The sequence below is a fragment of the Eumetopias jubatus genome, unplaced genomic scaffold (assembly GCF_037043125.1).
Source record: "Eumetopias jubatus isolate StellerSeaLion01/CBP00866 unplaced genomic scaffold, mEumJub1_p1.0 scaffold_5, whole genome shotgun sequence".
Classification (NCBI taxonomy): Eukaryota; Metazoa; Chordata; class Mammalia; order Carnivora; family Otariidae; genus Eumetopias; species Eumetopias jubatus.
The window spans coordinates 21,298,265-21,586,622 of NW_028274811.1; the positions used below are offsets into that span (position 1 = coordinate 21,298,265).

General features: G+C 43.4%; 3 protein-coding genes and 1 pseudogene across 5 annotated transcripts; 1 reads left to right on the forward strand and 3 right to left on the reverse strand.

The window, feature by feature from the left end:
- Nucleotides 1-14,950: 14,950 nt before the first annotated feature.
- MARCHF3 (membrane associated ring-CH-type finger 3) lies at nt 14,951-146,473 on the reverse strand. Of its 2 annotated transcripts, none has more exons than XM_028103426.2 (5): nt 146,284-146,473; nt 50,049-50,292; nt 47,008-47,212; nt 22,452-22,661; nt 14,951-15,899 (listed from the first exon to the last, which is right to left on the reverse strand). In XM_028103426.2, the coding sequence occupies exons 2-5, from the start codon at nt 50,234-50,236 to the stop codon at nt 15,741-15,743; spliced, it is 762 nt and encodes a 253-aa protein (XP_027959227.1). In that variant the 5' UTR covers nt 50,237-50,292; nt 146,284-146,473; the 3' UTR covers nt 14,951-15,740. The 2 variants fall into 2 exon arrangements, with proteins under 2 accessions (XP_027959227.1, XP_027959228.1); XM_028103427.1 differs by lacking the exon at nt 146,284-146,473 and adding an exon at nt 53,576-53,663.
- A 21,875-nt stretch (nt 146,474-168,348) lies between these two features.
- On the reverse strand, nt 168,349-187,681 carry CUNH5orf63 (chromosome unknown C5orf63 homolog). 2 transcript variants are annotated; one of them, XM_028103624.2, is made up of 4 exons: nt 187,651-187,681; nt 173,571-173,691; nt 170,130-170,186; nt 168,349-168,982 (listed from the first exon to the last, which is right to left on the reverse strand). In XM_028103624.2, exons 2-4 carry the CDS (start codon nt 173,682-173,684, stop codon nt 168,791-168,793), a joined length of 363 nt encoding a protein of 120 aa, XP_027959425.1. In that variant the 5' UTR covers nt 173,685-173,691; nt 187,651-187,681; the 3' UTR covers nt 168,349-168,790. The 2 variants fall into 2 exon arrangements, with proteins under 2 accessions (XP_027959425.1, XP_087879726.1); XM_088023600.1 differs by lacking the exon at nt 187,651-187,681 and adding an exon at nt 178,437-178,495.
- A 30,939-nt stretch (nt 187,682-218,620) lies between these two features.
- On the forward strand, nt 218,621-219,220 carry LOC114209579 (DNA replication complex GINS protein PSF2). Its single transcript, XM_028103675.2, has one exon. The coding sequence runs from the start codon at nt 218,655-218,657 to the stop codon at nt 219,210-219,212; it is 558 nt and encodes a 185-aa protein (XP_027959476.1). The 5' UTR covers nt 218,621-218,654; the 3' UTR covers nt 219,213-219,220.
- Nucleotides 219,221-286,243: 67,023 nt separating this feature from the next.
- On the reverse strand, nt 286,244-286,628 carry LOC114209549 (large ribosomal subunit protein eL33 pseudogene; annotated as a pseudogene).
- Between the last annotated feature and the right edge of the window lie 1,730 nt (nt 286,629-288,358).

Here is a 288,358-nt window from a genome sequence, read left to right on the forward strand (position 1 = left end):
GACTAATGCGGCGTGTGACCCCCCCCTCCCCCGCCCCCGCCTAGCCTCCCCTCCCCTCCGCACTCAGGGGGCCAGAAGTAACTGTGCATCTTTGGCCTCTCTTCGCCAAAATGCCGGCGCGGGGGGGGGGCAGTGGGGGTGGGAAGCACTGAATTATGAAATAAAGCGAGGCAGTTGGGGCGCTGTTGTCGTCCTTGGCACGCGCATTCTAAGTTACAGTAATGCGAGCAGACCTCATGTACGGGGGTGGGGGTGGGGTGTGCGGCTGCAGGGCGCTCTGTTCTTGAGCACTTTGTTGTCCCGGGCTCGGCAGGCGACAGCTGACTGCATGCGAACGGCTTTGGGTGCTCTCGGCCGAAAGACAAGTGAATAATGTTCCCTGATGCTGTTTCTGTCGGGGAAGCGAGGAGCCTGACGGGATTCCAGAAGGCTCTGTGTGAAGGGGCCGGCTGGGTTCCAAGAAGCACCGGGCGGAGCAGGAAATGTGCACATGCGTGCACCGCATTCATTGACTTGTTCCCACGGCAGATTGTCCCCCGTCTGGGGGCGCATGAGCCCTCTTGTGTTCAGAATAGCCACCAGGAGGTTGTGGAGACAGATGTATCCTCTCATCTCTGGTCCCCTGACCCCGGTGGGGCACACGGCCCCTTCTCCCCTGAATCCTCCCTGGGTCCACTGTTGATTCTCATACCTGCTGCCTCATTCTTTTAACTCCGCAAGCAACCTTGTTCCAGGCACCTCTTCCTTGAGTGATGCTGACCCTAGCCATGGGGAGCTGCCTTTGGGAGTGTGGGAGAGGAGAGGGGACGACGGGGTTTCACAGGACTTCACCTTTATTTTGACCTTCACCTTTATTTTGGAGCTGCTTTGTCCCACATTCTTGAAATGCCGTGTGTGTGACAGAAATTTTTTAATGTGCTTGCGTGCACACGTGTGTGTATGTGGGAGTGTATTTTCTGGTTCAGAATAACTTCTTAAAGTGGTGAGTTGTCTGCTAAGAGAACTCCAGTTTTGGTCCTCTGTCTAGGTGTTCTTTTTTTTTCTTTTTAAAAAGATTTCATTTATTTTAGAGAGAGTGAGAAAGAGAGCATGAGTGGGGGGAGGGGCAGAGGGAGAGAGATCCTCAAGCCGACTCCATGGCGAGGGTGGAGCCCCACTTGGGGGCTCAATCTCTTGACCCTGAGATCGTGACCCGAGCCAGGATCAAGAGCTGGATGCTTCACCGACTGGCCACCCAGCCGCCCCTGTCTAGGTGTCCTGAATTCATTTTGGACCTTCGAGAGGTTTGATGCACAAACTTTCTCATTTTGGCCTTTGGGTGGCAAGTCTCTGTCGTGCCCTGGGGCTCAAGGCCCACCCTCTTTGTCCTCTGTTGGGATGGACCACGGAGGATGTGCTCCCAGGGTGGCCCCTCTGCTGGCCAGCCAGGGGCTTTCGGCCGCGCCCGAACCATCGGGAGGACAGTTGCTGGCCCGAGGCTGGGGAAGCCTGGCTCCGGGCGGACGCGGCTGCCCGCAGGCAGCTGCCCCTGGCCGTCGGCGCATCTCCCGGGTTTCCGGCCCCGACCTTGTGCCGGGCCCAGAGAACACAGGAGCAAGCTAACGGAAACCATCCCTCTCACCCTCAGGCCAAAGCAAGCCAGGTGTGTGCAGGCGCACCGCGGCCTGGCGCTTTAGTAAAGCAGAATCCGGGCTTCGGGGGACTTGTGGCCGTGTCTGTGTTTGCAGAGTGCGGTGGGCTGGCTCGGTGCCGCAGCACTCGGTGCTTCGGGGCAGCCTCACTGCACCCTCCTCGCTCGGCGGGCCGCGCGGTTTTTAAATCAGATGCGTCCGCGACGGGAAGGAAAGCATCCATCCGGTCCAGAAGCGGAGGCGTCCTTCTCTGACCTTCTCCTGCCCGTCCGTGCAGTCTGCCCACGGCCCGCACTGGACCACCTGCCTCTGCTGTGGCGTGGCAGACACCAGCACAGTCGGCCGTGGCCACATACGGCGACCTCTGGTTCACACGCGTCCCTGGTGTACCGTGGGCAGGGGAGCCTCTGACGCCCGCTGGGCTAGCTGCAGCCGCCCCCTCCCTGATCCCTGGTCTCAGCTTTCACACAGCGCTTGTGTCGGGCAGCTGGGCCCAGCTTCTACTTTTTTTTTTTTTTTAGATTTTATTTATTTATTTGAGAGAGAGTGAATGAGAAAGCACGAGCAGGGGGCAGCGGCAGGCAGAGGGAAAAGCAGACTCTCGGCAGAGCCTGACGCGGGCTCCACCCCAGGACGCTGAGATCATGACCTGAGCCGAAGGCAGAGGCTTAACCAACTGAGCCACCCAGGCGCTCCCCAACTTCTACTTTTTGTTTATTTTATTTTTAAAGATTTTATTTATTTATTTGACAGAGAGAGACACAGCGAGAGAGGGAACACAAGCAGGGGGAGGGGGAGAGGGAGAAGCAAGCTTCCCGCCGAGCAGGGAGCCCGATGCGGGGCTCGATCCCAGGACCCTGGGAACACGACCTGAGCCGAAGGCAGGTGCTTAACGACTGAGCCACCCAGGCACCGCCCCCCCAACTTCTACTTTTTAAATTTCTTTTTACAATGGAAAGATTTAAGCATCTGTAAAAGCGGAGAGAATAGGATAGTCAACCCCATGTGCCTGTCACCCAGCTTGTCAACAGTTACCCCTGTGTGGCCAATCTGGTTTCTTCCATACTCCCTGCCTCTGCTCTGCCATCCATCTGCTGGATTATTTTAAAGCAAAACCCAGATACTGCATAACTTCATAATTCCTTCAACATGTATCTCCAAGAGACAGGGACTTTTTTATTGTTATGTTAATCACCATACATTACATCATTAGTTTTGGATGTAGTGTTCCATGATTCATTGTTTGCGTATAACACCCAGTGCTCCACGCAGAACGTGCCCTCCTTAATACCCATCACCAGGCTAACCCATCCCCCCACCCCCCTCCCCTCTAGAACCCTCAGTTTGTTTTTCAGAGTCCATCGTCTCTCATGGTTCGTCTCCCCCTCTGATTTCCGCCCCCTTCAAATTCTTCCCCTCCTGCTATCTTTTTTTTTCTTAACATATATTGCATTATTTGTTTCAGAAGTACAGATCTGTGATTCATCAGTCTTATACAATTCACAGCGCTCACCATAGCACATACCCTCCCCAATGTCTATCACCCAGCCACCCCGTCCCTCCCACCCCCCACCACTCCAGCAACCCTCAGTTTGTTTCCTGAGATTAAGAATTCCTCTTATCAGTGAGGTCATATGATACATGTCTTTCTCTGATTGACTTATTTCAGAGACAGGGACTTTTTATAAACATAATCATAATCCAATTATCATACCCAAAACAATTTTTTTTAAAGACTTACTTATTTATTTACTTGAGGGAGAGAGAATGTGAGCCAGTGGTGGCGGAGGAACAGAGGGAGAGAGAGAGACTCTCAAGCAGACTCTGTGCTGAGCACGGAGCCCGACCTGGGGCTCGATCCCAGGACCCTGAGATCATGGCCTGAGCCGAAGGCAGATGCTTAACCAACTGAGCCACCCAGGTGCCCCTAAGACAATTTCTTAATAAGATCAAATATCCAGGGTTCACACTTCCGTGTCTCGTGACATTTCTCCCCTTACCTTTGGTTTTCTGAATCAGGATCCAAACCCAGTGCACATGTTACATGTTTTGATAGATGTTGTAAGCCTTCTAGAGGAATTATCTGGCTCCCAGTGTCAGTAGAGCTGCTGTTGAGAACCCCTGCTATTGGTGGAATTAACCGTTTCTCGTTCCTGTAAAGCCGTGGCTAGATAGCAGGGCTTGATCAGATTCCGGTTCGGTGATTTCACAAGAACCTCTTGTGGGTGTTTCTGGAATTCCTGTTGCATCCCGTCAGGGGGGTGTGTGAGGTCTGCTTTTCTCTTCTGTGCGATGTGAAGGTTGATCTGTGGGTTTTGTTGATGGTCTGATACTTTCATTCTCAAGTTCCCCATCAGCCAGTGGTTTTAGCGTCTCTTAATGATCGTTAGGCAGATTGATTATTTCGTTTAGATTTTGTCATCATTTTTACATTTGTTCGGTGGAAGTTTTCTCTAAAGAACTTTGCTTCATTTATACCCCAAGGTACAGCACACACAAGATACTTTTTAAAAAAGCACTTACGAGTACAATGATTCGGTTCTTTAGTATGCTCCAGAGGTGACTCGTGTATAAGTATCATTATAAACTTGGGATTTTACTGTAGATGATGTGTAACAATTCCTGAGTCGTTCTTCCTTTTTGATGCCTGGACGGTTCATCTGAGGCTGGTGGGAGCCTGCTGACATTGTATCCTGGGCCTCCTCGGAGATCCGCTTCCTTTTAGTAGGAGAATGGTATTCCAGAGACCATAAGCAGGTATGCCCAGTTTTTGAAGACCTCACAGGAATAGTGATGAACCTAGAAGAGACGCAGGTGCACGCAGAGGGACCCACGTCTTCCCCGTGGGGGTGATCACCTGCCCCTGCATTTTTACTAGGTGCATGAAACAAATTAAATCCCAGCTCCTCTCTCTCCCACGGTGCGTGCTTGTGGGTCCCGTCCCCCTCACAGACCTCACCCGAGTCCCATTCCTCATCCTTCTCATCTGGGATGGAGACTTCCCACCCCTGTTGAATTCTTCCCTCTGCCCCTGCAGCTGACCCAGCCTTCTGAAGGAGGAGTCTCAGGCCGAGGACTTGGCGGCAGAGGGTTCTGCAGGGCTCCCGAGGTTGCTCTGGCCAGAGCTGCCCCTGAGTGTTTGTCCTGTGAGCCCGGCCAGGTCGCACCACCCCTTCTAGAAGGATGCGTGCCTCTGAGGAATGTTTGCTCACGCACAGACCCCGAACTCAGGGTTGCTAATTTTGTGGTAAGATGTTGCCCACAAAGACAGAGTCCTGTGCTCTCACCCAGATAGCAGGATAGATGGAGAACAAAGCGCTCCATATGACAGAATCTTAGACCCCTTATCATAAACCCCTCTCCTCCTAATCTATCTCCATGGTCTGGGGCCAGGCTTACCAGTAGCCCCTAGCAGCTGAGAGGCCCTGCAGAGGGTGGGGGGGCTCTGAGTGGTGTCTGTGGACGTCACTGAGCCGCCTTGCACCACTCAGCTGCTGAACTCAAGGCCTCAAATATAGCCGGCCCTGCATTTACTAGGCAGGGGAGGGGAAAGGAAAGTAAGTGGTGGGAAAAGCCCAGTGACATTTCTGAGCTCAAAATGGATGTTTATGTGATAGCAAAGTTAATTGCAAATTGCTCAAAAGCCAGTCTGAGCTTCTAGACTGTTCCAGTCTTTTTAAAGGGCAGGAAAACATAGCTCGGGTTGTGACACTGTACAAGTACTACCCCTTGCCCATCACTGGGGGTGTCCTGGTGCCTCGACGGATGGCACTCCCTGGGCGGTGATGGGTGCTCCGCGGAGGCCCCCTCACAGCAGCGCCCACGCATTTTCTCACCCAAATCTCAAGACTGACTTCGAAAAAATCCTAACGTCAGCAACCGTTAAGCCCTGTCTGAGAATAAACTGCACTTCTTATGTCTACTCAGTGTTTCTTATTTGCAGCTGGGTTGAAAGTCACAGTTGCCTCCTTTCTGTGAATGGAGAGGGGGAGCAGGGAGCCTGTGGGTAGCCCGCGGGGCCCCATCCTGCCCTGCCGAGCCCATCCCTGCTGGGGCAAACGTGGGGTCCCTAGGAGTCAGGGAGCCAGACGGGGTGACCCTGGATGTTGGAACAAGAAAAGACCTAACTTCAACATCATTGTTTTCCTTTCCAGTGACATCTGGCCCAGCTTCCTGCTCTACAGAGCAGAGGTAAAGTAGCTGAATGGAGCTGGGGCACCAGAGCCAAGGGTGGGGGGGGGGGGCTCCTTCCATGCCCTGTGCCCACAGCAATAGCAGGGCTCCAAGAAGGACTTTTCGAGAGGCGCTGGTGGCAGCCAGTATGGCGGACTTGCCCTGACTCTTGGCCCCCCTTGCCGCCTTCCCCGCTCCACCCCAGAAGTGCTGAAGAAGTGGGAGGGTGGGTGGCGAATCTCAGGAAAGAGAAGGCACAGACCAAGGAACACTCAGGCTACAGAGCTGTGGGGGCAAGGAGCCCATCGCCACAGCTGGGGGACAGCTGGGGGTGTCGTGTCCTCTCCTCTCTCACGTATGGTACTTCTAGATGGATCACGGCCTGCTTCGTCACCTCCCAGAAGACAGTGCCAGCCCTGTGCCACCAGCTCGGTGGAGTGACGTCAGGGCGGCCGTGCGTCCGTGCTGGGCCTGTAGCTGCGTGTGACTTTCCGTGCAGGCCGCTCTGCCAGCCACACGGAGATTCCCCCGCTCTGTGCTCAGAAGGCATGCGGCTTGCAATCCAGGCAGCTCCACACGGTCAAAATGCAGGCATGAGAACACGGTGGTCGGGACGGGGGTGTGGGGATGCTCCCCGAGGGGCACGGTCACTTGCTGAGGTGGGGCAGGGGGAGAGTTGAGAGTCCAGTGGCGGCGCAGAGCATCTCCCACCCTCTCCGCTCCCCTCGCTGTGGGTGCACACCTGTAGCCAAGAGTGAAGACGCCCAGGGGAACGTGGGATTGCAGGAGAAAATAATGAGCGGTGAAATAAGGTGGTAGAATTCTGACCCAAGATTACCGTAAAATAAGTATAAATGGAGACGGGCGCCTGGGTGGCTCCGTCATTAAGTGTCTGCCTTCGGCTCAGGGCATGGTCCCAGGGTCCTGGGATCGAGCCCCACATCGGGCTCCCCGCTCAGCCAGTAGCCTGCTTCTCCCTCTCCCTCTGCTCCTTCCTCCTCTTGTGCTCTCTCTCTCTCTAATAAATAAATAAAATGTTTAAAAAAATGCAAATGGAGAAACCCACCAATTCAAAGATAAGAGATTTTCAGATTAAAAAAATATTTAGCGGTATGTTATCTACAGGAGACATAAAGGAATACAGAAATGTTTAATATTAATTCAGACAAAAGAATTTTAAAATGTCAAGATGGACAAACACAATATTAGAATATTATACTTTGGTAAGAGGAACAATCTATTTAAGAAGAGATAATGATAAAGATAAATCTGTAAATATTGCCGCAGGTACCTAACGCAGCTATCAACAGGATTAAGAGGAGAAATAAATAAATCAGCAATTGTAATCAGAAAGGTTCTGTGCCCTTCTCAGAAACTGACAGACCAAGCATGAAAAAAAGAAACGTTAAGAAGACAGATGTAAACAATTATTACACTGTAGATTATTTATTTATATATAGGTACATGTATACACATTTACAAAAATCAACCATGTACTAAGCCACAAAAAATGCCACAATTTCAAAGAATCCACATCATTGAAGCCATAATGTAATAGTAACTGAAATACAAAAACAAAAGAAGAACACTCCTCACCCCGTGCTTGTTTGCTGAGAACTCATTTAGTAGTGACTGTTACATCATTTAGTAGTGACTGGGGATAAAGAAAGGAACATAAGAGAAAAAATACTTATAACTGGGGGCACCTGGGCGGTGCAGTCGGTTAAGCATCTGCCTTTGGCTCAGGTCATGATCCTGGGGTCCTGGGATCGAGCCCCTCATCGGCTCCCTGCTCAGCGGGGAGTCTGCTTCTCCTTCTCCCTCTGCCCCTGCTTGTGCTCTCTCTCTCCCTCTCTCTTGCTCACTCTCTCAAATAAATAAATAAACTCTTTTAAAAAAGACAAATTTATCTTCTAAAAAAATACTTAGAACTGACATTTAAACATTAAAAATGTCCAAAAATTGTGGGAGAGGAAGTAGTACCTCCAGGAGAATTTATAGCTTTAAATCATTTATCCAAAAACAAAGACAGAAAAAGACTGAAGCAAGAAGGAATTAAAACACAAAAACACAAATACACAAAATCTTAAGTAAGGATCCAGGATTGAAAGTACAGTTTAACAGTAGCATCTCTTACTGCACGGATGAAAGTAGAAATTCACACAAATTTCTCAATTTCGTTACTGGTAATTATATTTATTTATTATTACTAATTCAATTTGGTGTATTTTTAAAAAGATTTATTTATTTTAGAGAGAGGAAGAGAACGAGAGAGCACACACACACATTAGGGGGAGGGTCAGAGGGGGAGAATCTCAAGCAGACTCTGTGCTGAGCGTGGAGCCTGACATGGGGCTCGATCTTACGACCCTGAGATCGTGACTTGAGCCGAAATCAAGAGTCAGACACTTAACGGGTTGAGCCACCTAGGCATCCTCTCAATTTGATGTTTAAAATAATGATGTAAAAACTCACAAAGTACTAGAAATAGAAAGGAAACAGAATAACTCAATAAAATTATATAAGAAAAACATATAGCGAATATCCGTGGTGGAGAAACTCTGACCCCTTTTTAAGATGAACCCAGCAAGTGCGCCTACTGTCGTCGCTGCTGTGGGGGAGTCAAAAAGGCCTGGCATTGCACCTGGCCAGGAAAGAGCAGGCTTAGAAAGGAATCAGCAACCTTTAAGAACTAACACAGGGTTCAGCAAAGGTGTTAGTGCAGGATAACAAGTGTTCTTATACCAGCGCTAGCCAACGAGAAAACAGAATAGAAAATAAGATACCATTTACAATAGCAACACAACTATTAGGTATTTAGGAATTAAACTAGCAAGGGACACAAGAATTTTATTGACAATGACTCAAACTCTATTTCAGGACACTGAGAACCCTTAAATAAATGGTGTTATGCTATTTTCATCATATGAGATGGCTAAAAATTGTAAAGAGGGCAATTTTCGTGAAATTAATGTATAAGTTCACTACGGTTCCAATCAAAATTCCATCAGGACCTTTTAAACAAGTTAACAAAAACTGTTCTAAAATTTATGCACAAGAATTAAAAGCTTGTCTATAAATAACTGAGTCAGTTTTGAAAAAAAAAAAAAAGAGTGAAATTGGCAGGGGATAGGGTTGCTCATTCCACTACATCCCGAGCGTTGGGATGAAGCCTCAGTGAGAAAAACAGTGAGGTGATGCAGGGATACAGATGGGGGCTGCAGAAACAGACCCGTGTCTACAGGGAGCTGGGTGTAGGATACAGGTGACGGCACGGGCGAATGACGGAAGGGGAGATTGTTTCCTAGATGGTGATGGAAAATTTAGGGAGATGAGGTTGGATCCCTGTCTTATGTCAGGGGCACAGGTGAACTCCAGAGAGATCAAAAACCTAAGGGGGGTACATGAAACTATAGAGGCAGAAATTCTGAGAGACTGTCTTTGTGGTTTGGGAATGAAAAAGGACTTCTTATATTTCAATAAGATCCCCCATCAGAGCACCTGACAGCAACCAGATTTGGTGAAGTCCAGCTGAAGGATTTCTGTTCAACGAAGGACACCAGGGACACAGTTAGGAGGGTGTTGACCCAGTGACAAAGGGCAGCTCATCAAGCTGAGTGAGAGACTAAGGAGGGGAAGCTGGCCGACCCAGGAAGAAAAATGAGAAGTGTACAAGTGATGTCAGATTGGCCAAAAATGAGCAAATAAAGAAGAGCTAGCTAATGGAGAAAGGGCAAAACTCAGCCAAGGGGAGTGTCTAGCGTGCTGTAGTCCTTCTGGAGAACCACGCAAACTTAGTGAAGTTCACTATATCACCGTCCTATAGCCCAGCGTCCTTTCCCACTCATGGATACTACTAGTCCAGATGATCTCTCCAGCGGGAGGGTGCCCGCCAGGGTCCTGTTGGCTGCGTCAGAGAGTTGGAGGTAACATGAAGGGAACAGAGAAGTGAAACGGAATCCCAAGCACCGTTAGGAGCACGGACCCAGACACAGGCAGCAACATAGATCTTAAAAATGTAGTGTTATGTGGGCTGTGGGGTGGGGAAAGAATGAGATTTACGGCACAATCACTTTAAAAAACGATTTATTTATTTTTTATTTATTTGAGAAAGAGAGCGAGCGAGCGAGCACGTGCATGCACAGGGGGGAGGGGCAGAGGGAGGGGAAGAGAGAAACTCAAGCCCACTCTGCCCTGAGCCAGGAGCCTGAGGAGGGGCTGGATCCCATGACCCTAAGACCACGAACCGAGCCAAAACCAAGAGTCCCACGTGCTTCACCGACTGCGCCACCCAGGGGCCCCTAGCATAATCACTTTTATGTAAATTAAGACATCTGCTCACAAAACAGTATGTTTCGCAAATATATATATATTTGTAAATACAAATATTATATTATATATATATATTCAGTTTATGTATCAAGCCTGGTAGAGTGGGTGCCTCAGGAAGGGCCACGATGAGAGTGGAAAGCAGGGATGAAGGGGGGACTACTCAAACTAGAAGCTGAGAGGCATCATAGCGTAGTGGTCGAGGGCATGGACTCCAGAGCCTGGGTCCGAATCCCAGGTCTGCCCCTTACCAGCTCTGTCGCTTTGGGCAAGTCTCTTAACCTCTCAGGTTAAGCTTCCCCGTCTATTAAAAGAGTTTTGGTAGCTAATCTGCAAAGACGGCCCCATACAATTCTGCCCCTCCCATCAGGGGGCGGGGACGTGTCACTGCTTTGGCCAATAGGATGCGAGGAAGGCCCAACCGGCCCTTCCAAGCCCAAGCGTGACTCAGGACAGAAGCTTCTTCCCTCTTGGAGTCCTGAGCTGCCACAGGAGAGAGGGGCCCTCGAAGCCGAGATGCCAGGTGGAGACACAAGGCCACGGGAGGAGCACTCGACCCATCTGAGTGTCTGAGACGGCCAAGTGCGCCCAGAAGACGCACTGCCCACGGACTGCCCAGCTGAGCCCTAGCCAACCCAGGGAACAGCGAAATGCAATGAAATGGTTGCTTTTGGGGTGGTTTGTTAGGCAGCAATAGATGAGGTCGTTTTCAAAGTGCTGCCTAGCGCATGACTCACGGGAAGTGTCTGGCTCTATGTATGTACTGGTGGAATAAAGCAGAAGGACCCATAGAGGCTGACGATGATAGAAGTTGTCAGGGATCAGATGCAGGATTAACTCAGTTCTTTGCATATGATAAAATAAAACCTCTGATGGGGTCCATATATTCCTTTCCTAAACAGGGTGGCTTTGGACCCGGTAGGTGAAAAGTATGTCCGAAAAGGAGAGTTTCTCAAAAGCAGCAGGGCTCCGTGGCTGGTCTCCTTGTATTGTCTTTGTGCACAGACTTCAGAGCCTCTGAGAAGGCACTAGATGTATGAGCTCCGTGACTCATGAGTCCCTCATTTCTGGGAATACAGACAACTGATAGACTATATTTGTTTTCCTCTGTAGCACTAGATCCAGAACGGGCAAAAAAAAAAAAAAAATTTTTTTTTTTTTAAATCTGGGATGAATTCTCAATTAGCCATAGCTCCAGTGTCAGGAAATGCAAGGGTAACTGAAATCTATGCATGATTCAAAGATCTCAATCAAGTCAGTAATTTCAACCTCCAGAAGGATCTCTTGCTGTTCTTTTTATTCCAAGCACAGTGTGCTCAATAAATATCTGTTGATTATTTAAAATCAGTCCCTCTTCTTTCTGAAAAGGATTTTAAACTATCTGTGTATGGTCCTTCAGATCATTTATGAAAGTCCTTTGTCAGGCCCCAAGCTGGGGCAGAATAATGCAGACATCAGCCACGGTGAGTGGAAGGAAGGGGAGGGAGGGTCCCTGTCATTCGCGCATCCACTCCTGGGAGCTAAACCTTACAAATCTTACAGGGATTGTCCGAGGGAGGCACTGCCCCCATTTTACAGAGGCAAAAAACTGAGGCTTGGATAGGTGAGCTCCCTTGTCCAGGGCAGAACCGGGCTGGTTCTCTCCCACGCTAGTGCACTGGGAAGCAGAGAGATGGAATCACCGCACAACAGCTGAACAACAAGGGGAAGGTGGTAAACTCCTGGGTGCTGAGAGCTTTGTAAAGCCAAAGAAAGGGGGACTGTAGGACATACTGGCCCGTGCATTTCTGCCCGTGCATTCCGACCCATTTTGGCAAGGGCGCGCAACTGCCCAGCCATTGCTTTGGAGTGCCCATTTCTCCTCACTCCAAACCTCTGCGGCCCCAGGCCTCTTGTGGCAGCCTGCCGGTCCGTAGACCCTCCCCGGGCCTGGCCAAGGCCGGGTGATGTCCAGCCAGGTGCATCCAGTCCCCACCTCTGGTCCTAAAATTATCCTGAGCCCCGTCCCTACCCACAGGCCCACCTGCTCTCCCACGAATGGCTCCAGAATCACAACCTACACATCTCCTCCAGCCCGAGGGCTTAGAGCTGCGTGGCTCATCTTCCGGTAGCTTCTGGGAACATTCTGGATCAGAGAGGAAAGGAAGCATGTGCTGATTTCCTTTCCCAGGTCTCTCCTCCCTGGTGAGAGCAGACTGAGGGTGAAGTTTCTGTGCAGGTCACGCCGCTCCGTCAGCTGGGCAGCGTGCCAGGGAAGGGGGAGACAGCCCCGGGCGGCCGAGCCGGGGCCAGGAGGGGAACAAAGAGGCCCGGGGAGGACGTGGAACCTCCAGGTGGCCACTGGCCAAAGTGCAGGGAGGCAGGCTGCCGTTTTACTCCCATTTCCTCCTTCGGGTCCTCCGTGCCCGCAGATGAGCTACTTCCGCTAAAGATGACATAACTGTGAGGACAGCCCAGCTGAGAGGGACAGACCACGGATGGCGCTCAGGCACGGGGAAGGGGGGCCAGGCCACGAAAGACAAATACAAGTCACTTCCAAGTTGCGCCATTCATTTCTCCTTTATTGGATTTTCCAGCTCATCTGAGCTTCTGCTCAGTCCTCTGAGCTGTAGAATTTGTGCAAACGTTCCGGGTTCTCTGGAGCCCCCAGATGAGAACACAGAGGCACGTGGGGGCACACACGCGCGCGCACACACACACACACACACACACACACACACACACACACGGCAGGCAAGAGCTTGCTGGGCTTGTTCGGTTGTCCCTCTCCCCCTCTGGCTTCACTGTGACACGTGTTTGTCTCTGCCGAATATCCGCAAGGGAAATGGTTCGGTTAGGATACAGCCTGGAGCGGGGGAGAGCTGGCCGTGGGAGTTGATGGAAGGGAAATGGTGAACCCCCCTGCGTCCTTCACCCGCCCCTCCTCCTTCCTTTCCCTGCTTCATTCTCGAGTTTGAAGCAGAGGTTCAAGCCTGGCCGAGCCGCTGGGTGAGGGTTTGGCGCCTCTGCACGGGTTAGCAAGAGGCACCCTTCTTCTTGGGCGAGTGCAGCCTGGCTTGGCGACAGACACAGGGCCTGGACTGTGGCCCCCACCTGGCCCCTGCCTCTTGGCTGGTGCCTCATGGTGCACGTACTGTCGTTCCTTGCACTCCCTAGCCTTGAACGACGTCAGGGTTCAAGAGCCAAGAAGGGATGAAGAACTTCATCAGCATCTCAGATGTGTCCTGGTGCTGATGGAGCTCAGAGTCTCGCATGAGGAGGACCAGAGCTGGTGGCCTGAGACAGGTGGCACCGAGGCTACTCTTAGCTGCCTGGAGCGTCCTGCCCCCCCCCCCCCCCCGCCGGCCCCACCTTGCAACTGACTCCTCGCGTGTGGACTCTGCTTTATTTCCCAGGGTGGGGATGCAAATATGGGGAAAGAGGTGTGGCACAGACCCAGTACCCACGTGCCGACCTTCCCAGCACAGGGGCCCCAGAGAGCTGCCGAGAGCTGCCGGGCACCTGTCTGCCTTCGTTATTTTGAGTCCCTACGTCTCGTCTCATGAACCAAGACAGCAGGCATTCCCTTGCAGCCGACTCAACAGGAAATGATCCCGGGGGGGATCTCCCACTTCCCTCATTCATGGAAGAAGCCGAGAGGATAAAGGCTACGGTCCTCCCACGAATGCTTGTGCCCTTCCACGGAGAGGTGTCACCGGTTAACCTGACAGCTCGGGGACCCAGCCTGGGGGGATGTTATTTCTCCACTCGTGAATGTCATTCACAAGCCGCCAAGTGGACGCCCCCCGCCCCTGGCTTTGGAAATTTAATGTGTGAGAGCTGCATGCAGCCAGTGGTGTCCACATTTTAAAAAGGTCGATTGAGAAACGGTGGATGGTGGTACAGCTAAGGGCAGCCTAGAGGGTGAAGGGGGCGGAGGAAACAGTGGGGCTGAGGTGTCTATTAGGGGAATGGCGCACCGAAGGGAAGCGTGGTGGGGAGGGCATCTATTGTCATCAGCCAGAAAGCACATCTGAGTTTCATCTGTTTCCCTCCACCTGCCGCATGGGGAGCAGTCTGTGAATCGGGGGCTCGGCAGGCAGAGCTGATACCTGCATTGGCTTGATCAACCTGCAGCCGAGAATCCTTACCCTCCTTGCTGCCTGGTCCTTTGCATTTTCTGCTCTCCCACTTGGGGAGCATAAGGCAGACGCTGGAGTGATATTCAGAATGTGGGTCATGTTCTAGAAATCCATATTTGAAGCATTCCCCAATGCTGGGCTCCGCCTTCTCCTCCCGGGGCGTGTGGGTGGGTGGCAGGCGGGCAGACAAGGGAGCCAGCAAGTCGTTTCCTCGGGTGACCCATGTGCCCCCTGGTTTCAGCGGGACGCAAATGCGGGGTGCAGGCTAGACCCTTTCCACTGTGATGGATAAAAGAGGGACATGAAGCCCTTAGGAAAGGTCTCGTTCAGCCTGTGAAAGAATATTCTCGTGGTTCTGGGAAGGCACTGTGTGGGACTCATTTTTTTCTTTTTTAAACCAGACAAAGGGGCTGTAGTCTGCTAGGACATGCTTCTTGCCACATCTACCTGTCAAGCTAGAAATCCAATAGAGCAATGGGACTGCTAATTGATATGCAAAACAGGTCCAGGGTTCCTAGAAATGTCTAATGATCCTCTGAGGTTCCTTGCGAATGCAGAATTAAGACATGAACTACATGGGATGGGAATAAGAACACCAACCTTTTTACTTGCTCTTTTTTATTTCTTTTAAAAATCTACTTTGGGGAAACTTCACCGGTTTTATAATTTCAAAAAAAAATATTGCAATCAATGGGGTTTGTCTTTCACACACTGGATATTTATTATTAGAAAATAGTTTTTATCAGCCGGCAGTACCAAACAAGTTGAAAGGAGCGTGCTTCTCACCATAATTTTTTTTTTCCTCCTTAATGAAATTTAAATAAACAGCTCACTGTCGGGAGAGTCGCCACGCCTTTTTTTTTTTTCCCCTTTAAAAACGGAATAAATGAAGTTTAGTACAAAACGTCCTTCAGATATGCCTTGTTCTGCAGTTGTTATGCTGTCCCCTTAGTAAGAGAGAAGGAGATGGAAAAAGACCACTCAGGTTATCAAATTACCCCAAAGAATCTACAGTAGAAACCAGGAAACAAATACACTCACCCAAAACCAAACCCGTCCAAACCAAGAAACCAGTTTTAACATTGGCTTTTCCATGGTGATTATCATCTGACTTTAATATATATCTATATCTATATATATATATTTGAAATAGTAATAAAAAAGGAAGCATTGAATTGCATCTTTAGCAGGACAACCTTCCTCATCTGTCAAAGAGGTGTTGGGGAAACTCCGTATAGTATCTGCTCAATAAGCACGTTTGGCAACCCAGCAAGGATCACGTGATCGCAGCATCCATGATTCCAAGTGAAACCGCGTTTGCTTTCTTTGGGGTGGAGTCCGTTGCTCGGGGCGCGGTGCTGCCACAGCTCTGGATGTCCCGAGACCCACGGCTTCAGGAAGGGTTTGGGGGTGGCTCAGTGCATGGCCCCAGGGCAGAAACGTCCGGAACCCCAAACGACGAGTCAACCAACCAGCCACACGGACGTCAGACAATGGTCTCCTTTGAGTTCCTCTTGACAGAGTGGAGGCCCAGCAGGGACTGCTGGTTAGAAGGGACGCTGACAGACTTTGGGACGAGGAGAATCACTCTCTGATTGGTCCGACGCCATTCGTTGTACAATCGACAGTGGTACCTAAACGACACCTGGGGTCAGGAGAGGAAACAGAAGGGAGGGTTTCAGGTCAGCGGAAGCCAATAATCAACCCAAGAAACAAACAGGTCATTGAAAACAGCTCCGAATAGCTGGCGGCAGGAAAGCGAGGCAAGTCCCCCCACCGCCCCGGGCCACACCTCGCCGGCTGGCCGCTGAGTGTTGGGAGATAGGCACCGACCAGAGAACACCCCTGTCTGAACAGGGGCAGGGCTCCCGGGGTGGCTTCCTTTCTTCCCCCTCAGAGTGGAAACAATTAGGATATGACTAGGAAATGAGGTTCCTTCAGAGGCTGGATTTAGTTTGGGGATAGTAGCGTTTGGGCCCCAAAGCATCAGTTGTGAAGCAGGTTGGCTACAGACAGCCAGGCAGAGTAGGTACGGCGCTAACCTGGGCCATGTGTCTTTCTGGTCCTCAGCTTCCTCTCTGTTAAATGAGAAGGATGCTTGGGTGTCATGTCCCTTCCTGCAGGTTGGACACTGCACAATTCAACATTCAGACTGCCTATGACAGGAAGGGTACCCTTCAAATTGTGCCATGCACAACTCCTACAACTGTACCAGCGGGGCCCCGATAGGTGAGCCCCGACTGCCTGCAGCTCCAGCGTTCTATGGCTTCCGGTGGGATAAGCTTCGGCATGGGCACCAAGTCCCTGGATAAATTCTTCCTGGGCCTCAGCGTGGGGTAGGATCCACTTCCCTGGGCACCTGCAGTGCCTCGTGCCTACCTCAGCATGGCATCAAGTGCTCCGTATGTCAGTGTATTTGTGTCTCTCTCTCCCTGCTCCAGAAGCATCTCGACAGCAGGGCTTGGGTTGTATTCATCACTGCATGCCCAGCGCCCATCATGTGCCTGGCACTTAGGAAGTTGCTCGGTAGAGTTTGCTGAGTGAATAAATATCCTCCACTTTCTGATTGCAACCCTGTTTCAGATTTAAGCCTCTCTTATATAACCTACAACATTATGAGCAGTAAACTGATGGCCAATGGTGGCTTAACTGTGCCGACAAGGACTTGCTTCTCCTGTAAATATGCTGGAATGAGATACATCTGTCGTTCGTTTTCGAGAAGGCTGGCCTGGATGGACTGCCCGGGAAATTCAGAGTCTGTACTTCTGAAGATGCACGGACTGTCTTGAAAAATGGGGAAAGGTTCCAGTTTGAGAGCATGCAGATAACTAGGTAGGTGCTGGCAAGGAAGGTGCCTGTGAGCTTAGGCTGACAGATGACCCGGCATGGGCTGTTTAATCACCTGGGGTGGGTGTTACTGGGCTGACCCCAGGACAGGGTCCCTGGTGGTCACAGAGAGAGGGCTGACCCCATGGTTGGAACTCAGCATTTCTGGAAGCAGAGGAGAGCACAGGCCCTGGATCAGAAAGGGCTTATTGGTCCTCTGGCAGGATCATGCAATTCAAGGCCGCTAGCTTAAATTTCCGAGGCTAGAGAGCAGATGCCACAGGCCGAGTGCCAGAGATTTGGGTATGAAAATATAAGCTTTTAAACTCACACAGATGTGCTTTTCTCCACAAGGCCCTGAACATTGCCAAAATGGATCAGGTTTGGGTTGTATTTTTTTCCCCCAAGCTTGATTCCCGTGTGTCGATTCTGTCCCGCTACTGCTTGGTGCTCCTCACCGAATGGGGGCGAGGCAGCAGGGAAAGCCTGCCGCCCGGGGCCAAGAGCGGGGAAAAGAGTGGAAGGCAGACTCGTGCTGATGAGGAGCTTTGGCAGTCCAAGAAGACGGGAATCTGGAGATCTTCTGGGAAGGCTGGGTTTCAAATCAAGAGACGCTTCGTCTGTGTGTTAAGGAGCTGTGTGCGCTGGACCTCCGGGTAGGCCTAGAAGTGGCCGCGGGTGCATGCAGGGGGCGCCTTCTCCAGTGCTCTCAGGCCCGGACCCCAGGCCTGTGTCCCCATCCTCTGGCTAGTGGCTCCGTGACGCTGGGAGGGTTGCTTGCCACCCCCAAGCGTCTGTTTCCTTGTCAGCAAAACCTGAAGAGTGGTGTCTGAGAGCACACAGAAAGCACTCAGCACCGTGCCTCACACACGGTAGTGTTCTAGGCCTGTTATTATTTTTTTTTTTATTTTTTAAGATTTTATTTATTTGAGAGAGAGAGAGAATGACAGATAGAAAGCACGAGAGGGAAGAGGGTCAGAGGGAGAAGCAGACTCCCCGCCGAGCAGGGAGCCCGATGCGGGACTCGATTCCGGGACTCCAGGATCATGACCTGAGCCGAAGGCAGTCGCTTAACCAACTGAGCCACCCAGGCGCCCTAGGCCTGTTATTTTTGATGCGTTAAATACAGAAAAGAAGACAGGTTTGTGGATGCTCCTTCTTAGACACAGAGGAAGTGGGAGGACAAGGAAAAAAAAGCGCTGTTTCGCTTGCTCTCGGAGTGGCTGTGGGTCAGCCGCAGGCTGTTATCACCCGGGAGCTTGTTAGAACATCAGCATTCTGGGCTCCGCCCAGACCTAAGGAATCAGAGCGTGCATTTTAACGAGATCCCCAGGTGATTCGCAGATCCCTGCAAGCCTGAGAAGGCTGCTGCTGACAACCCCGGGAGTCAACGACTTAGCTGGTCTCTTGGTTCCTTGGCCAGGAGGCTCGAAAATCAGCCCGCTTGTTCAGACAAACAAACGAGGTCTTATTATGCATTCATCTGTCTTAATTGCCGTTAACCATCACAGTCTGCAGGCAAATTCAATCAATGAAAAGAAAGCATCAGAAGAAGATGACTCCTTATTGGGGAAAATCAAGGAACTTGGGCCTAATGCAGACGGGACCTCAGGTTTGCAAATGCCCCGGGCTAATGCTGAGCCTGGGCCAGGAGCTCCAAGACCACTCCCTTCCCGCAGTGGAACAGAATAGGAAAAAAGGAGGGTTGACTTAGAGGACTAAAGAGGCAGCGAGGGAAGAATAAACAACAAACCAAAAAGAAGCTAGGACAATTGTAACGTTAGGAACTTGGTTTAGATATTTCTTAGATGTCCCCAGGGGGAGAGGCAGAGGGAGGGAGAGGGAGAATCTGAAGCAGACTCCACGCCTAGCACGGAGCCCGACACGGGGCTCGATCTCATGACTCTTGAGATCAAGACCCGAGCCGAAATCAGGACTTGGATGCCTAACAGACTGAGCCACCCAGGCGCTCCTTAAATGTCTGTGTTATGGAGAGAAGAGGAAGAAAGAACACAGGGCCACTATTCTAAAAATGTTTCTTTTGGGATGGTTTTCTTGAGGTGTATTCATTTCTTCATTCAAAGGATATTAACGTGGGCAAGATCCACAAAGAGCTGTAGCCACGTGGATGGGGCAAGGAAGGATTACATTAGCATCCACCTGTCCCTGGCAGGGAGGTGACGGGCTGTGGCCTAAGGTCTGCTGTAAAGTCATAGCAGGGGGTGGGAAATCGCATTACCTATTTTTTATTCTGCCCTTTCTCTCTGGAGGTTATGGTGTGATCGAGGCCTACTGATGGGGCCAGGGCCTCGTCTTCCCAGAAACTGGGCCCAGTTCCCCAATCTCTGGCTACACCGAGCAGGTGGGCTGTGTGTGAGCAAATGGGCCTCAGAGAAGGACCGGACACGGGGTCACCCTCAACACCCTCAGGCCACCGCGGGCCGTGTGGGCTGTGGCTCAGCCAGCGTGCACACGGTGACCCTCGTTGGGCAGCGTCCTCCCAGAGGTCTCCCGACTTTATAAGGAGACTTCAGACAACTACCCCATGGGGCTGGGAGTCAGCCAGAGGAAACAGGTTGCTCCTTCATTCCATTCCGGGCCTTAACCAGTTTCCATGCTGGGTGCTGGTTGTTGCCTCGGTGATGTAGTGAACGCAGGGTCTCCCTGCAGCACGGCACCCCGGTCCCCTCACCTGTCAGCATGAGGCTAATTATAAGTGCCACCCTAGGTGACTTCTTAGTGCCGATGATGTCTGTCCCTGGACCTCAAATGGTTTGTGATGTGGGCAGGGATGTTTCCAGGGCACCCCTCCCTGGACTCGCGGGTCCCAGATGCAGGCTTCCACAAGGCAGGTTCCAGAAGGCCCAGTTCCCCGGAGGGCAGCAGGGCTGGGTGTAGACTGCAGAGGTGCGATGAGGTGGGGCTGTGTGTCCCCCTTCCCTGCGCCCGCGGCGGGGCCCCGCCAGGAAGGCTGGGACTGACACAGTGTTTGTTTATCTAAGACATTTTCACAGCATATTCTCCCGGAGCCTGACAGCTTGTTTACAATGGGTTTCTGCCGGAGGGCACTTTCCAAGTGCTGTCAGCTTCTGAGTTACGGCTCCTGCCAGGGCGGCTCAATACAGCATTTATCTGGGAGGGACTTAGCCCGGATTCAGGAACCTCTGGCTCAGGGGCTCCGCAGCGCAGTGTCCACACCCGGCAGAGGGGAGAATGCCTTCCCTCCCCTCCAGCAGCTTTGCCTCTTGTAGCTGGCTGGGCGTCCAGAGGAAGAAAGCCCCATGCCTATATTGGGTGCTCTAATAAACGTTCCTGAAGGTACCCCACCTAGTCCTTACGGGTAGCCCAGTGACCCAAGGGCTGTCACCGTTCCTTCACTTTCTGCATAAGGGTAAGGCTGATCAGAGAGGTGAAGTTCAGAGTGACACAGCTCTTAGGATGCTAAATCTTGGGTCCGACCGCAAGGCCTTTGGATTCTAATGCATGCGCTTTCCACTACACGGCCCTGCCTCTTGGAAACGTTTCTGGAATGAAGTATGTTCTCAGTCTCCTGAAAGAGCCCACTCCAGGCACCCTTCCCGCCCAAGCCCCCTTTCATCTGAGATGGGAGATGAAACAGGATCACATCCGCTTTCCCCGACGAAATCTTTCCCTTTCTTCCTCCCCCGGCCACCTTTTCCTCTTTCCTAATAGGTGAACGTACGCTTTACAAAGCAGGTTTTCCTTTTAAAAGGCCTTGAATTGGTTTGAAAGCCCAACACTTAGGTTTACATCTTCAACCATCCTTCATCCTCCACACACGTCTAAGAAAAATCGTAGACTAGCAAATCTGTAAACATGGTAAGAACTGACAGTTATTTTCCAGAGAACTTTCCTCGGGTGCTCTCTCCTTTCTGTCCCTAAGCAGCAGGGAGGCTGGCGGGATGGGCACTGCTGTCGTCCACACTTTACGGACACAGATGCTGAGGCTCAGAGCTGTGGACTGACTTTTCCAAGCTGGTGCAGTTGACTGGGAGTTAGTGCTAAAGGTGATTTGATTTCTTATTCTAACCCTCTTCCCATTCCCACTGCCTTGTGACGTGTGAGTCCGCTTCATTGCTTGATTCACAGTGAATCGGGACCCACTTGGGCAGCAGACTTTTAAAGGAGGCAGTCATACTTCTGCTGGTGGTGGGGCGTCATGAGGCTGGGAGCAGAATGCCTAAATCCACCAGGGGACTCGGAGAGAGTTCGAAGCATCAGAACGCCCCATCTTTACCAAGGCTGGAGCCACGTCCCTCTTACTGAGACTGACGTGTGTCTCTACTTACCCCCTGAGCCTCCCCCCACCCCCAGAGGAGGTACAGAGCTGAAGAGTCACAGGACGAACAAGAGGGAAATGAGCTGGGCAGGGGAGGGTTATGGTCGGCCGGGGAGGAAAGGGCACGTGTGAGTGAGCGCTAGAAGCTTCCACATGCTGACACTGTGCCACGGGGTAAGAGAATGGTACCTCTGGACAGGAAACACATATTAAGTAACCATGGCACGTGCTCAGATTAGAAATGAGCAGGCACAGCAGAGTCATGCCAGGAAGCAGGGCGTCCGGTTTCTGAAATGAGTCTAGAGGGGGGTGACCGTCTTCCCCGCAGCTCCCAGAGGGAAACAGAAAGTGAGATCAATGCTGTGCCAACCGCTGCCCAAGCACTCAACTCTCTTCAGGAGTTAAGTGAATGAAAACAACAACAACAACAACAACAACAAACCCAGACGGGTTTAAGAATCCTGCCTCGTATACAGCAGGAACGCTTATTGGGAAATGGGTTTCTTTGGTGGCGGCTTCTCAGCTAGATAAATTGGCCTTTTTATGGGCAGCGGAGTCAATATCCCAACACACAGAATAATCATGCGGCAAAACACAGCCCCACGTCCAGCCAAGACTTTAGGCTGTGTCCGGGAGTAAGAAGAAAAGAACCAGCAGCAGGACAGTGGCAGCCACAGTGGCCAAGTGCATCATTCCTAATCCGCTACCATCCCAGCGAAAGTGGGGAACATAAACCAGAGAAAGAAAACGCCGTGCCTCGTCGCGGATGGCATCCCAGAACCCTGGAGGAGGGAAATGGCTCTGACTGATGGGCTCTCAGGAGCGGGGGCTTTTTCTTTCCTTCACCTGCTCTTCCCAGCAGCACACCCGCGCGGACACGCGCCCGCGCCCGCGCCCGCACATCCACGCGCATGCACGCGCGGTCACCACCCCCGTCCCGCGCCCCGGCCAGCACCTGCAGATCTGCCTTCCGCCGGGCAAGCGGGCCTGTGGGGGAAGGGGAAGGCTGCACCAGCTGGGGGGCTGCCGGCTCCAGTTACCCCGAGCCCCCGGCCCGGGGGCCATACTTACTAGTGTCCAAAAGAGGTAAATAGTGAAGAGTGCCACAGTGAGTGCAATCAGTCCGACGGCCTCCAGCCGACTACTAAAGTGCAGGTGGTCCACGGCGCCCCGCAGGCAGAGCCAGCCCGAGATGGTGGCCAGCGGCGTAATGAACAAGAAGCACACCATGTCTCCAAACAGGGTCCGCTTCTCATGCTGGGGGCCCGGGTTTCGGAGCCACTGGCGGGGGGAGAGGGGGAGACGGAGAAAAGCAAGGTCAAGATTAGAGGCCGGCGTGGAGCGGAGACACAGCCCTCTCGAGGCTGCCTCTGTCTTCCGAAACGGGACACGGGCGCTTCGGACCTGTTCTGAGATCACAGGGAAGCATTAAGGGCTCATTTCCATATCCCGCCCCACTGGATAACAGTGATTATTGATAATACTTTAACATGACGACAGTGACGATGATGATAAAAATCGTGATTTTAAAAAGTGTCTTTGCTGTTTTTGAAAACAGTTCAGAGGTTATTATTTTGAACACTGACCCTACGGGAAGATAGGATATTATTTCCAGAAGGTAAGAGTTGAGATTCGAGAAGTGCTGGCCAAAGGCTTCCAGTGTCTTGACCCGGGGAATGTCTGCAGGAAGGGGTTAACTCAGCAGGCCTGGGTTGCTCAAACCGTGCATGTTCCCCAGAAAGACCCGTTTTCAAGATTGGCTCTTTGGAGGTGAGCTCCAAGTCCTTGCAATATTTTGCCTTCTATGAGTGTCTCTGTATGCCTGAGGCCCTGGGCCGTATGGTAAGAGTATAAGGAAATCATTTATGTCAACAATGTGATTTATGCTGAACACCTATGTTCACTGTGGGGGGCTGGTGTCTGAGGAGCCCGGGGCAGACAGGCAGGCGCTGTATGCCTATGTGACTGACCCCAATAAACACCCTGGACACCAAGGCTTGGGGTGATAATACTTGGTATGTGTTGTCACAAATTGTTGCTGGAAAAATTAAGCAGATTTGTGTGACATTACTTGGAGGGGACACCTGGGAGCTTGTGCCTGGTTTCTCCTGAACTTTACCCCCTGGACCCTTTCCCTCTGCTGATTTCACCTGGTATCCTTTTGCTGTTATAAACTGTAACCATGAGGAAAAGAACTTTTCTGATTCCTGTGAGGCCTTCTAGTCAATCATAGGAGCCCAAGGGTGGCTTTGGGGATCCCCCACAGACTGAGACTCATGTGACTCCATGGACTCAGTAATGCCCCTCCTTGTGTTAGGTCCCTGACATCCTAACTGTATTGCCCAATTTTCGGGGCTGAACTAGCCCCAAAAAGGGTAGTGAAAACTTTGTGCTTGTTGAAAGACCAGTCATGAGAATTCCTACAGGATGGGAAACAGAGTTGCTGTGCTCCCACTTAGGGAATTGCTGAAAGCTGCTGAAATGTTTTCCATAATCCATTCTGGGGAAAGTCGTGCTTACATATTGGTGTTGGTGCATAACGGTAATGAGGCCTGGGGGCTTTTCTTCAGATTAGCACTGCAACTTGTCTCCCAACACTCCCATCCCACTACCCCATGTAGTACTAGCGGAGGCCAAAGGGTTCGGAGGAGAGGCTCAAGCACAGCTGATGGGGTGGGAAGAGACGCGGGCTAAGTGTCTTCCATCTTGTCCCATAAGCAAATGGGGGCTTCGCGGTGCCGTGGCTGGCCCCTGAATGGGAGAATTACGGGCCGCTGAGCAGACACTCCCGGTGGCCAGGGCTGAGTTTCCCGCACAAGCATTGGTGGGAGGGAAAGGAGCGTGACAGGGGACACAGGACGGGGTGGTGCACAGTGGAGGGTGAAGGGGAGACCATGTTCCAGGGCAGGAAGAAGAGGCAGAAAGAAGAGCTGAGGAAAGGGCAAGCGAGGTGAGGACAAAGCAGCAGAAGGGCCAGCAGAAGCCTCGGGGAGTGAGCAGAAGAGACAGGAGGTAAAAGGCAGGGAGGAGGTTTTCCGGGAGGTGCCCGGCCTTGAGTGTCTGACTGAGGCAAACGTTAAGTGACCCGCAGTGCCTAGCACACCACTTTCCAGGGACCACCCACCTTACAAGTGTGCGGTGAGGCTGGAGGACGTCAACCTCAGCTCAAAAATGGGCCCGAGTAAATAGATCATGGGGAGATGACTTGTCTCTGAATAGAAATAAAGCAATAGAAAAATTTCACAGAAATACCTAAGTGATCAAGTGCAAAGGACAGTGACCCTGCCACACGTTGTCATGTTACCCCACACATCTCAGCAGCTTCAAAGAAATTCAACAAGCTCTTATTAATTAACATTTTCTTGCCTAAATACTGGGACTATCACTATGACGGGGAGAGTAGAAATCGGGCGTGATTCTCCTAACTTTATGGAGGCTCAGCAAGGTTAAATGATTGCTTCATGTGATTTAGGGGTCAAAGTGAGGAGAAGACTCAGATTTCTCTACTTTTGCTCAGATGTCCTATCTGTAAAATATTAGAAAAATATTAAAATTACAAGATGTTCAGAAATCCAGATCCTTAAACAATGTTACCCAAATTGCAGCAACCTGATTGCTCTTGCAGACGTGCCCTGGAAAGAGATCTGGAACCCTGGCCTGCCTTTCTCTGTGTCCTCGCTTGCCGGAACAGAGTAGATTCTCAATAAATATGCTACAGATGTAAGCAGACAAGCTGAACCTCCTGGCAAAGACTTTTCCCAATTCCTTCTGCTGGAGAATTCTGAATACATTTTATGAAAATTAATTTAGTATTTTATTTATCTATGTGGCCCTCGAAATGACTCAGGTGTGGAAGGAAGTAATTACAAATCATTGGTTATCTCGGTCTGGTGTAAGATAAATCACAAAGGCGAGATTAGCATTACTACTGGTTCCCAGTTTCTCATTTTCTAATTGTTCGTTGATTTTCTGTATTCCTGAAAAATTTCCAGGCCTTTTTATATGTACATGATCATCTAATATCTGGATTCTGCACATTATTAACTATATATATATATATGTATTTTTTTGGCTTAGCTTACTCTTTATGTTATTTACTCCTGGGTCATATTTGCAAATGAAATCATTTGTGTTTTTTGTTTGTTTGTTTTTCAAGTAAGCTCTAAGCCCAGTGTGGGGCTTGAACTCACAACTCTGAGATCACTAGTTGCATTCTCTACTGACTGAGCCAGCCAGGTGTCCCAGGTGTGAATAGGTAGTATTATGTTAAATAGGTAGTATTATGTTAAAATCTGTGACTTCTTCAGAACCCCAAGTGTTATTTTTCTCTTACACAAATGCAGGTCCCACAAACAAGACCACTGGCAGTATCTGTTGATGAATAAAAAAAATTGCTCTTTGCCAAAGTATCCAAATAAGTTGATATGTATCAGGGATATTTACACAAGCAGAGTTTATAACTAAGAAAGTCTGATTACACCTCAAATTTCTAGTGAAAGGGGACTGTCTAAATATATTACAGAATTTATTTAGAATACCATAGAGTAATTTCAAATGATAATGTACCTATTATATTTACTGCCATGATATATTGCTGAGCAGGAGGAGAGTTCTACTGGACAGAATGTATAGTACGATCCTGTATAGGTAATGATGTATTTACAAGCACATAGACATTTACACCTACATAGATGGAGTGGATTTACATAGACAAAGACCAGAAGGATTCCTAGCAAAATAGCGGCTACTCTTGGTGGTGGAATCATGAGTGGTCTTTAATTTTTTTTGCTTTGTATGTATTTTCTTGATTTTCTCAAATGAACATGGATTACCCATGTAAATAAATATATATTTATTAGTTGTGTACAAAACATCGGGAGAGAGAGCAAGGGACGCTGAGAGATAAGGAGAGAAGAGGGAACTGGGGAGGGAGGTGTCCAGCTAGTGCTTTGTGAACTACAGCAGGAAAAAAAAAAAAACAAAAAACAGTACTGAGCTATGGGACAAACTCAGGGCTAGAAAGTTGAGTTTATTATGCACCATCTCATTGAGGCCTTGCAATAACGCTGTGAAGCACGTGCTCACATTATCCCCATTTTACAGATGCGGACACAGGGGAGAAGAGAGTTTACTAATTCACCTAAGGATAGACGGCAAGTGGGTGGTAGAGCTGGGATTCAAGCCAGCCTCACTTTGCTGTTTCTTGCTTTCCATATTTACATTTTATTTCTGCACCAAATGACACGTGTGTGTGTGTGTGTGTGTGTGTGTGTGTGTGCGCGCACACACACACACTAGATTTCTGGCAAATTTTCAGCTAGGTGGGATATAGTAAGTCCTGCTGTTTTGCTGCTTCAGCAAATAGCTGAAGGATTGGCTGGCCAGGATGTTATGGTAATTTTAAAAAATATTCTTAGGCTACTAGTCTGTTGTATGTTAATTCTTTTACCACATCACAATGAGGTCTAATGTCTGGGCTTTAATCTCAGAGACATTTTGGCCTAATTCATAATAGACAAAAGGTTGATCTCAATTATTGTTCAATTTGATTTTTTGCTCTTATGCCTTGTGCCTCTCTAATCAGTTATACTTACTATACATAGAATTTTAGACCTATTCTTTAGTAGCATCTTCATTTCTCATATTTGTAATACAGAGGAGGCTGCGGCAGAATGGCAGGTTGGTTTGTGTGTCCATCTTCCCACCTGACCTGAGGTGGACGCTTTATATCACTCGAATCTCACACATCCGGCATTTACAATGTTCAGTAATGACAGTAGCTTATGTTTACTCAGATGTTATGATATGCAAAGCACTATCTTTATGCCACGTGAAGTAACTGATTTACTCTGAAAGAGTAACCTTTGAAAGAGTTTCAATAACCTTTGAAAGAGGTACCACTATTATCACCAGCATTTTATAGTTAGGGAAACTGAGGCACAGAGCAGTGAAACGACTTATAAAAGATTGGCCTTGGCTTTGATCCATGTTGTCTAGCTCCAAAGACAGTGCTCCAAAATAATCTATTCTATCATCATTCTTAGTTAAAAAAAAAAAAAAGGCAGTGGGTGGTGAGGCCATGAAGTGGGTAGAAGGAGGCGCATACCTTCAATGTGTTTATTGGTGTAAGAAGGTCCCCTGGGTGCCTGATACTAATTTATCCTGCCACACTTGTGGACAGCTTTTGCAGCTAGAATATCGTTCTTGAAGGGGCTTTAGTTTAACATTAGTCTTCTGCTTAGACTTGGTGGTTAGCTGTGCTTTAAAAGCCGAGGTTGATGCTTGAGAATACTAATTTGTGTGGCATCTCTCACCTGGCCAGCTCACCCACGCGGCGGCCAGGGGATCTGTCGGCAAGCCGGGCACCCTTCCTGCCTTCTGTTCTCTGGTTCCATCAGAAACATAAAGCACAGAGACTGTGCTATTGAGAGCCCTGGCAGTGAGCTGCCTATTTCTCTGTGGTGATCTCATTCCAATCACTAACCCGCTCCCAAACCAGGAGACTGATCTGATGTTGGAAATCGGTACAAAAACCAACCCAACAGTCTAAACAAAACAGACCCCCCCGCCCATGGCAATCAGCACCATAGGGCCAGAAGACAGCAGAGGAAATGTAAGCAGCATTCCTCCAGCGACACAGAGTCATTCACCGGCCCTAAGTGTAACATCCAAGGTGTGCTGGGCACCAGTGATGCCTTCCAAGGTGGGCTAACTGTGGGTTCAGATCTAATTAGAGTGTCAATTTGTTAAGTCCCTTACTCAGGGGGTAGGGGTGAAGGGGGTGCAGAGTTCTAGGACATTAGATTCTGTCTCCCAGGCTCCGAGCTAATCGGCTTAAATGCTCAAGGTAGACAGGACCGCGTGCAGGTCAGTTTGTACTGGAGCCAGATTAGACTCTGGTGGCTAATCATTCCCCATGAATCTCCTTAATGAGAAACCATCATGAGAATGGAAGAAACTGACAGAAGGGGTGACAACTGATAGAACCGTCACAAATTTATGGAGAGGAAAAGGAAAAAGAAGGCAAGGTCGCACCATGGTTTCTCAATGGCTTTATCTGCTTGAGTGTCTCCTGTTAATCTGGCACTTGGCAGAGTTATTAACCAAGGGCTTACCTTCCTTGGCATGGGTCTTATTTTCGAAGCCCAACTCATTTCACACTAAGCTGTCCGCTTGCCCAGGGAACTGAAAGGTCAAAGGGGCAGTGTGGTGATCAGACAGATATGTGACAGATCAGACGGGTATGTGACAGGTCCTTTGCATGATCGAGAGATTATGATGAAACATGAAAATCATGCATTTCCATTCACTTGAGACACAACAGAGAACAAAACCAAACTCCTACTGATGTTTTAAATCCCTGAACTCCAGTCTGTTGGTGAATTTTCAGGACAGCTGAAGTTGCCCAGAAAGAAATTCTGACTCTGGGGGAGCTGAAGGAGATGCTTGCTCTGGATATCCATTTAACCAGGATTGCAGAAACACATCTCAAATGAAAACTTCACAGAGGATTTGCTCGTGATCCTAAAATGTCCTTTTCTCCAGCCTTGGCCTCCCTCCAAAGCTCCAGATGTGCGTATTCAACAGCCCACTCAACATCTCCACTTAGATGACTAACAGACGACTTAAACTCAATCTGTCCGAAACAGAACTCTTGATTTAGCACATACTTTTTTCCACGTCTCCTCCATCTCAGTGAATGACATCACCACCGACCCAGTTGCTCAGCCGGCCCTTTCTTTTCTGTCTTACACGCCATACCTCGCCTATCGGCACCACCTTCAATTGGTATCTGGAATCTCTGTGCTTCCTTCCACATCCATGGCTGCCATCCCTGGGCCATGATCATCTCGTCCGTGGGAGGCAATAGCCTCCCTGCTTCCACTCTGGTTTCCCAACGGTCTGGCTCCAAAATCAGTTGGGTTAATTTGAACATCCATCCATCAGAGCATGTTGCTCCTTTGCTTAAGGCTCTCTAATGGTCAGAATCAAGTCCGTACTCTTCACCTAGGACTACAAGACCGATCTCACACCTGCCTACCTCTCTGACCATGTCTTCTACTCTCTCTCCCACTTCATGTCCAACCTTCACCTGTACCTGTTCCCATACGGGGCGGGGGGGGGGGGCAGGCTTTACCCAGATTCTTGCACGGTTGGCTCCTTCTGATCATTTAGGTCTCAGCTCAAGTGGTACCTTCGCATTGCAAACACTCCTTGTGCCTACAAACAGTGCTTGGCTACATTTTCTACAGAGCGCAAGACACTCTCTGAAAAGATGCTCTTTGTCTCTTCACTTGCTTATATCTTGCTCCCTACTTCATTGAGAGCTCTGTGATGACAGGGACTTCATTTCCCGTTCGTCTTTGTATGCTTCCATCTAAGAGCAGGGCTGGAGCACAGTCGATGCGTTTAATGAAAATGAATGAATAAACATCTGGATGCCACTAGCCCTGACCGGAAAATTGATTGGTGAGGAGACACTTTTGTTGGTGGGTAGACATCAGGTCCTGAAGTTCACTGCATTTAGCCTTGTGGAGTAGATATCCTTATGTATCCCTCTTTTTAGGTTTCCAAGAGAAATATCTACACGTTATTTTGTTACTACAAGGTGAAAAACCTGTAGTTTCTGTTCAAGTGTTGTTTTTTTTTTTAAGAGGTAAATAATTGTGGAATGCCATCTGTTTTTCCACAGGTCATGAAACAGCATGAGAAATCCAGTAAATCATTCAAGGTCCTTTGTACTGTTTTTGTCACAGTTACCATTTCTTTTTTTTCTACCTGAAAACTACGTTGAACTATACGAGAAAGGGACAATGTCACATGTCCATTTAAAAATTATACAACTCAGGTTCAACCAAAAATATGCACTGAGTGCCTGTTATATGCCAGATATTTTCACAGAATTTCATAACAGCAGGTGGTGTTATTATTCCCACTTTGAATTCCCTCTTAAGCCCCAGTGAGGTTAAGGTACTTGTTCAAGGTTACATGGTAAAGGAGCCAGGGTTTGAGATCTCCAGCCTACTGTTCTTTCAACTCTTTCCCTCAGCTTGCTTTTGCACTACATTGAATCCTACAAAATTTTTTTTTCTTAAAAAATTTTTTTTTGATTGAAGTGTAATGGACATAGAGTGTTCTACTGTATTATATTAGTTTCACGTATAACTCCACAAAATCCTGATCCTAATTTCTGTTTGCTCCCACAGTGGGTAAGGTTGGAGAAGTAGCACCATGCAGGGGATAAAACGAGAGCAGAGATGCTTCTTCCGGTGGCCCCCCGTTAGCTCCCCCAAATGCTCATCAAGTTTTTTCACCTCTTTGGGGGAGTAAAAAAAAAAACAGGAGTCTCCCTCACAGGAGTGAGGATGGTGCAGCCTTGAGGGGAGTGGTGAAGGACCCTCTCTCTCTGCCTCAAGTTCCCACTTTTGTTCAAGACATCAGGTTCAACTAGAGAGCGTGTGCCTCGTCTTTCAGCCCAGAGCTCTTCTGAGCCCAGGCTCGGCATTCGCTGCTTCCTAGACATCTCTCCATCTGTGCAAGCAATGTGTCAAACCCGACGTGTCCACCACGGGGCCCTGGGTTCACCGGCATCACCCAGCTCCCAGCCGTGTTGTCCCACAGCACCTGCTGGCTCCTGTCAATACCCTCCACCCCATTCTGATTGTGCCTCTCCTCATCCCCGTGCCCCCCAGGCAAGCGAGCCATGCGTCCTGTTGGTTCTTCTGGAATACATCTTGAACACGTTCACGTCTCTCCTCTCTCCAGCGCCACTACGCTTCCAAGCCAGCCTCGCCTCTCACCTGCAATTGCCTCCTCACCCTCCTGTTCCTGGTATTCTCGAATCCAGTTTCTCTAAAGCAGCAAGACTACCCTACTTCTCTCACTTCAAATTCCCCGGTGTCTCCCCACGGCACAGAGTGTAACACCTCACCGTGGCCCACGTGGCCCACGAGCCCTGCGTGATGTGGCCCAGGTTGTTTGGGGTCCAGGGGTAGGATTCGTGGGATCTGTGATTTGGAGATGGGGATTTTCACAACCTCTAATTGATACCTAGCATCTCATTGAGTTACGGCGAAAATCTTACTGGTACAAGCAGTACCTGTGGCTTTGTGATCAATGAAAATCACAGATATTTCACATCCCGTTACATTGTGGCAGACATCGTGACATATTGCTACTTCGGAGTTGGTTATCAGATCTGCCACAAAATGTGTTAAAGAAGCACTTAGATTTTACATCACAGTTTTTGTGTTTTCAATACTTTGATAGCTGTATTAGAGTGTAATGGGTTATCGTTGCATTCCACATGGGCCATCCATGCATTCCATGATTCCGAAGGGATCCACAGGCTTCAACAGAGCACCAGTAGGTCTGTGAGGCAAAAGTTTAGGCACCTAGAATCTGGCTCCTTTGGCCTCTCAAGCCATGCGCCTTCTTGGTGTTTCTTCCTGATTTGGGAAATGTTGAGCTGGTTCCTGCCTGAGGGCCTCTGTGGGGGTTGGTCCTTCTGCCTGGTACACTTTTTCCCATGTCTGGCTCCTTTTTGGGTCACTTCTCTGCTCCAAGGTCACCTCTTCAGAGAAGCCTTCACAAACCACCACACCCTCTCTCACCAAGTTATTCTTTACAACAACTTGGTTCTTCCTTTATAACTTTTATCACTATCAGAAATAACCTTTTCATTTATTGATTTGTTTATCCCACGTCTGTCTCCCTAGCAGGTAAGCTCTATTAAGATACAACATTAAGAACATTAAGAACATTCTGGCCTGTTCCCAGTTATATTTCCATTTCCTAAAATACTTTATCTGTGCTTGATAAATATGAGCCAAAGAAGAATATAAATCCTTCTGACCAGAGGATCACTTCAAGCAGAAACAAGATGAGTTTAACTGAGATACATACATACATACATACGTACATACACACGTACACACGTACATACGTACATACATACATGCATACATACGTACATACATACATACGTACGTACATACATACGTACATACATACATACATAAGACCACTCGCCCTGACTCTGCTGGTCAAATACAGTACAGCAATTTGTGCCACAGACACATGCTTACCAGTGGTGCTGGCATTCGCAGCTGTGATTTGGCTGAAGCATAAGTCATGTTCAAGGGCACCCTGGAGATTTGTGATGGTCCCTGGAGGATTTAGGCCAGCAAGCCAATTAATGGGCTATAATGCTCCATAAATACCATATTTGTGTCGGAGACATTATAATTTGGTGGTGGCATCATTTAAACAAATGCAACGCACACCCACATCAACGGTTTGAAATTTTCCAAAGATAAGATTAGCGGCACAGCAGGACTAGATGGCAAAATAATTTTATACATTATCACAACTTCAGATATAAGCAAAACGGGAATCATTTAGCTCTAATTATTTTAGATCATCACCGTGCAGACGTGATCATAGCCAAATGGAGATTGCTTATCCAAAATATGGAAGGATGCTGCAGAATTATGTGGCATATGTGATCAGTGGAAAGCCAGAGACATAAGAAGAGATGAAGAAGGGAGGCTAGAGGGCAAGGAAACAGAAATTTCCCGAAGAAATTGATAATTGGCACGCATTGTGCCAAAAATAGAAATGATTTACTCTGGGAGGTAATGGCGTCATACTGTGTAGTCTGTTATCAACAGGATGCCACCAGCAGCCCCAGGTCCCTGAGCCCTGCTTCATTTGGCTCTTATGGGGCCCCCAGCTGGCACCCGACACACCCTCTGCTGGCCTGCTGTTGGACCCCAGGTTTCTGAAGTTTTGAATAATTACTTCCAGCAGAAGGCCAGGATCATGGGGCAAAAGGTGCCAGGACAGTGTACCAAGTAAAAGCCCCAGGTGGAACCCTGGACCAAAGAGGAGATTCTGATGAATAATAGGAATAAGGCTAACAAATCTCTGTTTCGATCATTGGGGGTGTTTAAAGGAATAGAGAGAGAGAGAAATCAAATTCACAGCCAGGTCCTCAAAATGAGATATTTAAAAATCGGTGTCTCTCAGAGGCAGAGTAACAATATGAGTGTGAGCACCCCCCTCCCCACCCCTCCCCCTCCTGGAGCAGAGTGTGGGGGAAGGGTTGCAATGAAACATGGAGCACGTGCAGGATGGAGGAGACATGAGATAGTCTCACCAGGGCCACCTACTGCCAAAAAGGATCCCAAATAGACAGGATGGCCCAGCTGACCTTGCTGACATGAGGTACCACCTAGCAATGACTGGATCTGGAATCTCTCAAGGCTCCACTTCAGGCAGTGGCCTAAGTCCCTGTGCTGCAGTATTTGCTGATACCTTTTTATTTTTAAATCTCCCTGTCCTCAAATTTCAATGGTAGCCCCCTAGCCTGCAAGTCATTTGGATGGTGCTACCCACTCCATGGGCTCACTGTTGCAGCCGTTCATGATTTTCAAGATTTCAGAAGTGTCCTTCCCAAGCCTCCTCACATCTAGATTAGAGAGTCTCTGTCTTTCTGTCCAGGCCGACCCAACCACCTGTCTTTATTGCTCCCCTGGACTTTTGGGACACCCTTCACTGGGTACAGGGCCCTGAGTATCAGAATGCCAGGCAGAACTATGCTGTGGTGGTATTTGATGGCATTGCTTCTCTTGATTAGGGTCACTGTTTAGGGACCATTTTGCTACAAGGCTCACAGAGCTGTCTTCAGGGAAGACATTCTTAAGGGGCAGTTCAAATGACATGGGTCACGACATCAAGGACTGGCATTTATAGCAGGGCAAGCAGGAATCCGGCTGGATGAACACAGGTGCTGTCTGTGGGAAAGCTCCAGTCCAGCTGGGAGACACAGGGACATTTTTAGCTTGAGTGATCCGGAGACATGTGCCCCCTGTAGGTCCCCATGCAGAACCAAGCCAAGCATGGAAGAAGCTGAGTTAATAACTAGCCCAGTCCCGTATACGTGCATAACTAAATCACTAGCTCTCCCTTCAAGACTAGCAAACCATATGCATGACTGTGGCACCTGCAGAATTATAATGTGGCCTCCTCAGGGAAGAGGGAATTTGCCGCGAAGCGTTGAGAAATTTCCCTTACTTCTCATGTGCAAAACATTGTAAGGGGGCAGGAGACACTTTTGGAAAACTTACATGTTCCCTCGCCGTTTACATAACTGTCTTTCCAGATCAGGGGTCCCTGACTAAGGTGCAGAGCTTTGGAAAACCTGAGAGCCCTTGGAGACTGTATTTGAACAACAGATGTCTGCGCCTTTCAGGGGAGACAGTTCAAGCTTTTATCAGCTTCTCAAACAACTCTGAGGGGGAATAAACACTGTTCTAGAGTATTTCCTTAAATTGTCTTGAGACACTGCTTGGTCCAGGTCACGTTTCTGAGCTTTGAAAAATTTAAGAATGGGGGCGGTAGTAGGATTTGACTGTGTCCAAGAATCCTTAATTTCTCCTTAGATGCTGGTTTAAAAAAAAAATTCACCTAGGACACAAAATGTGATATTTAAAAAATTAATTGTATGGCTGCAGGACAGCAGAGCCATGAAAGCAACCAAATTAAATTAATGGGCTTAAAGGAAGAAAAGGACTCACACTGAGCAAAGATGGAAAGCATTCAGACAATATAAAAAAAAATCAATGTGCATATGATTTCCATACAATAAAAGAGAAAAAAACGAACAGGGTTCCAGCTCATAAACTGTGATAGGGAAGGGGCAACACTTGAAGAGGACAAAGAGCCATTGACATCTCTGTACCAGTGTGCTCCTTTCTAAAATGGAGACACAAATAGCATGTCGAGTGTCCAGAACAGGGGCGCAGGGCAAGCATTCAGTCTATGATAGCTAGTAGGAGTTGTATATTAAGGAGCGTATTGGGAAGGGATCAAGAATACATAAAATAATAGCTAGGAAGATTAAGATACCTTTTCTGCAAAATCTGAGACTAGACCTTGCAAACGTTATGCTAACTGAAGCAAGCTGATCACAAAGGACCACGTATTGTATGGTTCCATTTATAGGCAAATCCATAGAGATATAAAACAGATTAGTGTTTGCCCGGGGCTGGAGGTAGCAGCAGGAGGAGCACCAGGGAGTGAAGGCTGAAATAGGAGGTTTCTTTTTTCAGTGATGAAAATGTCCTACAGGAGATGGTGGTGATGGTCACATACCTCTGTGAATATGCTAGGTGTCACCAAACTGTACACTTTAAGTGGGGGAACCGTATGGTACATGAATTAAATCTCAATAAAGCCGCTTAACAAATCTGAGACTGGAAAAGCCCGTTGGTAAAAATACCTCGAAGTGTCTTGTAGATTCCGCTAAAGAATCCTTCCAACCAGCGTGAATTTTGGATTGGTGTTCCTTTTGCCTTGCCACATCTTCATCTAATTGGGTTATTTTTCAGGTATGTATCTGTCAGGTATGTCTCCCAAAGAGCTGAAAATGTGTATATTTTGGTGTATGGATGACTTCTGGGTTTCAACATTACAGTCGGACATTTTAAGCAGATAGGTCGGTGTTCAGAAAAACATTAGAGCGATTTTATTCCTCCCATCTCTCATGCCTTTTCTCCCAGAATCTCCCACTTTTCATGCAAAGATCGAGCCTTTGGATGTAGGAAAATAGGAGTGGAGGCATTGTTTTCTAGGACGGTGGATATTTTCCCTTCATCTCCCAATTTCTGCTTTTATGAATTCTTCCCAGATAAAAGTCCTTAAATGCCTATAAATCCTATTTTACAATGTTCCTGCTGCAACCACTTGCCAGCATTTCATATATGCTGTATTAGCCATTTTCCCTCCACGCCCCAGAAGATTTTGAACCTCACTGTCTAGTCCAACCTCCTGTTTCTAATCGCATTGCTGGAGGCGAAGTAATGGTCAAGTAATGAGTAGGAAATATTTCCTTTTCTTCTTTTAATCTGAACTCAGTCTTCACAAGCAGATTTTTATACATTTTCCTAAGTGGTGTACCTAAGAATTAAACCCATTTTTCAGTGAACTAGCAGCTTCAGATGAGTTTTCTCTCTCCCTCACATTATACACATACAATCCTAACTTCCCTCTCACATGTCCGTTGCGGTGTAAATCTATCCCTCTAACTCTGTAATAATGGATTGCAAAGAAATTTTATCAGACCATATCACAGGGTCCTATCTGAAAGGACGCAGGCAGGCAGTTGATGAGGGACAGAATTACACAGTTAGTGAAAAATGAAGGAGGGAGAAGCCAAGGCACCAGAACCGACAGGGTCTTTCTTATCTTTCCCCAAATCTGCACCTGTCACCAAAGGGAAGCAAGGGAAGCAAAGAAATGAGGCAATTATGCCAATTCCAGAGAAAAGCCAGTGTTTTCCTTCCTGCGTTGCAAAACCGGTTTTACCAACCTGAAAGATCTAGAGGACAGTCCTTAAAGAAGTTTACATCACTAATGCGGACAGCCACATTATGAGTGATTAGGCTTCACAGCTGTTCACGAAAGGAGGGAAAAGGCTCTTAACACTATTGCATTCACGGGTTGCTTTCTAATGACATCTCTCCCTGAGGGGAAATCTCGGACGAAACTGGGGACCAAATGACTCAGTAAAATGAAGACTCAAATGTGGAGAAGGAGTAACTAGATGAGAAGAAACAAAGAAAGGGTGTGTAATGTCCTTGGAAATGAAGAACGACCTCTTCAGCTCCTACCGGGCTGCCGGGCTGCCGTAACTAAGAGCTTGGGCTACCTCGGACTTGGGGCGGGGGAGGGGGGCGCAGGGCGGGAAGGGGCACAGAGAAGCAATGCCAGTCCACTATCCCACTCTCAATCCGACCCAGCTCAAGTCTGTGTGGTTTCTTTTAATACTTTATTTTTAATTTTTTAGACTATTTTTTTGAGAGAGAGAGTGCATGCAAGAGAGAGCATGAGAGAGAGAGAGTGAACATGAGCTGGGGGAGGAGGGGCAGAAGAAGAGGGAGAGGGAGAAGCAGACTCCTCACTGAGCAGGGAGCCCGACACAGGGCTCGATCCCAGGACCCTGGGATCAAGACCGGAGCTGAAGGCAGATGCTTAACAGATGGAGCCACCCAGGTGCCCCAGACAGACTTTATTTTTAAAAGCAATTTTAGGTTCATAGTAAAATTGAGTTCCCATATGCCCCCTACCCGCACACCCGCAGAGGCTCCCCCATTCTCAACATCCCCACCAGCGTGGTGCATTTGTTACAGCCCATGCACCTACACTGACACGTCCTTAGTGGCCAGGTCCAGAGTTTATGTTAGGGTTCGCTCTTAGTATTGTACATTTTATGGGCTTGCACAAACGCAAAATGACATGTATCCACCATTGTTCAGAGTAGGTTCACTGCCTTAAAAACCCTGTGCACTGCCCATTCATTCTCCCACCCCCTCACTAGCAGCTTTAGGTTTAACAGGAGAATTCAGTGTGAAGAGGAGATCAGGGCTTTAATCATCCGTACATCTAGTCTCTTAGGAAGGCTGGCTATCGGTGGAGAAGCCCTTGGCTCAGTGAGTGCTTGTGTGCGTCCATGTCAACGAACAAGTGAAAAGAAGTACTTCTGGGGCGCGTGGGTGGCTCAGTCGGTTAAGCGTCTGCCTTCGGCTCAGGTCATGATCTCAGGGTCCTGGGATCGAGTCCCACATCGGGCTCCCTGATCAGTGGGTAGGCTGCTTCTCCCTCTCCCTCTGCCTGCTGCTCCCCCTGCTTGTGCGTTGTTCTCTCTTCCTCCCTCCCTCTCTGTCAAATCAATCAATAAATAAAATCTTAAAAAAAGAAAAGAAGTATTTTCGAGTCAGGATGGAAGAAGCCAGGTATGGTTGGGAACATCAAGGACTAAGGGGGTCATGGAGACCTGGGTTCTTCTGCCTTCTCCACCTCCTAGCCCTGCGGCTGAAAGTACTTGAGATCTCTGAAGAGTGACTTACCATCCCAAAGTCTCAGCTTCTTTACCTACAAAATGGGATAGTATCCATATGAGGATAGAGACATGGGAATCAGATGATTATATGAGCACTACAGCATGCCAGAGTTCTCTCTTGCCTAGGAAATGGGTAAACAAGAAGAAAAACACTTTGGGATGTGAAATCTTGAGGCTACAAATAGGTGGACGCAAAGTGAAATTAAGCATTTGCCCCTGATTTGGGTGTCACGTCAAGATCCGTGCCTCTTCTGGAAAACGGAGTTTCTCCTGTAAACAGGCATTTAGCGAATCACTCTGTGACTGAACAGCCACTGATTTCCCACTGCCTATATGAAGACACTTCTCGGCTTTGCTCGTTCGAATACAACTGTTCATTAGGCAGCGTTTAATTATAATCATGTACTGCTCGCAATATTTCACACCATTATTTGTTTAATAAGGTGTATTCTTTCTCTGGAGTTAAAAGTGCCAGCTATTGACACAAAACTGAGGAGGCAAGGGGAAGGGTGGTGGACGCCCCCAGCGGGGGGCTGTATGCAGTCTGTAACGCTGCATCTGAAATCTGCAATGGATGTCTCCCTTCTTTTCAACCTGACTCATTGTACCTGCACAGGGCAGTTCCCGTGAGCTAACTGCGCCGCGTTGTGTTGGCACGACTTAGGGGAAGATGATTTCCAGCTTTAGTCATTCGGTGACACAGCAACGCTCCTCTCTCAGACTCCGCTCTACAAAGCTCTCCTGCCAGTTGCCCAGGGACAGTTTCACCTCCACTATCGCCACCCCGAACTCCCACGTACTGGCTTCTAATTGCCTGCCTTTCAAAGAAGTGGACGTCTCGGTGGCCACGCTCGCTGTCCTATTTGTTCTTACCCTGGGAGTTAGCTAAAAGGGTCCGGAATCTTGCAAGGATTATTGGTCTCATTTTGTTTACTGCCTCCTATTCTTGGCCCAGATGGGCTTAAGGAAAACCTGATTCAGTTTTCTCCTGTATTAGAGAACATCTGTGGGTGAATTAGTGAAGACTACAGCCGTTTTCTGTCTGTCTCCACAAAGACGTTGCTCCTTGGAAAGGTCTGTCGCTCACAAGATGCTAAGGTCTGTTAATTCTGGGTGGTGGCGATGCACCTGTTTGAGACATTATTCTTCATCCTCCTTTGTATTTTTAATCTATTTTATTGTTTTTGAGAGAGAGCAAGCGCGGGGGGAGGGGAGGAGCTGAGGGACAGTGGACAAGCAGACTCCACGTTGAGCGCAGAGCCCGATGCGGGGCTCGATCCCACAACCCTGAGATCATGACCTGAGCTGAAATCAAGTCAGACACTTAACTGGCTGAGCCACCCAGGTGCCCCCTCCTTTGTACTTTTTAAAATACAGAATGAAATTTAAAAAGTTGGGTGAAGCAACTCTTGGCGTTTTGCGTTTTTGCATCCTCAGCGAGCCAGTGGAAGGGAGCCCTGCCGGACTGCCAAAGGTCCTCTTCCGAACATGGATTCTAATTTGTATTTCAACCCAAGTTCACTGCAAGGATCAGTACAATTTAAAATAATAGAATCTGGTCATGTAATTCTTTTTATGCACGGAACTGGATTTTCCCTCCAAATTAATCCTGTACCAGCAGCGGATGGGCTGAAAGCACACGCAACAAGGAGTGAGCTCCCTTCCATCTGGCACGGCCATGGGAACACTTCGGTTGGCTTGCTTTTTTAATGAAGTGATTTTTAATGAAGCAAGCTGTGAATTTAATAGACACCTTAAAACAGCTTCTTTGTAACTAAGCTTTAAGTAACGAAGCAACTGCCAAATTAGCCACCAGAACCAAGACGAAAATTCAAGACAGAACAACTACGGGGTGGAGGATCTCAGGACTTAGGGCAGCAGGGATGTCATCTCGCCGGCTGGCTGCAAAGATGGTGTGGCTAGCCCAGGTGCAGGCTGGCGGCCTGTCCAGAGACCTTACCAGAGGTTAAGGAAGTGTCTGGGCAACACTAAAGGGGGGATGGAAGTGCAAGGTACCGGAACTGCTGTTGTTCTGACCCCGTCCATGCTGATGCACCGTCTCTTTGTGTTTCATCTGCCTTGTGATTCTGAACCAGGCATCTCAGTTCACTTACCATGTGGGAACAATAGGAGGGAGATGCATAGGTCCAGGCTATACTACCCTGAAAGAAAGATGCTGGTAGGAAAAAAAAAAATGCTTGTAGTATCAGAAAATTCTGACAGGTGGGAGAAATCACCCAATTTTGCAATCTCAAATGTAAATGGCAGGCAGATAATGCAAGAGGGTGAAGAGCGCTGGGTGGATGGAAGCAAGAGGCCAGGTCTGGATGAACTGGGAGTGCTTAGCCTACCTACAGGCATTCAAATTCCTTTGGAGAAAAAAAAGTGTGGGGGCGCCTGGGTGGCTCAGTCGGTTAAGCGTCTGCCTTCAGCTCAGGTCATGATCCCAGGGTCCTGGGATCGAGTCCTGCATTGGGCTCCCTGCTCAGCGAGGAGTCTGCTTCTCCCTCTGCCCCTGCCCCCCGCTCATGCTCTCTCTTTCTCTCTCTCTAATAAAAATGGATAAAATCTTTTTTTTTTTTTTTAGGATTTTATTAGGTCCAGAAGGGTGAGCGATTTCCCAAGAAATCGGGGGTTCAGTCACGGATGGCCTTGGCAAAGATTTGACAGAGAGAGACACAGCGAGAGAGGGAACACAAGCAGGGGGAGTGGGAGAGGGAGAAGCAGGCTTCCCACCGAGCAGGGAGCCCGACGTGGGGCTCCACCCCAGGACCCTGGGACCATGACCTGAGCCGAAGGCAGACGCTTAACGCCTGAGCCACCCAGGCGCCCCAAATGGATAAAATCTTTAAAAAAATTTAAAAAATTTTAAAAAGTGTTGAAGCAAAAAGCACACCTGTGTGCATGAGTGAGCAAGCCAGTTTGTGAGCTCTGCTTTACTTGGCTGGTGAGGAGCTAACGCATAAGGAGAAGTGACTCGTCCAAGCTCTCACTGCAGGCCATGGGTGGCCAGCCCAGTGTGGGATATACTACAGTTACAAGCCAGTGGCCAGAGTTGGCATGTTAAGCCCCGCTTGGCAAAGTCACCGGCACGGATTTCACTCAGCCAGAGGCTGTGCTATCCACAACTTAGACATGCAAGCTTCCTCAACACACTCCCCTCTCTGTCTTTCACGCTGCAAGTCCTTCCTCCGCTTTGTGAGGCTGTAGCCTCGCGTGGAGCGGGTCAGAGGGCTGCCTCCAGTTAGGAGGGACCAGGGAGCCTGGGGCCAGAGCGGGAGGAACCTGTGCTCACTGGTCCTGAGCTCAGGTGGTAGCAGTCAGCCCGGGTGTGAGAGGAAGAAGTGGGAGCTCCTGGTGGTTTCAGTGAAAGCCCTCCCACCCTGCTCCACAGACGCCAGGGGGTGACCTTTTCCATTTCGTCCCTCCGGAACAGGACCCAGAATAGGAGGGAGAAGCTGAGAGCAGCGCGTCAGACCTTCTTACTTCTTTCTCGCCTAGGGAGTCTGGCCTCACGGAACCACGGTAAACCTGTGTCTTCATCTACCAAATGTTCAATATGAGCTTTTCTACCCAGAACTACGGTGCCCTGTTTGTATAGTGCCTGGATTCCTCCTAAAAGCTTGGCAGAGGCTAGCTGGGCCCGAATCTTTCCGATTTGGCCCCATCTGCGCTACTCCCAACCACACTTTTCTAACTTGGGCCAGAGGTTTCCTGCGGGGTCCTGGAGTGTGTGTTTTCTCCTCACTGCTCGGTGTGCCCACAGGGCTGCAGTCCCCTGCCCTTCTGCCAAACCTGACGGAGGGCCGGCGAGTGAGTGGGGGCCGGGCTTGGTCAGAATCTCCTTGTGTGCTGTGTGGCTCAAAGCTGGGTTGCTGGTGTGTTTCCTGGAAGACCTCGTCTAGCTGTGTCTGGCTTGAACCGTAAGGCCACGGTGTCGGTTTCTTAGATTTAAAGCCACAGGCCCAAAGTATGATATACAGTTTGCAACTGGGGGAAGGGACGTTGTCCATTCATGCACTGACTTAATGAGCAGGTGCTTCTGGATTGCCTATCCCATGCTGTGATCATGGTCCCGCTCTCTTCCTTACTAGGCTGCGCTCGTGAGTTGGCGTGAAGGGGGGAGCTTGCCTGCCTGCCTTGGAGGAAGAATGGAATAGGTGGTACGCATGCCTGGGAAGCTCCTTGAATCCCTTTATGTCAATACCCTGATGCTACAAGGGTTTGCTGAGAGGAATTTGCCTGCTCCGAAACTAAAAAACCATGTTTTTACTTAAATGGATATATTAAAAATCAAAACCAAACCAAACCCACTATAATAAGAGCCAAGCAATGTCGCCTAAGCCTGATACATACTTATTAAGAGGGTTTGAGGAAAGTCTTAAATCTATTAAATAGCAGATGCCAAGGTACAAAGTGGTTTCCCCACAGCAGTTCAGCTCGGCTTCCTGCTGTGTAGCTGGAGATTACACTGAATCCAGGGCACACTTTAGAAACATTTTCCTCTAGTGACTTAAAAAAATATATATATATATATATCATAAATAAAAAGTTTAGGGGAAAAAAAACCTTAATCCTCCTCTCTCTTGCTTTACATCCCATTATTCTGAGTAACAGATATGTGTGAAACATTCTTAGTTTCAGTTTAGCTAAACCTCTGAGTCACAGGGAACAGCTTTTAAATTGTTCCTACCATTCTTATCAATCAGCTGGGTCTGTGTAAAGGAAGTAGGAATGTGGAAACCTAATCACTCCTTCTGTGAAAAATCACCATGTCTCCCAAATCAGAGGAACAGCAGATCTTAGGAAGACCTCCCCGCCCCCTCCCCCCTGCCTCCCCCACCCCCCCCCCCCCCCGGTTTTTGCACCATTTCCTAGCTATTTCATTTTAATCAGGACAGTGCTGAGCTGATCTATTACTTCATAAGTCTCCCGGGCCAGGGTGGGTGTTACTGATACATATCTTAGGAAAGCCCAGTGCCAGATACTCCCATCAGTGGAAACTCATGTTGCAAGCATGCTGTTTGCACATAATAAGATGCGTTTCCTTGGCAAACTGCTCCATCAGATAAGCAATCACCGCGGTAGGCGAGAGTCAAGGCACACATTTTGGGGAACGCATCATGCTACTTTTATTGGTTTTCTGTATTTTTCCCTTTGTTGTAAAAGAATGGTATCAGAGTTCAATTTACAGAGAGAGATGAGGAAAACTGAAAATGAGCAGGAAGGAACCCATAAAACCACCCAGGCTGGTCATTCAGCGAATCCTTTTATGGTTAGTGGATGTCTATTTACTGCGTTCTACCAGGTCATTATTCTTGGGGATAATTTATCTGACAAATTGCTCCTGGGTAAATTTTCCATCATCAATGAAAAAGACATTGTCTTGGGAGGAGAGAAGTGCTGTCCGTGGAGGTGTGAGATGTATGTGTGTTGTATCCGCTCTTCCTTTTTGCTACATACGGTGTGAATACTTCCCTGTCAAGCTTTGCCTGACTGACACAGACCTTACGAGATTTACATAAGCTGGACTAGAGGAAATTCACCCGCATCTGAATAAACCGATGATCACAAAGTAGCTCTCTTGGGTTGAAACTAGCCCTTGTTACACTGGCTTACTTAGCAGCAAAAAATAAAATTAAAATAAAATTTAGGATATAAAATTGCCAATTAATTTACCAGAGGGCACTAAATGATTTAGTCTGCCCATGGAGGCAGGTAGGTTTGTAGATAGGCACACACAAAATCATATTATCGAGGTATAAATCACATATCGAGTATGTCCTCATTTTAAGTGTGGAACGTATTTTTTGCAAGTATTTATAGAGACTAAGGATATCATGGAGAGCCCCTAGCTCACTCTCCGCAGCTCTGAGAAACTGAGCTATGTCTCACAAATGGGCACTGGTTAAGTGAGGACGTGGTGCCCATGTTGGAGGTACTAATACAAACCGGTCCACTGATTGGGCCATTATGAGTAGAAACCTGTAGACAGAAACTTTGGGTTTCTGATCTATGAAAAATGAACATCCAGCTGCTGGCCGCAGAGAGTGCAGGAAAGGAAGGAATGGGGCGGTGTCTTCGCAATGTTGGTGATCAGGAGGGTTAAGACTATGTTGGATGAAGGACTGGGGGAGTTTCCTGAACAGAGGGAATTTGAGGTGTGACAGTGATTCTGACCAACGTTAACACTTGGGTGCTGACAAATAACATTTATAAATGACTTTTTCAACCACTTCCTCTGGCAAACAAGAAGCTGTTATTATCACATTGATTTTGAAATTCAAAGATACAGAATTTTCTTGCTTTAATGAGAAGGCAGATCCAACTGGTAGATACAGTAATGATTAAAGCAACTGAAAGAGTACAAATGAGAAATAAAGTAACAATACTCCCAATGCTTAACCCAAATAGGTGGGTTTTGCTGATTTTCCAAAAAAGATGCTTGGTATCTTGAGATAAAAATATGAAGCAAAGCTCAGTGTGAATAAACCAGCCTTTTGGTAAGAATAGAAAAGTCAATTAGTAATGTCATTTGTTGAAAAATCTGCCTGCACCTGGTTCTCATTTGTCCTCCAGCTGAGAAACCAAAGACAACTTCTTTTTATTGCTTGTGGTCAAACAGCAAGTTCATTTCGCCATGGGATGATCAAACGGCCAGCCTCCCCTGGCTTGAGGTTTGCCTTTCACTTTCAACTTGTTCAATCATCATTAACTCTGAAAAATGTCACATTCCATCTGTGCAATGAAAATTTCACCACCGGTGACCGTTTGGGTGAAGTTTTTGTAGGCGAGGCCCTAAATCTTACAGAGCACCTCACACATTCTCAAGGTCATTTGCCTCGATTCCTTGTGTAATGTTGGCTGCCTAAGATCCCACAGTCTGTGGCCAAGCATAGGCAACTTTGAAGAACCTCTGTGTGTGGGTGCATGTTTTCCTCTCCGAGATGGAAGGGGTTCACTGGGTGATTCGACACAGGCGAGTTAGTTGGGCAAAACCGACATGTGCATGTGAGCACACACATGTGCGCGCGCGCGCACACACGCGCACACACACACACACACACACACACACACACTGGGATTTTTTACCAAGCAAAAATAAGAGTTTTCTTTACTGGGGAGATACCAGTAAAGACCACTGGATTGTACCCCTTTTAAAGCAGAGTTGTGTTTTTGTTTTGTTTTTACTCTGGGAAGCTAGCTTCCCTGGAGAAGGTGCAATATCAACTTGGGGAGGTTCCAGAAATTTCTGGAGAGGAGAAATAGGCTTCTTTTTCACTTTTGCCTTTGGGCTTGAGAAATCTTCACCCCCCTTGTTTATTGTTTAATTATATTCAGCCCGCCCCCGGCCCCCACCTCTGCAGAGAAGTTCTGAAATGTAAATCCCAGGGAATGTGGCGTGGGGCCAGATTAAAATAGGAATTTCTGATAGTGGCTGTCAAGCAGCAAGACCACTAAATTAAGAGGTCATTCGATCCAGAGTCTTAAAGCAGAGGGTGTACTGAGGCAAGTCAAATAAATCTTGTGCCATTTGGTAAGCATGTCATAGCTAAAACAGGCCCCAGTTTCCAGGTCCTGATTACATTTTCAAGGTCAAACGGGAGAGCAGGTATATGCAGAGCTCTCCAGAGCCGTAAGTGCCGTAAGCGGCAAGGTGCTAACGTCCTGTTTTAAATAGTCTCCAAGAAGGGCGTCTTGATTTCTAGCTTTAGTTTAATGCTAAAGTTCTGCTGGGTCAGCTGCTGAAAGAAGGGGGAGGTTATCAGTGGGTCTGGATTAGAGGCCCATAATCTTGGTCTCGGTCTCTTTCAAAGGTTAGCTCTGGCTCATAGTATATTAGAATGTTTATTGTAATATACTATTTTTAATTGTATATATTTAGTTGTATATATGCTAACATCCAATTTTTAATTGACCAGTAGAAATTGAGGGTAGGACAGAAGGCAAAATAGTCTAATGATACTTTCCGCTGCTTCTAGCTAATATAGGACTAGACCGTTGGTCTAAAGGAGAAATGTGCGGCTCCTAAAATATGAAAGAGTGTCCTGCCATTTTAATGGTTGGGTTGAAATGCCTGCCTTTTAAAGAAAAGAGATTCCAATGCTAGGTTATTAGCTGAAAAAAGCTTGTGTATAATTTCCTAAGAGAGTTTTTTTTTTTTTAATTCAAACACTTGGATATGTACTTGTTATTCTAAGTGCTTTAGAACTCTTACCTCATTTAAACTTCATAGTAATTTCAAGAGGTAAAATTACTTACCTAAGGTCATGGAACTTACTCAAACCCCAGAAGAGTGAGTCGGCATCCATTATCCTTGCACCTCTATTTTTTCACAGAGACCTCTCAGGCTATGCAACCCAAATGCCCACTTACCTGGTGCTTCAAATTGGGCAGATGGTGTGCAAAGAGAGAGTGTTGGATCTCTTTGTTCCATTTCGTAGGGATGGACAAAGGGGGAGCAGCTCTGCCAACTTCCCCGCTCTCCTGTCTCCTCATGGAGATCACCTTTCTACTGCTGGCTTCGAAGCGAGCGTGTGAACTGTTTCTGTGTCTCTCACACACACCCACGCACACTCATGCACCCACGCACACTCACGCACACTCATGCACACTGCTACTGCTGTGCTTCACTGAGCTGCACCAGGTTTGTGATCTGGGCATAAAAGCAGACATCATTTGCTCATTAGAGCTAAGTTTTCAGGACGTGCCCCAGTGACTGACCTCCACTAACGGCCTGGGTTTGCGCTCGACTGCAAACCTGAAGTGGCAGAGTTCACAGTAGCTGGTGTTTGAGGACGACAGCCAGTGCTCCAGGCAGCTCCGATGAATTGTCCCCAAAGTCCCCGTGCATTCGCAGGGGGAGAGCAAGTCCTCTTGGCTGCTGCCCTCATGGCAGATCCTGCACATCGGCCGGTCATTGAAGGGGCTGCAACAGAAGGAGGGGTATCTGCTGGTCACCAGGCCCAAAACCATCGCCACAAGGATGGTCCTCTGGCTCTGTGTCCTTCAGACCTTCCTCAGGCAGACACCTGCTTTAACGCCCTGGATGGACACTCCGTTTACATGGTAGCGGAGGCCAGGGCTGGGGTCCTTGGGCACCTCCTTTTGACAATATAAAGAAGGAGGGGGGTGGCCCAGGGCCGAAAGCGGGTGAAAGTGAGCAGCATGTTATTGTTGTCTTGGACGTGGATGTTGTTCAGGCAAACTACCAATCAAGAAATAAGAACGATTCCTCACCATTAAAAACAGAAATTGTTTTGAAATGACATCAACCGCAGTTTCTAGGCAAATTGCGCCTTTTGAACCAAACCAGGACACGTTCAAATACTCAGAGGTTCTTTTCATTTCTCTTTTCATTAGGGTGGGAGAGTGAGGGGAGGCAAGTTAACTGGCAGCCAATTCTCGAGTCATAACACAGAAGTGTTGTCTGAGCCAGAGCACCGAGCTGAGGGGCAGGTGATCCTTTGAGCTTCCTGGGGATGTTAAGGATACTATGCCAAATATAAGGAATGAGTATGTCCTAGAGAGGCGGCCTCAGTCCAGAGCTCTGCCATTAATCTGGAGAGAGAAAAAGCCAGGCCTACACATTCTGTGAGGCACACAGTGTAGTGGTTCATGAGTCAGGCTCTGAACCCCAGGTCTGCTGCCTCCCAGTTGGCTAACTTGGTGCAAGTAACATCATACTGCCAAGTACTTTAGTTTTGTCCTCTCTAAAACAGGTGCAAAGAATGGTGCCTTCCTCAAAGGTGACATAAGGATGAGAGACGATGGTCCAAATCCGAAGCTTAGAATAAGGACCAGCATGTAGTAAATGTGTCGTTAATGGTGACTATTTTCACTTACAGGAAACCTCAGGTCAGGGAAAATCAAATGACGTAGCGCTCATCAGGGAAGTTAGAGGACAATGAAGGCCTCAAACTGAGATGGCCTCAGCTCCCCGTGCATACTGTGTCTCAGGAAAGGACCACTCCTTTCTGATTGACATTATTGTGTATCGCTTCTCATATTGTCCTTTATTGGGCATTCGGTTTTAAACTATGTTATCACTACATATGCCCAACTAGGGACAGCCCCTCTACTTGCCATGGAAGCACTGCTCTTTCCCAAGGGCCTTTCTGGGATGATCCTGGGAATGAGTGAAGGCTAAAGGGGGATTAAAAGAGGAAAAGACGTCCTTCCTCCTTGCCCGGAAGGGGGGCCCACTCAGGGGTGGGAGAAGAAAGTTGAAGGAGTTGACTTTTTTTCTCTGACTATTCCTGGCTCCTTCATTCCCACTGAGCCAAATGCATGTGAAAGTCGAAAATCATCTGGTTTACATGACCACGTAAACATGTGAAAACCCCTCATGCGCGTGCATGTGAGCACGTGCACATGCACACACACACACACACACACACACACACACACACGCCCTGGCTCACAAGTCTAAGTCATCTTAGCTCTGTAGCCTGTTCTTCCTGATTAAACAAGGTGTGTGAAGGCTGCCAGGGTGACGGTGCACACACAGTGACCTGTCTCAGTTCACAAATGAGCAATGACGCTCATCGCCTTGTCATATTCTGAGTCCTAACCAATTGTTAGAAGCTTTTCAAGAGGTGGGAAAATACATATTGACTTTTTTCTACTCGACCCCTTAGCGAGAGCTGCACTGATCGGCAACAGCAGATGCGTGGGCAGCGCTTGCAAGATGCACGAGGGTGTGAGTCCATGTCTGGTGGCCACCATGTCCAGGCTGGGGCGACAGAAAATTTTGTGGTGCTGCCAACAGTCCTGCCGCAGGTGTGTGTGCGCCTGGATCTCTCCCGTAGGGTTTGGTTGAGTTGCTCAGACCAAGGTAAGCAGTCAGTGTGCGAGTGACTGGTCTAAAGCTTCTGGGTCAGAAGTGGTGCTGGTATCAGAGGAGAGGTCCAGTGCTGATAGGCACTGTACATTAATTGATCAGAGTTGTCCCTACCTATCCTGACAGAAAGCTGGAGAAGCCAAAGAGCATGTATTGGCCGGGCAGCCTGTGGCTCTCAATCTGCCATTGGACAGCAACAGCACAAGAGAGACCTCCAGGGACAAAGAGCTAGCCGGGACGAGCCATCTCTGGGCTGGTCGGAGCCTTTGGCCTTGCTTTGGTTCCTCATTCTGGGGAGACAAACTGTCACAGTTTGAACAATCGTAGGGCAGGGTGTGTTGGGAAGGACCAGGAGTTGGGGGGCTTATGGAGCACAAAGGAGGGGGCCACAAAAGAGGCCCCCAAGTGGGGACGTGCCAGAGAGGAGACTCACCCGGGATGAAGCCCCGGACGGTCTCCCATCAGGCAGTGCTGATTGGCACAAGCACCAGGAATGTCCCTTCAGAAGTCGTGCCCACAAGTCCAATCACTTCAGGTGACAGAGCTCTGTCACCTGAAATCAGGTGCCTCCTTCCTCCCATCCTCACAAAGGACTGCCTTTGTTAGTGCCTGGCAACAAGAGCGTAATTATCATAGCAACGTCCACATAACAAATGCGGGGAAAGTGGCCCTGTGTCTTGGGGGATCTTTCCCTGCCTGGCTCTCTCTACACGTGTGACCTGAAGTAGAAAATTCAACAATGGGAATTTTAGCTTTATGCCCCATCGCTATAGAAACGGTGAGGATGAGAGAACTCGGGTAGCACCTCGGCTCACCTGACACAAAAGACCTGAGTGCTAATTACGCTCCCTCTGGCAGTTTCCATCTGACCGAGAGTCTTCCGGATCAATTACAGATTCAATTATTTTAATAGCGGTACTACCTCTGGGTGGCAAGAGTCCGCACCACCGTTGACAGCAGCTGCCCGTCCTTGGCCGACACTTGCATGACATACTGCGGCTGCCCAGTCACCAGGCTGCCACAGTCCTCCACGGTCTTCACCACGGGCGCGGCCGAGCTGGTGCAGTCTGGCAACACTTCGGGCAGGTGACTGCAGCGGCTGGTTGTCATGGTAACAGACAGCAATTACTTGGCTAATGGCTTCCACATTCATACAGGATTTCCATCTAGGAGAGATCAGAAAACAGTTTACTTGGGCAGGGTGGTTAACAGAAAATGGGGGAATTACAGGCCACCCACCTCATCATGTCATTATTTAATATAACAGGGGGAGCCTAGACGTGGCACACTATCTGGTTACCATGTCATGCACGCACGCGCGTGTGCAGAGCCCGCGGGAAACAGCGGATGTGCTTATGAGCCAGATAGCGAGCGTGTCGGTGTACATAAACATTTCGGAGCCCTGCTCTTGGAGAGGGGAGGGCGCGATGGCTCTGGAGCCCCATATGACGAGGAGATAAGCAGTTCTGCTCCGTTGCCAGAGAAGCAATAAGTCTTTGTTGACACCCAAAGTTACTAGAATCGTTATTAAAACTGTTCGTAACTCTTTTTTCTTGTAAGCAATTTATTCTCCATTCAGCTTCATTCTGAGATGCTAAGATTAAAAACAGAGAGAAAGAGGGGGAAAAAAAGACTCTGGCCAAGTAGCAGCTTCTAGGACAATACTGGCCAGAATGAATCAATTAATGTCCACCTTTCTGACTGCTGCCATATCTGCGTCCCATAATACAATTATCTACTTAATATATCTTGACAATTAACTTCCTTTAAAAACTTAACCCATTTTGGCCTTGTCTTAAATAGTTATTCATGGGAAGTGATTAGTTGGATGAGCTTGTTACATTTTTTTCTTAATGGACATCACAATCAAAACATTAGAACTGAGTGTTTGGTAGTGGAATACTGCATCATCATAGAGGATGAGAATGCAAGAAATGAGGATGGATGAGACCTCCACTGCCTGTTAAAAATAATCCGTTCCCTGACACATAGCCTGTCACATAGCCTGCAAGGAATTCTGTCCCCGATCAGGGTGGTGTGGGCTTGAACTGGACCTCAGATTCAAAGCATTCAGACCCACTGGTGTGTGGACCCACTGCATCCAGTAGTAAGTCTGTTGGTGATGCATGAAAAATAGAGGTCTTTATAGAAACTCATAGGAGCTGCATCTCACTTTTAGCAATACAGCTGTTTCTGCCCAGCCTGCTCACTTCAAGCTCCGCGGAGCCCAAGACGGCCTGGACTCTGTAGGGAGACACAGGACTGGTTGATGGGCTGAAGTCACATCAATAAGCAGACTGGATGCCAAAGGCCCCAAATTAAAGTAAATCCATCCCACAACCCCAGGTGGAATTTTGGAATTCCTCAAAGGATTGTTTCCTCCTAGCTCTTTTTCCCAGTTATTATACAGTACTTGACTCCTCCAGGTCTGGCAAACAGGATCTCCCCGACTTCCAGAACAATGTACATCAACTGGATGTTCTTAAGATGAGAACACAGTGTTTGCAGATGAACTTGAACTGACGCCCTCCCTCCCAACGTGCGCATATCAGGGAGGCCTGACCATTGGAGACAGTTGGACGGGAAGGGAATCCCCTCCTTGCTGCTGCGGTGTCTGGCTGGCCTCGCTCTAGCATGTTCCCATTCCTGTCCTTGGCTGCCACCAATCTTCTCCGCGTTTGTGGTCTGCTCTCTGCCGGCATACCTTTGGAGCCTGGCCATGGGGAGGTGGTTATGGACACCAGCCCTGGTCTGAGGCCTGATGTGAGGACACAGGCTAGAGCCGCCTCTGCTATGTCATTGGCACCACTCTGGTGGGCTTCTCAACCACCAGGCAGTAAGCATACAAAAGTACAACTGCATAATTAGCTAGTTTAGTTTTGCTTTTTAAATAGGATTTGTTGCCTTTCTTTCTTTCTTTTTACATTGCCAAAGCCAGAAATGTATGTTAGAGAAAGTACAGAAAAGTACAAGGAAAACAACACAATTCAGTCATGATCCCACCACTCAGATAACCACAGTAAACTTTTGGGGTGGATGTCTTTCTAATTTTTGGCAGGGTTGACAGGGTGGAGTTGATTTGTAGTAGAGGCCAGATTTTTTTTTTTTTTTTTTAATAACTGAGTTATGGTAGCTCTCAGGCCATAGAACAAAAGGATGTTCAAGGTCCGACTTCTAAAACTGTCTAATCCCCCTCCCCTGGCCTGCTCTTATAAAACCCCATTGACATGATTTTAAATTCTCATAATGCCTCCCAGTCACCAAGTGTAACTTCCTGGCATAGCTCTCTTGCTTCACAAGGCAGCCATAGATTAAGAGCCAGGGGTGTGTTGGCAGGAAAAGCAGACACAGTGACCTTCTTGCCGCATGGAATCATTATGTCTGGATGTACTCTGAGAGTCTATTTTCGGGTTTTGCATAACTTCAACTCACAGGACCAAACGCTCCCTCCCTGTGCTCGATGGAACGGGAAGGAAGCAGAGGAGGGATGCTCAGAGGGAGAAGAGGAGACCAGGGCTGTCAGGAGTAAGGCTACCCTTGAAGGGACATCACGCAGGCACACGATGTCCCCAGGTTCATTCACTTATAACCCAGATTAAGTTCTCATCAAGGGAAGCAGTTCTAAATATATGACCTAAATCAGCAAAATGCCCTTAAAATAATTCTAGAAGTAGAGTCCCCTTTAAACTTATTTTATATCTGTAATTTACTTCATTTCATTTCTCTTCTCAAAGGCAAAAGGGATATCACAGGTCTTCTGATCAGTTTATTCCCTTCACAGTGGGTGCCAGGCACAGAGTTGAGCATAAAGGGACAGAGGGCTCCTCTACCTTGCCTCTTCCTCTTGGGCCATCTCTTCAGAGCCCTGAACCCCACTTGGGACCTGCCTGACGGGTCACTCTGGTCTGGCGCTCACTGAAGAACATACCCGTGTATTCACTAACTACCATGCATCTTGAGATACCAAGCCTGGCATGCCCATGATGAGTTCCCATGCTTTTGAAAGACCACGTCTTGAATTGCAAATGGGGTGGAAAGGATAATGCAGAGCATAGGCACCTGAGGACGTGGTGGGAAGGGCTGAGTTGGATTGGTTCCGCCGCCCCCCCCCCCCCACAAGGGTGGATCTCTTCATGTCCTCAGGTGGAGGAGGAGAGATGGGAGCACCGTTCTCCCCAGTCTCGGTCAAAAGGAAGCCTGGAGGCCTGCACCAGGCCTGGGGCTGGAGTGGGCCTCTGCAGGCCGCATGCGCCAATTGGCATGCATATGTTGCACCTGGGGCAGTGACAAATGGCCCGCTGCATTTCCCTGTCTCCTTCAGAGCCACCTGGGAAAACAGCAGGCTGTTGCTGTGGATGCCAGAAAGAGCTGAGCTGTCGCTTTGCAGCCTAACTGGGCTTCCACGGATCTTCCTGCAAAATTTCAAGCACCATCCGACCGCTTTCTTACCGACACTGCTGCTCTTGTGGGCGAGTATCTTCCAGTTCACCCAAGAATTCGGATCTCGGGGATTTCTCGGGACAAAAACACAGTGCCGGTGGGGAGGGGGGCGTGTCTCTGTAAACTCAAACATCAGACTGCACTGGTAGGACAGGTCCTTTGTTGGCCAGGCTTGACTCCTTGTCTAATTGCTTTCTGAGGCTGCGAATCAAACATGATTTGGCACTGGCCAAGTCCAGCTGCGCATAGCGCAAGGCGTTGGTGCTAGGTGGACGAGAGGGAGACAGCAAAAGAGAAGGGAGAGGCTCGATGAAAGAAAGCCTGATGAGACCATTGTTAAGATACAAAAGGCCTGTCTGTTAAGCTGTGACCCCTTTAAAGGACAGAGTATAGGTTTTACCAAAGCAAAGACTCAACCAGGCTGCAGCTAATCGTTGCTGTGTTTCGGCACTGTCTGCCTTTGGTAAGTGATTTCCATGGGAACATGGCTGGCACCATGAGGACATGTCTGGAGGATGTGGGGGAGGTGATGTGGGGGGGGGCTCTGTTCACCTCTGCTGCCCCCTGGCCCCAGCAGCCCCTGGAACCTCCCTGAGGATCGCAGAGTTAGGGGAGAAAGCTCTGTTCTCAGAGGCAGGCCCCCCAAGCCTGCACCTTGGCTCAGCACTCCCCACGGTCACTCAGCTTCTCAGCCATGGTTGAGATTTCTTGCGTATTTGGAATGAAGGTACTAATACTTCCTGAGCCACTTGGTCAGGGTGTTGATGAGGCCTCAAATAATACATGTGAACATGCTTTGTGAACTGGACTGAGCCACGTGCAGAGAATGACTGCCACATTTACCTTCATTCCTGCTCTTTTTGTAAGCTGAGCTGCATCTCGTTTCTGTCTTTGAAAACCATCTTCCCCCATGGCTGGTGAGCTTCCGCCAGGCTGTACTTCCGGATCACGCTTTAGCTCTGACCTTGTGCCACTCCATCCCATTGGCAGGTAGCATGGAGGCACCTTCTTCCCTGTTCATCCACTTCTCCTCGTTCTCATCAGCCCTGTCTGTTCAGATCCCTGAACACAGGTTTTCACTTGTCCATGAAAACGTTTAGTGAAGGCACGTGGTGAGAACCTGCTATTTTGTTGGAGATCTTTGGGTCTATATGTTACAGCAGCCACCGTGATCTTAGCTTATCTAGCACATGATAAATATACTAGAAAATAAAGTGCAAGCCACGCCCAAGTGCCTTTGCAGGCCTGTTTCCATCAGAACTGTATTTTCAGTGACAAGTCAACTTTAATCTCTTAGATTTAGGACAACAAGGCTGTTTCGGGGAGGGATCTGTCAAGCTGGCATCTCTGTTGGGATGTACAAATTACCATGGGGATTAAAGGTAAAAATCAGAGCGTCAGAGTACGTGTGTTAGCGGCACTGACCTGGTCAGGCAGGTTGCCTGGCAGCAAGCAGACTGAGCAGGTCCCAAGCTGGGACCCTGCAGCAAGCACGGACCTCCAAATTTGACCCTCATAATCCCAGAGATTTTTTTTTAAAGATTTTATTTATTTATTTGACACAGAGAGAGAGACACAGCGCGAGAGAGAATTCTACAAGCAGGGGGAGTGGGAGAGGGGGAAGCAGGCTTTCCCCCGAGCAGGGAGCCCGATACAGGGCTCGATCCCAGGACCCCAGGATCATGACCGCAGCCGAAGGCAGACACTTAACGACTGAGCCACCCAGGTGCCCAATTCCAGAGATTTTTAACAAGTAGGCTCCTCAGGTCTCAATATATTCTAGAAGGGTCTTCTGTTCCCCCCCCCCCCCGCAACACACACATACAACCAGGGTTGGTCAACAAAGCAAAACCGAGAAGCAAATTTATTCATTCTTTCATCCACTCCAATAAATTTTTTTTTTTAAGAAATTACTGGATATTCCTTTGAAGTTTCTGATGGTGCAGAGTCCGACCACTTCAAGTCTGGCTTTACATTTCCCGAGGAGCATTCTGCAGACCCTCTTAGGGGCCGCAGAGCTACGAGGACACAGCACCTTTCCACTAGCCATTATGCCCTTGCTTACTCGGGGGACACTGCCCTAAATTTGGGGGAATGGCTAGATGTCTTTCCACTCCCACAGAGGTGCACATCATTAACACTGGTCCAAGATTCAGAGGGCTGACCTTAGTTTTACATGAGCAAATCTGCTTCAGGAAGCATCTCTAAAATGTCCCTTAGCCTTCCCAGAGGGGCTGCATACACAGGGAGCAAGGCCTCCCCAAGGAGACCAATGAACGGGCAGTACACGTTGGTTGGTGATTGAAACGAGGGGGAAAATAAAAATAATGGCCTGTCCAGTAACTTTCCCCTCTGAGGGAGACTTTCAGCCTCTGAATTCTAAGAACAGTCTCTGAGAATACGAATGCTCTTCGATAGAACATTTCCCTGGCTTTTGAGGCCTGTTATAAGCAGACAGTGTGCATGGCATGCCTGATGAACTGACTTGGAGGTTCCTGAATGTGCACAGAAAATGAAGGTGGGTGGGAAACCATACACTGACCTTCCTTTTCCAATGAAAATGGAGCAAATGACTAATTTCAAAACCATTAACATGTAAAAGCTGCATATTTCTTCTGAGAACAGGGCACAAAGGCTCTCCAAGGAGATTGCTGGGACATGATTACCAGCAACATTTAAGTTTTCAAAAACACGCCATGGAGGCTATTCACTCGGAGTGTGTAGCGGCAAAGTAGCTGCTTCATTAAACTTAAATAGTCTCGGCAGGGCTGTGCTTACAGACCCACGCTACCAAATTATACGTTTCTTTTCTGGATGCTTCACTGACCTCATTATGTGGAGCGGAGAGTTTGTCATTCCAAATAAAGTGACCATCCAGGTCTTTATAAACATGTCCGTCAAGCGCTTCATGAGCCTGCAGATTGCAACCCTGGCGGGCCAGTGGATTAAAAAAAAAAAAAATACACACAAAAACTTGTCTTTTTGTTTTCTTATTATTCTCTGCTTATGTGCTCATTGTCATACTTGCAGAGCAGAGTAAGCAGGTGAAATGCTTATTTCCGAGCATGAAGGAGGTTTTGATTTGGGGGTAAAGACATTTTCTTGAGGAATGTGTAAACACCAGTGAGGAACCAAGGGGGAAAAAAAAATCCAGACTAGCATAAGGCCAGTTGGATCCGCAGAGTTCCAATCTCACAGCATACTGTTTGGAAAGTGATACCCAGAGTTATTTATCATTTCCCATCTGCGTTATTATTTTTGATTCTCAGCCGCAAGAAGCACCAGAAGTATCAGACCAATCTTTTTTTTTTTCATTTAAAATTACTAATTTTCTCTTTAGGCAGGTAAAATCGTCTAGTTCTGCTGAAGGCAAATCAAGTAATAATTATCGTGTTTATACATATTTTTTCCCCTCAAGAAGTATTCATAAAATTAATTCGGATTTTGGAGGCTATCCATTTTTTCGTTTAATTTTAATTATATAGATGAAAATGGCAATTAAAAATCCCACAACTACCCTGTGCATTCAAAGACACAGCGACAGCTGAATTACACTTATAAATAACAACAGGCTCCCGCACACACAGCCCTGCTGAGCAGGGGTGGGGGGTGGGGGTGGGGGGAAGCAGAGCTCACTGATGAGTTTCTGGGGACTGGGGAGCAATCGGGACACGTCAGAAAAGTTGAAACGACAGGTTTAAAAACAACAGAGGGGAGCAGGCAAAACAGAGTAAGACATTCATGGGACATCACTTGGAGAAAAAGTATATTCTTCAAGTGATGTTCAGTGTGCCCAGTACCAAACAGCTCCCTGTCTAGCATAAGGAAAAGTGGAGAGGGTACAGCATGCTGTCCAGGATCTCTGATAATACAGGGGATGAACATTTCAGCTATAATGAGGGCAGAATATGCTCTAAGAACCAGGAGCTCCCAATCTGTTGCTACGCTCATACCCATTTTCTGCCAGCATCCAAGTGAATGACCACCATTAAGGAATTTGATGCGGGGTTCAGTCCCAGTTGTACCTCACTCACCCTCTTCTGTGCAGATAGCCCAGTACTAGGCATACAGGTTTGCTAGATTCCTAACGGCAACCTCCCGCATCCACTGTTGGCTGATTTTAAGCCGGGGTTCCTTGGGGCTTTCCCCACCTGCATGTCACCAAGACCACGGGGAGGCTACAGTCTTGTCCCTCCCAGGGAGGTGTCCAGAGTCTGCATTCTGCCAGGTTCTGGGGGCCCAGGCCTTCCTGCAGCGCCTTCAGGCCCTTGAGGGCCCAAGAGACTCGGCTGCATTGCCCTTGGTTTTGGCACGAGGATAACCAAAGTCACTCAGCTTGACAAGGAGTTAGGCAAGTGCAGAGTAAGGATGAAAGCTCCTTGGATTTTGCTTTTCAGCCCTGTCTTTGGCATCAGAGATGGACTCCCTATCATATGCCTTGGATTATTAGAAGCCCCCAAATCCCATGGTGCTATCACGTGTGGTCGAGTGAGGTGTCAAGGTCTGTGGGTGTCTTTGCGTTGCTTTTGTACATGTTTGGCTTTGGGGTCGGGAGTACTCTGGGAGCCTTTCAGGGGGCCATGTGGGGAGAGGGGCCGAGCCCTGGCTTTTGACTGCCACCCAACACTTAGCAACGGAAGACAGCTCCTTGGCGTTGAAACTCATTCTCCTCCCTGACGCTGAGGACCGGGGTAGGTGTGTGCCTGGCATGCGGAGGGCATTTCGTAACAGGCAGTGCTTAAGACTGCAGGGCAGCGGGGTCACCTTACAACAGCCGGGGGCCAGGGTGAGGACAAGGGGCTCCTTCCACATCCTACCCCTGGGTCTTCCCCTCTGCAGTCCTCCCCACTACCTGCCCATCTGCCCTAGTAGACGTCTCATGGAGACAGAACTGCTGACATCTGCTTTGACAATCTTATTGTAAATATAGAGACAAAGCATGACAACAGCCCCTGGAATTACTCTTCTCAGCCCTTAGACTTTGTTTCCTGCCTTTCCACTACACACACACACACACGTATCCTTATATATATATATGTGCAGAGATAAACCATAGGTTCTTTTCTAGTGCTTCCCTAAAATAAATGGGTCTAGTCTTTCAAGTCAAGATCCAACAAAGCACAAGAAAGAAGCAACACGTAGCCAAGGGCTGAGTTACCTGACATCACTTTATCATGTAATCTCTTCCCAAAGTATATCCTTGGTTCTTTTTTTTTTTATTTTTTAAAGATTTTACTTATTTATTTGACAGAGAGAGACACAGAGAGAGAGGGAACACAAGCAGGGGGAGTGGGAAAGGGAGAAGCAGGCTTCCCGCTGAGCAGGGAGCCCAATGCGGGGCTCGATCCCAGGACCCCGGGATCATGACCTGAGCCGAAGGCAGACGCTTAACGACTGAGCCACCCAGGCACCCAAGGATATTTTTAATAAGGATGGAAAACTTTCGTATTACAGATGTTTTCAGTAACTGACAGGACAATTGGTTGAAAAATAAATTTGAAATGAGAGAGTATGGGGATATTTTTTGGGGGAAGGGGTGGGTATATTTTATTTTTTATTTTATTTTATTTTTTAAAAAGATTTTATTTATTTGACAGAGAGAGACACAGTGAGAGAGGGAACACAAGCAGGGGGAGTGGGAGAGGGAGAAGCAGACTCCCCGCTGAGCAGGGAGCCCGATGCGGGGCTCGATCCCAGGACCCCGGGATCATGACCTGAGCCGAAGGCAGACGCTTTAACCATTTGAGCCCCCCAGGCGCCCCTGTATGTCCTGGGTTCTTGGGCACCATGATACTGGTGAGGAATGAAGCCTCTTTCTTCCTTACTTCCCACTGACCTCAGTGCAAAGCATTCAATGAACTCCTTCAAAGGAACCTCTGAGGAATTAGTTCTCATCCGAGCCCATGCCCCTTCTTGCTTTTGCTCTTTTGGCTGCCTGGCCCAGCTCACCACGCATCTTGACGTCAGTCCCCACGTCTCACACAGCCCCCACCTGTCAGGGCATCACCTTTATTTTATTTTTTTAAGGTTTTATTTATTTATTTGAGAGAGAGAGAGAGGGAGCACAAGCAGGGGAGCAGCAGGCTGAGGGAGAGGGAGAAGCAGACTCCCTGCTGAGCAGGGAGCCCGATGCGGGGCTTGATCCCAGGACCCTGGGATCATGACCTGAGCTGAAGGCAGACGCTTAAGGGACTGAGCCACCCAGGTGCCCGGGAGCATCACCTTTAACTGGACTTTTTCAGTGTGAGGGCCAGCCTGCTCTGTCCCTGAGCCTCCGAGCAGCCCGGTACCTGTAACACCTGTTAGAAATAGCCTGGCACGTTGGCTTACATGGAGGGCTGTTTCCACCAGAGCATCCTTGCAGGCCCTGCAGCCGCTCAGCAAGACCATCCTGAATCAAATCTGGTCTGTTCATTTCTTTGTATTTCCAGTCCTGCCAGAAAGGATGGGTGAGTTTCCTTAACCTGATCCAGCCTGTCTGACAGAAACAAAACCACTTAATACTGACACGGAATTAAATTCTTACCTAGGATAAAACAGCCACATACTGTGCAGAGGTCTACTTTTACTTTTAAATTTTCATCTGATGGGTTTTCCTTCAGAACAGACCAAAAAAAAAATTACACTATTAATAGCAATAGTGTGAGTATACTTTTCTATTTTCATAGCACTATTCATTTTCATTCTCTAAGTGCTTAATAAATACAGTGGGTCTTTATTGCCTTCCAGGGTGAAAATAACAGTTATACCCCCATGGAGGTCATTCATTTGCTTTACGCGCTAAAAAAATCTCTAGTGTGTCACAAATTAACAAAATGTTCCTGAGGACTGTGTTTTATTCTTGAATCTCCAATTTCACTAATAAATGTGAAAAACACATGTAGCCAGATAAGTCCCTGGAGACCCACCACTGCGGATGCTGAAGAAAGCAAGTGATTCCAGCTAAGATCAGCATTCACTTTCACACCAGAGACTATCTGTTACCCAAATCTCCTCCAGTTGCTTGATGTAAGGCAATGGAATCGGTTTCTAGTGGCTACCCACCCCCCCATCTAACAAAATGAGTTTTTTTTTAAAGGAAAGAGTATCTTCAAAAAATAAGAAAAAAACCATAACAGTTTTGATCATCAGATGATGACCTTTTTTTGTCACAGCCCCATTGGATCCTACTACCACCTCTGAGAGAGATCTTTTATTCCTTTTCTTAGTATTTTTACCATGCAAAGTTCCAAACAAATAGAATATTAAGTAAACTGACATATATTCCAGTGTGCCAATCTGACAATTAATCAAGATTTTGTCACACTGTGTCTTCCTCCCTTTCTCCCTCCATTTCTTCCTTCTTTCCTATTAATATTTTTTTAAGATTTTTATTTATTTGAGAGAGAGAGAGCAATAGAGGGAGAGAGAACAAGCGCAAGCCGGGGGGAGGGCAGAGGCAGAGAGAGAAGCAGACTCTCGGCTAAGCAGCGAGCCGGACGTGGGACTTGATCCCAGAACCCCGGGATCATGACCTGAGCCGAAGGCAGACGCCCAACTGACTGAGCACCGAGGTGCCCCCAAACTTGCTTTCTTGTGGTATCACTTAATTTGTTCCTCTAACCCCTGTGTTTTCTGTGAGCTTATAGATGGGCTCGATTGGGTTCAAGTTCACCTCTTAGACAACAACAGTTCATAGGTGACACTGCATCACATCAGGGGGCACCAAATGTACTGGGTGGCCGTCCCACTTTTAGTGGGTTCAAGTGATGGCAGATGATTCCTTCAGTGTAACGTTCCCCATCAATATTCTAACGGTCTAATGATTGCATGCACTGATGACAGTTGCTTAAAGCAATTATTTCACTTGGGGGGCTACAAAATCAAGCAGTTCCAAGTTGAATTTCCCTTCCAACTTTAGTAGCAGGAATTCTCCTGTAATGAAGAACTTTCCCTCATCAACCAGTGCAATCTGCTTATGCTGAAATCCAATGTGCACAGAAAAGGCATGATCACTGCTTAATTCTTTCCTTTGATTGCCAATTTTCAGAGTAAGGAATTGGTGCCTTAGTTACAAGCTATAGTAACTGAGTTGTTTTGTTATTGTTTATTCTTCAAGGTCCACTTGTTTTTACTGAAATTAAAAGAGAAATCAGACTGTCGCCCCATAATTCACCCTGCTGGTCTAGAGGACTGGACTTGTGATTCAAGTGGACACAACATAAATCAAGGGCATGGTCCCTGCCATCCAGCACTCTCGGTAAGAAGGCCAGGCACTGTTTCTCTCACCTGCTTTGGTGTCTGACTTTGTCTTTATGGTTGATAAGAGTCTTTCCTTAGGCTGAACACCCCTCCTAGACAGAGGGCTTCTGCATTGACAAGTTTCTGAGGAAAATGAGAACAAATCTAAAATATCCCCTCTTCTCACTTGGAGTCACTTGCCCCTGCAGACTTCCACTGTCGTGTGGTTGACTAGGTGCATCTGAAGGTGGCTGAATGCACGGACGCAGACTGGCAGAAGCACGGTGCATCAGACTGACGGGGTGAGGTCACTGAGCTTGTATCAGCTGGACCTTGTCTGTGACTCACCAGGAAGGCATTCTCACCCAGGGAAGCCTGCAGGTGCCGTCTGGCACGGCCACACCCTACTCTAGGGTTGCAGTAAATGACCCATTAACACGCCGCGCAAGCTTCCTCCAGGGGAGAAATCCGCCCATGTACGAGAAACAGCTCCTTCTTCTTCTCACTAATAAGGGTGAAAACATTTAGGCCATCCATGGGTATTCCCCGAAGAGGCATGTGTAAGTCCTCTTTAACAATGGCTGATGAGCTCTCTGAGCCTGACAGGAATCTGGGGTCTTTCCTTTTTTGCTAAGAGCAGAGACATTTTCTGCTCATTACTGCCTTGTTTTACTGACAGGCATCTGTCAGTTAGACATTAAAACAGAGTGATAATGGGGAGATAATATGCTGGCTCTGTCCACACACTTTAAGAGGGAAGCGCTCATGAAAAATGTGTATTTTGGGAAACCTAGATACTCATGTGCCCATCTGCATTTCCATTTAGTTTGAAATTGAGTGTAGAAGAGTGAAGCAGTGAGAAGAGGAATAAACAGGGAACCAGAATCAGAGGAGCTCCCTAAATGGCCCTGTAGATGCCCACCCTGTGTGGGAATCCTGCACTGAGCAGGAGGTGGGGGGAAATGGGTTAGGAAATGCATGCCAAAGAGGATGAACAGGATGGAAGCTTCCCCCCCCCCCCCCCCCCCCCCCCCCCGTCTTCACTGGAACTCACTGAGAGCTGCTGAACCAAGGAACTGGCAGAAAACATCTTCCAGGACTCTGTAAATGGAGGACTTTCACACATTCTGAAAAAGCACAAATACCCTCTTTTGAAAGAGGTGAAAAGGGAAGTGCACACTATAAATAAGCTAATAAAAGCAATTCAGTTCCTATTGAGAATCTTTCTAGTAAATAGTTCTCTGTCGGAAAGTAATACTGTTACGCAGATATCTGGACCTCCAGTAGTATTTTCGGGTCCTGACTTCTTGGCTAATGCATATCTTCCAGCTCTCTTTCTTTCTCTCTCTCTCTCACACACGCACACATGCCCCATATAATACCATCTTAATTTCGTCCAATCCAGTAAAATGTCAATTTATTCAATTAATGATTCTAATATAATACCATCTTTATGTTAACAAGTCACCATAAAATCTTACCATTGTGGACTCAGCCACAGAGCCTGGGGACTACGGGTGTGTAATCCCTACTGCAAGGTTCTCATAGGAGCACGACAGGAAGAAAGCAGGGGCCATCACAGCCATGGGCAACAGGCAACTTGACTGGCACAGAAGCCAGTGATCACTAGCCTCACCAGTAAAAAGGGTTCGATTTCTTTCTGAAACAAAGCTGGAGAAGCTCTCTCTGCAGCAGTGACTCCGCATATGAGATCCGGCGTGGGCCACTGCTGGCTTGAATTCTGGCTCTTCTGTCTCCCCCAGTTGGGGATAAAATTGTGCCCATTTCGGGGGCTCCTGGGGGGCTCAGTCGGTTAAGCGGCTGCCTTCGGCTCAGGTCATGATCTCAGGGTCCTGGGATTGAGTCCCACATCAGGCTCCCTGCTCAGCGGGAAGCCTGCTTCTCCCTCTCCCTCTGCCTGCCGCTCCCCCTGCTTGTGCTATCTGTCAAATAAATAAAATCTTTAAAAAAAATGGTGCTCATTTTGTATTTGAGAGTTAGATGAAATAATGTATATGAAGGGCCTAGCACAGAGCCTGGCTCACAGTAAACATTGCCAGCTGCAGTTCCTGGGCCTGGTCCACAGCCACCTCACGTCTCCCGGGCACACGATCACTTTCAGTATTTCTGTTCAAGCCCACAGACATTTATTACAGTACTGACGCTAACACGGACAGCCACCATGTGCCCTGAGAGGCAGAGTAGGGGGAGCAGGAAAAAACCCATGAGCTTGGGAATCATGCACATGATTTTCAACATTGGCTTTTGCCACCAGTTACCAGGGTTCAGTCTTGAATAAGTTACTTAACTTCCCTGCTTGTCAATGTGCCCATCTACGAAAAAGAGATAGTCACTTCCTTACACAGTTGCCGTGCAACCAGCCGACAGGGTATGGAAAGTGCCTGGCCCAGTGGTTACCCACTCAGCGGTCTCTGTCATTATTATCAGAGTATTATCTGTGTCTCTGGAGAGGGGCAGAGTCGGGCCCGATAAATCCTGCCATTAGATGGTGTGATCCTGAGCTGGGGCAGGTGGACTGGAACTTGCCAGAGGAACACTGGGCTGAGACAGAACACACACACACACACACACACACACACACACACACACACACACACACAGGCATACTAGGAATCTAGAGAAATTAGGTAGTAGTAGAGGTATTATCTTAAAACAGCATCAAGGGGTGCCTGGGTGGCTCAGTTAAGCATCTGCCTTTGGCTTGGGTCATAATCTTAGGGTCCTGGGATGGAGCCCCAAATCGGGCTCCCTGCTCACCGGGAAGCCTACTTCTCTCTCTGCTTCTGCTCCTCCCCCCACTCATGCTTGCTCTCTCTCTCTCAAATAAATAAATACAATCTTTAAAAAAACACACAGCATCAGTACAATACATAACACAAAATTGTCTCCCTTTGTTTTTGCTGGAGGGCAAATAGGAGAGTCTGGGGGGCCAGGTGGGCCACTACTGCTCTTGGAAACTTCCCTTTCTACCCCCTGGGTATGCCCGGGAGCCAGCTACCATTCTGGCACCAGAATGAGGTAACTACTCTGAAGCATTTAGTACAGATGCGGAGGAATGAATGGTCTTGTTCTTTTCTGGGGAGGACGTGTCTGTGCGCTTTCCTGAGAACAAAGGGGAAAATCAAACTGAGTCTGTCATTTTCAATTCTATCTGTTGATGCCAACACTCCTAAAACCAGGCACTCACTTTATCTCGTTTACACAGAGCTCAGCACAGGGCCCGCTTAGATGCTTACTAGGTACACGAGGGAGAAACGTGTGTTCTTTTAATAAAACAGGGGTATGCAGAAGGGGCGATGCATGGCTTTTTGGACTGTAAGGATCTGGACACTTGAAAGAGGTCGAATACACGGCATCATGCTTTCTATTAAGTCCTACTTTCAAGGTGACATAAAATTCCCGTCCTGTTTGCTAGGGGAGAAAATGCAACCACAGCTAATCCATGATGACAGTGTGTACAGATGCAAATGAGGCATGCTGATTTCTCTAGCTTGGCCTGTTCATAAATTGGACTGATTTTGTAGATTTACAAACGATGATCACTATGGTAAATTCAATAACAGGATTTTCTGCTTTAAATGTAGCATTCTCTTCAGTATCTTTTTACAGCCCTTAAGTGGTTTTTGATGTACACGAAACTAAAAGCTTGGAGAATTAAAAATTACGCAAATAATGAAGATGAGTTCCTAGGTGAATCACCCATTACTGTGGAGGTTTTTGGATAGTTTCATTTAAAAGAGTAAAAAGGCCATCTAAAGGTACTTGTGTATCTACAAATGATTGTAAAGTCATTCTCTTTATTTCTTTCCAACTCCCATAAGCCTCTTTTATTAATTTCAAGGAATAAAGGCCCAATCTGCTTCAGTAAACTGCATTATTTTTTAAACTACAAAAACAAGCGGTTTCTCTACATGAACAATCTTCTTTAATGGCAACGCGGTCATTGGGAAGACCACGCTAAAAGGTACACTTTATAGATCTTCTTCCCTCTACCTTGTAGCTCCTCTCTACCTACTTCTTCTTCTTCTTCTTTAAATATTACTAAGACCCAATGCTTAAAATTAAAAAAAAATTAACTCCAGTAGAGTTAACATACAGTTTCATGTATACAATATGGTGATTGAACAATTCCATATATTACTCAGTGCTCATCGTGGTGAGTGTACCCTTAATCCCCATCAACTATGTCACCTATCTGTCCGCACCCCCCACCCCCAGTCCACCTCTCTTCTGGTAACCATCAGTTGGTTCTCTATAGTTAAGACTCTGTTTTTCAGTTTGTCTTTTTCTTTGTTCGTTTGTTTCTTAAATTCCACATATGAGTGAAATCAGATGGTATTTTTCTTTTTCTGACTGACTTATTTCACTGAGCATTATATTCTCTAGATCCATCCATGTTGTTGTAAAAAGACCCAATACTGGTTTGGTGGGAAGAGCCCTGGGTCGGGCCCCGGAGGCGCTGGGTGCTCTGCCTCTGACAGGCATGGGGACCCCAGCGTGCTCTTCACTTTGGCTCATTCACCAGTAATACATGAGAACTCAATCAGCCTCAGTGACTGACTCAGGGTGTTGTCAGAATAAAATGAAGCGGTAAATGCGCAAATACCCCCAAGGTCAAGGCACTGCAGCAGTGTGGTCAACGGTCATCAGTGGTCTCCAGCACCGTCCTCCTCTACCTTGGCGGCAGCCACAGAGGTCAACAGTGGAGAGACAAAATGACCCACACAGGATACACTCTCTCTTTTTTTCCCCACATAAATACAATGTGCCTAAATTAACGTTTGGTTAGCTTGTTTCTTTTTAACCAGAGACATACCAATTTAGATTAAAAATCCGTATACTTAACGTGCCTCATATCCTTGCTAGAGAGGACGAATCTATAAACAGGAGCTGTAATGACCGGCCAAACTTTTCTAAAGCCTCATTTATCATTCCTGTTTGGAATTTATATATCCAAATCGCCTGGCCATCAATTGTATATTTAAGCCATGTGAGCCTTATAAGAACTGGTGGGTATTTTCTCTTGTTTCATGAGTGAGGAAATGAAAGCAAAGAGATTTTATGAATTTCCCAGTCCCCTAAAGATAGTAGAAGAACCTGATAACTCCATCTCTGACCCCAATTTCTGTGCCTTGCTCCTACAATTATTATTTAACCCTGATGAAATGCATACGTGACGCAAGGTGCCCTTAGTCATTCTGGTTGGGGTGATAAGGAAGACTAAGGCAAGAGGATTAAAAGTGAAAACCCCCTTTTCCCCCCAAAGTTAGAGTTAACAAAGTTGGTGATTTCTCCAGTTATGACAAGCATATTCCACAAAAAAACTTCAGTTTCCTAAGGCACTGAGTAGAATTGAATGCTTAAGGGGAAAGTACATGATCTTTTGATAAGACTCCAATTTTGAAACAGGAAGAACTCTTGGTATTTAATGCTTGGGCAAGACAGTGTGTAACGGCTACAAGATTTCATGATTAAGTTTTACAATATGCAGTTGCAGTGGTTATCACTGACATTGATGCGTACCTCAGATTTTTTTTTCAATCTACATTTTACTGACTTAGAGGAGAGGAGAGCCTAATTCTCAGCTCTGTTGGTTTGATTCTGTTGAATTTTTTTTCTCCCCCTAAGCTGGGAGTTAATGTGGAGGACAAAAAGGAGAAAATACGAGAAAACTGAAAGCCGAGTCACTTTCCTGAGTATTCCCAGAGTTTCATGCTGCAGATAAAACTTCTTCTCATATCTGTGAGTCATCACATATTTTCTGGGTATCACAACTCACTCACGTCCCTTTTTGTGCAATGATTTAATTTTTCCCCACAGCACTTTAAAACTGTAGGCAAGAAAGTTCTGTGGGCTGTCCTACTGAATTACAGAAAATTAGAATCTGGTTTGAGGGAAATAACTTCACATGTGCATTGCAATGAAGAAAATGTAATAGTTTCAGTTTTTCAGAGGCCAAAATAAATAATTTGCCTTATTTCTTGCAAACCAGAAAAAAAATACAGTGATTTCCTTTGCTATTATAATGAGGTATCTCGGGGATAAGGGAGAAGCCTAAGATTGTCCTTTCTTTGAATGAAAGTGAATTCTGTGGATATATTAGTTCCTAAAATTGCAAATGCCTCTTTTTCTTAGGAAAGCTTATGAAGGTTGCCAGAGGTTTCCCCTTTTTTGGATACTGTGTAATGATAACACAGGTATAAATTCCAGTTAGTGTCCAATTCTACAACGAACATAACCTTATGCTAGGGTTGGTTATAACGAGTGACCTCCAACTGGAACTCTGTTATTATTAATTTTTCACCGACAACTCCATCCTGTTGGGTATATGTTCCCTACAGAAAAAGATTAGGACCAGCAACTCACCCATATAACCTCCTCGCCCCCTGTGCCCTTTCTCATTTGAAAGGAAGGCTTCCCCAGATGGTATAAACTGGCCAGGGGGTACAAAAGATCTCAGGAGTGGCTGAGATGGAAGAACCCATACTAGCAGTCCCCTGGCTCCTACCCTGTTTCTTCATTTCCTTCTTATCCTCTAACCTTTCCTTTATCAACCTTGTAGAATGATCAACCTTCAGTATGACTCCTTTTGGAGCATGATACAGTATTCATAAATAAGAGAACTGCACTTACCTTGGAAGAACTGGAAGACATTCTTCGTGCTTTGAAAATAATGGTTATAAATATTAAAAAAAAAACAGTTGTAATTTTAAGTCAGAGATTCTTCTGGACTAAAGGTACTTAAGACCCATATGTGAGAATTGCATAGAAAGGAAATCCACATACTACCGATTCCTGTTATTTGAGGTAGTTATGTCCTATAAGTGGCTGTGAATGCTGAATTAGCCAATGCTGAACCACTGCTCCTAACAGAAATACAGGGGTGGGTTCCTGCAAGGCTCTGGTCCTAGCATTTTTGTCAATTGATCAATACATAACCTTAATTCACATGTGTTTGTTTAAAGATACTTATTTAATATGTATTGTTGATTCATTAACATTGCACTCAGGGCCCATAAAACTGTAACTCATGCCTGAATGAAACTTATCTAACACATTTTTTTAAAGAGATTTATTTATTTTAGAGAGAGGGTTTGGGGGGGACAGCGGAGGGAGGGGCAGAGGGAGAGGGAGAGAGAGAGAGACTCAAGCAGACTGTGTGCTGAGCAGGGAGCCTGACCTGGGGCTCCATCCCATGACCCTAAGATCAGACCTGAGCTGAAACCAAGAGTCAGTCCCTCAACTGACTGTGCCACCCAGGCGTCCCCAGTACATTTTCTTACGTAAGTTAGATAATGAAAGTTATCTAACTTCTATTTTCTCTATAAGACATATTATAGCCTTCCTGTGCTTTGGAACACTGGAAAGCACATTAGCACTTTTGCCATTTTTAAAGAACAAAATCACAAAAGTACATTGTGAAAAGGACACTTGTTTACTCTATGAGATCTGAAACAGCTGAGCATCGCCTTGCTCGACCCGAACTGGGAATACATGTGTCAGCTGACTCAAATTTTTTGCCACTCTATGCATGTCTGCAAATCACCATGAAAGCCCTCCAAGTATTGATTTCTGGGTTACAAATATGTTTTAGCAAGTAGGTGAATTCTCAAATATGGAATTTGTGAATAATAATGATTGAGTGTAGAAATCCTACCCCTTATCCATTAGCAGATCATGCTTTATCTCCCTTTCTCCTTACCACTGATACAGCCTCAATTAAAGTGATCTTTCATGCTAACCAGTGAGAAATATATATATCTTTTGCTAGATGGCCATTCTAATTGTCGTGCAGCTGTGCATTAGGTTTTTGCTCATTTGTTTTTGTTTCCTTAAAGTAAATCATCGTTAGAAGCTTTGATTTTCAAAAGTTGATGAACGTCACTACGAGTGGTGGAAAATATAACCAGTCTATAAAACTTCCCCCAATTCCCTATTTTAGAAAGAAAACCAAGCGTTGAGACTGAGTTATCACTGAACAGATACAGAAGTTAATTTTTGTAATTCAGGTGAAACCACCGTTAGTGCATCACAACTGACTTAAGTTGTGGTTGAGAATTTTGTAGGAAATGCTGAACAATTACTAAGTACTCTGGAAACAGAGAGATTCTGAACTGAAAGTATGAAAAATGAGGCCTCTGTCCTCTTAAGCCCCTTTGTGCTGAGCTGCATTTCAGGGCCTTCCTCACACAGCAGGTAAGATTAGAAGTTCAAACCCATTTTTTAAAAAGTTGTTGCCTTCTCTAAACTGTGGAGAAAAATGTTGACACAATCCACCCAACAGGGAGGTGTAATAAATAGGAAAAAGAAAAAAAAAACGAGTGGGAAAATTCACACTTGGTAGAAACAGTTTTCAGAATTGTGCTTGGGTTTTCAAAATTTTAGCCAACGCATGTGTTAATACGTGATAATAATGTCCCACAGAATAGAATCTGAATAAGGGGTGGGGGGCGACTTGCGTCTAGGTGCAGGGCAACATTAAAGTAAGATTCTGGCAGAGTCACCATTTGCATTTGGAGCCTGACCCCAGGAAAGCACACGTCTTCATTGGTTTGTGGGTTCGTGGGTGAGAGCTTCACGGAAGCGCCTGGGGGCCCTTCTGCCACCAGTCACACAGAGCCCATGACCACTACTGTTTGCCCCCAGCCGGTGGAAGAGGTCTGGATGGACACGAGAGTTAAGTCTTGGAAGGGCTAGGCATGTAGTGACGGTATCTTGGACAATGAACAGATCACGTGAGCTGATCTTGTAAACAGCCCTGTGCAGTGTCAGCCATCACTGCTGGCTTAGAGAATCATGGCGCTGGGGCTCCTGGGTGGCTCAGTCGGTTGAACGGCCAACTCTTGGTTTTGGCTCAGGGCCTGAGCTCAGGGTCGTGAGATCGAGCCCCCCATCGGGGAGTCTGCTTGGGATTCTCTCTCTCCCTCTCCCTTTGCTCTCCCAACCCCCCAGCTCTCTTTCTCTCTCTCTCAAATAAACAAATAAAATCTTAAAAAAAAAAAGTACATTAAAAAAAGAAAAAAGAATCACGGTGCTATTTGAGACTCAAGGTTGCAGTCTTTCTGCCTTGTTTTTGTTACCTAAAATTAACTTCATACGTCCATGACAGTGATCTTAGAGACTGAAATGATGTCTTCTTGAGCATTTTGAGCTATTTGATCACATTGTGGCTTTTAAAAACTGGCATCTGTCTCCACCATTCCTTGTGTGCTTTGAGAAGCAGTAAAAACCTTGAATCTCAACAAGGCCATGGTAGCATTTACTGATAAGACCTTAACTTCTTCGGGGATCTACTAGTTATTTTAGGCCAGGAGTGAGCAAATCTTTTCTGTAATGGGCCAGATAATAAATATTTTAGGCTTTGCAGGTTTGTTTACAAAGACTCAACTCTGCATGAAAATGGACAGAGACAATATTAAATGCATAGCCTCACTATAAAAAAACTTTAAACAAAACTTTATTCATGGAAAATGAAATTTGAATTTCATGTAATTTTCACACGTCACAAAATATTAGTCTTTGTTTTACTTTTGTAACATAAAGTAATTTTAAGAATGTAAAGACCATTCTCCTGGTTCAAAAGCAAACATAGGTCCTGCCCGAAAGGGGTTTACCATCTAAAGTGATGACTGTAGGGGCACCTGGGTGGCTCTGTCGGTTAAGCGTCTGCCTTTGGCTCAGGTCATGATCTCTGGGGTCTGGGATTGAGCCCCACATCGGGCTCCCTGCTCAGCAGGGAGCCTGCTTCTCTCTCTCTCTCTCCCCCTGCCCATCTTCACTGCTTATTCTCTCTTTCTCAAATAAATAAAATCTTAAAAAGATAAAGTGATGACTGTAGACACAGACATACAAATAAAACACAGAGAAATAACTATATACCACACAGGGTAAGAAAATGGTACGGGATAAATCATTTATATTAGATGACATTAAATGTCTCTGTAAAATTTACTCATGATTATATTTTGCAAAACATGTCTTGGGCTACATAAAGCCACTGGTGAATCTACATGGAGAAGGCACATCCGCAGAGATTTGTATGAGAGAAATCCAAGTGGTCATTGGCTTTTATTCTAACTCTGTGACAATCTCAAGACTTTTTTTTTTTTTTTACATGTTTTACAACTTCCTCAGAAATACACCAACCTCGGCTACTGGGTAGAACCATATCTCTACTTGTACTAACAACACCGCACTATTGCAAGGTTTTCTTTTCCCATGATTTACACCAATAAAGGAGAAAGTACCTCATTGTCTTTGAAAACATTGGAAAAAACCATTGTAAGGAAAGATAGAAAAATAATACTGAGCATGCCCTATAGAACAAGCATTGCTGCAAGCACCTGGCCTGTGTTATCTAATTTAATCTTCCTAACAATCCTCTGAGGGTGGGACTATTTAAAAAAAAAAGAGTAGTGGGGCGCCTGGGTGGCTCAGTCCATTAAGCGTCTGCCTTCAGGCTCAGGTCATGATCCTGGGGTCCTGGGATCGAGCCCTGCATCGGGCTCCCTGCTCGGTGGGGAGCCTGCTTCTCCCTCTCCCACCTGCCCCCATGTTCTCACACACACACTCTCTCTCTCATGAATGAATAAAAAAATCTTAAAAAAAAAATGAGTAGCAGTTGCAGAAAGTGATGGCACAAAACATTTCCAGGGCCAAGGTCACACAGCAACGTGGTGGAACAGAATCTGAACCCATGTATTAGATTCTTCAAGCCCCGCTCTCAAGCGCTCACAGTCCCACCACCCAGTGGCTCTGTCACTCACTTGGTATTCCTTTTCCAAGATACCGTGTCACGTGCATGCGGGCCTGCGTGCACACGTGTGCATGCGCAACACTCCTCACGCCTGGGCGGTCCTTGCCTATCTCTGCACCATCACCTTCCCTGTTCCAATCCCTGCATGTGCCCAAATGTCTACTTTCCCACTACGAGCAGGGATGTTGACATGGGAAGCCACCCTGAACAGTAAGCGCATGTGGGGCTAAAACTCAAGAGACTTTTGTTCTGGCTCAGGAGTGAACCATGTGATCCTGTGTGGATCGCTGCACCTCTGGGGAGAGGATTTCTTCATCTACTACCTAACACCTCTCCATGAAAACAATCACATGACACAGCGTGTGTGGAAATATTGTGTGGTGTGTAAGGAAGTGGTGAGTGTTGGTTATTGTTTTTGTCACACCCAGCCTTTACCTGGTCCTCTCCCCTCCCTTCCTTACTCATTGTGGAGAAGCAACACATATCACTCCCCTAGTATTTCCCAGAACACCAGCACCTTTTGTTGCCCGCCCTTCTTCTGAGTCATTGAGGAGAGAGACAACGGTCGACAAGACAGAGTTGGTCCCTGCCTTCCCCCGGGTCAGAGAGGACAAGACAGACGTCCATTGGAGCCAGCATGTATCGTCCCACTGATGCCTTTCCGAGTCCACGCTCAGCGTAAGCCACGTGGATGGCTTGACACTGGCAATGGTACAGGGATTTATATCATGGAAATAAGCAATGCTAACTCACACCTCCCTTCCCTTTTCCCCAGAGAGCTGGTTGCTGAGCATTCACCAGCACACCACTGGCTCGAGAAGAATCTGTACCAGGACAAAGGGACGTGGAGAGTGGTCTGGGAGCACACAGAGAGGCACTTATTGTGGCTGTGGGGGGTGGGCACAGGCAATCAGAGAAGGTGTCCCAGAGGAAATGAGGTTTCAGCTGAGACCTAGGCAAGGTCTAAATAACAGGAGTGAACCAGGCAAAGGGAAGGGAGAAGAGAAGCCCAGGAAATCCAGGACCAGGAAGTTCCTTCAGGCTGTAGTGCAAAGGGACAGGGGAGGAAAGGAGCAAAATGAAGCTGTAGAGGACAAGAGGTTCAACTTGACCCTGAGAGCAATGAGTGGCTACCCGTGGGCTTTGAGCAGGTGGGGTCAAGGTTACGAGTGGGTTCAGAGTCAGAGCGATGACATCTGAATTCTGGCTCTCCCAGCTGGGCCCTGCAAGCTTCTTACCTCAACTGAACCTCATCTGTACCAGGAGGGTAATTCCAGTACTCAGACCCCATGGCGGGTGTTTGTGAAGTTGCCTGGAAAGTGCTCAGCACCTGCTGACTTCTCAGAGTTGCCGGGCAGACATTCAAACAGAGATCAACCAACCACGGGGCAGATGCACAGGCTCTACAGGGAGGACCTGTCTCTGCAACCGCCGCCCACCTTCAGACTCTGGTATTCTGCTAGTCTCGGACAGTGTTTCCCATACCCTGGGTGGTGGCTTCTCCTTGGGTTGTCCAGTCAATTTAGTGTGAGCAGCACTTAAAAATGATGTAGAATTAAATGGAATTATGCAAACTATGCCAAAAAAGCCAAGGACTTAAGTCCATCGTGCTTTGCAAGGTAACTTTTGTTTTGTGTTTGGGTGTACTGGGTTACCATGTAAAATTTATTCCTGAGGAAGTGTGGAAGCTACTCTTCATCAGGAACCTTCCTGAGCTCCGGGGGCTGGGAGAGGGAAGATGAGTAAGCCGGGCCTGCGTAGCTTTCCCCTCTCTCGGAAGCTGGAAATGTCTCAGGTAGGGATTTACTCCCCCAGGTCTCCACAAAGGCTTTTTAGCTTCCACTAAAAATTGATGCTCCTTGGGCCAGGGTGGACCCGAGGCTTTATCTGCCTTTGAGCAGCCGGAGTGACTGACAGGCCCTGAAAGTGACCCGAAGGCCAAGAGCCAGGGAGGGAGACAATACCTTAGTAGGAGCGGTTGCTTGTCTGGGAGGCGAACAGAGGGATACTAAGTGCCTCCTGCTGTCCCGTTGGTAACCCCAACCCCAACCGTCGGTCCAACTCAGTGACTAAAACCAAGCAAGGCAAGTCACTGCCCACTGGCTTCGTGCCTGAGGGAACGCAGGAGTGAAAGTGACATTTAGTGTGGTGTGTCCCAGAAAGATAATTCTCTATGTGAATAGATTTTAGACTAATTTACTTTCAACATATGTCAAAACATATCCAATTTGCCCTTTGGAGTTGCAGAAACCGTTTGGCATTTCTTTTTCCTCTGCAGTGTAAAAAATGGAAAGGAATGGCAGATGCCTGGTCAGTGTTTAGGAGAAAAACAAATGCCACACCACGCGATGATCTCGTTTGCTTGGGTCCTCAGGGCTCATTCCTCAGGCAGAGGCAACTGGCACTAGATTAGCTGCCGACATGTATTGACAAAGGAATTCATCTTCACCAATGGTGTTTTTTAAAGCCCATTCTTTCCAGGAAGTTGCAGCAGAACATCAGGGCTCCTTCACTTTTGCCTTTCTTCCTTTCCTTGCTGACCAAAATGGCTAAAAATAACCTCATAAACCCTTGATTCTACTGAAGAAGGTGAGGGAGCAAAAGAACAAAAGAACATGATTTCCCCGGTGCAGGCAGCCACTGAAACCACAGACGTTAGGATATCGCCTCTTACAGGGGTTGCGGAGGGTGCGCGCATACATGCGTTCGGGGGCGTAGGCAATGTGAGAACAGGTAGCCTTAACATGACAACTGTGTATCTGGTCAGCGAAGACCCCTCCATCTACGATCTCTAGGTACCCACTTGGCTTAGCTGCATTTTCCCACTAGGCTTCTCACTCACCAAAATCCTCTTTTGGGGGAGGAAGAAAGCAGTAAACACTTCCTACATCAATAAGACAATGCTGAGACAGGAACTGTGCATTTTCATTCCCTAAACGCCACTGGAAGCCCCTCTCAGTGGGACCCTGGGTGGGTGAGTGCGTGGCTCTGTTGGCTATCTTCCAGGGAGTGCTCAGTCTGTTAATAATTGAGCGTCCGCCGTGTGCATCAGACTAGGGCTTGTGCAGAAACGCACAAAGGACAGAGAAAACTTTGCCCTTGTTATCCTTGAATGAAGGAATGAATGAGAGAATGAAAGGTTGAAAGCAGCCTAGAGTTGGTGGCCATAGATGTCATTATGTCTGTGTCACCCGTGACACAGGGCCACCAGCATGGAACTTGGTGATACGTATGGAAAGACTCTAGTGTGCAAAGAGGACATAGAGACCACAGGGAACTCACAAACATGGATGGACCTCCATATGTCGGTGCTGGCATGACATGAAATATCTGTCTGGCAGGATCAGACTGAGGAAGGTGTTGTGATGGGGGCAGATTTCTTGGCTAGGCAGCACTCATCATGTGTGTTTTTGTGAGTGTGTGCCTTTGTTGGTTTGCAGCCATGGAGGTGGGAAGGCGAACAAGATGGGCCTGTAGAGTGGAGGGAAGATTTTTCCTTCCATAAAGCTTTATTAAAAGGAAATCCCAGGGAAGGAAAGACCTTAAAGGACAATGTTTAGGAGGCAAACAGTTATAAATGCATTCAAATCTAAATGCGAACTCCTTCACATACATCTGTTAAAGAAAACAAGGCACCAGAAAACTCATAAATAAGAAATTTCAAATTAATCCTCCCTAAAGATTTAATTATCCTGCTAAACTGACTTCTCATTAGAGATCATAACACACAGATTGTTTAAACCAAAAAATATGGCAACAACATAATGGTCACTGTATCTCCAAACAACATTTATAGGGGTTTTGATGGAACAGGAAATAGAGGGTGTCATCTATGACAAAGTGGCAGATCACATTCCATACAACAAGAGTTCTAGAAAGGTTGAGCTACCCTCTGAAAGACCTAAACTCTTTTGTTTTTGCAATTCTGGACTAGGGAGCTAGAACCCCGGCTATTAAAGGAAAAGACTCCCTTTCTCTCCATTCTAACAACACTTCATCCAAGACTGAGCCCTTGATAAGGTAGATTGCCCCAAGGAGACCCTAGAGGGATAGACACATGGCAACTGGACCAGTTCCCCTCGCTTCCCTTCTGGTTCTCAAGGGCATCACAGAATTCTCAGCATACAAGGGCAGATGTTATTAAAGACTTGGGATCACAGAGCAAAAGTGCGTATTCAGAGAGGATAGTTGAGGTTAAGTGATCGAGAAGAAAGGGGTTGAACCTTATAGAAATTCCTGGAATCTCAGGGTGAATCAGCAATGGCCAAGAAATAAGAAGTGGCAGAAGTAAAGGAGAGAGATTCCATGATCCTATAGGCTCATCTCAGAAAAGGGTCCGAACTGGTGAAACAAACTCTGTACATCCATATGATGGAATGCAGTGTCATGTGTCCCAGTCTGACCACCTCCGCCTCACCATTCCAGCTCACTCCCTCCAGAACCCTAACTCCCAACAATCTTTCAACTCCCCCGGGACATCTAATCCATCTAATCTTCTACCTTTTCACTCTACCTCACCCTCTTAATGTTCCTTCTTCCTTCCTGAGCCAGTTTAACCCAAAGGTCCACCATTATAATCCATCTCTTTGCACGCACCCACAACTTTTACCTCTCTTGCCTGTCTATTCTCTTGACAAAAGCATGATCTAGTTCTTTCCCAACACTCTGCCTACGTCCTTGCTGCTGAATATGACTGGGGAAAACCACACACATGCAGTGGATGGGAATTCATGACCACAAGACTCATTGAGCCCTGAATGCTGCCCAGCAATTGTTCCATTCCTTTACACAGTCTCACTCTCCTTGATAATTATTTCACATTGACCTTTTTCCCCTCAAAGCTTCAACACCTTCTCCCCTATCCTCATTCTCAGCTGATGACCTTGCTTCCCATTTCACAGAGAAAAGTGAAGCTATCTAAAGAGCACGCCCACCACTCCATCTCCTCCGCTACTGCTGTCTGTACTTGTAGACACAGCCTCTCCACCTGTCTCCGTAAATGGGCCTCCTGTGTGCCTCCTTCTCCATTTGTGCACGAGATCCCCACCCCTAGCAGGCCCATCTACTCTACACAATTCCCTGTAGCAACTCTCCCCTCTTGAACATCATCAGTTTCTCTCTTTCTAGACCATTCCCAACAGCATACACATATGCAGTTATTTCTCCCACCTCAAAAAATCCTCTTTTCTCCCAGTTCTGAAGCTAACACCTCATTCCTCTGCTTCCCCTGCAGCAAATCTCATCAAAAGTGGTTTCTTTCTGTCCTCCCATGATCTCTCTTTTCCAGCTTTATTAAGGTATAATTAAAGTATCCTAATGTGCACATATTTAAAGTGTACAGTTTGATTGGTTTTGATATATGTATATACTGTGAGACCATTACCACAATCAATACAATGAAACTATCCATAACCCTCAAGAGTTTCCTTCTGTACCTTTTCTTCTATCCTACACCCATTCCAATGAGCCTTCGGCCAGCACCATTCCAAAGAAACTGCTGGTCAAGGTCACCAATTGTCTCCATGTTGCTAAATCTAATCAATCCTCAGTCCTCTTTGTACTTGACCTCTGCAGCATTTTGACCTAATATTTTCTCCTTCTACCTTGACATGCTTCCTTCACTTGGCTTTCAGGATATCACACTTGATTGGTTTTCCTCCTGTCTCCCTGATGCTCTTTATTCCTCCCCTTCTCGCTATTGTCTTACCCTAGTGAACCCTAGGATGCTCTCCATGGTCCTCCTTTCCTCTCTGTCTACACTCACTTCTTTCATAATCGTCAACCAGTGACGAGGTTAATCCCAAATTTCTACCTCCATCCCAGACCTCTCTCTTCTACTCCATACTTGTATATCACACTGCCTGTTTAACATCTTCGCTTTGCCAATATAACATGTCAAAAGCTGAACTCCTGAATCTACCACCACCAACAAAAACTTCCCCGCTTGTAGTCAGCTTCATCTCAGTCAATGGCATCTCCATCCTTCCAGATGCTTCAGCAGCCAACAGATAAGTAATTATTCTTGGCTTTTTTCTTTCTGTTACCACCACCACTAGATCCTTCAGAAAATCTACTTAATTTTACTTTCAAGATAGAGGCAGAATGTAGCCACTTTCACTGCCTCCACTGCTTCCAACTTGGTCTGGGCCACTGTCATCTTGCTTGGTTTACTACAATGGTCTCCTAATCTTCTTTCCCCCATAGTCTGTTTTCCACAAGGCAGCCATATTGATTCTTTTAAAAATGGAGCTAGGTCACATCATCCTTTGGTCAAAACCCTCCAAAGGCTCCCCATTTCTCTCAGAATAATAGCCAAGTTCTTTACAATGGCCTAAAGGGCCCTACACATTCTAGTCCTCCCCCCCGCCATTATCTCTCTATTCCAACTTGATCTCACACCACTCCAGCCATAGTGGCCTCACTGCAGTGCTGTACACATGCCTTGCACTAACTGTTCAGTCTGGCTTCAAATGCTTTCTTCCTGGCACAGCCCCTTCAGAAAATAAGTCTGATATTTCCTCAAAAAGTTAAATATAGAGTTACCATCTGACCCAGCAATTCCACTCCTAGGTATATACCTAGTAGAATCAAAAATATAGGTTCCCACCAAAACTTGTACATGAATGTTCAAAGCAGCATTGTTCCTAAAAGCCCCAAAGTGGAAATACTCAGTGTCCATCAACTGGTGAATGCATGGAAAAATATGATATATCCACACAAGAGAATATTATACAACCATAAAAGAATGAAGTACTGATACATGCTACAACCTGGATAAAACTTGTAGACATTATACTAAGTAAAAAAAGCCAGACACAAGAGGCCACATATTATATGATTCCGTTTACATGAAATGTCCAGAATGGGCAAAACCATACGGACAAAAAGTTGATTCGTGGTTGCCAGGGGCTTTGGGGAGGGGGCAATGGCAAGCTACTGTTCATGGGTACAGGGTGTTGACGGGGTTGCTGGGTTGATGATAATGTTACAGAATTAGATAGTGGTGATGGTTGTACAACTTTATAAATATACTAAAGCCACTGAACTGTACATTTAAGAGAATGAATTTTATAGAATGTGAACAGTATCTCAGTTCTACAAGAGCTTTTTCCCCAGATGTCTTTCTGGATTACTCTTTTACTTCCATCAAGGCTTTGCTCAAATATTTTCTCAGTGAAAATTTCAAACACCCTACCACCCTCCTAGCTCTTCTGATCCCTTTTATCCTGCCTTATCTTTTAATCCCTGTAGTATGTGTCAGCTTCCAACATGATCTATACTTCAGTTACTGTGATAATTGTTATTTCCCCCTACTGAAATGGAAGCTTCTTGAATTCAGACATTTTTGTCCACATAAGTGGACAAGCAGAATCTCAAATAGTGCCTTGTGCATCAATAAATATTGACTGACTGAATGAATAAATTCATACCAAGAAGACATTAAGCTTGATATGCAGAATACTGACTCATATGAAATAGTCATTTATTCTTAAATGACAAAAGTGGATAACCAAATGATATATAGTACATACAGTATGATCCCTGAATTAAGAAATAGAAAATATATTATGCATAGAAAAAAAATTGGAGGGGATGAGATACATCAAAATACATCACAATCCCTGGGTGTTATGATCGTAGTTAGTAATTTATTTCCTAAAAAATATGTTCATATTTTCTAAACTCACTGGTTTTGGAATCAGATATAGAGTTGGGATATAATCTGTGCTCCATTTCTTACTGGCTATGTAAAACTGAGCAAGTTATTTAATCCTTGGTGACTCAGTTTCTTCATCTATAAATGGGGATAATAACAGTATTAACCGTGCTGGACTCTTTTGAAGATGAAATAATACATGTAAAGCACTCAGCACATGCTTGGCATATAACAGGCACTCAGTAAAATATTAGCTATTATTAATATCTTTCTAATAACCATGCTGTTCAAAATGTACTACTTGCTGAATTTGTTTCATGAAATATTTTGAGTCGTATTTCTGCTGTAAATTTCTTTGAGTGAGCAGTGAATACTCTCTTGAATCATTTCAAGCCCATCCATTTCTCTGTTGACTGGGTCCCCTGGACTCATCTGTTCCCTGTTGATTCTGGGTGATGTTTGACTCATCCGGCCAAGAGTAGGTTACATGTATACCAATAGCATTGTCTGCAAGGCATGGACCTTTACTGCTTCCATTTGAGTTGTTTGGACATTTTTGTCCATTGTTCAGTGATTGCACTGTAGGCTTTTAAGTTTTGGCATAACTGTAATCTAGGGTCTCTACTATCTAAGAAGGATATAGAAGTTACAACATAAACAAATTCAAAAGAAAGCTCCTGCATTTTCTCCAGGTAGACTCTTTTTACGAGTGGGGGAGGGAATCAGCAAGGTAGAGAGAACCTTAAATTTTTATCTCCCTTTTCAAATTTATTATAAAAGTGATGTATTCTCATGGTAATATAGATTGACTCATTAAAGGAGGGTATAAATAACACCTCTAGTTCACAAACTACTCCTAGTCCTGATAACCACTTGCAACAATTCTTGGTTTATCAAATTTAAGCACTATCAATTAACTCCCCCTAATTTTAAAAAATTAGAAACCTAGCCCACTACCTTTTCCCCCTCCTTTTTCCTTTCCCTAAATTTTGTTATATTTTTTATTTTTATGTTCTTTGCTAACATTACAACTTTAAATAATAGTCCTAAATGTTTCTTTTTTAATTCATCAATTTATTTAAACCGGTATTTCTTAAGCTCCCCCCGTTGTGTAAGTTGAGGAAACTGGCACCATTTTACCTCCTTCTGTTGCTCCTCTCTTCCATCTCTCACTCAGATTGTCTCAGTTACATCATTAGTTTTGCATTCTTAGGGTTTATGACTTGTCTGTAATCACTTATCTTCCACAGATTGCTTAGAAATAAATTCTAGAAAACAAAAGGGCATTTTAATATAATGAATCTCTAGAGAGAGAATTCACTTTAGAACAAGTAGTGTGATTGGACACTGACAGAAGGGGATGTGGGGTTCCTTAAACCATACTTCTTGAAAGAGAATGCACCAGGCCTCAAGGTGTGTTTTAAAATTTTTATTTTTTACCAACAGCTCTAAATCAAAACACATTTTCATTTGCTCCATAGTTGGACTATGTATTTCTTCTGGAGGCTTTTGTTTTTCCTGACAGTTTGAATTGCCTTTATTTTTTCTTCTTGTTGACAATAGTAGCATATTTTTCACCTTAATGCTAAGATCATACAGCTGGTTAATCAAATCATTACAGAAAATCCACATTCTTCTTGAAGTCATGCTTCCTGTTGCTTTCTGACTCATGTCATAAGTCAGACATACTGTTTTCCAAACATGCCACAACCCTAGGATTTCTTTTCATTGTACTCTTTGAGATTAGGGTCAATATTTTCTTGAATGTTCTTCTTTCTCTCTTTTGGGTTCTCTCCTTCCTTTGCTAGAGAATATTCTCAAACAATTTTTCCCCCAGAGATCTTTATTCCAGAGATTTCTAAAATTTTTGTTTTGCCTTTATATTGATTAATAACTTAATGATATTTAAATTCTAGTTTTCAAACCTAGTTTCCTCAGACTGTGAATTCATTTTTCTTATGAGTTGCTGACTGGAAATAAAATGAAATAAAATGTCAGTCCAATTCTTATTTTTTGGTACGTAACCCCCTCCCACCCCGCTCTGAATACTATTAGCATCTACTCTTTCTCATTTATATTCAGAATTTCATAAAGTTTTGCCCTTTTAATCTGAAGTTCTGGGAAATGTGTTATTTCTTTAAATACTCATATTTCTCCCTTGTCTTTGTTCTCATTTTGGAGCTCTTAAGTAATCACATGTTGGACTTCTAGGATTGGGTGTCCATGCCCATTAAATTTTCTTTCATATCTTCTTGTCTTTTTGTTTTAAGATCTAGGCTATTTACTTGACTTTATTTTAAACTCAGTAAATGAATTTTGAAAATTTCATCCACTGTATTTTTAATTTCTACGGTTTTTTTCATTCCTTACTTTCATTTATATAGTTACCTCTTACAACTTTATGGATACAAAATACTCTTTTTATTTAAAAATGTTATAAATAGAGAAAATAAACACCTATCTATTTACAATTCAGAATTTTATTTTATTTTATTTTAAAGATTTTATTTATTTGAGAGAAAGAGAGAGAGTGAGAGAGATCACAGAGGGAGAAGCAGATTCCCCGCTAAGCAGAGAGCCTGATGTGGGGCTCAATCCCAGGATCATGACTTGAGTCCAGGGCAGACACTCAACCAACTGAGCTACCCAGGCACCCATGGAATTTTTTTTAAAGTTTCCATTTTGTCATATGTGCTTCAGATAACTTTCTTATTAAAAGAAATGAGACTACAGAGATCAACTGAAGTGGCCTTTTTTTCCCAACCCCTACCCCTACTCTCATTCTCCTTTCCTCTTTCTCTTTCCTACCATCCTTCACTTCCTTGACAGAGGCAACCACCATTATAAATTTTGTGTGTTTTCTTTTAGTCCATGTTTTAATATTTTTACTACATATGTCAGTATTTATGAACAGTACCTAGTATTGTTGTATGTGTATTAAATTTGTACCATAGTATACACATCCAAAAGTATTTTGTTCACCCAATGCTTCGTTTAAAATCTATCCACGTTGATATATATGGATCCCGTTTATTCATTTTTAAGTGCTGTGAGCATCCCTATGATCGTTCATTTAACAAATACTTATGTGCACCAAAAATGTTCCTGCAACTGTTCTGGTGGCTGGGGACCCAACAATGAAGGAAACAAAATATGAACATAGTATATTTTACCTTTCTTCCATTACCAGATGTTAGGTTTTGCCATGACAAACAATGCTTCGGTGAATATCCCTGTACCGGGCTTCTGTTGCAAGTGTTTCTCTAGCAAATATTTCTAGGGGTGGAAGTGCATGTTCATAGACCATATTTTCAACTCTACCACATACTGCCAGCTTGCTCTCCAAAGTGCTGTATTAGATCACATGCCCAGCAAGCTGAGCAAATTCTCTGTTCCATTCATCCTGCCCACCATTTGGTAGTCATACTTCTCTATTTCTGCTTTTCTGATGGCTGAGGAATGGTACTTCCGTGTTTGAATAAGCATTTCTTCTAATTGTTAGTAAGGCTTAGCATCTTTTATATTTATTGGTCCTTTAAATCTCCTTTGTGTAATGCCTGAAGGTATCTTTTGCTCCTCATTTTTGTAGTCAGTTGTTTGTCTTTTTCATAGTGATTTGTAAGGTTCTCTATATATACAGTCTGGAAACAAAAATATTTTGTTTTATGTGTTGTAAATATAGTTTTGGCAGTCCAGGGTTTGTGCCTTCACTTTATTTATAGTGGCTTTTGCATAAAAGAGTTTTACTTCTTAATGTAATCTTTTCCTTTATGAAATGTCCTTTCTGTGTACTGACTGAAAAATAATCTCCCCTCCACAGTCATAAAGATACTCTCCCCTGTATTTCCTCTTAATGATTTTAAAGGTTTGTTTTACACATGCAGGCCCCTAATTCATCTAAAATGACCCATCTGTACAAGATGAGACATTAATCTACCTTTCTTTTTTCATAATGAGAGCTAAATCATTTATTAAATAATCCTTCCTTTTCTCCCTTATTTTTAATGCCTTGTCTACCCTCTGCCAAGTTCCCACATATATTTTGATGATTATTTCTGGGGTTTCTATGACGTTACAATGAATGGACCTGAGATTTTAGTCAGATTCTTTTTTTTTTAAAGAGTTTATTTATTTGAGAGACAGAAAGAGAGAGAGAGCACCCAAGTGGGGAGGAGGGGCAGAAGGAGAGAGAAACAGACTCGCCAGACGCAGGGCTTGATCCCAGGACCCCTGGACCACAACCCGAAAGCAGATGCCCAACCACCCGAGCCACCAAGGTGCCCCTTAGTCAGATTCTTTTAAAAAACAATTTCCTTCTGCTCCCTAAATTTCCCAACTTTCCCCTAGTCTCAGGACTTCTTTTGTCTTCACATTGACCATCTTTTTAAATGGACCTCTTTGTTTAAACATGAGGAAACGAAGATGCAGAGATCTTAGACTTCCTGTTCAGCTTCACACACAAGGTAATTAGAAACTACCAAGCTTGGACTAGGATCGTAGCCTACTTTCCAGTCCTGTCTCCATTAATGCTCAGTCCCCTAAACGTTTATATTTTCAGTCAAATTTTTACTTCCACCAGTAGCTGATGAAACTGCCCATTTCACTGAATCTTTGTAAGACTGGGTTTCATTTAAACTGTCTTCACATTCAGCTTCAGGATGGTGGTTCGTTATTGGAGGTTCTTGACATAAATAAAATATTTAAATAAATAAATATGAAACAAATGAATACTCCTTTAAAACTTGATCATGTGTTTCTTGGCCGTAGTGGTTTGTCTTTCTGATTTGTCTACTCTCATCACTTCCCCAATCTTTGATTTCACTGTTGCCTTTTTCTTATTGAGTTCTGTGTATATAGTAAAGATATTAACTCTTTGTTATATGTATTTAATTTAAAAAATTGTGTCAATTGTCTTCTAGTTTTGTTTATAGTCTGTTTGACACAAACACTTTAGAATTAAAACTTGAGGGGCGCCTGGGTGGCTGTCTGTTAAGCATCTGCCTTCGGCTCAGGTCATGATCCCGGGGTCCTGGGATGGAGTCCCGCGTCGGGCTCCCTACGCAGCAGGGAGTCTGCTTCTCCCTCTCCCTCTGCCCCCCCAGCCCTGCTCGTGTTCTCTGTCTCTCACTTTTGCACTCTCTCTCTCTCAAAAAAATAAATAAAATCTTAAAAAAAAAAGTTAAACCTCAAACTAGAAATTCTTTTCTGTGGTATCTTCTATTATTCCTCTACTTAGAAAAATCTTCATTCCAAGAGCAGATAAATATTCATCTGATTTTCTGTGACTTCTATGATTTCATAAATTCTTCAATACATTTATAACTTACTTTGGTGTATGGTGTGATGTCAAAAGCCAACTTTCATTTTCTTCAAATGGTTTACCAACTGGTTCAGTCTAATTTATTGATAACTTCTTCATTTATATGCCACCTTTTTCTACAGTAAATCCTTATACATACTAGAATCTCGCCATAGGTTCTGCTTCATTAATCTATATTTGAAAAACATCACATTTCAAAGTTATTAAGGCTTTATAATTCATTTTAGTAACTGGTAGACATCTCTTGTCTTCCACATTTTACTGGTCATTTCTGTTCTTCTTGGATTTGCTGTTTTTTTAAATTTGAGTCACCATTTTAAAGTTGAGTTTTTTTAAAAAAATGTATTTAATCTGGAGAATAACATAGAAAATAATTACATTTTGAAAATATTTAGTTTTCCTATCTAGGTACATAGAATTTATTTGAGTTTTATTTCCCTTAGCAAAACAGTTTTCTAAGTACTGATTTATTGTTACTGAATATTTTACACTTTAGTAAGTGGGAACTTTCCCATTATATTCTACAAACACTTACTGCTCATTTACAGAAAAGCTATTGATTTTGATTTATTTTGTATATAGGTTTTTACTTTTTATTAAATTTTTAATATCTTTCTTGATTCTCTTGTTTTTAGGTAAACAGAAATACCACCTATAAATAATGATTATCTTTTTCCTTCTTTCCATAGATTTCGGTTTCTTGGGTGGGCTGTGGCTTCCAGCAGAATACTGAATGATCATGGTGAAAAGGGAGTCTTGCTTCTGCTTTTAATGAGGTATTAGTTTACCATAGTTTATTATTCTTTCAGTTTACTATTTAGAGTGCTCTAAGTTGTTTCTCTGGCCCAGGTGCTATTGATTATATTAAGACGTATGTTAGTTTAAGAAATGGTCTAGTATACTTACTTATCTTGAATTTTCAGCTTTTCTTAAGAGTTCAATTTTTTTATTCCTAAAAGCCCACTGCTTTTGTATTCTGTATTTTTTGTTTTTTTTTTTTTTTGTGAATGAATTCTTCATACTCCATTTATTCTGTGTCCATCGTTACTTCTGATCTACTCTGTTTATTTGCTACTTTTTAAAATGATTTATCTTTGAATCCAGAAAGCGTCTCATGACTGGGTGGTAGAGAAAAGGGGAGGAAAGATCAAGGGTACTGAATAATCTTCTGGTTAATAATCAAATGTGACAGATTTTTAAAAAATGCCACTTGTTCGCTTGAATAGCAGTTGATTGATGACTGGCACATAGAGGAGAAAAGTTGGTAACTACCAATTTGGCTGACTTTTATGTGCAAGACACAATTAACTTAAAAACAAACGATCACTAAAAAAATAAAAAACACCTCAAAAAAACAAAACCCCACAACGGTAGGATTATTTCAAAGAGACATAGAGAGGATCTAATTCTAAGAGCTCCAGTGACTAAAGGTGAAACAATCTAAGCAACCAAATAAAGTAGTATTGTGCTATAAGCCAAAGTATAAAATCTGAGTCCATACTTAGACAAATAAGTGACTGAATAAATAAACTAAGGAAGGGGGAGGGAGAAAAGACACATCTACTGTGCAGAAGAAATCCAAATAAGTTATGTATACCCTCAGACCTCAAGGAGGTAGAGCATAACTCCCCGTTCCTTAAGTGTTGGCTGAGCATGGTGGAATTCCTTCCAGAGAGTAGCTGTATGGAAAGAGGGAAGAAGAATAACTTTACAATGGAGAAACCTGGCAAATACCACTGTCAGCCAGGTGATCATGTTCAACATCAACCGTGATAAAGTCCATGTGCCCTTCATGTGTGATGACATTGGTGCTTGACTTCTGTGGCCTTCCTCTTGCAAACTCATAACCACAGACACATCCTTGCTGAAGGACATTCTACAAGATCCCTGACCAGTGGGTGTCAATAACAAGGAATGCGTCTGAGAAACTGTCACAACAACCCAGAGGAGCCTAAGGACACATGACACCTGAATATTAGGTGGGATCTTGGGCAGGATCCTGGAACACAAAAAGAATGTTAGGTAAAAACTAAGGAAATGTGAATGAAGTATAAGCTTTAGTTAATAAGAATGCATCAGTATTGGTTCATTAATTGTAACAAATACGCTATACTAATTTAAGATGTTAATAATAGGGGAAACTGGGTGTGAGGTGTATGGGACTTTTTTTTTTTTAAACTATCTTTGCCATTTCTCTGTAAATATAAAACTGTTCTAAAAAATAATATTTATTTAAAAAATAATCACATGGTAAGTAATCATAGTTGACAATTCCTGGGTGGTCCTAAAGCTGTGATGACTATATACTGTGGTGGAAAACAACTCAGGAACTAACAGACGGCTAGCCCTACTTGGTATTTCAATCAGCGTCACTTCTGGGACTGATTACCAACGTACCTTTGTCTCCTAGGTGATTGTTTGGTTATATTTCCACAGAGGTACTCGGTTATACTCTAAAAGCTCCTTTGAGAAAACAGGAAGAACAAATGGACATAAATTGCAGCAGGAAGGGCCTGACTTAAGAGTTTTGGTGTGCTGTGAAGTCAAACTACATGATACTCCTTGATGGTTATCTTTTAAAGGGTGAGTTGACCATAGATCATTTTGGTGTAGCCTGGTTTTAGCCCATCTGGGAGTAAACCAGGCAAGAAAATGAATTGCTACAGTTTCCACGAGGTCCTAAGAGTTTTCATAACTTAAGTAGAAAATTTCCATGAACTAAAAGTTGGCCTAAGTGGTACCAATCACTTAGAAATTGTTCTTCACATTGTTTACGGTCTCTGTCATTCTCTCCATCAGCACATGATTTATTAATTTTGTTTCAGAGATTTGAGTTCAGGCTGCATAAATCCTAAATAAAGATTAGTTTAACAGTCACAGTGCCCCCTGGGACAATGTTTCAAGTGAAGAAAACTCAAAATTGTCGCAATGTGAAAATAATATGACAGCTGTATCAATATTTGCAAATTGAAGTGATAGTCAATACCCTTTCAGAGGCAGAGTATAAATCTTATTTCTGCTCATTTTATGCAAACTCTAAAACTTTCCTTTTTAATTTTGTATTAATATTTTTTCCTTGTGAAAATGTTTTGAAAAACAAGTCTAAGATCATCCTGACCTGCCTCCAGCTATTAAGCAACATTAGACACTGACCTCTTGCTACTGCTTTGATGACTTAAATATTTTAGAAAAACAATATATTGCCAGGCCCCCGAGCCACTTATGGTAATGATATTTTGCCATTTTTCACGCATTAAAAAAAGAAAGAACTGTCTGGTAGCGTGGCAGATACCATGGTTTTAATATTAAAAATTCATCACCTTGTTTCCACTGGCTTATTCCATCTGACTCTTTAACCTTTATGAAACTCTAATCGTTCATATACTTAAACACATAACTGTGATTTGGAGAAAAAAAAAAAGACCAGATATTAAATACTCTGGTTAGAAGCTAAGTACTCCCCAGAATGAATTAAAAGTGGCTAGTTTTAAGGGAAAATGGCTCATTATTCAGGTAACTCAATTTCCTATTACCTATATTATTCTCAGGTAGCTGATGGTGTGGTTAGTACAGACAATAAGATCATGTGTTAGAGGCTATTCCGGCTAGGACTTCATGCATTTAATGGCATCTCTGGTTATATACATTTTTCCTAAATGTCTGAATCGTGGGTGTGCCAGATGAAGAAAAGAGAGAAATACAGTAGGTACAAGGGAGCAAACCAGTCTGTTACCCTCAATTCTCTCTCCACTTCAGTAATGATACTTTGTTGGAAAGCTTTCAACACGTTCTCTGGGTCAGAAATGAGGAACATTGATTTACAGGCAGGCTTGGCATGCAGGTTATCAAAATAACATTTTAGAGAATCATTAAAAGGCTGAATTCAATATGTTAAATCCCTAATCAGAGATGCCAAAACCCAGAGTCAGACATCTGTCTTGGACAAGTGACCACCACAAGGCTGAAGAGAGACGGTTCATGGAAAGGTCAGGAAAAAAATGCCAACAGTTACACTTACTATTATAAAAGTGCGTTACTTTTTGTGGTAAGCAATACGGTTTATTCCCTTTTTGTCCTATGCTGTCCCCTACTCATTTGAATAACTATGGTATGGAATTAATTTCATTAGTTAGTATTGGGGAATGAGCCAAAAACCTGATTAAAATTCAAATTATGATCCCATCATGATGTAGTCTCCTCTGCTATTCTGTGATTCTAATAAGAAATTATGCCTCATCAAACATATATAATTTGGCTTGAAGTGGTAGTAGTGGGAAACCAAATTTATCGTCACAATAAAGTTGTCTGTGCTGAATATTTTCATTTCCTAGTGCAACATGCATTGAGTAACCCTAGGTCCCCAGGCAATCATCTCGTCATTTGGGCTCACTCTGGGTGGAGCTTGTTTATATCCTATAATCACATCATTAGCAGTCACGGCTAAATATAAACACGAGGACAGACGGATGTGAATGATTGTTTCACAACTCCAGTGATATCACTACACAATTATATTGACAGGCTCGATAGTGACAGCATGAAGCTACCATGGTTACTCTTCCACGAGGTAAACAAACAGGCATCTGAACACTGAACATGCATACCCCGTGTAGTCCTTTGTCCTATGGAGCAGCGTGGGTGGCAGCATCACCTGAAGAAACCAGGACCAGTCTATGCCATGAGCACGGCAGTTCTGCTGCATGTGTCAGAACTGAGGGAAGGGAGTTCTGGACAAACTGCCAACATCTTAAGAACTCGTGTTCCCAGGAGGCACACAATGTGCGTCTGCTCGTGGATTCTGAAATTCAATTAACTGTCCCGGTGGCTTAGTCATTTCACTTCCGTGGACCTTAACTTCTTCATGTGGAAAATCAGAGCATCAAGGTCATATAACAATGATCCTACAAATGTATGCGTGTTTGTGCATGTGTATAACTACGTGTTTTCAGGAACAGCAACAATAGTGGAACTAAGTATGAACTTGGGATTCTATCATTTATTACCAAATCCATTTCATTATTTTACTATTTGTTTAAAGATTTTATTTATTTATTTGAGAGAGAAAGAACATGAACGGGGGGGGGGTGGTGGTGGCAGAGGGAGAAGCAGACTCCCTGCTGAGCACGGAGCCCCGTGCGGGGCTCAATCCCAGAACTTTGGGATCCTGACTGGAGCCGAACACAGCTGCTTAACTGTCTGAGCCACCCAGGTGCCCCATTTTGTTATTATTTTTTAATAACAAAAGATTTCCTTTCTGTCCATGGGACCAGGGGCAAGTTAGTGTTCTCTAAGGTTTAATTTTCTTCTATATAAGTTAAGATAATAATAGCACCTATCATTGTTTATTGACTCTTGTGAGAATTGCCCAGGTAGCATAGGCAATGTTTATCCTGGTGCATGGCACAGAGTAGGGACCTGACGCACTTTTCACCTGTTTTCTAGCCCTTTCTGTTTATTAAACAAGCGAGCAAAGACCGACTACAGGTATGACTGTCCACTTAGAAGGGAAAGTGTTTTTATGAACTGTTACAAACTTTTTTGTGAAATAGTTATTTAGAGAAAAAACATCTGAATTTTGGAAATACATTTTTTTAAACACAAATAAGGAATCCTAAAAAAATGCAATTCTCTTTTAAAAGATAAACTAGGGTAATAAATACATTGACCTTGGTATTTTTGTAGGACAAACCTAGACAGTATCAGTAGTAACACCTATATAAACCAAAACAGAGGTTTGACCAATCTGAGGTAACTTGTCAAAGTTATCAAGGAGGCACACAGTCCTTTGGATGTTACTGCTAACTACTGGGCAAAAAAAGGGAAATGCCACCTTAAAAAAGAAAATTAAAAAACCAACCAAGTACCTGCATTTTCTGCTTGAGTAAATGGCCATAAAAGATGTTTGCTACAGAGATTTACTTATTCGTTTGAACTAACAAAAGATAAATTTGATCTAAGACACTAAACACTTTTAGAACAAGAAACTGACAAATTTAAACTTAGTTTTTAAATTGGTAAATCTTGCAAGAAAAAAATCTAGTGAGTTTTTTAGCAGTGGAAGAAGAGCAAGTAGAGAATCCTGATTCTTCCTCAACTTTCCTTTCTTTCAGGAAAACCTAAGAAAAATACAGTAGGATTCAAAATGTCAAGGATACTGGTTTCAAACTCTTGAAGCTCATCAAAATAATTCACCAAAATTTTCTGTCATTCTCTCTTCTCCAAGGAACAGAGAACAGGCCTCAGGGTAGGATCAGAGCCTAATGCACCTCTCTAAAGCCTAATGCACCTCCCTAAATGCACCACTCTTAATTCGGGCCCTATTTTCAATATTTAATGCAGAATTGGACTCTTTCACCCCTCCCCCCATTCTGGCTGAGGGGACTCACTCACTAGCTGAGTGAGCTAGCTGTTTGCTTGGGCTGAGTGGCCAGAGATGACAAGCCCATCCTTCAGTTGATACTTTATAGGGTATTTGACAGAAGGACCTGGAACTAGGGTTAGCATGACCTCACCCAGATACTGCCAGACAGTAACCTCTGCCCTCCTCCCAGCTTCCCCTTTGCTATGCCTCATGCGTCGTTGGCCTGAGGGTGGAACTAACACCATCGGGCAAAGGGCACAACACACAGGGGAGAGGGTAACAAGAATTGCCTCAATGCAGTGTTTGAGTCAGTAGTCTGATGTCATAATGCTCCTTAACCTGAGTTTCCCTGGTGGCTCTCTTTGCTACCTACACCTAAACACAATCCGTTTCTTAATTAACTTACTTACTGGTATGATTTATTCACCTCCTGACAGACTGCAGTTTCTCCAGATTTAGGAGCTAGGGAAGATGCAATGCTAGCTATTCCATAAAGGCCCTAAGTGCAGGTGCAGAGAGAAACATTTACCAAATGGTCTTTAAATTGAAAGCCTGAGACCGGAGGGTTTCTCTTCCTTATGGTCCATGTTTTTGGAAAATTAAACTTAAAAAATGATTTTCTGGGATTTTAAGATGTGCATCTAGTGAGCTTTCTCCTATTGTCCTATTATGGTTGTTTGAGGCTGGGGTCCAGAGACAGATGCTTCTTAATCTGTCAGCCCATAGGTCTGATATGTCTCCTGAGCATGTCGGAGGCTAAGGTCAAGTTCTGAAAGGAAGAAGGATGTTTCCATGTGAGGTTAGTAGAAGCAGCCGAGGCAGAGGGCAGCATGGTGAACCAGTTTTGAGTCCAGGCTTCCGAGCAGGTGAGCCAGACTTAGTACCTGGTGAGAGAAGGTTCACACGCTGCTCCTCCTAGCCAGCCCCAGCAAGAACAGAGGATGGGGAGGAATGACCTTGTCCGGAGCAGAGGATGGTGCTGATTGGCAGCTAATGGAACGGGAGTCTCCCTGACTTCCAGGGGGAGAGAGGGAGCATGCTCCTGGTCAAAGCAAGGAGAGGGGGTTTACATTCTAGGACTAACCCTGAGTTTCCTATGATGACTTTTTTCTTCAATCACATTGGAACACATCTTTTTTTAAAGCTTCCATTTGTTGAGCAATAAATATGGGCTAGGAACATTGCCAAAGGCTTTACCTACATGAGATCATCGTCCTCAGAACAATTCTATGAGATACATGTCTTTATGACCCTACCCCCGGACTGCAGATGACGGAACCAAAGCTCTATATGGTAAAGAACAGGCCCATGGAAAGAATTCACAATTTTCATACTGGTCTGACTACTTCTTTAACTCGAGCTTGTTTTTTAAGATTTTACTTATTATTTATTTGAGAGAGAGACAGACAGAGATAGTGAGAGCCCAAGCAGGGGGAAAGGGAGAAGCAGACTCCCCACCTAGCAGGGAGCCCGACGCGGGGCTCGATCCCAGGACTCCGGGATCATGACCTGAGCTGAAGGCAGACGCTTAACCGATGGAGCCACCCAGGCGCCCCTAACTCCAGCTCTTTAAATGCTAAACTGTACTGTTATTCTTTCGTGAACGGTGGCACTGATTTCCACAGAAAATTGACTTTCAAAAGGATAAACAATAAAAACTGCTAAGATGTTGAATGGTCAAGGATTCATTCATAGTCATTGCCCACTTATTAGAAAGGAACATAAATAAATGCTGTTTTGGAAACAGTTTTTAGCTATCACTGCCAAGAAAAATATTTTTTGCTTAAAACTTTAGTTTTATTAACAGCATATTAATTATATAGTATGCCGATAATTATATAGATAATTAATTAACAGTATATCAGTACTAATGCTGGTCGAAACCTACAAAGCGTTTGGAGTCATATAGATGAAAGTTTCCATAAATATGAGGTGAAACTCCTACAACAGTAGACAAAACAGTGAGCCAAGGAGAGATGGAAATCACTGAGTGAAAATTTTCTTTCTACCGATGTGTTGGTCCAGGTTCTGGGCTTTTCCTGGCACTGTCCTGCATTGTTAGTCGAAGTATAAGATGGTGAAACTACTGGAGAAGAGAGTTTGGCAGTTTCTCATTATGTTAAACACATATTTAACACATGGCCCAGCATAGGACCTATGGAAACATAGGTCCATACAAAGACTTGGGCATCTTCATTCCCAATAGCCCCCACAGAAAACAACAGGTGAATGAATGGGTATATACATTTTGGTGTATTCACAGAAGGAATACTCCTCGAAACAACATGGAATGAACTACTAATCATACACACCGGCACCATACATGGACCTCATAATTGTGTTGAAAGGAGCTGGACACAGGGACTTATACAGTAGGAGTCTGTCTGAAATTATAGAGGCACAATTAATCAGTAGTGCCAGAAATCATATCACTGGTTGCCTGGGGCAAGGTGGGTATACAGATGGGAGAGTGACCGCTAAGGGGCACATGATTCCAGGGAGATGGAAATGTTCTGTGTATTTTTTTTAAGATTTTATTTATTTGACAGAGAGAGACACAGCGAGAGAGGGAACACAAGCAGGGGGGGTGGGAGAGGGAGAAGCAGGCTTCCCGCAGAGCAGGGAGCCCGATGTGGGGCTCGATCCCAGGACCCTGGGATCATGACCTGAGCCGAAGGCAGACGCTTAACGACTGAGCCACCCAGGCGCCCTGGAAATGTTCTGTTTATTGATTGGAATGGTGATTACATGGGTGTGTGTACACATTTGTCAAAGGCATCCAAATTACATGCTTAAAATATTTTATTATATATAAATTATACCTCAATAAAGTTGATTTAAAAAAATAAAAGGACTACTGGCTTAGAAATGAGTAGGCATTAGAAAAACAGAACTTTCTCCATCTCGATTTCTCTCCCCTCAAATGTTTTCTGTGTCTCATGCTCATTTCAGGAAGTTTATATCCTGTTATTTTTCCTTAGTTGCAAGATTGATTTTTGTTTGTGAAAGCCAACTGGAAAAAAAATTTAGAAGACTTTAAAATAAAGCTATTAAGGAGTTTTAAACCACCTTACCTGGATAATCAGATTTCCTGGATTGTTGAGGTTTTACTACTTGGAGCTTTCTTAAAATGCTATTTCCTAAAATGAGTATTTACCTCCACATGCCTTAAATAACGTCTTACTGAGCACAATTTAATCCTCTCTGAATGCCTCCAGGTCATCACTATGAATATCAAAAGTTGTAATATAGCAATGATTTTGGTTTGTTATGGCACCTATGACTATTTACTTCTATGCTAAGTGGCCTCAGAACGCTGAGCTTTTTATGCTTTTGTATTTGCATCTTATTCTTTACTGTGTCTTGTTGGGCTGTCAGCAAATATATATATATATATATATTTTTTTTTCCTAGTATCTATTTGTCTCCCCACAGGAAATGCCTTCCTCTCTTCCAACCTTCTAAGATAATCAGACTAATAACTATATAGAGAGCAGTGGTCCCAAACTATTGATTTTCCAACCAGCACTTGATTGGTTTCAAGTACATTACCTGGAAACTTGTCAAAACTACAGATGCCCAGGCCCCATCCTTGGTGGTGCTAGTATGTAATTCAGTATATATCATACATTCTTTTTTTGTTCTGGAAATATGTTTGTGTATATTTAAACTGGCACTGGAAAACTATGGCCCCACAGGCCAAATCCACTTTGCTGCATGTTTTTTAAGAAGTGAAATAGAATTTACATACCATACAATATACCCTTTCAAGTGTGCGATTGAGTGGTTTTAGTATTTCACGAAGTTGTGCGGCCATCACACTTTCCCCAGCCCCTGACAACCACTAACCCACTAATCCACTTTCTGTGTCTACGGCTTTGTGTATTCTGGACATTTCATATAAATGGAATCACACAATACGTGCCTTTTTGTGTCTGGCTTCTTTCACTTAACATTACCAAGGTTCATCCACGTAATGGCATGTATCAAAACTTCCTTCCTTTTTATGGGTGAGTAATATCCCATTGTATAAATAGGCCACATTTTGTTGATGCATTCATTAGTTGATGGACACTTGAGTTGTTTTCCACCTTTTGGCTTTAAGGAGCAAGCCTGCTGTGAGCATTCATGTACAAGTTTTTATGTCTTCCATTCTCTTGGGTATATGGTAACTCCATTTTCAAGTTTTTGAGGAACTGCCAGACTGTTTTCCAAAGTGACTGTACCATTTTACATTCCTACCAGTCATGTGTGAGGGTTCCAATTTCTCCATATCCTTGTCAACCCTTGCTGTTTTCCATCTTTGAGATTCTAGCTATCCTGGTGTGATGTGGCATCTCATTGTGCTCTTGATTTGCATTTCTCTAATGACATATTCCATGTTGAGCATCTTTTTGTGTGCTTATCGGCCATGTGTACATCTTCTTTGGAGAAATATCTGTTCAAATATTTCATGTATTTTAAAATCTGGTTATTTGGGGGGTTTTTTATCATTGAGTTGAAGGTTATTAAAAAATATGTTCTAGATGCTAGGCTCTCTTCAGATAAATGATGTGCAAATATTTTCTACCATTCAGTGGAGTGTCTCTTCACTCTCTATCTTGATAGTGTCCTTGGAAGCACAAAGATTTTAATTTTTAATTATCTATTTTTTGTTTGATTGTCTGTACTTTAGGTGTCATATCTAAGAAACGGTTGCCTAACCCAAGATCATGAAGATTTATACCTAAGTTTTCTTCTAAGAGCTTTATAGTTTTAGCTCTTACATTTAAGTGTTGCACATCTGAATTTTTAAAAAGCTTCTCATGTGATTCTGAGGCACAACTAGTTTTTAGAAAGTAAGACTAAGTAGAGTTTGGCATCCGCCAAAAATTTCTTTAAAAGGAACGAGCTTTGGTGTGCAGTTATTGTAACATACGTGTTGAATGATGAAAGGTCTTTTTTATCTACTTTCTGGTTTTTTGCTGCATTACAGATGGCTGAGATGTTCAGAGAGCTGATTGAAGAAAAATGTGTATTATTGTTTAGGTGTATGGTTACCTCTTAGTACCAACAAACTAAAAGTGTCCCAACAAGTTTAGGAGGAGCACCTTACAAGTTCCAAGTTTAAAATATAAACTGTCACCGTAAGTCAGTTTCAGTGTATGGTGCCCCACAGTTCTGATCCACGTATTGGGAAATGTTGCAGAGAAAAGAAAGCAAAAATCAGCAGCTGGGACCTAGCTTCCAACCAAAGAAGGCTGGCATGATTGTCACGTTTCTTTCATCTGCAGAAAGAAAACTATGTAGGTACAACCACAAACCATCAATCGCCAGTTGACAGCTTGTTCCAGAGACCCTGAGGCCAGTGGTTCTCAAACTTGAGTGAACATCAGAATCACCAGAAGAGCTCGTAAAAACCCAGATTCCTGGGCCCTACTCCCAGAAATGCTGCTGCAGTAAGCTGGGGTAGGGCCCTGAATTTGCCTTTCTAATATGCTGCCAGATTATGTTAATGATACTGGCCCTGAGACGACACTTTGAGGATAAATGGGCTGCCCATCTTGCCCCGTTGCTAACTGAACATTGATCAAGCAAGCATTAAGCCATAAGACTCATCTGGGGCTGCTCCTTGGTCATGAACATGCTAATAGCACACTAAGGAAGTTAGGAAGCCATGAGTATAGTTTCCAAATTTGGTTTAAAATCTTAATCACTGATAGCCTGATTTCAGGTTCTAGGAGTGCGGTTATTTTTCCAAATGCCATTTGGTCACTTAAAAAAGTGTCTTGATTTCAGTAAAAGTAGCAGGGGTTATCTAAGTTGCATTGTTTTTCTTAAATTTTTTGATACTTGGTCTTATTCGATGCATGTGGACACGCCGGCCACAGTTAGGAATGCTATACCGAAACGTCCACTGTGTTTGTGATAATGGATTTGACCTGTGGCCAAATGGTACCCTTGAGAGATGTGGCTGCGACGTTGACAGATTGGGCCAAAGTTAAATTCTGATGAGCTGCTAATGAAATTTTATCAGTCCCAGGACGTCTGCCAGCTGAGTTGGGCAAAGGAGTGACTTTTCCAAAAGGCCTGAGCAATCCACATTTATTCTGTCACCTCTATTTCCAGTGTTCTCAAAGGTCAGCTAAAAACTTCATTTTCTTAGTTTCTGCCATTTTCAGGACCGTAAGTTGAAACCTGAGAACCAAATGTTAAGCTGTGTTCCTGCCTCTTACAAATCGGCGAGAACAGAGCTCAGCAAACAGAAGGGAGTTGACAATTCTGCTGATGGCATAGAGACAGAAAGAGACCTCAGCTTGTTTGGCTATTCAGTAGAGAAGATAAGTAGGAAATGTTTCTGTGGATAAATTGCAGAGATCCAGCAACAGAGAGAAATGTGACAGGCCGGCCACAAGAATACATTTTGCATTTAGGTCCTTAAAACAGTACTGGAAGTCGGCTAATTACTTTTTGAGAGAAGTGGAACATTTGCTTTGAGAAGAAGAAACAGAAGTTGTATGTCAAACCCTGCGCACAGCATCCAGGCTTGGCTCTGCTGTCATCTGCACACTCCCCAGCCCTCGGTCTCCCAGACACCCCACAGGAGGGATTTGGTATTCAGCCCTTACCATGTTCCAAGAAGGAAGGAAACGTTTTCTTTTAAATAGACTGCAAACCAACCCCAAGATAAGTCAGTTGTCCTAGCACCCATATGTCCACAAAAAGAAATGTATGTGTAGTATTTTAATCCCAGGGAGTGATACTAGTCACTAGGCTTCTAAGGAGTTTGACTCTGTTATCCCTTCCTCCTCTTTTCTAGATTACAATGGCCATAACTGTATTTGCAAAGAAATCGCCCTAACTGGCCAGCTACTTCATTAAGTTATCACGATTCCTATTTTATAGGGACAAAACAGTTGATCTCCGTGAACCAGCAACTTAGAAACTTAGGCAAATTAGAGCAATTACTAATAAATTATACATGTGGTAACTAACAATTTGTCTATCACCTAGAAATATGAGGAAAAAATGCCAGACTCCCTGGTCCTGCAATTCTGAGCTGCTCGTTCTATTTTTCCCTTTCCGAGACCAAAAGCTCTCATTACCCGCTCCTGTTCCACCATGACTGTTGCCACTTTCCAGGGCCCAACATTCAGAACCACAAAGTCAGGAATACAACGGCGGAATCGGCATTCCTTTTGGAATGGAGGGTGTGACTGCTTAAAATGAAAGGACAAAAAAACTAAAGAAAAAAAAACCAAAAACAAACCCAAACCAAGAAGTGAGATTCACATCAGCTTTCCCTAAGTAAGGTCATAGAGGAAAGAATGGCAGGAGGTAGGGACAAAGTGCCTCCTCGTTCATTATCACTATTCACAATCACTCCTCGGTGTCGTTTCTGGGAGAGGCAGTTTGATGACATTGGAGGAAGTTCTGTGTTATAAATCATCTGTAGTTCTGGGGGAGGAGGTGCGATTAGGTCAATTAACAAGATGGGATCTTTCTCTTCTTTCCTGCTTGTCTCACCCAGCCCTCGGGTGTGCCGTGCAACATGAAAGGCGTTGATGTCATTCATTAATTGAGGGCCAGGTTCCCCCATCAGCATATTCCTCCCACCTGGTACAGCCTTACCATCATCCACTTATATCCCCCGCTGGTTTCATCTTCTGCGGCTGCTGTCAAAATGTAAGTGCAGGGAGACAGGCTTTTACAACTGTAGGCTTGAATTTATTCTCACTGGCCTCTCGTTTGAATGAGGGGAAAAAAAGTATCCAGATCTTAGGGAAAGGAGGTCCAGTGTCTAGGACAAGATATAAAAAACAACACTGAAAAAAAATTTGTAAATTTAAGAAGATTTAGATACCAGTCCCAAATACCCTCCAGCAATGGAGAAAATTTGTTTTCTGCTTGATTTATATACTGCATTTCCCCCCATACCCAGTGAAAATTAGATACTTCTTTCTTTCTTTTTTTTTTTTTAAGATTTATTTATTTATCCTAGAGAGAGAGAGAGAGAGAGAGGGAGTGTGAGTAGAAGGTGGGGTGGGGGAGAGAATCTTAAGCAGGCTCTATCCCACGACCCTGAGATCATGACCTGGGCTGAAATCAAGAGTCTGTCACTTAACCAACTGAGCCACCCAGGTGTCCTTAGATACTTATTTTTTTTACATCGCATGATACCGTGTCAGTTTTAAAATATATTCTCTTTTTACGTTGAATACAAATGATATGTTTGTAATCTCATATTTGCACTTTTTACTTGGCAATTTCAGTATTTTTTCCCCACACTCTTACTTTAGACATTTTTGCCATCAGCCTGGGTATAGGACCCCATTCCATGCCACCATGTCTCCCTGGAGAATCGCATGGCCTGTAGCTCCCTTGAGATGTTAGGGAGAATCAAGAGTAATCATCCTGACTGTTTTCTACTCGTGCATTGAGCAGAATTTAAAACAAGACCAACCTCCTATGAATGCCAAACTCCTTTCTAAATAACCATGGATGCTGTTTCACAACCTGACCTGCATAGTTCCCGAGGCTGCCAGGGCGGGGGTGGGGGCGGCAGGTGGGTGGTGACTACCCTGTGTCCACATGCTTGCATGCTAGGTCACACGGAGTGAGTAAACACATCTGCAGCAGCCTGTCATTGGTGGAGCGCTGAATGAGTGCCAGCCCTGTGGAATTCCACTTCTCTGGGGCTCCTGCTGGGTGGAGCAAGTGTGAGGAAGTAAGGTTTCCACCTGCAGGGGATGCACGTGCACAGCTGGTGGCCCGGGGTGAGGGGGTCATACTGTTGCTGATGCCCATGGCGTCTGAGCCTCTCACCTAGCTAGACACTAAAGTAGTCTAATTTGGAGACTGAAGGAGGTCTCATAATACTAAGCAAAACTATTTTTTTAGGGTGTGGGCCCAGAATGAAAGAAGATGGATGGGGAACCCTCCTCCCAAGAAGGTCTGATGAGTGGGGATGATGGTTTGGGCCCCTGGCCCCCACCTTCCTCTGTCAAGGTTACACCCAGTTAAGGGGGACAAAGTCCTGAAATTGCCACCCAAGGAGGGAGAAGCCTCATCACTATGTTCTTCTGAATTTTGGTTTTCTAGCTAAGACAGCATCTTGCTTTCCTCCATATTTTGGCTTTGTTATTCTCTGGATAATCAGAGGGGGAGGGTAAAATAAGTAACCTTTTTATAATACTCTTGCTCTTATATTTTGTTCAAAACTCCCTGTTACCAAGGAAATGATTAAGAGCCTTAATTGAGGGTTTTCACATCAAAATCATTATGTTGATCAAAGGTGGCACCTTTCTAGCAGTGTTCATCTCATGAATTCATTTAAAAAGAGATTTGAGGGAGTCCTGACCAAGATTTCAGATCACCACATTAAATGTATGGAAACATTTGGACAATAAGAAAAAGGGTCTTTTTTGGTAACCTGTGGTCCATTTATTAATTTTTACATATTCAGTCACAATCTGAGCACTTTATTCCAGTAAATTCATTTTTATCTATGACTTAAAAGTCTTAATGAAAAGCTTTTTAAGTTCATGTGATCCCTGAAGTCACTGGCTAACAGAGTCCTTCTTAAATCTGTTTCAATGTAGAATACAGTAGTCCAACCATGAGCTTTACTACCATATCTTCATGTTTTCCCATACGTAAGTTCAAATTCTGTTTCCACTAGTATAATATTCTGGTGAAATTATACCAGAACCTAAAGCTGGGATTCTATTTCCTCCTCAGCCACATTGGCCAACACAGTAAGCCCGACATGCCGGGAAGCTCCTACTGCTAGCCTGGAGCAACGCGGAACATGGGAATGAGGAGGCCATTCTCCCGGGTCTAGCAAAAGCAGAATCTGTTAGCAGACCAATGGGAAGGGCAGAAGCCTGGTAAATCATGAGTCAGGATCTGTGTGGGTGAAGTTAAAACCCAGAACAACTGTACTGGCTAAAACTCATGGTTCGAAAGTCAACGTTCACGTGGATGCACTCGAAAGGAATCAAGGGAATGTAAAGACCGTTGAGTCAGATCAGTCTTCTCTAACTGCCAAATGTAACTCATTTTCTCCCCGTGCCCTATCATATCCCCAGTAGGCATTTCCCAGTGCTTATTTTGGTTCTTTTTACTCCCTTTGGAGTTATCTGCTGTCCTTACGTCCCTTTCTCCCTCCGGTGGCCCCCCAGGGTGAGGCCAGAACAAAGTTCCTTCAATCAGGGGTCCACTGTTTTGTTTTTTTTCCTTCTTCCCCTTGGATAACTTTCTCCTACTTTCTTCTCTTTTGTCATCCAGGCAATGACAAAGGAAACACTACCGCGCTATCTTCATGGGGCTGAGACACATGTTCGTAACTCTTTCTTCTTTCTGCTCATGATACGTTCTTGAGAAGTCCTCTCCAGGACCCGTCTGGGGGTCCATACGCAATATGTGGTAGCTTGTGGGTAACATTATCCACAGCTCAGTGGGGTCTGGGGACAAAATCTTATGCGACTCAATCCATTTTGTTTTATATTTTGCCAGCCTTGACCCTTGGCTACCCACTGCTTTCTTGCTAGTTTGCCCTGCTTTCAAATCCACATCCAAGTCCAGCCGTCCCTTAGCTGCTCTGCTATTTGCTGTCCAGATCCACTGCCTTTGCTTTGGGTCAGAGCTTCCTTATAGAGCCATTGGAACCTCTGTCGTGGGATTCAGCCCCTTGGTGATTTCTGCGAGGCTGGCCGTTTACACAGGTGGCCCCTGGCTCCTCGCTCCCTCAGGGGATCCTTGCCCCCCAGCCCTGGGCAGCATGGAGAACACATCTACCCAGCCCTCTGCCTGCTCACCCAGTAGGCAGCCCACGCGTCCTGCTTGGGAATATGCCTGCAGGAGCGCTTTCCTGACTGGGCTTACCCACACTGGCCCAGACTGACTTCTGGTCTCATCCTTCAAGGCAACTTCCAGAAGCTTTTAAGAGAAAGGCAGCTCTGTGTGTTTGAGTGCCAATGCCTGCTGTAAACACCCTGTTTGTTATCTAGCCACATTGGGAGGCAGGGGGTTGGTTTATCAGCCTTGGCCAGGCTGCCACCCCACCCGACATAAATGGCACATGCACTTCTAATAGCCGGGCTCAGCTTTGGGTCTGAGAAAAATGGGCAGATACAGGGGGGCTGTGGGGTTCACAGGAAGTCCCATTGCTGAGGACACTGTCTCAGTGTACAGTGTTTTTTATGAGGCTGGCAAGCCATGTATTTGTTTTTGGTTGTGCTTCTCTAACTGATCAGTTTCCTCTCTTTGCATTGGCTGCTGGAAAGCTTAGTGCCAAACCTGAGGGTCTCCTGGTTTGCATGAATTTGAATGGATTTTTTTCTGAATGGATTTGAATGAGTTTTTACAACACCCTTACTCATCAGTCCACTTTATGTCTTTATCTTTATTTTGCACTTTCCCTTCCCATCTGCCTCTAATTTATATCTCCCTGCCAGCCACCTTAAACCCTTACTGAATCAAGGTGGGACATGAATAAACAAACATAAAATGAGGTAATCTTAGGGGAAAAAAAACAGTCTCTTTTACACAGTCGGTTGGAAGACAAATTCCTGGACAGCAGTATCTACTAAACATTATCATGTACATATTCATGACACAGAAATACCAGTTCCCATAATTTATCCTACTGATACACAAGTGTGCAATATTTGTTTGATTGTAGCATTGTTTGGAATAGGAAAAAAAAGCAAAATAAACGAAATGTCCAGGAATGGTTAAATGCATCATGCTGCATGTATACAGTGGCATACTATGCAGCTGTCCAAAAATGAGAGATGAGTTTCCGTGTTCTAACATCAAGGATGCCTTCAAGGTAGTAAGTGAAGAATAAAGCTGGTGTGGTACGGGTGGGGAAGAAGAGGAAGATACATTTGTTATTTAACTTCCTCCAATCCTACCACAAAGAGCATGAATACTAAGGAGGGCTTGTTGCTTGTTGAATGGTATAAACAAAAATGTCATCTTTAGCGCGGAGGCTTTCTCATAATTCACCCAGTATTAAATAACAGGAATGAGGAAGCAGAATTGCAGCTTAGGGAACTCTGTTCTCTGAATTAGCACAGGCTACAGAGTGGATGAGGAACTACAGAGGAAAGATGAGGGTCTGGTCTTTGAAAGAGAAAAGCTTTGGCAGGTGAGGGTTGTCTGACGGGCATTTTGATGTGAAATGCAGTGAATTTTCACACTATCTCCCAGACCCTCAGTAAAACCAACCTGTTTCCCAATACTTTTGCAATTGGATTTGTTTTAGAGGGAACATGATAAAATGTTGCATCCAACCTAAAGGTCAGAGAGGGCCAGGGCAGAGGTGGCCCCGAGTAAACAGCTCCATCTGGGTCACCAACAGATAATCAGGTCCCATGTGCAGTCAGTTCTGTGCATACAGGGAACTGCAGCTTGAAGACGAGGAAAAGACCAGTATACGGACAAAAGTGCATACCCCAAATCAACTATGCAAAAGCAGTGGCCCGCCTTTGTAAATACCGAGATTAGCCTTCATATCCAGGATGACGTATATTTAGAAAAAAAGGTTAGGGGCGCCTGGGTGGCTCAGTCAGGTAAGCATCTGTCTTCAGCTCAGGTCATGATCCTGGAGTCCTGGGATAGAGCCCCACGTGGGGCTCCCTGCTCAGCCGGGAGTCTGTCTCTCCCTCTGCCCACTTGTGCTCTCTCTCCCTCTCAGATAAGTAAATAAAATCTTTAGAAAAGAAAAAAAAAGGTTAAAGGATCACAGGAGAGAAGCTAATCCCAGAACTTAACATGTGCCGCAATCATACACAATAGAGATACACAAAATGCTGGCTCTGACTACATTAGCTGTAATAGGAATAGCTTCTTCATCTGAAAAAAGAGAGTGATGTTGTGTTCCTTAAAAATTCCTCTTCCTGCTTGCTTCAGCTCTGTGCACCTCAGCCCCTTGTCCTCACACAGAACTGCCCCCCTGCCTGACTCTTGCTATGTGCGATTCTGTGTTTCCTGGGACGACTGCTTCCACATCCTGTGTGACCACCCCCATGAGGACCTGCCCAATGGCACAGACCCTGTGAATGGGCCTCGGGGGCTTCCAAATCCCTGGGATGGTATGCAAACTATCGAGTGTGTACGTTTTTCTGGGGGAGGGGCCATGGCTCTGATTCAACTATGATCCCCTAAATATCAAGGACCTCTGATGGAGAAGCCTGATAATGGAGCTCCTGGAAAAAATCTCATATTGCCAAGGCCTAGCACAAAGCTTGGCAAACACTTGGTACTTAATAAAAAAAATGAAAGCTCACAATGATTGACTGTACAGAATATGCCAGATGCGGAGAGGTTTATTATTATGATCCCTACTTTATATACAAGGAAAATGAAGTCCCGATTGCAGATCCCTGTTGTAAGACTTTAAACCCTCGATGTTCGCCACTCTGTATAGATGCTGTTAAATGAACAAATGCTGAATGAGATGATGGGTGGTCGTCACTAACACCTCCACCGTACAGGTAAGGAAAAGGAGGTATCAGCACGGGAAGGGGGGAGTTGGGTCAAAAACTCCCGTTTTAGCTGTCTTCCAGTTCATTGTGCTCTTCTTCATGGTTACCTAGGTGTGCCTGAAATAGTCTTTATTCCTTACAGACATGAGAGTGAAGTCCTGTATCCTAATGGATACTCAATTCCCGCATCTCTGAATGTGGGACTCTGGCGTGTGATGATCATCTTGTTCATCAGTAGATGATGTTTCACACTCGGCAGGGACTGAGTCTGGTCCAGGGGGCAGAGCTACCCCTTGGCCTCACCACATTATCTGCCTTGAGAATGTGAGCCCAGGATGACCAGATCTCCAGAATTTTAAGAGAAACCAGAAATGTAGATTTTTTTTATGTGGAATTTCCTGGGTTTTACATGTTGACAACTCACAGAATTTTTGAAAACACAGTCAAGGCCAAACAAAATACATCAAGGGCTGGGCGGGCCTGCGGGCCATCAGTTTGCAAATGAAGATTTCATTTGGCCAACAGAGATTCTGGCCCAGCCAGGCAGATATAGTATATGGAGGAAACAGTTTTTCGACTATCTGTAGATTTGAAATAAGCTCTCCATGGCCCCGAACCGAAAATCGGAAGCAGGGAGTAACCGTTATGTGTGTGACCCTCTCCTTTAAGCTCCCAGTCAAGCTTTCTGGGCATAAAGAACCATTCTCGCACACACTGACACATGACTTCAGCATTCTTCAAGCTGGTTGTTAGCATGCAGTGCCCTGCTGAATCCGCAGAAAAATCCCCGGCACGCCGCATGTCTTCTTGCATTGCATGTTCTTCTGCGGGGCAGCAAATCAGCCTCCAGCAGGGAGCAAATGACTTCTTCCAGGACTGTTCTGGATCGTTGCTGTCCACTGACAGAGAAAAGCTTCTCACAAGAATGGAACTTTTCTCCTAATAGGAAGCCCCTACTTTTGCCCTTTACTCTATTGAGCACGAGTAAGGAGATGCGAAATGCCAAATAAACGAGGATCCCTTTGGGGATCAACTACTCTGGGACAGGAGCGTCGGGGGCCTTCAGCCTGCTTTCCCCAACAGTACAGCCTCTGAAGGTGTGATAGAGAGAGCCAGGCAGAAGCATCACTTAGAAGGCTAGACTTTAGAGACCTTTAGGAATGAGTTTCCATGCCAGTTGTTAAGAAAACTTCCTGGAGCATTCCTGTCTTTAAATACAGTGGTAAGATGGATGCAGATATTAATGTACTTTGCAAGGCTTTGGGAAATAATACTCAACAGTGTGCTCTTCACACTGAAGGTGCTATATACATGTTTAGTTTGGAGAGAGATCCATGTTTGTGCCTGCACCTGATTTCCCTCCTGCCATACCAGCAAACTGGGAATTTTCCAACCATTTTTCTTTAAACAACGAGAGAAAAACATCACATCTGATCCGTAAGCCAACAGTAACAGAGCGCTAAAGTGTGGACAATATAAAATATTATGTTTGGAGTGAAGCTTCGTTCTTCATAGGCTGCCAGGCATGCTCATTTTAATTTTATAAGGAGAACACATTACTTGACTATTATGGTATTTAGAATCCCTATGCTGGAGTCGTCCCAAAGTCTGCCGTGAAATAGCTAAGGCTGCTTCCAAAACGTACTTTCTACTTTTGTTAACACTTTCCTTTCCTTTTTTTAAACTTTTTATTTAAATTCAATTTAGTTAACATAGAGTGTATTAGTAGTTTCAGGGGTAGAATGTAGTGATTCATCAGTTGCATATGCAACTTCCCCTTCAAGTCATCTCAATAGACTGTGCCTTCCTCAGCTTCCGATGACCTTCTCGGATGCTTCAATACCCAGCTCCAGCATGTTAGGAGGACCACCCATTAATGGATAATGAAACCTGGTGCCGCTGTCCAAACATTTGTACTGTTCAGGTTTCAAAACTGTTAACAAAAGGGTGCCTAAGTGGCTCAGTTAGGCATCTGCCTTTGGCTCAGGTCATGATCCCAGGATCCTGGGATTGAGCCCTATGTCGGGTGTTCTGCTCAGTGGGGAGCCTGCTTCTCCCTCTGGCCCCTCCCCCACGCATGCGCACATGCTCTTTCTTGCTCTTGCTGTGTCTCTCTCAAATAAATAAATAAATAAAATCTTTTAAAAAATTAAAAAAAAATTGTGGACCAAGATCAAATTCCTATTTCAACGCATATCCCAAAGAAAGAACCTGTGTTCGGTTTCTCCTTTTCTATTCCCACTTTTTAAATTCCTGACTACCTAAGACCCTGCAGGTTAAACAGAAGCCAAGTGAGAATGGCTCTCTCGGGGAACAAGCAGGTAGCAAAGGAGCATGAGCTTTTTCTCTCCTGCAAATCAATGTGGTTCTCGAGATGGAGAATCTAATCATCCCTTAAACTGTCTCCCGTGTCCTGATCACGGGGTTTGTCTCTTGTGCCAACAGTTAAGGTAACCTGTGAGGAGAGCTGAACAAGGAGGTGCGTTTTCTCTGCATAAGGGATCAAGGTGCCCACATATTCTCGAGTTAAAGGCTGGATATAATTTGGAGTTGATTTTTTGTTTGGACTTTATTTTTGGTTGAGTAAATAATGACAGTTTGAGTGAGATATATGTGGTATAGATCCTTATTTTTAAATTGAGATAGAATTCACCTGCTCCACGATTCACCCGTTTAAAATGCATCTTAGAGAGGGGCGCCTGGGTGGCTCAGTTGGTTAAGCGACTGCCTTCAGCTCAGGTCATGATCCTGGAGTTCCGGGATCGAGTCCCGCATCAGGCTCCCTGCTCAGCGAGGAGCCTGCTTCTCCCTCTGGCCCTCCCCCCTCTCATGTGCGCTCTCTCTCTCTCTCATTCTCACTCTCTCAAAATAAATAAATAAATCTTTAAAAAAAAATAAATAAAATGCATCTTAGTGTATTCACAGAGCTGCGCGCCCATCATGGTAATCAATTTTAGAAACTCGTCATCACTCCCAAAAGAAATTCCATACCCATTAGCAGCCACTCCCCACTCCTCTCTTCCCACAGCCCCTGGAAACTACAAATCTGTTTTCTGTCGCGATGGGTTTGTCTGTTGTCGACATTTTAGATCAATGGTATCATGCAGCATGTGGCCTTTTCTGTCGGTTTTTTTCACTTAGCATGTTTTTAGGAGAGAGATACACGTCACAGACACATGCACAAGAGCACGACCTGGACAGCACTCTACTTGCTATTCACTTTCTCACTTTCTTCAGAGAGTTTACATCACATCTCGATGCATTTGGGAAACGGAGCAAGCCCTGCTGTGTCTCTGACAAATCTTCACTTGCCCATGGACGGCTCCACGTCAAGTTCTTATAAGACCTCAAACTCAACGTGTGCAACATGATCTCTGCAGTATCCCTTTCCGACTATAATATTCCTCTTCTTTTATTCACTTTTGTTAATGATAAAACCTTCTGCCCGCAGTGACTTTGAAACCTAGTCATTCTTTCCTCATACAAGTTTCATTCCTCCGCTGCTGTGCTAGACGCGGGTTCTGCCCATTCTGCCCCCGCAGGCCACCTGCTGCTGCACCCTCGGGGACACTCCCTGGCCCGGGCCCCCATCACAGCCTGCCAGCTCCAGTCTCTCCTGCACCACGGCTGAGCCCCAAGCTGAATGAACATGAACGGCCCTGTGTTGAGGGCAGCGATGGGGAAAGAGGAGCAGGGGGAGCTGCTGGTTGGCTCGGACCCATGCTCGTCCCAGGATAATGGAGAGACAGTTTGTCTTCTTCGTGCTGGAGGGGAAGCCGAGTGCTTGGTAGCTCTTCCTTAGGTGGCCTGGGCTGCACCTGAAGAGGTTCTGACTGACTCATTTTCAAGTCCCCCAGCTGCTCCTAATGTATAGTTCTGGGATCTAACACATTGCAGCAATGGCATCGTGTAGGAGGACAAGCAAGGGCTCTCACGTAAAGAGCCCTGGCTTCCAACTGTGATCTACCAAAGGTTAGCTGAGGTACCTAGAGCATCTTAACGGTCTACCGTCGATTTTGTCGTCTGTCACATGGGCTAAATACACCTTCATGGAAATGTTCTGAATGTTAATTAATTCAGATGTGAAGTATAAAGTAGAATGTCTGGCACAGAGAAGTTGCTCAGAGAGTAGGGAGTGGCGTGGGATATACATGACCTGTTCTGAATTGTCTTTGTCGCATCCCTAACATGGCTGGGCAACAACGGAGAACCAATTTGTTTGAGTCCTTTGGTGAAAGGCAAAATGACTCAGCTGGCTGAGGGAACTCTGGACATTAGAACTAATTCTGACACAGGCGTACAGGCAGACCTCAACATTTTGTGCTGTTGTAGTTTCTTGAAATGTAGGAAGGAGCGGTGGTGCACACAGGCAGTGTGATGTGTGGAGGGCCAATGGGTCAGAAGCTGGGAGAACTCAATGTGCTGTATGATGGGAAGAAACTTCCCCTGTATCCACATGGGCTCAGCCTGTCGTTGCCACCCTGTTCACACAGTCAGCTAGACCCTAATCAGAACGTTTTCTCCTCCCCAACTCTTCGGGTAGATTAAACTGAGATACTTGGTAGCCACGGGCTCTGAAATACTTTGCAAAGTCTCATCGACAATTCTTAGCTTTGAAAAAGGCTACTTGTGGAGTTAGCTGTGCACACCTTTGTTATCTCCCCTCTGTAGGAGGAGCCTCGGATTAGGAAACATGTAGAAGAGTGCCAGAGCTGGATCGCACATACGCTGCCCAGCAGTTCCTCCAAGCCCCCAAACGGAGTTAACCCTGGCTTCCCAAGAGAGCTGCTTGTTTTCCAGTAACAAAGGGACAGATGATCCCTTCTGAAAAGCTGGCCTCAAAACAGTAGGGGAGGGGGGTAGGCAAGAGATCTGGCAGGGCCCTGGTGTCCCCATCCCTATCTGAGGACAGGAACCAGCCCTCTGTCCATGACCAGGCTTTCTTTTGAGTCTGTGAGGCCACAGGCTGGTCACTTCCTCAGCTCAGGATTGTGTATCAGAAACAGCGACGCAGCAGCTCAGATCTCTGACTTAGGGCAGGGATCTAAATATGGCAGGGCTCGAATTCTCTCTTTCTGGTATCAGCAAAGACTATCGGAAGTGTCAGCAGGCTGAGAATGCAGACCTTGTGGAGGAGCTAACTTTGGACTTGGAACAGCAGTTTCCTCGGGGCCCCAAATCCACCCTTGCTGCCAACTTGATTTACGATGCCAGGGTCAGCCCACTGAAGCTCATACGGCCAAGGAGCTGTGTCCCTCAACTTCCTTTCCAACTGGGCTCCCTCTGCATCTCAAACACCTCATGGGCAGCAAATCAGAAGAAGCACAGGATGCAAGGGCTCTTAGAAGACGCCTAAACCAAAGCCATGACCCAAACCAGAAGAAAGCCCTGAAAGTCTATGGGACTTTACCTTTCTTCTATCTTTTATCTATGTCCAGCTTCCTTTATGGTTCTCATTTTTAATCAGTATTGGCTAATTCTTCCTAATTCTAACACTGAAAAGTTGATCAGAACATGTGACACCTGCTATCGTACCACAAAGAGAGAGTCAGAGGTTATCAAGGTGGGGTCGAAGCAGGGTAAAACCTGTTTGTGAACTACAACAGGTGACTCTGGATGGAACTCTATCAGGTTAGTGTGGGGCCTTGCAGTTCTGGGGGGTTGGGAGGGAAGAAAACACGAGGGTTTCTCAGGCCATGGGGATGCTACCGGTCATTTGAGTGACGTAGTTCTCTAAGAAGGGAATGTGTCCCCCTCTAAGGAGGGCAGTGGCTCTAGGATGGGCAGGTGCACTGACACGGACGCAGGAGGTTGAGAAAACCCGGTGATTCTCTATATTCAAAAATGAGGTTCTAGCATAGACCAAACTAGAGTAAAGTTGCTTGGGAAAAAAAACAGGACAGGAAATCCTTCTCTGCCAAAAGGAGCAAGACCGGCCCAGCCGGGGTTAGGTCGCGCCGAGGGGCAGCAGACTGGGGAGAAAGTGCAGGAGGCAGAGCCGAGCACATGGGGGAAGCTGACGGGGGAACCAGAGGGGACACCACTGCTGCTCCAGGGCCTGCAGGTTCATTGCCAGAGCCCAACCCAGACCTCAGGGGGAGAGAGAAGCAGCCAGCAGAAACACAGGCCTTCTCAGAGCCAGTCATGGTGCTTAAACATTTTGGTGTCATGGGTCCGTTTTAGGATCTGAGGAAAACTGTAGAGCTACTCCCCAAGAAAACACACTTCTGCTCACATGATCCCACCTCCCCTTCCGGGCTTTCACAGGTCCCTGCAGGCCACGTCCCAGACTGGGGGTGATGAAGCCCCGGCCCAAAGGATGCCCCTCTGCCCTGAATGAAGAGGAATGACAGCAGGAAACACTTGCAGGATTGTTTAATCCTTTAAACCTCTGGCAAAATAAGCGGAATAATACAAGAGCTGGCCTGAAACTGGTCTGAAAAATACATAATTTGCAGCAAAGATGAGTTAGGCACTTGAGCTTTCAGGGCATGTGAGAGTCCAGTTGAAAGGTGGGGACTGGGAGGGCGGGAGAGAGGGCCCAGAGGCAGCCCTGAGAAAAAGAGGAAGAAAGAAAAATGGGGAAACCAAAGGTAGGGAGGGTTTGGCAAGGAAACTGTCCTCCTTGGCACCCCCAGCTGGTGGCAGGAGGACGTTCAAACAATGGGGAATGGCTCTGGGTAATGGGGCTTTGCTCTTGGGGACCACCCTTGGCTTTTGTCACATGCATTTCGTACTAAAAATTAAGATATATGCTATTTCTTTAAAAAAAAAAGAAAAATACATATTTGTAATAGCGAGTCCGTACTTAGATTGTAATGATGACCCCCCCGCCCCTTTTTTTACAAGGCATTGTTACTTTTCATCTAATCATTTCATTAAGCCACAACCTGATTTCTGAAAAGATGCGTTTTGGGAGGTATGGGGGGAAAAGTGTTGCAGCTCTGTTTGCTATTAGTAAATTATGTGATAGGTTTAATCCAGTGTTTTCTATATTAATACTAGAGCATGCCTTTTTTGTATGGATGATTTTTCAGTAGTGGAAGGAAGGCTCTAATTCTGAAAATACACAGTGGTTTTTCATTTTTTTGTAAAGACTTAATTTATTTATTTTAGAGAGAGAGAGTGCACGAGCAGGGGGTTGGGGCAGAGGGAGAGGGAGAGTACCCCAAGCTGACTCCCAGTGAGTGAGGAGACCAACACAGGGCTCGACCCCACGCCCCACGACCCTGAGATTGTGACCTGAGCCGAAATCAAGAGTCCGATGCTCACCCAACTGAACCACCCAGGCGCCCCTGATTCTTTTTTTTTTTTTTGATGGAAGTGTAGTTGACATACAGTATTGTATTAGTTTCAGCTGTACAATGTAGCGATTCAACGTTTACATACATTAGGAAATGACCACCATTAGCTACCATCGGTCATCATACAAAGTTGTTACAATAGTATTAACTATATTCCCTGTGCTGTAGTGTCCTTGTGTCTTATTTATCAGTGGTCTTGGATTCTTAAACACAGCTTTGCTGGGAGAGAGCCTAACCTTGAGAGCATTTTTCGTGGATGACTCTTCGGTCCATGGGTACAGAAGACACAAGGAGATAGCAAGGTAGACTGACCGTTTAAGGAAACCTACCTTCTTATAAGGAAAGGGATCATTTAGAGCACTAGCAGAACATGCCCTGACTGTGAGTCCACGCAAGCATGTCTAACGGTAGTAGGATATATAGAAATATACTCATTGCGTAATGCTCCACAAGGATATGTGCGGCATACTGTGATATATGCAAAATAAGGAGCACAGAATTAGTAGTCAGAAGAACTGGAATCAGACAGATTCAGAAACTGTAAGGCACATGGTCTGGCAAATTATTTACCATTTCAGACAGAGCCCAAGGATCCTCCCTATAAAATGAGACTTAAAAGTGCTTGCTATCTACCTAACCTGACATGTAGTATCAAATGTGAGGGGTGAATGAAATGTCAGAAATGAAAGCATTTGAAATCTCTAAAGGACCATATTAAATTATACCATTATTATATAAAGCTAACTAATTTTTTGAAAGCTTAAGCATATCTAAAAAATTTTTTTTGAGCACCTACTTTAGACAAAGCACCATTCTAGGTGTTGTGAGTTACAGAGACGGATAAGCCCTTCAAAGAGCTTTGTTTGTGATTTTGAAAATTAAAGGGTTAGATTGAAAGCTGAGAACTCAAAAGATTTTTCAAATATTCAAAGTTGGATGGATTTATATCCAAACAGAAAAATAAACAATTTCATTTAGATAGGTCCTTTTAAATAAAGTGAATATTTGAAAAATTCTAAAATAAGTACAATGCAGTAGACACCTAAGAATCAATATTGGTAAACCTGTCTTGAGCAATATGTAAAGTAAATAAATTTGAGCTAAATCATGTGATGCTTTTTTTGGTTTTTAATCTCCAAAGGCTTGCTGACCTCTGCTGACATGTCAGTATTGAGGAGAGGCGCTTGCATTAGTAGTCAGGTTCTCTTTACAAACAGAAGACGGTAGGATACATATAAGCACGTGTGTCCTTAGACTCTAATAAAATGATAACAGAAGGGGAAGGATGCAACAGGAATGCAACTGGGAAAGGGGCATCAGGGAAAGAAGAAAGATTTCAACAAATGTCTGGAGGTCAAAGAGAGGCTGGCAAAGAGCAGAGCCGATGATGGTTAGTTTTAGGTTCAACTTAGGTAGGGTAGGGTGCCCAGTTGTCTGGGTAAAACGCTAGTCTAGCCGTTTCTGTGAAGGTATTTTTTTGTAGATGGCATTAACATTTACAATCATTTGACTTTAAGTAACGGAGATTACCCTCCATAATGCCAAGGGGTGGGGTGTGTGTGTGTGTGTGTGTGTGTGTGTGTGTGCGCGTGCGCGTGCGCACATGCGTGCATCTTAATCCAATCAGTTAAAGGCTTCCATGGCAAAAACTAAGGTTTCCCAGAGAAGGAATTCTGCCTCAAGATGGTAACACAGAAATCCTGCCTGAGTTTCCAGCCTGCTGGCCTGCCCTGTGGATTTAGGACTCCAAAGACTGCAACATCATCTCTTATCTGAATTTCCAGCCTGTCTGCTGATCTATGGATTTTGGACTTTCCAGCCCCCACAATCATGCAAGCCAATTGCTTAAAATAAATCTATCTCTGTCTCTCTAACTGAATCTGTGTCTGTGTCTAATTTTGTATCTATCATCCCTGTCTCTATCTCTCTGGTTCCGTTCCTCTGGAGAAGAACCCTGGATGATAGACAATGAGAAGAGCCTAGAACACGTAGGAGAAAACTCTGGGAAGGTGGGAGGGTGGGAGGGAGTGAGCAGCCTGGGAGCTCACGGGCTCACTGGGCAGCTGCAGCTCGGACTGGTACCTGCAAAGGAGAGTGGTTCCCTCAAGTCTTCCTAGGGTTCACTGAGCCTGCAGATGCTCCTCATGCTCCTCTGCAACCCCCGCCTTAGGTCCATGCACTGTGCCAGAGACCCAGAATTTTACTTTTACAAGTCAAATTGTACTCTCTGTAAGATAGTAACATGAGGGGAAGCTGGGTGAGGCACATATACAGAGAGTATATTTTTTGGGTAACTTTTGTCTAAGTCTAAAATTAGTTCAAAATAAACCATTTAAAAGAACTAGATAGAATATGTGCCACACAGTAGAGTAAAACCTTGTCCTCAGGCATTTTAAGCACTGCCCCCATCTCCAAAAAAAACCCCTCCTAACTCAAATCTAGTGTCTTCTCAGTGTTGTTTCCGGCTGGGGATGGGGGAGTAACATGGCTTTTCAATTTAATCATTTCTGACACTACTTTATTTTTTAACTGGTACAAGTATCATTTTCACAAAAACTTAAAACAGAAGGGTTTGTTTACTTAGACAGGAAGGAGGAGATTTTTTTTTTTAAATGGAGTTAACTCCCCCTCACCCTGCTCATGCACACACACTCTATCTCTTTCTCTGCCTAAATAAATAAAACCTTAAAAAAAAAAAAAAAAGAAGGCAAAGGAAGTTTTTAAAAAACAATTTAGTAACCTCTTACCCTCCCTAGATGCTATGGATCTTGTCAGCGGATGAGTGCAAATTTCAGTGTACAAATGGACCAAACGCTTCATGATTTGGGGCACACATTCATCTTGAGCACTTCCCTTGGCTGAGAAGTGAGATTTGTGTAGTATTCAGTCTTATTGTGCTTAAGCAAACAATAAATTGTAATACACATAGAGGAAATAAATGTTTTACTGACAGCACCAGTGTGAATATATTAATCACAATACATAAAGCACATCAGTGATAATTGTGAACAGGTTCCTATTATGCTCTGATCCTTGGTGTCTTCTGCAATAATATCAACTTAGTAAGAATGAAATTTAGCAGCATGATGTTGTCTTCTATTACAGCGTTTTCTCCTCCCAACATTCATTATCACTGTATTCTTTTCCTTGGCAAATGTATTCCATGGCCCGAGAAAATGTCTAGCATTGTGAACTTGCCATATGCCTAGCAAGCAAGAGTCCCCAAAGATAGTTCTATGTACTTGCTGCCTCTGGGAATCGACATGCAGGGACTGCCAACTGGGTCTTCTTCAGGCCATGTGGAAAATACAAAGTTGAACAAGTCGCTCTGGCTACAAATGCTGACAGCTCTGGGGAAGCAATTTACTGGACAATATGAGGAAAAGCCACCCTGTACGTTTAGTTAATGCCAAGTGATCAGTCACAAAACTGCTGGGTGCCCCCAGGGTATATGGCACAATCCAAACCTGTGATGGTCTCCCCCACCCATCCCAGCTTCTCTTCTGCTCTCACATTCTGATAACTCAGCTCTAAAAAGTTCACCTGCAGTCAAATCTGTAGTTGGAAACAAATTCCCCTCCAAACCACCAGCATCCTCTTTATTGAATTTCACCATTGTGTCCAAACTAGTATCCACAAGAAGAATGTCACATTAGCCTGATGGAACACAAGACCTGCCTGCCTAATGATGCTGTAGAGCCTTTGCCGGTACCTCCCAGGACACATGCTCAGGGAAGGAGGGGGCGCTCGTAGCTCTGTGGCTGATAGGTAGGCACAAAATGGACATTTCCCTAAAGCAACATCAGACAGAAAATCATCATTTTCCATTTACTTACTCTCCCTCCACCTTCCTATTTTGTTAAAGTGGAGTTGTGGGTAAAGTACAAAACTCCACGGAGTTGAGTGCCCTTGGCTCAACGTTTTCCTTAGGAACACTCAGTGAATTCCTACCTAAACACTGCGAGCAACTGGTTCTTGGAGGTTACTGGCTGGATTTGCAGGTCAGGGTGCCTCTACGGTTACCACAGAACTCTGAAGGTTACCAAAGGGCATCAGAGATTCCACGAGTCACTGATTTTGTTCCTTCCGGTTTCTGATGTCCAGCTGATTCTAAAGCCAACTACCATGACCCACAATAGGCCACAGGAGGACCAGGCCTCCAACCCAAATAGCCTTTGAACTGATCTTCCTGTTGAGCACAAAGGTGCCGACTGCAGCAAAAGCCAGAAAGCGCTCAGACACATCTCTCCTGCATTAGGGCTGGAGCTCCAGGGCCAGGAGTGGAGACCAAACCCATAAACCCCTGTTGCAACTAAACAAAAGCTAGACGATAAGAAGCCTTGCTTGCAAAATGCTGCCAGTGGTCAGAATCAGAAAGTAAGTGGGTGAGTAGGTAAAAGAAATCAGTTACTAGGCAATTGAGAGTTTGTCTAAAGCTTGGAACTATCCCACTTAAAAGATGTGCCATTTTCAGGCTCCTAGGACTCAACATGATCCGATGCCATCAGCACCATGACACGGGTGACTGCCTGGGGGCTGAGAAATGACTCAGTGGCCCACTAAATTTTCTGAGCTTATCTGCAAAGCTACTCTAATCTCCCCTCAATATCAGGGTGGAGTCTTGCCAAGCAGCCAAACTCTCACTTTAAATAATTTTTAGTTAAAGGAAGAAAAAAATAGTTCTGTATATAAATAAAAAGCTTAACCCATGGAGATGGGGTCCACATCCCTGCTCCATTTTTCTCGTTTCCTCTTGGTGCACCCACAGCTGAGGCAGAGGAAGTGAAATGACACCTCAGGGGACTTTCAATCTACCTGAAATCTATAATCCTATTGAGATGATCTAAAATAGTGTGCATGTAACCTTAAACATCGACCTCTCTCGGTGACTATGATGCGAGTGCAAAATAGAACAGCCACTTTGAAAAATGATTCAGCAGTTTCTTAAAAGAATTAAACATACACCTGTCATTCAACTCAGCAATCCCATGCTTAGGTATTTGGGTAAGATAGATGAAAACACATATTCCCACACACACACACAAAGGTATGTGAATGTTTACGGTGACTTTATTCATAATGACCCCAATCTGGAAATAACGCAGGTGTCTTCCACTAGGTGAAGAGATACTGTAGTACATCCATACAATGAAATCCTACTGAGCAATAAAAAGGAACTAGCCGCTGACACACAGAACAACATAGATGGATCTCAAGGGTATTATGCTGCATAAAAGGAACCAGACTCAAAAGCCTTCGTGCTGTATGATTTCATTTATATAACATCCTGGAAAAGGCAAAACTGTAGGGTCGGAAAACAGGCCAGTGGTGGCTAGGGGCTGGGGCTGGAAGGGAGAGTTGACTTCAAGAGGGCATGAAAGAAATTTTGGGGACAATGACACCATTCTGTATCTTGATACACTAAAAAAGGGTGAATTTAGTTCAAGTTATACCTCAATAAACCTAACCTGAAAATAAAATCTCAGCATAAAGCACTCAATGATGAAGAAAGGCAGACTTCAAAAGAACTGATTAACTCCCCACCTACATCAAGATCTGGAGGCCTTCTCCCAAACTGGGTCTGGTAGGGCTCAGAAGCCAGCCACTCAGTTACCTTTGGACACACAGTTTAAATAAAGCACTAATACATAAATCAACAGGGCCACTGCGTCAACATGCTACCTCGAGTGAGGTTACTCATTTAGGATGTTTTCCAGTCTGCTTCTTAATGAGAGAGCTTCTCACATTCTGACTTTAAAGTGCTGTTTATTTTGCGGGGTGGTGCCTGTGTACCTACCTTGCTTCTCCTCAAGTTCTAACTGCTTGGATGTCCCAGGTTACATAGTCATTGGAGTCAAACAGTTATTTCACACTGAGAATTCAAGCCTGCCCTGTGTTGTGTTTTCTATAAATGAAGAAATAAGTGAAAAAATAAATGAGTAAATGAAGCAAATTAATCTTAATTAGCCCAACTGGACATAACAAAGAGAAAGAAGGGACTTGCCTAATTCAGCAATACTCTTTCAGATTCCTTATACAAAATTATTTTTGGGAGAAAAAATATTCAGGTCCTGGACATTCAAAGGTTTTTGCTTAATTTTCCAGTGGATGCCATGACCGTAATATAATATACTACCTCTATTTTCAGTGGTTGTGATTTGAAGCTAGGCTTTATTTCTCCCCTATCCTTCTCCCCATAGAAAGATTTATTGAGAATCCACTATATGGAAATAAATGCTAAGGGCAGATAGAATGAAAAGCTCAAAGATGGAGCCTTTGGGCAGCCCTACTAGAGTGACTCAAATACCTCCAGGGGAAGGCGGAGCGTTGTGTGTGACCAACAGAGGCAGAAATATTGTGCTTAGGCAGCAAGGGGGAAGGGAAGCGATCCGTCAGGGAAGGTGGGACTCGAGCTCCTGAAGGATGAAGAAGCTGTGGGACTGCGGATCTTCCAGGCTGAGGGACTACTTTGCATAAAGGGCCTTGTGGGTGCAGATACGCTGAAGCCAGTTTTCATCTGGCATCCTGGAGCCGGAAAACCATGGGCATTAAATTTGGTCGGGGCGGGGGGTGGGTAGGGAACTTCACTGTCTAGAGGCGTCGGCCTTTCTGCTCTCCAAGAGTCCTCCTCCTCCCTCTTCTCTCACATGCTAGAGGGCCACATGTTTAAGTCCTCTATCTTGTCCATGAAGCCATTTCAGTGGGGACCCTGATTGCTCATGGTTGATTACTGTACTGGGTTACGAGAGTCAAGCGGGGAAAAGGGACAGGAGGGCATGCTGGGGGTGGCTTTAAAAGGAGTTAGAATACTTGCTCCTCTCCAGTGGGGTATGGATCTAGGATCTTTAATCACCTCAGGGAGCAACGTTCCGAAAAACACTGATAATGAATGCATGAGAACCTTCACTGTGGCATTATCATTACCAATAAGGGAAAGGTAATCACCCAAATGTTCATCGACAGGGAAACACTGTCCTCTTAGCAAGTGTGGGAATGGGAGTAAGAAGAGAATATCCTCCCTAATCAATACGCTTGCTATTTCTCACCACCACTGATACCCAAAATGAAAGGGCCAGGGGCCTGAGGGCAGTCTTGCCTGTGGATTCAGATCCTGTTTTCTTTCTGACAGAAACAGTAGAATAAACTATTTATAGTTTATTTTCCTAAATGCTACTTAACCCAAAATGACTGGACACCCTATTTTTAGTAAGATTATCCCTTTTTCATATCTCCTCCCTCTCTCTTGAGAAACTGTTAGGTCAGCAGTAACTCTCTGCACCCATTTAGTACGTCTGGTCAACCCAGGCTTGACTGCTACCACTCTTAAGGAATGAACCATACATATGTCTCTAGTATCAACATAGCAAAGAAACATGGCTAGTTATTTTAGAAAATGATCAAAATCAATAATCAGCTGACTGTTTATCATTAGCAAGAAGACACTGAAGCACTTTAGTCCAGAAACCCACTGGAGGCTATTGGCAAACTAAGAACAACTGAAACAATATTAAGAGGAAAAAAGAAAAAAGAAAATTCGCCTATTCCTAAGAACTCTCCTGACTGGCATCATAATCTCTTCCACGGCAGGAAATAATATATCCCACAACATGGGAATTCTTGGGTCTGGATGGGTTTCTTTTTTTTTACTTGGTGTAGCCCACAAAGTAAGTTGCAAAACTTGATAGGCAAGGGAAGGAAGTGGGGGATCATGGAAGTGGAAAAGAAGCAGCTTCCAAGTAGCCCAGGTGGCAACCAGTGAGCCGTAAAACCAGGAATCTATCAGGCCCGGCTGCTGATCAGAAAATCTAAAGGGCTAACTTGTGGCGAGCCAGAATTCTGCTCCAGGAGCTGAGAGCAAAGCCCATGGTTCGTGTTCCCTGCTTGGTGACTTTCTTCAGCTTTAGAATGTCCTCCAGCTTGGATCAGGGGCGAAACCAGAGCAGCTACCCTAAATGGGCACTTGGCTTCGCACCCACATGCTTGTTTCTTGACTTGGCTCTCAGCAGACTCAGTGCAAACAGTCAGCATTCCATGGCTGAGGCCACACGTGGAAGCCATCAGGTGGGGATGGCCGCAAATGTACTTTCACACACTGGGGAGAAGAGGGGGAAGGTCAAGAACAGGGTGGGGAGGAGGGAGCTTCATGAACGCTTTAAAATCCATGCCAGGAGGAAACGAACTGGTATTTCCATGGATATCAACCAGAGAAAAGATGTCTTTTAAACAAAAGTCTCCCTCGTGCCCCTGCACCACTCCTTCCTTGCCAATCCCAGGCTGTGCCAAAACAAATTGAAAAGCTATTAAGATTTGTGGTCAAAAGAACAAGCTCCAAAATACTTGTGGATGTTACCTAAAGAGGCCCCACAGTGACAGACTGAAGTAGAAAACTAAGAACTGGAAGATGAGTACCACATGCCACAAGACATCAGGAGGAAAATATACCTGCCCCCCCAAAAAAAAACACACCAGAGAAGTTTCCAGAAAGTACCCTCTCAGCAACCCCTCTGAAGGAGAACTAGCATATTGAACTTTCCACATAATTGCTTTTCAAGTCTGTCTCCCAAATAATCCCTCAGTGAATACCTAAGTCAGCAAAACAACTGGAGTTTGTGTATTGATCGTGTAATACTGGCAGGTCTGTGAGCTATAGGCCTTAGTGGGGGCAAACACATAAAGTATTGCCAGTTGGGATGAGAAGTTTTTAGCTAATATAGATGATGTGGAAAATGGGTTCATTTTCCTTCTTTTTCCAGATGGCAGACTTTTTTTTCATAAGTAGTACCTATTTTTATGGCAATTATGCCCTGACCAGTTTTCAATGAGCCCATGAGAGCCAGCCCAGCACAACCTCCCGAGTAGTCTGCACCTTGGGGACATGGAGCCTCCTTACAGGGTGAGAACCTGGATAACTTGACCTGCATCCTGGGCCTCTGAGCTTCAATCCTGGTCCTACATGCTACTTTCTCACTGACTTTCAGATCAGACCCTCCTTGTTCTACTCCCAGGCTTAAATGGACCTTGCTGCCATCGAGGTTTCTGGCACCCAGAACCTGGTGGTCATGTCTCCCAGCTGATTCGGTCCCTGGTATTCTGGCATCTGGCGCTTGACGGGGGCAGCACAACCCCTCAAAGACTGAAGTATTTTCAAAACATGCTGTTTTTTTCCATATGGTCAACTCTTCTATAAGTCAAATATGCAATCTAACTTGTTCAACAAACTTACCAAACACCTATTCTGTAAGGCTGTTAGTGCTGAGAGTCCAACAGATAAGGCACTGCCCTCACCCTCAGAGAACTTCTGCATTACTAATAGGCCACAGTGGGTGGAAGTCAGCCCAGTCCATCAGGGCCATGTCATGGAACCAAAGCAAATAATACCAATGTCCTACAGTCATTCTGAACTGCATAGTTTTCAAAGGGCTATTACATATATTTTAATATTCATGATCTTAAGTCAAATTCTCATTAGGTAATTGAAAGAGATCCTTACAACATCATTTAACCAACTTTATTTGTGCTATCTCTCTTCCTCTCCCCTTTACCGTACCTCCTTCATGAACCTCCCCATCCCCAAAACTTAGGAGGCATCATGCTTCCATTCCTTATGACACATATGAAAATCATTAGCAAATCTTGTTAGTTCTTCCACCTTGAACTTATACACTCTCTCCTTTCCCCACTGCTGTCACCTTACCCAAGCCATCATCTGATTTTCCCTGAATTATCCTCATAGCCTCTTAACTGGTTCCTTTGCTTCCACTTTTGCCCACGTCCAATCTGTTCTCCACACAAGAGCCAGTGACCAGGGGGCCCAGAGCATGCAAGCAAGTTATGGTGGATTTGGTCCTGGCCACTTTTATTAGGCCTAGAATAGTGGGCAGTGATAGAACATGCAGGAGGATGAGGAATAATTTGGATTTTGCTGTGCCAGTGACCTCACACCATCCCTCCTCTTGGAAAAGGCAAGAATGGATGACTTTATATAAGGCTCACAAAAGACAGCTGTCATCATTTGGATGCATGCCACTTAGAGACATGGCAGAATGGATAGCACACATAGTGACACATTCCAGGGGGTATGGAATGAGAAACAGAGGAAGACCACGGATGAACTGAGTAGACTTGGTGAAGCATGACAAGGCACAAAAAGATGTGAAGAATGAAGCTGGGCAGCCAGTGAGGTCTCCCAGCCACTAGAAAGATGTTACCCCCATCACGAGTGATGAAACCAGTGAAGAATTCCCTCCACACAGCAGGGCCTTGAAGGGTAAAGAACTGGCATTATCTCAGCCCCGACACCATCTGTCTGGTGATTATCAGGGGACTGAACAGTAGAGGTGAGAGTTATATTTAAAATGTTTATTAGTTTGCACGTTCCTTCTCCTGTACTTACTGTAAGTCTGGCCTATATACAACTGGCAGGGTTTTGTGCCTCAAAGATGTACTGCCTGTCACTATTCTTGGTGTCTCTGTCATTGAAAATAAACTCATGTTGTATCTGGACGGGCAGAGAAACTACACCTATCAAAGATCTGAAGGGATGAAAGAGGCAGAGAGATGATGGAAAGCAATTTCGCCAGCCCCAAGCTGGAGTCCACTGTTACTATGCTTCATCAGGGTTAGTTTGTCTGTCTGCTTTCTGTACCAATCTAAAAATGGTTGGTTATTTGAGCATTCCGGTGCTGCACTGACAGGAAGACCACCATGGCAGAGCGGAAACCGTCCACAGGCCATTTCCCAGAGCCTGGACAACCATGCCCGCAGGTGAGACAACATCACTTCTGAGCGTCTCAAAGAGGGTCGGGCCCATTAACATACCTTTGATTATTTTTAACACACAGAATCTGAGCCCTTCTCTTATCACATTTTGGGGTATGCAAGCCCGGTCACTATGAGCCCACTTCCTTTCATAAATCAGGCCTTAGGGAGGGGAACTGATGTCTTCGGAACCAACGCCTAGCTGTTACTACAATGGAGGATGCTGGCAGGAAACTCTGCCTGGAGGGAGCGATCGATAACTGGAGTAGAGAGAAGAGGGCAAAGCACAGGCTACAAGTCCCCCTGGACTGAGCAACCTGAGGACAAGGACAGAGATTCTGTCTTGTTTATCTCTGCAGCCCCAGAACCTCGCAGGTGCTCAGCACTCACTAAACGTTTGTTGAACTGAACTGACAGTTGTAAGAACAGAAAAGAGCAGAGCCCAGGCGTGGAAGGAAACTAGAAACATTAGGGTTTGGGGTTATTAGAGGAGTAAATGACTCTGGTGGGAAATGAATGGAGAGCAAAAAATTTTTTAAATTAAAAAAAAAAATGGAGAACCTAACGTCAGAGAGGATCCCAGGAAAACACTGCAGGTGTGCGTACGTGCTCACAGACACAGGGGCCCACACATGTGGGCACACAAGTATGGTCAGTAGCACTGGGGAGCTCGACCTCTCCACAGGGACAGAAGGGCAGAAGGGGTCTTGGAGGCGCCCTGTTTGTTTTCGCCCCTGCTCCCAGCACAGGGGGAGGGAGGCTGGGGCAGCTGAGAGGTAAACACCAACTGGAGGCGGCACTCCGGCCAGAAGTATGTCCACGGGCAATGTGGGCGCAGACACTGGATCCTATGGTTCTTTCCTTTGTGCCCCAGGAACAGAAGCGATCAGCCCTCTTCACTCATTCTGAAGGAGATCCCCCCATCCCATTTCCTAACATAAACCAAAGTTACCTGACAATCCACCTTGTTTTTATCATCTATATATAGAGACAAAGGAGGTGTTCTCTATAAATAGGTTTGCAAAACTGGGCTGTGCCTTTTGCAAACATTAAAGTAGAAATGGCCCTGACACAGATCAATAATGCTTACCTATTTCCCTGGGCTGCTCTGTTTATTTTTAGCCCCTACAAAGAGCCCAATATTTGTAGGAAAAAACTCGGTATCACCTTGAAAAATATTATCAACTAATGACCTGGGCAGAAAAAAAAATTTTTGCATTTACTTTATTCCTATCACTCCTTTTTTTTTTTTATATAAATTCAGACTCAGCAGGAATTTGTTCTACTACCTCATTACATAGATTCAGGCCTTTGGGGAAAGAGATCACGAAGCTTATAACATTCCATACCTCCTTTATTACTCCCTGTTTTCTTCCATTTGCCAATTTATCTAAGAGTTCAGTTCTGTATTCCACAGGCAAAGAATTGCATGTTCGTGCACATAAACCCAAAGGGTGAGCTTTGGTTGCTTAGAAATAGGAAAGAGGATGACCTGCTGCCTCACCTCCCTTTACTTGTACATTCTCATTTAGTGCATGAAGGAAACAGAGCTGCAGACCCCAATGAGGAGCATCAGGAGGTTCAGTAATATAAAAGGTGCATTAGAGAAAGCACTGGAAGCTGGAGCAAGTAATTGGCACTTGATTATCTACAAGGGTTGCCTTACCCATCTCTCTGTTTCCTATAGAGTTTAGCAAAATGCTCTCACACAGTCGGTGTCATTTAATGTCGGTCAAATAAACAAGTTTCTCCTAAACGCAAATGGTATCGTGATTATTTGTTGCACAATGGAGTCCCCACTGAACTTGTGGATTCCTTGGGGGCCCAGACAGAGTTGCATCCTTAGCAGCCAGGCTGAAGCCTGTAATGACACACGCTCAGCAGGTCTTGATTGAAAGATCAGATTGTCATTGTGCAGCCCCGAATAAGTCACATAACTCCTTAGGGCATTCTTGCCCTCATCCAGGGGCTTTATTAGAGTCTGTGACAACAGCTACTCAGTGGGCATGTGATCACCCTGAATTCTGGACAAAATTTTATTTGGCAGCATGTATGTATAATTTTTCCCAAAGAGAGTACATATCTTTTATTGTCTCAAAGACTCTGTGGCTGTTCCCTGCCCCCCCCCAAATTTAAAGATTTAAGAATCTTTAGTCAAGGGCAGTAGTCTCCAAAATTACTGGATCATGAATCCCAATACTAAAATGCTTTTGAGCATGCATGCCATGCTTATGTGCTAGATATGTACAATATATTATATTAGGTACATTATAAAACAAGCATCAAAATCACAAAAGTACAAGGTAAATATGAAAAAAACAATATTTTCTTTAAATATATCTAAAAGTACACACTAACTAAACAATCAGTATTTTATCAAGAATAACATAAATAAATATGCTTCATGTTTGAAAAGCTAGAATAATTCTTTGTGATATGTTAATTTGAATGTCTAGTTCCAAGCTCAGTTTATTCTCTGGAGCTGGGTTGCAATAGCTCTCACAGTTTTAAGCAAAAAATAAAATAAATAAATAAAATAATAAATAAATAAATAATTAAAAATCACAATGTAAACATTTCCAAACACTGTTTTCCGCAGTGTTCTCTCTATATTAAAAGTTTCTTTAAAATTCAGTTACTTTTTTATTTGTTCTTAAAATGACACCTTTATCTTGAAAGGACAAATTAGTTATGCTTCGTGTTTTAAAAAAAATGACCTCTAGGTAGCAAACTACTGAAGGTGTTTATTATCACAGAAATGGTTAACAAAATATGGAACGCTTTCCTTTTTATAAAAAAGAAAAATGAATGTAACTTATCTCTAAGTTTGACAACTCAATTATTTTTCAATAAGATAACCAGCAAACCTCTGTGAGGTACAAACGATTTTCATGGTCCCTTCTCAACTTAATACAAAATATTGTATTGCTTCAACTATACTGTATATTACAGGTTTGTGTTTTATAAAATTAATTATGAAGTATCCTCCTGCAGCACTTTGTATACCTCTGGCTTCAAATTCTTGGCTGCGCTAGCTTCCTTATGAATGATGCAGTGAATGAATTTATCTCTTGTAACCTCACCCTGGAATCCTTTTCTAAGAAACAGCTGCTTCTCAAGAGGAAACACTACTTGGTTTTTCTCACAAAACATTTTCATAAAGATTGTGAATGAATCTCATCTAGCGGTGGCTCACCAAAAAAGAGCACTTTTCATGTATTGCACTGGTAAAGCAGAAACGAATAAATACAATAGGCTAGACCTAACAACTTACAAGTGTAAAACAAGTCTTCTGCCCTCCATAACCTGTTCTAATATGGTATTATGTTTCCTCAAGATTCGGTAATAGCTTCAATAATACTTTTGCAGCACTTTGTGACAGAGAATTTTATTTTTTTAAAAAAGATTTTATTTATTTGAGAGAGAAGAGCACGAGAGAGCGAGCACGAGCGGGGCGGGGGTGGTGGGACGGAGGGAGAGGCAGACTCCCCACTGAGCAGGGAGCCCAGCACAAAGTAGGGCTCTATCCTAGGCTCCCAGATTATGACCTGAGCCTAAGGGAGACACTTAACCAACTGAGCCACCCAGGCGCCCCAAGAAACTCATTTTAGATAGTTTTCAGCATAGTATCTTATCCGGTCTTGTATTAGTAGGAAGAACAAGTGTTTATAAAGATATGTAGCTTTTTCACTTCTGCATACAAGTAAAAACTTCAAAACAGGCTTCAGAACACCATTTAATTGAGTGTAATTTTATAAAGATCAGTAGGTGAATTTAAACATGGTTAAAAAGTGCAGGGTTTATTCTCCATATTTTTCTAATTGTGGCCTTTCATATTATCATTAGGAAAATTTTCAAGGCAAAGCATACACTTCCTTCCAATATGTTCATTCTTAATGATAGTACATGTAAATCTATATTTCATTTAGTCATCTTGAGGGTTTTGAAATTGGGGGCTTGTATCTTGGATAACAAAGGGCTTGTCCTACAATAGAGTGTGAACTCCATTTTCAAACTGCTCCCTTGTTCTTGCTTCCTTCAAATTCATACTTTGTTTTTGTTTTTGCCAGAATCTTTTTAAGCTACTTGCCTTGGTTTTTGTTGTTGTTGTTGTTGAGGGCTAGTTTAGTTGAAACTAATTAATATTATGCAAATTAATTTAACCTGACATGTAGAAATACAACACTGCCTGTTGAGGGAAACCTACCTCTCCCTCAGAATATAGGGCCTTCTGACCTAAAGAACAGCGGAGGGTGCAAACGTCAATTCATACAATAGTAAAACTTAATTTTTCTTATTTTGGGGGTATAAAAAATGAATAGAAGTTCTAGTGGTTTCTTCCCATGCTCCAATGGTTTATCTTGCAAACTCCTCTTTGGAAACCCCAACGTGGATAATCCCTAGTGCCATTTCCAACTCAAAAATTAAAAAATTAATGGAATTTTTGGAATCCTAGAAGGATACTGGCTGTCATTGTTTGAGTGCTCAAAGAACTCCTGGATATCCCCAAACTTCTGTTTCCTGGCAGCTCTGGAGAAACCCTCCATCCAAAAACCCAGTGAGTGAGGAATGAAGGCAGGTCACCCAGGTGAGTTCTCTCCTGCTGCCACCTAGAAGAGAGTCTGGTTGAATCCATCCAGAAGAACTGGGTAAGGTTGACAAGTCTCTATCTCCCCATTAGCCTACATTCACACACCCCTCAGATGGACTGGCAATTTTCAGCCTCAACAAACATTAAAGCGTGTGATTATAATGTGTTGCAAAGCAAAATTATTCAACACACACAAATTTCCCTCAGAAGCCTTGACAGCTGCAAGTGGGAGGGATGGGACCGGGTCATGTGTTTTCATGGTTGTTCTGGACAGCTCTGTTTTGTGTGGGAAGAAGAAACAAATTGTATTCCATTATGTGGAAGGGAAAAGTTTTCTAAATTTAGAGTCTTTTATCACCTGGATTACTTTCTTTGAGCCTGGTTTTCCACATTTGCCATAGTGAGGTGCAGGAGCTTGGCAAGTCAGTGTGATTGACTGCATCCAGCAGTAACAAAGTCATACGGTAGGCAGTGGATGAGACGACCCAATCCAAGGGCCAAAGCCTCTTTCAAGAGTCTGAAAGGACAGTCATACACATCTCGGATAAATTATTTATATACAGCAGCAAGATCTGGTTACCCATAAGTAAAATCTCTTAAGGCACTAACTTAAAGCAAGATAGGAAGCTTTTTAAAATAAAGATAGGACCTGGGGCTCCTGGGTGGCTCAGTGGGTTAAGTGTCTGCCTTCAGCTCAGGTCGTGATCCCAGGGTCCTGGGATCGAGCCCCACATTGGGCTCCCTGCTCCGTGGGAAGCCTGCTTCTCCCTCTCCCACTCCCCCTGCTTGTGTTCCCTCTCTCGCTGTCTCTCTCTCTGTCAAATAAATAAATAAAATCTGTAAAAAAAAAAAAAAAAAAGTAAAGACAGGACCAGAAGATTATCTCCCAAATCTGTCCATCCAAATTTCCTCCAATAAAACTAGCTTCTCTCCTGTCCATCAAGAACTCCTAAGCAGGAGATTCCAAAGCCCCCAGTTCCTTTCAGAGGTCAACCACTCAAATCCAGAGAGTACTTCACAAAAGCTAAGGGTAATTTACCCTTAGGAAACGAGTTGATTGGTTATGTCTGTGTTTGAGGAAAGGGATGTATATCTCTTTTGTTGGAAAAAAAGTTTTATTAACAAAACGACAACAAAAATAATCCAATCTAGGTAGTTCTCTGTATTTTGGAGATTCCACCAATATTATCGTCAGAGAGACTAAAGATAATAAAGGATTATTTGTCTCTCCATTAAAATTATAATACCCTTTTCATCAAGTTTTTTTGGAAAGTGACAAGAAGGCTCTTACAAATGAAGTTTTTATTTTTATTTATTATTTATTTTTTTAAAGATTTTATTTATTTATTTTAGAGAGAGAGAGAGAGAAAGCATGAGCAGGGTGAGGGGCAGAGGGAGAAGCAGGCTCCCTGCTGAGCAAGGAGCCCCTCTTGGGGGCTCGATCCCAGCACCCTGCGATCATGACCTGAACCAAAGACAGATGCTTAACTGACTGAGCCACCCAGGCATTGCCAAATGAAGTTTTTATTTGTGCTACTTCCTTGCACACAGGTATATAAGCACTGATAGTGTATTTCCTATACAAAGAGACAGAGGTTATTAACTGTGTGAATCCTGACTGTGTTTCTGTTACATGTTTGCATACTGGATTCCCCCCTCTTTTTTTTTTTAAAGATTTTTATTTTTTATTTTTATTTGAGAGAGAGAGAACACGAGTGGGGAGGGGTCGGGGGCAGGGGCAGAGGGAGAAGGAGAAGCAGACTTCCCACTGAGCAGGGAGCCCGACACTGGGACACTGGGCTCGATGGGGCTCGATCTCAGGACCCCCAGGGATCATGACCTTCGCTTAACCAGACTGAGCCACCCAGTAACCCTCTGGATTTCCTTTCTTTATTTTCTTATGAAACCAGGACTCCACAACCTAGCACTCCCAACACCCCCCCCCCCAAATTACTTCTTCTTGCACTTAACTAGGAAACCTACTGGTTACTCTTGCTTGGAATTTGTGATCAGACACACTGTATTTCAGCTCTTGTATACAACACAGATAAAAGAAACAGCCTAAATAGGGATTTAAGCAGCCAGCTAGTCACTTGGTGAGTATCCCCCTTACAATTAAAAGTTACCAACCAGACAGTTTTACATCTTGCTCCCTATAGAAAGGAAAAATAAACAGGCTTGAAAGATGAATAGAATCATACAGTGTTAACACCGGAACGAGATCACAGAAATAATCCAGTTTTCCATTCCTTTTCCAGAAAGGTGCCTGGTGCCTTGCTCTACGTCTACCTTTAGTCAGAGGTGGGGCAGGACTAGGCTCAGGGTTCCAACTGGGGTGCAAGCAGAATGGGTGGCCTGGCCATGCGGTCATTTATGCTGATATCAAAGAGAAATCTCATAGCAGAAACTAAAAATAGATAACCAATTTCCTAAGATGGTAAAGAGGTCCACAAGGCACCTGAAGTTGTAAATATTTATTAGTTATTCATACATTTTTAAAACTAGAAAAGGGATTTTTTTTCCAACGGTTTCCAAAGCAAAAATCTGTTTTACACGCTCCAAAATATCTTCCAGGATGTTCCCGCCAACCCCTGTCAATGGACATTCTGTGACAGAGGTCTAGAAAATGAGCTAACTCCATAGCTCACAAGCAGCTAGCTTCATCAGGGGTGAGAGCCAGGGACACACAATGGCACAACCAGTCTCAACTATCACATCGCTTGTGTTTTCTCCCATCAGAAGCCAATACCTCTTACTGCCAAATGGAAACCATTCCCCAAATTTTCATTCCAGAGAGATTTGTGTAAGAGCTGTGCTTCCCACCCCTTTCCCAGCATTCTATCCCTGGATCAGGTGTAAAAATCTAGCCTTTGCATTTAAGCTGGAGAAGGAATAAAAAGTAAAAACCCTGTCAAAACACTTACTCCACTGAGCCTCCGCACCACTCACCTCCCCTCTTGAAAGTTATAACCTGCATGAAATAATCCTCATTCAAAGTGGAGGGTTTTAATCTGCATTAATGACCTTTAAAAAATGGGAGCCCAGGAAGGCCGCTGAGATTCAAGAAGTGAGACTTTGCAAGCAGAATACACGGACTCTGTAAGCCGGGCTACTTCTGGGAAGGACTCTGTGCTAGAAGTGAACGAATACTCGGCACTCGAGCGACGGATTCAAATTCAATCATCTCGGCATGCTTCCAGCCACTCATCCAAACAACTGCGGGCTCTCTGGGCTTGTGTTCAACTGCCTAATGTAGCAGGAGGGGATGGTATCTCTCTGAATCTGAGGCTCCATCTTGGACTGCTCCCCGCCCTCACCGCCCCCAAACAAGGTATGGTCTCTCATGGGGGCAGACGCAGGAGAACACGGTTTTCCTTCCTAGCCTTTTATTTAAACATTAGAATATGCAAATGTATGCAAAATTAGACACACGCTGTGGTGAAAATTCCCATGTATAAATAATAAATCTTCCTCCTACTGCTCAAAAAAGAGGAAAGGTAACCGGATTTCCTAAAAGTGTCCCCCCACATCCCCGCACCACCTCACCTTCAAATATGAAGATACATGAGATTTTAAGAGAATTCATTTTTAACTAGTTGCTCACTCCTAGTTCATGATTTCAAACACCAGGTAAATCTGTAGCTACAACTTTGTATAGCTGAGTATTACCTTTACCTCCCATTTATACTTTTAGAATGTTAAGGCTGCCATTTTAATTGGTATTCAGAGTTCTGCCAATGTGCAAATCCAAGCAGTTCAATTATTTTGCCCAACTGGGAAAGTGAGTTATCTAAAAACAAACGGGAATGACAGATTTAAAAGCTATCCTTGCTAATACTTTCAAATTGGGCTAAAGTTAGTTATACCCTGTTGAGTCCTTCCACTTAGGATGAACAATGCAGCAAGCATGGCGAGACATATTGCTTGGGCCTCTAATCTTAGCCGTGACATTTCCTGTCTCATGTTCTACCATCAATAGTGACCTACTTGCTATACCATGTGATTTTCCAACTGGGGCTTTTGATGCTCACACATGGGAAACACAATTATTTTTATATTTAGCACAAAGTGTAGCCATGAAACATTTCAAATGATTTCCAGTTCAAGATATCCACACTAATCTTATTTTGTGGTAATCTTTTTTGCTTTGTCATTTAGAAACATAATAGTTGTGACATGTTAAAAACAAAGCTATCACGTTTTTTTTTAAACAAACCGTGCAAATGCTACGTTCTGTCAGTATCCAATAAACTAAAAACTAGCAAAAAGTGAAAGAATCATGTCCTAGTTGCTTATCTTGTTCGAGGAACTGGAAACAAATGAGTCTTATTGAAAGTGATAGGAAACAACACTGCTGGTGTTACTGGGGTTTTAAATCTTCAAGAAGAATGAAAATAACTTATTAGTGATCATAAAAGAGTAGACAGAAGCTAGCACTCAGAAATGAAATAGAAGTGTACAAAAGACAAAAATACAGGATTTATTAGGTAAAACTACAATCAAAACTAAAAAGTCACCACACACAATGTATAATAAGATTATGAATGTCCAGCAAGGAAGCCTTACAATACCCCAAAATATGTCTGACCAGTAACTCAGGAAAGTAGATTTACTAGGCAAAGTAGAACTGCCACGCATTGTTTTCAAGATTAAAAAGAGAGCCATCTCTACAAATTTATGCCTGTACGTATGCATGTTACATAACAGATGACTGCTCACAATTTTAAGGCTTGCTAACTTTGATCCACGAACCCTAAAAAAATGAACAAAGGATCCAACACTCTAATGAAGAGAACTTGTTCCCTGTCCCTTGTGAATAAGCAGATTCCCAAAACTTAACCCAATCACCAAAACAAATGCCAGGAGTCTGCAATACACCGATTTCAGGGAGTCTCCTAAACTCTGTGGCTACACCAGCTCGAAAGCAGCTGCTTTTGTGAATCATAAAGGACCTTTCAAAGCACAGTGTGTTCACACATGGAAAAGCACATGTTCTACTTTGCCTCTGCCAAAGAAGCTTCATTGCCAACCGCCCCCCCGCCCCAAGTACTTGGGAAATATTCCAGCAATATGTGTGTACCCATTATGGATTCTTTCTCATTGCTACTGCTTTTGCTATACATTTTCTATAACCTCATGCTGTTTCCCACCCACCCACACAGCTTAGAAAGCAAAAAAAAAAAAAAAAAAAGGAGAGAAAGAAAGAAACAAAGCCTTTGTCAAGCCATAAAAGGGCCAATCTACTGTAGATGAAAACTACCTGTCAAAGGCAAGTCTCTCAAGAGCTTATATAGACCATGCACCCGCCTAATTTAAATAATAATGATATGTTGACCCAGCCCTTTGATTACTCATCTCCTTGTCACCTGGGTCCTGATGGGCTCTTCCCCAATTACACATGCAAATCTACCCAGGTTATAAAGTGAGGAAGAAAGGGGTCCTTGCCAGAACATACAGGGGAAAAGTACCATGTGAACAACCTCAAAATATCCTCTGCCCTTTCTTCCCCCTTCAGTTTTTTCTGACTTGTCTCTGATGCAAAACATAAAAAGAATCTGGAAGAACTAGATTAAAAATTACTGTCAAATATAGATGTATTTCTACTCGCCATAAAATTTCGATCTGCTTCTAGACGCCTGATACAAGGAGTTTAGCTGCAAAGTATATTTCATAGTAACGACTCTAACAGGTTTTTGTGATAGCGGGAAGCCGAGAAGGCAGACAATGGCGCCAAGCGGGTTTAGACTGATACCCCGCGCAGAGAGAGATGCCATGGTTGGCGAGGTCACCTGGGGAAAGATCTGGTGAAGATGAGCAGATCGGAGGGGAGTGTGAATTTCCTGTCAAAGGGGGAAATGGTGATTTATTTGGTCGAGTGGTAAAGTCACACTGGAAGCCTCAGAAAATAATGGTTCACAACGTATTTAGCAAATGACACAACAGGCCACAGAATGACAAAGAAAGGGAAACAGAAAAGAAGATATTTTATTTGGAAGGTCCTGAGCTGAAAGCCAAAGAAAAGGGACTTCAGGAAGGCACTGCTTCACTTCTGTCGATCCCTTCCAAATTAACATGGGAGGTAAAGCTATTTTTCAATTTGCACCTTCATAATTACATCAGAATAATTAAGAACACAGTTCTAGGAATAAATTTTGGTAGATACATGAGTTCACATGAAAAATTACGCGTAAGCAGAGAAAACAATTTTGTTTAATTTGCCACTGCAAATTATCAAGCAATTATTTTTTTAAAGATTTATTTATTTATTTATTCATGAAAGACAGAGAGAGAGAGAGAGAGAGAGAGGGAGAAGCAGGCTCCCAAGGAGCAGGGAGCCCGATGCGGGACTCGATCCCAGGACCCTGGGATCATGACCTGAGCCGAAGGCAGACGCTTAACCATCTGAGCCACCCAGGCGCCCTTATCAAGCAATTATAATTCTTCCAATTTACAGTTCAGCTTTATATGTCTACCCTCATTTTTTAAGGGTTTATACCTAACATTAAAGGAGTTGGCATCCTTAGAACTATAATCAGTATAAAAACTGCAGCTAAGAATACTACTCAAATTTTCCTCTTCTACCAAGCTCTCCCTAAAACCTTTATGTAATACTACTATGGCAAGTCTACCTTTTCCCCAAAGAATTCTGATATCTATCTCTTATTGTGCCCTCAGAGAGAGAGAGAAAAGTAGGTTTTGTTAAGTTCCCAGATTTTATGGGAGAAAAATCTAAAGTGCGTGTACTCAGCTCAATGGCAACTGTCATCCTCCTTCAGTCCTCGTGTGGGAGAAAAAGGCAGCCTGTGGATTATCAGAGGTCAAAACGTCTAAACATTCATTTCTTCATTAACTTAGTCACTTGATTTTTCATTCATTTTAAATACAGCCAGGGTCTCTGTCCTTGTGGGACTTATATTCTGGTCGGAACAGACAAAAACAAGTAGGCAGGTAGGTAAGTTATATAAGATTATGGTAACTACGATAGAGGAAAAAGGAAAATGGAGCAGAAACAGAGGATGGGGGAAGGGCTCCCCTAAGTAGATCAGTGGGGATGGTCCTGGGAGGGGACTGTGAAGGGGAGCCCTGAAGGGAAAGAATGGAGAGCCACAGGAGCTGAGGATGTGTGATCCAAGCAGAGGGGACAGCATATGCATAGGGTCAGAGGTGAGAATGAGACCAGTTTATGTGGTTGGAAAACTAGTGAGGGCAAGAGGGTAAGTAATGAGGTCACAGAGATGGGCAGGGCCCCAGCACGCAGGCAAGAGTAGTCCTGGGCAAAGAGAAACCATGGAGAGCAGGGAAGGGACAGGGGCAGAAGAACCTAAGTCTAAATCCTAGCTTAACCACTCAGTAGGTAAGGGAGCTCAGCAAATGACTAGCTCCTCTCAGATGCTAAATTCCTAATTTATAAAAGGGCACTCAATAAATCATGGCCAGTTACAATCATCGGTAATTATCATTACTGTTAATGCTATGATATGTAAATAAGGTTAATAAAAAATGTTTACATTCAAGTGGACCAATACAGCAAAATAATATATCTGAAATACAGAATTGAGAAATCAGCAAATTGTTTTGATCTTTTTTATTCAATAAAGATCATATACTTATTGAGTACAAATAGACATAAATTAGTACATTTGAATTCATTAGGGTTTATTGTGATTCTAATCACAATAATTATTGATCTTGGCTCATTTCTCTGGCCTTAATTAGTCTGCATTGTGGTTTTTCTCTCCCTCAAGCAATGATGGAGAACATCTTGCTAGTGGCCGATTTAGAGATGGAGCATGTGATACTGTTCCCATCAATGAGATGAGAAGACAGGACTTCTCAGACTCTTCTTAGTACTATTTTAATTTCCTTCAAAAGGAGACCCTGGGAGGGAGTGGTCCATTTTCTGTGCTCTAGATATGGCCATGCCCACGAGTGACATCTGAACAACTGCAGCCATCTTGCCAAGAAGACAAGAACCAGTCTTAGAGTGAAGTGGTCCCTAAGGATGACCGTGGCAGAGAGATGAAAGGAACCTGTAGCCTTGATGAGGTAATTGTGCCACTAAATCAACTCATCCTGCTGTCTGCCCTACTTCTCACATGAGATAATATACTTCCCTTATGGTGTAGGTCAATGTGAATTGGTGTCTTGTGTTGTGTGGCGAAGGTTTCCGAGCAAGTGGACCATATCACCTTTATAGGGGCACTTCCATTTGGCAACATCACTTGTTTCTTTGTCTCTGGGAAGCTCCAGGAATGGAACGAGGACTTCTGAATCTAGCTCAGCGAACTCCAAAATTCTGGATGTGGGGTGATACAGTATTTTAATTTACAACACTGGGATAGTCTCCCGGAAAAGCCCAAGGGAAAGACACCCCAGAAATCACAAAAGGAAGATGAGGCTTTGGCCTAAGTAGCTGGTACCAAATAGTCTATCTCTGACTTTCTCTATCTGTTTAGAAATTTTGACTTTCACCTTCTACCTGCCTGGTTTATATGTTTTTCCCTGAAGACCTAAGTGAAGCACACCCCTCACTGGGCTTATGTTCCATAGGCTTCCAATTCTGAGCCCTTACCCAATTATAAGAATTTCAACAGGGACCACATAGGACTAGCCCAGATCCCAGGCACAGGTCAGATACCAAGGAAGCAGAAGCAGTTTCACACTCCATTGGGACAAGATGATTAAGGGGGCAGAAGCACTCTAGAGAAGAGGTGCAATATTATGATTTATAATCAGGAGACAGACCTGCCTAGAAAGGAAGGGGGAAATATCATAATCATAATAGGACACTTGGCTATTTTTGTTTCAGCTACGTAGAGTTATTTTAAAATTGAAAATATCAGGGACCGGTAAAATAAAATACCTATCTTACCAAAAAAGCATGGATGCTAACTGACTGTAGAGGGAAAGGTCAGAGTGTGATTACTGCTGGGAGAGCTGCTGGTGGGGGTTGAGAATGAGGTAAAATAGAAGATCACATAAATGTCTAATGGTTCACAATAAGCAAAAAGCAGTATGGCTTGAAACCAAATTAGCCATTCCAGTCTAATTAAGTATTTTTCCTATAAGAAAATTATAGAATTATAAATTTAGCCCGTAATGGAGAGCAGAAAATATAAGGCACATAGATTTCATAATTTTGTACAGTATTTGAGAAACATTACTTATCAAATGGGGTGGATATTATAACTGGTGAAAATTAGCTAAGAGACCATAATTAAGACAGAATAGCAAATGGTGCCTTAGCTCTTGAAAGGGTTACTATCAGGATTCCACTTAACATCTTCATTACTGACCCGCTACGAAAATGGAAATGCATTCAATGTAAGGATGGTGTCTAATTGTGAGATGCTATCAAGGGCTGGAAAGCGGTAGAAAAATGTCTACGGAGGTTAGAAACAACACAACTTAAGTAGGTAAACCAGACTAAACAACCTGAGACACGAACAAATAAAAATTAAGTCAAATAAATGAAGGAGAGAAACCTGAAACTCACTGGCCAGAGTTTTGAAGGGAAAGGAGAAAGTGACAACTGTTGATGTTAGCTAGAAGGCAATGAATGACCCAGCCTCAAAAGAGAAACAGAACAACAGATTATGAGCTTATCAGCAAGAGATGCATCAGTCCACATATCCTGTCTGTAAAGATATCAGGGAAGCCCTGTCCTTTTCCTGATTCAGCGTATACTTGCTGGGGTATTTGTAGACAGGTTCATCTCCTTGGTTGTCATGAATATGTCTCTTGCTAGCAGAGGCTTGTAATATTATTTCTTAGCGACACAAAAAGTGAGCAGGGGGCAGTAAGAGTGATTAGATAAGGTGGGGTGTCACTGGCAAGTGTGGGTAAGGTTGGTAAAAACTGAGGGTTTGCGAGGCTATTTGCTTCCACACTGTGTTTAGGGTGTGTAATATCCCAGAGAGGAGAAGCCGCATTAACTGGGGTCTCCTTAGCATCGGAAAGACATACTGGCATGCTCTAGGAAAGTCCTTTGAAAATGGTCAAAAATGTGGTTAACTCCTGCAGGGAAAAGATTAATGGGAACATTGATTCTAACAGGGCCTTTATAAAGTAGAGCTCTTACCTGAATGGAAGGGAGAGAGAAAGTTAAAGAGAGGAAAACATGAGTGGGGGGTGGGACCACATGAAGGAGAAAAGTCAAAATCAGGGAAACTTAAGGCCGAGAACTTCCGTGGCTGTGAGAACCTCAGTTTATGTAACATATTCACAAAGTAGAAGAGGAAGATTTGCTTTATGGGACACTGAAACACAGACTTGAGAAAATGCCAAAGGAAAGCAGCACAGGGAGAACCTCCACTGGTCGCAGGGATAGAGAGGGGCTCCACAGACATCTGCCTCCCCCCTCGTGGAGCCACCCTCCCATCCTCCCAGCCCCCAGCACCCAGATGAAAGCAGAAGCCTTGGGACAGGCAGGGGCAAGTGCTCCTCACTTACAAGATCCAAAAGAAACCAGTGAGTCCATGACCTCATCTAGGATTGCTCATCTTCTCTGTTGCCTTGAACATCTAAAAACTTTTAGATGTAATCACTCCGGTTTCTAATGATATTTTCTTGGCAGGTAGGAGAAGAAAGCAGCTATGTTCACTGAGGCTTAATCTCCCAGATGAGACAGAAAATAGGGGTCCTTGATCTCTTGCAGTCATTTGAAGTGCGTTAAGATCAAACATAAAAGGGCTATCCTAAAGGCCCTGACCTGGGGCAGTTATGCTTAATTTGGCTGTTCCATAAACTCCACCTGGACACATGGTCCATGCAGGAGCTCAGTAGCTCAGTAAGCCACTCGGAGGTAAGAACTGAGGTAAGAACTTACCTAAGCCATCAGATGATATCATGTACATGACTGCGCAGGGGATGCTTCTTGAACAAAAGATTTAGAGATGAAAAATACTATAAAAGTCTGTCTCTGAAATTAAAAATCTGCTGGAATTTTAATTTTTTTAAAAAAAGCTTCATTCACAAATGTCGAGTTTCCCCATTATGCTCAGCTTTGGTTTTCTGCAGCCTGTCAGCCCAGCAACCATCTTGTTGTTCCTCGGCCCCCAGACCTCCCATGGCCAAAGCTAGCCAGATGGCTGCCCTGGATGACAAAAGAAACCAGTACATTTGAGACTTCAAAAGATATGCAACTCAGGCTGCCCCAAGCCTCAAAGTGGGGCACAGGAGTTAGCTGCCTGTTCAAGATAGGATACAAGGAGTATGACAACAGGGCGCCTGGGTGGCTCAGTTGTTTGAGCGACTGCCTTCGGCTCAGGTCATGATCCTGGAGTCCCGGGATGGAGTCCCGCATCGGGCTCCCTGCTCAGCAGGGAGTCTGCTTCTCCCTCTGACCCTCTTCCCTCTCGTGCTCTCTCTCTACCATTCTCTCTCTCAAATAAATAAATAAAATCGTTAAAAAAAAGAAAAAGGAGTATGAGAACAAAAAAGGGAACCAGTGGACATGGCCAGACTAGTGGAGGAGCGGGTGGAGTTGGAGACATTCCTGAAGACGTCACAACAGAGAGGTAGTGACAAGAGGAGGAAAGGCAGGAACGGAGTAGAGGGGAACTATGAAGATGAACGAGCAGGAATGGATGACAGTTACATGAAGTGCTGAGACGGGGGCTAGAGCTGGAAGTCTGGCGCTAGGATTCCGTTATCAATCAACTGATAGCAATCAACTACCATTTCAACTGGTGGTGAGTATCCCTGTGCACATCCTTTGAAGGCCTTGCAAGTGTTCACCTGTAATTCTTTGTAGCCTCTAGCGCACTTAGCAACTATTTCTTACATGCCCTTTCTTGAGAAGCTACAAGATGAGAGGTATGGGCCCTGCCCTCCAGGGGCTCCCAGTCAGGAGGGAGTGGGGTTACAAGAGATGGTTTGGCTGACAGTGTACAATCAGCCCAAAGAGGGACATGGAAAAGCTTCCCAAAGGCGCTAATACTCGAAAAAGAGGTACTACCCATGATAGGTACTCAGTTACTGTTTGTTCATTAATTTTGATTTGTAATGATTACCCAGAAAATCATTAAAGGACTAGGAGCTAGTTCTCTTTTTTTAAAATTTTTATTTATTTATTTTTAAAGATTTTATTTAATTATTTGACAGAGAGAGACACAGCGAGAGAGGGAACACAAGCAGGGGGAGTGGGAGAGGGAGAAGCAGGCTCCCCGCGGAGCAGGGAGCCCGATGCGGGGCTCGATCCCAGGACCCTGGGATCATGACCTGCGCGGAAGGCAGACGCTTAACGACTGAGCCACCCAGGTGCCCCTAGGAGCTAGTTCTTTTTAAAGATTTCATTTATTTATAAGTTTAGGAGCTAGTTCTTATCATCACTGTTGTTTTGGGTTATTTTTAGGATTTTATTTATTTATTTATTTGTCAGAAAGAGAGAGCGCACAAGCAGGCAGAGAGAGAGGGAGAAGCAGGCTCCCCGCTGAGCAGAGAGCCCGGTGCGGGGCTCGATCCCAGGACCCTGGCATCATGACCTGAGCCGAAGGCAGAGGCTGAACTGACTGAGCCACCCAGGTGCCCCATCACCACCGTTTTTATTACTGTCAATGAAACAGATAAATCTATCCATTTTAGTGTCTAAGGATATAACCTGAAAAAATACTGTACCTTACCTTTGGCTGAGATGGGGAGTCCACTTAGAATTTTTCTAATTATGAGGCATCTTCTTGTTCTACTTATCTCATAGCAAAAAGTTTTAAAAGCTTTTGAAAAGATCACATTTTGCTCACTTGAAATATGCCTGTATATTTTAGCATAAAATATACTTGGCAGCTGCTAACATAATCGGATGGCTACGCCTTGCAAAAACTTGATTTCTTTTTAATCAAATTTTTAGATACCATACTGGTTTAGAACCATACTGGGTTTCTTGCCAGTGCTACAATTGTGAGCAATAAATACATCATTAGATCAATGGTGTTCTGATGATGGATTACTCCAAAGATACTCCCAGCCAAGAAGAATAAGCCCATAGTCTCATTGTGCAAAGATTAATAAAATATTGTTTAAAACACAGATACTGGCTTAATATAACAGGGAAGAAAACATTGCAAAATAGAACACAACAGCCTGGGTTGATAATGTAGCGATATTGATCATGGATTTTCCTAAGTACTCTAGAGCAGCCGCACGATTATGTATGCCTCTGATTAGACCCAGAGATGAGAAGGAAAAAGTTATAAAAAAGGAAACTAACCAGAGGAAGGCCTGCTGCTATAATAAATTATTTAAAGCAAGCAGGGCGAGCGGGTTGTGAAGACAATATAAAACAGAATCCAATGCCCCCAAGAAACCCCAAACCATCAGCACCTGTATAAATTTCTTACCACTCTGTCTGGTATTTTACTGGAGGTGCTTCTTTCCCACCACTCTCCCCATCCCATCTAACCCCAACCCTTCACTTTTTGTCAGTTCTTTTCTCAGAGCTTAACATTTGTTTTTCTTCCATAACCTAGGATGCTGTCTTCAGTTATATTCCTCAGCTTGTACCTGAAGAGTGTCTGTCTGCAAGGCCACAGATGAGTGCATCTGTCACTTCCTTCATCTGGATCTTAAATTTCCCATGGAAACTATAAGCTTGGAATACCTAATATGACACACTTATCAACATGACTTTGAGTATTCTCCTTTTCTTTTTTTCTTATTGTTGTTGTAGTTAAATCCACAAAGCTCAAGCTCAAGTAAAACTTCTATAGCTCAGTGACTGTTCTACATTAGAGGATGTGACTAGGCCCAAAATACTATGAAGTGAAGGTCGAAGCCCGATAAGGGCATGTTGGAGGAAAAATAGTCAAAATGGCTAACATTTAAGTATTAGGAAATGTTAAAGAGGCAGACCGACTTGAAAAGTAAATATTTTATAGGTAGATTTTGCCATGGAAATAGGAGTGGGGAAAGAAGGGTAGAAAACTAGAAAAGCCTTTGTCAAATTCCTTTTACCAAAGAATTTTGTCAGAAGTATGCCATGGCCAAAAAAAAAAAAAGAATTGTTGCTTAGAAACTTGCAGTGACCCATGGCCCAGTTTCAAGAAAAGTAGCATTCTACTAGAGTTTTTTAAGTAGGCACACAAATTCCATTGTACAGTCAGGGGATGTGATTATACATTAGGCTTTTAAAATTTTCTAGGTCCATTCATCATGCAGAATCTGGGCAAATGAAATATAAACAACTCTATTCTGCCAGCATAAAAACATTACTAGCAGCATAAGAGGACTCAATAGGCAGCATGGTACAGGTCTAAAATAATGAGTCCAAAGAATTCTACATATAGGCTTTGCTGCCATTGTGCTCTGTGACCTTTAGCAAATTATTTGCCATTCTGGGTCAAGCCTGGCTGGTTAAGGTTAGGGTCATTGAACCAATTATCATATATGGTGGTAAACTTTATAAAGAAAACTGTTTCAAGGTCACATTTAATATAAAAATAAATTTGAAGAAAGAGGTTAAAAAAAACCCAAAAAACTGTAGATGATACGAATGACTAAGCATAATCCTATCCTATCTCCATGATGCTAAATAAAAATAATTCAAATGCAAGGCCAATTTCTCAGTTATTGGTGTTATCTCTGAATGTGAAAGACAGGATCTAAATATTATCATTCTTTTGTGGCTCCTGTTTGCTCATCTGTAACAAAGTGGGAAAAGGATCATTGTACTCAAAGGATTGTTAAGATAAGTGACCTATAAACATGCCTGCCAAGTGTTTCTTAAAACAGAAATTGCTCCGTGAAAGTCCCAGTAATGATCCAGTGGCCTGGAACAATCCAAGTTCAGTGTCCCAGCCTCTCCACATCCTTTTGTCATCAGGTGTGTAAATACTCAAGGCACTTCTGACCTCTGAGACGTCATTAGGTTTTTTAAGTACATGGAGGTACAAAGAGGGAAGGGGTCAACAACTTCTGATAGATCCTTTCTCTTTAAAACCTTACCTAGAAGTTTTAAATTGAGAATTATGCCAGTCTGAAATGGGAGAACAGACCCTGAATGTCAGTATCCAACTATAAATACAAACTGATAGGCAATCATTAATAAGTCCAAATTCCCACTGATTTGGAAAGAGAAGTAGCAAATCAATTTTCAACCTATCTCTCCACAATGCTGGAAGATCTATCTATCCAATTAAAAGGGCAGCTCAGAATATTTCTACAATGAGCTGTGGAACATGGGAACACCTAGGTCTCTGGATAGTTGGCCCAGGGACACTCTCCTGACCAAGAGGCAGATCAGCCACGGCTTCCCAAGGAGATCCACGATCTTGGGTAAATCAGTACTAGTCCTGCTGAGGTTCTAATCTCCAAGCCTGGAATGTCCTCCCGAGGACTGAGATTCTTCTATTCTCCAGGGAGAAATGTCCAGCCATGTGAGTTATGACTGGCAAAGTCCCCTCAGAGCACCCCAGAAACCCACTGGACTTGGAATACAGAACAGAGGGACTAAGACCGGGGAGAGGTCTTAAATTACCTTGCTTCTCCAGAGAGACTTCCTTAGACTTGGGGCTAACCTGGAATAGAGATAGCTGAGGATTCCAAAAACACTTCTGGACACAGAACCAAAGGTGCCATTGTTGAGGACAGAGTGTTAAAGAGTGTTGCCTATAAATTTCATAAGGCTGGTAAATGCCATCTGGAAATATCAGAACAATTACTTGTTAAATTAACCCACAGACTATGATCATTCTTTTATATCGTAAACACCATTCCACTGTTTCTCAAAATGTGGTGAAAGGAACCCTGGGATCAGAATCACTTGGGGGGGTGCTTGTTCAAAATACAGATTACTAAACCCCACCCCAGACTCCTGAATCAAATCCAAGAGAACAGAGTCCAACCCTCAAACTCAATTTCTAAGGACCAACCTAGTTGATTCCGATGATCCATATCAAGGCAGGAGAATTATTTTGTCTTTGTAGTCCATCAGAAATTCAAAGACACTCACAGATTAGAGATAGGCATATTTTCCCCAAAATGTTTTAAGTGCCATAAAAATGAAAACAATACTTCTTGTGATGAGTTCTTAAGAAACATTCCAGTTTATTCTGCCCACATATAATAAATAATAAGCACTGTTATTAAAATGTAATTATGAGCATAAAATTATTGGGAAAAATATCAACTGTGCTTCTCAAAAATATTGCCCTTATTTTGTCACCAGAAGTAATTATGTTATTAAAGGAATTTATGGTTTTTTTAAGTATCAGTCACTTGGCTGCAGGAACTTATTAAGCTGTTATACTCCTCCCATACCCTTTTAGTCATCAGAATTTTTGTGATAAAGGTTTTTTATTATTTCTTAAACTATAAATTGTGAACCATTGCAACCAGTGATTAGGCTGCACATGAATTTATATCCAGGTTATAAATTCCTAAAAACATGTTTCATTAGAATTACTAAGGCAGTCTTAATTCTAGTAGATTAAATAACCTCTGCAATACAGCTCTGTTTACTTCTATTAAGGATTTTTTTTTTTTTTGGTGCAAAACAATTCAGTTTTAATGCATTCTCTTAAGAAGCAAAAGAAAACAGTTTCTGATATACATGCTACTGCAAAGCAGTAAACCAGTGTTGCATGGTAATGTGACAAGCACCACATTTCTTTTCTAGAGGGATTTCATTTTTTCTCTCATAAATTCCCTTTCCCCAAACCATGGCTATAATTATTTCACAAAATGTAGTGTGCCATTCCTGAAGAGTCAAACACTCCTTTTCTCCCTCACCAAATCGCAAGTACAGGCTGAATACTGAATGAAAATAGAACTTGAGAGGCAGTCTTTGTTTGTAGCATGTTGTTCCTACTAAGGGTTGCCCCCCTACCCACGCTCCACCCTAGTGCTCCAACTGAAGTGACTGAAGTGTACATGTTCTGTTTTAACAGATGGGCCGGGCCGGCTGGCGGCTGCTGGGCTGTAAAACAGGAACTCGGAATCTGCACCGAATGGTATTGAACTAAATGCTCGTAAAGTTCATGGACATATACACTGACCCAGACAGACCAGGCAGATTCGGACATGCATACACACACGCTCATCATAGACCCCATAGATCGGAGGGTCTCTCTCTCCCGCCCCAGAGCAAGTTCAAGGCTGTTTCCCCCTCCACATATTTCTTATTCACCTATCAATTTTACACACACACGCACATCTCCATATGCATATACAAGCATGAAGAGTCATATCTCTCAACGTTTTTATATATTTTCAAAGATCAAAATATTCCCAAATTGTGTACCCCAAGTCTCCAGGAGGCTCAGTAAGCTCTCATTCACATCCAGTAAGAATTAAAAGAAAATATTAGTATTTAATTCTAGTCAGTCCACACATAATACAAACTACATGTATGTAACTGCCCTCAGAAAAACCAGCTGCTTTGAGCCCTTCTCGTTACGACAGAGAGAGGAAAAATATCCCAGACTGAGTCACAAACGAAGTGTCAGGTATAACCTTGGATCCAGCGTTGTCAGTTCCTGTCACAACTTCATCACTTAAACACCAACCGACCAGCCTGGTGTCCCTTTCACTGTCTCGTCGCGGATTCTCCCGGGCTCCCTGCACTGACTGGGACTCACAGCGGCTCCCCCCTGGTCCTAACGAAGTGCCTCGGGCACAGCTTGCAGGTGATGTGGAGGTCCGAGCACCTCATGAGCGATGTGGATACAAGTGCTAAGAGAAAGTGATTACTTTACAAAGTTGAATATCCGTGCTGTCAATTCCTCTCAGCAATTGCAAAGCACTGACGCCCCCGTTACAGACCCTAGCTGGTCACTTAAGTTCTCTGACCGCTGAAGACCCACCCCGAAGACGATGGTCGCTGGGCTCAGGCTACGGATCAGACACCTCCGCCGGGTCATCGCGCCGCACCGCCTCCCGCGCGGGGTTAATTTTTCAGAAACCCGTCCTCAAGCCATCTAGGAACTGCACGGACGCCGCCCCCAGCGCGCGTGTAGCCGCCGCAGAGGGCGAGGGGACGCGTCCCCAGGCCCCACCTAATGATGGCAATTATAACATGCCAAGTTGGTGAGAACGCAGAGCCGCGTCCCGAACCGAGTTGAGACTCTCTCAAACAAGTTCGGGAGTGGAGACACCCGCAAGGAGTAAATCCCACCTGGCCCTGACCTCCCCACAGCGGCCACGCTCGGACGGACGCACCGACGCCCGCCAAGACCCGTTCAGTTCCACTCCCCCCCCCCCCCCACCCGCTCGCCGAACAGCGCCAAGAAGAGCCGCTCGCCTCGCGCGCGGCCACTCACCCTCCTCGCTGAGTCCGGATCGCAAACCGACGCCCCTGCTGCGGGTCCTGAATCCCAAGTTGCCGCGAACCGGCGACTGCTCTCGCCCTAGCGAACCCCGCACATCGGTTTGGGCAGGTACCTCCGAGGGAGCACGACAAGCCCGGCGGGCGCCCCGGCTCAGCAACCGCCCGGAACGCGTTGACAATTCACGGACCTGCTCAGCGAATGAGGCGGACCGCCGGGCTGAGGCTACCGGGCTCCGGAGGGAGGCGGGGCCGCCCGGCGGGCGGGGCGGAGCCAGCCCTGGGCCGGCCCCCGCAGAGGCGGGGTGCCTTTAACCCGTGACTGGCGGAGCCCGCAGCCAATCGCGGTGACTCCAGGAATCCGGGCGGCCGCGGGCCGGGCCGAGCGGCCGGCTCCGCCCCGCCGCCGCCGTCCAATCGGTCGCAGCCGAGGGCTGGCGCGGAGACGCGCCCGCGGCGGGGAAGTTGGCAGCAGTGGGGAGCTGGGGCTGCGGACTGGCGCTGTGGGGGCAGCTGCGCGGGGATCCGGGTCCCTCGGGAGGGAAGTGGCGGCCCCAGGAGGCCCTGGCTGAGAGAGGCTTGGGGCCACCTAGACCCCTAGGGGTCGCGGCGTGTCGGCGAGCTGCGGAGCGAGGAGCCTGGCCGCCTCGCGGACCGACTCCTGGTCGACAACGCCCACACCTGGCGTCCGCGGGAGGCGCCGAACTTGGCGGCCCCGAAGGAGCCCCAGCAGTCGGAGGAAACCGAGACCCAAAGAGGGTGAGTCCCGGGCCGCATCACCCACAGTTGGAGGCCCGGGCCCGAAACTGGGAGCTCCGGGCTCCCTGGAAAAGGTTGTGGTTGAGGTTTAGTGGTTCTCTCCGAAACGAAACTCCGACTCTGCGGACCTCCTGGAAAGTTCATTTACACATCCCCTCCTCAGCCCCGCTTTCTACCACCAGCAGCAGGGAAGCCGACCAGGCGCCTAGGCTCCCTTCCCGACCCGAAGCGCCTGAGGCACTTGGGCAGATCCCGGGGGTGGAAGGGAGGCTCGGGCGCTAGACGGCGCCGGAGCCCCCGAGACCCAACCTGGGGCCGGGCTGCCCTGTGGGGAGGCGGCCGCAGCCCGGCTTCCCCTGCTGCTGTCCCTTGGGTCCGCCAGAGGGCCCGGACTCACCCGTCCTCGCGGGCAGGAACACCTCGGAGCGAGCCACGTAGGTCCCACGATGCACGTTCACGGCCCCTGCCCCTTCCGAAGTGCCTGGACCGAGCTCAGGGACCTCCCGAGCGGCGGGCAGCGGAGGAGCCTGAGCTCCCTGAGCAGGTCGCGGCTGAAGAAGGAGGCTCGGTGGGCTCTGGGCGGCCGGGTTACTGCCGCTCCTTTTGTCGGCGGATACGCTCTTCAGCCTGTTTTTAAGCCCTTACCTTGGCTGCAGCATACACACATACGGAGCTGTGGGTGTAACAAGTCAAAAAGCAAAGGGTTGGGTGTTGCTTTCCAGGCTGAGGCCTAGAATCTTAGCAAGCCCCAGACCGTAGCTTTGGGTGCATAGCGGCCTCTGTGTACCTGGAACTGCACCTGCCATCAGATAGGCACTCAAACCATGTTAGTAAAATGAAGTTCAGCAAGGCAGGAAAAGGGTCAGGCCCTCTGGTGCCCCGACACCTTCTTCACTAACCATTGGCTCCCTCAGATTCAGAAGTCCTGAAGGTTTTAGTTTCTCATGTGTGAGGGACCAAGGACCTTTACAGATGTTATTTCAGTGCCAGCTTGGCCCTCCAAAGGACCTCCTAAAGACCTGCTCAGCTCTCATGAGCAATTACTGATGAGACTGCCTGGCAAGATGGAAGGCAAAAGGCCTATAGCCGAAAGGAACTGAAATGGCCCCTCCAGCAGGGAAGGCTACAGCTCTGAGGTGAGCTCGCGCCTGGTTTGAGTTTCAAGTGGCACCTCCTCAGCTCCCTGTCTCAGTGGGGAAAGGTCCATAAGGCAGGCTGTCAGGCAAGAAAATCAGGGTCTGGACAGTCCTTAGTAGGCCCTGAAAATTGATATGTGATGCAGAAATTGCATATATTTAAACCCCTCCTCATTTAGTGGATCGAAAGACGGGTACAGGCAAGGGAGTCCATTCCATTCAGTTGCAACAGTTGCTTACTATGCTGCTTAGAGAATGGCATTTGCCCACAAGGAATTAGCTGTAGACCACCTGAATGGAATACACACCAGGTCTCTGCCTAGGTTGGGATGGGAGGATCAGGGGAAAAATGTATTTCCTTGGATTCTTTTTTTCCCCTCCTCCTGGGCATAACTAGAGAAAGAGTTTGCCAACAGTGTTTATCATATTAACACCCTGTGAAGGTTTTTCACAGATACTAGTGATTATTTTAAAAATCACCTTGGTAATAGGAGCCAAACATCGGCTGTTGACTGTACTTGCTATATATAGTATTTATGTTAGATGATAAAAAAGGAAATAGGAAATTTGTTTTTATGAAATAAGTCAGAACTAGACGAGAGACTTCCGTTTCCTGATTTTCAAGGTTTTCCGTCTGTTTGTTTCATACAGACATCATTGTCCATGGGTTCTTGGACAAGTAACTGCTCTCATTTTCCTTTATCGAATGGATGACATGTAAGAGACAGCACGTCTAGACTCATTCACATTTTCATACTGTCTTCTGTTTTAATTGGTATTTGACAAGAGTTTATCACTCTGGCACAGACTTACTCCTTTGTCTGTCATTCTCCCAATGATCTCTTGAGTCTCGGCCATCTCCATATTCTACAAGGGTAAAGGAGATCTATTACTTGTGTAAGAACTCATTATAGTCCTATCTGTATGAAACAAACAGAAAACCATGGAAATCTGGACATAGAAGTCACCTGTTTAGTACTAACCTGTTTCACTGAAGGAAATTTCTTTCCCTCAGAGGGATGAGGACGTTTGTGGAATGGCTTGGGAATGAGAAGTTTGACGTGAAATCGTGGAAGCAGGGCTGGTCCATTTGTGGTGGTGTGGGTGGTGAGCAAATTTGCCTTCAGGCACTGTCACCCATCTCTGACATTGAAACAATATTTTGGAACCTTCTAAATTTCAAAAGGATGTGACTGATAGGAGCCGTGAGTTCTAATCTGAGCTTGGAGTGCTGCTGGCAATCACTTAACCTCTGTTTACTCTTGCTTCCTCACCATAAAACCACAGTGGCAGAATTGGCCCCCTCTGTTTAGTTGCTTAAGGGAGACACAGTGACAGTGGTTACAAAGCACTGCAAGTGCATGACATTTATAGCAGTAGTGACTGTTGAAAAGAACAAAATGATGTTGAAATAGGAAAATAGTATGGACAGAACAATTCCTCTCTACACTTGGAATTTCTATTCATTTTAATCTCATTGGATTATTGTCCCTTCCTTCTGTAAATGGAAATGAGGAAAAAGGGCCCTCACAATCCTTGTTCTTTGATATCAAATGTTTTTCGAAGCTTTGCTTAAGTGAATACTATTTTTCCCTCTTTTTCCATTTCCACCACCTCTCTCAGCATGTATTCACTTTGAAAATTATTCAGAATTTGAACAGGCTGAGCTAAAGACCTTAGCAAGGAATTGCAATCAGAAGCAGGAGATTCTAATACCAGCTATGCTGTAGGTTCGTTGTAAGAACTACATAGGCAAGCCATACAGGCAACCTTCCCATACCTGAGTTTCCCAACTATGAAACTGCAGTGATACTTCTGATTAATCTCACAGAGAAGAGAGATAACTCATGATAAGACTCTTTGAAATATTAATTGCCATATAGAGGACAAAATATCATGTAGGCGATTTTGCAAACTGAAGTATGGTGTTAGTTTGCACACCACAACTAGGAGATGTTTTGTAACAGAGGGATTGCTCTGGCACGATGTCTGCAGCCAGGGTGCTACCACCCACAAAACAATGATGTCTCGTGCATTTAAATGATGGTGCAAGTGCCCCTTGTGAGCGTTATTGCCACAGGTCCAACCAAGTAAAAATGTGGTCACAGAAATGCGTGGGAAAAGGAAGCTTCCATTCTACAAAAACATGGGATTTCCTCATACGTGCCATGGAAGAAAAGCTACACTGAACTTTTTTTTTTTTTAATTGATGCCACTATGAGTACAAGTCTGATGAAAGACTAGAATGGTCTTAGAAAAATGGCCTTATACATAAAACTACACATATTGGCCAAAAGGCCACTAGAAGAGATTAAAAAATACTCTTAATTTTAAAACTTCATAACAGAACGAGTAACACTGAGGAATTTGGAAAGGGAGAGTCATGTACTCAAGGGAGGAAAAATAGACTCCCAACCCTTAGGACAGTAGGGTGTTCTAAGAAACAGGACAAAGAATATGGGCTCTAGAAACACGATAGACTGAAGGTTGGATTTTCTTTCCATTGCTTCCTAACTTTGAGACCTTGGACGAGTGCTGAGCTTCTCTGAGCCAAATGGGGTGGGGATGAGGAGTGTTGAGTTTTCCTCCTTGACTTGTTATAAATCTCAACTGAGAAGCTCTCTGTAACTCTTAGCACAGGGCTGGGCTCATAGTGGGCTGTCTGCCAATGACAACAATTCCTAATATTTACTGAGCACTCACCGTGTGTCCTGCACTGTTCCATGTCTTTTCTTCGAATTACTCACTTGATGCTCATGATCACCCTCTTATGTTACTACTGTCTCTTCTTCCTCAGAGTTGCTATCTTCGTGGAGGGACCATTCTAGGACTCATATCCTGCAGTGGACTAAAAGTCAGAAGCCTCTTCTAGTAATAGTATTTTGAACTAGCATTGCCTGTTTTCCTGTGGAAAGGGCTGATCCAGTCTTTCCTGGCACCTAGGAAATCAGGCTGCATTGAGCACTTGGTAACACATACATTGTAATAGAGGGAAGGAGGGATTCAGAATTGGGGGCAAAAAGAACCATAGAAAACAAGTAGTGCTTCAAAACCCCAAACCACTTTCCAGGTCTCAGACTGTAAGCTCCTCAATTTCAGCTTCCAAACAGTGTGCTCATCATCTGGATTTGGGGTTTAATGGAAGTTAGTTCCCTTGAGGCAGCAGTATTGGAACAGTAACTGGCTAAAGAAGGAAAAAAAATGGATTATCCCTTAGAAATGAATTGTATCATTAGTTATTATGAATACCCCAAATTATGACAGATTCATGTGTAAGTATGCCAGGGAAAAGTAGCCGTGAGCTATAATACACATAATTGTTTATTACCCAAGAGAATTTAGGTGCTAATGTGGATGGTTTTGCATCTGTGAGATTCTGAAACCCACAAAGGACTCCAAGATATAAAGCCAAATAAAACATAATACAGAAGGAAATGATTTTGATTATGTAACATTTATATATAGCATTTCATTTTACATTTTCAAATTGCTTTTCAGTCATTGGTTTATTCTTCCCAGCACACCTGGGGAGTACATCCATGCTGTTATCCTCTGTTCACAGCTGAGGCAACTGAGACTGAAGGAGGCAAAGTGTTTTGTCCAAGAGCACAACAGGGGCAGGGTGAGAAATCATGCATTTATTCAATCACGAGTCTATTCAGCGCCTACCCTTGGCAAGGCACCACGGTGTGGGGTGCACAGCGATGGGAACCGTATTTGTGGCTTCTTCCTTGCTGGGAGTCTCCTGGGGCAATAAGTGTTTTGTGGATTATGTCTCTAGACAGTAAGGACCAGGGTTTAGAGGAGGAGAAGGTGAGTCCCCTAAAATTCCTGAAGATAGTGGGATATGTGGCCCTTGAGACATGGGTAGAATTTTGGCAGATGGAGGCTGAGGGTGGTCAGAGTGCCAGAGACAGAGACAGGAAGGTAAGCAAATTCAAGTCGTAGCGGAGAATGTTTGACTTCAGCAGGACAGTTGTCAGAAAAGGGCTGGTGAGGAGAAAGGAGCAGATTTTCTAGCACACTGAATACCCAGCTAAATATATAGATTTTAGCTTGTGGGCAATGGGAGCTCGACTCCTCTCTGACTTCTTCCATTTCCTCATTATTCTAACATGTACCGAGTGCTAATATGCGCTTAGTCTCCTGGTGTTTTCTCATACAACGGCTTTTCTAACCTTCACAGCATTCCAACGAGATACTATTTTTCCTCCTCAAGTGGATGAGAAAACTAATGTATTTAGAAATTCAGACTTGCCCACCGTCATGGAGCTAATAACTGACAGATGTGGAATTTGAAAGCATCACCTTTGACTTTCTCATAGGTACTTATGGGAAGAAGGGGTGCAGATTCTGGTATATTGTACTCATGACGCCCATCTAACAGTGTTCCCTTCACTCTAGCTCAATATGTTTCCAGAAATGAAAAGTAAATAGGAGAAAAAGACAATTAATTTCTTAACGTGTAAGTTGTTTGAAATCTAAAGTCAGCTGCGGGTCAAAAAGAAACACAGTATTTTCTGTGCTCTCCAATTAACAACAAATGTCTGCATTTTGATAACTTTAGTCTTGTGAGTATCTATAATATCTTCGGATCTCAGCTTAGTCTTTCCACTAAGCCAGAATCTCTCTCTGGAGTTGGTCAATTCGGTCCCTAATCCTTTCCCTTAGCATGCAGCCCAACCCATTTATCATAGTGCCCTGTGAGGTCTCTATCTCAGCTTGAATTTTGCCCATCAAGAAATAGCTTTTCCTCTCCAGATACAGGCTACTAATTAGCATTTTTACTGTTTAATTACCAGGACTAAAATACAAGTAAGAGAAGTATTATTGTTAATCCAAAAATACTTAGAAAGGAAACAGATTGCTTATTTGAATCTTACTGTAAAGAAATAAAGAGATGCTCTCAGGAGGTGGGTGTGTACTTAGGTGACATAAAAAGTGCAACTGAAAATTTTAACATTTGTTAAATAGGGTGCTTCTCATTGATCTGGTTTTGTGGAAGAGTTTCTTTGGAAAATCCCTGTCCGTGATCAGAGAAGTCTTCCTGGAGAGCAAAATACCTGCTACAAATGAGAGGCCGGTGTTGACCCTCTACATGAAGACAATCGGGAAACCACTGAAACGGGGCATTTCAAAATCCTAAATCCAATGTATAACATTCTCCTTGTCTCTCAGCCCTCCAGTGCCTTGTTTGGCTTTGCCTGGATTGTATTTTATGACCCGAGTCATAGAGATTCACAAGTAAATAGTTGAGTGTTTTTCATTTATTTCTTAAAGAAGTTGAAAGAAAGTAAAGTTAACATGTAAGGATCATTAAATATCATCTAAGATCTTAAGGAGTCCATGTGAAAGACACAGAAAACGAGCACTGGACCAGAAAATTGTATCTGATTTCTCCTCTGTCTTAAAATGCCATAAGTTTTTCCCGTGCTTTCAAGGAGACCAGTGGTCTGGGACAAGGTTGTCTGTGTTTCACTGAGGAAAGTGAGGAAACTAATCCATGTTGTCTTGGCTTCTAGATCGGCAAAGCAGGGATGCTTACCTTGAGATACAGAAAAAACAGAACTTCGAAAGACTGAGAGGAAATCATACAACTTATTGTAACCATTTGCATCTCTTTACAGAGAAAAAATCCACAATACATACTTCTGGGGATTTTCCATATTGATGGAAGAAAGTGTTCAGGATACCAAAGTGAATCCCATTGAAGGCATGAATTAGCATTAATTTCTCCTAACTATTGAAATGGAGCCCGTGTGGTTCTTTCTCGCCTTAAGATGTTCAGCAAAAATCCTGAAACTCTGAAAGATGATTGATGTAGAAACATGCTAGAATTAACCTTATTTTATTTTATTTCTTTATTTTAATTTTTTTTAAAGATTTTATTTATTTATTCATGAGAGACAGAGAGAGCGAGAGAGAGAGAGGCAGAGGGAGAAGCAGGCTCCCAAGGAGCAGGGAGCCCGATGTGGGACTTGATCCCAGGACTCTGGGATCATGACCTGAGCCGAAGGCAGACGCTTAACCATCTGAGCCACCCAGGCGCCCGAATTAACCTTATTTTAAAAACAATAACTATGCATAATAGATGACTTTCCTAACCAGTGAGACTCCCTGCACTGAGGCTCTTCTCACAGGAACTTCTGAATTCTGAACAAGGTCTGACGAGGTACTGCAGGTAGCAAAATATTGTGTGAGAAGTTAATGACATTTCATCTTGGTGTCTGCTGAAGGCCAATCTAGGATTCCTCTGAAAACTGGCATGTCAGGTGACTAAACCCTGGGAGTCTTTGTGGGGAGGTTGTTGGTGTTGTCCTGTCTAAGGGACCTAAGGTCATTGAGTTAGAGCATCTCAAGGAACTTTCTGTAGCCTCCACAGTAAGCATTACAGTATACCATCCACAGATAAAAATACTCAATAAAGACTTGTTTAATAGAATTTAATTGTTAGCTGGTCCTGAGCCTGAGCTTAACTAAAGCAGACAACTGCCCTTGGGAATACAACCAAACCCTCAGGAGCCCAGAGAAAAAGAGCATGGTCAAGGTCAAGTGTCCCCAGAAAGGTCATGCTTATTTAGTTCATAGCTCAAATCAGTTGTGGTGGGAATGAGGGTACTAATTCCCATTCAGAGGCATAGAAACCATTCAGTTGTAAATGAATTGAAATATGTAATTGGATCTGGCCCTTGAAAGTTTTGTGGCCCTTTCAAAGCCAAATGGAAAAAGGAAACACCGCATCTGTTTTCTGATTCCCTTTTCGAAGAAGGTGAAAATATATTGCAAATGAGCCCTTAGTTGTGGGTCACTATCCTTACAAGACCTGTGTTTGGTTCCAAGGTTGGAAACTTACTCTGCCTCGTAATCTCACCCACCTCCAACTTGAACTAGGTCTCAAAGTCTCATTTTGACTATATATTCTTTCAGCCACGTGGGAGAGATGAGAAAAGGCTAAATACAGCCATATAAAAAACAACCAGCAAACTAGAAAGCACCTTCAGGCTTAACATCAACAGTGAGTATATAGCATCAGCTTCAAGTCTTGTGTGAACACGCACAAATATTTTCTAAGAATATTTTTCAGAAGAGGGTATTTTTTAGATATAATCTCTAAATTGCATTATGAATGATAAATGAGAAGGTTAATAAACTTTATTTTAGGGATGTTTTGCATATTTGCTGCCACGATTGGCTGTCTTTCTTTGTGACTATAGTCACAGAGGGAGCATTGCCATACTGTGGTGTTGGGAAAGGATCTTTGAGATGATGACGAAGGTTGCAGGAAAGGCTCAAGTTTATTTTGCTATTTGTTTCATTTTAAAAGGCTGTGACTAGGACTTCATACCTGTCTAATAAGCATGTATGTAACATTTTTATGTTTGCTGAATGCCTTAAAGTCCCCCATTAGTCTCCACAATACCCCTTGAGGGTGGGTCAGTATTACAGCCAACAGTTTACATTTGAGGAAATTTAAGACACAAAGGGATTATGTGATTTGTACGAGGTCACCCAGCATGCAAGCCTAGCTAATAAAAGATGACTGCAAAGCTCTTTCCAAATAAAAAGTGCCTTATAAACATTAGGTAGTATTAATGGGCATGATCCCAGGATGAGTAAAATACTCTCTAGGAGTAAAGTGCTCATACACGCTCTATACGATTAATTCTTTTTAACCTCAGGGCAACTTTTGATGTAGGAATTCTTGAACCTGGCTATGCATCAGAAATGTCTTTATAGTTTTAAGAACACGTGAACACCTGGGCCCCTACCCAAGCTGTAGAATCAGAATCTGGGAGGCGGGACCCAGATAATTTGTATCTTGTAAAAGCTCCACAGGGGATTGTGATGCTCAGCCAGGGTGGAGAACCACTATCCTAGACTATAATAATAACCTCAGAGAAGCCAAGAGCAACAAGACACCATGGAGTCAATTTAGGAGAAAAAGTCTAGCGTCTTCCAGGCTTCTGTCTACCTAGTTCACAACTATTATGAGCAAAGGAACTGCCTCCCTGAAAGACTCAACTGTGTATCCATGTATGGAATTCCAGGAAATAGGGCCGAGATTAAAGTTTATTTAAGACCCACCTATGTTTGTTATAATATACTGGGTAAATTTATTGTGTTTTTTCTTGGGTTATTACTGATTCCACTCTAAGATTTTTTATTTGGAGTACCTTGTATAATAATCAACAGTAAAAAACTCTAATAACTGCCCATTCACCCATCCATCAGACATTTATTGAATACTTGCCATGTGGAAATTACAGAGTGAAATAATGTTCTTTGTCCATAGGAGTTTATCAACAAGTGATAAAAAAGACACAGGCCAAACAAACAAAAACCCTGTAATAGTAAGCCATACATATTGAATGATAATCAAAGTGTAGATGAGGCATTATTCATAATTGCTAAAAAGTTGAAACAACCCAAATGTCATTAATTGAAAAATGAATAAATAAAACCTGGTATATCCAAACATCGGACTATTATTCAACAATATAATGAAATGAAGTACTGGTACATGCTAAAACATGGATGACCTCTGAAAAAAATATGTAAAATGAAAAAAGCCAGTCCCAAAGAACCACATTTTACACGATTCCAGTTACATGAAATGTCCTGAAAAGGCAAATCTATAGAGATAGAAAGTAGATTACGATTGCCTAGGGCTCAGGGAGGGTGAAATGGGGAGGAACTCTTAATGGGTACTGGGTTTGTTTTTGGGGTGATTAAGATGTTCTAAAATTATGGGGCACCTGGGTGGCTTAGTTAAGCGTCTGCCTTCTGCTCAAGTCATGATCCCAGGGCCCTGAGATCGGGCCCCACGTCAGGTTCTTTGCTTAGCGAGGAGCCTGCTTCTCCTTCTCCCTCTGCCCCCTACCACTTGTGCTTTCTCTCTCTCTGCCTCTCTCTCGCATGCATGCTCTCTCTCTCAAATCTAAAAAAAAATAAATTTATTTTTATTTATTTATTTATTTATTTTTTATTTATTTGAGAGAGAGAGAGTGAGAGAGAGAGAGCACAAGAAGGGGTAGGGTGAAAGGGAGAAGCAGACTCCCCGCCGAGCAGGGAGCCCGATGTGGGACTCGATCCAGGGACTCCGGGATCATGACCTGAGCCGAAGGCAGTCGCTTAACCCACTGAGCCACCCAGGTGCCCTAAAAAAAAAATTTTAAATGTTCTAAAATTGTGATGGATACACAACTCTGCAACTATACTTTAAAAACCCCATTAAATTGTACCCTTTAAATTGGTGGATTGTGTGGTATGTGAATTATATCCTAGGAAAGCGTATATATACATAGACATATATCTAGTGCTGTACAAACTTAGAGGAGAGAGTGATTGATTAATTTGGATTGGAAGAAAGGGTGGGAATTTTCCTGGAGGAAATGTGTGTTGAGTTGAGACAAAAAGGGTGATTTTGTGAGGAAATAAGGCTCAGAGAGAGAGTCAAAGTGATGATGCTTTCATTCAAGGGCAGTTATCTGGAATCCATGGGATTTAGGATATACGCATGGTACAGTACATGGGGACTAGATGCAAGCCTTTTACTACCAGGCCGAAGTCTGTGGTTTGGTCTTCATTTTTGTGACAGTGGAGTGCCATGATGGGTTGGTGAGTAGTCTGATCAGGCCTGTGATTTGGAAGGATAATTGGAGGTGGTGATAAGGTAGATGGGAGATGAGATTGGGAGGCCAGTGAGCAGGGGAGACCATTGAGGAGGCTGGGCTTGTGCAACACATAGGCAAAGAGATGATGAAGCCCTCAAGAGCATTGAACCCTGAAACAAGGAGACAGAGGAGAGGAAATGCTTAAGAAGTCGAATCTTAAAACTTGGTGGCCCTGGGGAGTAGGTAAGAAGGCACAGGATATATACAGCACAGTATTTTAGAACATACAAAGGCCTGAGTCCTTTTTTATTAAGTTATTTAGAATCGTAATGCAAAAACTATGGTTGAAATAACACCACCCACACAAATTGTAGTTCTCTAATAACTTGCCAACAAGAGTTTGATTACAGAGACTCTTATTTCTTAACAAAGGAATGTATATTGTGAATAAAAGGATGGATTGAAGAGAGAAATGCTATCCAATCATTTTTTAAGCTCTTTGGAATCAGACCCTCCCTTGTTGGAGAAGAAGCACTCATTTATGGTCTACTCTGAATGACTAAGTATTTACCTCTTGCTCAGATAGCTTCCCTAGAAACACTTCCTTTGGTGTGAGCAACTTGGATTTACTGCCAGGGCAACACCTCTCATCCAACACCCACGCTGCCTCTTGGCTTGGTCCTCACCAGCAGGTGTTCATAAGCAGCATTTTGTTTTGCTTCTAATAAGAGCACAGTCTCAGAAAAGCATAGGCTGCATGTACCACACATTATAACTTTCCCTTACAAGCGTTCTTATAGCAGAGATCGGAAAATGTGGGAGTCTTCAGGGTCAGAAGACGGAGACTGCCTTTTTCCTTAATCATGCCAGGCCACACCTATGTTTTCCATACGAAGGAGAGGCAGCCAGATCCTGGGCAAGGTCAAATAGAAACAGTCTCTTCCACTGCATGGCACTGCATTCCCTGGGAATCTTCGTGGGCCCTGGAAGGCATTGGCAATGACACTTGTGTGGGAATAGCATCCCTGACAAGTGCCATACATGAGTTTAACCAAGCAGGAAAAAACACCATTTAGAACACCACTTGCTGAGGTGCGGCGCTTATCTGTGTCTGTCAGTGAACAATGACTACAACAAGCCCCGTTCAATCACAGTTGTTAGCAGAGCTAATTACAGCAGTCTCGGGTGGGAGGAATCCCAGCAGATGCCTCTAAGGGACTTCCATCACAGGTTCAAACATTGGCTTTGCAGGTAAGCAATGGAAACAGGCCCCTTGGGGGGCCTTTAAACAACAGTTCTCCACAACTCTGAACATGGATCCATCTTCACTCCACAGCTGGCGAGGGATCATTTTCAAAAGAGAACCACCACCAGAAAGCGAAGGAGGAAAGGGATGTTTAAAGCCAGTAGGGTAAATGTTCTGGATTAAATGAGAGCAGAACTGGGTATTATTCCTTGGGCCGTCTTTGACTCACTGCATGACCTGATGGAGGTCGCTTCCCCTTTCTGGGCCTCACTGTTCTCATCTCAAAAATAAGGATAATAATACTGGCTCTATTTATATCACAGATTGCTGAAAGAATAAAATATGTAGTTTAAAAAATAGAAGTTGGGGAAAAATAGAAAATGCCACACAACTCTAGGTAGTGTCACTGTTATTCCCCTTCTCCTGTTCTACATTTTAACTGACAAATGATGAAAAGGAGTAAGAAAAAAGTCTGTGCTGTTGCAGAATCTCAAACTTTATTTTCTGATGCCTTTGAGTGATACTATGGTTTGCTCCTTTTCAGATTTGCCTCCCCTTCCTCAGTTTATTCTGGTGTAAACTCATCTCTAGTGTGAGGGGTTGGAGAAGACCCCAGGGATCTGAAGGGACCAACACCCTGTACCCATCTAGTCTCGTCTAAATGTCACCTGCTGCAATCCATCTTAAAGTCCTCCTTTCTGCCCTCCCTGGGACACCCAATTTGGGAGGACGTCAGCCCTGAATGGGTCCCACAGTCAGGCTGGGACTTGAGGGGACACCTCCAGGACAGAACCGAAAAGAATTTGTAGGGTGTGCTGAACATGTCTTAATCTGGGTCTCTAGCAACATTCTTGTTCCTACTAAAAATCTCAGCACACTTCTAATCTAGCAAGGCACGTCTACTTATCTGATGGTGCTGTCAGTGATAGAAAATGATCATATTATGGATTTGGCAGAGAAGAAAAAGGAGATTTATTTCTACCGGTTGAAGATGTATCTTTTCCAGATATGCAAAACCAGTCAGAGCATTGGAAAAAAAAATCAATGAAAAGTCATCATGTTTTGTGAGCAGAAGAAACCATTCTTGACTTCAGAACAATAAGGAAGATTATAAGGATCCCACATCCATGGTTAAAAAAAAAAATGACAGTAGGGTGCCAGTGGGACTACCAAACTCTTACCTCCCCTCTTAGGGTGAGGCAACATCTCCATTTCAATGAACTTGCTTTCAGTGTTTCAAGTTCCCCCTTTCTCTTTGCTCCTTCCAATCATTTATCTTTTTTTTCAATGTTGAGCATAACTAAAAATTCTAAGTAGGGAATTGCACATAATTGTAGACTCTGCACCATTGGCAAAGTGATGCTTCTTTCTCAGTATTTGTAATTATCTGTTCCACTCTTGCTTACTCCTAGAAAATTTATGTAGAATGACAGCAGTGTCCTTTATTTCTCCTGAAGGCATTCTTTGGTCTCACTTTGTGTAGAGGTTATAAAACATCAAGAAATGCAATACTGTGTTTTTTATGTAGTCACACATATACAAATAGAAAATATCACTTTAAATGAATCAAGCGAAGGGGGGAATAGCTAATTACATTTTAGCTATTGCACTTACTTGGTAAGGTAAAGAAATTTAAAAAATAAAACACAAAAAACCTTCATTAACTCAAGACTGTGATCACCCTGGACATGTTGGCCTGCACCTGCTGCCTGGGAAGTTGTTTTATGCTGTTAGGTGAGAACGCCATGGTTTCCTTTGCCCTCTCAACCTTTTCTTTATTACTGGCTTAGAGAAATGTGGCATTGCTAAAAACTCCCAACTTGAAAATGCTTCACAGAGCAGGATCCTTGCCAAATTCAAGAATCTTGCTAGTTGGCAAGATGGGAGCTATCATGCAGAACAAAAGTCTGATACTAGAAGTCAGCAATCACAATGGGAATCAATCCCACAATCTGGTTTCTGAATGTCTTAATCTCCACCGACCTTAAAAGAGTGATGCTGGCCTTACTTTGAGCCTAACTTTACAAAGAGAACATAGAGGGAGGTGGAGTTAAATCCTGAAACTTAGCTCCTCTGGCAGTTCCTTCCCAACTTCTAACACCTCTTTTTTTTTTTTTTTTTTTTTTTTGTTTAAACTAGGTCATGAATAGATGCCCATTTTTACTTCCTAGCATTACATTCCTAACAAAAAAGATAAATGACAGTACCTCCCTTGCCTGATCAAGGAACAAGGGAGTTTCTCAGCTGATAGTTTAACTTAGTCCCCTGATGGTGCACTTGTACATTTCAACCCAGTTTTGAGGGAAGTGGTTCCTATGGTTCATTTCTCTCTTTCCTCCCTTAGTGGGCAGGGTATGGGTTGACCTGTCAAGAGGACCTGGGATCATTGCCGGGGTCTTCTATGCAATGCAGTGCTGCAGTAAAGCCCACCAGGGGTTCTCAGGGGAGTTGGGTTGCATTGTGGAATTGTGAGTAGCACAATGCAGCCATAGGCTGAACTTGCCTTTAACTTGAATCCTCTCTATTTCTTGGTGTTTCTGAATTATTAAGAAAAGTTTCAGTTAATCTTAGGCCTACCTTGTTTCTAAGGGTGAAAGCTTTCCATCAGGAATAGTTCAAATATAACATTTGGGCACAAGGGAAAGATGGCTTTGACACTCAGTGTGGGTTTGTGGCTGGATTCTTCTTGTGTCTAATCTGTTGGCTGGCACTGATTCTATGAGCCTTCCTTCTCCATCTTTTGTATGATTTTAATGTTTTCCCCTTCTCCTGAAGGTTTATGTCCTTGTAGCCTTTATAATTCCAGAGTACATTGGCTTTGGTACTCATCCTTTTTGAACCTGAGAGGGGAGGTAAAATGCTGAACACCAGTGCCTAAATGAACGACCAGCCAGATGAGACCATTCTCTGTTGGCCGTGCCTCAATGTTTGTCATGGATTTCTGTGTTAATAGAGATAAGATCTGTGCCAAGTGCAGGATTTGGGGTCACAGTGTCAAAGTATTCTGGTCTCTGTGCTGAACAAGAGCCCTGGGTCCAGTACCTGCATCTGTGGATGAGGATGGGTTGCCATGGTTTACTCGCCAGTGTCCGAGTCACTCTGGAAACCCCTGAACTCTGCTGCCTGAATGCTTAGCTCTTCTGAGATGGGCTGAGGGTTATGGTACTTCCCAACATGGCTTGTCATTTTTGGGTATTGAGCTAATCAGTTAATCAAGTCCTCAGCTCTTCTCTCTGATGCTTTTTTTTTTCTTAGTTGTCTTTTTTCAAACAAGGTATGTTTGAAAACTTCCTGAAGATAGATATTCTGCAGTCTTCTGAACCTTCCACTCATCATCCTACTGCAGTTTTCTTTTGGGCTGTATCTTCTTCCTTTCCCCACCAAAATTGTTCTCAATACAGTCGAGTTACCATTTGCACTAGTTTCTTATTGCTGCTGTAACAGATTGCAACAAACTTGGTGGTGTAAAACAACACAAGTTTATTCTTTTACAGTTCCGTAGGCCAGAAGTCCTAAATCACTTTCACTGGGCAGGGTGTCTTCCTTCTGATGGCTCTAGGGGAGAATCTGTTTCTTTACCTTTCCTAGCTTCTGGAGGCCACTTACATTCCTTGGCTCATGACCCCTTTCTTATCACTCCAGCCTCTTGCTTCCTTTGCCTTATCATATGCATTCTCCTCTGTAGTCCCTCTGTCTCCCTCTTACAAGAACACTTGTGGTTACATTTAGGACCCACCTGGATAATCTGGGATAATTTCACCATCTCAGGATCCTTAACTTAATGGCATCTGCAAAGTCCCTTTGTATATAAGGTAACATTCACAGGTTCTTGGGATTAGGACCTATATAATTTTCAAATCCAGTGTCTTCTTTTAATTCTTCATCCTAGCTCTTTTGATATTAGATACTGTTAGCTATTCTGGGAAAAACTTTTCTGACTTTCAAGATATGGCTATTTTCCACTGATGTAATAACTTTATTGTTTTTCTCTCCCTCTAGAATGCAAGCCCGTGAGTAGGACACTTGACTATCTGCTGCTCTATCCTCCCTGCTCAGAATAGTGCCTGGTGCTATCATATAATCAAAGGCAGCAAAGAATACAAATTGCATGACCTTCTTTCACTCCTCATTCTATCACCTCTTATTCTCGTTTTCCTTTACTGGCTTTCCTCTATGCATGTGGTCAAGTTTGGTATTTCCCAGGGCTTAGTCCTAGCTCACTTTTTTCCACCGGTGCCAGATGGATGCAGTTTCAGCCATATCCTGGGTACTTTCAAATCTGCATCTCCAGCCCAGACCTCTGATTTAATCTTTACCTGGATATCCCACAAGCATGGCAAATTCACCATGTCCCATCTTTCCCATCCACCAAGGACAACCAAAAACTAACCTCCCCTTCCTTTTATACTCTCTGTGTCAGGGAATAGTTAGTGCCAGGATTTATCCAGTAGCCACAGCAAGAAGACTGGCAGTCATCCCAAATGCCGTGCTTTCTTCTACTTACTCTCGCCCCACTTCGACAGCCCTCCAGTCAATCATGAAGTTTTGTCAACCTGTCTCCCAAACATGCCCTGATATCTCTTTCTAACTCCCATTGCCCTGGTTCGAGTCCTCATCATTCCCATGAATAGGATATAAATCAATTTACTAAACCATTGCTCTTGATTTCTCTTGAATATAATGGAGTGACATGCTCTTAAACTTTCTGCATGTGTACCCGAGCTACTGACCATTGCCAGCCATGCCTTCCATCTCTGCTGAGTGGGCAGTGGCTGAGGCAGTGACTGATTTGCATACCAGCTGATCTTGGCTCCCAGAACTGACTGGATCCAGGATGGGTACCTGACCCAAGGATGGCTTCTGCTGTCGTTCTGATCAGCAACCATGATTTGGGGGGCTGGCTGTAAAATATAAGCTGAGTAAAATCCCTCTTTTGGGATTTCAGAACAGCAAGGCTGGGAGATTCGGATCACTGTATTGCTGAACAGAAGGATCAGCAGAAATGATGGGCATGAGCAAGCTACATTTATGAGAAAGCAGATACTGTGAGTAAGTAGGGGAACTGGTGAGTCAGGAAGGAAGAGGGAAAGAAAGAAGCCAAGGTACTGCATAGGGGGGGCTGGCTCTTTCTGTGGCTCTCTAAGGGTACTTCCTGAGGCCTGCCCCAGTGTTCCCATTGTCACATTTCCATGAGTTGCTGCATTATTATAAACAAACAAAGCAGCCCTAGTCTGAGTGAGCCCTTGCTTCCTGCAATAAATCGGCCAAAGTGATATGTTTTCCAGTAAGCCCTTTTAATGTTGTATGAGACATCTGGAAGAAAGCAGCACTGAAACCAAGAGCAGTAACGTGCAGTCCCAAACTCAGTGTTTATCCCACTCCATTTTAAAGCATTAGCTTAGGGAAAAAAGAGAAGTTTATGTTACTATTTCCTTTGGGGTGGGAGAATATTATGATGAGCTTCTTGTGTCAAAATTAGTCTTTATGTAAAAACAAATTGATGCCTGCAAACATAATTTCAGAAAGGAAAAGTATGAAAATGACTATAATAAGTGACTGAACATTGATACCTATCAACAGTGGGAAAATGAAATCACCTTTTAAATGCCATGTTTCCAGATATCTGCCTTTCTATTTTTCAGCTGTTGGAACAGAGGGATTGCTGAAGGTTTCCAGGATTCTTAGTCACATGACCATATTCCTCTCTCAAATGTGAATTAATAAGTAGATTGAAGATTTATAGGTAAAAAACAACATTTGGCACATATAATCGACACTCTGAATGTGGAGTACAATCAGAGAGCATCTTTATTCATGTCTCCCGCTCTCCCTGTAAGATGTGCTCAATGGGGAATTTCTTACTCTGTTCAGGATAAAAATGAAAAACAATAGTAAGTGTCAGGATTCTTTCACGTATTCTCAGGCCACAGAAAGGCCCATGGTCACTTCACACTGGGTTTTGTGTGTCTGTTCCTACGTCAGAATAAAAACTTACAACTTGCTTTAAAGTTGTCTTACAGGGAGCACAGTGTGAAGCCACACGCTGCAGGGACGCTGTGGAAGGGGAAGGCCCTTCTCTTCTCGCTTCTGGAAGCTCTGGTTCTTCTAGGGTTGGGATGGGGGAAGGCAAAAAACATGGTCAGGGGCGGGAGTGTTGTCAGCGAGCGCTGAAGTTATAAGATGACCTCCAGCTCCCCAGGCCTGGTAACCATTTACAGCAGACATTTCACAGAGGCTTTCATGGGTTCTCGGGAGGTGTCTTGCCTGCAGTTCCCTTGATTTAGGCAGATGCGCTCTCCCTGTGAGCAGCTACTCACTTCCTCAGCCCCTAGGAGCCCAGGATTCTACCTCTGCTTCTGTCCTGAGGCTGCCCCAGCCAGCCCTCTCTCACATGTGGCCCACATCTGATCTAGGAAGAAACATCCACGCATGTTCTTCTGGACAAATGCAGAGCACCTGCAGTTCTCCATCACTCTGAAGCAGGAGTGGCTTGCTAGCTCATCTCTCACGTGACTTGCCAGCCCGGAGTTAGACCACGGTGTTCTTCCTACCTTGGGACACACATCAGGCTTTCTGATGAGCCCCACTTACGTCCATTTCTCTTGACATTAGGTGATCCCAATCTTTTACTTTGGTGAGAAGTGAGAGCACATCTTTCTTTAAAAAAAAAAAAAAATCCTTCAAGTATCCTGTCTTCTCAGTCTCCAACAGTCTTTATGCAATTTAATAACTCCTTTAACTGGGTCCGGGCTGGGTCCAGCCAACACTTTAACCCCCTATAAGGATCAATGGGTTTTTGTTTACTTGTTTGAAATTCTAATGTCAGAAATCTGTTTTTTGGATGAAGCCTCTGCACTTCCTGTACACCTATAACATGTGCTTATACTCAGGCAGGAAGTGCTCCAAAAGAACAAACGTCCAGGTCTCAGGCCAGCCCATGGATTATCTCTCAGCTCAGCAGACTCTGAAACTTTGACTTTTCCAACTGGTGGCCCAGGAGAAGGATCAGCAACCCTAGGACACAGCAGGGCACAGAGCTCTCAGGGTGCCTGGAGCAGGGAGGAACACAGGATGCCCAGCCACACAAGTGGGCCATCTTCTCTATGGCCCCCTCTCCCCATTTGTCTTGAAGGTAAGAATGTCCTGCAGGGCTACTGGAGAGTGCCTCTGGGCTTAGCATGCGTGAGGACTACAAGGACCAAAAAAGGCGGGTTAGAGAGGCCAGATACACCTGACGAATCAGGAGCCAGAGGGCTTACTCTGGATGAGGGCAGGAAGTAAAGGAGGCCATGGTTACAAGGGCGGGGGCAGGGTGCATTGCATTACCTGAGGTCCTTCACAGTGTGGATCCCAATCTACTTGGTTGCATTTCCTTCACTCCCCCTTCACTCCAGCAACACAGAACCACCTGCGGTTTCCTAAGTATGCCAAGCCCTGCATATTCTTATTTTCCACATGCTGTTCCTTCAGGATGGAACCTCCTCCTCCTTCTCAGCCCTGCTCTATTGCTTCTATTAAACCATCAAAACCTAGTTTAAGTTTAATTTTCTGTGAAGACTTCTTGCTACTTTCCTCATCTGGCTGCTGTGCCGTTTTATACATGTTTCAGTTCCAGCCATCACTGCATGACATTGTAGTGCTTTATTAACTGACCTCTCCTTGCTCCTCAAAAGACACTGATGATCTAAGACATGGACTCATTCATTCTTGTACTTCCAACCACCTGCCATTGTGTTTCAGTGTCGTAGGGACTTCTATTAGATCTCTATTGCTGTGTAACAATCTACCACAAATTTAGCAGCTTGAAACAACACACATTTATTATTGCAGTTTCTGTAGATCAGAAATCTAGGCATGGTGTGGCTGGATGCTCTGATCAGAGTCTCACTGAGCTGAAATCAAGGTGTTATTCCAGGCTCTGGTTCTCATGTTGGGCTTAGGATCCTCTTCTAGGTTCAATGATTGTTGGCAGCATTTGTTTCTCGAAGCTGTAGGGCTGATGTCCCCATTTTCCTGCTAGCTACTGGCCAATAACTACTCTCAGTTCCTAGCAGCCACCCAGTTTCTTACCATTTGGCCCCAGTAGGAAGTTTACCACATTGATGTTTGCTTCCTTCCAGGCTGGCTGGAGTACATCTCTCTGATTTCTTCTGCAACCAGCCAGAGAGAACTCTCTGCTTTTAGAGGACTCACCTGACTAGATCAGGCTCAACCAGGATAATCTTGCTTTTGCCATTTGATGTATCATAACCACAGCAGTGATATTTCATCATATTCAGTGAGTTCCACCCACACTCAAAGGAGTTAGACAAGGGTGAGGGTTCATTAGGGTCATCCTAGAATATTGCCTGCCACAGGGCTAAATGAATAATATCAAATAAGATGTGTTCCAGAAATATGTAAATTATAAACACTGCTATTCGATTGTAAGATTTTTTCCCCCTCTTGTCACTTCGGAATGCTTTTTAAGTTGTTCCCAAATTTGGGTTGAGTCCAGAATGGTTGAAGATGTTGTATGTGAGATAACACAATAATATCCCTACCATGAGCCCAGGTAGTACTGGAAATTCAGGGTGGGTGGCAAGACCTGGTCTGCCAGCTGACTGACTCTATTACCTTAGGCCAAGTCCCTGAAACTCTCTGAATGTTAGATTTCTCATCCTGTATAAAATGAGAGGGTAGGACTACACAATGTATAAAGTTAGCCCGCTCTGATATTCTAGAATTTCTAAGACTAAATCATACTGCTCAAATTAAAATCTAGCCAAGTGACTCACAATATCCAAATTCATTAAAATAGTTCACAAAAGAATTTCATTATAGATGAAATTACAGTGATGTGATTTTAAGAGGAAAAGGCAATTTTGTGTTTAAATGAATCCATTGCTATATTGGTTGAACTTAACTAAATATAAATAGGGATACACAACGACATTTTTAACACTTTATATAAAATGGTGAAGAGTATTGTCTTTAGATGACATATCTGTCCAGTTATGTTCAGAAGTGAATTTTCTCCAAGATGTTAAAACCTGATACTGTTTTATAATTTGAATTAACTCAATTGATGACAAGTGAATAACTATCAAAGGCAGCCCTCAAATATTATGAATCAATTCATTAACTACGTGTGAAGCATTCTGAGATTCTTATACGCATTTTGGAGGTTTAAATCTTTTGTTTTTCTCAAATGAAGCCTTTTTGCCTAGGATAATTATTCTCTTCTCCCCCCCCACAATGGAATTGAATTCTAATTTTAAACAGGTATTATTAAATCCCACTGAAATAGGCTTCATGCAGATGTATTTGTTAAAACACCCCTTTATTGACTGTGCACAGTTATTAACAATTCACAATTCACTTTATCTACTGAGTGGAAGAGCATTTATTCTTTCATTAAAAAGTTAAGCCCTTAGGGCAGCAGCAGGGATGCAGAACCTTCTTCCTATAAACTGCACTGTCCAGTGAATGTGAAAGGGCTTCCATATTAATACAAAAGGGAAAATAAATAAAACAAATGGATTTCTCCCATCCTCCATTATCCCCTTGCTGCCAATATGCTCCTCTCATTTTATAAAATGCCAGCAGGTAAACAGTTCCCACACTGTTCCCATACTTCCATCAGTCAGAAGAGTAATGTCACCATATATTGGGCACCACCCAGTTCAGAACGTCTGTTAAGGCCAGGAAAGGCCACCACGGTCATGTCCTTAGGAAGACGCCGTCTGGACAAGAGTGGGTGGAGGATCATGAAGGCGTCCTCCAGCCTCCAGCACCTTGCTGCTCAAGTTTCTGGAGCTGCTTTTCAAGTTTTGAGATGTCCACTCGATGCATCATCAGAAACTGGCCATTCAAATGGAAGACGGGGATGTCAAATTTATACCTTTCATACCAAGCAGAGTTTTCTGGAAGTGTGATGTCCACCTCCTGTAAAATAAACTGAAACAGAGACACACTGAAGCTCTGTACTTTAGAGAGCACAGAATGATACAACACCCACAATGCCAACCGATGCCCAGACTAGCTCTCATGCTGAGGGGTTTTGCTGTTGTCTGCCTGTCTGAGGTCCCCAGTGATCTCATGTCCCCGATTTCCACAACTTGGTTGATTTCATTATATTCCTTAACTCTTGGTTTTGCTGTTTTGCTGTCACACCTATGACATTCAGTGTTGGGTCATTACTCCATTCCTGGTGAAATAAAATATGTCCCAACCGGGAAGCTGAGGATCAGAACAGATGTGCTTTGCATGAGAGGATGGGAAAGGCATCATGGTTCGCTACTGGAAAACACTTCCATGGAAATGACAGAGTAAGATAAAATGAATGGGGACACAAGTTTAAAGAAAGCATGAACATTGCACCTGCTAGTTAGCTTTGATTCATATTAAGAGTCAGAGTAAGAAAACCAGTACTGCTCAGAGAAAAACACTTAGGGGTAATGAGTTTTGTGGAAATTAGCACTGAAATCTCTCTCTGAATAGAAAGAAAACTTAAATGAAAAATCATTTAATCTCTTCCCAAAGAAAGGATTCAGGCAGGTAATCTATACCACATATGCTATCCATTCCGTATACATAAAGCCACACTGCATTATGCAGGTTTCCCCTGCTTTTCAAAAGTTTGCATCAGGCCATGTGGCTGTTATGAAAGATCTACATTAGTACCTGTTTTGCTAACTGGAAAAAAATCTGAGGACTTTTGCTTTTATGAAAAAAGGTGAAAAGTGAAAATAGCATTCGGTGTTTGTTTTGCCATTCTAGAGGCAGTGCCTACCCTGAACAGCAAGAGTGGCACTGCCAAGCCCCTTCCCTGGGAGCCTACCTGCAGCATCTCAACACCAAGGCCTTAGAGCTTTGAACTGTGTGAGCATCTGTGCTTTATCTCGGTCTATTCTGTGCCTCTGTCAGCAAGAGGTGTCCTAAAGTATCACAAAAGCCTGAGAGAGGTTATTTTTTTGGGTCTGGGAATGATAAAAAAAATTCTCCGTAAACAAATGTTACTTGCTTCTTTGCTTCACTCCACTTGGGCATATGAAGGTTGGATAGGAACGCTCTACTTTCAGGGAGAGTAGGGAGCCTGTATTACCCTGTTTTTGTAAGGCTCCAGTGTTTCCTTGGCTTCATCACAAAGGGGGCATGGATCCTACGGGAAGGAAAAAATAAAGCCATGAAATTCAAGGAATGGCATGCAGCCTGACAAAAACCACAAGAAGCAGATTATACTTATTTTAAAGGACTTTTTTTTTTTACCAGTTTAATTATACTGTTTTATTTCCAAAGCAAAACATTGCCATAGAATCTTATAAATAGCTAGTGTTCCATGGTAAATGGACTGTCAGCATTTTTTAGTTGTTTTCATTTTTCACCATAAATCTATTTATACATATATGTATACACACATATAATAAATGTAGATGCTTACCGGTTACGTATGTGTGTATACATTATATACACGTATATACCTATCACATATACATGCACATACATCTAAATGTATTACATACATGTACCCACAGATACATACACATACACTACATTTAGATGCTTATATTTTTTGTCACTGGCTTTATCTAATTGATATCAGGGAAGATAATTTTTCATTGATTTATAGTCTTAGGGCTTTGTCTTTCCTGTGTCAGGAACACTTTTTTGGCCTGGCTGACATCACCAGAACAGCTTAAAGTCTGTTTTGAAATGGAGGCACTGGGCTTTGCCTGCCTGTTTTTCCTCATCAGTCCACAGGAATAAACTCATTGAGATGAAGTTAGATAGTGATTGCCCCACCATCAAAAAGGGAGAAATCCCTATTTACTTCGGGTGATGACTGTACCAACTCTTTAATAGTCTGCTCATTTTCTCATTGCAAGTGTCAGCAGTAGGCTTCCCGGGTTAATTCTCCACCCGAGGAACAAGCAAGTTTTAGTGCCGGTTGTTTATCTTCTTTAACCGTCTAGCGGAGAAGTCTTTTGAGAATGCTGTGGATCTTTGGCAGATTTTAAAGTCTTCTCAGCCCTAGACTCTAGGAACAGCTACTAGCTATAGGTTCTCTTGCATTAGCTCAAGATAGACTCACCATTACTGATGCTTATAGAAAACCTGCTTTTTTAACATGACAGGAAGAGGTGTGCTGTTATGTAAAAGAAAGGCCCCTCCTCCAGTTTAACTCCTAGCTTGTTTTGAAATAAGGACCCAGATCATCAAAAGGCAGTTTTTTTTCATTAGGGTCTTTCTGGCCCTAACTTCCTGGTTCAGAGAATTAGGCTCCTCATATATTGTGAGCATCATCAAGAAACAGATTATGAATAGTCTGTGATGTTTTAAGATAATCATGTTGAAATTTTCTAAGAAAGTTTCAAAAAGTCAACAGAAGATTTTAAAAGCAAAAGCTGTTCAAACAAGAACAAGCTAAAAGTACCAAATGTACCAACATTTTGCTTTCATGGTAAAAAAACTTCAGTCAAACCTAGATCACGTTTTCTGTTTTGTTTTTGTAATCATGGACGTTGGTGCAAATTATCCTGTTTATATGTATTTTTATTAGGAAATGTTCATCAACTTTTAAAGAGGCCTATGAACTGAAAAAGGGTAAGACCCTGTGGTCTGGGCCATTCAAACCTCCTTCTCTAGGATTTTCCATGGTACCAGCAGACCACGTACTTACTCTATCCCTAGAATGGAATGGACATTTGTTGGGTTGGCCAGCCCACTCCCCTTTCTGGTAGCAGGAATGCTGTGGATTTTGCCTCAGAGGAACTGCTCTCAGCATGTGGCTGACTGCAGCCCTGAACAAAATGGGTAGAATACTTGACTTAGGCTGAGGCAGTCAGGTGCACTGTATCCCTCTTGGCCACAAATGGCTCAGGGATTGGCCAATCTTATTATATGCCTAATGACACAAATCAAGGATTCAGTACAAATTTTAAGCTAGGAAGATTAGTGTGGCTTTTTTTTTTTTTTTTTTTTTTTGCAGAGGTCTTTGGCTAACTGGCTGTCGTTCAAACTGAAAAATAATGGAATAGTTAGGCCGAGTGAGTACCACTAACCTTAAGGGATTACTTTATTTTTGTGGCTAATTCTCATATGCATTTCTCATATGTAGACACAGATGATGAATTCTTTTTATTCCATAATTTCCAACAATGCAATATACATTTATGGATATGAAAAGCAGTTTAACTATTCTCAAGAGGAAATTCAATTTTAAAAAAACTATTTTAAACTTGGTTATTAGACACCCACCAGATATTTTCAGATTGCTAAAATGCCTGGAATCTGAAAAACATATTAAACAAGACAACTTTTTTTGCTTGAATTGGGAGTATTATTCACTAAGGTTAAGTCTATTACCCTGTGCTTTATTTCTTTTTTTGATTATATATCACACAAAGTAATGTTAAGTAGCAAAAGGAAATTGGTAATATTTATATTATAAATTTCAGGGGGGAAAAGCTCTTAAAAATTTTTAACAGCTATGGCTTAAAACTCCTGTTAGAGATAAGAAAACAAGGACAGTTGTACTTGTCAATCCTTGTTATTTGTATTCATATATGCAAATATATGAATACAATTTGCAAATTTGCTTTCATATTTGCAAATTTGCCAGTCACTAAAAACTATTTGTAACCCCAAAATCAATATCTGTGGCAATTTTGTGGTCATCCATGGACATTTGAGGACATGCACAGAGCAATGAAAAATCTGAGTCACCCAAAGTGCACATTCCCAGCGGAGGTCGAATAAGACAATGATCCGCCTTATTGTTTCAGGTCTCACACTGTCAACAAGTGTCCTTTTCATGATCTACTGGGTGCCATGCTTTTTGCATTTCTGTGACTTTTGTTGACTTTGCTATTTAGAATGGTCCCCAGGCAGAGTGCTGAAAGTGTTGTGTAGTGTTTCCAAGCATTAGGAGGCTGTGATATGCCTCATGGAGAAAATACTGTGTTAGATAAACTTTGTTCAGGCATGAGATATGGCACTGTTGGCCATGAATTCGATGTTAATGAATCAACAATATGTATTAAATAAAGTGTCTTTAAACAGAAACATACGCCAGACAAGGCTACATATTGATCAGCTGACAAAAATGTTGTGACCAGCAGCTCACTGGAATCTAACCCTATCCCTCCCCTGGGAGCACTGTTTTAATATTCACTAATTCAGTGTTTGTGGTGCTTTATGGAACAGACCCATCACAAGAATTAACTATATTTCTAAGTGATGTATTTATAAACATCATCTCTTTTCTGATAGTTCTTCCTTCCAATGCAGGGATCGGGAGACTATTAAATATATTAGTTTACCCCCTGAAACGTGTGAGCCAAGGAGGCACGTGGCTAGAAATCGGAGTTGGTACCATTGTAACTGCATCTGAAAAGTGGAGGGACAGGTCTGAGGACAGTTTATTCCATTGCTTTCCTTTCAACGTTCCCCCCCTCCCCGCCCTTCTTAAACGTACAACTTTCTTCATCCAACAATTTAACACCTTTTGTTTTTGAAGTAGTAATTTTACTTTTTCACTCTGTACCTTTGTAAATAAGGTCAGCACAGGCAGAATGGTCTTAGAGGCAGAGAGATTTCTCATGAGGAGTTGAAGGGAGTATTTGGCAAGTTGCATGCTATTTCCTTGAAACCAGGGCATCTCAATTCTGCCAAAAGAAAAACAGACCAGTAAACTTACGTGCCCTAGATTTTGCTGTTTATAATATGAACAGTAAGCTGCAAGCCTGTGATGGAATTTGAAGACTTGAGAACTGCTTCTTGGACTCCAGGAGTGTCAGAGAGGCCCAGATGTTTGGCAATTCTCCATAATGCCTCAACATTCACTGTATTCCAAACAAAACAGAATTTAGAATGGGAAAATATCCATATTTATGGATGAGCTGTGTGCCTAATCACTTGGTTTCTGCAAGCAAACTGCATGGGTTTGATAATTTGAATACAAAGTTAAGTTTCACCTGCAGATTGTGCCAGCATCCTGATGATTCCCTAAAATGGGGGGGGGGGTTTCCTGAGATGGTTCTTATTTGCAGAGATAGCTTATCTTATTAGCAAGCATTCAACAACACACAGCCACCTTCATGGTAAAGGAATAGTAAGTAAGGAGCACAAGTCTCCAGCTGAAGGTTAAAGCTGTCACTTAAGAGATCCATGCCCCACCCTGCTGCAAAAGATGGGGAAACACAGAGCTGTGCTAAGAGGAACTATAGGGGAGAATTAGGTCGAATTGACTTGTCAAAAGCAAAAATCTACTCAACTCCTTCAGTATTTTAAAAGGAGATTGCCATCATTTTAAAAAACATACACAAATGTACTACTGTTACTACTGGAGATACTCCAATACGAACAGCTTGGTAATAGCAGCATGTCAAACACTAGGCTTTGAAGCTCCCCCATCTTGCTTCTTTGCTCGATATAAGACAGCCTACTTATTCCTGCTTATTCTACTGAGCCTCCAGCTTTGTCCTTAAAACTACAGATATGATAATTTCATTTTTAAAACACATATGCACCGTTGACTTTATCATTTATCAGTATTCTCAAAATGAATTCATTCTTGGGATCTTCATTTCTTAACTTTGCTGTACTTTCTCTCTCCAACTTCATCTCACTTTCCCCTCCTTTATCTTGGCAAGCTGCAGCCATAAAGATTCCCTTTCTGTTCCTTGAATACCTAAAGATCATTTCTTTATCAGGATCTCTGTACTTGCTGTCCTTCCACATGAAAAGCTCTTAAGTAGCTTCTCCTCATTTGGCCTGGGTCATGCCTTAGTGACTACCTTACCAAGGTTGGCCAGCCCACCACACTCCATCCTTATGCCTTGCTACAGTTTTCTTTTATCTTTTACTGCTAAAATGATTTCTTTACCTCTATCCCCCTCTACTACAATGTGACTTCTATAGGGGCAGGTACTTGTTTGCCCCAGTGTCCCTGAGCATCTATAATTAAGTTGGCACATAGCAGGTATCCAGATATTTGTTTGAATATTTAAAGTATTGGAGTGAACCTTTCTCCACCTTTTTAGTCTCACCTCTAACCCTGATCAGACACTCATTGTGCACAGTGGTCACTAATTGAGCAGAGCTCATGTCATAACTAAAGGTTAGTATTCTTCAGGGTGCCCACAAGACTGTGGGCCAGGGCCCTACAGCTGGTCCCAACCCCTTCACTACCAGCTCTGATCTCTGCCTCTTCTGCTCCACAGAGCATGACTATATTAATTATGTGCTAATCTCTAGTTCTGACTAGGCTTCTTAGGGTAAGATTAGCCTTAAACTCATTTCAAACAGAATGATATGATTTTAGAGAAAAATACCAACCCCTGTCAAACTAGTGTAAAGACCACAGGACAAAAAGATTGGATTCTGATCTGTGAAGACAATAATCTTTCCTTTACTCTTAAACTCGTAGCCTTCCACTTCTCCCTGGATCTCCCTGCTAACTAAATGATCTCGATAACGCATAAAAAGGGAATGTGATGAGCACTTTGCAAGGATCTGCTACCCACCATTATTCCAAGATGGAAAGTGGATCTAAACAATTTCACAGGATGCTGTGCTAGTCTCAACTAAGTGTTAAGCCCTGGTATACACATTTGCCATAAATTCAGCCGAATCAGCAACTCCAATAGGTGAATGTGGTCGGAGACAACAGCTTCTAAGCATGGTTTTGTCTACCCAGGATATAAATGAGGGGGGAAGGTAGAATATTAGCAATTTTCACACTAGGTAAAAATTTCTGCATCCTTGGTTTTGTGAGAGCCCTATAACCACAGTGGCACATCTTACTAGAGAATAGAATTAAAAGAGCTGTACTATATGGGAGAAAGAAAACAAAAAAATTAGTTTCGTTAAAGACAGAAAGATAGTTCTTGGAAATGAGAAGGATTGGCCCATTTATGGCAGTGACCTAAGACAACCACAAGGATAGTGAACCGCAGCTATGTGCTTTTGGTGGAGGGATTTAAGGTTTATTGATGTCTGGCTGGTAAGGAAAGGAGAACTTACTGCTTTTACCTAGCTGAGTTGAGACTGGGGTGTTAAGGCTTAAAAAAAAAAAAATTCACATTCACAAAGGAAATCTGCTTCAGTATTTCCAACATGACAAAACACAGCATGTGGTCTTGGTTGCACCCAAGACAAATAAAACCTGTCATAGTAAACAGTTGCTATTCATTCCAGATTTGCTGGAATATTTGTTCACCCAGCCCAGAGAGCTGAGTCTTCAGTGATGCTGCAACCATTCTGTTTAAAATTAGTTCTCTTTCCACTATTAGTCTTCACTTCTACCTTTTCCCATGTATTTAATCATTTAAACATGGCACATTTGTTTATGGAGAAATGCATTAGCATTATGCAGTTTTACTACCTGCATATTTTCCAAATGTCCTAAGGCACATGCATTTTACCACATTGTCAAATTAACTTCTTTCTTAGAAGCACTGTATTAGAATATTATATTAGAGTATGATATTAAAAAAGCTCCCTATACCTCTCCTAGGCAGAAATAAGATCTGAAGGCTAAAATCCTGAACCCTGGAGTCCACTTAGTTCTACAAGTAAATGAAAATAATACACTCCAATTGCAACTGTATCATACTCTTCTTGGAATATTTTATTAACTCTGTAAACTTTAACACTATTGCTGTCAATGTCATATTCAGTGAATCATGCCTTCTTGAAGTAAAATCTTAATACAGGCTACTCTGTCAATGTGACATTTTCATTAGTTCTATTATTTTTTGAGCAGTATCTCAGCATTATAAAAAAAATACTCTGAAAGGTGGTTTCTGCCTGTTAGCTCATGACTTGGGAGAGGACACCACCTTTTTGATTATGTCATTGAATTTAGTCATGAAACTTGTGTCCTTACTACGCACAGACACAATTTTATCCTTTGTATTTTGTTACATGCCTCTGTGATATGAGCAAAAAGAGCTGTGTTCATAATATCAAAGAAGCACAATTGGGTCACCTTTGTCACAGAAAAAAAAAAAAGAAAAAGTAAAAGGCATAAGACTGGATTTAGAATGTGCCTAAAACAAATTCCACAGCCTAACAATAAAGATGGTGACTCCTGCTGTTTCAAGTCCACTGCTGCTCAGAGGCGTGGATCAGCCTGACAGAGAAAGGGAATGCTGGCTTTTCAACAAACTGAGGCTGACTCCAGTGGTCTTTATGGCAGAATCAAATACAACATGGGGGAGGACTGATTGGATCCATTCAGCCCTCCTTGAAGCAAGATAAGGAAGATAACTTAACTTTATAGCATTTTCCCTCTGAGGCACTCAAGGGCATACCATTAAAACAACTGATTACAGTACAGAAAGAAGCCAGGGTCGTTTGAGCCTTTATTAAGGATTATTCATTTCTTGCATGAGGAGCTGCCCAGACTAGGGCTGCATATCACTTATGTAGGGCCCCTGGACTCTTCAAACACTGCGTGTGTCTGATTAGAAGGGAAACAACATTCTCGCTTGAGCAGAGAAACTGACCTTCACTGACCAGAATTTTTATTCATACACAGCATCCTTTGGCATGCAGAATCTCCAAGCTCACATGATCCCTCATCAGCAAGCTGCAGTGTTAGTTCATGTGCAAAATGAAAAAGTCTGTATAAGCCCAGGTACTGCCTTGGTTATTAACAGGTAATGTTGGAGCTTCTTCACAAGAGTATAATGTAAATTTAATGCTGAGCTGACATTAACCAAACACTATTACAGTAGCTCTTGTTGAACGTGTGTTCCATGAAGAGGCTCAGGGCTTCTGTTTAGTCATTTGTGCCATGTGAGATGTTAAGCCCTCATTTCACATTCATTACCATCTAAGTTAATGTCCCTTTTTTTACCCAAGTGACTAGAAACACTCATGTGTGCGCACGCATGCGCACACACACACACACACACCATACACCTCTACTGGGAACAAAAGCCCATCATTTTAGATGACTGAAAGTTTATGTAATGAGATGAGGTTGCTCTTAGCAGACTTGTCTGGGTCACTGGGCTCGACTTAATGCAGGGAAACAGGGACACATGCTGCCTCCCCAGGGCCCCTCTGTGTCCCCTGTGTCCAAACCTCCACCTCTCCCCAACAAGTGGGAGCCTAGCCTGGGATTTGGGTGACAAGGAGAAGCAGCATAAAGGGACATCACCAAAGCTGAAAATGAAGCAGATACTGTAAGGTGTCAACTCCAAAGAGCTAAGCAGGGCAAGAATGAGGCTACAGAATAGAAATGGGGAGTGGGACCCTCACTCACTGGCATGCGTGGGATCATGGGTGCTTTTCCAGCTCCACAGCCTCAGCAACCAGAGGACCAGGCCAGGGGAACTGCCTGAGAGGTGGAAGCAGCTGAGATGAGATGTTGCAATAAAGATCCGAGCTAACCACCCACCTGTGGGCCCAGTTGTACATGGTGTCACGCTCAGCTTCATTCTTTTCTTCTTTATTTAAACTGAGGTATAATTAACATAACATTTTAATTAGTTTCAGGTGTACAAACATAATGATTCGATATTTATATATATTGTGAGGCAATCACCACAGCTTCATTCTGACCATGGAGTTGGACTGCTGACTTGATCCCACATAACACATGAAACCATGAGTAGCCCTACATCATGCCCCAGACCTGGGGAGCAAGAAGCAGCCTCTCATACCACACATCCATCTCACTCCCTGTAGCTTCTATTTCCAGATTTCAATGCCAACCGGTTCACCATACAGGGGGCCAGAGAAGGCAGTAGAAAATCAGTCCCAGAAAGGAATGACTGGTCACATGAGTGCCTAGGAACAAAACCCCATTTTCTTTCCCTTCAAATTATTACCATGACAGTGGGATTTCCCAGTATCTGGATGTCTCTATTCCACTGTCTATACTCAATGGTGCTATGTTAGTTTGCATTCAACACTGTTCTGTTAAGTTCTTTAATTGTTTGAAGGGTGGGCCTTGCCAATACACTAAGATTATAATTTCACTGAAGTTACTCAAATCTACCACTTAATACGTGTGTTCTGTCTCTGTATCCCACTTCCTTCAAAATCTCAGTAAAATTAAGCCATTTTTTTTTTCCTTCAGCCTCTTTGGTGTTTAGCCCATTTTTTTCCCTCCAAATAAAACTCTCACATGGAGAAGTCACCTCCACATACTAGATGCAAGCAACAGGAATAATAGAGGGATATACTTCAGTGGATTCAGGAGAAGGGAGTTAAATTCTTCACTGAAACAATATAAATACTGGAGGGATTGCAACCAGGACATCCAATGGGCACCTTTAAATGCTGTAAGAGAAAGGAAGAGAAGAATACTGTGGGCTGAGATCGGAGGTAGTCTCACAGGAGTAGGAGCCCAAATCATCTAGGATTTGGGTATGTCTGTCCAAAAAAGGGGAAACATTCCAAAGCTGGCGTGAGACACAAAGGTGTTGAAGTCGGAGTGCCGTGGTCTGTCTGACGGTAGGCACTGAAGGGTTCTGAACAAGAGAGTGTTGTGATAAGAGCGATGTTTTGGAAGACTGATGTAGCAGCAGCATGCAGGATGGACCTCAGAGGAAAGGAGAATGGAACACGGGAAAGAGAGGTCGTTTAGAACAGCCTGGGTGTGGGAGGAGAGCCATCCATTTATTCCACCATTACCTGATGTTTTCCATGTGTTAGGGGCTCTTATAGGTGCGGGGTACAGTGGTGACCAGGAAAGCAAGGTACCTGCCCTCCTGGGGTCCGTATTCCAGTGACATTAAGTCAAACAATATCAGAGAGTGACAAGTAGAGGAGAGGGAGTAAGACAAGGTGGTGTGATGGTAACTGAGGCAGGTCATTGAAACAAGTACTCTGAGCAGGTGTCAGGTTTGCTGAGACCACAGGCTGAGAAGGTACAAAAATCTGAGGTAGGAACATTTTGGAGAGAGGAATAGCAAGTGCAAAGGCTTTAAGGTGAGGATAACCTGAACTTGCTGGAAGAAACAAATAGGATCATGTGGCTGGAGCACAGTAGACAAGGGCAACAGTGGCAGGCGACAGGGCTCAGCAGTCGTCTGTGGGGGTCACATCACCTAAGTCTTCACAGGCCATGTTGAGGTTTTAGTGACAATTAGATTTAGAAGAAGGAAGTGATACGATCTCATATATATTCTAAAAGATTACTTTAGCTGCTGTGTAAAGAATGGATTGCGGGTGTGGGGGGCAGGGACCCCGTTCGGGGGCCACTGCAGTAGTCAAGGTAAGAAAGGGTGGTGCTGTGGACAAGGACAGAAGCAGGGCCAACAGAACCTGGCCATGAACTGGACACGAGGGATTGGAGGTGCAGTGAGGACAATTCCAGTTTTGGCCTTGAGCCTCTGGTGGGTGGCAGTGCCATTTACTAAAATGAGGACAACTGAAGCAGGAAGAGATTGAAGAGGGACCGGTTAGGAACAAGCTGGAGCTCACGGACAGAGTGGCATATACAGGTCTGGTATTGAGGAGAGGAGCTAGGGCTGAAGATAAAAATTTGAGACTCCATCAGCTTAGGGACTGTATTTACAGCTACGAAACCAGATGAGATAATGTAAATAATACAGAAAAAGAAGAGGGCCCAGGACAGGTCTCTGAGGCAATCCAACATTTAGAACTTGTGTCGAGAGGAACCAGCAAAGGGGGCAGAAGGAAAGGATGGTGAGGTACAATGGAAATGAGGAAGGTGTGTCATCACAGAAGCCAAGGGGAGAAAATGCTTCCAGAATGGGAATGGGGGTGGTCGAAGAATCTACCACAAACCAGATGGATGGGTCTGAGGTTGCTTGAAAACAATGAAATCTTCTAACTGAGGCCTACCCCTAAAGTGAACTACCTGTCTGGTTCTTGCCTAAAATAATATCTTAACTAAAAGTGGTTATTTCTAGTGAGGATGGAGGCAGTGGGTTGAGAAGAGTGAGGGCAAAAGTTGATTGGGTATCTTCAAAAGAGATAATAAATGTAAAAATCTCTGTATCAGTTACAAAGCAGAATAGAGAAATCAGCCTTAACTTTATTACTGAAATAATGCTAAAAGTAAGGTATTGTTATTAATAATTATGATGATAAGGAGTGCCAGAGTGGCTCAGTCATTTGAATGTCCAACTCTTGATTTCGGCTCAGGTCATGATCTCAGGGTCATGGGATCGAGGCCTGCATCAGGCTCTCTGCTCAGCGGGGAGTCTGCTTGAGATTCTCTCTCTCAAATAAATAAACCTTTAAAAAAATAATTATAATGATGATTCTGTTGACTGAAGTGTGCTTTTACTGGCCTCAGAAGTAAGATTTAGATCTCTACTATAGCAGTCTCAGAAATCGGGAATTGCAAAACTGAAAAATATTTCAAACAGAAGTAGCTGAAAATTTCAGACTATGGGTATTACTTAAATAGGAATTTCTAAGACAGGATATCGCTGATTAAAGCAGCAGCATATTTATCTTCTACTCAGGATGTCACTAAGTCCAGCTGAGACTGGATATCTAGACCTGCTAATACCTTGGCACCCAGTATTGGCTTAGCTTCCTCGGGCTTCAGAAAATTACAGAACAGGACACTGAAATCTAGTTTTTCGAGTCGAGGTTTCCCTTTGATAGGTTTTGGACAAAGGCCACTTTCCTTCCAGTTGCCCTTCCAATGCCTGCCTTTGTATTTTCAAAATTAAAAAATTCATCTATTTTACCAGTTGAGGACATCAACCCATGTATACATGGGTTGTATGTATATGTATATGTACATGGGTTGTAGCTGCCTAGGTAATGGTAAAGTTGGATTTTACTGATTGTCTTTCAAGACAACTGGTTCTAAAATAATTCTGAATAACTTGTGTAGAGAGGTCAAAATAAATGTAATGTAAATGTAAATAAACACAGCTCCCACTAAATCAGCCAGGGGAATTAAGCACCAATGGGGTAATTCCTCATTTAGAGTTTCAGAGTCACTCTTCAAAGAGTTTCAGTTGGGAATTCAGCATGTTTGAATTCCTGGGTGCATTTTTGGGTGAGGATTTTATAAATATAAACCCCAAAGACAGGCAACTGCCACTGGTTAGTTCTAAAATGCTGGGCAGTTCCTCATCTGCTTAAGCTTCAGCTTCATCAGCTGGACAGCAGAAATGCTAGCCCTTGTCCTGTTCTCTCATTTTGCAGAGACAGGGAGAAACTGTGCCCCCAGGCTTTGATGTCAAATGTCCTGCTCATCGGAGAAGGGGCATCACACACTGCAGAAATGTCATGGCAATAAGCCGGGGCTTCGAAAGGCCCCAAAGAATCTGAAGTAGTTTGTAACTGTAAGAACCTAAAATGCTAACCCATTTAAAGAGGACCAAAATTCACACAGAGATCCAGGCAGAGGTGTAAAGGTGCTTGCTCACTGCACACTTGCTTCTCCAGCTCCTCAATCATAACCGTAAGCCCTGGCATCCAAAAAGACCCAGTAGAGGAGGTGACATCAGCGTTGCCAGGCACTCATCTTGCAACTGTTTGAGCATCTGAGATGGAAAAGTGCCTCCAAAGGGGAAGAATGATGTCTTTTTCTCTTACTGTTTGACACATTTAAAAAAAATAATTTTTAATGACAGACCCTCATCATCCCAGCAATCTTCTCCACATCCAGAAGCACCCCTGTGTTTGCCTCCCAAGCTGACAAATGTCAAGTGGAAGGGGAGAGGAATCTTTAGTGTAAACAAGAGTTTGTTTTAGAATCTTTGGACCTGAGCAGTCACACTTTCCAGATCATTGCTTTAGAGGAGTCTGCTCAGTAATGGGGTTGGAACACATGAAAATGTCAGGGGAGGATTTCCAGAAAAACATTCAGCTGAGAGAAGGAAAATGAAGATGCTAATCAGAAACAGTGGTGTACTCCTACTATATACTCCCTCTAGCACACCAGGCGTCCAAAGGGGATTCTGGACTACTTCCTGTTAACACAGTAGGGCTAGCACACACTGCACCCCTCCTCTCATCCCAAAGACACTGACTCAGCATCTGGCCTGGAGCCAGAGAGGCATATTCTGAATTCAGAGTGTGCAACAATGTTCAGTACAATTACGACATAATGGCTGCAAAGCTGTTCCTGAGAGCCAAGAAAACCTGAATAATGTGGTTGGGTTATATCATACATGAGGGCTTAATAGAGTTTAAAAACCAATTTGAAAATTCCTTCATTCCATAAAGATGGCATTAAGATGAGGGCAAAATCATTCTAGTTCAAGGGATGGGAACAAAGTGCATAAGGACTTATGCTGACTCCTTTCCACATTATCCTTCTTAACCAAAATGACCCATCCCCTTGGAAGATATCTCTGATACTTAATGCTGACCCAGAAAGAAGGCAATTTCATTAAAACATCTTAGTTTTATTGTACCCAGCTAGTAATGCCAGTTTCCTTGCTATTTACAAAGCACACAATCCCATTTCCAAAAACAACCATTTGCAATTCAAAATCCGTCCACCCATTCATCACTAATACCCCATCATTTCCAATTCATCTTGCCAAAGAGACGAATTTATCTTCATGACCACACAACACCTGAAAGATGTTTCATTCATTTTTAGCCATTTTGTAGCAAATGACTCTGGAAACTTTGAGTTACTGAATTTGAGCACTTTCTTGGACTTGTGATACCAACAATACCTAGGCCTGCTCAATCTGAATGTTGGAAACATGTTCTCTTGAGCCGTGCACCCACAACCCTCAGTGATGTCAGATTCTACAATCCTCTGGATCCCATTCTGTTACTTAACACCTTTCATGGGATATCTTAATATTTTGGAACTGGAGGTGACTTCAAAGATCCCCTTGCTTTATGGATAAACTAATGTTTACCTGAAACCTTTCATATTGCATTTTTTGGTTCATCTTTCTGTATTTTCTCCTTGAACAATGGCTTATTTTTATACATAATGAGACCAACACAGAATTTTCAGAACTAGAAAGGATCTCCATGTTCAACCTCCTATCTTCCAAAAAAAAAAAAAAAAATCTCAGAAAGCTTTAAACATAAATCCTCATAGTATACCAAACAACTGATAGCACATTGTGTTTAAGGCTTAATTTAAGGATGGAGAGTGAGGAAAGCCTCTGCTTCAGACAGCAGAATTCTTTTATTTTAAGAATGAGGTTCTGGTTTCTAAATCTAAGAAGAGACAGATTAATTTCATTTTTGAACCTGGAGAAATAGGGCTGAACTTAGATCTCTTTTTTTTTTTTTCTCACTCTTACGTCCTAGGCTGCCTCAGCTGACTGAATTTCTATTAAATAACACTATCCTTTCTCTTGTCTGACTGGAAGAACTACGTGTTTTAAAAAGTAAAGAGTTAAAAAAAAATCAAATAACTCAATCTCACGTCCTTCCTCCTGACTAAACTAGAAGCCATTTCCCCACGATTTCATGATTAATACGAAAAAGTACAGGAACAAAGAGAGGAAGTTCATTTGTTTCCAGTAGTTAACATTCTGGTTTCTGCTGCAGTCCCACCTGGCAACAGAAGGAAGCAGTGTATCCCACAGGCCTGCCCCATTACAACACAAAAAGCTGTCAACTTTGAACTCCTTGGGAATTTTTAGCAAAGTAGAAAAGATGATAGTGGCTTTCTTTCAATATTATTTGGGCAACCTAGCCTTAAAATAGTGACCAGACATAGATTGTCTATTCTTTAAGGAAGGACCAAATGAAGATATTAGTGACCTAAGTAAACTCGTCATTTGGTATACCTTCAAAAGGAGAGTCTTCAAATATTTGCTCAACAAGTCTTCCAGTGAGGAGTTGAGCATGGCAGGCCTGGATGGAGGGGGACAGGGCTCGTGGAGCCTTTCAGCTTGCTTATTCCATTAAACGCAACCAAGGCCCTATAGCTAATCAGGTCATATCTCCTTGGAAGGCAGTTTGGTAACTGCCTATAGATTCTCAAATATGCACTTCTCTACTCCAAGCTGTTGATCAAGGCATTGGTAACTGCAGTATTTATAACTGCATCTAGGAAGCTCTTGAAAGGTTATTGTTTTATATAATCCTTTTCTCTACCTGTTGCACTCCCAATGATGTTACAGATCCAATTGCCCTTCAGGGACACTGTCTTTTCATTTCTATAACATGCACTGTGCCAGGTATTAGAAATATAAGAGTGATTAAGATCCTTTCCCTGCCCTTCAGGACCTCACACCTTGGGCAGAAGAAAAACTTAAAAAAACAATACAATACTGCAGTGGTGAAGACTATAGCAGTAAAATAGCTGTTACCAGATACTAATGGTGAAACGCTCTGAAATCGTGGGAGATGGATATCTTCTTAAAATAGAAGGTATTTTGAATTTTGCCTCTATCTCTAGAAACCTTATCTTTGGTAAGGATTAGAATAAAAAAGACTGATGTTTCCATACCTCCAGGTTCCTGTAACTGTAACTGGAATGTTAGGGCTGTGGGATAATGGTCTATGAGAAACTTAGCCCAAACATTTCATTTTGCATATTCTTTCTCGAATGATTTTGTCCCTCAAATTGCTATGTGATACTACCAGGGGAAGGATGAAGGAAGCCTGCCTAGTCTGTGCTACCTGTATGGATCCCTGGATCCAGATGGTTTCTCCCCTTCAAAATAATTACAAACAAGATAAAACTGCATGCAGGAACTATCCCAGCTGGCTTCTGGCTTCCTCTGATGTACACTCCTTGAATAAAGCAGTGGCAAAATTAGATTTAAAATAAGGAACATAAAAAACCTTAGTACTTGCACCATATTACCTCAAGGTCCTGCTACGTGTGAAACCCCAAACCCTGGCATTAGAGTAACTGAATGCATCAACCGGCTAGAGTATGCACATGTTATGAAATACAAAAACTTAAAAAAAAATAACTTATTTTGAAGGCATATCTCCACATTGCCTCCAGGTACTTAAGAGTACAACAGAGCCAGGTATTTCGAATAAAATAGAAATACAGTCCAACAAATTCCTGAGTTGGAAAATCCTCATTTCTATTACCTCACCTGCCATCAATCCATTTAAATAAAACCACAAAGCGACATTTTCCTCTAGTGAAGGAGACAAAAAAATATTGATTCTTCCTCAGCAGGCAGCCACGACTGACCACAGCAAGTATGAAGAAAGAACATTTGGGGAATCTGCCTGTCTAAAGCACCAGCCCCACAAATCTTAATTTTTCACAACCGGAACTTTCTGGTTCCATGCAATTCTTCAGCAGAAGGGGACCCAGGTTATTAGGCTATGACATTTCACACAGAACCATGACAGTTCTGCCTTACCCTGATGTCACCATGATCACTCAATTATTTCCAGGGGAGACCTTTTTTTCCCAAGTGTTTCAAATCTCAGTGTATACAGCTCCAAATATTGGTAGAGAGTTTCAGATGCATTTTCATAAGCTATTCTTCATATACTTACTAAATGAGGAGACTGTGGCCTGCACACTGAGACATGGTTCTAGTGGCTGCTTCACCAAGGCAATGTGTAGTTACAGAAGCCCTGCTTATGTTGGGAAATGTGCTAGCAAGTGTTGGGGGTATAACAGATCCTAGACACTATTCCTATCCTGGAGGAGCTTATAGCTTGGGTCAAGCTGGGCCATACTGTGTGTGTGTGTGTGTGTGTGTGTGTGTGTGTGTGTGTGTGTGTGTGTGTGTGAGAGCTTATAGCTTGGGTCAAGCTGGGCCATACTGTGTGTGTGTGTGTGTGTGTGTGTGTGTGTGTGTGTGTGTGAGCTTATAGCTTGGGTCAAGCTGGGCCATACTGTGTGTGTGTGTGTGTGTGTCATATATATATAGTGTATATATAAAAATATATATATTTAAAGTGCCCTGCAATATGAAGTACTATATGAAATAACATTAAGAAACAAGAACAAAGATCATCCGGGCAAAAACCTTGTTAAGACAGCATTAGAAACAGGCACTTGCCTATTCCCGTTAGTAATTTCGCCGGGACTTCTTTACCTCTGGACTTATTAAAATATTGTATGAGCTGGTATTTATCAGGGGTGACCGACAAGGCTAAGTATTTGTTGAGAACTGTAGCGTCTCTGATTTATTGCCACACTGTTCACCACCCAGGGGACTGCTTTTGCCAGGAAAGCAGAGAGGAGGTCCAGAAAGCCTTGGGATTCACAACGTTTCCTACAGCACCTTTCCAACCTTTTCACCCCCAATTAAAGGTCAACATGGTTGCTCAAAAATATTTATTTAAGGCTGCCAATTGAGATTATATTGCCACTTCACAGAATTCAATTAAACCCGGGACGGGGCATCTGTGAAAAACTGGAAGAAGCGTGAAACTGAGATGTTCTCTGCTTCCTCTTAAAAAAACTGCCTTTTCCCGCTCGTTATTCTGTTCACTTCCCAGAGCGCCATTGCTCTCGCCGCGCGCGCGCACACGCACACACACACACACACACACACACACACGTGTAGACACACGAATGCCTATAATCTCCCCCCGGAGGTTCATGGATTTATGGCTCCCGGTTTAATTAAATTCCCTCTAACGACAATCGAAATTGGCAGCGTGTGGCACAGCGAAGGGTTCCCGTGCCCCGCCTCCCGCCCGCGCGCCGGCTCCGGGCGGGGACCAGAGCTCCCACCCGCCGCTTCCAGGCCACCCGCACCCACCTGAGCCGCCGCCCGCCGCCTACGTCGCCGCTTCCGCCCGGAGCCCGGCACTTCCGCCCGAGCCGACCCGGCGCCCGCCCCGCACCTCGCACTTCCGCCCCGGCCCGCCGCCCCTCGGGGTGCTTCCCGGGATCTCACCGCCTGGGCTCTTTCTTGGGAAAAGACAGACGCAAAAACCAAGGCCAAATGTTTAAAAAAAAAAAAAAAAAGAAAGAAAGAAAGAAAGAGAAGGGACCCGGCCCGTTTGGGGACCACTTAGTAAGGAGCCAAGTTTGGGAAAATGTGCAGTTCAGGCTCTTCTAACTCATCCCTTTCATTCACTCATTCATTTAACGTAGACTGCCTTGTTCCCCGGGTCCCGGCTGAGCTAGGTTATGGGGAACAAGATGATGAGTGAAACTGGCAGCCGTATACCGTCCCCAAAGTGATGTAAGCAGTCACACATTAGGAAGTTATCTTTTAAGTAGGCCATGTGTTGAGTGACCTAAGTGCATCGAAAGGGAAGGAATGTGAACCCATGAGGTAGCTTCCGGGTTGGGATGGGAAGCGCCAGGGGCGACAGGGACAGAGCTCTCTAGGCCTGCAGAAGAGAGACTGGAGGGAGCCTGGCACCAGCAACGCACAGAAGACTAACGAGTATGGCTGAGGCATAGAGGGAGTGGCGAGAGAGGTGAAAACAGGCTGCATAGGGTAGGCAGGAGCCAGGCTGGTTTTGTGCTAAGGACAGCTGGAGGAATTTTTGTTGTACTCTGTTTTTGTTTGTGTGTGGGAAGGGGGTTGAACTGACTGTCTTTCCATACGGAAAGGATCACTCATCTTTGGGAAGGAGATGAGAAGGGGTTGGGGTAGGTGAGAGCAGAGTGCCAGCTGGAGAGGCAGGAGGCCTCTAAGTAGTCCAGAGCTGAGGTATGGGGCTTGAACGGTGGTACTCTGAATAGAAAATGATACCTACTAAGAAGAGCAATGCTCAAAGCTAACATGGGTTGCTCACATCAGCTTTATACTCATTAGCTTGCTTAATCTTGAGAACGATCCTTTTAATCATTATCGGTACCATTTTGCAGATGAAAAAATAATTAATAACTTTCCCTAATCTCAGAGCTAGAAAATGGCAGAGATGGGACCCCCATCTCATCCTGTCCGATGCCAGTATCTAAGAGCTTACTGCTATATATACTCAATATGTATTTAGTGATTTTATTTTTTAAAGATTTTATTTATTTATTTGAGAGAGCGAGCACAGAAGGAGAGTGGAAGGGAGAAGCAAACTCCCTGCTGAGCAGAGAGCTTGATCCCAGGACCCCAAGAAGTTGACCTGAGCAGAAGGCAGATGCTTAACCAACTGAACCATCCACACGCACCATGTATTTAGTGATTTTTAAAAAAGATACAAGCCAAACTAAGGTCAGGGATGTATCCCCTAAACAAACCACACTGATGTTGCGATATTGTTAGAAGATGCATCTAGAAAGTAGCGTTTTCAAATGTATACTTTATCACTACAGCATTTGCTGATAGCAAAAGAGGGGAATTTGTGACTGTCAATAGACTACCTATGATTATTTTTGAGTTGATACACTCTGATAAGACCTAATCCCTTTCGGGGGTTGGGGGGAGAAAAAAGTACGCTCCACCTAACAGTTGCTGATATAATATTTTTAAAGAAGTTATCTTGAGTCTACTTGTAAACACCTTAATGGAACTCACATTTTATGTGATGGAAAAGCTTCCTAGGAATGCAACTTCAAATCAGCTTCCACATCTTATTTCTTATTGGAAAACGAAATAAATTGGATTTATGAAACCTGATTTCATCCACTGAAGGAAAAGAATGACTTTACCAAAGGCCAACAGTGAAGGCTTTTAGTGTTGGTTATGAGTAAATTTCTTTAAGGAGCCAAAAATTCACAAAAATCTTCAGAATTTGAGTCTAATTAGTTAAGACTTGCTTGGGTTGTTCAGATGATGGCACAAGGTGTAGTACCTCCATATATTGTTTGGGTTGAGGGCACAAATTCCATGAAATGGCTGGAAATCCCTGAGAACTCACTGTACTCCATGCCCAGTCATTTAGGGAGTGCTTGGCTGAATGCCCAAAATGCAGAGGACAAGCTTAGTCTCTAGGTAGCGGGCTCACAGTGCTGGGCATATGAGCTTGTCTGGGAAAATGTATGGAGTCCGACTGGGAAAAATTGTAGCCTCTAAAATTAGAAAAGGAAAACTGCCAAAGCAAAATTAATCAACATTTATTAAATGGTCACAAAATATAATACTGTGTCAGCTTCATTAATTGCTAGATTTAATGTTCATAACAATTTCATTCCATCTGAAAAGTTTTAAGATGAGATGCTCTCACCAACTGAGAGTTCCTAAATATACATGATGAGTGTTGAGAAATCACAGCACATTTTAAATTAGTTACTTTAGCCAAATAATTTCAAAAGGAAAAATTGTAAAATTCTTTATAGAAAAATAATTACCTGTGGGATGTATACACATATTAACATGTTTGAAGTGATGTGAAAATAAGAGCATTTAGAGAACATGAAGGTCTTAGTACAGCGATAGGTCTTGTACAGTTATGTTCACTCAAAACATGCTTGTCCTAGGTGTTTGACCTATCTCTTGTCCTCCAGATCAGGGCTCCAATTTGAAGCTCTGCCCTGGGACTGTGGATAGGACTGGTGTCAGGATCTCTCACGTGGGTTGAGTTCTCTTAGATCTCAAGACTCTGCCAGCTCTACGGTCAGTCCTGAGACTAAAGTCTGCCCTAGAGAAAGCCTGTTGGTAGAGTTTGGTCTGCAACTCCTGAGATAACTTGAAGGGTACTTTGGAGGACCCTTCCTTCCAGAGATGATCTGGAGCCAGACTTCCCCACAAAGCCTCCTAAACCTGGATGTATGGTGTGGAGGAAGGCATTTTCACTCCCATCCCCATGCCTTTGCCTCTGGGAGAACAGGAGTAAAGAAAAGGCTTTTGATGGCAATGCTTTCACTTGAGAATACCTTGAAAGAGATAATATGTATCCTGATAGGTAGTGACCCTCATGCCAACTCTACTTTACTGTAACCTGGCTCTGTACTGCTACTCAAGAAACATGCGATCTGAACTTTGACTAGGAGGGGCACCCACCACTGTTGATGTTGATGCTATCATGACAGTAGGAGTATTTAGAAACTTGGTAGGTTTTCTTCCCTGGTCTTTTTCAGGTCTTTATAGTGAGCTTGTTTATTTATCTCATGAGTGTCTCATCCCCAGCAAACTCTTCAGGAAATGATCTGTAAGGGCCAGATACTGTGTTATGTTTAAGGTCATGGAGAAAAACAGTGGCAACCTCCCAAAGAAAAGACAGGCTTCTGAGTCTGGATGTGTTGGGTCAGCAAGGTCAATGTTGACCCCCGCAGGCCAACCATTACAGGAAACAGAATTATAAGCCTGTGTTACCAGGGGAGAATGGACCTCAGAAGCCTGATTTCTATATACCGCTTGACATTTAAAAAATTCTGCTCTTGTGCCAGAGGAGAGTGAAGAAAATTTTAAAAGGAGAAAAATGTTTATTTGTTTTAAGGCTTGCTCAATAATCCACTTATGCCATTTACATTAAAGAACCTTTCCATGTAAACATCATTAATTATGTAGTATAAGAGCCAAATTGCTAAAAAATAAAAGTAATTATAGAATAAATTAGTATAGCTTGAGTGCACATATATTATACAGAGACTCTAGACTTTTATATTTTATTGAAGGAGGCGGATTTGTGATTTTCTACATTTGAGCTGCTAGGATGGCACTAACAGATGTGACATTTTACAGATGGATACCAATGCTGTTTAAGCTTAAACTCATACTGGCAATGACATTGTGCTTTTTAACACAGAGGCCCTGACTCATGCCCCCTCTCTGTATCTGTCTAGAAAAGACTCTGGGCAGAGATGTGGATTGAGTATCCCATGGATTTCCCCAGAAGGTTATTTGGAGCAGGACCATTCTTGTCTTCTCCAAAATCAGTAGTTTCCCTCGTACACTCAGGTGCAATCACACAAGACTGCTTGGGTCTGTGCTAAAGGCAATGAATTGTGTGCAGCCTGCCAGGCGCAAGGGAGGGCAGGGACAGAAGCTGGTGAGCAAATATGGCACGGGGACCTTGTAGTAGCAGTGACTGTTCAAGGGTTTTCATGTATGTTATGTACTTAAATCCTTTATGATAATTCTGTAAAATAGGTAGGGTATGTATTTTTACCAACCCCATGTGACAGACAAGGAAACTGAAGCTTAAGGAAGGCGGTCACAATGAGGCAGGGATTAGAAAGCATTTCCCAAATCCTATCGATATTTTTTTTTTCTGCTACCACCTTCATACCTCTTTTTAAAAGTAAATGAAAAGCAACATGGTGTAGTTCATAGCAATATTTTGTGCTATGTGGGATCTTTTAAGAACATGTGAGTGCATTTACATCATTTCCTCTGGGAAAGTTTTGTTTTACCTAGAAAAGCAGGAAATGGAGTTGAAATGGGAAAAGTCTTTCATTTTTATGGATTAAATCCATCTGTTATGTTCACTAAACCGGGATCATGGAGGAGGATAGATTTCTCACAGTATAAAGAGAGGAGAAAAGAGTAAAATGTGTTTCCTTTGTTCCCTGGTTCAGATTCATACCCATCCATGGAGTCCTATTCAGATAAAACAGGGCAGTCAGCTTACCCATCAGAAAGAAAAGACACTGCTGTCCTCAAACGTGCCCTAACACCCTGAACAGTCTTCTACAGAAGACTCTCCCAAAACTTAACTAATTATAGCCTCCTGTTGATCAGAAGCCTTACTGATAACATGAACAGTGGATGGACACATATTTTGTATGTTGTAATGTATTATATACTGTATTCTTACAATGAAGTAATCTAGAGAAAAGAAAATGTTAAGAAAATCATAAGGAAGAGAAAATACATTTACAGTAGTGTACTGTATTCATCAAAAAAAATCTGCATATAAGTGGACCCATGCAGTTCAAATGCATGCTGTTCAAGAAGGGTCAACTATGTATATACATATGCACATTTATATATTTAATATTATATATATACATTCATATATGTATGCATCTACATATGTGTATATAAACGTTGCATATATATGTGTATATACATGTGTATATGTGTGTATATACATATAAACTTTTATTTTTTACTTAAAATACATAAATGAACGTTTATTTGCCAAATTTGACAGGGTCATTTTTTGCATAATTTTGCACCCGAATGCATATCACCTACAATTTCCAGTTTCAGATACTTTAACGTGGAGGAAGAACTTAAAGGCACTTGCGAAGTAATTTGAGTTCATTTAGATTTTTATCACTTTTTTCTCCATTCTTTTACACTTGTCTTTCTTACCTCTAATCTAAGAGCAATCCCCACTGTGCCCCCCCCAGCTTTTTCTAGTCTTTCCAAAGCATTTTTCACAGGAAGAGCAAGTCTCTTTTTATGCTCCTATTTGATCAGTTTATGTGATATTTAATTAAACTACATAATTATAGTCATCAAGTACAACTGCTGTAAGCAGGTTGGGGAACAAAAGCAACACCCTCTTAGAAGGGCTAGAGCTCATTCTGTGGGGGTAGGAGTGGTGAGGGTATTAGACCGCAGAGGCCACAAACATTTATCACCCTCCAGGCCATCAGTCAATGTTTCACAGATGGATTTGAAAACATCAGTTAATCCCCCCCACCTCAGAAGCTCAATTAAAAGAGTTTCTATTGTAATTAAAAACTAATAAACATTACTAAGGAAAACCAGTGGGTGCCATAAAGGTCTGAAAGCGGGGGATGTGATTGGGTCCTGGGGTGGCAGGAGAGACCTGTCTGAGGCCGGTCCAGTTGAGCAGAGATCAGAGAGTGATGAGGCATTTGCCCAGAAGGGGGCTGGAGCAGGAAGTCCCAGGCCACAAGAGCAGCAGAGTCAACGCTGTGTTGAAAACAAGGAACTGAAAGAAGCCAGTGTGATCAGATGGAAGAGTGAAGAGGGGGAGCAGTCCAGGGTGAGGCAGAGGGAAGGAGAGGCCAGTTCACAGGAGCTTTGTCGGCTCTGATAAGCATGCAGGTCTTCGTCCCTCTTGACAACAGAAAGCTGTCAATGATTATGAAGCAAAAGGGTCTCCTTATTTGAACACAAGCAGCCTCTAGTTTGTTTTGACCCTCAAATCTCATGGGGGGTGCTTGGATTGCTTTTATAATCTAAATACATGATAGGCAGGGAAGAAAACAATATTTTCTTGACCTCTGGAACCAGAATTTCGCTTAGGGAGGGAGCAGTCCTTGAATAAGAAAATGCATTCATTAGCTGCTCATGGGTCAAAGTTGAGGATCCGAGGGCAGGTGTCAGGATAATAAAAGAGATGCTAGATATCTCTGCTGAGAAAGCAGGATGGAGGGAGAGAAAAGGAAGGGGGTGTCTTGTATTATTTTCCCAGGGCTGAGGTAATAGAGTATGACAAATTGGGAGCTTAAAATAACAGACATTTATTCTCTCACGGTTTTGGAGGCTAGATGTGTGAAAGCAAGATGTCAGCAGGGCCATGCTCTCTCACGGAGCTCTGGGTAGACTCTTTCTGTGCCTCTTCCTAGTTTCTGATGGTGACTGGTAATCCTTGGTGCTCCTTGGCTCATGGCTGCATCATTCCAGTCTCAGCCCCTATGGTCTTATGGCATTCTCCCTGTGTGTCTTCGTCTGTGCCTCTCCTTTTCTCATAAGGACCCTAGTCAGATTGGATCAGGGACCACCTTTAATGGCTTCATCTTAACTTGATTACATCTGCAAAGACTCTATGTTTAAACAAGGTCGTATCCGCCGATGCTAGAGGTTAAGGCTTGAACATATCTTTTTGAGGGACATAATTCAACTCGCAACAGGTATGAAGAGAGAGAAGCGAGAAGAATCAGCAAAACCACAGGAGCTTAAACAGCTAGGTTGGCTGCAACCACTAAGAAATTACTGGTAGTAGGATAGCTAAAGGGAATAATACAGTTTTTAAGTGCTTTTCTTACAATGTTTTAAGATGTGACAGCTTACAAAAATCGCACCCCAAGGCTCCCACCTTTTCAGTGAAATGTCTGCTACGTGTGTATGCAGAGATGGGAATGGCGAGGGGGCAAATGACAAATGGAGTCACTGAGAAGGATCTGGGTCCCATGTTAGGACCTCTGACATAAAGAGTGTGATCACAGGAAACCCCAGAGGGAACATCAATTTGGTGGAGACTGAAAAGAATAATTTTGTGACTGTAAATCCTTTTCCCTACCCAGATATTTACAGATAGACTGGATTTCCACAATCTCTAGCATGGGGGTTTGTGTCAACCTTATCTCTGTCTTGTTGGGCCAGGACCAAGGTTGCAAATACAATGCTTGTGAAAAATCTTCCCTGCACCTCTTCTGTCCTCCTTTTTAGGGTACAGTGCAAGATTTTGGCGAAACAAAGAGTGTTTGTGATTTACTTTTAAAAAAGAATGAAAAATCCTAAATTCTATACCTCTTGCTCTACCATTTTCTAAATACAAAAATTGCCAATTGATTACCACTCGGGTGGCAGGAGAATGTTCTCTGAAGTCCAGTTTGCCTCCCTTGTCAGTCTCCCTCCTCGCCTCACAGAAAACCTTTCTGTTTCCTTCCTCCACCGGCGGAAACTCTTCAGTGCCATTCACTCAGGTCTGCGCCTGGCTATCGAAATGAAGGGAATGATTTCCTGTAGTGAGTCCAGATGTTTGTGTTCAGCATTATTGCTATTAGCCATCAAGTCTGAGAATCGTACCAAATTAAATCCGTCCTTGAGGCCTGCAAGGGAAGACAGATTGATAATAGTTTCATGTCCTCAGAGTAAAATAGCTAAAATGGGGAAGAACTACCACCTTCATGAACTACGATCCCGCACGGCAGCTTCTCTCTTCATTTCTGTGCTTCATTTACGTTGGCGTTTAAACACAAATGTGCTTTTAAAACACATAAAAGCTTCCTTAAAACCTAAGCAACTGGCAAATGGTTAGAATAATTAATAAGGCAGGTATGTGGGGGGCTTGTTTTGTTTTGTTTTGTTTTCTGTAAGCAGCTTGGAGAGAATGGGAAAAACTGCAGTTGGCAAAGGTATTCTTTGCGGCTCCTACGTCGTGCCTCTGTGGAAGCTTTGGCCCCGTATTGCAGGTACTTCACGGGCACCAAGGCTGTTCAGGCGAAAGGAAGCAAAAAGCAAGAGCAATTATCCAGAGACCAAGAATACAATATGAGGTTATGTTTGGATATTTAAGCAAGAAGTCTCCGGGGTCTTCTTCTGCTTTGTAAATCTTGCGTTGGTTGTCGGTTGGAGGAGCTGGATCATGCTCTTCTTTAACCCTGAAGGAGTTGGTTAACCCATCCATCCCCCCGCAATATGCCAGGGAAATTGTGTTCTCTAGCTGCTGAGAGCAGATGGGCCCTCTTGGTAAACTGGATAGTCATTCTCTTCAGCCTTCGAGAACCAGCTGGTATCCTCTTGAACCAAGCCGTAACAGCCTGACTCCTGTCTGCAGAGGAAGGGTGTCCTCCACACAGACAAGGCACTCATGTCAGAGCGAGGAATCCTGAGATGGCCCAGAGAATGCTAGTGGAATGGCCTCTGAGGTTCAACGCGAGGCTGACGCCATGTGCCAGGTTCTCTAGCTCTGTATGGTGCTCTTACCCATAATTTCTGCAATTCCTGCCCTGCCCTTATTAGTCCTCATAACAACCCTTTAAAGACAGTATGTCAGCTGATGTAAGAGGAGCCATTCTTCTGTGATTTTGACCCGCCCCCCCCCAAGCCCAAGAGCATCTTCTCATAGCTCTATGCAGATTCTCAGTGGCTGCCACACATTAAGAAGATTAAGGCAGAGGGGAAAAAAAAAAATCTCAGCTTGACCTAGGCATATAAACCACCCTTGGGTACTAGTTACTCTGCAGGCGTAAAACATTCTGAATTTTCAAACACTTCACTCTGTTAATAACAGCAAGTCAAGTTGGCCAAAATTCAGAAGAAATTTCTTGAAATGGTGATCAATTTTAAGGGATTCTTTATAGAATCAAAAGTGTTGTCTACTTTCTGGGGAAAAGCAGGAAGACTAAAGGATAATGACACTTTGGCAGATAGAAAGTATGTGGGGATCAGTTATTCTCATTAGTCAAAGAGACAAGGCAGGAGTAATTGGCATACGCCTGATGAAATAAAAGACATGTACTATAAGAAAAACCTCATTATAAGTACAAGGAAACTTTGGCATTGCCCTCTTGCTCTGCCGGTGACAATTCAATTATAGTATAGTCATATTTTTTATTTTGCAGTTGTTAATTGGTTAAGGCAGAGAGCATCTTTGTGAAATATCTCTCTTTTCAAGTGTGTGTGGTACGTGCGTGTTTGTAAAAAGGGAAAAACAGAGACACAGCAGTGACATATGTTACTAGCTCCGTTCATCTGGGGAAAGCTCTCAACCCAGAATTACTCTTTCCTTCCACGATGGAGAGGTAGATAGATGGTCGCTTTGAAGACATCTACTCCCAGGTTTTTACCTCCCAGGGTCTAATTCTGGGGTTATTTGTGGCTTCCTGATTTTGTCCTGCTCTCCTTTCTGATCATCATTCACTGCCACACAAATGCAAATGGTGAGGCAGAAAAGCCAATGAAATGGAATTGTCGGTTCGTGTTTCATTGTACTTTCTCTGCTCATCACCTGTTTTAAAAGCTTATCTGATTGTATATTATCTCTCATAGCTTGCTTGGATTCTCCTTTCCTCTTGGTCTGGAGGGAGGGGGGTGGACACAGAGAGAGAGAGAGAGAGAACGGTGTTTAAAGTTCTTTAAAGTTCTTTGCCATCTAACATCACCGGAGCTCCTGCAGGTGATTTACACACAACATGGGCTCCACTGTCTGTGTGCTGTAACTCGGTAACTCAGTGGTAGCTTGACCTTCAACAGCTGCTGAGCCTCTCAGTCTCTAAGCAGGGGCAGAGGAGGCCATTATTGCAAGGAAAGGACACATGGCTTTCCAAATGGCATGAAATACATCTCTTGCCACCAGATGAATTACATGTTCATGAAAACCACGAAATGGAAGACTGCTCCGCTCACCCAGCAGTCAGTTGGGCTGAACACAAGGCTCTGCAAACAATGCAAAGCTCTGACTCCCTCATTTATTTACCTTGCCGGTCGGTGTGTACAGATTTCTACAACAAGCCGTGAGAAGGAAGCTGGGAAGAGGTCTGCGTTTCCAAGGAAAACTGAATTGCATGATGCCTACATTTTAATTTGCTATCAACAAGTCTTTACTGGGCATCCATTATTCTAACATTATCCACACAAAATTGTAATACTGTATTATTAGGAAAGGAATGTACTCGTCACAAGGTGAGTTTCTGCTAATACTGGGAAGCTTCCCCTTTCCCCATTAAATATATAGCCCACTAAGTGTGTGTAAAATGACTCACACCAAGATGATGAGTTTTGACGTTTCTGTTTCTTATTAATTCCTGACTTATTAGCAGAGGATTGTGGAAATTATCCCTATTGTACAGATGGGAAAAATTAAAGCCAGAGATGTTAAATGACATCCCAGGATCACTGTTAGCAGCAGAGCTAGAAAGAGCCTTGCTGGGTCTCGACTCTGAGTTCATATTCCCTCAGCCAGCACACTGCACTGGTGCGGATTTGACTTTTGTGTTACAACATCAGTAACGATGATGACAAAAAGATGGTGGACATTTAAAATGCTGTCCTTGGTTCTGTTCATAGTTCATCAGGGACAGAGTTCCAATGCTGGTTAGGTTCACACCCATGCTGATCCTCCTAGCTTCAGCCCTTCCCCTTCTCTGCCCTAAGATCTCTCTGTCTTTAACATTCTCTGCTGGGCTGGGTGTGCTTGCACCTGTTCACACCTCCTCCCAGGGCTCCTGGACTGCCAAGGCTGCAAAGAGACTCCCTTGCAGCTAGGGCTGCAGATATGACTTTGGGCTCTGCTAATCGGATGGATTCACATAAGACTTAAGGTCAGAACTGAGTTAAATGGCAAGAGTTACAATGGTCCATTAGTCTGTCTGTCTATCTATCTATCTATCATCTATCTATCTATCTATCTATCTATCTATCTATCTATCTATCTATCTATCTATGTATCTATCTATCTTCCAGTAAGGATTTAGCAGGAATGAACAATTGTCATCCCTGGAGAGCTGCTAATGAGGTGTATTCCTGGAGCTTTGGCAGCCTCTGGATTCCTAAGCTTCCTGAAGGTGCCCAGGAGGGCAGCTCCCCCTGGGGGTGCAGTTCTGCAGTATTGGTCCAGGACTGCCCTCCAGGCTCAGCAGGGAGACTACTCCTCCTGACCTTTCAATGATTTCATTAGCACCTAATTCCCTGTATAAAATCTCTTCCTACTTAAACTAGCTAGAGTAGTTTCCCTGATCTGCAGCTGAGTCCTGACTCATCCACTGCTTAAAGATTACCTGTGAGCCCACTGTATCCTGACTCAACTTGTTTTATCGTGTCATATTGCATTTAAGTTGTTCACTCTCTCTCTCCCTCTCTCCCTCTCCCCCCTTCCTGCCACCCCCTAGTCCTCAGACTATGAGGTTATTCATCTTTTAGGCCCTCTGTTCATGGGATAAAGCCTGGCACATAATATTCACTTAAGAGATGTTTGTTCGAATAAATGGATGGATGACTAAATGCCGAACCAAATATCCTGTGATGCTTAGTTCATGGGAGAATGAAAACCTTGTCGAAAATGCAATTTTATTTCATACGTATGCCATTAGTGTATTTTATTTAATAAAATGTAGAAAGGCACACACTTTTAGCTTGATATTAAGCATTACCTTTTACTTAAACAGTGAAATGGGATTTGCTGCTCAGCAGTTAAATATTTTGCTGTCCCCAGAAGACTAGCGATGTGCATTGATGAATGTGAGCCTTGCCTCTTAGCTCCTGCCTCCTACCCATGACATTTCTTGCTGGGTAAATTCTGAACAGGTGCTGCTAGCTGCCTCATTAACTGCATGGAGCTACAGGAATTGTGCGTGAGATGATCCCTCACCAGAAACTAAGCCCTGCGTTCTTTAAACACTGCAATGGACTTAAAGCATCCTGATTCTTTTCTGTGTTGCCACCAGCGACAGACACTGGCTTAAGATGCCAAGAGCTGGAATTGATGTTATGTCATATCTTTTCTCTGATCCTCCCTTCTTGTCATCATTCAGTCTGCTCTCTCTCGTTTATCTGCCTGTTTCATTTCCCCATTAATATTTATTGTCTACAGGTTGCATAATAATAATAGTAAAAATAACAAAATGTTATTGTTATAAAATATTTGTTCATTTAAAAGGCTTTTATAATTTGTTAAGTCATTTAATTCTCGCTAAAACTTTCTCAGGTCAGGAGCATAGGCATTCCTATTCTCATTTCATCGATGAGCATAGAGAGATGTAGAAAGGATAAAAGTTACACAGGAAAACTGGGCCTAGATGGTACCAGCTGCCCTGACTCTAGGTCCACAGTTTGTCTCAATCCATATATTTTATGGCATGAAATGAGACTAAAATAGAGATGCAAAATAGATCATATCAGATCTTGAGGGCTTTGCCCTGCAGGCCAGTATGTTTTATACATGGAAACACAGGGAATGTCTTGATGAGGGTTTGAAAATACCTGTGCTCAATGAAGAAAGGTATTTTTATTAACAATGAATGTGTGTAGTGCGTCTCCATGAAGCACCCAAATGGAGAGAACTCATGACCCTCAGCTGGCAGGGATGAATCTCTTTGTCATTAATGATGCTGCTGCAGCGACAGTTGGAGGAGATCACCCATTCACAGCGTCTTGACCTCATCTGATGACATACGGATATTAAGCAACATTTCCCAGTAGGAAAGCAGCCAGGGAAGGGGAATTGGGATAGAAGAACATCCCAGAAAACAAGTGCAATGGGGATCGATGGAAAGGTTTGGGGAGTGGAGAGGGGGAATGGGAGAGGAGATGGTGTGAAGCATTTTCTGTGTGACACCAGAGAGCAAAATACTCATGCCGGTGGGTAGAATGACAGGGAGATAGAAGAACACATTTTCTGACAATTAAAGAACTCCAAAAATGAGATGGGTTACCCTGGAGGTAATAAGCTCTTTGTCATTAAAAATGTTCAAGAAGATGACCATCTATCAAGGCTGTGGTCAGAGAGCCTCCCTGGGGGGAGGTTAGACAGTCATCTTGTCATCGGACTAACACGGGCTGGGAGCTGGATGAGAAGCAGGTCTAACTGGAGAGTCTGATTCAGCAGCTCTGGATGGAATCCAGAGACTCTCTGTTGGGAAACCACTGGACCAGATCAGTGGACTCTACAGTGGAGGCTACAAGAAAGAGAACATTTCCTTCATACTTACGTTTTATCTAAAAGTGAAAAAAGGAAGTAAGCTTACTTCTGTTTGATGTCTAGTGAACCACGCAACGTCTGTCACATCTGAGGTGTCACATACGTTACTGGAGTCAGAGCAAGAGCCCTCCAACACTGAGGGCTGTGGCCAGGTCTTCCTTTGTTCATTCCCATGAGCATGTTTCCATATATTGTAGTTTACTGCATCTGAGTTAGAGAAATTTATGGACTGTATTATTTTTATTTATTTATTTTTAAAGATTTTATTTATTTATCTGACAGAGAGAGAGAGAACACAACAGGGGGAGCAGCAGAGGGAGAGGGAGAAGCAGGCTCCCTGCTGAGCAGGGAGCCCAACATGGGGCTCGATGCCAGGACCCTGGGATCATGACCCGAGCCGAAGGCAGACGCCTCACTGACTGAGCCACCCAGGCACCCTGGACAGTATTATTTTAAATAACAGAATGGCAAACAGTAGAATCTTTACAGCATTTTGAATGAAATGGGGAATAACCATGACAACATTTTATGTCACAGAGAGGTTTGCATTGGGTCAAAATAATTAAAGCACAGTCAAACTCAAAGTTGTGCTTTTTTTTTTTTTAAAAGATTTTATTTATTTATTAGAGAGAGAGAATGAGAGATAGAGAGCATGAGAGGGAAGAGGGTCAGAGGGAGAAGCAGACTCCCCGCTGAGCAGGGAGCCCGATGCGGGACCCGATCCCGGGACTCCAGGATCATGACCCGAGCCGAAAGCAGCCGCCCAACCAACTGAGCCACCCAGGTGCCCAAAGTTGTGCTTTTTTTTTTTTAACAAAAAGACATGTATCCAGTTATGCTGACCTCCTATGATGACAAGTACCTGTTGGTAGTAGGACTCTTGACAGACATTAGTGAAAAATTAAAAACACCTGGGGTGCCTGGCTAACTCGGTAGAGCATGCGACTCTTGATCTCAGGGTCTGGAGTTGGGGCCCCACGTTGGGCGTGGAAACTACTTGAAAAATGAAATACACATAACATGTTTCATTTACATAAGGTTTAGTATGGGCCAGGCATGGTTCTATTTTATATGGGTCAAGTCAATGACTCTTCACACAGTCTTAGAAGTCAGGAACTAATAACTATACCTGACCTATGGGGAAATTGAGGCACAGAAAGATGAAGTGACTTGCCCAAGATCACTCAGTCAGTGAAAGAGTGGGGTTTAAATGAAAGTTTTTTTTTTTTTAAGATTTTCTTTATTTATTTGAGAGAGAGAGAGAGAGCATGAGAGGGGGGAGAGTCAGAGGGAGAAGCAGGTTCCCTGCCGAGCAGGGAGCCCGATGTGGGACTTAATCCCGGGACTCCAGGATCATGACCTGAGCCGAAGGCAGTCGCTTAACCAACTGAGCCACCCAGGTGCCCTAAATGAAAGCTTTTAATCAGTCAATGACACTAATTTACTTCTTCTCTGAAAATACAAAATCAGTTACCTTTTGGCAGCAGCTTGTGCTATGGAGAAAGCATTTTAAAAATAATCTCTGGAAACATTTCCATCACTGATGTTATTTTTGTTGCCAAAGCTCTATAAGTTTGTAAACTTCAAAAACCACAACATCACAAACTTAGGAAACGTAGTAAGGGAATTTCAAGACTGATTTAAAAATGAAGGATTCAGTGTATTTTGAACTCATTTATTAAATACATAAAAAATATAGTAAGTTCTGATTTGTTGACAAGAACAAATGCTAGAGCAGGAAAAATACAAATTTACCAGCAAAATTCTACAAAAACGTTCACGTACTGGGTGGATGATTTTAAAAATAATTTTGATGAGCAGGGCACCTGGCTGTCTCAGTCCGTAGAGCCTGAGACTCTTGATCTCAGGGTTGTAAGTTCAAGCCCCATGTTGGGTGTAACAGTTACTTAAAAAAATAAGCTTCCGTGATTTCTCAACCAGCCACGCATTTTTTTCCCCCTGTTGGGTGGATGTATTTTTGAGAAGCATCATTCTCGGCAGTGGCAACCACTAAAGCTGCACCAAACCAAATCCCTGTATCACAAAGTATTAAACTAAGATTTAAAAAAAATATGGATTCATATTCAATTGTAATATTCAGTAAAGAAATGTTATCAATGGTGGCATATTTTTAGTGAGGGCAAAATTCTTTATTCCTGTTAATAAAATACACTAAAGCAAGTAATTTTAAAACATTTTATCTACATGCTATCTTTTAAAAATTTTTTGCATTTTTGTAGGTTTCTGTAATGATCATAATGTATTGGTAGAATTGGGTATGTAGGTAACGTATGAGCGAATATATAAAAATAACAGGTGCGTGTTTAAACTAAAGGGGACACATGGTTAACGGGCTCAGAGGCCACTGGAAATGACATCCTTCAAGGTCGATTCCCTAGTTTGGCATCTTTGATTCTCAGGCAAATGCTCTGCTCTTATTTGGTGAGAGAGAAAACCTAAGTGCTAGAAAGACACTTCCCTCCAAGGCAGGCAGCATCTCATTATCCAGCTCACTGCCCAAATCCCATCCAAAAAAAAAAAAGAAAGAAAAAAAAGGCTAAAGACATACATTTCTGAGTGAATCGACTTGATTTAAGACTTGGAGCTATCTATGTTTTGTACAACATCTAATGCACTGTTGATGCTTAATAAATAACAAATCGTGATATTAATAATTAAGAATTGATGTTACTGCTCCCGTGAAATGATTTTCAGAAGAATTATTCCCCATTCACTCATAAAGAAAAATGAGAGGCAGAGACAGAGCAATAGCTTTTAAGGAAATTTAGTTCCAGCTACTTTGTGTGCATGTGGTTTTCATCCCTCCCTTTCTGGTAAATCTGATGAATAACCGAACAAGACACCCAGAGCCCATCTAAGCTGCACCCCCCCCTCCTTTTATGTCCCTACCTTTAGGTGGGAATGTCTAGAATGTTGAATTGTATGATTTTAAAGTGCTTGACAAACATTAATTAACTGGGGGTCGTTCTTTGTTTGAAGAGAGTTATGTCTAACTGCGAATATGTCTCCAATTATCTGCTCCTTTCTTTTGACTGTATTATTATTGAAAATGTGCAGTATCTGATTTGCTTGTACAGTTATTTGAGGAGGCTTTTTGAAATAGGTGGCACCCACGAAAAAAGGGACGTACAGTTATCCTAAGGAGAAAAAGGATAATTATATGAAATTTATGTTTATGCTCAAATTTATGCATATTACACGTATCTACACATGCACACACACGCACACACACACACACACATCCTTCCTTCTATGTGTAACCATCCTCTCTTTCAAGCGGTGGATTTTGACGATTGTGATGACCCACGCTGAACTGGACTCCGTTCTTGCTGAACTGGACTCCGTTCTTTCTGAGCTGGGGGGATTGTTGATATTTGCTTTTTAACAGCAGAAATCAGAAAAGCTCTCCAGAAAAGTGAGTTAATACTCCTGCGAAAGCAAGTGTAATTAATCACGAGAGAAAGCTGGCCATGCACGTCAACGGAGTCCAGAGAATTGGCTGAGTGCTGTTGATTCATTACCTACCACAGACCCCTCCTCCCACCCCACGCAGGAAGAGGGGTGCCATTCAGACAGCAGCCACACCTGCCACTGGCATCGGGGGCCGGAGGACCAGATGGATTACAAACTGTAGGAGACATTGGGCCTGTATTTTTGGCATAAGTATCACACACTGTTAATGAGGAGCATAGCTTGGAACAGTGTCTCAAATAATTAGCCAGGGCAGGTATGTGCCTGTGCAGGGGCAGATTACAGATTTTTCTGTTGCTTAGAGAAATTTTCTATAGTAACAAAGGAATAAAATGTAAATTAATCCACAACTGCAGGACTTATACTGATGAATGCCTTTCAAAGCAGGCTTCTCAGTAAATCACCTATCATACCTTCTAGACATATCCGTGGCCCTATAAATACTGATGTTGATGTCACTCTTAGCTTCATCTCACGGTGCTCGCTGCTCATCAGCTCTCAGAGGCAGAGAGCTGATGAGGGCAGAGATTATAGACTTTGATGTCACACACATCCAAATTCAAATCCTGCCTTCTTGATTTACTGGCTATGTTACACAACAGAGTTTAAAATCCTCATCAGTAAGATGGGAATCATAGTACTTGTTATGGACTGATTTGTGGAACCCCTCCCACCCACCCCACCTTTCCCAACTCACCAGCAAATTCGTATGTCAAGGTTCTGACCTCAGAATGTGACTGTATTTGGAGATAGGACCTCTAAAGAGGTGATTACGTTAGAGTAAGACTGTCAGGGTGGACCCCTAATCCAATCTGACTGATGTCCTTAAAAGAAGAGGAAATTGGACCCAAAGAGAGACTCCAGGGATGCACATGGGAAGACTGAATGAAGAGGCACCAAGAGGCCGGCCACTTGCAGGCCAAGGACAGTGGCCCAAAATAGCTCCTTCCATCATGGCCTTCAGAGGAAGCCAGTCCTGCTGGCCCTCTGATGTTCAACTTGCAGCCTCCAGACCTGTGAGCAACTATATTTCTGTTGTTGAAGCCACCCAACCTGTGATAGCTTGTTATCGTAGCCCTAGCAAACCAACCCAGTATCTGTTATGGGGTTATTATGGAAATACATGATATAATTTTTGCATAGAGTCTCTGCATATGTCCTTAACAAATGACCATTGTCACCATCACTCAGTCAATAGTATCTCCCTTCTCTTCCTCACCGAAGAGATTGTCATTTTCCTGGACCCCTCAGCCATGCCCCAGTGACACCTGTTGGAAATTGGACTTGAGACAGTGTGGTTCTTTCTCATGTGTTGAGAGGATGTGGCCAATTCATCCTGTTTATGGAGCTGTAAGCCGCCTCTTCCCAAGTTATTCCTGTCTGGGATTCTTCCCTCTGGCTTTTGTCAGTCCTGGCTCAAGGACACAGTGCCTCCTTTGGGATGGGCTGTGAAGTAGGCAAATCCACCTTCTTCTCGCCCTTCAGAATCTACAAAGGAAGAGCCATCTGCCATGGCAGAGGTAACTGTGAAGAGAGAGAGTCTCTGTTGCAATGCTGGTGCTGTTCTGTATTTCTGCACATTCTTCATTGACATGAAGTGTTTGGATCCCTAATGTATCCATATTTTATGCAAAGTCAAAGTGGATGTTATCTCAGGAGCAAACACAAACATCTGTGATGTTCCCAGGTAAATTAGTGCAAGCCCAGAGTCACAGCATTTGCCGTCCCAATGCCAGACAGAAACGGTTGATGACTCAGTCATGCTGACGCGATGGCCTCACCTCCATCCCGTCATCTGGGAAGGCTGTGTGTGCTACCCACTGCTCTCCTGGGCTGACAAGGGAGGAAGCACCACGGTGACAGCATATAGCTCATGAAATCTGGCGGAGGTACCAGGCCATTTTTAAGATATTTAGGAGCTAGGAGATTCTTGACGCATTGAATTCAGAAGTGTTCTCTTTCTGCTAGGGGTTAAGAAGTTGGCTGACTGGGACGCCTGGGTGGCTCAGTTGGTGAGGTGTCTGCCTTCGGCTCAGGTCATGGTCCTGGAGTCCTGGGATGGAGCCCGTTGTCGGGTTCTCTGCTCAGCAGGGAGTCTGCTTCTCCCTCTGCCCCTCCCCCTGCTCATGCTCTCTCTCACTCTCTCTCTGTCTCAAATAAATAAATAAAATCTTAAAAAAAGAGAAGTTTGTTGACGGCAGTCATTTGTGTATTCATTAGTTTGACCAACATTTACTGCCTGCCCATCAATAGCCAATCCCTGAAATGCTCTCTGAGGAGCATGATCATTACAATTACAATAATGATCATTAATGTTTTATTTTGTCATCGGCACTGGCCTAGGCCCTTTATGTGTTACTGTTGATTTTATTGATAACATTTGTTGGACATCTGCTGCCAAAGCAGGAGCTATGCTAAGCAACTTGCTTGTGCTTTATTCTTTTTTAAAAAATATTTTATTTATTTATTCCTAAGAGAGAGAGAGGCAGAGGGAAAAACAGACTCCCCACTGAGCAGGGAGTCCGATGCGGGGCTCGATCCCAGGACCCTGGGACAATGACCTGAGCCGAAGGCAGATGCTTAACGACTGAGCCACTCAGGCACCTGAGCCTGTGCTTTATTCTTAAAGTGACCTCATGAGGGAGGGACTCTTTATCCCATTTCACAGTTGGGGAAGCTGAGGTTCAGATCATGCTGAAGGTCATGTAGCTGGTCAATGCTGAAGTCGGGAGTAAAACTTAGGTTGTTCTGATCCCAAAGTCTATTCTTTATTCAGTGGCTCAAAAGATAGTTGAGAAGGAAACATTCTGTCATAATTGAGGTCCCTTGTGCCCTACACTTGGAAGTCACTCTCAGGAGAAACATTCTTCCTGTAAACAGTGTTAGCTTTATTTGACCAAATCATGCATCTGGTGTGATTTTCAGACTCTTGCCCTGGGTGCTGAAATCTCCACCCCACACCCCGAAAGCAGTTCTTCATAGACATTTGAGAGGTCCTCCTTTGGGTTAAGGCTGTGCCTAGTCGGGCAATGGTTATTCCATTACGTCCTTTGCACCTTCATGTCAGTGTGTTGAGCACGTCATATTCTCTTTTGGAGGTGCTGTAGTGTTCAGTGCAAGTTGCCTTGGGAAAACAGAGAGAGCCGGGACCATGGGACGTGTGAAGGTTCGAGAGGTGTACACCCCTCCAGGGCCCAGCAGACAATGAGGCTGGAGCCTTTGGAGGGACTGACTGGTCTGTGTCACTGTGAGCTGGGACTTCCTGAAGCTCAAGGCAGCTCTCTTTCCAAATCCATCCGATCTTCAGCTGGATGATGGCTTGCTTAGAGATGTTAGGGAGTAGGCAGGGTCAGGCTGCTTTGGGAACAAGAAATTTCTCTGGAATTTACATCTAACCACAGTCACGTCTACCTCTGTGCAGCCCATTTGAATGGAAACGATTCTCTCTACTTAATCCAACAGCAACCTAATACTACTAATAACTAATATTGATATCATGACCATTTACAAAGCAGTTTCATAGGTATTATCTCATTTGATTATTCCAGCAAGTTCTGGGGTATATCTTTTTTTTCCTTTTCCCCTCTAGAGGAACCGAGACTCACGTAATTAAATGATTTGCCCAGAGTCACAGAGCCAGGCAGTGGGGCATGTGTGGGGAGGACACGTCATCTTTGGGCAAGGCCATAGGGCCTTTGGCCTTGGCAACCTGCCTCCTTGACCACACGCTCATTCCCCGTATGGAACCTGATCCTGGGCTCCCAAATCACACACCAGTTTCAATAAAGGAAAGGTCTGACCTAAACCTTTTTACTCTTCATGGGTATACACAGTCTGCCTTAAGCCCAAATTATGGAAGCACTCTGTCTCACCGGGGATGACTATCAAGGATGTGCAGGTGGTTGGGAGCCAGCTCTGCTGTTGGATGCCTCAGCAGACAATGTCTGGGCTTGCGCCAGATTCTTCAGATTCCTTGTTACTGTTTGTACATGCCAGTGGGTTTAGTGTGATTTGCTTTCCGTGGCCAGGCCTGGGGCTTCTTCTTCTTCTTCTTTTTTTTCCTCAGGGGACAGCCCTGACTGACAGGTATGGGAGTGCCTCTGGTTGGCCTGGACAACTGTGAGGTGTAGCTTACATCCTGGAGCTCCCCTGTGGGATCAGGTGAAGTCAACTGTCGGTGGGTCTTTCCCTGAGATCACACCTTTGCTTGACTTCCTGCTATTTGGGTCCTGCTTCCCTTACCCCCAGTGAATGTTCTCTTGGAGGCCTTCCTCACTAGACCCTTTGGACATGAATCCTTTTCTCCAGTTTTGCTTCTAGGGAGCCTGGCCTAAACCTAATGCAGTATGTTCCAGAATCTTTCAGTTGCTCTAGTTTAGTGTTTATTTTCATGTCTTTGATTAAGCAGTTTCAATATTTATTACTTGTCTGACCTTAAGTTATTTAAAATTTCTGAGCCTCTTTTTGAATTCTCTAAAATGGGGATTATAACACCTGTCTGTTAGGGTCACGGTAGGGATTTAATGAGATAAAGTAGGTAAAGCACTTGACCTAATGTTTCTAGGTGGTGTTTGGGTATTATTACCTATTCTAATATTTTGTGTGGAAATTTCTCCAGTGGCATTCTGGAAAACATGGCCAGTAGGATGAGTCAAAGTCACAGAGCACTTCTACCACGGCCCAGCCTTGTATCTTTGTGAATTTCATGGATTTATAGACAAAAGCCGTTTACAGCATGTAATCCGAGTGTCTCAGGATTTAGCAGCTACTGATGGCAAATTCAGTCACCTCAGATTAAGCCCCACATGTCAATAGCAGTGAGCAAACCCCCATTTGACTGGCTCCTTATTGACTCCAGGAAGCCCAGTCTTTTATAGACACCTCCTACTCCCCCCCCAACCCCCACCCCCACTCCCGCACGGGGTGCTCACACATCTGCACATTTCTTTCTCAGCACTGTTTGCTGAGCCGAGACTTGGAGCTTCATGTGCCATCACCTCCCGAGTGGCTGATCCTGCTGGTGAAGATGGGGAGTCCCACAAGGAATGTCATTTTATTTTATTATTTTTTAAAAAGACTTTATTTATTCATGAGAGAGAGACAGAGACAGAGAGAGTGAGAGAGAAAACACGAGCAGGGTGAGGGGCAGGAGGAGAAGCAGACTCCCTGTGAGCAGGGAGCCTGATGTGGGGTTCGATCCCAGGACCTTGGGATCATGACCCGAGCCAAAGGCAGACGCCCAACCGACTGAGCCATCCAGGTGCCCCAGGAATGTCATTTTAAAAATGGAGCAGAGCTGCTGCACCTCAAGGCCTAACCTCCTCACTATTGTTTCTGTGAGCACGAGAGGAGCTTTCTTCTTTATTTTTTGGCACTCTGCTGGGACCGGCACGGCAATGCCAGGATCGTGGATAGAGATCTTACAGCTGCAGATGGCAGAGCCAGGACGCCATGGTGGCCAGGCTTAGTCATATGCCTAGGTGCTGGTAAAGCTGAAACCCACTGCCCTGAGCATGGAAAATCAGGAATATGGCCACCGTGCCTCAAGGTCAGGGACGCTGATGGTCACCACGGTCCGATGGCCACCAAATGAAAAGAACTCTCTTTTTTCTGTGTGTGTGTGGGAGGGAGGCGGGGAGGGAGTGGTGGAGTGAGGTGGAGGGGTAGGGAAGCAGAAAAAGTGACAAGGATCCATAGTGAGCTTACCAGCATTTTAATATATTTTCAATTAACATATAGAACCCTTTTCTCCTCAGGACACATCTCAGGTGGCAACGAGTTCTGGAATGTGCCACCATCTATAACCATAATCACTTCACCCCTCCAAATTCGAGCCCTGTTGCTGGGTCTTGCAGCACAGATAAAACAATTACTATTTAAAACCACAAGTGACTGCGGCAGCCTCAGCCTGTAAGAATGTAGCATGTTTCTCTCTGGAGTAAATAGCCTTTTATTTAGCAAAGATGAGGCCCCCAGGGCATGATTTGGAAGGAGGCATTGAAACAAAGAGATAGCTAAGCCAATCAGCATAAAAAAATAAAGGAAGGTTTTGCGGGGTGGGGGTGGGGGTCGGAGAGCAGAGAAAGGAAGAGAAGGAGCAGAAGCTGGGGAGTAAGCCACAGAGTGCAGTGCCTCAGTCTGCGGACGTCCATGTCCACCGTTAGACCACCACTGGTGGCCAGAGGAGGTTCAAAGACAAGGTCGTTTTGTGTTCCTTTTACTGCCTGCTGGGTGCTGAAAGGTAATCGCCTGTGCCAGTTAATCTCCTGGTTGGCAGGGAGGAGGGGGTGGAGACTATTAGAGGCGGGGGACAGAAGCTAGAATCTGTTCCTGCCTCTCTAGGGTTAGAATATAGTAACGGAAGAAGGAGAGGTGAACGGGGAGCAGAAAAGTTCTCACGTGACTGACACTAACCCCTGGGGGCCTGGGTTGTTTAAGTTCAGCTTTAGTTCTTTGGAGAGCCCCATCCCTGGGGGGGCCTTTCATCTGAAGCTTCACCCAAGTGAAGGCTTTTCCATTATGGCCAATTGGTTACTCCTCTGTAACCCCCAGATTGGAACATAATACCAATTTTAGCTTCTCTCCACTAGGGCCTGTTTGCCCCTTTGTTGGGAACTCTCACGGGACCGGACCAAAGCTGACCTCAAATTCATTCTTTATGTGACCCACTCCTGCCCATGGGAAACAGTCACCCCTTTTCCCCTTGACAAACTTTGACAGTGTAGGCTGCTTTATGCAGCCACTTATTCTTTGACTTACTTGTCACCTCATTTTAAGTTTGAAGTGAGAAATAATGTGTATTTGGAGTAGTGTTGTTGGGGTCCGGAGCCAACAGCCAAGAAAGAATTCTTGAGACGTCCGTCTTCGGTGCAAAAATGTGGTTTTATTAAAGCTCAGGGGCAGGACCCGTGGGCAGGAAGAGTTGCTGTTCTGGGATTGTCAGGGTCAATTATATACTTTGGGGTTGGGAGAATTAAAGATAAGGGAAGTTCCAAAAGGATTTTCGTGTGCTAAAGATGACTCCGGATAATGGAGGCCTTGCTATTGTCCAGCTGAGGTAGTTTTTCCCTCTAACAAGGCATTAACAGCTAAGACAGTTGGGAGTTTCCTGGAGGAAACTCTGCCTGCCTCAAGTGTTTTTCAAGTTATAAGGACATTTAATTTTATCTACATTTCCTTCTGCCTTTGTTTCCCACATCAAGAGATAGACAGCAGTCCATGCGTCTCCAGCTCTAGTCCTGTTGAAATGCTGTCAATAGGTTGGGGAGGAGCGACACATGTTCCCTACCCTTCCAAAACGGGGGCACACCAAGCCTGCCCAGCACCATGCTCTTCAAGGAAAACCTCTTTCCCCAAGTCTGCGGAGTCCAGCTATTTTTATGCCCTCTATATAAAGGAGAAGTCTGAGAGATGGCTCACCCACTCTTGTCGCCGACTCTGAAGTTTCTGCACGGAAATAGAAAACAATTCGGATTGTAACATGTCGACTTTCTGCTGTAGCTGACATGTTCCCTCTGATGCACCTTTGCTTCTCTTTGTAATGTGACAGTTCCGTGGAGCCATCAGACATGGCGGTTAATGTTTCAATTCCAATTGTATGATGGTTCAAGTCTCTTTTTTTTTTTTTCCTCAGGAGACTCTTCAATGCCAGTGACAATAAGGGGACACGAATGGTTACGGGGAGCTATTTTCTCAGTCCATTTCCCAGAAGCATTTGCGGCTAAGTAACCGCCTCACTAAGCCTCCTTGTTACGATTAAGAAATGGCTGATGGGTCTCCTTTCCCACTTTCAGTGGAAGGGCAGAATGCACTGAAATTAAGGTATATTAGGACATTTTCCTCTGACTGGTTTGTAAAATGTTTTTCTAAGTATGGTCTCATGAACCTTACATGGGATCATGGAAGGATCTAGCAGAGTTGGGAGAAATACTATAAGTCTCTGTAAGCATAGAGCAAAGGGGAAAGTGATTTTTTATTTCTTGCTCATTCTTCCCATCTGCCTGCTTGGAAAACACCTTGATTTTCATTTGCCCTGATCTTTTCTCATAGAGTAGTGGCCTTCATCTTGAAATTTGGACTTCATGATGGTGCTTGGCTTTGAAGTTATGTTCTGAAGTGTGTGAAAGTTACACTGAATTACAGATTTGTCGTGTGCAATGTGATGGCCGGTTTTGGTTGCCTGCAGTGGAAGAAGCATGAAAAGTACACTCAGAAATAGGGCCCTACAGTTTTGACAATAAGTGTCATTTGAGATCTAGCTCTCCGAAGTTGGCCTCCTAGGTTGAGATTAGCGAGGAAGGCAGGTGTGGGGGGGGGGGAGGGGGGGCCTTGCTGGATGGCATCATGGCCTAGAGACTGGTGGGAGGACGAGATCCAGAGATCCGGCCCTGGTCTCGAGTCAGGTTCTCAATTTCAATTTGAGCATGTCCCCACTGACTTGTGTCGACACTGCACAAAGCCAAGGGCAGACTGGACAATGATTTGTTTAATTTGATTGATGTGGACTGCTGAACTGGGCCACTCCGGCTGCAAAGCATCTAGGCTGTAATGATCTGATATTGGCTGTCTACATTCATCAAACTAAGTGGATAATTAGCAAAACACCATTTGACTTTGTGATGTATAGACAGTAATTGTGGCTGTTTCTCAATTAAAAATCTAATCCAGAGTCATGACTCTGGTTGTCACATCTGTGCAGATGATTTTTGCATTTGTTTGTACTTCCGTCTCTGAATTCTTTCTTAGAAGACTTGTTTTTCTAGCAGCCACCGGGCATCTTCTTTGTCCTCTCCCTGACACGTTTTTGCTCACAAATCCTCCCTTCCTCTGTAATCCTCATTGCAACCAGTCTAATGTCGTTGGGGTGAACTCTGACTTCTCCCTGTCCCTCACCTTCCACATTCCATCAGAAACCAGATTCTATCAATTTAATGAAGTATCTTAAAACCTTCCCCCTCCTCTGAACTCAACAGCTCTGTCATACTTCGACTTCATCAAGGCGCAGCCTATGTGGCCCAAAAACCTTACAACTGGCCTCCCTTTTCCAGTGTGGCTTCATTCCCATCCATCCTATACATTAATGTTCTCATCTTGCTTTTCTTCTGCTCCAAAATCCCTGGGGGATTCTCGTTGCCTAATGGATGGAGCCCATATTCTTTCCCCGGTGTCCTCAACATGGTAAGACCTGACTCTAACCTGTCTCTCCAACTTTATCTTGTCTTGCTCACCTTCATGCATACTCCTGAGCAGTGGATCCTTAGTTCCTTGTCCTGACTCATGCCCTCCCAGGTGCTCTTCTGTGCTCACACAAGTTTCTTCTCTGGAAGCTTGCTCCCCTCATTCAGTTTTCTAAATCCCACTTGAAGGGCTACCTGATCTTCAAGAGCCATTCAAATACCACCTCCTCACTGCCTTCCTTTAGGCTGTTTGAAAAGAATCGCTCCCTAATCTGTACTCCACCACGTTTCTGTTTTTGTCTTGTTTTAAAGATTTTATGTATTTTATGTATTTTAAAGATTTTATTTGGGGGAAAGAGAGTGCGCTCACACACAAGTGGGAGGAGGGGCATTGGGAGAGGGGGAAGCAGACTCCCCGCTGAACAGGGAGTCTGATGGGGGGCTGGATCCCAGGACCCAGGGATCATGACCTGAGCCAAAGACAGCTGCCTAACCAACAGAGCCACGCGGGCGCCCCCATCCTCCACCGCATGTTAACAAGATTTGTCCTACTTTCTCCTCTCTAGACGGTGAGTCCCTCCAAGGCAGGCTTTGTGCCCATCATCTGTATTCAACAGGGTCTATATATCTTGCATGTAATGGCTGTTCCTTAAGTACCTATTGAATAGATAATGTTAAGGAAGCAAGCTTTGTGGTAAATTTGTTTCTATTTTCTTGTGCAGAAAGCAATCACTTATTTGGATATTGTAAACTCTTGTGTTGGAATATGTTCCTTTGAGAATACTCAATATGTTCCTATGGCTTTCTTCTTTCTGATAATGTGGGTCCTTTATCAATGTTATGTAGCACTAATTATAGGGAAGAGGAAAGGAAATTCTGGAAAGTAGTTCATTGAAGAGAAAAATGAGCATGAAAATTCTAACTGTAAATGGAATAAATAATAAGTTTGCCAAGAAGGACATGTTGAAAGGCAGTGTTCCTCTATTTTAAGAAGAATAATAATAACTTTTAAAAAAGCAATATCTTGGAATTTTTTAGGAGAAACTGAACTTGTAAGAACTGTAGAATAATCAAATCATTGAGATATTGGACCAGACTTTTCTGAGAATTTGGTGGCCCACTGGATTTGACAAGAGAGGGAAAAATGGCTGTGGGCTGGATAAAAGTTCTAATGGAGATAAATTACAGGAATGGTAATGGTTTCACCCCGGGGGTGGATGGATGGTCTTTAAAAGATCAGCGTGTCATACAGATGGTGGACTGCTGTTGTCAGTCCCCATTGCACTGGGGAACACACTGAAAGAGAATGTGGGCAAACCCAAGTAGTGCATTTTGATGCCAAGGGTAGGGTGAAGGATGGGATGAGACGTGAGGATGGAGGCAGGATTTCATCTGGACACATTTCATGGGAGTAAAATAAACATTTAATGATTTATTTTTAGGTTCATCAGAAAAGCCCCAAATCATTAAAATGTTCCACACTGAGATCTCTCCAGGGGATCTGAGTTGCAACTCTCTGATGGTGCAGTGGGATTTGTGCCTGAAGGAAGTCCTGATAAAGATCTTTGCTTAACATACTACTTTATACAAAGTAGCTGGTAGGTTAAATGCTATTGGGTTAGAAACCAATATTAACTATTAAATATTCACAAAGGTTCAGATGTACCTCTGCCTAAAGGCAAGAGAATGAGCTCTATGTACAGTCATTATACACTTCAGATTTTCCAGAACATCTATGATTTTAAGTAACTCTGCTTTTTTCAATATACATTTGAATGTAAGACGAAAGTTATGTGACTAAGTTCATAATTTGAAAAAAAAACTCTATTGGACGTTGGGTATAGAAAATGTGGAGATCGTAATTGTGTGGTCTGTCCAGGCCCCTTCTCTTCGGGGAATTGATTCTGTTGTAACTGATTTTATTATATTATGGAGAGACTTTGTGAACTGAGATTAAGTTTCTTGGCCATAATAGAGCTAAATTTAATTTCAGGCTCTCCCCCCCTCTCTCTTGTGTCCTCCCCACTTATGAAAATGCAAGAGCTCAGGTTAAAAAAAGAAAATCAGAGTATCAAAAGGGAGGTAATTTAAAGGTCAACATCTCCCCATTCCTACTTTTATTGGCTTCCCAGTCTACTTATGGTGCTCCTGTCAAGGTCACCGTGACCTCCAGGTTGCTGGATCCATGGGCCAATTCTCAGTCTGTCTCTTGACTGACCGCTCAACACTATTTGGCACAGTCGACATTACCTCCTCCTTGAACTGTTTTCCTCATTTGTCTTTCAGAGCCCTTGTCTCCTCCTACCCTCACCAGCCGATTTCCTCAGGCTCCTTTGCTGGGTTATCATCTTGTCCACAGCCTTGAAACATTAGGGAGCCCCTCAGCTCTGGCGTTAGACCTCTTCTCTAGCTATAATCACTCTCCCCTGCATGACTCAAAACCATCTATTGAATGATGACTCAGTCATTTGTATCTCCAGCCCCATCCTTTTCTTGAACTCTTGCCTTGTATAAACAACTGACTACTCCACACCTCCACTTGGATCTTAATAGGTACGCTACCGTTTTCTCAGAGTTCTTACATATAGTTCATCTATTTTTACTTGCCTTAAAACTTTTAAGCTTCTAATTAAGCATCTCCATGCTCAGAAGTATATATAATTATCATAAATACTTTAATGGAGCTTATTAAATTCAAAAGAGGTGACTTGTTTAACTTCACACATTGTAGAAATTGTAAGTCTAATTTTAAAATGATTAAGTAAATATTGGAAAGTAATGCCATCCTTAAAAATAGTCACTACCTGTCTTTCACTGTCAGTATGAACATTATAAATGGTAGGTGTGATTTTCAGGTGATTGCTGGATGCTTTCTTTTTCATCTGTTAGAGTGATTACATGTAACCCAAATCCAGCTGAAACCTAAGGGAGGTCGTAAACGTAATTGACAATTTATGTTCGTACAGCTTTTTACAAAATTTTTTTTAAATAATATATCATTTGAGATGCACTGAAAACTCTGAGTTAATTAAAGCAGGTATCATTTTTCTTGCCAAAAATTGAAGCTCAGAGAGAGTTGATGATTTGTCCAAATCACACAATATAAATGTTAGAGTTGCTTTTACAGCTCTGGGTCATCTGACTCCAAATTCCATTGTTTTCCTGCTACTTTAAGTGATTTTCCCTTCAAAGTAACATCCAGGCAGTTTTTTAGGCAAAGCACACAGCAAAGCAGGGGCGCCTGGGTGGCTCAATCATTAAACGTCTGCCTTCGGCTCAGGTCATGATCCCAGGGTCCTGGGATTGAGCCCCACATTGGGCTCTCTGCTCTGCAGGAAGCCTGCTTCTCCCTCTCCCACTCCCCCTGCTTGTGTTCCCTCTCTCGCTGTGTCTCTTTCTGTCAAATAAATAAATAAAATCTTAAAAAAAAGAAAACTTAAAAAAAAAAACCACACACACAGTAAAGCCATGACAAGAAGAATCAATTATTTTATTTATAATTTTCAGTGATTATCCGTACTGTTGAGAAAACTGCACCATGCCCTTGACATTTTTCCAGAGTAAGCAACCTGCATTAGATATTCTACCATGTTGATGTTTCCTAGTTTTTAAAATTATCTTTAATTATCCAAAAGATAAATACATAAAATGGAGAAATAGGTAAAGAAGCAAATAACATTAACTTTCAGATCAACATTCCAAATGAAAAGAAATGATTTTCTACACACATTTGGGCTTATAGTCTGTGATAAGCAGCAGACCAGTGTTCAGCTTCATGCTGTTTTTCTGAAGTCCCTTTATTTATTTTTCATTAATCTGTCTCCCTTATGTGCCTGGTGCTCAGTAATCTGCTCATCTGCAGCATGATCTATACTATAATCCATTGCTTCTCCCCCCATGCATTTTAATGAAGCAATTTTTTGCCTCCTTTACATAACTGCTGGTTTCATACTACAACACAACCATTCATTGTCACATCATTGAAAGCAAATCTTTAAAGGAATACCTCAAAATGGAATGGATTCAGATTTTTTATTCCCTTTTTTCTTCTTTTTTAAAGAGGGCTTTGTGAACTCAGCAGCATTTTCATGATTTTATTTTCAGTCGATGCTCAGGGTTGGAAATAGATTGCCCTGGACATCAATCCAAGTGAGAAAGACATCGGCCTCCTCTGTCCCCCTTCATGCCCCATCTCTTGGCCCGGTGTTCCTGCCCCCTGCCCCGGGGTGGTGTCAGTCACCCCAGAACCAGAGAGGGCTGAGCAGGAAATGCTTGCTTCTCATTGCTGTTTGGTTTCTGTCTTCCTGCAAGTTTGTCTTGCTCCTCTGTTTCCTGGTCATTGACCTGTATTTGTACCTATTGTTCCGCTCTGACCACGGGGCTGTGCACACTCCAGGCCTGTGTTTGTCTGCCTGGCTTCTAGCCATTGCTCTCTGCATGAGTCTGATTCATGGCCTTGTTTTGATGCTGGTATCCTGGCCAACGTCCCTCTCCAGGCTGTGCAGGGAACCAAGGAGCTCCTCGTCCTGAACTTTTCCATCCACGTCTTGCCTCAGCCTGCACTCATTGCTTGTCTCTTCCTCCCTTCTCAGTCTTGCCTTAGATTTCCAGACCATTCCATCCATCCATCCATCCATCCATCCATCCATCCATCCATCCATCCAGCAGCCAACTATGAAATGCCTCATGTGTGTTGTGATGACAAAGGCTCTGCCCATACAGAATTCACGAACTAGAGGATAAATAAAGACAAAAAGGGGACTATCTAGATTCTGTGGGACCTGAAACATACAAATTTGGGGGCCCTCATTAAGAAAGAGAATGCAGGTTGGCGGGAAAGCTGCGGCCACGGCCCTTTCCCTGCCCCCGATGGTGAGGGGCAGTCGGCGGCGACGTGTCCCAGGCGGGTCGCTGTGGCCAGCATGGACGCGGCGGAGGTGGAGTTTCTGGCTGAGAAGGAGCTGGTCACCATAATCCCAAACTTCAGCCTAGACAAGATCTACCTCATCGGGGGGGACCTGGGGCCTTTTAACCCTGGTTTACCAGTGGAAGTGCCTCTGTGGCTGGCGATTAACCTGAAACAGAGACAGAAGTGTCGGCTGATTCCTCCTGAGTGGATGGGTGTGGAAAAGTTGGAGAAGATTAGGGATCATGAACGAAAGGAAGAAACTTTTACCCCTATGCCTAGCCCTTACTACATGGAACTTACGAAACTCCTATTAAATCATGCTTCAGACAATATCCCGAAAGCAGATGAGATCCGGACCCTGATCAAGGATGTGTGGGACACTCGCATAGCCAAACTACGGGTGTCTGCTGACAGCTTTGTGAGCCAGCAGGAGGCACATGCCAAGCTGGATAACCTGACCTTGATGGAAATCAACACCAGTGGGGCCTTCCTCACACAAGCACTCAATCACATGTATAAACTCCGTACGAACCTGCAACCTTCTGAAGGCATCCAGTCTCAAGACTTCTAGAGAAAGACATGAACTTGTAAAGAAAGGCCTTGCATCTGTTGGCTGGAGGCTTGCCAGGTGGTGTGAGTCCTCGAGACATGATAGAGGTACTGTTATCTCTGGAGTTCTAGAACCCCTTTTGAATGTATGAAGAATTGTGTAGTGAAACAAGGAATGGGCTCATAACATTGTTGGAAAGCAACAGGTTTGTGCTTAGTCCTTGAGACATTCTTTAATTCCACATCTGTCTCTAGAAGCCAGCTGTTCTTTTATGGGGGAAAGAAAGCAGCTTTGGCAAAACACGTTATTTTCCCTACAGAAAAAAAAAAAAAAGAAAGAGAATGCAAAATTCTGAATACGTAGCTAGGAAAGGGCCTTAGAGGGGGCCTATGTGAGCAAGGGTCCCAAAGCTTCATGGTACATAGTAAACTACCTGGTTAATCCACCTGTATGGATAAAGAGCTTTCAAAAGGGGGGAGAAATATGCAGGGCACTAAGGAAAGGCAACTCATCTATCCCTGGATATCAGGGATGGCTTCCTGGGGGAGGCTATCTTTAATCAGTTTTAAAAGCTGAGTACTGTTTAACTAGATAAAGAGCGGGGGGAGGAGAAAGAGGCAGATAGGACATCCACAGAGAGGGTCCAGCGTACGGGTGAAGACCACAAGAGTCCTGGGTGTTGCCAACAGGGTTATTTTGTGGGAGTACAGAATGAAACCGTGAGGCTGAAGAAGGAAGCTGGTACTGAAGCCCTGAGAATCTGCGCCACCGTCAGGATCTTGGGCTTTTGTCTTTGCTTAGATTTTCATCTCACACAGAACCCTGTGGCAGGAAAATATGCACGTATGGATATCTGTCAGGAGATGTGACAGTTGTTCCGGGAGGAGGTGACAAAGTTATGAACTGAAGTCATAATAGCAGGAAGGAAAAGAGGAGGTAGGTCCAGAAATAGATGAGATGTAGGGCTGATGGAGGGTAGGGAGGAACCATAGGCTTTCTAACCTAGGCCAGTGAGCGGATGGTGGACTGTTGGATTAAAGTGCGGGTAGAGACAGAAGATGGTTTAAAGGGAGACAATATGTTTTAGGGCAACTCAGTGGAAGCGTTCTTTTAGAAAAATGATGTCTTGAGTCTGAGGTTGGGGGAGAAGTGTGGGCACTAGGTGCAGATTAAAGAAGCATCCATACATAGGTAGTCATTGAGAATGAGCTAACCCAGGGCGGTGTGGAGAGAAAGAGATGCAGGAACCAAGGATGGGAACCTGGGAGGGGAGCTTGAGGAGGTGTTGAAACCATGGGGAGGTCTGAGGACAGGAGAGTCCAGTGTCGTAGCAGCAAAAAGAGGAACCCACGTGGACACACTAAATGCTGCAGTCTCGCAATAAAAAGATCACAACATGCGCCCTGCGTTTGTCAATGGGAAGTAATTGGAGATGCAGATGAGGTGGTGGTGGGAATGAGCCAGATTTCAAGAGGCTGAGCATTGGATGAGAGGCAAGGAAGTAGTGATGACTGTGGACACGGTAGGGACATTTTTGGAAGACAAAAGGTTAAAAGGATTGGGCAGTGATTGGCTCCAGTGACTAGAATCTAAGGGAACTTTTTTTTATGTATTATTATTTTTTAAAGATGGAAGACGCTTCAGTATTCTTTTTTTTTTTTTTTTTTTAGAGTTGAGAGACACTTAAGCATGTTTATAGCCAGAGAGGTTAAATATTTAGAAGGTGGGACGAAATGAGGTCCTATTATCTGTGGTCCTGTCTTCCCTGGGAATGCCCATCCTAGATCCTATTGCTCCTTCCAGAAGATGAAATTGTTATGGAACCTGGACTGCATCACCCAGTGGAAGAACCAAGCGGCACTCGGAGATCTTGGAGGATAAGAAGTTTATTTAACACTGGCAGGCTCAGAGGAGAGTGGTCTCCAAAGGTCTGAGCCCCAAGCACAAACTACAAGGGGGGCCATTTATGCACTTCTACTTCCGCATACTTGGCACTTTTGACGCGTGGGCGAAGCAGAGCAGGGAGAAGAACCTGGAAGAGCCCCGGGGCAAGGACTGATACTCTCTCGCTGGCTCGGTTGGCCATCTTAGGACACAGATTTTCCTTATCAAAATCTCTCCCTTTCCCATTTGAGAAGTCCAGGTCTGGCTGGTTGGTTTTCAGATCTTTTATGTTTTCCGTCAGCTCTGAGGTTCAGTGATTGAATTATTGATGGCCCAAAGAAACGTAAGTGTATATGTTGGCCTATAGTGGTCCTGAGTCAGTTAGCACAGGATGAGAACAGGGAAAGATTACCAGGAGGTAGAAAGGAATATCCTGATCTCTGACATCCCTCTTTCTGTAATCCTCACTTCCTCATGGACTTGCCTGGCAGGGAGCTGTTAGCTTCAATGGGAATAACATCATTTTGGTGTAGAAAAAGATCAGGAAATGGTCAGTTTGCTTTTGCTTCTGGAAACCTGTGATTGAGGCCATTATTTTTTTTTTTTAAAGATTTATTTATTTATTTGAGAGAGAGAGAATGAGAGCGATAGAGAGCACGAGAGGGAAGAGGGTCAGAGGGAGAGGCAGACTCCCTGCCGAGCAGGGAGCCCGATGCGGGACTCGATCCCGGGACTCCAGGATCACGACCCGAGCCGAAGGCAGTCGCCCAACCAACTGAGCCACCCAGGCGCCCGATTGAGGCCATTATTAAAACTGCCGGTCTCCGTTCTAGAGGCAAAGGAGATCAAAAGCTACGTCCCAGAAGCCATCTCAAAGCTATGAAACCGAGATTCCATTTGCCAGCAGCCAAGAGCAGAGAGAAGTTGGCACAGACAATAAGCGTGAAAACGCTTTATAAACCAGAACATGCTCTACAAATGTCAGTTATTACCATCCTTTCTGAAAGCTGTTTGCAGAAATATTTGCCTCAAGACCCCACAGTACTCAAAATAAAGCCACAGTAACTCAAAGGCAATTGTATTCCTTTTAAAGCACATGTTTTATTGCGGCATAGGAGACTCAACTTCATTTTCTGCTTAATGCCCACTTGACAGACTTGGTGGAATAAGAAGTCTCCTCCTGTCTCTCACATACCTCACAAGTATGTGTTGAAGCAGGCCTGTTATCAAGTAACCACGACGCAAAATGAAAAGCCCTTCTCCACCATGCCTCCTCGACGGCTGTGAATAATAAACATCTAATAAACACCACAGCACTAAAGCCCAATTAGTATTAGTGTTAAAAAGACTTTAACCCATTTCAGGAAGAAAAAAAAATATATGCTACTTAGTTATAATCAGGGGAATGAGCTACGGGCAAATACAAAAAAAATTAGGATTCTGGTGGGTAACACATTTACCATTTGTGCTCCGAAATGCACTGAACTTAAAACAGGAACATTAAAAAAAAAAGAAAAAGAAAAAGAAAAAGCAAGGGTGTCTGGCTGGCTCAGTCGGTAGACCATGTGACTCTTGATCTCAGGGTTGTGAGTTCAAGCCCCACACTGGGCATAGAAATTACTTAAGAAAACAAAAAAGAGCAAAGAGGAACATTGTCTTGTGTGATCTGATTTTTAGAGACAGGGGAATCTAAACCCAATCATTCTTTCCCAAACTCAATTATCTATATCTCGCTTACTGATACCAAAATACGAATGAAGATGACTTTATTTCTCTAATTTGAGGCTTTGCTCCTGGTTAAAACACACATTCTTGGGAAATTTAAAATTTTTCATCATTCTTGCTAAGTGTGAATGAGTTTGTTTTTTTTTTTCCTCTGAAGTAGGAGGATGTGTTTTCCTAGGTAAGGATGGGAAGGGGGAGAGGCAAGGCAAGGGGCAGCCCACGATTCTCTTCACAGTTTGCTTGGGACCAGGGCAGCCTGAGGTTTCATGGCAGAGGTGGTGGTAATTTACCCCATTTCCATCCTTCTTTGTGGTATCTGAGCCCCAGTATTCATTGTGGGTAAACCTGTGTCTAGAGAAAGACCACATTTCCAAATTTCCCTGCATCTCACTCCTTACAGCAAGGGCTGCCAATGAGATACAGGCAGAAGTCACTTGCGTGACTATCAAGAACACTCCTTAGAAAAGAGGCAGGCCTCGCAGAGGCATGTTTTTTGCCTTCTTACCTCATGTATCCTTCTTTCTGCTAGGAATGCAGATATGATGGCCTCCAAAGGGCCGGTGCACTAGCAACCATCTTACAAGTATGAGGGTAAGGAACAGCATTATCGGAACAGAGAGCTGAAAGCAGCCTCAGTTTCTGGTGACAATAGGGAGTTCTCATAGCAGGTCTGGACTGCTCACCTTTGGATTTCCTATTACAAAAGGAAGAAAGAAATCTTACACCACCCTTTTTTCAGGTCTCTGCTACTCACAGTTGAACTCAATTCCTAACTGATACAGATGTAGGTACATTTTATAGTAAATGCACACACACAAACAAAATAAAATAAAACAAAAGTTTAGAACCCTGGGCAGAGTTCTGTGTCCATTTCTGGACCTCACAACCAAAGATGGACACTTGGTAAGCTTTCAGAGGAGAGCCCCCCACCCCTACATACACGCTCACACACACACACACATTACCTTGTCCAAATACATTAATTAGACATGTGATTGTCTGTAGTATTCCAGTGAGTCTCATGATAGAAATATTCCTTGTTTTCAAGTCTTTCACAGTCTGTGGTAGATCAGACAGGTGCAAGCATGATAGAATATTTGAAAAACAATGGCTGCAAAGTCAAGTTAAAAAGACTAGACATATTTGGAGAGAATATAAAAAGTGATATAGAATGTCTATCTGAAGGGATTATTGTGCAAAGAATTTTGACTTGGCAGTTCACATATCATGTGAGAACAAAATAATTGGCAGGGATACTTATCTAGAAAGGATTTGCAGTGAAATAGGAGTTCAGGGGTGAATTTGCTGAGAAGCCAATAATGCTTACCCTTCGGGGTTCTCATCTGCATGGGCTCCTTCCAAGGTCTCAGGAGATGTGCTAGACACACGTTCACATATTCTTTTGTTTCTAAAGTTTGCAAAAGTAGTACATTTTAATCGCAATCAGTTCAGATCACTGTTTCTTTCCAGCTTGACTTCCCCTATGTCACGTTTCCCCTTTGGTTGGACGGTGGTGGAGCAACTGGGGCATCTCTGGAATCCAAGTAGAAGGAAATTGAACTGACGGTGCCTTTCATTTGCATTTAGTGGGACATAGTAATGGGGACCACAATCACTACCCTGTGTAGTTAAGTGATCCCTAGCAGTCTGATATAGGAATGGTTTCCAGGAATACTCCCACTCTCCACTCTGGCATCATGACCTGAAGGTGTGGAGCCAGAGGTCGCAGACTGACATCCAAGTGTCTTGCAGTTTTCAACACTGGAAGTATCTGAGCATCAGAGCAGAACCATCTTTGAAATGTACAGAGCCAGAAGCGACTCCAGAAAATTCTTTCGACCATTTGTGTAATTTTTTGTTTTATTTTTTAAATTGTGGCAAAGTAGACATGACATGATTTATCATGGTAACCGTTTTGAAGTGTACAGTTCAATGGCATGAAACGCATTTACGTTGTGCCACCATCATTATTGTGCATCCACAAAACTTTTTATCATGCAAAACTGAACCTCTGGAGCCATTAAACAGTAACTTCCCATTTCCCGCTTCCATCATCCTCCCAGAAACCACTATTTTACTTATTGTCTCTATGAATTTGACTACTCTAGATACCTCATATACGCGATTCATACAACAGAGTAAGTCCAACTGACTTACTTAGTATAATGTCTTCAAGGTTCATCCATGTCACTAAAAACAAAAAAAAGATTTATTTATTTATTTATCTTAGAGAGAGAGAGAGACTGCGCCGGGGGGAAGAGGGGAGAGGCAGAGGGAGAGGGAGAGAGAGAAAATCTCAAGCAGGCTCCGCGCTGAGAGTGGTGACTAAAGCAGGGCTCGATCTCATGACCCTGAGATCATGACCTGACGAAATCAAGAGTCACATGCTTAACCAATTGAGCCGCCCAGGCACCCTCACTCATTTTTAGTGCTGAGTAATATTCCATTGTATTTACCACATTTTGTTTATCCATTCGTCTTTCAATGGACACTTGGGTTGCTTCCACCTTTTGGCTCTTGTGAACAATGATGCTATGAACATGGGTGCACAAATATCTTTTTAAGACCCTGCTTTCAATTCTTTTGGATATAACTGATGTGTAAAATTTTAAGTAGAGGATTATGTTCTCATCGATGCCTAGTAAAAATGCAAGTTCTTGCCTATATGGAATATATATATGTATAACATATATATATTATATATGTAACATATATATTATATATATATATATTTTAAGTGGGGAAGGGGCTGAGGGAAAGGGACAGAGAGAATCTTAAGCAGGCTCCACACCCAGTGCCAAGTCCCACACGGGGCTTGATCCCATGACCCTGAGATCATGACTGGAGCTGAAATCAAGAGTCCAGTGCTTAATCGACTGAGCCACCCAGGCACTCCAGGAATATTTTTTTAATGAAGTATGTGCAATTGCAAAAACACCATGTATATAGTCTTTTTATTTTTTGATCGGAATCATACAACATAAGATCTATCAGCATTCCCGTACTCTCATGCAGAAACCTATAACACAAACCTACAAAACATTGATGGTGTCCATGTGGGAAGTCAGGTTTTGTGTATCCCAGCTATCAAAATATATTTTGATTGACCATACAGAGGCAAGACTGATTTATCTTTCTATTTTCCCTATAAGAAATCTTACAAATTTTATAAAATAATTCCTATGAAGGGTGATCAAACATTATGGCAGGAGGGGCTGCTAATCTTCAGGTCCTCCTGGGAGAGTAAGAGAAAACATTTGTGTTCTCTCCCTTTAAAGAAGCAAACAAAGCAAGGGAAAAATACATACCATATGAAAAGAGCCTTACTCTTCCTATCCTGGCACACAAATGAAAAGGATTAATAGAATTTGAGTGTAAGTGAGCTTAGAGGTCCTCTGATCAACCCCTGTAATTTTACAGATGAAGCATGGAAACTCCCTGGAGGGTCAGTGATGCTGCCAAGGTCAAGCCCTGTGGGCCACAGAGCCAGGCTCTAGGGCACAACTCCTGGTCCTCAGTATTGGTGTCTGTTCTCTCTGTCACATTCACATTCGATGCGGTGGGGAAGTTTTAGATAGAGTTGTTCAATGCCACATTAATACTATTTTACGAAAATGGATTTAGAAATTTTTGCTGGAGGTTTAAAAAAATTGAGTAGGTTCTCATTTATTTGAATTGGCTTGAGCGTATGGCCTGCCTGAAGGTTTCAGAAAAGGCTAGATAAATTTTCAAGATCCTTTTAGCCTTAACAGTGTATGATTTTCATTCATCCATCCTCTTTAGCAAGCATTTCTTGAGGCATCTTCCATAAACAGAGCATCATGTTGTGCACACAGAATAAAATAATAGGATAAAAAAATGGAATGTAGAAACATGGAGCTCTCAGCTCTGGTGCAGGAAGAACCGTGCCACTCAGGTGCCTAAGCAAAAGGATGAGATGTCCTAGGTATAAACACTGTGTAGGCAGTGACTGAATAAAGTCTCCACTGACCAGAGCTGCTGCTACAGCAAAGTTCTCTGATGTGGAGGAGGACTAAACACCCAAGTACAGTGGGTTTGGTTCAGCTGAAAATGAAGGTATGCAAAAAAAAAAAAAAAAAGAAAGAAAAAAATAGAAAATGAAGGCATGCAATAGTTGTGAATTCCTGCTATCATTGTTAAAAATGCCCACTGATTGGAACAAGCTATTCCTGCTTCCACTGTTTTGGGGAGAGGAGATGTTCAGTTTCCCGGCCTGTTAACGAACAGCCAGACGTGTTTAAAAAACAAACCAAAACACCATCTGGGAGCTTAATATCCAGTTGGGGAGCAAACACTGTCCCCCTCCCCCAGGCAATATACAAACACACACATTTAATAATAGTACATGGCACTTATCAAAATTATGGTATAGAGAATTGAATGCCATAGCATCTGTGTGGGCAAAAATGCTCGTTGAACCAAATTCTTCTCTTAAACTGAGATGTGTGTTAAGACTGTCTTACAGATATTTAAGAGGCATAAGCCATTATTTTTTTAGCATTTTCTAAGGTAGGCACACTCCCCTTCACAACCATGTTGAGGTTTGAGCGTGTCATATGCAGGTGTCCTAGGTGATAATGGGTCCCCTGCTAGGGTGGGGCTTGCAAACAAAGAAGCTTATGGAGAGGAAGTCAATGCCCCAGCTTGGGTGGTAGAAAAGAGTCAGGGTAGGCGCACCTGGGTGGGAAAGTCGGTTGAGCATTGGTTTCCGCTTGGGTCTTGATCTCAGAGTCCTGGGATTGAGCCCTGTGTGGGGGTTTTGTGTTCAGGTTGGAGTCTGCTTGGGTTTCTCTTTCCCTCTCCCTCTGCCCCTCCCCCGCCCCTCTCTCTCAAATTAATTAATTAATTAATTAATTTTTTTCAAAAAGGGAAAGTATCAGGGTAAATGTCTTGAAATCAGGTGCATTCTTATGTCTGGGATTTTATCCACTATTTCTTTTGGCAGGGGGGAAATAGTATGTAAAATGATGTTATTCTAGTCTGCAATCTTCAAAGCAACAAAACAAAATGAATATATGTTAAAGAAACATACACTGAAATCTTCCCATTCCCTTCCTTGCCCTTTCTCCCATTCAAGCCTCTAGGCATTTCTGGGCTCCCCACTAGGAGATTCTCCTTAGCAGGGTATGTGTGTGTGTGTGTGCGTGCGCAAAGGCACGCGCACACTGGGGGGTAGTAGGGAGAAGTGGAAGTAGATGTGAGGCGAGTTTGTCAAGAGTTGGTCCGATTCCAGGGAGAAGGTCTCTGCACCCTGCTTCCCAAGCAGAATGCTGGGGAGGTGGTAAAAACCTGGAAAGAAAGGGAGCAATTTGAGACACAAGGGCCCTGTAACTCCACAACAGAGTCCTGAGCTTGAAAGACCACAGAGGGGGACTGTCTGCACAGAGTCCAGGCCTAGGGGGTATGGACAGCTCTGTAGGTTCCTGTAGCTTTCTATGTCCTAATCGAGCAAGGAATCACAAGATGATGGTGATGCCCAGATGCGTAGCATGGAAGTTGGAGACGGAGTCAGATGGATGGGATCAGGGGATGTCTTAGCTATCCTGCAGCTAGGGATGAGATGCCTTCCTTCCTAAAACTTGACATGACTTGGACCTCCTGGAACTTAGACACAAGCCAAAGGCAAGGCTCAGGGGTCTCCAACTGACCAGAGAACTTCCTGCTGTCTGGGGGCATTAGGCCTTCTAAATCGAAATTAAGTTTTACTACAGAAGAATAAAGTTTTATTTCTGGCACCCCAGAATTTATTCACGGAGATTCATACCCACGATACCAATTTATTTTTCTCCCTAAAATATGTCTTAAGCAATTACTCTTGTTTTTGTTTGAGCTGTTGAAGTTTCACAGGCAGGATCCAGATAAAAATTCACACACTATTCCTAAAACTGCTTGACTCCTCGTGGTTTCCAACCAATTTTCTGGTAACTGTGCAGTTTAGAAACTTCAGGCTGCAGATTTGACATGACACTCGGCAGAAATAAAGCCTTTAGCAAAACCTACCAGAGCTGTCCTTCAAATGACTGGACTCTCTTCTGGAAACATTTCTGGTCAGGTTGTTGTGGGACCTGTATCTGTGGAGACTCTCCCAGAATTTACAAAATGTGAAACTGGACTTTATGAATGCCGTGTTAGCTAAACTCTTAATGCACTGAGAATTGTAGCACCTCGGTAGAAGGCAGAAAATAAGGGAATAGGGTATATACTAAGCCAAAGTTTATCAGCTCCCCATTTGCTAGAGGCAGGGACTCTGGCGGTGAAGGAGGAGTGAGTGATTAAAGACCAAGTCCTTTAAAACCACCTAAAACTTTATGGTCAGGAAGCTTCTGGATGGTTGGCTTTGTCAGAGAAGCAAGGAAGGGAAGGCCACTTTCTTGAGCGTAGAATGAATGCTTGATAGGCGAAAAAGTGAAGAGGCCTGTGAACCTCCATTGGCACCTAAGCAGGTGACCATAAATAGAGATGGAAAGAGAGGAAAGATCAGGGTTTCTACCCAGTTTAAGTCTTGCACAGGGACTAGAGTCCTCCCCCTCCCGCATTAAAAGAAATTGAAGTGAAATTCACGTAACATAAAATTAACTATTTCAAAGTGTACAGTTCCGGGGCTTAGAGTACATCCGTGATGTTGTACAACCACTTACCTGTATCAAGTTCTAAATTATTTTCATCACCCCCAAAGTGGTCACTCCCCATTCTCATCTGTCCCTGATTCCTGACAACCACCAGTCTGGCTTTGGTGTGTATGAATGTACTTTTTTCTGCATATTCATATGTGGCCTTTTGTGTCTGGCTTCTTTTATTTAGTATAATGTGTCTGAGGTTCATTCACATTCTATCATTAGAGTGCTTCTTATTTGACACACTCCTTCTGATGGACCACAGAGAAGGTCAACATTTAACTATATGTGTTTATCACAGCTTTGGAAAGAGGAGACCTAGGGTCCAATTAGTTTCTTCAAGTGGACCTCTTCATCTTCTGTATTCTTTACCCTCATTTGAAATGGACATTGGTTGTTTTTGCCCACCCAGACTCAGAGCCCCTTGTAACAGGGCATGATCTCTCCCCCACTCAGTCTTTGGAGTTCAGGGAATGCTGATCTAACTCCCAGAGTGGGCGCTGTCCTCAGGATGCCTGATAAAGGCTTTCATCTCCTTGGCCACACTGCAAGCTGGACACACACTCCAGTTGCACGGATCCCTCTTGGAACTACCGAAATGTGTTTCCTTTCTCTTGGACTTGAAGCTGGACAGTGTAAGCCTGCCAGGTGTGTCCACATGGAGAGTCAAACCAGTACAAAAGAAAGCAGACGGAAGACAAGGTTTGAGAGAGCTGAATTCTGGTGACATTGTTGAGCCACTTTGACCGCCATGTTTAACTAGTTACAAACTTTTTTTTTTCTTCTTTTCTTACAATAGTCTGAGTTGGATCTCTGTCACAGCCTGTCACTGCAAGGCATGAACATAACCACACTTCCCTAGGGCTGGGATGGTGTGGATGAGGACATTCTAACCCCATGCTCAGGAAAACCCTTAGTGTTCTCTGAAGTGAGGACTACCATACTCTGGATCTTCTCATTTTGTTTGTGTAGTGCTTTATACTTTTATAGCAGTAACAGGAAAGTAAAATGCTATTTGGAGTTTTGATATTTGCCTACCTATCCATATCTATATCTTTAATCTTAAGTATTTTTGGTGTAACTTAAAAATTCTAAATTCTTTCTCTTTGGTTTCATGACATTAGATCCTTGATAGGGATATTCTTTTTAGTTCAATAGAATGAAGGATAGGCTCTTATTCAATAGCATAGAAAAAATATGGGTCATTTTACTGGTAAAAAACCTTGAGGAATAACATTTTATATCACCAAGGTCTCTCTGATTCAAGTTATCGTGAAGTACCGCAAACAGAAAAAAAAAATAGCTTTCAAAAATTAGAGTGATTTTTTTCCCTCAGTCTTTTTAGATTCTCATGTTTCACACTAATAAAGATGGGAACTTTGCATATTCCTTAAAAACATTCTCTCCAATGTGACTCAAAGTTTTAAGATAAACTCCCAACTAAAATTTGGTAAAAATTAACCAGCAGAGAAGTTTCCTCCCGTCTTTTCTTTTGCTTTTATTAAAAAGAAGATATATTATAGAGTAATAGTCCCAAAGGTGTATTCTTTTAGTCAAGGATTTCTCTTTTTGTCGTGGAGACTCAGCTCACCTTTGGGCCTTTTGCACCAGAAGTGGTATAGTTTCATCAAAAATTATTTTGGCATGCAGAGGTTAATCAATGAACTCCTTTAAAAATTTAGATTTCATACATTTAAAAAAAAACCCTAAATAATCTTGTTGGGTATTGGTATGGATTGAATTGTGTCCCCTCAAAAGCTATATTAAGTTTTAAGCCCTAGTACCTCAGAATGTGAGCTTATTTGGAAAAGGGTCATTGAAGATAGAATTAGTTAAGATGAAGTCATATTGGAATAGGGTGGGCTCTAATCCAACGTGACTGGTGTCCTTATAAAGAGATGGCCGTGTGAAGACAGTGACACACATTGGGAACACCAACTGACAATGAAGGTAAAGATTGAAGTTCTGTATCTGCAGGGCAAGGAATATCAAAGATTGATAGCAACCCCAAAAGAACCTAGAGAGAGTTAAGGAAGGATTTCTCCTACAGGTTTCAGGGGGTGCATGGCTTTGCTGACACCTTGATTTCAGAGTTCTGACCTCCAGTACTATGAGACAATAAATTTCTGTTGTTTCAAAGTCACCTAGTTTTTGAACATCATTATGGCAGTGCCAGGAAACTGATAAATAATTGTATTTTTATACAATGATAGAAAAAGATACCATAAGTAAAACCCCTACCCATTTGAATATCAGGAGTCTTTGAGCTGTTTGCTGCCTCTACTCTGAGAATGAAGCAACCAGACTTGCAACATGCCAGAAAGTATCAACATCACTCTGAAGGGACACATGGTTCTTGTGAAGGGTCCCCGAGATTTTAATCAATATAGAACTCAGTCTCCTTGGGAAGAAAAACAAGAGGCTCCATGTCGACGAATGGTGTCAGTCAGTGCAGACTGCTATAACAGAATTCCATAGATGAGGTGGTGTGCACACAACAGAAATGCATTTCTCACAGTGCTGGAGGCTGAGAGTCCAAGCTCAGTGCTCCTACAGACTCGGTGTCCTGTGAAGACCTGCTTCCCGTTTCACAGATGGCTCTTTTCTAACCGTGTCCTCTCATTGCAGAAGGGACCAGGGCACTGACTTTGCAGGGTCTGTTCTACAAGGTCACTAATCCCATGCATGAGGGCGCCACCATCATGACTCAGTCACCTCCCATAGGCTCCATCTCCAAGTACCATAACATTGGGGATTAAGTTTCAGTAGATGAATTTGGGAGGGACACAAACATTCATTCTCTAATGGTGGGAGAAAGAAAGGAACTGGCTAGAGTCTGGACTTCTGTAGTCACATCCAGAAGATGATCAAGGATGAGATTCTCAGCTTCCATTACAAGGTGAGGTCTGTGTATTCTCACTTCTCCATCAGCATCGTTACTCAGTAGGATGGATCTCTTGTTGACATCTGTAGTTTAGGGGGTGAAAAATACATTTGTAGTGTTTGGATGAGGCCAGGAATTGCTTGCTCAGCATTTCAAGCCCAGAAAGTTGAGTTAAGTCTTGAAGGAAATGACACTGAATTTGTATCATGTTTAGCTGCTTTTGTTGAGCCACAACAGTTAAAAGCAAGAATATCAGAAAAATTCTGGATGGTATATGTCCCTGAGAAAAGAAACCCAACAAAAGCAGTTCAACAGCCTGATGAATAAGATCTAAGAATTGTCCAGTTACAGAAACAAGGTGCCAGATGATTCCTAAGACCTACTGGTGGTATTTAAAAGATGCAGTAAAAGTCTTCTATTGATTTCAGACTTCTTATTAGAAAAGAGAGGGAGAGACCCTGATAGGTCACTTAGCAATATTATGATTTAAAAAAAATCTGGGAATTCTGTGTTATAATATAGAAGACTATAATTATGAGACACCTCAGAATGCCCCAAGGGCATGATGGGAAGCAGATGGTGTCCTGCGCAACTGTGATTTGCTTGCACTGTACCCAGCTTCTGAAACCCAGAGGTTCTCACACTCTTATGTGGGATCTCAGCATTTCCTTTCCCCTTCTCTTCTCCCCTACTCCCCCTTGCTCCGTTAAAAACAATTCTATAAAATTTTTTTAAAAGATTTTATTTATTTATTTGACAGAGAGAGACATAGCAAGAGGGAACACAAGCAGGGGGAGTGGGAGAGGGAGAAGCAGGCTTCCCGCTCAGCAGGGAGCCCAATGTGGGGCTTGATCCCAGGACCCCGGGATCATGACCTGAGCCAAAGGCAGCCACTCAACGACTGAGCCACCCAGGCACCCCAACAATTCTATAAATTATCAAACAGGATCTATGAAAACACCAATGCCCTTTAGATGGGATACCAATGATACAACCGATTTATTTTTAATGTGATAATTCTATTATTTTTGCCAAACCATGAAAGAATCCAAACACACAAAAATCCAGACCGGCAGCCACTTGGAAGGCATTGCCAACTTCTAGGCGTCCCTGGGCAGCACCTTGAGAATTGCTGTGATAATTACCTAGTGCAGTGGCTCTTAACCCTGGTTGCATGTTCAAATCACCTGGGAAGATTTTTAAAACCTTCTCACTCCAGACCAATTAAATCAGAAGCTCTAGGGATAGGGCCTAGGCATCAGCAATTTGTAAAAGATCCTCAGGTGATTCCAGCATGCAGCCAGGGTTGAGAACCAGTGGCTTAATGTCATGTTGCGTTACCGTTGGAGTCAGGCACTCTGATAACAAGAGGCAGAGGTGAGCACCCATCCCTGCCCTTTAACAGCCCTCTGCTTTTTGTCTGATTGGCGTTATATAAAGCCTAAGTGGAACTAAGATTAAGCCTGGTAATTGTCATGGCAATGCCCTAGATTTTTCTTATCAAATCCAATCTTATTTGTGATGGGAGACGCAGAAGTGACTCTAGTGATGTTAAAATATTTCTGCTACTATTTAGAATATTCAGCATTAAACTCAACAGAGTTTTCCCATAAAATTTCAAACACGAAAACTTTTAAAAAACAGCAGATCTCACTTGAATAAAAAAAATATCATTAATTGTAAAGTGTGCTTGATCACAGAGAATTATCTAGGCAATCAACATCATGTATAGCCTTTAATGCCTTCTGTCTGCTGAATGTGAGTTCTGCATATTGATCATAAATTTGCAAATTTCTCTAGCTTATGCCTCATCACTCCCTTCTTTGATTAAATATAAAATAAGTGGGATTTGAAAATCCTAAAGCTGGGAGGGACCTGGGGAAACCATTTTGTCTAGCCCTGTCAATTTGCAATTGTATACCAAACCCACGAAGAGAGTCAGGCTATTCTGGTCTTCTGTTAAATTCATGAATGCTCTAGTATGAACCACTGCAGCATCCTTGTAACTGGCCCCCCCTTTCCTGCCCTCCTTTTTCTCAACACTCCACAGGTTGTCTTTGTGATGGTTCTAGACACAGATCCAATCAAGTCACTTCCTTCCTTGCTTAACATTCGTCAGTGACTCCATATTTGCCTCTGGTCCGAATTCAAACTCTTTAGCCTCACCTACCATCCTTTGTGAGCTGAGCTGACCCTGTCTCCCTCGGCAGATTCATCTCCTAGAGCCTCTCTTTCTCACTCTAAATTGCAGTCACACCAGAATTCTAAGTGGTCTGAATGCAGTTCTCCGAATGTGTCTTGTATGCCACCATACATCTGCACATGCTGTCCTTTCTCTCTGCGATGCTCTCTCTCCTCTTCTGTAAGGAGACCCTACCTCTGTTCTCCCCTTTGTATAGTTCATATTGGGTTGTAATGAGCAAGGGAGAGAGAAATCAGAAATCGCAGCGCAAGGTGTGGAAAGTGAGAGAGGACTTACTGAAATGGCAGTAGAAGTTTGGGTGGATGGAATTTACTTCCTGAAATAAAAGGCCTTCTCAACTGTTTCTGTATAAAGAGCTTCAAAGTTCCTATAAAACCAAGGTCAAATGTGTTGAAAATGGAACTCTCTAGGGGGCGGGGTGGTGGTAGTAGTGGTGGTATTCCAGTGACCATAAGGAGAGAGAGAATGGTTTCTTTTCTATCTATCTGTCTATCGTCATCATCACCATCATTTATCTTTAGTTGGGTTTCAGGTGTAGAAGTTTATTTTTATTTTATTTTTTTTAAGATTTTATTTATTTGTCAGAGAGAGAAAGAGAGAGAGCACAAGCAGGCGAAGCAGCAGACAGGGCAGGCAGAGGGACAAGCAGACTCCCCACTGAGCAGGGAACCCCATGCAGCACTCGATCCCAAAACCCTGGGAACATGACCTGAGCCGAAGCCAGACACTTAACCAACTGAGCCACCCAGGCGTGCCTCAGGTGTGGAAGTTGAAATTAACCACACCCTTCAGTTTATGGCATCTTATTAACATTGGTTTACACAAAGATGCTATTTAATCTAGTTTTGCTTTTTTTCTTTTAACTTTATTAAAGTTAAATAATAAAAATATTAATTTTTATGCACATGCCTTACTCCTATTCCCCTTCTACCACATAGGAAACTCTTCCAATGTATTTAATGTGCGTCTTTTTATTTGTATGTGTTCTTTGGTTGTCCATCTAAAAATTGACTTTTAGTAGTACTGTGTTCTATACTTCATTCTATATCTTTCTTTTTTTCCACTGTGTTTTTAATATTATACATGTCGCCACGTGTATTTGGAGTCTGTGGCTTTCTAGCTACTCAACCATCACATTTTACCTAAGCACGTCTTCCCCTCCCCGCCTCCTGGGGAATGAGCACCTGGAGAGCTCCCATTATTCTGTCCCTATGAACAACTTTGAAATGTATAACCTCTTGCATGTCCCCGTATGGATGTGTGTGAGATTGTCTTTGTGATAGGTACTCAGGAAGGGGGTTCTACATATGGACACACTTAATCTGACCAAACGGTGCTGTAGATTTGCCAGGCTGTATGACAGCAGAGCATGATACTGTTACCTCCCCACCAAACACTTGGCATGGCCCAGCTTTCTAGTATCTGCCCATATTATAGAAGTAAGATAATGCCTCATTTTGCTTTTCTTATTTTATTTCTTTTAAAGATTTTATTCATTTATTTGAGAGAGAGAGAGAGAGAGCAAGAGAGAGAGAGCGCGCGAGAGAGCACGCACAAGCAGGGGGTGTGGCAGAGGGAGAGGGAGAAGCAGACTCCCTGCTGAGCAGGGAGCAGGATGGAGGGCTTGATCCCAGGACTCTGGGATCATGACCTGGGCCGAAGGCAGACACTTAACCGACAGAGCCACCCAGGCGCCCCTGCTTTTCTTATTTTAAATAGACTTTATTTTTCAGAGCAGTTTTAGGTTCATAGTAAAATTGGGGGGAAAGTAAAGAGAGTTCCTTATATAACCCTATCCCCCACCAGCCTCCTCCACTATCAATATCCAGTACAAAAGTGGTACATTTGTTACAATGGATGAAACTACAATGACACATAAAAACCACACAAAGTGCAAGTGTACATTAGGGTTCACTCTTGGTGTTGTACATTCTATGGGTTTTGACAAATATATGATGACATATATCCACCATTACAGTATTATACAGAACAATTTCACTGCCCTAAGAATCTTCTGTGCTTTCCTCTGATTCATTCTTCCTCCTCCATAACCTCTGGCAACCACTGTTTATTTTTATTTTTGTTTCTATTTTTTTACTGTCTCTTACTTTGCCTTTCCCAGAATGTCCTATACTTAGAATTATACAGTATGTAGCCTTTTCAGATTGGCCTTTTCCCCTTCATAATATGCATTTAAGATAGCTCCATATCATTTCATGGCTTAATTGCTCATTTCTTTTTAGCACTGATGTACCACAGTTTACCTATTTGCCTACTGAAAGGCATCGTGGTTATGGTAGTTACCAATAAATCTACTATAAATATCGGGGGGGGGCAGGTTTTTATGTAAGTTTTCAACTCATTTGAATAAATACCAAGAAGGGCCATTGCTGGATTACATGGTAAGAGTATGTTTAGTTTTGTAAGAAACCACCAAACTGTCTTCTGAAGTAGCTCTTCAATTTTGCATTCCACCACCAATGAATGCGAGTTCCTTACCAGCATTTGGTGTTGTCAGTTTGTGGGTTTTAACTATTCCAGTAGGTGTTAGTGGTATCTCGTGATTGTTTTAGTTTGCATTCTCTAATGACATACGATGTGGAGCATCCTTTCATATGCTCATTTGCTGACTGTATATCTTCTTTGGTGAGGTGTCTATTGAGGTCTTTTATCCCTCCTATAAATCAGATTTTTAATTTTCTTACTGTTGAGTCTTAAAGAGTTCTTTGTGTATTTTGGATAACAGTCCTTTATTAGATGTGTCTTTTGCAAATACTTTCTCCCAGTCTGTGATTCATCTTCTCTTTCTCTTGCCAATGTCTTTTGCAAAGCAGAAGTTTTTTAATTTTAATGAAGTCCAGCTTACCAAGTATTTCTTTCATGGAGCATGCCTTTGGTGTTATATCTAAAAAGTCATCACCAAACCCAAAGCCATTTAGATTTCCTCTATAGATTAGACTTAATAGATTTTCTCTATTTTGTAATAATGGCTGTGTTTAGCAATCAGCTCACAAAATTCCTGAAAGTTTAACAATCATCTCTTATGAACTGGCATGAGCCAACTCTAGCACACCACTGTGTGTAGCCATATGGGAATAGAGAAAATTGGATTCATTATTTACAGTATGTACCAGAATAAATTCCAAATGGATCAGAGACATAAATGTAAAAATAAAATGAAACCATACAAGTACCAGGAAAGATGTGGATAAATTCCTCTATAACCTGGTAGTGGGGAACACTTTCTGAGTTATGACTTAAAATCCAGAAGCCTTAAGGGAAGTTGGATTATATTAGTTTCATAAAATGAACTGAGAATTTTTCTTTTTACATTTTTTTGGAACAACTTATATAACATGGGAATTGTGTTTTTAAAAGCTTAATAGAGTCCATTTAAAAAGCATCCAGGTCTAGAGATCTTTGGGATGGAGTTTTAACTACCAGTTCAATTTCTTTAATCCTTCTGAATCTATTTTAAATTACCTTTTTCTTTTTGTGCCAGTTTGGCATTTCATGTATTTTCTAGGAATTTATGCCTTTTATCTATGCTTGCTTTTAAAACCTGTAATTATTTCATCCTCTTCATTATTTGATCGTGTTTTACTTAGTTTTTTATCTCCTTTATTTTCCTTTCAGTCTTTTTATTTGTTTATTATTTATTTATTTTTTAAAGATTTTTTTCTTTGTCAGAGAGAAAGAGAGAGAGTGGCAGACAGAGGGAGAAGCAGGCTCCTGGCTGAGCAAGGAGTCCCATGTGGGGCTCGATCCCAGGCCCCTGGGGTCATGACCTGAGCTGAAGTCAGAGGCTTAACCAACTGAGCCACCCAGGTGTCCCCGTCTTTTTGTTTTTTTTTTTTAAAGAATTTTATTTATTTACTTGAGAGAGAGCTCACAAACGGGGGGAGGGGAAGAGGGAGAGGGACAAACAGACTCCCCACTGAGCAGGAACCCTGATGCGGGGCTGGATCCCAGGACCCTGGGATCATGACCTGAGCCAAAGGCAGACGCTTAACGACTGAGCCACCCAGGCGCCCCTCCTATCAGGCTTATCAAAGATTTATCTTGGTTATCTTCTCAAGAACAGAACTTTTAGTCTTATTAATCTCCTCCACTTAAAAAAATTATTATGTTGTTTCTTATTATATCCTGTCTTATATTCTTTTTTCTTCTTTGAGTTTCTTTTGATGTTCTTTTTTTACCCTTCTTGAGTTGGATGCCAAGCATATTTCTTTTCAACTTTTATTGTTTCCTGATAAACATATTTAAACATATATATGCTCTTCTAAATATTTCTTTAATTATGCCCCATACATTTTGTGTTTTCATGCTCATTTAATTCCAGATATTTCTTCATTTTTTTTTTTTTTAGATTTATTTATTTCAGAGAGAGAGAGCTCATGGGAGAGGGACACAGAGAGAGAGAATCTCAACCAAACTTTCTGCTGAGTACAGAGACTGATTTGGGGCTCAGTCTCATGACCCTGAGATCATGACCTGAGTCGAAACCAAGAGTCGGACAATTAACTGACTGAGCCACCCAGGTGCCCATAGATATTTCTTTATTTTGATTATAATTTCATTTTTAACCTATGAGTTACCTAGTAATGTGGTATTTTCAAAATATGAGATGTATAAAGAAATTCTGTTATTTCTTTCTAATATTATTTTATTATGTTTGGAAGATATAATATACAAGACATTGTTCTTGGTGAGTTTATTGAGACTTCCTGTAGACATGACATTCATGTTAATATGTGTATGTTTCTAAAAATGTGTATTTGCTATTTGTTGCATGAACTATTATGGCATGTATATATCAAAAGGTATATATTATACCCAGCATACCATCAGAACATACCTATCAAAGATCTGAACAGTATAATTAATAGTATAAGCCTACCAATTATACTATTTAGATAAAAATCTACTTAATTTTGTTTTCTTAATGCATTTCTGATAATTGGGTGTTAAAAATTACAACTATTTATATGTTTCTCTCCGAATGCTGTCAGTTACTGTAACCTATTATTAGGTCCATATATGTTTGTGATGGTTATTTCTTCTCACTTTATTGTTTTGTTTACCTTTTATCTCACCTTCCTTTTTTATCAGCTACTATCATTGCTGTTTCTTTGTGTGTCTTTGGGTTTTATGAATGTTTCTCATAGACAATGTATTTTTGGATTTTCTTTTTCTTTTTTTTTTAAGATTTTATTTATTTATTTTGATAGAGAAAGAGAGAGTGAGCAGGGGGAGTGGCAGAGGGAGAAGGAGAAGCAAACTCCCTGCTAAGGAGGGAGCCAGAGGCGGGGCTTGATCCCAGGACCCTGGGATCATGACTTGAGCTGAAGGCAGACACCGACTGAGCCACCCAGGTGCCCCATTTTTATTTCTTAATACTATTGGAGAGTACTTGCTTTTTACTTGTGAGTTAACTCCATTTACATTTATTGTGATTGCTTTTGTATTAGAAATTACTTCTCCTACACTGTCTCTTATTTTCAACTTACTGCATTTTCTTTTTGTTTTTTGTTGGCTCAAAAAAGTATTCTGTTTTTGTTCAAGTGTGGCTGCCTTTAAGATCTTTGCTCATGTTTACTTGTTCTTATTAATTTCTTTTTTTTCTAAAGTTATTATTTATTTATTTGAGAGAGAGAGAGAGCACATGTGCATGAGCGGGGGGAGGGGCAGAGAGAGAGGAAGAAGCAGACTCCCCACTGAGCAGGGAGCCCGATGTGGGACTCAATCCCAGGACACTGAGATCATGACCTGAGCCAAAGGCAGATGCTTAACCAACTGAGCCACTCAGGCACCCCTGTTCTTATTAATTTCTTAAACTTATCAACATCTGTATATTTCTCCAAACTAGACAACTAATTTAGTGAACTTGTGTGTGTGAATATATATAACTGTTATTGTACACACATACACCCATATTGTAATGGTTCTGCTTCTCTGATTGAACTCTATTATACCCAAATACAGAAAGAGAGGACAAGTTAAAAAGAGATGAGGAAAACCCCAAACCAAGAACCATCAGAATGAAACTTAGAAACATCAAAGACAAGGAAAGAATTTTAAAAACTTCCAGAGAAAACGAAGAGATCATTAATGAGAACAAGAATCAGGTTGAACAGTGGGCACAAGATGACAAATGGAAAAATACTTTTTAGATATTAAAGGAAAATAAATTTGAACTTTGAGTTTTATATTTAGCCAAATTGTCCTTCTAATGTGATGGCTTAAATATATATATATACACAAATATATATATATATATATATTTTTTCCAGATAAGACTGAGAAGGATGTTATACTGAAAACAGGTATTGCAAACAGTGCTTAATATTGAAGAAATATGGTAAAGGTGATACGATTCCTTGGTAAAATTTGTGTTTTTATTAAGGACAAAAGTGAGAAAAAGAAAAAATTTACAAATATATCCAAAACAAGCTAGAACTAAAATTTGAGATAACATTTGAGATAACATTGGTACGATAGAAGTAGGAAAGGGGAATACATGTATTGCCGGGATTTGACCTTACGAAGTGTGAACACTGGTCGAACAGTCTCTGCAAGGGTGTGGCCTCTATGTGCAGTGCTGGAGCTCTCTCACTACAGATGAGGAGGTTGAGAACAGAAGATGGAACGGTGAACAAGACATGCTGGAACTCACAAGCTCAAGCTGGAGCCTGTGAGGACAGACGGAAACCCCTGTTAGTTCTTGTTGCCTCTAACCTTGATTGTATGTGTTTCTTACAGAAACCAGAGCCTTTCATCATGATTGCCAAATACACACGTGGTCTGGGGGTCAGTGAAGCATTAGTGAGGATCTATGTAAGGTACAGAGGTTGGAGGAAACTCCATGGCTGCTTTGCACCAAGGAGGTGAGCTAGCAGGTTAGTGACAATGCCCTTCAAACCTTTCAGAGGGACCTGGCTTATGGCCCACCTCAATGGAAATGCACAGGAAATAGAGTTTGGGGAAACCGAATTCAGCCTAGCCAAGTGGACACACAGCCACTACTCACAGGTGTTAGCGCTCTTGCTCCCACTCTCCACATCTTCTAGCTTTCTTCTGGATTGCCTCTCTTCACCCTTTTCTGCTGACCTCTAGGAGAGCTTGTCCATCTGATCTTTCTTTCTTTGTCTTTTAAGATTTATTTATTTGTTTGAGAGAGAGAAAGAGAGCACACACACACACACAAGCATGGGCACGCGTGTTGGGGGAGGGGCAGAGAGAGGGAGAGAGACAGTCTTAAGCAGGCTCCATGCCCAGTGTGGAGCCTGATATAGGGCTCGGTCTCACCACCCTGAGATCATGACCTGAACTGAAATCAAGAGTTGGACACTTAACCTACCGAGCCACCCAGGTGCCCCTGTCCATCTGATCTTTCAACTCACTGATTTCTTCATCACCTTTATCCATCTTGCTTTATATCTTAACTATTGTTTTATTCACTTCAGCTATTACATATTTCATACCTTACACTCAATTTGGTCCTTTTTTAAAGAAGGTTTTCTTGTTCTTACTTCATATTGTGGACATCAGCCTTAACTTCTTAATATATTTACACCCTTAACTTCTTAATATATTTATCATCATTAATTTCTCAGTCCATCTCCTCTCATAATTCTGATTCAGATGGTCTATACTGTTGAGTTTGCGGTCTTTCTTATATAGTAGTTGTGATCCTTACATGGATTTCTGTTTTTTGTTTTGTTTTGTTTGTGTGTATGTGTGTGTGTTTTGGTCCCAAGAACCGCTCCTCCCTTTGACTCTCAGTTACTACACATGGTTATGGACTGGGAAATGGCTACAGCCCAGAATCTCACAGATGTACCTATAGGTGAATTAAAACCAGGGAAGAGAGCCTTAGGGGCCACAGAGCTGCTGGTGATCATTCCCATTTGCCCACCACCCAGAAATAATTTTCTAGTGTGTATTTCCCATTTAAATGGGAAACAGCCTCTAGACTCTAGAAGCAGAACAGTCTCCATAGATTTGCTCTCCTTGTCCTGGGAGTTTCGAGTGGGAGGGGTCTGGTGGTGAACACCCAAGGGGAGCCAGTCAGTACACATTCCCCGTCTTCATCCCTCCTTACTACTGAAGGGCTTTTGGGCTGCCCTCCTCGTACTCTGCTGACCTCTGCAGTCTCAGCTGTTGCTGCCCGTTTCCATGGCGATCAACACACTGTGTTTGTCCATGGAGGGGAGAAGCAAGCGCAGAGCAGAAAGTTGTCCTCCTCTGGCTGCCTTCAAACAGGCTGAAGCCGTTCTCGCCCCAACCCCACGCCCTGTCCCCGCCCCGCATCCATCTCCCGAGTCTGCAGACTTCCCAGGGACTTTTCATAGTGTTTTATCTTATTTTATTCTTTGTTGTTAGTTCCTCAAATTTGAGTTTCCCTCTGGCTTCTGTAGTTTCTCTAGGGTTGATTTTCAGGAAGGAGCCAGTGGCTAATGTAGTTTGTCATCTTGACAGGAGAGAATGGTTTATAGAAGGAGCAGGTGTGCCGCAGAAAGGGGAGAGAATCTGAGACAGCAGACGCGTGAATCTTAAGAGAGGAGGGCCACAAGTGAACCGTAAGAGTTGTTTTTCCCTACATTTAATTTAAAAATTTTAATTAATATGTCTGAGTACATCTGTATAAGTGTGTATACATACCTATGTATGTATGTATATACATGACTTTAAAAGTGAAATAATGCTCTCAGGCTTATGATGGAAAAGTAGCAATCCTCACCTTTTCCTACTCCTAATAATCTGTGCCCTCAAGACAACAATTTTCGACTCCAAAAAAAAACTTTCTTAAAAAAATAATAAAAAATGAAAAAAAAAACTTTCTTGTGGTGTTGATTTCCGCATTCTCAGTAACATGCATCTATTACTCTTGCTCAGTTTTTAAATGTTAGATACTATGTTTGGCTTCCTAAAGCAGAAGCTGAAGAGTCAGGGCTTGTACCCAGTGTGTTCTCCCCTCCAGTGCATCTTCCCCTTTCTTACCCTGGCCTCTGGACAGAGTTATGTACGCTTTCATCATCAGTCAGGAGTGTTTATACTACCAGCCTGCACAAGTCCTGTTCATGCCCGAGATGTGTAGCGCGCTAAGATCATATTTCCTTTCTTAAATATCTTTTTATTTTCTTAGGGTTAATGCTTGCCTTTCCCACCCCCCCCCCCCCGCCCACCCAATTGTTCAGTGCTCTCCATGCCTATCATAATTCTCTGGATACTTTAATAAGAGTTGAAAGCATCAGGTAATCTAGCAGATCTCTCCCCCTTCCCCAGGCCCATCCCTCAGTATGGACTTCATCTTCCTGCTCACACTGGACTTGGCCTTCATCATCTTCTTGGGAACTTCTGTTGCCTGCCTCCTTGTGTTAGGTCTCCTGTTTCCTGACTTTATCTCTCTCTCTTTCTGGATTCATTCCCTTGTTTGGTGCTGAAACACCAGTAGTATCTTTCGATTGCTTTGTAAGAAAGAGTCTGTAAGAGGCAGAAGTTTTAAGTGTGCATGCAATGGTCATTTGCCATTCAGGCTGCCCTACATTTTTGAACACCCCCTTTCCCATTGTTTTAAGAGTTTCCCACATTATAAATTCTGTATTCTTGACAAAGAACATTTTTTAGGTCATTTTCCAGTTGTTAGGTTACAGACATATGGTTTTGATTCTACCAGTCAGCTGCTTCTGTGCCGGAGTCAGAATCTGGATCCGGAGCTGTATGACTTGGGAGAGAGGCAAGTCCAAGGCTTCCACGTGGCAGGTGCATAGCTGGGTGAGGCAGCCCAGCAGGCTTCTGGAGTCCGGAGTGTGATGGAGGCATCTGCTTTTGCAGCCTCCTGATGATGGCAGAGGCGGAGGTTGGAACTGGCGCCTGTGACCACAGCGTTCTGAGTTAGTGGCTTCTGTCTGACGTGCAGACTCCCTCAGGGGGCAGGTTTGTGCTGGGGTGTCAGCACTGGAATTGCGGTCCATTTTCTCCCAGTCTATGAGCTCTCTCTATCTCGTAACTCATCTTTTCGTCTTCAATTGGTATCTTAGTCGATTTGGGGTGCTGTAACAGAATACCACAAACTTAAAGCCAACGGACATTTGTCTCTTGAAGTTCTGGAGGCTGCAAGTCCAAGATCAGGGAGCTAGCATGGCCAGGTCCTGTTCTAGCTGGCAGCCTGCTGACTTCTCCATGTGGCCTCACATGGTGCCAGGGACAAAGGGGCCTTCTTGGGTCTCTTTTAGAAGGGCATCAGTCTCACTCATGAGGGATCCCCCTCATGACCTCAGCACCCCCAAAGTCACCCCCTTCTAATACTATCCGTTGGGGGTTAGAATTTCAACATACGACTTGGGGGCAGAGGAGACACAAACATTTAACCAGAGCAACTGTCTAGAGTAACTTCTGCTGTATTAGTTTAACCTGCCCAACGTGCCTTGTATGCCTAAAGGTATCTTGATTCTACAGCAAGACATATGAGTTTGATTGAGAGCAGATTTCTAATTTGGAAACTAGTTTCCTCAAAAACTAGAAAGCATTTCTCCATCGCCTCTGGCTTCTAATGTTGTTGCTGAAAATTCTGAAGCCTTTCTTTTTCTGAGTCTGTATGTGATGTACTTCTCTGCAAAGCTTTTTTTTTTTTTTTTTTGATCTCACAGTAGTATTTATTCTTAATTTTTTTGTTTTTCTATTTTGAAATCTACAAGTGGTCATATTTTAAAGAGTCAGAGTTCTGTGTGTTGTCTTATGTAAAACAACTGTTTTCTGCCTTTGCCCCCCCATTTCCTTACCATCAGAAGCAATGACTTTCACCACTACTACATATGAATATATAATTAAATGCATTTTTAGCACACGTGAAATGGATCCCAGGAAGTCTTTCAAAATTCTTACATTTGGCTTGCTACTCACTTTGTCAAAAAAGCATTATACATAAAATTAGATGACTGTCTTGTACTTAAACAGACTTTAGGGTGTAGGGGTTAAAGACCCTGTAATAGCAATTGGTTAGTTTTTCCTCCCCTTTCACTCATTTGGTGGTAGGATTTGAACCTAGGCTGGGATCTGAAAATGGAAAGAGGCTCCACTTCTAGGGGTTGACAAGTAAGAGGTCTGGTGTTTTGGGGCCCATGAAGTTCCTGACACCAGCGTCTGGGATAATACTCCTGACATGGGGAAAAGGCTGGGGAGTGAAATCTAAAGAGCTGCAGTAGGAAGCCCAGGAAAGTTGGTATGGAGCTTGTTAGCTGAGCTGAGCACTAAGAGATTGGAATCTCCCTCCGTGGAACCTACCAAAACCACTGTAGCTGGGGTAGGGGGTGTATTGGGTGTATTAGCAGAGGCCAGCCTCAGCCCATCACTTGGGACCCTACTTAGGCACCTGCAGAAATAGCCCAGCAGGCAGAGGAATCCACTCCAGGCTGTCCAGGTCTCAGCTACAACTCTGCCTGCCTTTGGTGTTCCTCCTTGTTCTATGCCAACCAGCTTCGGAAACTGTCGTTAATTGCTTTGGCTTTAGGAGAGTACATTTAGTTCCAGAGTTGCAAAGTAGTGAGATAGGAACACGCAGGATTCCCTCCTGAGACGATTTAGAATCCTGGAATTTCTGTATTTATGGAGACGGGTCAGGGAATCCAAGAGATAAACTGATTTCCTGCTAAAATGGACATTGAGTGTGGCATGAGGAACCCTCCTGGGATAAGGCTGGCTGCTATTCAAGACATAATCTATGAAATAAGATGCTAGCAACTCTGGTTACCTGTTGTTATGGACAGAATGTTTGTGTCCCACCTCCCCTACCTCAGTTCCCATGTTGGAATCCTAACCCACAGTGTGATGGTATTAGGAGGCAGGGCCTTTGGCAGGTGATTAGGTCCTGAATGGGATTAGCGTCTTCATCAAAGAGACCTCAGAGAACTCTTGCCCCTTCTGCCATGTGAGGACACAGTGAAAAGATGATCATCTAATGAACCAGGAAGGGGGTCTCACAAGACGCCAAGTCCATAGGTACCTTGATCTTGGACTTCTCAGCCTCTGGAATTACGAGAAATAAATATTTGGTGTTTAAGCCATCCAGTCTACAGTATTTTTACAATGGCAGCCTGAATGGACTAAGACATTATTATTATTATTTTCTTTCTTTCTTTCTTTCTTTCTTTCTTTCTTTCTTTCTTTCTCTCTCTCTCTCTTTCTTTCTTTCTTTCTTTCAAGTACCTCATGATTTGGGGAGCGAAGGAGCACAAGGCGGAAGGGACTCAACCTGACATGACTTTCCTTGTCCAAAGCCACCCCAAGTTTTCCCTATGGAACCAAAGCAGTTTCCACAACTGACAAAGATACATTTGAAATCAATTTGTATATTCTGTGATTTGAGAAACCATTTCAAAACATAAACTTGTCTTTTTTTGTTTGTTTGTTTGTTTTTAAGGTTTTATTTATTTATTTGTCAGAGAGCGAGTGAGCAAGCTTGCACAAGCGGGGGGAGTGACAAGCAGAGAGAGAAGCAGGTGCAGGGAGCCTGCTGTGGGGCTCGATCCCAGGACCCTGGGATCATGACCTGAGCCGAAGGCAGATGCTTAACTGACTGAGCCACCCAGGCGCCCCATAAACTAGTGTTTTGGAATATGTTTTTTTTTTTTTTAATCAAAGACAGGGAAGAAAAGCAGAGTGGCTTAAGGCTGAACATAAGGAGCTCTGACTTTAGTTTCCCTGAACAATAGCCAAAAACAAAACAAAACAAAAAACCTCAAAAAAAAAAGAACCCCTCAAAAACAAAAACAAAACCATAAAACAAAAACCCAAATGAAAGAAACACTTGGTGCATGGCTAGATTCATACACCGGGATGCATGACACAGTTTCGACAGACAATGATAAGCCCGATCGGAAACGCAGGCGGTATTGGCTGCTGAAGCTTTTCTGGAAATGAAAAGAGACAAATACCCCAAACCAGACCCCACATCTGTGACTCTCACTAAATGGACTGTCTGCTCCATCACAGCTGTTTTCAAGGTCCTGGAAATCAGTTCCCTAGCTTAATCCAAGGTGAACTGGATCACGGAATTTTTCCGGTCACACTCAATTCTTCTATAGCCAAATTTGCAGACATTGTGTAAGTTATCCTGATTCCTTGGGTGATGTGGGGGTGTCACCATGACTGTGACTAATGAAAGACACATTTGTCCTTTGTAGGTAGGAAGAAAGGGCACTAAAGAGCACTTCCATATATTAAATGGAAGGTGTAGATTGGAAATGAACAAATGGATTCCAATAAGATAAGGGAGATTATTTAAGTGTGATAGCAAGTGATTATAACTTGAAGAAATTCGAATATGAGAGGTTCTAGTCAAGCATTTTTCACTAGAAAAAGCAAATCTCTAAAGTAAGCAAAAGTAATCAGAATGTATCAACTCAAGAGAGAACAAGATATGGCACTTGGAAAGGAAAGGTAATAACGGGGATAATAATGTTCAGACTCTGTTATTTTTTGAGGTCGGTTCAATAAAATGTAATGTAACATTAACAATTTCTTGGAAAAAAAACCAATCAACTGCTCTTCTCTTTTTATCTATGGCTCTATATTCCACATGAATTATTCACTGCCGTGGTTAGTACCTTGTAGCTGGCGCATCCCTGAAGAGTTCTAGCACGTGAAGTAACAAGGAAAGTAAAATTTGTGGTATTTTATTTAAGGATAAATGTTAATTAGAGCTTTATTTATCATTGATCGTCTGTTTGTTCTTAAATGCTTCCTAATTTCAGTTATAGATTTCACTTCATTCAAATCTAGGATTCTTCACAGGTATGTTGTCGTCTGGTATGTCACGCCATGTTTTTCAATTCAAAATACCCTATTCATGGCACGAGTGATTCCTTTCACATTGCTTGCTAACCAGTTGTCTTTCCATTGCCTCTGAGGGATGGCTGTGTCATGTGTTACACTCAGAGCAAAATAAAGCTTGAGGCATTGTTTTCTAGGCATTTTTGTTTACTATAGCTGCATAGCAGAACCCTATCACAATGTTCAACTTGGGTTTGTTTTTCCCAGGTATGATATTTTTGAGAATCTTTTTAACTGAGGGCTTTACAAAGAGAATAAACTAAGTTCTTGAGAATAATTGAAACCAAACCTGGGACTTAAAACTAACGATCAAGTTTAGTATCAATACAAACAACAAACTTCCTGCTATTTTAAAGTGGAATTTAACCTAATTCTCCCCATTCTCTGCACATATGGGTCAGGGAATATTTTCTGTTAGGGTATCTGTTCTCCTGGGTTCCTCTTTTCCTCAACGGCAGTCCATGCTCTTCAGTGCCCCAGGCTCTGTGCTGGGATGGGCCCATATTGCTATTTTCAGACTGTTCTCTGGCTCTATGTATGTCATGGCTAATTTTGCTTCAAGTCCAGGCCTTACCAGTTGTTTCCGTAGACCTGCTTGAGTGTGGAATGCTCTAGAAAATGTGAATCTTCTATTCTACCTGTGTACCTGGGAGCAACTCTGGGTTCTGTGGCGGTCCCTCCATACTCTCCTTCTCCTCCGAACACTGTCTCACACCCACCTTCTCTCTTCCAGCTGTAGTGTAGTCCTCCCTCTGTCGTTCCGGATGATGTGGAGGGTTCCATTCACCTTCTTTTGGCTGAAAGAGTTTTCTCCCTCATGGAAGTACAGTGAAATAGATTCCTCCATGGAGTGGTACCAGATATTTCCTACTCAAGTGCTATTAAACAACCCCCCAAGTAATAATGGCTCAGGAGATGTATGATTCCATCCTACAACTCATGCAAGGAAACCACCAGACACAAGGATGTGTGTTGCAGGAGTTAGGGAGAATTGCTTGTCCCTCCATCACCAACCAACCTCTATCTCGCCCTTGCCCTCTTCCTTCCTTGCCTCCTTATGCCTCCCAATTACTTCAGAAAGAAGTTTGACTTACTACGTACTGGACACAGAGTGGTGGCTTGTTAACCCATGTTCCCACACATTCTCAATCTGGACTGCCTCACATTAGTCTCTAACAGCTTGGGGAAAGAAGGAGAAGCAGCAGCAGCAGCAGCTTGAGCCCCACTTCTAAACTACTGAGACAGAATCTGTGGGCACGAGACTTAAGAAGCCTGTATTTTTAAAAAATCTCCACTCTTTTAAAAATACTCTAATGTGCAGGCAGATTTGAGAACCCACAGCCTGAATCTTGCCTGCGGTAGCCATGATATGTTATATGCTGCATCTGATCACCCTGACTGTGTTGGACTTAGTTATGGCCTGGCCATGGGGACAGAAGCGTGGCAAGGAGAAGAGTGTGAATTGTCACATCAGACTGCCAAGTTAAAATTCTGACTCTACCCCTGAGTGTTTCATTGAGCAAGTTATTTGGTCCCTCCATGCTTCAGTTTATTCATCTGTAGGATAGGCATTAAAAATAGTACCCATCTCATAGCATTGTTGGATGATTAAATAAGATGAAACACTTCAAGCACTGAGAACAGCACCTGACACCAAGTAAATGCTGGTCAAATCCTAGCCATTACCCTTCTGTGATCATGATGGAGTCACAGACATCTCCCAAGTTCAGAGGGACTTTGGAAGATGATCTGACCTTCAGGCAGTTGCATATAGTCATGATCCCCATTTTACAGATTAGAAAGCTCAGGTTCTTAAGTGACGTGCCTACCCAAGATGATTCAAGATGAAAATAGCAACAATTATAATAACAGAAATAATAACAAGTAGTATCTGTTGTGTGGCTACTGTACATTGTATCAGTAACCCAGGGCTTTTCCACCTTTAATGCGTGCACAAAATCAACTGGCGGGGGAGGGGGGGGGGTTCTTGTGATTCCATAAGTCTGGCACGGGGCTCGATAGTCTACTTTTCTAACAAGCCCCCGGGTGATGGTGACACTGCTCAACCAGGACTCACACTTTAAGTTACAAGGGTTTAAACTGAATAGCAGCCCTCTGTGATGGATACTATTTTTTGTCCCTATTTTACATATAATAAACCAAGACTGTGGGGATAAATAGCTTTCTCATAGGTAAATAGCTTTCTCATAGATAAATAGCTTTCTCATACTTTAAGTCATAGGACTTAAAGTAATCATTCTGGGGCTTCGATCGATCAGCCCATTCCAGAGCCTGCCTCCTTAGCCACCACCCCTGACTTCATTCATGTGTGTGTGACTGTGGTATCTAAGCCCATTTGGTTTTTCCTACTAAGCAGCAGAATGTGGAACAAATGGCATATGTTCTCCAGACTTTTCAAGTCATGTCCCTACTTAAAGCAGAGATAGCTATGGAATGTTTTATGTGGTTTAATTCTACATCACAGCACTGACAGTTTCGGCCAGAATGACCCATCCATGCCTGTGGCTTTCCTTGCCCATAAAAGAAAGTCTTTAATTCCACCTAATGCTCAGGTCATTCCTGAGCTGTAACACAGGCTCCCACCTTTTTAAATCCTGACCTTCATTTGGTTGGAACCCATTTCACCAAGTTTAGAATTCTTGGCTCCGTGTACTTAATTTGGATCCTTGGCTCTCCTGTACTTTTTTGGTCTTGGACTGTGCAGCAGACACAGAGACTCCCTTTGAAGAAAGAATGTGCTATAAGCATCAAGGATTGGGCTTAGCTGACACTTCCAGCTGTTAACTCCTTCAGCTCTGCCTCAGCTTTGGGGCCCAGGCCAAACCTCTCTCGGGCCCCCAGGCCTGGCCACCTACACCAATGCTGATCCCTCTGAGGCCACTCTTTGCTCAGAGCTCCTCATTGGGCTGGCAGAGACTTTGTCAGGTAGGTATCATGGTGGAACAGCTTCCCCTGCCCAATCCTACTCTCTCCTTCTGTTCCCGCAAATGTTACTCACCAGTACAGTAAACATTTTGTACTCCTAACCATCTCAGAGCCTCTCCCCAGGGGTCCCAACTGACACTTCCCGCTACTCAACTGGGAGGTCCCCGTCAACCTAATCCAAGCTACCGACCCTCAACTAGTGCCTGATACTCACTACCAGGCCTGGCCTGGTATTCAGTAGTCACCTACAACCAGGCAGGTGCTTAATTATTTATAGTCACTCAATAAACAGGTGCATATTGAGTAACCATCATGTACTTATATCTTCATAAGTGTGATCACCTCTTCTCAATGTCTGAGATAAAGAAGAAATGTGGCAAATTTATATACCATGCCTCTATTTAGCCTTTGGTTCCTGCGGTGAATTGTTTGCCAGAGTTTTAACTTTAGCAATTAACATACTGTATTTTAGGATCATTGGGTCCTGCCTACATAATTACAGTGTTGTAACATAGTGAGGAAAAACAGATGTCACCAAAATAAGATAAGAAGTGACTAACTATGTCTATGGTGAAAAAAATACAGTGACCGTGAGTCAGCAACAATGAACTAGAGTTCACAAAGTAAATCACAGGCTGGATCCAGAAAAATAAACACAGAGTAAAAGACTCTGAGGGTTGGGTTTTTGTTGTTGTTGTTTCTTTCTGTTTGCTTGTTTGTTTATTTTCTAGTTTATTAATACTACACAGAGTGCTGGGTCTGGGTTATGATATCAAATCGGGAGATAGGCAATTGTCAACATGATTTAATTTGATGGGCTCTTAGAAAGCTCCCCATATCCCAACTTCCCTATTTTGAGGGGTTTGGAGTTTTGAAGGGGGGGATGGTCATTATCAAACATGGGGCATTTCCCACAATTATAGGCCTGTGTCATCACTATTTAGACGTGTGTCTAGACATGTGTCATGGGAGAGGTGATGACAGCAAAGCCTGGCCATTCCAGGGCACAGGATGGGATCTTTCAGTCTCTGGAGAGAGAGAAGCAGCTGAGAGATGGGAACGGTGTCAGGGAAGAACGAAATAAAAGACAAATTCAACTTTGATGAGAGTAGACCGGCACCAAAAAAGAGTGTTAGAAAATCTGTTGAGAGACTAGAAGTAATTCATAAAGTGGAGGGCTTCACAGTACCATCTGTGGGACGGGCAGAAAGATTTGGAAGAAATGCATTATTAGATCAAAGAGGGGAAGTGAACTTTCAATGAAATCATGAGTTTTTTCTCCAGAAAGTGGGCTTCGCTTGATGCAGAAAGGGTAATGGGGTTAGAGCTGAAGTAGAATTTCTTGTCAACAAAGACTGACATTATAAATTAATAAAGGAGGTTGTGAAATTCATATTTATTGAGGATAGCTCCAGTATGACCCTGCATGAAGTTGAGAAAGCAAGAAGCAACCAATTTTAAAGCCCTTTTAGCCTCACAGTTCTCTGATTTATGGGAAAAATGAACATCTTTACTTTTTTCTATGTCACCTACAGCCTGGCACATGCAATAAAGGTCCGAGAGTGTGGTTTTCTGAATAAATAGCCTAGAAAGCCACCAGAACACACACACACAGGAGGTGACTCTGTCACCCATGGAGCAGCTAAAATGACATCAATAAATCATAAAATATGCCCAAGAGGGCATTATAAATCATTTAGAGTTGCTATTAATATTTTAGACATGTTCATTTTTAGCAGTGTGTTAAATTTTAGCGTTTGCATTCCATTTTAATTCAGCACTTGATAATTGAAATAAGATACTGTTAAAAATGATTTTAGGTTATTATTTTGTTGTTGTTGTTAATCTTTTAAGGATTAAATGGAATAAGGGAACTGATGTTCCTTAGCTTCATTCTCTCTAAAATTCCTGCCTGGCAGTCTAGGCACTGGTTCTCTTGGAGCATGGTAGGGGATAACCATTGGTTTTCCATGGTGACAATGGAGCGTTCAGATGCCCTTCTTGGTAGGTAATTCCCTTTCCAGGCTGTGGAGCTTTCACTTCTCAGGAAACATAGCCGTGTGGTCGCTGGTAAGGTGATCTGTTCATACCTGAGTATCCAGGACTTTACTAGTTTTAGCACTGAAAGTCTCAAGTTCCAGGAAACACAGTCTAGGTCAAACTGGGATGGTTGGTTATCCAGGCTTGCCTCCAAATCTAAAAGAATATTCTCTGGCAGTACTGGCCCCAGAAAAAATGGTGGATTCTAGTATATTCATCTTTAGAACTTTCTTACTTTCTTTCTGTGAACTGTAGTCCACTCCATTCTTGACTTCTTCAGTGGCTTTATACCTCCTCTCATTGGTCAGGGCATCCTCTTGGACTATCCTCCTGGGGTATCTACTCTTCCACATTATTAAAAGCATCCTAAGTTATTAATAAAAACTACTCTTTACCGAGAATCTATTTTGTGCCCAGCAGTGTGCTAAGTATTTTATAGTATCATAGGTCTTTACAGAAACCCTTTGATGAAGAGAGCATCATCACAAACATAAGCCTTGCATATCAAGAAAGGTGTATGGTCAACAAAATGTGCTTTCCCTTCTTCAAACTCTATGCTTTATTTAAAAAATAAATATTGATTTTCTTAATACTTACTGCTTATAAGGACACGTAGGTTCAGAAGATTAAGAAATTAGGCAAAAATCTCAGAACTGATCATTGGAAACTGTATTCTAACACCTATAGGTTTTGCCTAATCAGAATTTGATCCCCTTACAAACTTGCCCGCTAATACTTAGGGCCTCAGTGAGTGGATCTCTGCTAATAGATGCTAATATGTTTGTGATAACTCATACTTCATGAATTATGACTTATCAGCCACCTCTTTCTAGAATACTTTTCTTTTAAGCTCTAAAAGGCAATTCAGGTAGCTGCCTTCAGGGGACCAGTGGTGTCTCAGAGTAGGGCTGTATGACCCAGGTGGCTCTACTTTTCTTAGAGTTGGTGAAGAGTAGAGACTGTATCTGCTGGACCTCTTGATTGAGAGTGACAAAAACTCAACTCCAGCAGGATGAAGGATAAGAGTGGCTTCCTGGGGCACCCAGGTGGCTCAGTCCATTCAGCGTCTGCCTTCGGCTTGGGTCATGATCCCGGGGTCCTGGGAGCGAGCCCCACATCAGGCTCCCTGCTCCACGGGGAGCCTGCTTCTCCCTCTGACCCTCCCCGCCTCTCCTGCTCTCTCACTCTCAAATAAATAAATAAAATCTTAAAAAAAAGAGAGAGAGAGGCTTACTGGATCTCATAACTGAAAGGCATAAGGGTATCTCTGGCTTCAGGTGTGGCTGATTCAGGTACAAACAGCTTCATCAGGACATGGTGCCCCTCTGTCTCTCATCTCTGCTTTCCTCTGAGTTGGCACAATTAGAGGAAGCCTTTCCTGTCACAGTGATCGCTGGGAGCTTTCAGCTTAATGCTCCTTGGTTTACCAACTTCAGGAATAACCCAGAATTTAATCTATGGGATGGATTTAAGTCATGTGTCTGTCTGTGAACCAGTCCCCGTGGCCAGGGACGTGGACTACACTGCTTAAGCCCTAGTCACATGCCCATGCTTGGATTTGGGGATAAGGTAAAGTCAGTCTCATGTGAATCATGTGCAAGTGGGAGAGGCATGCCCCATCAAAGGAAAACCGAGGTGTGTTACCAGAGGAAGTGGGAGGAATGGATTCTGAGCACGGAAAAACTAGAGACCGACCATTGAAATACCTACTTAAATTGAGTAGGTTTGAAGGTGAAATGAGAAAATATAAAAGCATTTTATAAACTAAAAAGTACTGTGCAGTTAAAAAAAATACTTCCTTTTTATTAACTGATGTACTGCTGCACTCGGAGTTTAGAAATGAAAGGCTTTAAAAGCCTGCACTTTGATTTGATTAGATCGCTCAGTATAAACCAATGCAATTAAACCAGCATAGCCTCACTGGGGCAGTACAGCCGTGGCATATTCTTTGTTTTCTGTTGACCTTAACGGAAGAGAGAATCATGGGGACGGTCAGGAGAGGGAAGGGGGGCTGGATAACCTTGCATAGCAAGAAAGATCTATGGTCAACTAAATGTGCTTTCCCCTCTTCAAACATCACACTTTATTTAAAAAAGTAAATATTGATTTTTTAAATACAAATGAAGTTTATATGTAATTTAGTGTGGGTGTAATATGCTAAGAGTATCATGTAAGTGTCAACTTGAAATGATTACTACTTAATCTCCCCCTCCCTTCTTCTTGGAGAGAACTTTTGTTTTCCGTCAATATTTCTGCAGCTTAAAAACCTACATAGCCACTCCCATGACTCAGGAAGCTTTTGCTCAGATGTCAAAACCCAGGAAGGCAGTTTTTCTCCAATTTATTACCTTATGGAACTCCTCAGGAAGAAAGCAAGGGATGCCCACATACCCCGAGCATTCCCAGAACCTTCTCTGCTCACTCTACCTGTCCTGAATTCATTTGGCTCCAAGAAAGAAAAATTCCCTTGGGCCACATGGTTCAGCATTCAGGAGAGAAAGTATCTGTACAATAGTTCTCCCTTTCAAATCTCATTTATTCATTCTTCTTCACATTAAATGCTCATCTCCACTGAGAGTGCACTTTAATTAAACCTCGAAACATTTAGAAATGGAAAAACCTGACTCCCAAAAAGACACATACAGAGAAGTGCACAGATATGTATATATATAATTATAAATTTTACAGACATTTTATTATAGAAATGTATGTTCATAAAAAATTTTTTTAAAAAGAATTAAAAAGAAGATTTAAAAATCTCCCAAATTCTATGACTCAGATATTAGCACTATGAACATTGTGGAGCCTGTTCTTTTAGTTTTGTGGGGAGGAAGGAAAGTCTGGCATTTGCATATTTTTTCATTTATAAAAAACAAGATCATGTTAAAATGCTCATTTATAATCTGCTTCCTTTCACATAACAGTATCTGATTAATATTCTTTTCTACAACAGTTTATTTCTTAAAGGAGTTATGTCTTATTTTTTTCTTACTTAAACATCTACTTTTAAATATCTTGAACAGAACAGCATTTGCTAAATACAAATGTATAGAGATTTTTCTCTTTGCCTGAATGTGTTTCTGCCCCTGCCAAGAGAGATGTTTGTATTTTTATATTGCTCTTTTGTGGACAATGCCTTAGTACAAGCAAATAAATCTCACAGTTGGTCCCGTGGGGGACATTTTAAAACAGAGTTCACTCATTATTTTCATCATGACACATAGTCTGTCCAACCATTTGCCCGTAAAAGTGACCTCGCTTTAAAGCGAAACTTACCCCTTCTGTCCTGATGAGTGTTTACGGAGAGAAAGGAGGAATCAGACTCAATATTTGTTTAAATGGAACTTATCTTCCTCTTCATGCTCGGCATTGTATCAATGTCAACTGCACCCTTGAATACAATGCATGACTGGTATACCAGTTAGCCACAATCACGTTTTAAAATGTGTGTTCCTCTATTTGGTTATCTGTGGCACCTGTGATGTTAGACTTTGGAAAAGGACCAAGGAGCCATCCCCTACTAGCGTTAGTTCTGTTACATGTATTTGTCAGAACATTCCTCGATGAACAAATGTTTATTTTTCCTGTGCCAATATCTTTGTGGGGTTGAAATGGTATTTCACCAGCTGGACAACATCATCTTACTTTAGAATTGAAATATGACGTTTAACCAGGGAAGGTGTTTGGAGGAAAGAAAGTTGCTGACTGGTAAGAATGGAAATGCCAGATATTGTCATACTGAATGAAAGTGGGGCAGAAGGCTAAGTTTTAAGAGTCCGGGAATGAAGCTGCATCTTAAATCAGAGCAAGGCTGTGGAGTAAGAACCAGAGTGGCCTTGGGGAAGAACCTTTATCTGAATAGTCCTTTACATGCCAGGCAGTTTGATTATGGTACTTCATGAGTTGCAGAGGCCATAGCAAAGTAAGATCTGAGATTCAGGCAAGGTGTCAGGAGGCAAATGTTAGCTCCTCATCAATTCCGACTTCCTACAAACAGCTGCGGGTGTGCTCATTGCTTATGTCTGGGGTTCGTCTCATCTGGGACCAGCAGGTGGAAACCTCCGGCAGCAAGCAGTTAGATTAGATATGGCTTCCCGGAAGGATCCTTCCTCGGAGCTGTCAGACCTAACTTTGCTCTTAGCACAACCAAGAAGTTGTGGATAGAATAATGGACGTAATGCCAAGGGCATGGATCCAGGTGAAAGTTAAAAACATTTTAAGAACTCCTGTTTTGGTGAGAGCATCATGTTTGGTGGGGGGTAGGGTGGTAGGTGGTCTGACCAAAAAGGCAGACGGGATCCCATGGTGTATTTTTATGTGTGTATGGTGGAAGAACTGTTGAGTTTATGTAAAGGTGTGACAAGATCAATCCTGCCACGGAGATAGATTATTTGGGCAGAAATACAGGGATCAGGAAGCTGGCAAGGATTAATATGGAAGACAAGGGGGTCCATGGTAAGGCTAGAGCAATTAAAAAAGGACAAAGATATTTTTGCTGCACTATTTATAGGGGCAAAACACGCGAAACAATCTAAATATCAACCACCGGGAATGGAGCTCTGTAGTTGGGAAAAAGAATAAAGCCGCTCTCGCAACATACTGATATGGAATATTCTCCAAGATCTGTTAAGTGAAAAGAGCCAGGTACAGACTAGTATACATACTACTCCAAATATTTGAATGAAAGTAAGAATATACGACTGCATATGAATAAAACTTAGTATCAAGGTTAGCTTTGGAGGGAACCTGGGATGGGAAAGGAGCTTATGATTCACCAGTCTTTCTGTATTGTTTCAATTTTTCATGGACAAGAATTACAATGCTTAAAAACTTATCTCAAAGTGTTAGGAAATAACCTCTATGAGAGAGGATTTTTCCCTGAAGAGAGGTATTTCCCTGAAATCAAATCTCTTAATCACAGCTCCTGGGGTTTCTAATTTAGTGTACAGCACCTTGCACCATTTACAGTGTCTCCAGCATCTCAGCTCTGTCCCCCCTGTCTCTTTTCCCACCCAGGTGGGAAATGGCTCATGAGAGAAATTAGAGGAGTGAATTGGGACAGTGGGCATTCTTGGAAACCTTGCCTCCTTCACTAACAATTCTCTGCCATGACCTCAAATTCCACCTTCTTTCTCCCCTTCGCCACACACAAACTAGCTTTATGGAGATGAGAATACCTAATAATGTTTACGTGGCACCGTGTTTTGGATGCCAGTATTTGATGGATACTACAAATTTTATTTAAAGGCAGTTGTTATGATGACTGCAGTGAACACTGGGACTTCATGTTGTTAGGGAAAAAAGAAAGAGTGCTCTCCCTCCAACCCCTAAGCCCATCCCTTCAAACCAAGGTTAGTTTTTTGGTGGATTTTAAAATTTTAACTTCTGGATATAATGTGTAAATATGAAACCAAGCTGAGATCTCACTCCCAGTGGGTTATTCATGCATTTGTCTTTTGTCCAAGATACTTCAGTTTTCTCGTGTTGTTCTAAGGCTTTGTAGAAAAAAAAATCCTAGAACTCTGTGGTATAGACTTTCCAGTCTCCCTGAAGCACCCAGGATTGTTTTTTTCTCTGCCCTTTTGAATCAAGGAAAACAAGCCCCCTTTTTCTTAATATAGTTTATTCATACATCATTAAGCTGATTTGCCATATTATGCACCACTATAGGCTTAGCAGTCCTGGCTCTCTCTCAAGGAGAGAATGAAACAATTATTCTGAGTCTACCATAATAGAGGGATTTTGCCCAATTCTGAAAGTACACACCACTGGGGATTTTGTTAAAGTCCCTGATTTTTATTAAAGTTTACATGAAAGGAGGGATAGAAATTAAGTAAATTATAAATGCAACAAATGAAATGCTAAATTGTTAAGTAGGAGTGTGTGGTCCTGAGGGTTCAGTTGGCTAACATGAAACATTTCTGAGGATTAGTTTTTATCTGGGGTTTCATAGTTCCTTATTTTCCTTTGGGAAGCATATGTTGTTGAATGGGTTTGCTCTTGTGTTTTGGAACTCTGCGATTCCATTTGCTTTCTTAAGACACACACTCAATTTTTGTTTCCCTCAGTAAGTGCTAGAATTTAAAATATTCTATGGTTTTCTTGAACACAACAAACTAAGGATCAAAAGTGATTATTCACTAATGTTGGCCCCACAGAGGCGGGGTCACACAAAACAATGAGCCAGCAACACACAGCACAGTTTGGAGATGAGTAAACAAGAGACCTCCACTGCCTTCAGTGAACAACCACCTGGAAGTTGAGACAGTGGCACGTCCTAATCAGAAAAATAAATGACCAGCTGCAAGGTTAAAAGCTCGTCATGCACAGAGTGTCCTTCATATATTTGAAAGCATCTGGAAAGTAACCAGCATCGACATTAACTACAAACTCATTTGTAAGGCTTGGCAGCATTTCTCCACTTGACACCTCCCTAATCACTCATCTTGTGGGCCCAGAGTGAGTGGGCCATGCTCGTAAAAAGGCAGTAAAAACCGAAAACCAGGAGGATTTCACCAAATGGATGCTTGCCAGTAGATGCAGAAATGCACAGGAGGACCTTAGAATTTTCAGTCTGTGTGTTTCCTTTTCCTGCTCTTTCAGATCCATCCATTTCCAGCCATCTTTTTTTTTTTTAAAGATTTTATTTATTTACTTGACAGAGAGAGACACAGCGAGAGAGGGAACACAAGCAGGGGGAGTGGGAGAGGGAGAAGCAGCCTTCCCGCCAAGCAGGGAGCCTGATGCAGGGCTCCATCCCAGGACCTTGGGATCATGACCTGAGCCGAAGGCAGACGCTTAACGACTAGTCACCCAGGTGCCCCTCCAGCCATCTTTTGACTGCTTTATTTTGTTTTGTTTTTGTTGTTTGAGGGTTTTTTTGTTTTTTTTTTTTGGTTAAAGATAATTTTTTTTAGAGCAGTTTCAGTTCACAGTAAAATTGAGAGGCAGGTATAGAGATTTCCTGTATATCCTCTGCTCCCACACATGCACAACCTCCCCCAAAATCAATATTCCCCACCTGAGTGGTACACTTGTTACAGTTGATTAAACCTATCCTGACACATCATAATCACCCAAAGTCCATAGTTTACATTGGGGTTTCCTCTTGGGGTTGTATATCTTATAGGTTTGGGAAGTGTATGATGGCCTATATCCAGTATTATATTATCATACCTAGTAGTTTCACTGCCCTGAGAATTCTCTGTGCTCTGTCCATTCATCCCTTCCTTCCCCTTACCCCTGGCACCCACTCATCTATCTTCATAGTTTGCCTTGTCCAGAATGTCATATAGCTGGAATCATAACCTTTTCAGATTGGCTTTTTACTTAGTAGTATGCATTTAAGTTTCCTCCATGTCTTTTCATGATTTGATAGCTCATTTGTTTTTAACACTGACTACTAGTCCGTTGTCTGGATGTACCACAGTATATCTATTCATTCACCAATTGAAGGACATCTTGGCTTCTTCCAGGGTTTGGCAATTATGAATAAAGCTGCTATAAATATCCTTGTGCAGGTTTTTGTGTGTATGTAAGTCTTCAGCTCCTTTTGGTAAATACCAAGGAGTGTGATTGCTGGATCATATGTTAAGTATATGTTTGGTTTTATAAGAAACCACCAAACTGTCTTCCAAAGTGGCTATACCATTTTGCATTCTCAACATCAGTGAATGAGAATTCTTGTTGCTCTGCATACTCACCAGCATTTGGTGCTGTCAGTGTTGTGGATTTTGGTTGTTCTGATAGGCATGTAATGGTATCTCATTATTGTTTTAATTTGCATTTCCCTGATTGTATATAATATGGAGTATCTTTTCATAGGCTTATTTGTCATCAGTTTGTCTTCTTTGTGAAATACCTGTTAAAGTCTTTGGCCCATTATTTAATTAGGTTGTTTGTTTTCTTACTGCTGAAGGTTTTTTTGTTTTGTTTCTTGTTTCTTTTTGAGAAGGAACCAACTGAAAAGACTTTTCTAATATTCAAAATGAAATTGAAAAAGCAACATGGATATTTCTGGGAATTAACAACATGGATATTTCTGTGAATTAACTATTTTCTTTAAAAGACTTGATTTAAAATGACAGTACTTATGATGCCTAATATTTTCCAGATGCTCCATAGAGGAAAAACTATGGATTTACAGTTAAATCAGATGTGTGCTTCTAAAATGTCCCTTTCAGGGTGGGGGGCTAATCACAAATTGACAATTTACTGTAGAAGAACTTCACATATATTGGAGAAAAAAGCCTTCCTGATGAAGATCAGGAATATCCTGCCTAGAGGAAGGCAGCATGTTAAGGAGCCCATATGATGTTCTGTTGATTCTTTGAGCTTGTTAAACAATGATGTTAACAGCGGGTCCTAACATGTTACCCTGTATAGCTTTTACTGTCCAATGTAGAAGGTAGGAGCTCCTTAATATCTGGCACAGCACTTTGCATCAGGATTGCTCAGCAATTCTAGAAGATAAGCAGCTCTAATGGTCACCTGTGCTTCAGATTCGTTGGAGGCTTGAGTTGCATGGCTTCCCCTAACTCATGAACCCATGTTGAGTGTATTTTAGCAAACAAAAAATCGAAGTGTTCGATGACATGGGTGACTTTATATGTGGAAAGTGCTAACAGAAAACTCACTAACTCGGAGCAATTAATCTGTCCTAAGCCTCTGTAGATCACACGATGAGGCTTCCAGCACATGACTTGAAACCAGGTGGCAACACTCAGGGACTAGAAATAATATCATTGTTTTTCAGACTGACCAAATTGAATGTATGACCAACCAGTGCCTGCTTGATATTTGAGAAACCATTTTTTCCAGCTGAATAATAGTGACTCTTTCCAGAACAGTTACAGTAGTCCCCTGGCAGCCTGAGCTTCTGATTGTAATGTTTATCAGATGAGAATTGCTAAGAGCTGAAGAAAAACCTATTTACAGTTAGGTGAGGACCAGGGAGCCTGAGAAAAAATATTTTAATTACATACATAAATTCCAAACACAATATTTTTTTTTTCCCTTGAACACACTTTCCTTAACTTTCCAATTAAGATAGCTGAAAGAAAGGGATGAAGCTCAAATATGGAGAGCTGAGATACTCTTAGTATCCAGGAACCTCTTGGAGATACTTCCATTCAATCTCATGTTGCTCTCTTCTTTTGGATACAGAAATTTATCTGTTTGGGTTCAGACATCCCCCGAAGAAGTGATAACATTGCTCAAGGTCATAGAAAAGCAAAAGCCTGAGGTGAGTCAGAAAGAATAAATCTTCATACCAGGGGAAATTTCAGTTCTGCACATGACAGCAGGAGTGGCTCCAGTGTGGCCCATGAGCTTGCTTTATTCTGTTTGGATAAAGAGAACTTGCCTCTTGATTTGAAGATGCAGAGTGTAACTTTTTTTGTGGAAACAGGGCAGATGCCTAGGGAGTGTTACAGTGACACTGAAGAAGAACAGAAGCAATCAATCTTCCTTTGTTGAAGGTGGTACCAAATGATTGCCGAACAATTTCTTGAGATACCCCCAGCTTTATCTCCAGGTGATGGTAAGCTAGCTGAGTCCAGGGGCCCAGACAGCAGCTCTGTAGAGTTCTTAAAAAGGTAGAAAGGAATGAGTGCCACTCAGTCCTTAAAGCCAGACTTGGTGTGTTTTGTGAGTGCCAGCTTGATTCTAGTTCAAGTTCAATAATGACCCTGTCACTGGTAGATATGGTGACCTGATAGCTGAACTGACTTGACCAAAAAGGTACAATATTCGGGCTTGAAGATGAATGAGTTTAGAACAAGTCAGTGAAACTCCCAGGTCCTGTACATTATGGATTATAAAACCATGAAACTTATCCCAAGAGGAGAGAAATTGGAACTAAAGATTTTTAGAACATTCCCATTCATAATGACAGAGGTAAATGTGTTAGTAAGGGGAACTAAAGTATTTGGGGAGGTGTGCCTTTTGCCTCTCTAATATCAGGGCAGACAATCTTTGCTTTCCATAAGGTTGGAGTAAAAAAATCTGGGGTTGAAAATCTTTTGGGTTAAATCATTCCCTGAGCTGGGTGGTAGGAACCCATCAGGAACTGGAGGAGCGTCTTGCCCCACAGTCTACAGTGATCCCACATCTTTGCCCATAGATGGTAGCATGGCTCTAGTTTCTCTGGGACCTCTTTGCATGGAGCGTTGCCCTTGAGCATGATCCCTGCTCCATAGCCCCAGAGGGCTGTGTTTGTGGGTACTGATAAGTAAGAGGCATCTCAACAAGGGCTGATGATGGCATTGAGGGTCCTGAATGAGGGTCCAACACCCTTCTCACACAGCCTCTTCCCATTTGCCTTAAATTCCACTGAAGACACGGGCTCACCCCTGCTACTCTCCACGCTTTGGTAGAACTGGACCATTGTGCAATTCTGTGCTCTCCTCCCTTTCCTCAAAAACAAGGGTTTATGTGATCAGACCTGAACTTACCCAGTAACATAGGTGTTAAAACCCTCTGTTCAGGGAACAGCTGGGGGTAGCATATAAGTATAAACGTCTCAGACAGGCTCCAGCAGCACTAATGGTAGGATGCTGATGGCAACAAGCAAAGTCACCCTTGGACTGAGTCACTTCTCTTTATGTAGGTTTCCTAGGATTAAAAAGCATTTGGCAAAACAAGTTTCTAAGCATTGTGGCTCATTTTGGTTACATCAAGCAAATCAATGCTTTTAACATCAGAAACCCTTAAAGACTTTATAATCTCATTTGAAGAAAAGTTTAAAAGTCTACATTTGGGGTCCCTTGTAAGAGTGAAATCTGACCCAACTGGCCTCTGCAAAAAACCTGGGCAGCTACACAGGGCAGCTAAGCCCTAGTCTTTTGTGAACACTTAGAAGAGGGAGCAGTAATGATTTAGAGATTTGGCTGCAAGTAACAATGTCCTGAGAAATAATATCTTAAACAAGATAGTTTATATCTCTCTCATATAAAAGAAACTTGGAGATAAGGCAATCCAGGGCTGGCGTGGCAGCAATAGTGCCGGGAAACTGTTCTTGTTTTGCTGTATTCTGTGTGTGTCTTTCATTCTCAGGGCCTCCTCGCAGTCCAAGATGGCTGCCTGGATCTAGCCATTACATCCTCATTCCAAGCAGCAGGGTGGAGGAAGGGGAGAGAAAATATGCACCCCTCCCTTACAAGATTCCCTGACCTTGCAACATAATGCTTCTTCATTCAGTTCATTGGCCAAAACTCGTTATGTCCTAAGCAGACTGAAAAGGAAGCTGGGAACAAATCTTTTAGGTGAAAAGCAAGGTATCCTCCTTTTAAAAATTCAAAGTTCTTTTATGAGGAGGTAGAGGGGAGTAGATATGGGGAGGTAGCTGGCAGTGTCCGCCACAACTAGGTAACTGTCATGTTTCCCTGTCTCATGAGCTCTTGGATTACCCTTTTCTTAGGTTTTTGTGTTTTTTGGATCAAAAGGCCCCACCATCAGATGACCAGGCCTTGGCCCTTCCTCATACCAGTCTCAAATTTACCTGCCTTCCCTACCTGGACAACTGTCATCCCTATGCTTTTGCTCTTTTTCTCAGTGCACTTTTCAACCATCGTTTGCTGCTGATCTGATTGCAGGTATAGATAGACTTTTAGTCTGTCAAGCCTGATATACTGGAATTGGGATGTCACAGTATCTCACTCTGTGTACCCATCCTCTTATGGAAGTCCCTTTCTGGTTTTCTTTGAGGAACAGCCCAGAGACCTTACCTAGTGCCAGCAATTCAAGTAGCCTCTCTGTAGCAGAATGGACAGATACTTCTTCACGTGCTTTGATGCCCCCTGCCACCAGGAGGCTGTGCTCTGAATGGAGTCTCTCTCACTGATCTTGGCTTCATTTAGGGACATGGTCCACCCTGATATTCACCACCTTGTGAATTTTAGGTTTTCAGAGGCTGCCAGCTAGGCCAGTGAGGTGATGCATCTTTCCATAGTACAATCGTTTTGGTAAAATATCTCGTTTCCTAGGTAAAATTTCCCTGCACTCTTTGGTCTCTGCTGGCTTTAATAGAGTCAGTTTAACCACCTAGTTTTTTTCATCCCAGTATGTTTGGAGACCAGCAGAGACTGGGTCAGGAAGAAATAGAGTATTATATGGGAAGAAGACTGCAGAGTTAGGCCAGAATGCCATAACACGAATGCCATGGAAGTGGGAGAGAGCGCTCGGTGGCTAGCTTCCAGGCACAGATCCAAGCCTCAACTCCAGAAGAGCCAGGTCGCCTGCCAGATCTGTTGTTAACATCTCACTGACTTGCTCTTCAGTGTGATTTCTTTAATGAGAGAGCAAGAGGTGGAGTTCTAGCTGTGCTTCCGGGAATTTCACAAAAACTTGAGTATGCCCGGGGGATATGACCTGAGTGTTATCTGTGAGTGTGATAGGCAAACAAAGAATTGTGAACCATGGGATTAGAGAATTAACAGCAGTCTTTATTTGGACTTCACCAAGTCCTTTGATCAGTTTACCCATGACAGTCTTGAATTTGACCGAAAATGTAATATATTTGAACCTGATTGAGTTAGCATATCCGATGGGTGCTGATTAATGGAGGTGGGTGTCCAATGGGTGTAACGAGGCTCTGTCCTTGTTTGATGAAGATACAGGGGCATGCCAATCAAGTTTTCAGGTAGCATTAAATTGGCAGTGATAGTTAACATGCTAGATAGTAAGTTAGAGAGACTTGGGGATCCAAAAACATCTCAGCATCTGAAGTGAGGAAATGAACTTAACAGCGTGAAGACGATTGAGGAATACATGTGCTATCCTCTCTGAAGTCTAAACTACCAACTTCACACATATGTGTTGAAAGGGACATGCTTAGGTCCACTGTATTTGAGCAGCATTTTAACTGTCATTCATTCCTTTATTCATTCGTTCAACAAATATTTTTCAACTCCGTCTTGGCTCAGTGATGGGGATTTGAAGATAAACAAGATAAACATAATTCCTTTCCTTATGGAAGCAAGTAAATAAAGAAAAATAAAGGATGACGTATGCAATGGTAGAATAAAAGCAGTATCCTAGGGGATACATAGCTTTAATATTAAGGGAAGTTCACTTTGAGAAAATGACATTAAAACTGAAATCTGGAGAATAAGTAGAAGTTGGCTTACCAGGCAACAGGGAGAGAAAGAATGATCCAGTAAGAGGGAATAGCATGGGTAATGGCTGGGAGGTAATATGACATAAAACAGTGAGGGAAGGGGAGGAGGTTTATAAGACTATAACATAAAGAGTGGGAGAAATAATGAGAGATGAAACTGGAGAGGGGGGACTAGGGTAGGTCTGGAAGGGTTTTGCAAATCAGGTAAAAGAACTTGGATAGTTTTTTTTTTTTAATTGAAGTTTAGTTGACACACAATGTTGCATTAGTTTCAGGTGTACATCATTGTGATTCAACAACTCTTGTGTTATGCTCTGCTGACCACAAGGGTAGCCACCATCTGTCACCATAGAATGCTATTAAAATACCATGGACTGTATTCCCTATGCTGTATCTTTCATCCTTGTGACTTACTCAACTTAGTTTGTGTGTGGGGGGTGGGGGGAAGATGAGGAAGCATGGAGAAGGCTGAAGCAAGGAAGTCACTTAATCAGATTTTCATATTGGAAGTTTCCCACCAGCTTCAGTGGAAAGAAGGTAAGAAGTGGGGGGCAACACAACTGGGTGCCTAGTGACCTGTTAGGAGGGTGTTGCAGTCACTGAGGTGAGAGATGTTGGTGACCTCCTTTAGTGACAGTTCAGATGGAACCAAGTGGGCAGAGCTGAAAAATAGACGGAAGAGGAATCAGGACTTGGTGTTGGTTTGGGTGTGGAGGCAACAGAAGATTCAAGAGTGACTTCTAGGCTTTTGCCTTGGGAAAACTGAATGCATAGTGAAAGCATTTTCTGATTTGGGGAAGGTGGGAAAGGAAAGGAGCATATTTGGGAGAGAAAGTGATGGATCCAAATGGTGATGTCCAGCAGGCAGTTGGAGAAAAATCTGGAAGCCAAGAGAGATATTTGGGTTAATGATACAGATTTAGGAACAAACTCAATCCAAAAAAAAAAAAAAAAAAAGTAGGCAGCCCAAGAAAACAGAAAGTGATAGTTATGGCTCTGGAGTATAAGATGGCACAGGGGCAAAGAACCCTGGCTCTGCTCTGTGCAGACTGGGAGAGCCTGAGGGGATTTTTAGTTTCTTCATTATAAATTGGGGATTATTGAGATGAGATACAGACATATGCGACTTTGTCACCCAAGGAACTGTTAAAGAGCGTGGGGCTGGTCAGCTTGAAATACCGGAGGTTTGAGACAGCAATTTACGAATACACAAAAGGCTTCCAGAAGAAAAAGGAGATAGAATTGCCCATGGGGTCCCTGGAGGATAGAAATAGGATAAATTGACAGGAGTTTCGGGGAGACTGACCTCAGCTCATTATCATGGGAACCTGTGAATCGTCAAAGTTCTCTAAAGATAGAAGAGTTTATTTTTTTCTGGAAGGAGGGCTTCCTCCTTTCTGAATTAGAGACCCTATGACTACAGCTGGAAGAGTCATAGCTGTCGTTGGAGGTGGGGTTGGAACGAGCGCCTCGTTTGAATAGGGTGTTTATTTAGGGCCTGGTGTCCTTAGCTAGCTCATTAAAATTTATTACAACATTCGTTCTCACATTTGTTCTCTAACCATAAAAGAGATGGTTTTCTCCACTAGGGCAGGGGCAGGAGTAAGGCAGGGGATGCAGGTGTTTTAGATAGCAACACCTTCCCCACTTGAGCCCCCATTCTACAACTGACCAGCGTCCGTGTCCCAAGGGCACACAGCACGGTGTCACGGATAAAGGGCCCAGAACTGCCCCGGAGTTTTGCTGTGAGGTTTTGTTTTCTTTCTGACCTCTTTTACCCCCTGAATGCTTCATGATCCTTCCCCAGCTGAGCGGTCTCCCTCCTCTGAGCCCTCCCTCCAGGGTACGGCTTCAGGGAAGGCACAGTGATGTGTAATAAATAAGAGGCTGAGATTTTAAATCTCACCGTCCTGGGTTTATTTTCTGATAGTAAAATGGAAGGAAAATAGAGTGAAACCTCCATGATTTATGGGCTCCCCTCCTTTCAGAGGTTTTCCAGTTGCCTCTTAGTGCTATGCTTGACATTTATGATATAAGGGATTAATATCTGGAGAGAAGAGCTACTGGTGCTAATTATTCAGACCTGTTCTGACAGTGAACTGGTGAGCAGCCCTCATATGTCAGATCCTATCTATGCATTAAGTCTTTAACTTAAAAGAGGTGGGAATTATGAGGCATTATGGACTTTCTCTGTGTAGATTTCACAGAAAGTCTATAGGATATATTAGTAAATCAGCCATGATAGAGTTGCTGAAAAACAAGCCAATAAGTGTCTGATATATGGAATCTTCAGGAAAGTCTTTGACTTCAGAGATGTGCCAGAGACAATAAAATGCTACAAGGGAGGGAAAATGGAAATGATGGGACTAAATGTTTTTTTTTTTTTTAATTCAGAAAGGAAAATGCCTCCTCTTCTAATTCTTTGGGTTGTCAGACGTGCTTGTTTCTAGTAGCTATTTGTAAAATTAATCATTTCAACAGTATCAAACAGACTGGGTTTTTACACTTGAAAAATTTTTGATGTTAAACCTTTGAAAAATGCAGTAATGTGATTTTTTTTCTTTCAACAGTTTCTTCCCAGAAGCTAGTGTTAATTTGCGGATGCCAACATATGACTAATGGTTTTATCTCAAAAGATTAATACACATTAAATCAACATAGGACTAGGGACTCATGACTATATTTCTTGACTTTTGTATGAGGGAATCCAGATTTTGTGATTCTGACAGATCTATTGGCAGCCATCTCCTCACCGAGGGAGAATAGTTAAGTTAATTGTTCATTTGCCTGGTAGACCCTGTTCTTGCTTATCTAACAGCCAATCCTCTCTTCTTCCTTGTTAAAGAACACTGATGGTTCTGTTCAGGAAGCAATGGGCTCTGTCTCAGGTAATGAGATAAGATTGGTATAAGCCAATAAAAGTAAACTATGCTTTTGCCCGTGACTGATGTAGGGGCAACGAGGTGACCTATTTCTGGCCAATAAAATGTAAGAGAAGTAGAGGTTGAATGGATTTGAGGGAGAAGGGATAGTGGTTTCTGGAAAAGAAATGAGAACAAATTATCATGTAGGAGTTAGTCCTTTGTGTCTCTGCTAATTTCCTTCTCAATTTTGGGTGTGGTTGTGAGAAAACTCATGTTGGGACCATGGCCAGTGCTGCGGATGGTAGAACAGAAACATGGAAAGAGCTGGGTTCTCTCTGTTGTCATCAAGCCACCAAATCACTCTACCTACCTCGGGATCTCTTTTGAAACAAGTAACAAGTGTCATGATCTAAGCCACTGTTAGTCATGTTTTCTGTATATCGCTAGCAATTCCAGTTAGGTTGGCAGGCTTGGGAATTGTTCTTGCTTTATTTTTTTAATTTATAAAAGTCATACTTGTATGTAGTAGGACAAAACATTGAACAATATATAAAGGCATTAAATAACAAGTGAACGTCTATTATCCCAGCCCCTAGTGCCCTCCTCAGAGGAAACCACTCCACTTTTAGTTACTCCTGTTTTTAGTCCTTGATGGTTATGACTATAATTTAAAGTAATTTGCCTATTTTTTGTATTCTGAATATACTGTTTGGACAGTATCTATTGCCTCTCCACTCTGAAAGATGAAGAATTTATCTTCAACTTCTACTCTCTCCTGTATTTATTACATTTTCTCTATTGTTTACATTTGTAGCTTTAAATCAATAAATACCACTTTTCATATTTTTACTAAATAAGTATTATTAAGTGCAAAATAAAGTGAAGTGGTTTAATCCCTAGAAAAGGGAATGCAGTTCTGTCACTAAACTATTCAAGGGAGCGTGTTGAAGGCATTGGATTCTCTTGCTTCACACTCAAATTCTTCAGAATTATGCCATACTTTAGTTCATATTTGTACATTGGTTTCTTTTTTTTTTTAAAGATTTTATTTATATATTTGGCAGAGAGAGACACAGCGAGAGAGGGAACACAAGCAGAGGGAGTGGGAGAGGGAGAGGCAGGCTTCCCGCTGAGCAGGGAGCCCGATGAGGGCCCCTATCCCAGGACCCTGGGATCATGACCTGAGCCGAAGGCAGATGCTTAACTACTGAGCCACCCAGGTGCCCCACATTGGTTTCTTGAACAACTGTTTTTGTTTTTCTTTTATCCTAAGTTGCTAATTGCTTTACCTTTTTCTTGAGGAGAATGGAAACACAAATGTTTACATTTTACCACTGAGATAACTTTTTTTCCCCTTTTTTTAGTTTCAGGTGTACAACATAGAGATTCAATATTTATGTACATTACAAAGTGATCACCATGATAAATCTAGCTACCATCTGTCGCCATACAGTGCTGTTATAATATTATTAACTGTATTCCCTATGCTGTATATTGCATCCCCTTGTCTTGTTTGTTTTATAACTAGAAATTTGTACCTTTTAATCCCCTTTCCCTCTTTCTCCCATCCTCCCACCCTTGCCCCTCTGGCAAGCACCAGATTGTTTTCTATATCTATGAGTCTATTTCTGTTTCATTTTGTTTGTTTTGTTTTTTAGATTCCACATATAAGTGAAATTATGTGGTATTTATCCTTCTTTGTGTGACTTATTTCACTTAGCATGACACCCTGTAGGTCTACCCATGTTGTTGTGAATGGCAAGATCCCATTCTTTTGTATGGCTGAATTTCAAATATATATATATAACTTATATATATATAAAACACTGCAGTAAACATAAGAGTGCATATATATTTTTTTGAATTAGTGTTTTAGGGTAAATAACCAAAGGTGGAATTGCTGGATCATATGGTAATTTTATTTTTACTTTTTTGAGGAACCTCCATAGTGGAAGATTAGAGAGGCTGTGCCATTTTGCATTACCACCAATAGTTCATGAGGGTTCCCTTTTCTCCACATCCTTACCAACACTTGTTATTTCTTGTCTCTTTGATACTAGCCATTCTAAAATGTATGAGGTGATACATCATGGTGGTTTTCATTTGCATTTCCCTGATGAACATTTTTCACGTGTGTTTTGGCCATCTGTAAGTCTTCTTTGGAGAAATGTCTATGCAGGTCCTCTGCCCATTTTTTAATTGGATTAGGTTTTTTTGCTATTTTTCGCTATTGTGTGTTCTTAATATATTTTGGATATTAACACTTTATCAGTTATATCATCTGCAAATACCTTCTTTCATTACCTTTTCATTTTGTCGATTGTTTCCTTGGCTGTGAAAAAGCATTTTAGTTTGATGTAGTCCGATTTGTTTATTTTTATTTTTATTGCCCTTGCCTGAGGAAACAGATAAAAAAAATATTGCTATTTTATTACCTGTATTTTCTTCTAGGAGTTTTATGGTTTCTAGTCTTACATTTAAGTCTTTAATCCATTTTGAGTTTAATTTTGTATATAGTGTAAGAAAGTTGTCCAGTTTCATTCTTTTGCATGTGGCAGTCCAGTTTCATTCTTTTGCTTGTGGTTGTCCAGTTTTCCCAGCACCATTTACTGAAAAGATGATCTTTTTCCATTGTATATTTTGCCTTTGTCATAGATTAATTGATCATATAAGTATGGGATTTTTCTGGGGCTTTCTATCCTGTTCCATTGATCTATGTGTCTGCTTTTGTGCCAGTACCATACTGTTTTGATTACTGTGGCTTTGTAGTATAGTTTAAAATCAAGGAGCTTGATACCTCCAGCTTTGGGTTTTTGTTTTGTTTTGTTTTGTTTTTCCCTCAAGATCACTTTTGCTATTTGGGCTCTTTTGTGGTTCCATGCAAATTTTAGTATTGTTTGCTGTAGTTCTATGAAAAATTCCATTGGTGTTGTGATAGGGATTGCACTGAATCTGTAGATTGCTTTGGGTAGTACAGACATTTTAACCATGTTAATTCTTTCAATCCATGAGCATAGTATATATTTCCATTTATTTGTGTTATCTTCAATTTCTTTCATCACTGTCTTACAGTTTTCAGAGTACAAGTATTTCACCTCCTTGGCTAAATTTATTCCTAGGCTAAATTTTATTCTTTTTAATGCACTTGTAAATGGAATTACTTCCTTAATTTCTATTTCTGATAGTTTATTATTAGTATATAGAAATGTGACAGATTTCTGTTTATTAATTTTGTATACTGCAACTTTACTGAATTCATTTTTTAGGGGTTTTTTTTTTGGAGTCTTTAGGATTTTCTTATATAGTATCATATTGTTTGCAAATAGTTAAATTTTTACTTCTTCAGTTTGGGTGCCTTTTCTTTTTCTTTTCTGATCGCTGTGGCTGAGACTTCCAATAGTATGCTGAATAAAAGTGTTGAGAGTGGACATCTTTTCCTTGTTTCTGATCTGAGAGGGATAGCTTTTAGCTTTTCACCATTGAGTATGATGTTAGCTGTGTGTTTGTCATATATGGCCTTTATTATGTTGAGCTGTGTCTCTTCTAGACTGACTTTGTTGAGAGTTTTTGTAATAAATGGATGTTGAATTTTGTCACATGCTTTTTCTGCGTCTACTGAGATGATCATACGATTTTTATCCTTCTTTTTCTTAATGTGTTGTATCACATTGATTTGCAGATGGTGAAACTTCCTCATATCCCTGGAATAAATCCTACTTGATCATGGTATAGGGTCCATTTAATGTATTGTTGGATTTGGTTTGTTAATATTTTGTTGAGGATTTTTGCATGTATGTTTATTAGGGATATTGGCCTGTAATTTGCATGTGTATGTGTATAGTCTTTGGTTTTGGTATCAGGGTAATGCTGGCCTCATTGAATGAGTTTGGAAATGTTTCTTCTTCAGTTTTTTGGAATAGTTTGAAAAGGACAGGTATTAATTTTTCTTTAAATGGTTGGTAGAATTTCACTGGTGGAAATGGCTGGCTTTAGAATTTTGCATGTGTGAAACTGATTTAGTTGTGTTATCAGTCTGTTTAGATTTTCTATTTATTTTTTATTTATTCGTGGAAGACTCTATGTTTCTAAGAAGTTATCTATTTCTTCTAGGTTGTCCTATTTCTTGGCATATAATTATAATAGTCTTTTAAGATCCTTTGTATTTCTGTAGTATTGGTTATAACTTCTCTTTTGTTTCTGATTTTATTTATTTAGATTTTCTCTTGTTTTTTTAATGAGTCTGGCTATGGGTTTATCAATTTTATATGTCTTTTCAAAGAACCAGGTCTCACTTTCATTGATCTTCTCCACTGGCGGGGGGGGGGGTCTTTTTTCGTTTATTTCCACTCTAATCTGTATTATTTCCTTCCCTGTATTAACTTGGAGCTTTGTTTGTTCTTTTTTCTAGCTCCTTTAGGTGTAAGGTTAGATTGTTTCTTTGAGATTTTTCTTGTTTTTTTGGTGAGCCTGTATTGCTATGAACTGCTTTTGCTATGTCTAATAGATTTTGGACTGTTATGTTTCCATTTTCATTTGTCTCAAGGTATTTTTTTTTAAAGATTTTATTTATTTATTTGACAGAGAGAGAGACACAGCAAGAGAGGGAACACAAGCAGGGGGAGTGGGAGAGGGAGAAGCAGGCTTCCCGCCGAGCAGGGAGCCCGATGCAGGGCTTGATCCCAGGACCTCGGGATCATGACCTGAGCCAAAGCCAGACACTTAACGACTGAGCCACCCAGGGGCCCCAGGGTTTTTTTTTTTTTTTTTTTTTTAATTTCCTCTTTGGTTTTCTTTTTATTGGCCCTTTGGTTTTTATTTTTATTTATTTATTTTTTTTTGAGAGAGAGAGAGTGGGGAAGGTGTGGGGGGAGGCGGGAGAGAGAATCTTAAGCAGACTCCAAGCCCAGCCTGGTGTGGGGCTCCATCTCACAATTCTGAGATCATGACCTGAGATGAAATGAAGAGTCGGATGCTTAACCGCCTGAGCCACCCAGGTGCACTGGCCCTTTGGTTTTTTTTAATAGCATGTTGGTTAGCCTCCATGTGTTTATATTTTTTCCAGTTTTCTCTTGAACTAATTTCATACCATTGTAGTTGGAAAAGGTGCTTGATATGATTTCAGTCTTCTTAAATTTTTTGAAAGTTGTTTTGTGGCCTAACATGATCTATGTTGGAGAATGTTCCACATGCACTTGAAAAGAATGTATATTCTGCTGTTTGGGGTTGGAATGCTTTGTATATATCTGTTAAACCCACCTGTTCTAATGTGTTATTTAAGTCCAAAATTTCTTTATTGATTTTCTGTCTGCATGATCTACCCGTTGATGTAAGTGGGTTGTCAGAGTCCCCTACTATTATTGTATTATTGTCAATTTCTCCCTTTATGTCTGTTAATATTTGTGTGATGTATTTAGTTGCCTCTATTTTGGGTACATAGATATTTATATGTGTTATATCCTCTTGTTGGATTGAGCCCTTTATCATTATGTAATGTCCTTTTTTGTCTCTTGTTAAACTCTTTGTTTTAAAGTCTGTTTTTAGAATCTCGTATCAGTATTGCTACTCCAACTTTTTGTTTGTTTGTTTCCATTTGCATGGAATATCTTTTCCCATCTTTTCATTTTCTGTCTGTTCATGTCTTTAGTTCTGAAGTGAATCTCTTGTAGACAGCAAATAAATGTTTCTGCCTTGTTTTGTTTTGTTTTTTATCCATTCTGCCACTCTGTGTTTTTTGATTGGAGCATTCAGTCTATTTGCACTTAAAGAAATTATTGATAGATATGCACTTATGGTCATTTTGTTGTTTTCTGGTTGTTTTTGTAGTTCTCTGTTCCTTTCTTCTTCTCTTGCTCTCTTGCCTTGATTTGGTGACTTTTTTTAGAGTTATGTTCGTATTCCTTTCTCTTTTGTGTATGTGTATCTCTTATAGATATTGGGTTTGAGGTTACCATGAGGTTCATATAACTTCCTAGTATATAGCAGTCTGTCATAAATTGATGTTCACTTTAAATTCAAGCATGTTCTAAAAGCACTATATTTGTTCTCCCCCACATTTTATGTTTTTAAGATCATATTTTACTTCTTATTAGTTTGTGTATCCCTTGACTAATTATTGTAGGTCTAGATGATTTTACTACTTTGTCTTTTAGCTTGCATACTGGCTACAGGTGGTTGATCCAATACATTTACTATATATGTAGCTTTACCATTGAGATTTTTTTCATAATTTTCTTATTTCTAATTATGGCCTTGTCTTATCCATTTAATGAAGTGCTTTTAACATGTCTTATAATGCCGATTTGGTATTGATGAACTCCTTAAGCTTTTGCTTGTCTAGGATACTGTTTATTTCTCCTTCAATTCTGAGTTATAATCTTGCTGAGTAGAATATTCTTGCTTATAAGTTTCTTCCTTTCATCACTTTGAAAATATTATGCCACTCTCTTCTGGTCTGCAGTTCCTGCTGAAAAACCAGCTGATAGTCTTATGGGGGAGTTCCCTTGTATATAACTGGTTGTTTTTCTCTTGCTGTTTTTAAGATTCTCTCTTTATCTTTAACTGTTGACACTTTATTATAATGTATCTTGGTGTGGGTATGTTTGGGTTTATCTTGGGATTCTCTTTGCTTCTTTTTTATTACATTTTTTAAAATTTTATTTATTTGAGAGAGAGACAAAGAGAGAGAATAAGAGAGAAAGCATGAGTGGGGAGAGGGAGAAGGAGAAGCAGGCTCTCCACTGAGCAGGGAGTCTGAACGGGGCTCGGGTACCAGGATCCTGGGATCATGACCTGAGCCAAAGGCAGATACTTAACTGACTGAGCCACCCAGGTAGCCCAGGATTCTCTTTGCTTTTAAGATTTGGATGTCTGTTTCCTTCACCAGGTTAGGGAAAGATTTTAGCCACTATTTCTTCAAGCAGGTTTTTTTGTTCCTTTCTATCTTTTCTTCTTCTGGGATCCCTATAATGTGAATGTTAGTATGCTTGATGTTCTAGAGGTCCCCTAAGCTGTCCTTGCTTTTTAAAATTCCTTTTTCTTTTTGCTTTTCTGATTTGATTATTTGTAGGATCTTGTTTTCAGATTACTGATCCATTTTTCTCCATTATTTTATCTGCTGTTGATTCCTTCTAGTGTTTTTTCATTTTATTTGTTATATTTTTTAACTGTCTCTTTTTTATATTTCCTATCTCTGTGTTAAAGTTCTCAATGTGTTCATTCATTTTTCTCCTGAGGTCAGAGACCATTACTAAATTATGATAATTACTTTAAACTCTTATATATCAACTTATTAATCATACTATTTGTTCAATGGAAAGTACTCTTTTAGAAGATACTCTCATAGGTGTCTGACTTCCTATTCTAATTTTGTCAATAACATATTCTTGCAGAACTATGAAAAGCCGTTGTTCCATTGTCTTCTGGCAGTATTGCAGTTGAGAAGTTTGACAATTTTTTTTCAGTTTTTTTGTAAATAACTTTTTCTTGATTTTTTTATTTTTATTTTTATTTTTATTTTTTTTCTTCTGGTGTTCAATTCTCTAAGACAGTTTTGGGACTGAGCATTTATATATTTGCTCTACTTAATATTCACTTAAATCTCATTGTTTTGGGTTTTTTTTTTTGAGTTCTGGGATTTGTTTTTTACTATTCCTTTTTTAAAAATTATGTCTAATTCACATGCCGTAGGATTCACTGTTTTAAAGCACATATAAGTGGTTTTTTGCATATTCACAAAGGTGTGCAATCATAACCACTATCTAGTTTTAGAATATTTACATCATCCTGAAAAGAAACCTCATAACCCATTATCCATCATTCCCCATTCACCCTTCCCCCATCCCATGCCAACCACTAATCTACTTTATGTTTCTATGACTCTCTGTATTCTGGATATTTCATATAAATGGAATCATACAATATATGGTCTTTTTTGATGGTTTTCTTTCACTTAGGAGAATGTTTTCAAGATTCATCCATATTGTAGCATATATCAGTACCCCATTTCTTTTTATGGCCAGATAATATATTTATGTATAATCTACATTTTATTGTTTTTACTTATCAACTACTCTTTCTTTAATCATTTTTCACCATATATTTTCTTAGTTCTGTCCTTCAGATTTGTTAGCTGGGTTGTAGGACTTTTTATATTGATCCCCTATGATTTTAACTTTTCCCCCAAATCCTTGATTTCTTTCTTTTTGTTGAACATTTTAGAAGATTTCCTTTATTTTATTTTTCAACATTCTATTACATATAAAAATCTTTAGCAAGCATATTTTAAAGATTTATTTGTTTATTTATTTGAGAGAGAGTGAGAGAGTGAGAGAGAGAGAGCCCAAGAGGGGGCAGGGGTATAGGGAGAAGCAGACTCCCTGCTGAGCAGGGAGCCCGATGCAGGACTCGATCCCAGGACTCCGGGATCATGACCTGAGCCAAAGGCAGTTGCTTCACTAACTGAGCCACCCAGGCGCCCCAGCAAGCATATTTTAAATTTACAGAATTCTTTCTTATTTTTGTATGTCCCTTTTTTATACAAAGCCTCTTTTGTTTTTGTTTACATGACCTTTAGTTCCTATTTATTGAGCATCTATCTAGATGTCCTACACTGATGTAAGACATCCCCAAACAGTCCTAGCACTGTGTTGTGAATTAAATAAAATAAGATTCTTTGGACCGTCTGGTACTTGGTTTACATAGGACTTTCTCTCCCTTCTGTTTCTGAGTTAATCAGACGGGTTTATTGTCTTGGCTAAGATGGAGCCAGTCCTTCCATTTGTCACAACTCTGTGCTGTTAGACAAGTTGATAAACCATCCAGGACAGTTTCAGACCAAGTCAGATGTCAACAACTTCAGCCTTCTTTCCTTTCATGGGTTTGTGCTTCTTCTACTTTTTTTTTTTTTTTTTAGGTTTAGGTTTTTGGGGGGCATAATTTACATTTAGCAAAATTCACCCTTTAAAGATATTTAGTTTGATGAGTTTTGATAAGTATATACAGTCATGTTTCTACCATCATAATCAAGATAGAGAATAGTTTCATCAACCCAAAAATTTCCCTTGGATCCCTTCTCAAATCTCTCATCTTAGCTTTGGATTCTTTGAGTGTTAGTAAGCCTCAGTCCTATGGATTACTGTTATTGCTTTCCCCTGCTACTGTGTGGTTCTCCTTCTCTTACAAGTGTCTCTACTAACCAGCAGAACCAGTGGTCGGACTGTGAGCTTTGTGGGTCGGACACGCTCTCCCTTTAGAGCGTATGAGTCTGGAATGGGCAACCAGCATTTCTTCAGCTCAAATTCCATAGTATCTAGCTGTTTTGATGCAAGGGGATTGGAATGGGGTGGGAGGTGCTACCTGGACCCGATATTTCATAAATAGTCCTTTAGTTAATTACACTGATGACTGCATGGCATCCTATTTCTGCTCCTGTTTCTTGTCATCTACACATTTAGGGGCTCCTAGGACCCTGCCACAAAGAATGGCTCCCACCTCCATGGTAGCCTTCTTGCAGTTGTGTTCTGGGTCTCAGCTTCCTTCATTCTGGTTTATCCAGTACTACGGTCCCTTCTTCTTCCTTGTTGGCCGAGAAATTTATCAAAATACATTTCTCACTGCTATTCTTCCCCCTACTCACAATGGTGTCATGACTCTATTCCAGCTGTATTTCTTTATGATACATGCTGTGTGAATTCCATGAGGGAGTAGAAGTAAACACATTGGCTTAGTGCTCCATCTTGAAGTGCAAGTCTTCGAAAGACTGATTCATAGGAATCTATGGTATATATGAGAGGTCAGCAAGGAGTCAAATTACTTGAATGTCTTCTCAGATGAAACATTTCGGGTTCAAGAAATGTGATCTGTACCAGTGAACAGGCTTCATGACTCACATTACTGTTAGCATGTACTTTGGCTTGAGACATTAGAGTCATTTACTGATTTATCTTTAAGTAAAAGGAAATAAAATCCTAATTAAAAGAAAAATGAACAGACTCAGTTTCAAGAAGTACACCAAAGATGCTTAGGTATTGGCATCTTAGAGAAGTAGAGTTTAGTTTTAGCCATACTATAAATATGGCCTTAGAGTAGGTTACTTCACCAGCCCACATAACATGTTTGTGATATAGATGGAAGCTACAATTTAATTTTTACTCATGTGTAACCTGAAACAGGGCAGCTTGATCTAGGTCATAAAGAAATTTAAAAGGGAGTCAAAACATTGTATTGAAACCTACTAGAGTGAATATAAAAATACAGGATCTGTAATGCCTCACCTTGATTTCCACTACTTTTTTTAGGGGGGGACCTTTAGAAAAGGAGAGTTAATTTAAAAACAAAAACAAAGCTCATTCTAAACCATAGATTACCACTAAGATATCTCAGTGGTAAGATATCTTTGATTTTTGGTCTTTTCTTTCTCTTCCTTAAAATTATAGGGAGCAGAGAAGGGGAACGGTATTAAAAGTGTTCTGTGTTTGAGTTGCAGAGAAAGAATCTTCCTGCCAACAAATTTTTCTAGTGGATGGTCTGCAGTCTCCTCACCATGGGCTCATGCAGTTATAACATTCTGTCAATAAGGACTCTGTATTCAATGAGGAGGGAGTGGAAGAGAGGGAGGCCATCCCAGCTTTGAAACCTCTTGTGAGAGGTTGGTGCCCAGCATGTTCTGTAGAGGGGAAGGTGGTGAGGCCCTCCTGTTGACCACCTGTTTTTCTATGGGGTCTTAGTGCTCATCTCTTTCCTTGTCCTTCCCTGTTCCCTGGAGTACCTGGACATATTAAAGGGCCATAGTAGGGGCCTAATGTGTTTGATATTTGAGACGGTGAGAAATCCAATGTTTACCTTGCAAAGCCCTATCAGAGATGCTATCCTACATGATAACTTTGCTCCTGATACGTGATTCTATGCAGGTCAATGACGTTTTGGGTAAAGACCTCACCCCAGCAGTGCACTCTAACCCAGCTCTGTCATGACCATCTGTCTGATGAGAACAGTCTGTTTACCCCTCACATGGGCTCAGTTTCTCACCTCTCAAGAGGGGATCGTCACATAGGACAGTCTTACATGAAGTAACAGGTACACAGAGGTGCCTCAGTTTTGGAGAGCACAAAGCTCACTGCAAATGTCAGACTCTGTTATTGTGGCTTCCCTCTCCCCCTGCTCCAGTTCCATGCCTGGCCCTGCCCACAAAAACCAGCAGTCTTCTGTGACCTATGGTGGAACCGTGGGCGCTCATGCGTCAGGCTGGGTCTGTGCCTGCCAGTGGTCTCTGGGGTCAGTCTCCGGTTGTGCCCTCCCCGCCTGCGGGGCTGGGCAGCTTTCCGGCAGCCAGCCTCTCTGCAATCAGGCTCTGCCTCACAATCTGCCTTCTTGTCACACACAGAGACCTTGTCAGGGCACAGTCACCATATCCCAGTCCCAGCTCACAAGATCTGGGGGCCCGCCCTGAGCTGGGGATGCGGAAAGACAGGGAGGTACTGAGTGAGTTTGTGCGTGAGAGTGCAAGGGGTGAGGCCCGGCCGAGCTCACGTGTAAAGAATTTGAAGAATGGGGTGTAGGGAGAAGACGTAGACCTGGCCTAGAAGAGGCTGAGGCCAGGGGGAGCCTGTGTCCCAAGGGTGTGAAGGCAGCTAATGCTGCGTGAGTGAGGAGGAAGCAACAGGACCAGGGCGTGTGATCTGTGAACTTGATGTTGCTTGTTTCTTTTCAAAGTCATTCCCACCCCCCTGCCCCTGCGGCTGCTCCGGGGCCGCGTAGGCACGTTTCCCTCCATTGTGTCTCTTCCCCTCTGAGATTAGCCCAGAGCGGGATGGAAGGAAATGCGAGACTTTGGGAGGGGAGAGAGAGAAAGAGAGAGAGTTGCACCGCCCTCCAGCTGCCACGGCAGAAATGACTGGCAAAAAGCCTGCTTTCCGTCTGGAAAAAGAAAGCTGCTTTTTTTTTTTTTTTTTTAAGATTTTATTTATTTATTTGACAGACAGAGACCCAGCGAGAGAGGGAACACAAGCAGGGGGAGTGGGAGAGGGAGAAGCAGACTCCCCACGGAGCAGGGAGCCCCAATGCGGAGCTCGATCCCAGGACCCTGGGGTCGTGACCTGAGCCGAAGGCAGACGCTTAACCATCTGAGAACAAGAAATCTTTGAAAAACATGCCGTTTGGGGAATTCTATTATTTGGGCTTTTTCCTGAAAGGAAAAAAATGGACAAAGAGAGAAGTAAAAAAAAAAAAAAAAAAAAGAAAGGAAAGAAAGAAAGGCGTACTTAAAAAAGGACGGGGCCTATAGGACGGGGCCTATTCATTAGTGAATTTTTATGGTGGTTAACATTTTCGCTTTTGTTAACTAAAACTGTGTTGTGGGCAACACATAAGCCCATCATCTCCCTTCCTGTCGCATGCGCATCTCATTCCCTGAGTGTCAGGCAATAGGGCCAGCAGCTGCAAGACAGCCGATGGATGGCTGGTGGGTCAAGGCAGGAGCGGTCCCTCACCAGCAGCCGGAAGAATTCCATCACCCTTTCTTCTCAGACCCAGTTCTCGAAGTCCCAATCATCAGGGAGCGGGTGAGCTAGAGGGCCGGGAAAGGCGAATACATCCAAGTTAAGCTTGAAACCCTAGGGTTGGTAACCTGGAGCCCACAGGCTTGGAGTTGGCTCTGTTGCCCTCCTCTGGCAATGCCCACCTTCCAGGTGAGAAGTCACAGAGGTCCAGGGCTGAGTGGCTATCACAGAAAGGGACACACGTGAAATTCTGCTCTGAGAATCCCCCGAGTTGGAGATGCTTCGCCCTCAGAAAAAGAAAATCCCCGAGTCAAGAGATTCACAAAGTGAAGGGATTGAAAGAAGAGAAAGACCAAGTGTTGCATCAGCCAGGAAAGGAGAACGCGGGATTACCTGCGCACTAGTATATTCTAGCTGTCTTACATAATGCTATTTCTTGTCCCTGACAGTGCCCAGCAAAGTGAGTCAGTTTTATAATCCCATTGTGCAGACGAGGAGACTGAGGCCCAGAGAATCTCTTTGCCAAAGTCACATGGTTTTGTGGAGCATTGTGGCCGCTTAATGGAGTCCCCATCCTCTGTTATTCCAAAGTTTGTATTATTCCCCTAATTGGAAGCAAGAAAAGTATATCGTGTCCTAATTACCCAACTGAACTATGATATTGTAGTGTTGAATAACTATCTGAGGCTGTCTATTCTATCTTGTTCAATATCTGCATTTCTAAGGTGAAGAGACCGCATTGCCCAGGATCAGGCATGGTATGCTTGGAACACTTTCCCATCTCAGTAAGGAGAGCCACCATCTATTCAAGCCTTCTAGCCAAAAACCTGGGTGCCATCTTGGTGACTTTCTCTCCCCTCACATATGGGATCCAACCCTAAAGTATCCATCCTTCCCTTTTTTTCTCCTGAATTTATACACTAGTCTCCTCATCAGTATTTTTAATTCCACATTCCACCCATTAGCCATAGTGATTTAAAAAAACGAGTCTGTCACTCCTCTGCTTAAAATGCATCAAATACTTCCTGTACTCTTAGATTGAAATCTAATCTCCTCACCGTGGCTATGAGGCCCTCCATGAGCTGATCTTTTTCTACTGGCCTCGCTTAGGGTCACTCTCCATCCTGCAGGCTGTCTCTGGCTACTGTGGCCTCCTTTCTTTGCCTTGAACATAGGAAACTTTCTCATCTCAGAATGAGATGCCTGAAATGCTCTTCCTTGGAATCTGGCCAGTACCTTCGCTCCCTCAGGTCTGCTTACATATCAGAAAAGACTTCCCTGAAAGCCATACCCCAAGTACCCCCCAAAAGGTACTATCTGCCATACTTCCCCATGTCTTTTCCTCACAGCATTTTTCAGTATCTGTAATTTTTCTGGTTATCTGTGAATTTATCGTTTTTCTCCATTAGAATGTAAGCATCTTGAAGACCAGGGTTTTCCTGCCTTGTTCATCCCTGGTTTCTAAGGTTTAACCCTGTGCCTGAAACAAAGAAAATGCTTAAAACTGTTTGTGGAATGAATAAATGACCAAATAAACTCGGGCTTCTTGATTCTTCGGTCAGAGTTCCTTCCTTCCCTAGCCTTTAATATTTAAAGTTTGTGACACACTCAAGAGACGGAGAACACAAAGTTTGCCACCCAACAGCTAGTAGAGTCAGGAGAATGGATAACTGGGAAGAAGAGAGCCTGAACACAGGATGGGGAGCGTGGGAAGGAGATCAGAGATTAAGTCTTGACTGTGGTCTGTGCCAAGATCGCCAGTGAGTCTTTCTTGATTCTTCCACAAACATTTGTGATGGAGTCTTATTACACATAACAGCGAATTCCAAAGCAGCAGTGACAGCAGGAAAGCATGAAAGGCTAAGGAAGCAATTCCTGAGAAGAGAAAGTAGCTTTTGGTAAGCAGTTCCTTCATCTCAGCATTTTTCATGGACTTCACATAAAGGGTAATAATATTTTTTATTTTCACATTTGCCTTGAAAATAAAAATGATCTTACGTGATTTCAAAATGGAAGGGATTAAAGCATACTTTAAAATTGTTCTTGCTATTTTATGTTTCTAGTAAGCTCAAATTGTACTGGGTCTCAAGGAACAGGAATCCAGAAAACAGTGATTTAAAAAATTAGAGGTTTGATTATTCTTACATTTGGAAGTTGGGGGTCTAGGCTGAGACTGGCGCTCCATGTAGCCCCTAGGACCCCTCCTGTGTTTCTACTCACTAATCCTTACCCTGTTCTTGGGACATCAAGGTCATAATATGGTTGCTCCCCCTGTAACGTTATGAATCCAGGCAGGAAGAAGGGTAAGGACAAAGGATCTAGTCATCTGAGTCTACCTGCCTTTTAAAGGGACTTCCCACAAGCTCCATCTGGTGACTTTCACTTATATTTCATTGGCCTGAACTGTGTTACATGGCCATTCGTAGATGCAAAGGAGGCTGGGAATTGTAGCTTTCACCTGTGCTCATTGCCACCCTGACAAAAATTAAGGTTCTGTTAGTAAAGAAGAAAGGAGAATGGAAATTGAGTAGGCACCGAGCAGTGAGTACCACATTCCATACCATTTTGGCATTTTATTCAAGTTAATGTGCCTTCTGGGAGAACAAACCAAGCTTTAGCAAGCAAAAGTAAATCTTCTACAAACCCGTCTCTCTTCTGTGTACCCACCCAAAGGCATATAAGTGATTTTTGTACTGCTATTTCCTATGATGCATGTTACAGTTTCATTCCGTTAGCATAGATCATCCTGAATTGAGTATATTTGTGGGTGCATATGTGTAGTTATTTATACAGCTGTCTCTGGTGGTCAGTTGTTGATTAAGCATCTTTTAGTACCTTTCCAACTCTCACTTTCTACTTCTCTATGTGGATATTTCAACCACTGTTTCTTTCCAGCTCCCAAATCTTGACATCGGAGTCAGTCTTCACTCATGACTCTACAGTCCAATGTACCTACCTTCATTCGGGAACCTTCACCCAAGTAAACTCAATGTCTTTCCCTCCCCAACTTTTTCCCTCTTCTGTGTTGCTCACCTCAATGAGTATACTCCCGGGTCAGAAACCTGGGAGTCTTTCCTGAATCCCCCTTCACATCCTTCCTTCCCACAACCATCTCATGTTAGAATCTTGTCCAGGTGGTACACTGCATATTCTCCTATCTGTACTCTTCCCTCTTTGTCCTTGCCATGTCTTGGGCTCACCCAGTTTGGACTAGCTGGTTTTTTTTTTCTTTAAATGTTTTTATTGTTACGTTAATCACCATACATTACATCATTAGTTTTTCATGTAGTGTTCCATGATTCATTGTTTGTGCATAACACCCAGTGCTCCACGCAGAACGTGCCCTCTTTAATACCCATCACCAGGCTAACCCATCCCCCCACCCTCCTCCCCTCTAGAACCCTCCGTTTGTTTTTCAGAGTCCATCGTCTCTCATGGTTCATCTCCCCCTCCGATTTACCCCCCTTCATTCTTCCCCTCCTGCTATCTTCTTCTTCTTTTTTTTTCTTAACATATAATGTATTATTTGTTTCAGAGGTACAGATCTGTGATTCAACAGTCTTGCACAATTCACAGTACTCACCATAGCACATACCCTCCCCAATGGCTATCACCCGGCCACCCCATCCCTCCCACCCCCCACCACTCCAGCAACCCTCAGTTTGTTTCCTGAGATTAAGAATTCCTCATATCAGTGAGGTCATATGATACATGTCTTTCTCTGATTGACTAGCTGTTTTTAGCCATTTTGTTGTTGCCACAGTAAGTATCCTATGTTAGGTTTTACTTTGTGAATAGCTTCACGTGCCAGCCGGGATGCGCCGCTCTCTGTGATATTTTCACATTCAGGGTGCTTTCATTTAGATGACATTTACAAAATCTAAGCAATTGTGAATCACCTGAATGGCTGCCTTAGAAGTGAGTGCTGACAATTGATTTCTGTGCCTGCCCAGGCATTTGTGTTTTTATGGTACCAACAGGCATTACTATAATTATCAATAGCCTACCCCAAAAAAGAAGGCAGAGGGATTTTGTCTTCCAATATGAGGCATTTGGGACTTATAAAGTTCAATGAAGTCACTGTCTTTTGTTATTTTAACAAAGGGTTTATCCTAGTTTAAATAAGTGAAACCATGGCCCCAAAGGTATAAGTTGCTGAATTCAAACAAACCTGTACTGGGACAGTGAGTCTGATGTTAGGAGTGGAAATCGGTTTCCACACCATTGGTATCATCGGTCACATTGAATATCATTAATTTGAGTGTTATTGTTTTCGTTACTTTAAGTTTAATGTATAGATGTTTATACTTGCGTAAGAGCTGTAGACATAAGATGCTCACACGTAGTTTTAGTTTTGTACAAATCCAAATAGTAATATGCTAAAGATATCCAAATGCTACTTCGGGTCTATGCATACTCTATTTTTTTTTTTTTACAAGAGAACAAATCTACACCTTTATTTACTTTTCATTAAATTTAAATCCTTGAGGGGTACAGCATCACACGGATTCTGTGGCCAATGGCTTTAGCAGGAAGGTTGCTTCGGAATTTGGCACGAACCATGCCACTGTTTCCATGAGCACGAGTTACTTTTCCCCAGATTACTCTGGTTTTGTTTGGTTTGCCACCAGGAGTCACTGTGTTGTTCTTTGCTTTGTACACATAAGCACATCTCTTGCCTAGATAGAATTCCGTTTCATCTCGAGCATAAACACCTTCGATTTTAAGAAGAGCTGTGTGCTCCCTCTGGTTCTGGAGACCCCGCTTATAGCCAGCAAAAATGGCCTTGGACCACAGCCTTCCAGACGTTATTTGGCGTCACAGGAGTCCTGTTCCCCGCAGGCCTCCACAGACTCCAAGATGGTGGAAAAAGCAGGTCTATGCATACTCTTAAAGAGGGCGAGTTTACCACTCAGGTGGTGTAGAGCAGGGTCAGCAAACTTTTCATGTAAAGGGCTGGATACGAAATACTTTACGGATTGGTGGCTATACAGTTTGTCAAAACTACTTAACTCCGATATGGTAGCAGGAGAGCAACCACAGATAATACGTGAAATTCAATGTTACAGTCAATTTTACATCTCCAACTCAGTCTACCTACCTACACCCCAAACATACACTAAAGGTTTTCTTCTTTTTCTTCCTGTCTTTTATTGTCTTTCCGCTGTGTCCAGTAACACTTTGTTTACAAAACCAGCAGCCGACTGATTTGGACTTCCTGTCTTGGGTGCCGACTCCAGGGCTAGAGGGTACGATCCCGTTTCCTAGGCTTGACATGCGGTCTGTTTACCTCTCTTGACTCCTCTCCTACCCGCTCTCCTGAACAGTCGCTGTGCTCCAGCCATGATAGAGGGGTTTCATCTCCCACGCAGGTCACACTCTCCCGTGATTCCATGCCTTAGCTCATGTGCCCTGACACTTCCTTTCCCATCCTCTTAAACCTACTAACTCCTACTCACCCTTGAAGATGAAACTTAAAATGAGCTTCCTCTCAGAAGATGTCTGTGGCCCCTTGTGGCTGAGTTAAGGCTTCTGTCTGCCCCTCTGTGCTTCTTTAAATTCACTCTGTGGTCCCATAACATTTTTAAGAAACTGTATTGTAACTGGGCACTTATTTGACTAATTTTGCTGTCTTCTCCTCTAGGCTGAGCTCCCTCTCCTCTGTAGCAAATGCTGTTCCATCCTTATAATTATTATCCCCAGCCCCCAAATTTAGAGGATTGATGGAAAGAGCAGAAGGAAATGAGTGTGAATGTCACATCAATGATGTATTTAGCCAACAAGACTCAGAAGTATCTGAGTTTTCCTTAAATGGGCAAAGTTAGGTATTCTTCAATCTGTGGAAGTGGGGGCTTGTGAGCTTTGTCAGTTTTGAGGAAATAAAGGGAGTTTTATGTTTGTACATCTGGGTTTTGTGACTGTAAAATCAATGCCTGGGATAAAAGTGAACTTTGACAAATGGAGGAAAACAGTTGAAAAATAAAAGACAAGAAGAAAAAGAAGAAAACCTTTAGTGTATGTTTGGGGTGTAGGTAGGTAGACTGAGTTGGAGATGTAAATCTGGATTTTTGAGCAGGGGGAAGGTCAGAGGGGGCTGTTTAGGGAAGCAGGCCTGAGAGTGATGGAGGGAATAGGAGGATGGAAGCAGTAAACCCTGGGTAGGGGGAGATTTGTGGAATCAGGCGTCAGCAATATTGGTTCTGTCCCTTTGACTCTCCTTCCTTCTCCCTGCTCCCTTCCTCTCTTTCTGTTTTCTCTAGATGTTTCTACCCTACCTTGTCTTCCGAACAAGCTATAATATGGTAACAAAGTAAATATTGTATTACTTTTTTAAAATTTTATTTTCTCACAGTATGGAGTTTCCTCAAAGAGTTGAAAATAGAGCTACCCTAACACCCAGCAATTGCACTACTAGGTATTTACCCCAAAGATACAAATGTGATCCAAAGGGGCACCTGCAACCCAATGTTTGTAATAGCAATGTCCGCAAGAGCCAAACTATGGAAAGAGCCCAGATGTCCATCGACAGATGAATGGATAAA

Excerpts from the sequence above, each read along its gene's own strand:
- MARCHF3 (XM_028103426.2), bottom strand. The coding sequence starts at position 50,236 with ATGACAACCAGCCGCTGCAGTCACCTGCCCGAAGTGTTGCCAGACTGC. Across the intron at positions 47,213-50,048 it reads CGGACTCTTGCCACCCAGAG|CCCCTTCAATGACCGGCCGA; the intron begins GTAGTACCGCTA and ends CTTCTGTTGCAG. Across the intron at positions 15,900-22,451 it reads TTTACCTCTTTTGGACACTA|GTGTCGTTTAGGTACCACTG; the intron begins GTAAGTATGGCC and ends TCCTGACCCCAG.
- CUNH5orf63 (XM_088023600.1), bottom strand. The coding sequence starts at position 178,456 with ATGTACAACTGGGCCCACAG. Across the intron at positions 173,692-178,436 it reads ATGTACAACTGGGCCCACAG|AATTGAGATGCCCTGGTTTC; the intron begins GTGGGTGGTTAG and ends TTCTTTTGGCAG. Across the intron at positions 168,983-170,129 it reads TGGAGCCTTACAAAAACAGG|TTTATTTTACAGGAGGTGGA; the intron begins GTAATACAGGCT and ends TCTCTGTTTCAG.
- LOC114209579 (XM_028103675.2), top strand. The coding sequence starts at position 218,655 with ATGGACGCGGCGGAGGTGGAGTTTCTGGCTGAGAAGGAGCTGGTCACC.